Source organism: Mesocricetus auratus, unplaced genomic scaffold, assembly GCF_017639785.1.
Source record: "Mesocricetus auratus isolate SY011 unplaced genomic scaffold, BCM_Maur_2.0 Super-Scaffold_100030, whole genome shotgun sequence".
Lineage (NCBI taxonomy): Eukaryota > Metazoa > Chordata > Mammalia > Rodentia > Cricetidae > Mesocricetus > Mesocricetus auratus.
The window spans coordinates 7786093-8073169 of record NW_024429211.1 but is presented as its reverse complement, the minus strand read 5'-3'; the positions used below and the strand labels follow the sequence as shown (position 1 = coordinate 8073169).

General features: G+C 45.7%; 6 protein-coding genes, 1 long non-coding RNA gene and 1 pseudogene across 12 annotated transcripts in view; 4 read left to right on the top strand and 4 right to left on the bottom strand.

The window, feature by feature from the left end:
- LOC101829204 overlaps positions 1 to 388 on the bottom strand; it is a 444-nt pseudogene extending 56 nt beyond the window's left edge.
- Positions 389 to 22576: 22188 nt separating this feature from the next.
- On the top strand, positions 22577 to 32848 carry LOC101832666 (myeloid cell surface antigen CD33). The gene is made up of 6 exons (XM_021234392.2): positions 22577 to 23100; positions 23304 to 23582; positions 23765 to 23812; positions 26297 to 26390; positions 28239 to 28319; positions 30605 to 32848. The coding sequence occupies exons 1-5, from the start codon at positions 22656 to 22658 to the stop codon at positions 28309 to 28311; spliced, it is 939 nt and encodes a 312-aa protein (XP_021090051.1). The 5' UTR covers positions 22577 to 22655; the 3' UTR covers positions 28312 to 28319; positions 30605 to 32848.
- Positions 32849 to 44577: 11729 nt separating this feature from the next.
- Tubgcp5 (tubulin gamma complex associated protein 5) lies at positions 44578 to 77461 on the top strand. The gene is made up of 23 exons (XM_005082581.4): positions 44578 to 44766; positions 45751 to 45804; positions 45902 to 46010; positions 47502 to 47598; positions 48197 to 48276; positions 49064 to 49199; positions 52612 to 52726; positions 53289 to 53378; positions 54310 to 54403; positions 54663 to 54909; positions 56577 to 56779; positions 58093 to 58208; positions 58965 to 59233; positions 66341 to 66539; positions 67161 to 67349; positions 68650 to 68832; positions 71747 to 71831; positions 71920 to 72040; positions 72774 to 72952; positions 73980 to 74105; positions 74629 to 74717; positions 75870 to 75970; positions 76843 to 77461. Exons 1-23 carry the CDS (start codon positions 44621 to 44623, stop codon positions 76887 to 76889), a joined length of 3075 nt encoding a protein of 1024 aa, XP_005082638.1. The 5' UTR covers positions 44578 to 44620; the 3' UTR covers positions 76890 to 77461.
- A 19672-nt stretch (positions 77462 to 97133) lies between these two features.
- Positions 97134 to 98397, bottom strand: LOC110343241. Its single transcript, XR_002385454.2, has 2 exons — positions 98074 to 98397; positions 97134 to 97857 (listed from the first exon to the last, which is right to left on the bottom strand). It is a non-coding gene; the product is annotated as an uncharacterized LOC110343241 (long non-coding RNA).
- Positions 98398 to 130322: 31925 nt separating this feature from the next.
- Cyfip1 (cytoplasmic FMR1 interacting protein 1) lies at positions 130323 to 177783 on the top strand. Of its 3 annotated transcripts, none has more exons than XM_040733297.1 (30): positions 130323 to 130466; positions 130561 to 130650; positions 131871 to 131948; positions 132091 to 132192; positions 133859 to 134040; positions 134789 to 134885; positions 134964 to 135092; positions 136413 to 136517; positions 138922 to 139013; positions 140564 to 140681; positions 144010 to 144132; positions 145139 to 145264; positions 147970 to 148136; positions 150170 to 150317; positions 151674 to 151827; positions 153312 to 153468; positions 153856 to 153952; positions 155672 to 155748; positions 155851 to 155959; positions 159520 to 159639; positions 160552 to 160751; positions 163223 to 163310; positions 165421 to 165564; positions 169395 to 169485; positions 171666 to 171796; positions 172589 to 172661; positions 173267 to 173361; positions 174161 to 174399; positions 175041 to 175188; positions 177114 to 177783. In XM_040733297.1, exons 1-30 carry the CDS (start codon positions 130350 to 130352, stop codon positions 177276 to 177278), a joined length of 3762 nt encoding a protein of 1253 aa, XP_040589231.1. In that variant the 5' UTR covers positions 130323 to 130349; the 3' UTR covers positions 177279 to 177783. The 3 variants fall into 3 exon arrangements, with proteins under 3 accessions (XP_040589231.1, XP_040589232.1, XP_040589233.1); XM_040733298.1 differs by lacking the exon at positions 151674 to 151827 and adding an exon at positions 151257 to 151404; XM_040733299.1 differs by lacking the exons at positions 130323 to 130466; positions 130561 to 130650; positions 131871 to 131948; ... (9 more) ...; positions 147970 to 148136; positions 150170 to 150317 and adding an exon at positions 151298 to 151404.
- A 457-nt stretch (positions 177784 to 178240) lies between these two features.
- On the bottom strand, positions 178241 to 201085 carry Nipa2 (NIPA magnesium transporter 2). Of its 3 annotated transcripts, XM_040733300.1 has the most exons (8): positions 200978 to 201085; positions 200416 to 200635; positions 200184 to 200306; positions 192341 to 192570; positions 190257 to 190313; positions 184728 to 184818; positions 182386 to 182546; positions 178241 to 180673 (listed from the first exon to the last, which is right to left on the bottom strand). In XM_040733300.1, exons 4-8 carry the CDS (start codon positions 192477 to 192479, stop codon positions 180045 to 180047), a joined length of 1077 nt encoding a protein of 358 aa, XP_040589234.1. In that variant the 5' UTR covers positions 192480 to 192570; positions 200184 to 200306; positions 200416 to 200635; positions 200978 to 201085; the 3' UTR covers positions 178241 to 180044. The 3 variants fall into 3 exon arrangements, with proteins under 3 accessions (XP_040589234.1, XP_040589235.1, XP_021090054.2); XM_040733301.1 differs by lacking the exon at positions 200416 to 200635 and having other exon boundaries at positions 200978 to 201071; XM_021234395.2 differs by lacking the exon at positions 200978 to 201085 and having other exon boundaries at positions 200416 to 200931.
- A 7659-nt stretch (positions 201086 to 208744) lies between these two features.
- On the bottom strand, positions 208745 to 243149 carry Nipa1 (NIPA magnesium transporter 1). Its single transcript, XM_040733274.1, has 5 exons — positions 242966 to 243149; positions 231817 to 231864; positions 229980 to 230070; positions 217913 to 218073; positions 208745 to 214628 (listed from the first exon to the last, which is right to left on the bottom strand). Exons 1-5 carry the CDS (start codon positions 243147 to 243149, stop codon positions 214117 to 214119), a joined length of 996 nt encoding a protein of 331 aa, XP_040589208.1. The 3' UTR covers positions 208745 to 214116.
- Positions 243150 to 262387: 19238 nt separating this feature from the next.
- Positions 262388 to 287077, top strand: part of Herc2 (HECT and RLD domain containing E3 ubiquitin protein ligase 2) — a 183490-nt gene continuing 158800 nt past the window's right edge. For both annotated transcript variants that reach the window (XM_040733327.1, XM_040733326.1), the window contains exons 1-7: positions 262388 to 262555; positions 262901 to 262996; positions 275910 to 276024; positions 280224 to 280361; positions 284797 to 285016; positions 286035 to 286135; positions 286889 to 287045. In XM_040733327.1, coding sequence (XP_040589261.1) covers positions 262925 to 262996; positions 275910 to 276024; positions 280224 to 280361; positions 284797 to 285016; positions 286035 to 286135; positions 286889 to 287045 — 803 coding nt within the window. In that variant the 5' untranslated portion in view covers positions 262388 to 262555; positions 262901 to 262924. The remainder of the gene's footprint in view (positions 262556 to 262900; positions 262997 to 275909; positions 276025 to 280223; positions 280362 to 284796; positions 285017 to 286034; positions 286136 to 286888; positions 287046 to 287077) is intronic.

Below are 287077 nucleotides of genomic sequence, written 5' to 3'. Positions count from 1 at the left end.
CTGCTTCCCTGACCATTTCATCAGCCTCTACACATGTTAGCTTCTCTCCAAGGTCTGTCATCACGTGGTGAGGCTCCGCTGCAACAATGTAGCCATTGCCGTCCTTATCAAGCACACAGAATGCTTCTCCAGTTTCCTCTTCACTGTCTGTGTGGTTCATTTCTCTTGCCCTCATTGTCAGAAATTCAGGGAAGCCAATCACGCCATTACCATCTGCATCTACTTCATTAATCGTGTCCTGTAGCTCTGCTTCTGTGGGGCTCTGCCCAGGAGACCACATCACGGTCCCCAGTACCTTTGTGACTATTGTCCCATCACCATCCTTGTCAAACAGAGAAAAGGCTTCTTTGAATTCTGCAATCTAGTCTTTGGTCAGTTGGCCAGCCATGCTGCAAGGGCTGCTGGTTTCTGAGATATGACCCATGCAGGCACTTGACTTGCTTGCTTCACTTGGATTCAAACTTCTCCTTCAAGTGTCCATAGTTGTTGATTTTCTACTGATTGTTTATATTTCGTCCAGTCTACTGGTCTAGCTATTAGTCTGTACCAATAATGCAATATTGTTGCCATCCGTGTATGTTTTTGTGTTCACCTTTACACAGGCTATACATAGAATAAAGTTTCCCCCAGGAAGGTGTAATTCAAGTTGCCCCAGAGTAAACAATCATGCATGGAAACTTGGGTCTAAATTCCTTTTAACTCATGAGATCTACCCAAACCTACGAAATCAGTTATTTTATATTAACTATGTCTTAAACGCCTCCAGTGTTTCATTAAAGTCTCCTGGTTTTTAGTTTTTAAAAACTGAGTTATTGTTTAAGAAAGGGACTGGGAAAGATACTTTACATTCTACAAGGATAATTGCTTGTATTACATGATCTGTTTATCAGACATTATTTGAGCTTTACCTAAATGTTATAACAGCTCATTTTTAATCCACTGTCTGTACTTCAAGACTGGCCTTTCCGGTGTTCTCACAGTAGTTATAACGCTACTTCAGGCTTTGGCTTTCTTCATTATTTTCCTTTTGTCACTGTTGTTGTTCAGTGGTTACAACCTCTGATGGCTGTGCTTGGGTGTCAGCCTGACCACATCTGTGATTAACTAAATCCAAAAATGGAGGACACAGCTGTGAGGAATTTTGGCTTAATTTGAAGCAGGTAGGTTCACTTCTAGTCTAGCCCTTTCAGGCAGGAAAATGAAAGCCTTTCATCTGGATCTTGAGAAAGATACAGCTTTGATGTGGGTCACACCTTCTGCTGCTAGTATATATCATACTAGATAAAGGCATGAGAGAAGATAGTTTTTGCTCTGCTTGTCCTAGCTACCTGGTAGCAAGTCTACTCCTTCACTGACATTAGAGTCTTCTTCTTTGAGATTCTACCATATACTGAAGACCAACTGAGACATCCAGCCTCATGGACTGAGCAACGAATGGATGCTTGAACTTTCTAATCATGGTCAGCAATTGTTTAAGTAGCTGGACATAAGCCTGTAAGTGATTCTAATAATTCTCCTTTCTAAATATAGACAGAGTCATTCTATAAGTTCTGTTACTCTAGAGAATACTAAAGCAGATTTTGGTACAAGAAGTGATTCTAGAGCAATAGAAGTATAAGGATAAATCTTTTTTATATAAAACTATGAAGATTGGCCGGGCGTTGATGGCGCACGCCTTTAATCCCAGCACTCAGGAGGCAGAGGCAGGCAGATCTTTGTGAGTTCGAGACCAGCCTGGTCTATAAGAGCTAGTTCCAGGACAGCCTCCAAAGCCACAGAGAAACCCTGTCTCAAAAAACCAAAAAAAAAAAAACTATGAAGATTTATTTAAACGCACTAGCAAAGTCTTAAATCATATACTATGCTGTTGGATTAGAAAGTTCAATATCATTAAGGGTAGAGTTCTTCAAGTCAATATTGAGATATGATTCTTGTTTTACATTTTTTATTTAAATTAGAAACAGGTTGCTTCACATGTCAATCCCAGCTCTCTCTCCCTCCCCTCCTCCCATACCCTCCCACCACCCCTCCCAAACCCCACACACAATTCCCACTCCATTCCCCAGGAAAGGTGAAGCCCTCCATGGGAGATACCCAGAGTCTGTCATTTCGTTCAGGGCAGGGCCTAGGCCCTCCCCCAAGAATCCAGGCTGAGAGAGCATCCCTCATTGTGGGATGGGCACCCAAAGTCCATTTGTATGCCAGGGATAAAAACTGATCTACTACCCATAGATTTTCTAGGCCTCCTCACTGACACCCACATTCAGGGGTCTAGATCAGTCCCATGCTGGCCTCTCAGCCATCAGTCTGGGGTCCAAGAGCTCCCCCTTGTTCAGGTCAGCTGTCTCTGTGGGTTAAACCAGCCCAGTCTTGACCCCTTTGCTCATCAGTCCTCCCTCTCTGTCACTGTGTTCCTTGAGTTCAGTTCAATATTTAGCTGTGGGTGTCTGCCTCTGCTTCCAACAGTTCTAGGATGGCATATAAGGAGGTAGTTGAACTCATTATCATGGAGGGGCATTTAAGGTAATCTCTCCACTACTGCTTAGTTTGCCAGTTGGTGTCATCCTTGTAGATCTCTGGAGGTCTCACTGGTGCCAGATCTCCCCTCAAACCTACAAGGACTCCCTCTATTATGGTATCTCTCATCCTGCTCTCCTCTATTCTTACCCCAACTCAACTTTCCTGCTCCCCCATGTCCTCCTCTCCCCTCCTCTTCTCCCTCTCTTTTTCCCAGCTCCCTCTCCCCTCCCCCCATCCTCCCAATCTGCTCAGGAGATCTTGCCTCATTTCCCTTCTCTGGGTTACCATGCATATCTCTCTTAGGGTCCTCCCTGTTTCCCAGACTCTCTGGCAGTGGGATTGTGTGCTGCCACTCCCCTGATCCATGTCTAAACTCCATATATGAGTGAGTATATACCATGTTTGTCTTTTTGTGACTGGGTTACCTCACTCAGGATGGTTTCTTCTAGTGAGGTCCATTTGCCTGCAAATTTCAAGATTCCATTGTTTTTTTCTGCTGAGTAATACTCCATTGTGTAAATGTACCACATTTTCTCTATCCACTCTTCAGTTGTGGGGCATCTAGGTTGCTTCCACGTTCTGGCTATTACAAATGGTGCTCCTATAAACATAGTGGAACAGACATCCTTATTGTATGAATGTGCATTTTTGGGTATATGCTGGGTCTTGTGGTAGACTGAGTCTCATTTTCCTGAGGAATCTCCATACTGATTTCCAAAGTGGCTTTATGAGTTGGCACTCCCACCAGCAGTGGAGGAGTGTTCCCTTTCTCCACAAAAGATAGATCTTTTAAGTATTTGAAATGGGTTTTTCAATTTGCCAACACTTACAAGTACAGGGGCCTCTCCAGTTACAGAATCTTCTCCTGGGAACTTGGAGAGTACTAAGAGCCCATGGTATGAATTATTCTTACAAACTTAAGGCAATAGATGCATTTGATTATTCTGAACAACCAATTGTGAGCAACAATGGATTTAATGACTCTGTATATAACACTTGACAGTTTGTGGAAAGATAAGGAAAATGATGATGGTTGATTGCTCTAAGTATCTCAGGATAAATGGACAAAGAATAGGAATGAGCTCCGTGATAAAATTAACCAACTTGTAGCGTTTCGAAATACGGTGAAGGACAACAATGAACACAGTGACAAAACTGACCTTCCCCAGACGTGTGTAAACAGTCTATAGGTTCCTGAGTGTTCCCCAGGAGAGAATCCTCTCTCCAGCAGCCACAGAGCTCAAGTTGCAGAAAATCACACCGAAGCCCTCATTATAAGGTTAACTGAATTACAGTGAAGATTCAGCTACCAACCTCACCTTCACCAGTCTCAGAGGGGCCAGCAGTGTAAGTAAGGGCATTCGTTGGTAAAGAATGGAATCCTATAACATGGGATGGGATGTATGGGAGCACCCTATTGAAGCTGAAACTTTGAACCTCCAGATTTTCAAGAGTCCATCTCACCCGAGGAAGTAGTCTCTTTGCCCTCGGCAGAAGATGTACTCACACCCTGAGCCCCTGAAATATCGCCCTTTTCATCTTTGACTGGGGAAATTCATCCTTCATTGTCTGCTGAACCAGCAGTGACTTTCTCTGAAGAAAATGCCAGGCAAAACAATACTGATATCCCTCAAGACCCACCCATAGTTACTTCTAGACCTATAACCAGACTTGAGGCTAACCAGACTCCTAGAGGAGAAGAAAGTGCAGCACATGAGGAGGTGTGCTATACTACATAGTGCTTAATGAGTTTGTTAATGCATTCAAGTAGAAAACTCGGGTATATGTGTGTGAACGGATTTTAAGAGTGTAGGATAATGGCAGAAGGAACATAAAACTGGATCAGGCTGAGTTTATCGAAATGAGCTTCTGAGTGGAGATTCTAGGTTTAATATGGAAGCTCACACAGTTTTAAAAGAAAACAGTGTTGAAAGTTTTTTTGTTTTGAATGGTTGGCTAGAAACACTTGTCAAAATGACTACCAAAAAGGAGTTGGAGATGCCTCATATCATTTTTAATAAATTTTTATTTAAATTGAAAATAATCCTCACAGAAACAGCTGACCTGACAAGGGGGAGCACATAATCCCCAGACTGATAGCTGGGAAACCAGCATAGGACTGTTCCAGACCCCTGAATGAGGATGTCAGTTTGGAGGTGTAGTTAATCTATGGGGCCTCTGGTAGTGGATCAGTATTTATCCCTAGTACACAAATGGACTCTGGAAGCCCACTCCACACAGAGGGATACTTTCTCAGTCTAGACACGTGGGAGGGGTCTAGGCCCTTCACCAAAGGATATGACAGACTTTGAAGATCCTCATGGAAGGCTTCACCCTCCCTGGGAAACAGAAAGGGGATGGGATAGGGGGCCAGTCAGGGGCAGAGGAGGAGGGGAAGGAGAGAGAACTGGGATTGGCATGTAAAACAAGCTTGTTTCTAACTTAAATAATAAAAAGGGAGAAATTAAAAACAATCTCATTTTATATACCAATCCCAGTTCCCTCTTTCTCCCATCCTCCCATGCCCCCCACCAGCCCCAATCCCACCCCCATCCACTTCCCAGGGAGAGTGAGGCCTCCCATAGGGGATCATCAAAGTCTGTCACATCATTTGGGCCTCCTCCGTGTGTCTAGGCTGAGATAGCATACCTCCACAGGGAATGGGCTCCCAAAGTCCATTCGTATACTGGTTCCACTGCTGGAGGCCCCATAGATGACCCAGGCCCCTCAACTGACACCCACATTCAAAGGGGGCCTGGTTCGAACCTGAGCTCCCACTTGCTCAGGTCAGCTGTTTCTGTGGGTTTCCTCAGCATGGTCTTGACCCCTTTGCTCATCACTCCTCCCTCTCTGCAACTGGATTCCGGGAGTTCAGTTCAGTGCTTAGCTGTGGGTGTCTGCCTCTGCTTCCATCAGCTACTGGGTGAAGGCTCTAGGATGGCATTTAAGGTAGCCATCAATCACATTATAGGAAAAATAATTTAAGGTTGCCTCTCCACTATTGCTTAGATTTTTAGTTGAGATCATCCTTGTAGATCCCTGGACATTTCCCTAGTTCCAGGTTTCTCTTTAAAGCTATAATGACTGCCTCTACTGAAGTATCTCTTTTCTTGCTCTCCTTCTCATTTTTCCCCTACTCGATCTTCCTGATCCCTCATGTTCTCCTCCCCCATCTCCTTCTCCCCTCTTCTTTCTCCTACCTCCTCTCCACTGCCCCCACCACCACCATGCTCCCAATTTGCTCAAGAGAGCTTGTCCCTTTCCCCTTCTCTGGGGGACCATGTATGTCACTCTTAGGGTTGTCCTTGTTTCCTAGCTTCTCTGGGGTTATAGATTGTAGGCTGGTAATACTTTGCTCTGTGTCTAGTATCCATATATGAGTGAATACATACCATGTTTGCCTTTCTGAGACTGGGTTACCTCACTCAGGATGGCTTCCTCTAGTGCCATCCATCTATTGTTTTTTGTTTTGTTTTTGTTTTTGTTTTTTCGGCCGAGTAGTACTCCATTGTGTAAATGTACCACATTTTGTTTAACCATTCTTCGACTGAGGGGCATCTAGGTTGCTTCCGGGTTCGGGCTATTACAAACAATGCTGCTATGAACATACATGAACAGATGTCCTTGTGGTATGATTGTGATACCTGATATCTTTCGGTGTACTTGATAGTTTTATGTCAACGTGACACAAGCTAAAGTCTTTTGAGAGGAGGGATAGTCAACTGAGAAAATGCTTCCATAAGATCAGGCTTTGGGCAACCCTATACGGAATTTACTAAATTGGTGATTGATGGGGGAAGGCCCAGCCCGTTGTGTGTAGTACTATGCCTAGGCTGGTGGTCCTGAGTTCTATAATAAAGCAGGCTCTAACGATATTCTCATAGATCAGTGCCTTACCCAATCGTCATCAGAGAGACTTCCTCTGGCAGACAATGGGAACAGATGGAGAGACCCAGAGCCAGACATTATGCAGAGAGAGAGAGTCTATGGGAGGTGTCCATTAAATTCCTCCCCTCAGAGCTCAGGGAATCCTGTGAAAATTGTAAAAGCCAGAGGGGGTGGGGGACACCAGGATAACAAGGACCTCAGAGTCAACTGAGCAAGATTCGTATGAATTCACAGAGTTGGAAGCAGCAAGCATAGGGTCTACATGGGTCTGCACCAGTTCCCCTGTGTATACATAATAGCTATTAGCTTAGAATTTTTATGAGACACCCGACTCAGAGAAAAAGCGGCTTTCTGATTCGTGTGCCTGCTCTCGAGACTCTTTTCCTCCTATTGGGTTTCTACATCCAGCTCCAATATGATAGCTCTGTCTTCACCTTATTATATTTTATTTTTATCGTGTTTGGTTGTTATCTCTTGGAAGCCTGTCCTTTTCTAGAGAGAGACAGAAAGGGATTTGGTCCAGAGGGGAGGGGAAGCGGGGAGAAACTGGGAGGAGCGGTGGGAGAGGAAACCATTGCTGAACGAGCCATGGGGAGCAAGCCGCTAAGCAACGCTTCTCCATGGCCTCTGCACCAGCTCCTGCCTCCGAGTTCTGGCCCTGCTTGAGTCCCTGCTCTGGCTTCCTTCAGTGTCGGAACACAGTGTGGAAACGTAAGCCAAATAACCCCTTTCCTCCCCAACTCGCTTTTCAGTCCTGGTGTTTCATCGCAGCAGTAGAGAACCCCTAACTAAGACACTTGGATTAATGCCGATGAAGGGATTTTTCAGACTCGGGGAAACCGCAGCGCTAAAGTGGGTACCTTGTGTAAAACCTAGTCTTCCACCATGGCAAGGCCCGGAAGACGTGCCCCCTTCACTAAGACACAAAATGGTGAAGAACTTTTTGTCGCCCTTTTCCTTGTGCCAGACTTTAGGATTAGAGATGCTGCTGCTCCGTTGGACGAATTCAATGCAATGGGCTTAACTGGGCACCCAGGCAGCCCGGACCAGGCGGCAGCACCGAATCGCCAAAGGGAAGGTGATTGAAATTATCGTAACTGATAGTGCAGGCAAAGCAGCGTTCATAACTGCCTAACCCATAACGGTCAACACAGGCAAAGAGGATTTTACAGTGGAATGACTCCTGTAGACCTTTGGTACTGGCTAATCAACGATGGTGTTTCCAGGCATGGGATGGGTTAGGAAGCCTACCTCATTTTTTGTTGAATCTATATGAGTGGAAACATTCTCACGTGAAAGAAACGCTTCACTGGATTATGGCAAAAAGGAACCTTGGCCAGTGAATGAATTTCCAGACTTGAGCCAGTTTGCAGACCCAGAAGCCTTTGAATGAAGGAATAGCCCGGTTTCCCTGGAAGAACCTTGATTTAAAAAAAAATACGTGGAACTTTCACTGTTAGCTTGTATCCAGTCCTTCTCCAGAGGGACCTAAAGCCTTTTTGCAAGGGTCACTGTACACTGGGAGGAGGGTAAAATCAGGCTTTCTGAGGTTTATTCGATACTGGTTCTGCTTACTCCAGGAGATTCCAAGAAACATCGCTGCCCTCCAATTAAAGTGGGGACTTTAGAGGTCAGATAATTAATGGAGTTGACTGAAATCCAACTCATAGTGAATGTCTCATTGTTTCCTTGGCCAGTACAGCAGGTGGATCATAGAGAGCGACAGAAAAACTATCAAAAATTCAATCAAGTAGCTAGTCAAATTGCAGCTGCTATACCATATGTTGTATCCTTACATGAGCAAATTAACATATCTCCTAGTACGTGGTTTGCAGCTATTCATTTACCAAATGCCTCTTTCTTGGTCATTGCCTCAAGGACCACCAGGAATGATTTGCTTTCAGTTGGCAAGGGCAGTAGTGTACATTAGAGTTTTTATCTCCAGGATATACCCACTCTCCTGCCCTGTGCCATAACTTAGTTAGAAGGGATCTTGATTATCTGTCTCTTCCACAAGATATCACATTGGTACGCTGTGTTAAAGACATTATGCTGATTGGACCAAGTGAGCAGGAGGTAGCAACCACTTTGGACTTGTTGTTAACACATATGCATATCACAGGATGGGAGATAGATCAAACTGAAATTCAAGGGCCTTATACCTCAGTGAAATTCTTAGGAGCACAGTGGTGTGGGGCAGGCAGAGATATTCCTTCTAAGGTAAAGGATGATAAGTTTTTACATCTGGCCCCTCCCACCAAGAAACAAGTGCAACATTTAGTTGTCCTATTTGGATTCTAGAGACAGAACGTTTCTCACTTGGACCTGTTTTTCTGTTCCCATAAACCACGTGACTCACAAAGATGCTAGCTCTGGGTGTGGCCTGGAACAGGAGAAGGCTCTTCAATAAGTTCAGGCTGCTGTGAAGGCTGCTCTCCCACTTGGACCATATGATCCTGCAGACCCAGTGGTACTTGAGGTATCAGTGGCAGATAAGAATGCTGTTTGGGAGCCTTTGGCAGGCCCCTGCAGGTGAATTACAGAACAGACCTTGGGATTTTGGAGCAAGGCTCTACCATCATCTGCAGATAATTATTTTCCATTTGAGAGACATCTCTTGGCCATCTATTGGGCCTTAGTAGAAACTGAACATTTGACATTGTCTGACTAAGTTACCATGCAATGTGGGCTGCCCCATCATGATCTGGACATTGTCTGACCAAGTTACCATGCAATGTGGGCTGCCCCATCATGATCTGGACATCATTGTCTGACCAAGTTACCATGCAATGTGGGCTGCCCCATCATGATCTGGACATTGTCTGACCAAGTTACCATGCAATGTGGGCTGCCCCATCATGATCTGGACATTGTCTGGACCCACCAAGTCATTGCACAGCAGCAATCCGATATCAAATAGAAGTGGTATTTACGTGATTAGGCCTGAGCAGGTCCTGAAGTCACAAGCAAGTTACATGAAGAAGTTTACCAAATGCCTGTATTTTCTACTCCTGTTACAACACTGTCTGCTGCCAGTATGTACCTGTAGTGCCTCAGGATATGCCCTATGATCGGTTGAGAAAAAAGAAGACTAGGTTTGCTGATGGATCTGCATGTTACACAGGTACCACCCAGAAGTGAACATCTGCGGCACTACAACCCCTTCTGGGACAATCCTGAAAGACACCAGCAACGGGAAATCTTCACAGTGTGCAGAACTCCAGGGGGTAAAGAAGAAATGGCCAGATGTGTGTTGTTTCCAACTGTTTCCAATTGGATAAGAGATGTGGAGATACTTATGTCCATGTAAACACTCATCAAAGGGTGACTCCAGCTGAGGAGCAGTTCAGTAATCAAGTAGATGGGATGACCCATTCTGTGATAGTCAACCTCTTTCCCCAGCCATTCTTGTCATTCCATGATCAAAGTGGCCATGGTGACAGAGATGGGGGCATCTTGCCTAGGCTTGACAACGTGACTGCCACTCACCAAGGCTGGCCTGGCTACAGATGCTGCTAAGTACCAGATCTGCCAACAGTAGAGACCAACATTGAGCCTCAGATATGGCACCAGGGTGACCAGACAGCATCCTGAAGGCAGGTTAACTACATTGGACCACTTCGCCCATGGAAAGGACTTTATCCTTACCGTAGATACTTATTCTGGCTATGAATTTGCCTTTCCTGCACGTAATTCTTCTGCTAAAACCACCAACCATGGATTTACAGAATGTCTTACCCACCATCATGGCATTCCACACAGTATTGCTTCTAACCATGGAACTCACTTTATAGCCAGAGAAGTTTGACAGTAGGCTCATGATCATAAAATCCATTGGTCTTACCGTGTTTCCCATATTCCTGAAGCAGCTGGCCTGATAAGGAGATAGAATGGCCTTTTGAAGGATGCAGTTTCATTGCTAATTAGGTGGCATCAGCCTGTAGGGCTGGGGCAGGGTTCTCCAGAAGATGATATATGCTTCAAATCAGCATCTTAATATATGGTACAATTTCTCCCATACTGTAGTCTGTAAGTCGTTCTAATAAATCCCCTTACTATATAAAGAGAGATTCAGTATATAAGTTACGTCACTCTCGAGAACCCTGACTGAGACAGAAGTGGATTCATGGAAAGTAAAATGAAAAATGGGAGAGGGTAATGAGGGGAGTGGATACGGAAAAGGTACCACTGAGTTGTACTTTAGATATGGTGTGTTCACAGAGGTATGACTGTAGATGCTTGATGTATTAGAAGGAAAACGTGATTCTGAAACACTTCATTCTGTAGAGTCAACATAAACAAATAAGAAAGTTTTTAAACACCAGAACGCAGAGACTGTCACTTGGAGGGAGGTTTGCCCCTTCCTTCCCTGAGGTCTCTCAGAGCTACTCAGTAGCTTCCTTCTCATGAAGCTTTGAGAGCCCCAAACAACCACACACAGCAGGTGTCTGAAACCCAGATGCTTCCTCTCTTGTGGTTAGAGAGGTTGGAAATCCAAAGTCATGTTATTTGGTGCCAAGAACCATGTTTCGAGGGTGGATGTCCCTGAAGAGATCAGAGGGACTGTCCATCCCTTGCTTACCCACTTGGTGGAGGCTATTGTCATCTTTGTCCCCTATCCATCACTCCCATCTCTGCCTCTTGAGTCACCCTGAATTAGCATCCCAAGAAACATTTATGGTTTAATCTGAAGGCCACAGACAATGCAGGATGGTCCCCATAGGGCAAAATCCTTCACTCAGTCACGTCTACCAAGACCATTCATAGGAGAAAGGAAACCATTTAAGGCTCTAAGCAATGATGTCTTAGTTTCTTTGGGCTGAGCTGCCCAGTGCCATCTCACCAAGATGCTTGTCTGTCTGAATCAGCCTCCTTCCCAGGCTTTGCTTTCTTCTTCCGCCTGGGCATATCATTCGTCTCCTGGCATACAACAAGAATGTTTGGTTAACGGTGTCTTCTTACCGTCCTGAAAAAGGGCAAAGAGAGCAAAACATTACGTACATGGGAAACCATCTAAAAACAGGTGTCTGTGTCCACAGCATATTAAGGACTCTTAATTAAACAATTTATAAACAAATAGAAACAATTCCCAATTTAAAAAACAAGATGCTATTCAACGACAAAGAGACAGCTGCATGTAAAAATGATAAGAGAATAGAATGCAGCACGCTTAACTGCGCACGGGACATCTATACCACACTCCACCTCCCAAGGCTCATGGATCATTCCAGAAGACTAGAAAGAATGTAAAAATCAGAGGCTGTGAGTGACCACCAGGAAGCAGTGTCCTCTGTACACACCTGGGCAGCTGTATGTACGAACTCACAGTGGTTGTGGTAGCATGTATAAGACCTGTGCAAACTCAAGCCAGACCAAATCCCAGCATGGAGAGGAGAGGTAGGCATGACATCCTGCCGCCTAGCTGAAGAGCTGCTAACAACTAATAGCTAATAACAATAGCTAACAAATAATAGAGTCGGTTTTCTTTAAGGGTGTGGCTCCTGATAGGTTGACCACACCCCAGGGGAGGGTCGTAAATCCAAGAGTATATGGGTAACACAAACTGGACTTAATGGGTTTTAATTAAAATAAGAACATGAAGGGGGCTGGAGAGATGGCTCAGAGGTTAAGAGCACTGACTGCTCTTCCAGAGGTCTTGAGTTCAATTCCCAGCAACCACATGGTAGCTCACAACCATCTACAATTCAATCTGGTGTATATGTAATAAATAAATAAATCTTTTAAAAAAATAAGAACATGAAGGTGGGTAGATAGGGAAGTAGGGCTAGGATTATATACGATCAAAATACATTGTATTAAATTCTCAGAATTAATAGAGACAGTATCTCACTATGTAATCCTGACTGACCTGTAACTCACTGTGTAGACCAGGCTCATTCAATTCACAGAGTTCTGGCATTAAAAGTACGCACCATCACACCCAGCACATAAATGTTAAGAAAAATATTTTGGCAACACTAGATTCTATGGGAAGCCACAGGAACTGAACCAAAAAGTGAATCCTTTCTGTCTGACATGAAATCCACTGGCCTTACCATGTTCCCCATAACCCTGAAGCAGCTGGCCTGGTTAAAAGATAGAATGGGCTACCAGGAGCCTGCCTACACCCACCCCTACTGAGGGCAGAGGGCAGAGGGCAGAGCTCCCACCCACCGGGAGAGGGAGTGTCTGAGACCCATCTGCACCCACCGTGAGACACGTCAGAGAACTGGACCTGCTTGTACCCACCGGAAGAGAACCTGGGACCTGTACTCACCAGGGAAGGAAGAGACCGCTCCTGTACCCACTGAAAGAAGGAATGGGAAGACCACAATACAAGAACAAATTCAACGACAGAAAAAACAATATGACGCCACGAGAAGCTGGGAACTCTACACCAGCAAGATCTGAACATTACAACACAGATGAAACAGAAGAGAATGACCTAAAAAACAACTTCATGAAGATGATAGAGACCCTAAAAGAAGAAATAAGAAAAATCTTTTAAAGAAATGGAGGAAAAAACAAACCAAAAAAATGCAAGAAATGGAAGAAAAGACAAACCAAAAAAAACCAACAAATGCAAGAAAGAGAGGAAAAGACAAAGCAAAAATTACAAGAAACAATTCAAACAGTGCTATTGGGAATGCCTCAGGCACCTTGATCTTTTGGAGCCAAACCTGTGCTTTCCAAAGCCTAAAGATTTATATAATTGGCCTATAGCCCTAACAAAGGAGCCTTCTGGGGGTACTCAGAAGAGGAGCCCCATAGGTAGAACATAGCAACACCATGATCTAGAAAGCTTGTCCAAACTCAGCCAGCCATCACCTAGACAACGGCCGTTAACCCACCCATTCCTCTCCCTCCTGAACTTTGTACCTTGCCAATATCCTACTCTATGTGCTTAAACCATAGCCTGCTATGTGCACACCTGGTGCACAAGGCAACCCTCTCACTCCCTCACCCCCTCCCGTTCTCCTGCTCTACCAAGTATATTAACTGCCCTGAGAAAAATAGAAATTGCCACTTGATACTTGTCTTGTGGCCCTTCTTTCCTCTTGTCCCCATGCCTGGTCCTTAGGTCTCTTGTTCCAGGTTGATGTCCTGCAGGTAGGGACAGAGTGCAAGGGATGAAAGCTGAAACAGAGACAATATTAAAAAAAACCACACACACACACACACACACACACACACACACACACACACAGTCTGAAGAAAGGCTGGAAATAGAAAAGCTGGGCAAACGGTCAGGTACTACAGATGCAAGCATAACCAACGGAATACAAGAGATGGAAGAGAGAATCTCAGGTGTTAAAGATACACTAGGGGAAATAGATTCATCGACCAAAAGAGATCTTAAGTCCAACAAATCCCTAACACAAAATATCCAGGAAATATGGGACACCGTTGTAGGGGTGAATCCACAAAACTCTTCACACCAAGACGGGCAGAGATAGGGAGATTAGCACGGGTGAGGATAAAAGGAAGCGAAGGAAAAAGTAAGCCCTCTTTGGAAGCATGCCACGCTTCTGACATTTTAGCTTGTGTGTAATACTAGAATGGGTATTTGTGCCACATAAACAGAATAAAAACTGAAAACGTATATAGAAAAGATCTCTGGTTTGATATTAAAAAGTAAGCTAAGGCTTCATCAGCTGACTGGAAGAGACCCAGCAGAAATTATTGTACCTTTAACAAATGAGGAAATTTCCTCCTTATGGAAGGATAATGAATATTGGCAAAGGGCTTGCAGGAACTTTTTGGGAATGATCAGTAACAACTATCCCAAAACAGAGAATCAAATTCATAAAGAAAACAATTTGCGTTCTTCTGAGTATTGTAAGAAAAAAAGCCTATTTCTGGAGTTCTTACATTCTGCACTGATACAAACAAATCAGGTAAGGCAGGTTATAAATCAGGAAATATAAATAGTTCAAAGCCCTTACAACTCTGAACAAAAGGCAGAGTTGTACGCCATTCTCCTGGTACTTAAAAACTTTACAGAGCATCTCAATATAGTTATGTATTCTCAGTATGCAGAAAGAGTCGTTTTACACATTGAGACTGCAGAATTTGTTACTGATGTTACAGAATTAACCTCATTGTTTTTACAGTTACAGGAAGCCATCAGAAACAGAACTCATCATATGTGTATAACACACACCAGATCCCATACGGGTCTGCCAGGTCCTCTAGCACAAGGCAATAAAGAGATTGATCGTTTATTAATAGGAAGTGTGTTGGAAGCTTCAAAATTTCATAAGAAACACCATGTCAACAGCAAAGGTTTAAAGAAGGATTTTTCTATCACTTGGCAACAAGTCAAGGAAATAGTAAGAAACTGTCCCACCTGTTCATTCTATAATCAAACTCCATTACCAGCAGGCAGTAATCCCGAAGGTATTCACAGGAATGAAATTTGACAGATGGACGTTTTTCATTTTCCAGAATTTGACAGTTTGACACATGTACATCATACCATAGACATGTTCTCAGACTTCCAATGGGCTACTGCCCTCAGCTCTAAAAAGGCTGATTCTGTTATCACACACCTCTTAGAGGTGATGGCTGTTATGGGTATACCTGCACAAATAAAAACTGACAATGTTCCAGCATATGTCTCGAGCAAATTGGAGAAGTTTCTCAAATATTATAATATAAAGCATGTAACTGGTAAACCTCACAATCCTACAGGACAAGCAGTGGTTGAGAGATCTAACCACACCTTAAAAGAAATGCTTCATAAACAGCCAGGGGGAACAAAGACCCCCCAAACACAGATTACATAATGCTTTACTAACATTAAACTGTCTTAATGCTAATAAAAAAAGGAAAAACAGCTACAGAAAGACACTGGACTACAGAAAAAACTCTGAGCTGAACCAACGGGTGTATTTTAAGGATATTATGACTTCTGTCTAGGAGTTTTTGCCTTTGTTTCCACAGGAGAAAAAAAACTTTGAATTCCATCAAAATTAATCAAGATTCAATCCAAACAGAAGAAACCTCAGGAGGAGGAAAGATGGCAGCTCATCTACCAGGTCATATTCTACTATGTGTAAGGAGACCTCATAAAAGGAAAGAGAAGTGTTTTGTTTTTGTCTTTACAGGAAAGCTCAGCTCCAAACAGCAAAAATATACTGGATGTATGGATACCTAAAGAAGAAAGGATAGCTACCCAGAGGACCATCAAACATGCAATAATACAACGTGTGGCATCAATGTATGAATCTCTCTATCTTGTTATTATAGTATCCATTTCTCTTGGCTTCTTAATATGCTTTAGTCCCACTTCATTTCATTGAAGCTGGCTTTGGAGTTGGATTGGCTCTCCTACTTTAAACCCAAGCATATTGTTAAAATAAAATTCAGAATTTCTGAATTATATCAAAGAGCCACTGGTATAAGACAGAAGAAAACAAACTTAGGGACTGTCATCTGTATATACTCGGTTCTGTTTCTGAAAGTCTAATCACCTTCATGTTTACTATCTTCCTTATGGTTGCCTTTCCCAGTATGCATACATATAAAAGTTGAGAAATTCTTTGTTAGCACTAATGTTTGAATTTTCCAGAGAACAAGGATTTTCTTGACAGCAATCTTCAAACACTTCAGGAAGAAAATGGGGCCTCATCTCATCAACTCCACCTAATTCGACTTGATACATCTGAACTGTCCCACATCATCAACTCTACCTGACGAGTACCATCAGAACTGGCTTGGAACTACATCACTCAACACAACTCCAGGACAAGGAACTGATACAATGCATCTTCTACAATCTGACCAGAACTTCAGATAAGAGCTCCAATCAAAATTAGAACGCCAGTCAAGAACTTCACTCAACGGAAAATAAAATATAAAAAAAAAGAACTTCACTCAAGCATCTCCTGCCAAACAAAGACTAATTAACCTACTGAAGACACTTGTTACACTAACATTTTCTTCCCACAGGTCCTTATGAGATTGTCATCGTCCCATCTCAGCAGGAAGTAATTTTGAGAATTCCACACCCCCTTTCCCTTGCTGTTGATATTACAGCACAGTTTACACCTGATGATGTGAGTTTTCAATTATTTTAGGGTTGGGATTAGAAAGATGTGTTCAGATTGGGCAACCCTTTCAGATAAGTTTAAAATTTAGATGGGATAGATATGTTTAGCTTGATATAAGTAGATTACAACTTACTTATCACCTTCTATATATATATGTGTGTGTGTGTGTGTTGTATATGTTTGAGTTTTGTATCAAATTAAAATCTTCTATTTAGACTAAAAGGGGAATTGTAGGGGAGAGCCCACAAAACTCTTCACGGCCAAAGGGGAAGAGATAAGGAAATTAGCACAGGTGAGGATAAAAGGAAGTGAAAGAAAAAGTAAGCCCTCTTTGGAAGCCTGCCCCACTTCTGAACTTTCAACTTATGCGTAATTTCTTTCTCTGGTAAATAAATATATTATATTCCATATTGCATTGACCTCCCTTGTCACACCATGAAAAGACCAAACCTAAGAAAAATAGGTATAGAAGAAGGTGAAGAAAACCACTTCAAAGGGGCAGAAAATATATTCAACAAAATCGTAGAGGAAAACTTTCCCAACTTAAAGAAAGACATGCCAATGAAAGTACAAGAAGCTTACAGAACACCAAATAGAGTGGACCACAAAAGGAAATCCCCTTGCCACATAATAGTAAAAACCCCGAACATACGGAATAAAGAATATTAAGAGCAGCAAAGAAAAAAGACCAAGTAACATACAAAGGCAAACCTATCAGAATTGCACCTGACTTCTCCATGGAAACTCAGAAAGCCAGAAGGTCCTGGATAGATACTCTACCAACTCTAAGAGACCACAGATGCCAGCCCAGACTGCTATACCCAGAAAAGATTTCAATTACTATAGATGGAGAAAACAAGATATTCCACGTCAAAACCAAATTTAAACAATAGATATCCACAAATCAAGCCCTACAGAAACTACTGGAAGGAAAACTTCAATTTAAGGAACGTAACTATGCTCACAAAAACTACACAGTAGATAATTCAGCTTTACCAAAAGACAAAAGAAAAAAAGGGGGGGGGGGTAAATCCACAAACAATTACACCAACAACAGCAAATCAAAAACAAACAAGAATTAACACTCAATGGTCCTTAATCTCCCTCAATATTAATGGTCTTAATTTGCCTATAAAAATACACAGACTAACAGAATGGATACGAAAACAGAATTCATCCTTCTGCTGCATACAAGAAACATACCTCAACTTGAAACACAGACATTACCTCAGAGTAAAGGGTTGGGATAAGATTTGCCAATCAAATGGATCCAAGAAACAAGTTGGTGTAGCTTCCTAGTATCAAACAAATTAGACTAAAATCAATCAAAAGAGATGAAGGTCATTTCATATTCATCACAGGAAAAATCTATCAGGATGAAGTCTCAATTCTGAACATTATGCCCCAAGTAAAAGGGTGTTCACATTACTAAACATTACTAAAACTCAAATCACACATAAGACCTCACACAATTATAGTGGGAGACTTCAACACCCCACTCTCACCACTAGACAGGACCACCAGACAGAAACTCAACAAAGAAACAAGGGAATTAACGAAGTTATGACCCAATTTGGTTTAACAGACATCTATAGAACATTCTACCCAAACACAAAAGAATATACTTTCTTCTCAGTTCCACATGGGACCTTCTCTAAAATCGACCACGTACTTTGCAACATATCAAACCGCAACAAGTACAAAAAAAATTGAAATAACCCCCTGTATCTTATTGTACCACCATGCTTTAAAATTAGAATTCAACAACAACACAAATTGCAGAAACCCTACAAACTCATGGCAATTGAACAACACGCAATTGCACCATTCCTGGGTCAAGGAAGAAATAAATTTAAAAAATTAAAGACTTCCTAAAATTCAATGAAAATGAAGACAAAACATACCCAAACTTATGGGACACTTTGAAAGCAGTACTAAGAGGAAAGTTCATAGCACTAAATACACATATGAAAAAAACTGGAGAATAGTCACATGAGGGAATTAACAGCAGGACTGAAAGCTCTATAACAAAAAGAAGCAAACTCACCCAAGAGGAGTAGATGCCTGGAAATAATCAAATTGAGGGCTGAAATCAATAAAATTGAAACAAAGAAAAGGATACAAAGAATCAATGTAACAAAGAGTTGTTTCTTCGAGAAAATCAACAAGATAGACAAACCTCTGTCCAAACTAACTAAAAGGCAGAGTGTGAACATGCAAATCAACAAAATCAGGAATGAAAAGGGGGAAATAACAACAGACACTGAGGAAATCCAGAGACTCTTCAGGTCATACTTTGAAAACCTGTACACAACAAAATTTGAAAATTTAAAGGAAATGGACAATTTTCTGGGTAGATATCACTTACCAAAATTAAATCAAGAGCAGATAAGCAATCTAAACAGACCTATAACCCCTAACGAAATAGAAGCAGTCATCAAAATTCTCCCAACCAAAAAAAAAATCCCAGGTCCATTTGGCTTCAGTACAGAATTCTACCAGAAATTTAAAGAAGAGCTAATTCCAATACTCCTCAAAGTGTTCCACACAATAGAAGCTGGAAGTTTGTTGCCAAACTCTTTTTACAAAGCTACAATCACCTTGATACCCAAGCCACACAAAGACATAACTAAGGAAGAGAACTACAGACGAATCTCCTTCATGAACTTTGATGCAAAAATACTCAATAAAATATTTACAAAACGAATCCAAGAACACAACAGAAAATCATCCACCATGATCAAGTAGGCTTCATCCCAGGGATGCAGGGATGATTCAATATACGAAAATCTATCAATGTAATTCACCATATAAACAAACTGCAAAAGAAAAACCACAGGATCATCTCACTTGATGCGGAAAAATCCTTTGAAAAAAATCCAGCACCCCTTCATAATAAAAATCCTGGAGAGATCAGTGATAACAGGAACATACCTGAACATAATAAAAATAATATACAGAAAACCAACAGCTAACATCAAACTAAACGGAGAGAAACTCAATGCAATTCCTCTAAAATCAGGAACAAGACAAGGCTGTCCACTCTCTCTATACCTCTTCAATATTATACTTGAAGTTCTAGCTAGAGCAATAAGACAACAAAAGGAGATCAAGGGGATAAAAATTGGAAAGGAAGAGGTCCAACTTTCACTATTTGCAGATGATATGATAGTTTACATAAGTGACCCGAAAAACTCTACCAGGGAACTCTTACAGCTGATAAACACCTTCAGCAAAGTGGCAGGCTACAAGATCAACTCAAGAAAATCAGTAGCCCTACTATATACAGATGATAAATGGGCTGAGAAAGAAATCAGAGAAGCATCACCCTTTACAATTGCCCCAAACAACATAAAATATTTGGGGATAATGCTAACCAAACAAGTGAAAGACCTGTACAGTAAGAACTTGATTCTTTAAAGAAAGAAATTAAAGAAGACACCAGAAAATGGAAAGATCTCCCATGCTCTTGGATTGGTAGAATTAACATAGTAAAAATGGCAATTTGCCAAAAGCAATCTGCATATTCAATGCAATCCTCATCAAAATACCAGTACAATTTTTCACAGACCTTGAAAGAACAATTCTCAACTTTATATGGAAAAACAAAAGACCCAGAATAGCCAAAACAACCCTGTAGAAAAAAGGAACTTCCGGAGGCATCACCATCCCTGACTTCAAGCTCTATTATAGAGCTATAGTCCTGAAAACAGCGTGGTATTGACACAAAAATAGACAGGTAGACCAATGGAATCGAATTGAAAACCCTGATACTAATCCACACACCTTTGAACACTTGATTTTTGACAAAGAAGTTAAAACTATACATTGGAAAAAAGACATCATCTTCAACAAATAGTGTTGGCATAACTAGATGCTGACATATAGAAGACTGCAGATAAACCCATGTCTATCGCCATGCACAAAACTTAAGTCCAAATGGATCAAAGACCTCAACATAAATCCAGCCACACTGAACCACTTAGAAGAGAAAGTGGGTGGTACCCTTGAACGAATTGGTACAGGAGACAGCTTCCTGAACATAACACCAGTAGCACAGACACTGAGATCAACAATTAATAAATGGGACCTCCTGAAACTGAGAAGCTTCTGTAAGGCAAAGGACACAGTCAACAAGAGAAAAAGGTAGTCTACAGAATGGGAAAAGATATTCACTAACTCCACATCTGACAGAGGGTTGATCTCCAAAATTTACAAATAACTCAAGAAGTAAGTCTCCAAAACACCAAAGGATCCAATTAAAAAGTGGGCTACACAACTAAATAGAGAATTCTCAATAGTGGAATCTAAAATGGCTTAGAGACACTTAAGAAAGTGCTCAACATCCTTAGCCATCAGGGAAATGCAAATCACAACAACTCTGAGATACCATCTTACCTCTTTCAGAATGGCTAAAATCAAAAACACCGAAGACAATTTATGCTGGAGGGGATGTGGAGAGAGAGGAACACTCCTCCACTGCTGGTGGGAATGCCAACTCATACAGCCTCTTTGGAAATCAGTATGGAGATCCCTCAGGAAAATGGGAATCAGTCTACCACAAGACCCAGCGACTCCACTCTTAGGCACATACCCCAAAGATGCTGCTATGAACATAGTGAAACAGATGTCCCTGTTGTATGAATGGGCATCTTAGAACGGCCTTTTGAAGACCCAGTTCCATTACTAAGTAGGTGCCTTCTGATGGACATCTAGCTGGGAGATACACATCTGCGATTCCAAGGAAGTACTGATCTGCGAGGTGAGGACGTAGCCGTGGCTGTTATGCTCTCCACACCATGAGAAGCCATTTGTCCCGTGCTGTTGAGAACTCCTGTTCTCCTTTTGTGTCACCTTGACGGTGCTGCTGTCATTGACACCTTGGGAATTAGTCCACTAGTTGTGAGGGAAGTAACTCCCAGCTCATGCTTTACAAATATATATTCCATAACGCCTCCAAGACAGGTGGAGAGCCTGCCAGTGCCAGCAGCTCTGAAGACAGCAGCACCAGTGTATGGAGAGGCCGGGGCTCCTGCATAGCAGGCTGCACAGGACGGGGCCAGACGCAAGTCTCCCTTCTTGTGTCTAGTTCTGCAATGCCCAAAGCTTACTGTGTGCTTCCTGGGGAAAAAAATGAGTGCGCAAACTCAACAGAGGCTGGCTTCACTTCACCCGAGATCTTCCTCCTAAGGGGAGGCCTTAGACTAAGGAAAGGTCTTAGGGTCACCCCTCTGTCCAGATCCACCCCAGTGCTGCAGGGAAGTCCCTCAGGTCTTACTCTCTAACCTTCTCTACTCCTCTCTCCCTTCTTTCCTTCCTTCTTTACTTTCTTCTCTCTCTCCATCCATCCATCCATGCTGTTTCCCTTCCTTCCTGTGTGTGTGTGTGTGTGTGTGTGTGTGCATATGTTTGCGTGTGCATGTACGCAATGTTCCGTGAGCAAGTGAGGGTGTGACGATGGTCAGAGGTTAATGTCAGGTGCCCTCCGCAATTATTCTCTGCCTCGTTAAAAGTGTTTTTTAATATTTATTATTCCATTTTACCTGGATGAGTGTTTTGCCTGGGTGTGTATATGTGTGCGCCACCTGCATGCCTGGTGCTGGTCAGAAGAGGATGTCAAGTCAAATCCCTTGGAACTGGAGTTGTGGATGGCCTAGGGTCACCAAATGGGTGCTGGGAATTGAACGCAGGTTAACTGCAAGAGCAAAAAGTGCTTTAAACCACTGATCCATCTCCAGTTTGGAAACCTGTTTTTTTTTTGTTGTTGTTGTTTATTTGTTTGAGACAGAGTCTCTCACTGAATCTGGAGATAACCAAGTCAGGTAGAATGGCTGGCTGGCAAGCTCTAGGGACCCTCCTGACTCTGCCTCCCCAGCACTGGGATTACGGACATGCAATCGTCATGCCCAAATTTTTGTACGAGCCATGAACCTGAATCTAAGTCCTTATGCTTTGTGCAACCAACACTTTGCAGACTGAGCTATCTCCACGGGCCTCCTTCTCTGGGTCTCTCAAGTCTCTTTGACATCTGATTGCTGGGTTTTCCTGTGTTCTCTGCACACAGGAAGACTCGGGCCACCCTGCAGTCCTTGGTTCCTCTTCTGTGAGCTGAAAGCTGTTGGTACCCTGTGAAGCTTCCCCTGATGGAGCCCTCCCTTCGCTCACTCAAAGGAGCCCAGGCCTCTGGCTGGGATGCTGCTGCTCCTGCTCTGGGTGTGTGGGTGGGCATGGGGAAACTACTTCCTTCTCCCCGCAGAGTCCACGCTTACAAATGAGATGGCCAAGGTGGAATTGCAGTCCGCCCTTGTGACGGTGCAGGAGGGTCTGTGTGTCTTCGTGCCCTGCTCATTCTTTCATCCCTCGTGGAACCCAAGTTTTAACTCCACCGTCTTCGGCTACTGGTTCCACGCAGGGGCGAACACAGACCTTGCTTTTCCAGTGGCTACAAACAACCCAGATAAAACAGTGCAGGAGACTCCCAGCCGATTCCATCTCCTTGGGGACCCAAGGATCAACGACTGCTCGCTGGACGTCAGAGACGCTCAGAGGGGCGACAGTGGTTATTACTTCTTCAGGATGGAAAGCGATGCCTTTAAGTGGAATTTCTACACGGATCAGCTCATTCTGCGTGTGACAGGTAAAGTCCTGGATCCACGCTGACCACAGAGGAAGCTCATGGATGCCGCAAAGCAGGGCTGGGATCGCAACCTGAGAGTCACTGGGGATGGAGTAGGGTAATGGAGGAGCTGGATCCGAACCTGGGCTTCTCAGTGGCTGTACTTCTTCCTCCCCCCACCCCAGGCCCCGGCCTGATCCGGCATGTCTTTCTCTCCTCACCAGCCCTCAATCACACCCCCAACATCGACATCCCACAGATTCTGGAGCTTGGCCATCCTAGCAACGTGACGTGCTCTGTGCCCTGGGCCTGTGAGAAGGGGACACCTCCCATCTTCACCTGGATGTCAGTTGCCCCCACATCTCTGGGCCCTAGGACCACTCTGTCTTCAGGGATGACCCTCACACCCAGGCTCCAGGACCACGGCACCAACCTCATCTGTCAAGTGACCTTCCCAGGAGCTGGCGTGACTGTCCAAAAGACTGTCCAGATCAATGTCACCGGTGAGTTCGACCCAGGGCTGGGCTTGGTGGTGACTGTGTGATGGATGATAGTTGGGTTGGGGGACTAAGACACACAGGTCCCATACCTCTCACACTCTGTGCTTTCTGTGGCGAATGGTGCTGAAACCTGTGATGTTAAGTTTTTTGTTTTGTTTTGTTCTCTGTTTTTCTGTTGTTCCAAGATACAGCACGGAACGCCACAAGCCTTGCCTCTAATGGAGCTGGCCCAGGTAGGGGAAGTCATCTTGTGTTGGAGTAACAGGGTCTCTGTAGCTCAGAGCAGGGTCCATCCTTCCTCCTCCTGAACACAAAGACCCCCTTCTTACAAAACTGGTGATCTTTCTCGTCCACAGTACACCCAGGTGCCACAGCACCTGTCCCCGCCTATTCCTAGATCCCTTGGGGCTCGTGGGGCACTCTGGGGCTATTACAGGGTTAGACCAGCATTCGCAAGGCAGAATCACACATTCCAGACACTTTTAGTCCCCTTGTGGATCTGTCTGAGACCTCAGCACTTGAGTCTGTCAGCTTGAATCTTGAGGTGCCTGCAGGAGACACAGCCATATGGGCAAACACAGTTAGTCCCCTTCTCAGGACAGACAGATGACTACACACAGGATCAAGCTTTTTTTCCCCCATTTTTCCAGTGTAATTTATCTGATGCTTAATTAGAGGTCAATAAGATAAATCGTTAACAAACTCTCACCTAAACAATAATCCAATAGTAAGAAAATGTAGTACCAAACTTTTGTTTGTTTGTCCACAGGTACCCTGAGAGGACTCAGGATATCAGTAGCCTAACAGCTTCTGTTCTCCAGGACTCGGGTCCATACTGGTTGGATCCAGTTCTGTGGGCATTTTGTACCATTGGGCAGCCATACTCATTGATGTCATTCTTCCAAAAGCAGTGTGTAGTGAATAGTTTCGTGTGTCTGTCTGTCTGTCTATCTGTCTGTCTGTCTTTCTGTCTATCTGTCTGAATTACTAACTTCCAAATTCAAATCGCATCTAGATCTGGGGTCTTTCTGATACAAAGAATGATGGCCAAGTGTTTCTTCATGGCTGTCGAACAGTAGAACACTCCCAGCAGGGAGCTAGGAGAGCATATACTTCCACTGAGTCAGGTGAAGCAAACCCTTTTTGTTTTGTTTTGTTTTGGGCCCCGTGGGTGAGCATTGGCCCACCCCCCTATCCCTGGGAATCCTTTGGGTATTTATCAATATCAGGAGAAGTTTAGTATTGCCTTGGGCTTATTTATGCCCTTTGACCAGACCATAAAGACAAAGAAAATGTAAGGAGGGGGAGACAGCTCTGTGAGTAAAAGGCTTGCCTTGCAGGGACCTGAGTTCAGTTCCCAAAACCCACATTTCAGACACACACACACACACACACACACACACACACACACACACACAGAGAAATGGGGGAGGGGAGAGGGGGGAAAAGGAGGGAGGGATGGAGGGACAGAGGGGCAGAGGAACAGAGCGGGCAGGGAGCTGGGTATTGTGGCATGCGCTTATAATTCCACTGCTGGGGAGATGAAGCCAGGCTCCCTGGTCATTGGGTCTGGCTTAACCAGATTGTTAGCTAGAGGCTAACAAGGTGAGTCACAGGCCATTGAGTAACCTTGTCTCTACTTGGCCATTTGGTTATTTTTCTGGGAAGTATTAGTTAAAAATCCTGTAACTGTTATGAGCTGAGTTGCCTAGATCTTCATATTCTATTTTTGAGGAAGGACCTCACTATGGTACCAGGCTGGCCTCAAGTCAGAATATATATATAAAATCTATATATCTCTCTATATAGAGACAGAGAGAGAGAAACGGAATAGAGATAGAGACAGAGATAGAGAGAGAGATAAAAATCTGCTTCTGTCTCCTGGGGGCTGAGATTAAAGGCATTTGAGTTTCTCGTAATTTTAAACTGTAAGAATTCTTTTCTGGCCAGGCGTTGGTGGCGCACGCCTTTAATCCCTGCACTCGGGAGGCAGAGGCAGGTGGATCTCTGTGAGTTTGAGGCCAGCCTGGTCTACAGAGTGAGTTCCAGGACAGCCAGGGCTACACAGAGAAACCCTGTCTCGAAAAACAAAAACAAAACAAAGCAAAGAATTCTTTTCTGGAGGCTGGCGAGATGACTCAGGGGTTGAGAGCCTTGACTGCTCTTTCAGACCACCTGGGTTCATTTCTCATCACCCACATGGTGGTTCGTAGCTGTCTGTAGCTCCAGGTCTAGGGGACCTGACAGCCTCTTTTGACGTCATGTGTGCCCATACATACACACAGGCAAATAAAAACACAAACTTTTTTAAAAGAATTCTTTCTGTGCGCTTGACAACAGCCCCTTACCACAGTACGCAAATACGCCCCCTAGGTCTGTAAGTCCTCTATATTTTCAACTGCGGTCGCTGGTTTTAATTTTTGATTGCGGATCTTGCTATGTAACCCCTAGCTGGCTTTGAACCCATAGTCCTATGCTTCATCCTTCTGAGTAGTAGAAATACAGGTGGTCACCATGCCTCTGTGACAGAAGCTTTAATTATGAAAGGAAGTGATTTTTTTCTGATATATTGTTGGCAGCGTGGTGAGGGCATCAGGGAGGCTTGGGCTAATGAGGTCTCAGGTCTGGGATGCAGGAAGATCTGAAGGATGCTACTGAGAGAGGGAGGGCTCTGTCTGGGGTTAGCGGTAAATTCAGGTCCACCCGCCTCTCTTCAGGGAAATCAGGGCCCCTGGCAGAGGTGGTGCTCGTGGCAATGGGAGAGGCGGCTATCAAATTCCTGCTTCTTGGGATCTGTTTCCTCTTCCTCAGGTGAGTGTTGTTCCTGGGACACAGTAGAGCTGTGAGGAGGGCAGACACTCAACACTGAATCTTAGATTACTAGTGCTGGGAGATAACACGGGGGTCTTAAGGCTTGGTGTCCAGGCGGGGAGTTCATGGGTACTGACAGCTCCCTCGTCATGCTGGAGCTGTCAAATGTAGCAGTTGGGGGAGTGTATTATTTATTATTAGTCAGAGTTCTCTAGAGGAACAGAACCGATAAATGTAAGTGCATGCACGCGCACACACACACACACACACTCACACACTCACACACTCACACACACTGCGTTTATTAGAGTGGATTACAGGTTAGTCTATGGTCTGACTATTCCAACAATGGCTGTCTGACAGAAAGTCCCAAGAGTCCAACATTTGTTGAGTCCACCAGGCTGGATCTCAACATACACTCAGCTGGTCTTCAACATACACTGACATCCCAAAGAAGTAGACTCGGATACGAGTGAAGGGATGAACTCACCCATCAGAGAGAGGGCAAGCAGACAAAGGGCAAATGCTCCCTTGTCTGTGTCTTTGAGAGAGAGGGCCGCCAGAAGGTGTGGCCCAGAGTTAAGGTAGATCTCCCCACCTCAGAAGATCTGGGTTTAGCTCTCTGGGCATATGGGAGAGGTGGCCCTGGAGATGCATATACTGGAGAACTAGCCCCACCCCTTGCTGGGACGGTACAGAGCTGGCTGGTACTGTCCTTCCCCTGGGCAAAGCAGAAGAGTTGACCCTAGTGACTCTGGCATAGGAGAGTGGGAGAGCTGACCAACTCAGCTACCACCCAGGGCCAGACCCGTGGCTTTGAGTCGGCCCACCTCAACATATTCCCCATCTAAGGAACACTGGAGCATGTGAGGGGCCAGTCCTGCAGAACCAACACAGGCAACAACAGGATATCCAGGAGGAGTCCATGCTGAGAATGTAGCAGAAGTCGGAGGCCTTGAACCATTCAGTGAATGTCTCACGGCAACAAACATTTACAAGGAAAGCTATTTGGGCGAAAGGGCAGACACGTGACACGCCACAGTTTCCGTGGTCAGGTTTCTTCCTTTTGCAAAATTTTTGTCACTTTTGTTTCTTTGTTTTCTGTTGCGGGAGGCTGCCCAGGGAAGGGAGGATATGGAGGAAATGAGTCCACGATAGGAAATTCACAAAGGATCAATACAAAGTTTTAGAAAGTCATTTATTATGTTCTCCTTATGAGCAGTTGATACCATTTTGTAAAATGCCATTTAATAAGAGTATGTTTTGTATTATTTCCAAAAACTACATGGAATGCTTTTCATGTTATGTCTTTTGATGAAAAAAAAAAAAAAACAACCAAAAAAAAAAACCTTTCAAACAAGTAAATCATCCCTGTGAATTTTAACAAAAAAAAAAAAGATCTGGGTTCAGGGTGGGTCTTCCACCTTAAGTAAGTCGATTAAGAAAATCCCTCACAGGGGTGCCAAGCCACCTGGCTTAATTACAGACCTAGTCAACATGACAACTAAGAACGAAATGCCCTGAACGAAATGACAGACACTGGAGATTTCCCCATGGAGGGAGGGCCTCACCCCCCCCCTGGGGAACTGAGTGGTGATTGGGTTGGGGGTTGGGGAGCCTGCTGGGGGAGGGGGGGAACAGGGGAGGGAGACAGGTCTGGGATTGACAAGTGAAACAAGCTTGTTTCTAATTTAAAGAAAAAAAAATAACAGAACAGCCATCAAGGAAGAAGGCTGTCTTCCACAGGTGGGTCCGGCGGTCTGGGTGTCTGTCTGTCCCTCAGCCACCCTTACAGCCTATCACCAGGGCTCGGGGACGTGAACTGAAGTCTGTGGTCTCTTCATTTAGCAAGAAATCCCAAAGGAGGAGAGTGGAGAGGCCAGCAGCACAGGTGGATTATGCAGACACTGTCGTGGATTAGTCTCTCAGGTGAGTGGGGTGGGATTCCAGCATTTGATGGCCTTCAGGACTCTTCCCTGTGACGAACCCAGTGTGACCTGGCTTACCATGACCACTGGCTACCCTCCTCTGAGCCCACGTCCCTGCTGGGTCCCATGATGCTCCCGGATCAGCAGCCCCATCCTTTCTTCCAGAGCTAGCTGTGGTTCTCTAACTGTCATCTCTCTCTCTTCAGCCTTCACCCCATGACCCATACTGACCCCTTTATTCTTCCAATCTTGATTATCCCTGAACCTTATCTTTCCCTGGTCATTGACTCTCTGTCACCTCCTGCCTCTGTAATAGGGCCCCAGAACTTAGCACAACCGACTCCATGATGGGAATACCATTCAGGCCATATAACTCGGTGCATGGTCAGTACCGCCTACCAAAATGAAAACAAAGACCTAACCCACCAAAGTCCATAGTTATGGGAAAGTCTCCAAAAGGACTAACCTTGCCTCTTGACTTCTGTAATTTTGCTTCTGGCTAACTGTTCTTGTGAACCGAAGTATGTCAAGACAGACCAGTGGTTTTGTGATTACAAGCTCACACTGAGAAAGTCTTGGGACTTTCTCAGAGACTACACTGGGATCCTAAATACCCAGGGTAGTCTCTGGCCAGCTAGTAGAGGTTTTCTATTGGTTTAAACCAAGCTGTCTTCTCTAGTGGGTACCCCACTACGTTTTTGTCTCAGAGCCCCTTGAAATGTGATGGTCAAAGAGCTCCTAGGAGGTACACAACCTGAATTCCAGGTCCCCGAGACTCCTTTCGATCAATCACTGCCTAACACTTCAGAGGAGTCTGATACCTCCCCCACAAAATGAAACAAATTAGAAATCGCCTTATCTGTCACCTGCAGACAAGTCTGGTAAAGGTGCCTTCTGTGTGGACACATAGGGGAGATCAGACATGGCTGTTGACCCAGTGTCCAGGAACCATATGAGATGTCACTGGATTCCTAGTATTGACCAATGGCTTTCTTTGGTGTGAGAACACCTCCCACCCCTTACCCCCCTCCACCACTGGGCCACTGACCTTGCTGTCCCCGACAAATGGCCCTAAGGCCAGTGGGGCCTGTTGATATTCTGGTGACTTATCCTGACCTAGTGCTACCTGAGACTCCGTGGCAAAGAAGAGAGTGGACAGTTCAACCCAAAGGTTGATAGAGGACAATAGAAGGAAAGGTCGTTCTCCCAGAAATGACCGGCAGGACTCTGGTGACTGACCTTTACTGGGCCACTTCTCTGAGATTCACGAAACAGAGTTGCTCAGACCAAGGTCGTTCTCCCAGAAATGACCGGCAGGACTCTGGTGACTGACCTTTACTGGGCCACTTCTCTGAGATTCACGAAACAGAGTTGCCCAGACCAAGGTCGTTCTCCCAGAAATGACGGGCAGGACTCTGGTGACTGACCTTTACTGGGCCACTTCTCTGAGATTCACGAAACAGAGTTGCCCAGACCAAGGTCGTTCTCCCAGAAATGACGGGCAGGACTCTGGTGACTGACCTTTACTGGGCCACTTCTCTGAGATTCACGAAACAGAGTTGCTCAGACCAAGGTTTGTTACACCTAGCACAGGATGGCTCAGCCAGATTCCAGTTTCGTGCCTAACCAAACCCAAACCCTTACCTAGGAAGGGTTCCGAATGAGAGACCAACAGCTTGGTGAACTCTGAGGAAACTGACTTCTTGGAGATCTGGCCTGCCGGGGGAAGATAAAAATACTTGCCAGTTTTTATAGGAACTAGCCATCTTTTCTGGATGGGTTGGTGCATTCCCCACCCAGACTGAAACTGCTCAGATGGAAGCTTAAAAGCTCCTCCAAGAACTGGTTCCCTGATTTGGCCTACTCCTAGCCAATGGGATCTGACAGTGGTCTGGCTTTCATAGCCAAAACCTCTCTACTAATAGCTAAGGCCTTAGAAATAAATGGGAAAAAATTACTGTATATATAGAACTCAGTCCTGGGAAGGTAGAAAAAAATAAACAGAACGTTAATAAAACTGTAGCAAAACTCTCTTTAGAGTCCAGAGAAGGGTGAATAACTCTCCTTTGCTTTGCTTCAGGCCTGCTGCACCCCATATAGGCAGGGATATTTGGAAGACCCCCCCCCACTGCTTCCCAGGCTCAGAGACCAGCGGTTGACAGAACCCTCTAACCATTTCTTTCTCAAGCCCTTCGAAAAGGGCATTCATTGGACTATTGGAGGAGACCCAGCTGACTTTTGAGTACCAGTTTTTTCTTGTCTGTTGAAACTCTCTGGTTCAAGCAGGTAGCCAAAGGAGCCCTGGAACCAACTTGGAAATGACCCTCCAAGGTGATTCTCTCCATTCCTGTGCTGTGAAGGTAGCCGGCATCACACAACGGATCCACCACACCCGGATCAAGAAAGTGGGAGCCGTGGATGATGATGCCGAATGAACTGTCTCTTAGACTATGGACCCGTTAAAATTAAGGTTTCATTGAGCCCCAGGTTCTCCCACTCTCCGCCCCTCTGCCTGCTCCTGAGTCTTTTGCTTTGTTCTATGGGAATGAGCATGGGGTTACAGTCTGACCCACACAGCCCCTAGGAACTGAGAAAGACAGGTACAGACAGCATAGCTGTTAGCTAGATGACCATACACCAGCATCCCGTATTCATCTTGACCTTTGCTCACCAATAACCATTTTAAGTGCTTGGCTATATTGAAAATAAGCAAAAAAATTGGGGGTTTATGTCTTGAGATAGCAATACAGAGTTCATAAGTCTATGCATACCCTGAGGCTGGGTCCCTTAATTGCCAGAAACTGAGAAGTTTCTAATTCAAAAATCCCAGTTGTAAGATCGAGGCTTCCTGAAAAACCCTTTAGAAAGATTTTGACCTTTGAAAACCTGGAGAACCACTCTATACCATAGGAAGGGACCCTGGGGATAGAGTTAATCATTCCCAGCCAGAAATCAGCCAGGATTGTTGGTTATGTTTGGATACCCAGCTCCCACACTACGCAGGATAGGAACTAATCAGATTGTTAGCCTATTGACTGACAAAACTCACTGTGCCTGGGGTCAACCCAAATTAACATCAGAGGATTTACAAGAGACTAAAACTTGTCTAATCCTAAATATTTAACCTAGGCACTGCTATTCGGCTTTTTTGGGTTAACTCATATGGACTACAACAATATTACCGTGCTCCTGAGACTACTTGGTAGGTGTGTACCAACAGTTTGACAAATATGCCTCTTCTGATACTTTCCAAAATAAGTAGACAGGTTGAGCAGGACCTAGAGGTATTAAAAGTTTCTGTTTCTGGGTTAAAACAACAGTTAGATCCCTTGCAGAAATGGTCCCACAAAACTGGACAGACTTAGACTTACTGCTCATGAGAAAAGGGGAACTATAAATAGTTTTGAAGAAACCTGTTTTTTCTACGATAATTAATCAGCAGTAATTTAAAAAGTAATCTTGTCATTGCTCAAAAAACCTCAAAAAAAAAAAAACGAGAAGAGACGAATACAAAAAACAAAAAACCAATGCCAATCTCTGTTCTCTTGGTACCCCTACTTACTCTGTCATCAGCTCTGACTGGGTCTTTAATTCTCTGATTGGGTCAATGGCCATGGGGGGCAGGGATCCTGCATCTTAAACTAAAACACAAGTCCACATTTTTCTCATTCACTGAGTGTAGCTTTAATTCTCATTCTGATTGGGTCAATGGCCGTGGGGTGCAGGGATCCTGCATCTTACACTAAAACACAAGTCCACATTTTTTCTCATTCATTCCCTAAGTGTAACGAGCATTCTCCCTGCCAGCCTGGTCCCAGAGCCTCATCAATGCCAAATAACACAGAGAGACTATTAGTTACCATGCTGTCGGCCAATGCCCAGGGTTTCATGAGAGCCCTGGCTAGTTCTGTTTTAGGCATTAAGCCATAACTATCTATATCTATCTATATATATTTTTTTTTTCTATAAGGTCTTATCTAACCGAGGACGCCAGCCTCATGTGTCCTCTCTTCCCCGGATCACAGGAAGACTCTCTCTCCTCTTGACTCCATTTCCCAGACTCCTCCTCGACTCCTAGTCCCGCCTATCTTGCTTTCCTATTGGCCTATTCCATTGCGTTATTTATCAACCAGTAAGACAAACATATACACAGAAGGACTTCCCCCATCAGTTAAGACCACTGGGGAATGTAACAGGGCCCCAGACCATAGCACAATGGACTCCATAATGGGAGTACCATTCAGGTGATAAAACTCACCACATGGTCAGTACCACCTACCAAAATGAAAACAAAGACCTAATCCATCAAAGTCCGTAGTCATGGGAAAGTCTCCAAAGGTATCAACCTTGCCTTTTGGCTTCTCTTAATTCTGCTTCTGACTAACCGTTCTTATTAAATGAACCATGTCAGCACAGAAAAGTGTCTTTGTGCTTACAAGCTCACCCTGAGAAAGGCTCAGTGCCACAATGGGGTTGCAAATGCCCAGTGTACTTGCTAGCCGGCTAATAAAGACTTTCTGTCGTCTTAAACCCGTGTCTGAGCAGCCTTCTCTGGTGGAAACCCGACACCACCTCCTTGTCTCCTTAGCACCTATCCCCGGGATGGATATACTTGCAGATGCAACCACCCCCCTCCTCTCCCTTCAAGGTCTGAGCACTTGTGTTCTCCCCGTGGTTAGAGACACAAAACCATGACAGCCCCCGGGGGGGGGGGCTCACAGTGTCTACACCCTGAGCCCTCCCATCCTACATAATGATCCCATTACACTCCCTGCCCCACCCTCCTGAACCAGAGACTGTGTGTGTGCTGCTCCCGCCCCATCCCCGTTTTGGTCCGCCTGCGTTCTAAACCTTCCTCAGACTCAGCCCGTGTATCGCTTTGGGTAGGGAGTGCTTGTGACACGCACAGGGCTGTGAGATGGAATGACATCAGCCACTATGTACAGACCGCATTGGTGGCCAACACCGAACAGCATGTTTGTAGGGCAGGGAGAGAGACAGTGCAATGGCCCGGAGGCAGAGCAGCCTGCTCTCCTCAGCAGGTGGTGTGGGGGTCCTGTGTCCGGTGCATCAGGTCACCCACAGAAAGAGGTGGTGATTTAGGGCAGAGAACGGCAAGCTGCCGAACAGGAGGCCTTTGTGGGCGGGTCAAGAATGCCGAGTCCTTCAGGAAAGCATAGCGATGTGGATTTCTCACTGTAACAGGGTTCCAAGGCAGCCCCGCTGAGAACCAGACAAGGCAGATTGTCCTAGGGTTCTACTGCCGTGAAGAAAGAGGCACCATGACCATGGCAACTTCTATAAAGAAGACGTTTAACGGGAGTGGCAGCTTACAGCTCAGAGGTTTCATGACAGGGAGCACTGTAGCCATAGCGTGCTGACTACATCTTGGCAGTACATGCAACCTCAAGGCCCACCCCCACAGTGACAATTTCCTCCAGCAAAGACACACCCACTCCAACAAAGCCACGCCTCCTAATAGTGCCACTCCCTATGGGATTATGGGACTCTGGGGGCCAATTCATTAAAACTACCACACAGATCCTAGAGCCGCAAAGGGAAGGGTGTGGTCCTTTAGCTTTTCATCGCTGTGACAAAATAACCGAGGCCAAAGATTCAGAGGCAGGAAAGGTTCAGTCTGCACAGGGGGTTGAGTCCACATTACTATTTGACTCTGTTGCTATTGGCGATGGTGAGAGCACATCACGGGGCGTATTCGCGCTGAAGGAGACCTTTTCTCCTCAGGACAACAGGCAGGCAAAGGAGAACAAGGCCAGGGAAGGTGCCGAGGTCCCAAAAATCACTTCAGACGCACGGCTCCAATTTCCTAACTGTCTGCTACCGGGCTCGGCCTCCTACGTGGTCCAGCACACCCCTATAGCATCACCAGCTGATGGTCTTGAGTCTGGATAGGGGACATTCCACGCTCAGACTGTACTTAAGGGGAGAGGGCTGCTGCATCCTAGAGGAGGTGACGGTTTGTGGGTTTGATTCATGTGGAAGGCCAGGCTAAGGGGTTCTATAGGGTGTGTGTGTGTGTGTGTGTGTGTGTGTGTGTGTGTATGGTACAGGGTTCACTTGCTTTGCTGAGCAGTTTTGCGTTTTGGTCCAACCTGATTTATGCATTTTAGCTTATCCTGTTCTTGAGGTGGGGATGGGTCACTTTAAAACACATATAATTTCACAGATCTGCAGTAAGTACAAGGTCTGCCCTTTGTTCTCCAGTGGTATTTGTAGGAATTTTTTTTTTTTTTTGGTTTTTCGAGACAGGGTTCCTCTGTGGCTTTGGAGGCTGTCCTGGAACTAGCTCTTGTAGACCAGGCTGGTCTCGAACTCACAGAGATCCGCCTGCCTCTGCCTCCCGAGTGCTGGGATTAAAGGTGTGTGCCACCAACGCCCGGCCGAATTTTTTTTTAAAGTGATGGTCCGTTTTCAAAATGAAAATGCCTTGAGCCAGCTTAAGTCTGACTACAGTTGAACAAAAAGACTGGCCTCCTGTTAGATTATGCTGGTCTACCCACCCCTATCCAAACTAAAAGATTAGAGCAGAACAGAGAGTTACTAATAGCCGAGTTTGCCTATCGCCTACAGATGTGACAAGGTCATATACCCAATAAACTTTCAAATAAATAGGCTGGTCACGAACAGCCTGGCTTCACCATGTGGTGTTGTTTTACCTACAGGCACAGTGGCTGTGCCTTAATTTACTGCTATTTCGGCCAGCAATTGCAATTCCACGGTTACCAGCCTGCTTCTCTGGCAGCGGCCTGGCTGCTCGGGCTGCAGCCTGGCAGGGATTCTGTTCCCACAGGCATTGACTCTGTCACTGCCATTAAAGGTAGCTTTAACTAAACCTCTATCATTTTATTTATAAATAAAACTGGAGACTCAAAGGTTGGAGGTGGAGCCCTCCTAGATCCGAGAGGTTGAGTAGCATCTACCTAGCCTTCTCTCTTTGCTGTCATCTCCCAAAGAGCCCATTCTTGGGCTCAGCAAAAACAAAAACAAAACTGTGCCACTTAAAACCCCTCTCTGCCACTTTTGGTGGGTCTCTCTACCTCTTCCAGATGCCCTCTGATGCTCTGTGATTACTGTCTGTCAACCGGTTGCAAACTCAGCCTCCAGACCCAAGGTTAATGTTATTTAAGCAACTCAAATGCAAACTCAGGGTTCATAGTACGATGGAATGTCCCCCAATAGCATTGATTCTCCTGTGCTTTTACTGCTATGAAGCGAGAGCCCAGGTTTCTCACAGTGTTGACTAGCCCAACTCCCACATTTGATACTTGTATCCATCCTGATAAGGAACAAAGGATGTTCTGATGGGGTCGTGGGAACCCGGTGTGAGTCTTAATTGGAGAAAGGTCAGCAAAATTGGAAGAAGGGCTGTGAGCTGGGGGAGCAGGTCACTTCTTTGACGAGTGTAGCCAAATAAGGAACTAAATGATGTCCTTTTTGGGAAAACGAGTGGCCCTGGAGATCAGTAAGCTAAACAGAGTAAGTTGGACTAGGAAGGCACAAATGCTATGCTCGCTCTCGTACAGGGAATGTAGGGTTTTTTTATGTATGCAGACACATACAACATGAAAGCCAATCAGAGATGGGGAAGGGACAAGGAAGATGGGAGAAGATACTGGGGATTTTTATGAGCAAAAGTGTAGTACAATAGACTGAAAGATGACTAAGCCTTCCTTTGAAGACTGAGGGCACACCAGCTAATCAGCACAATTAGAAACTGAAAAGGCTGGATGCCGCAGTGAAGAGCCTCTGTCTGTCTTCTCAGTGGCCTGCCTGCCAGGGCTGTTTGGTAGATGCCTCCACAGGAGCCTCTGATGGTCCCTGACACAGTTGCACACAGCAGGTACCTAAAACACAGATGTTTCCTCTCTCAGATCAGCAGACCAGGAACTGAGATTGGAGCCTGTGGTAAAAATCAGTGTCACAAGGCAGCTGTCCTTCTAGAGAGAGCCAGGAACTGTGTTTTGTTTTGTTTTGTTTTGTTTTGTTTTGTTTTACCTCTCACCTCTCCAGGGGGTAGAGGCCATTGACAAGCTGGCCTCCTGGCCTGTCACTCCTGTGTCTGCCTCTGTGAACCACCACCCCCCCACCTTGCATCTGCAACCCAAGGCACGCTTGTAATTGGAAGTGAGGGGGCTGGAGAGATGGCTCAGCCGTTAAAGGCTAGGCTCACAACCAAAAATATAAGAGTTCGGTAATTGGAAGTGAGGACAACTGTGTAATGCAGGATGGTCCCCACTGTGCAAAATCCTTCATGGAATCACTTAGTGTTTGCCTGGATTTTATCCTGCACGCTCCAGAAACTGGGTGGGTGGGTGTGGTGTCTCATGCCTGTCATCCTAGCATTTGGGAGGTGGAGGTAGGATGATCAGGACTCCAGGCTCCTCCTTAGCTAAAAAAAAAAAAAACCTAGTTCAAGGTCAGCCTGAAATGCATGCAATCCTGTCCTAAAGAAATCGTAAACAGGTAAAATAGCCTGTTTTGTTTCCTTCTTAAAGCAGTGGCTTCACAATAAAGGAACTATAACTACATTTGAAAAATAGTCCAGAGGGCCAGACTGTGGTGGTGCAGGCCTTTAATCCAAGCAATTAGGAGGCGGAGACAGGCGAATCTCTGAGTTCAAGACCAGTCTGGTCTACAGAGTGAGTTCCAGGACAGCCAGGGCTACACAGAGAAACCATGTCTTGAAAAACCAAAATTATTATTATTGCTGTTGTTATTATTACTACTACTACTACTCTTCAAGGATGTGGACAGATAGGGCTCCAAATCCAGACACAGTCAATACACACATGACAAAATGCTCAAGCATAAGTAGTGATTTGAAATGTAAGTCAGAGCCTCACACAGGAGGCTCAGTTGGAAGAGAGTGCACAGAGCTCTGGGTTTGGTCCCTGGTAACACAAAACCAGCATGGCAGCTGTGATGGTGTGAATGATAAAGTTTCCCATGGGCTCATAGATTTGAATGTTTCATTACCAGGGAGTGGTGCTTTTGAAAGGATTAGGAGGTGTGGCCTTGTTGGAGGAAGTGCGTCACTTGGGTGGGCTTTGAGCTTTTCAGAAGCCCAAGCCGAGCCCAGTGGCCCTCTCTCCCTGCTGCCTGTGGATCCAGATGTAGATGGGCTCCTCCAGCACCGCGTCTGCCCGAATGCCACCATGCTTCCAGCCACAATGACAACGGGCTAAAAGTCTGATTCTGTAAGCGAGTCTAAAGCAGACTTTTCCCTTTGTAAGAGTGGCTATGGTCATGAGGTCTCTTCACAGCAATAGAACGCGGAGGCAGCTGCCCATGCTTGTAATCCCGGCACAAAGTCGTCCACGACTACATAGTGAGCTCAAGGGCGGGCCGAGGACCATAATCACAAGCATAAATAGAAAGCTAAGATCAGCATCGTTACGCTGCTCTCGGGAAAGCAGATGCGGGGATGGACGTCATCATGTGACGCAGGAATGGACGTCATCACGCTAGGTGACACAGGCAGGCGTGAGAAGCAGGAGTAGGCAATGTTTCCCACCGTGTGCAGAACCGAAAAGGCACTGCTGAGGAGTTCGTGACCCCTGAGAAAAGACCGTGAACTCAATACAGTTGCAATTAAAAGACGTATTAGTCACTGAGCCAAACTTGAGATTGCCTTGAGAAGTGAGGCGAGGGAAGGGTTTTTAGAGGCGAAAAGCACCAGGAGACCATCAACGTCTACGCAAGCAACCAAAACCTGGTCTGTTCCACCAAGTTAAGAACTCAAAACAATTTTAGGGTGCCTTCGTAAGCAGGTTACAGAGGCCAAAGAAGCAGTTAGCCATTGTCAGAGCAAGTAGATGGTCATGGCTGTACATTTTTGGGTGGGAGTGGCTGAGTCAGGGTTTCTGGGAACTTATCTTCCAGGGACTGGAGTCAGGAACAAAGGCTAGTGGGTACCAAGACGGAGATGGATGCCTGGCATAAAATGGGGCTTCTTTAGCCATCACAACACAAGAACCGAAAGCAGAAGAGAGGCAACCAGGGACACTCGGGGAGGGGGCTCGTGGAGTGGGACTGAGGCGTCAGGGAGAGCAGTGGTGATCAAGTCATAGACTACGCACGCGTGGACATGCCAATGCCACTCTCAAAATGAACGCGCCAACGGTAGCTTAAAACCACAATCAAATACCGCTCTATGCCCACTTCAAGAATAGCTACTAAAAATGGGAAGTGCCAAGTGCTGAAGGGGACAGAGGAACTGGAACTCCCGGGTCGCGGCTGAGAATGTGAGGCGGTGCAGATGCTGCAGAGAAAGCAGCAGCAGAGGAACCACAAACAGCCACAGGCACAAGGAGCTTCTGATCCAGTGGCTCCGTCTCTGACTGTGCGTCCTCACCCCTGACCGTGCCTCCTCACCCCTGACCGTGCCTCCTCACCCCTGACCGTGCCTCCTCACCCCTGACCGTGCCTCCTCACCCCTGACCGTGCCTCCTCACCCCTGACCGTGCCTCCTCACCCCTGACCGTGCCTCCTCACCCCTGACCGTGCCTCCTCACCCCTGACCGTGCCTCCTCACCCCTGACCGTGCCTCCTCACCCCTGACCGTGCCTCCTCACCCCTGACCGTGCGTCCTCACCCCTGACCGTGCGTCCTCACCCCTGACCGTGCCTCCTCACCCCTGACCGTGCCTCCTCACCCCTGACCGTGCGTCCTCACCCCTGACCGTGCGTCCTCACCCCTGACCGTGCCTCCTCACCCCTGACCGTGCGTCCTCAAGGCTGAGACCGGGTTCTTAACAGAGCTTCCATGATCTGCTCTCGCATCAGTGTTGAGCACGGGAGCTCACAGCAGGGAGCAACTGGGGTAGCCGCTGCGCAGCAAGGTTCGCCTGAGGCACACACGGTGGAACACGACTCGTCCTGTGCCACTACAAGACCTAGAGTACATTGTTCAATGGGACAGGGATGGTAGGAGTTCACTCACAGGAGGTGACGGGGTAACGGATAAGGAAGCTAGAAAGTCACTTTGCTTTCTTTTTAACATTTAAATTTTAAAAGCATGCATAGGTCTAAGCCAGATAGCGTCCCGGCACTGAGAAAGAAAGAAAGTGGACACAAGCCCTATGCCCAGTCCAGATAACTGCTCTCAAAGGAAAAATACGTTTTCTCCAACTGAGTCTCACTGAGGATACAACACACTTAAAGTCAAGCGCAGCAGTGGATAGCCAACCCAACATTAACTACTCAATGGTATTTTTGGAAGGTTTTGTTGTAGTGTGTGTGTGTGTTCGTTCTTTGGTTGGTTGGTTGGTTGTTTACCTTACAAGTCTTTTGGGTTTTGATTTTACCGGTTTTCTGTGTATGCCAACGTTGCATCTCTGCATCTCTTTTTTTTAATGTTCGTTTAGTCCTGTTCTGGTTTGTTTTTATTATTTTTTAGATGCCTGTTTGCTTTCTAACGAGAGAGAAAAAGAAAGAGTGTGGATCTGGATGAGTGGGACAGCAGGGAGGATGTGGATGGGTTGGGGGAGGAGAAGCTATAATCAGAGTACACTCTATGAAAAAATCTACTTTCAATTTTAGAAAAAAACACGATGTTATGTGTATTAATGTTTTGCCTGTACATGAATGTATAGCGCATGTGCACAGTGCCTTTGGAAGCTGCAAGGGGGAGTTGAATCCCTGGAATTGACAATACAGATGTGGGTGAGGTACCATGCAGGTGTAAAACCCAGTCCTCTACAGGAGCAAGAAGCATTCGTAAGAGCTGAGCCATCTCTTAAGACCTCCAGATTTTTTAAAGTTGTTTTATTTTAAAGCGTGTGTGTGTGTGTGTGTGTGTGTGTGTGTGTGTGTGCCCATACTCTAGAGACAGTGGCATCTGGGAGAATAGAGCTGATAAATGAGGTGTACTAAAGCCTCATGCAATAGCCAATTTTATCCAGGGCATCTGACAATTTAGTTTTTATTTTTATTTTATTTTATTTTGGTTTTTATGAGACAGGGTTTCTCTGTATTGTTTTGGAGGCTGTCGGTCCAGCCCGGCCTCAAACTCACAGAGATCCATCTGCCTCTGCCTCCCGGGTGCTGGGATTAAAGGCGTGCGCCACCACCACCCAGCTGCATCTGACAATTTATACTCTGAGGACTAAGAAGAGTCACGCGAGTACCGTGTGCAATCACGTCAGCAAGCTGCACTGGGCAAAAAAAAAAAAAAAAAAACCATGTTCTTCCATAGAGGCATATAAACAAATAACAGCAATCTGAAGCAAGCTCACTTCTGTCTGCTACACCTGGGAGGGTGCACAAAACACAATCCAAGAACAGTTGCACATTCTGAAGAAACTGAGGTCACAAGACTCCGCCTTGTTTTCTTGGAGTTTCCGCACAAGCACGCAGGCGTCTCCCTTGACTCCATTCTTATACCTTCTTTCAATGCCCATCAAGTTCAGAAGAGAGCACTGAACCTCCTGAAGCTGGACACCCAACTTGGGTGCTGGGAACAGGACTCAGGTCCTCTGCAAGAGTGACAGGTACCCTAAATCTTCCCAGATGTCTCTCAAGTCCCAAGCCCTGGAAGTTGTCATTATTATCAACGTATTTATCTTACATCCTGACAGAAGCTTCCCCTCCCTCCTCTCCTCCTACCCTCAACCTCCCCTCGGCTTCCCCCTTAACCCACCCCTCCTCCAAATCCACTCAGAAAGGGGCCAGCCTCCCGTGGGCTGAATCAGCAAAGCATGGCATATCAAGCTGCCATGAGACCAAGCATGTCCCCCTTTATTCAGGCTGGACAAGGCACTCCGGCATGAGGAATGAGTTCTCAAGAGTCGGCCAAAGTGCTGGGGACATCCCTGCTTCCATTGCCAGAAGTCCCATATATAGACCAAGCTGCACAGCTGTCACATGTATGCAGAGGGCCTAGGTCAATCCCATGCAGGCTCCCTGGTTGTTTACAGAGTCGGGTAGAAGCCTGATCCAAGCGAGTCTGCAAGGATGGCCCCAGCTACAACTCTTGGCAGCTGTGGATGCAAAGCCTGAACTGACCATGCCCTGTGATCCGACCGGTGACTGGCCCAGGATGTCTTCCGAGAGCCTTCATCCAGTGACGATAGAGGCAGATTCAGAGGCGCACTGCCAAACGTTGGGTAGAGCTCAGAGAACCCTGCTAAGGAGAGGGAGAAGGAGCCACGGGGGTCAGGGACATTGAAAGAAAACCCCACAGAAATGGCTAGCCTGGCTCATGGGAACTCAGTGTCTGAAGTCGTCAAAAGAGACAAGTTCTCATTACATTACTTAGGCTAGCTGACCGTGGACTCAACAATCCTTCTGCCTCTGCCTCCCAAGGGCTGGAATCTTAGATGTGCACCATCCCACTGTAGTGACATCTCTCTATAAGCGCCTTGGAGAGATGAAAGAAGTTGTGGAGACGCCCGGTCTTAAAGGCTGTTTCCTGCTGTATTGGCTGGTTTTGTACTGGCACGAGTCAGAGTCATCAGAGGAAGGAGTCTCAGTTGAGGAAATGCCTTGATGAGATCCAGTTGCAAGGCATTTTCTCATTTAGTGATCAATGGGAGAGGCACCAGCACATGGTGGGTGGTGTTGTGGGTTCTATAAGAAAGTGGGTGAGCATAGGAACCAAGCCAGTAAGAAGTCCCCCCCCCAGCAACGGTGGTGCACGCCTTTAATCCCAGCCCGCGGGAGGCAGAGGCAGGTGGATCTCTGTGAGTTCGAGGCCGGCCTGGCCTACAGAGTGAATCTGGATGCTAGCTGAAAAGACTAAACCTGGTTCAGAGCAGAAAAAGGGGGTCAGGATCCGGAAACGGCAGATTAGATCCAGACGTGGGTGAATAACTGGGCATTCAGGCAGCGGGGAAGGCTCCATCAACAGTGGGGGGCTTGGTCATGGCCACACACACCAGATGATAGGTTTGTGTGAGGCCACACCATCACACTGGTTAGGTGTCTATGGGGGGGAGGCATACACGTGTCTCCGTGTGGGGTCCGTGGGAGGGAGGCATACACTTTTCTCCGTGTCGTGTTTCTCGTAAGTCCCTGGGCCTGGCTTACCTGATACAGTTGGAATATTTCCACGTGCCTTCACCGCTCCGATTCTCCCCCCATTCAGCTTACAGGGTGGCTCCCTTTCTGTTCACAGGGGTAAGTTAGCAGTCTTTGCTTGACGGGAGTTCCCGTCCAACGGTGCTTTTTCTGGGTCTACCTAGCGGCAGCACGGAGTCAAAAGCCTCTTGTAAAACAGTCTCCCGGGGCAATGCACCGTCTGGGGAGCTCTGTATTATACAGTACGGAGTACCTTAGCCTGACAGGGCAGACTGGAAGTCCTTCCTCAGCAGGGATTTATCTAATGAGCAGAGCATAAGCAAAAGAGCAGCTGTCACATAGGAACTGTGTTGGGGGAAGTCCTGAGCATTTGTCAATAAAGCACTGTTGAGCCTATAGGGAACCAAGATAGGAGGGACTAGGAGTCCAGGAGGACTCTGGGAAGGAGAAACACAGAGAGTCAACATGTAACCGCCATGGGGGTAGGAGCCCAGAACTATTCTCCGGTAAGAGACATACTTAGATTAACAATTATGGGGTAATTACTTAAAGCAGAGCTAGCCAGTAAGAGACAAGCAAGGTCAACAGCTTCATAATTAATATAGCCTCCTGTGTGTTTATTTGGGACTGATGCGGATCTAGAACCAGGCTGGCGGAAAGGCTCCTCTCAAAGAAAAAGCTTCTCTTTACAGAACTGTTTTATGAAGGCTCAGAGGTCTCAGCTGGTGCTGCCGTGACTTCACCTTCAGCTCGCCAGCCGACTCCTGCGCGCTCCAGATTGCCTTCCCTAATACACACACACACACACACACACACACACACACACACACACACACACACACATATATATATATATATATATATTAATTTCATTTTGTGCGGGATGGAGGCACACATACATGGAAACCATAAGACAGCTCCCGTCACACCAAGTCCAGAAAATGGTCAGGCCTGACAGCAAAAGCAACCTCGTTCAGTGTGGGGTCCGCGCTCCCTTTCTTGAGAACTTGTTTGGGGGGTTCTAGCACTCTGAGAGCTGTCACTACTTGTACTGTACCCTTGACCAAGGACCAGTCCTCCTCACTGGAAGGGTCACCTAACCCTGAGCTTTGAACGCACCGGGAGCGGCGGCGAGGGAGACACAACTCTGGCCATCGAGTGGGTGGCAGATGCCACACCCGGAGACTGCCCTCACATTACACACACACACACACACACACACACACACACACACACACACACACACACACACACACTTTACCATTCCAAATAAACCAGAGGTTCTCAACCAATCAGGTATTTACATTACAATTCCTAACAGCGGCAAAATCACAGCAGCAGTGAGGTAACTGTTTATGGTTAGAGTCACCACCGACATCAGGAGCTGTTAAGTAAAGGGTGGCAGCATTAGGAGGATTGAGAACCACGGTAATAAGTGGACTCTTCTGCTTTAACCATGTGTCTGTCCCAGGTCGGATCAGAACCACTGAGAACCCAATTTTTATCATCTGGGATACAAACTGAAGCTCAAAGCTCGAGCATGAATTTTTTTTTCCTTTAAAGATTTGTTTATTATGCATACTGTGTTCTGTCTGCACGTATGCCTGCAGGTCAGAGGATGGCACCAGATCTCATTACAGATGGCCGTGAGCCACCATGTGGTTGCTGGGACTTGAACTCGGGACCTCTGCAAGAGCAGCCAGTGCTCTTAACCTCTGAGCCACCTCTCCAGCCCCCTCGAGCATGAATTTAAAAAGCCGTGGCGCTCAAAAAAAAAAAAAAAAAAAAAGAGAGAAAAAAAGAAAAACGATGGAGGAACCATACACTGGCCTGGAGGACTGGGTGTCCTCAAAACACATCAGAATGTAAAGCATTAAACAAGGGTTATCCAGAGACCCTTATTAAAATACAGGGATCCACAGCAAACAACGGCTAAGACTCTGAAGACACTCCCAACTTCCCCGGGCTGCGAGCAGAAAGAGCACACACAGACACACACAGACAGACACACACACACAGACACAGACACACACACACACACACACACTCACCACCACACAGGGGCTAACTGCACCCCGCAAAACGCAGCAAGCGCGCACACCAGCACCAGCTGCAGGAACGCTCGCAAAAAAAAAAAAAAAAAAAAAAAAGTCTCCGCTTCCGGGATCTCCGCGCCGCCGCGCGAGCTGGGGCTCTCGCGAGAGCAGTCCGCCCGCCCCTCCGCCCGAGACTCCTGCAGCGGCGGCGGGCGAGCGGGGCAGCTATGGCCCGGGCTCCGTTGTCCGGGAGCCGGATGGACAGACAGCTGGACCGCCATGTGCGTGAGCTCGTCCGGCGGGTTACCGGCCTGCAGGACGAGGCGGACGCCAACTTCCAGCTGGCCTTGGACTTTGTCTGGTCCAACTTCAGGTGCGGGATCGCGGCTGCGGGCGGGCGGGGCGGGCGGGGCGGGCGGACGGGGCGGGGCGGCCCTCCTGTGACCGCCGGCTGCTCCTGGTGCCTCGGTTTCCCCTGAGTGCCCTGTGAAAATTTCAGCCTCGCCAACCCCCCTCTTCTTGCTCGGGCCGCGTGCAAGGTTTCTTCTATAATACCTCTACTGGCAGGAGGCAGACGACAGTCATTTTAGAGCTGGGAGAGACACAAGATGTATAGCAACCGTGGTAAAAGCGCATCTGTGACTTCCTCCCCAAGGAGGAAAAAAAAATGCGTCTTTCTGCGTTGCGTTACACTTGCTTCGAGCTGTCTCCAGATGCGGTTGCTTGTTACACTGATGACAGTCCGTGGTCCCCACTGGTGACGTTTAGGTGTTATTGCGGGTGGTTTGGCTCTTATGTGCTTATGCGTGTCCTGCGTGCACCTTGTGCCGAAGAGACCAGAAGTCAGCTGATTCCCCTAGAGCTGGAGTTACAGACAGTCGTGGGTGTTGTGAGTGGAACCCGGGTCTCCCGGAAGAATGGCAAGGACTCTTTAACCTCTGAGCCATCTCTCCAGACCCTTGCCGAAGCTTTCTAAATATCTGATAGTTGTACTTGTATTTAATTTGTGCATTTAGTAAAGTACTCAGAGGATGAGTGTTGAGAGGTTACTGGGTCGGTGTCTCTCTCTTGAGTTAAAAAGACAAAAGATTAGCCAGGAATAACGATGCATTCCTGTAACTATAGCACTTTGGGTGGCTCAGGCAGGAGGATTGTTGTGAGTTGAAAGGCTATCCCTAGCTTCATATAGTGCAAGACCTATCAAAAACCTTAGGAAACTGTTATACCGATCGTGGGAACCGAAAGACAGTGTTGTAAGGAGTGTCAGGCATATGCCGGGTTATGGCGAGCTGTGGCTCGAGTATGCTTAGCTCTATTGACAGTATTGGCATTAAAATCTGCACTTTGTCCTCACTAGATTTCATCGGTTCTTGGATGTCAACAGTCACAAAATAGAAAAAACAATAGAAGGGTATGTATGTCGATTCTCTATATATCTCTATGTATTCATTAATGTGTTTTCATCAAGATCTTTCGCTATCAGTTGATTTTATATATATATATTTTAGGATTTATGAAAAATTCACCATTCATTCTGATCTCGGCAAAGCTGCTAGCTGGAAGAGATTAACTACGGAGTTTCTAAATTCGGCACTTCCCGGCGTAGAGAAAATAAAGGTAACCTTGGGTTGTGAGTTCTCCGTCTTGTATTCACTCTTTACAGAACAGGACCTTGTGGAGAACAAGTTAACTGTGGCCTCGGATTTGCTATGAAACAACCAACATGCTCCTGGTTTGCTCATCTAACTGGGAATTCACTATGGTTGTGGAAAACAGTGGTTGGCATAACTTATAGCACAGTTTGCTTACCTTAAAACTCGCACGCCTTTAATCTCAGCACTCGGGAGGCAGAGGCAGGCAGATCTCTGTGAGTTCGAGGCCGGGCTGGACGGACAGCCTCCAAAACAATACAGAGAAACCCTGTCTTGTAAAACCAAAAAAAAAAAAAAAAACTTTTCAAATAGCTACCATATATATATATATATATATATATATATATATATATATCCCAGATAGCTACCGTTTCTATATATATATATATATATATATATATATATATATATATATATATATATATATCCCAGATGTGCTTTGATATTATGTGGGGCCCACAGGCCACCTGGGGTGCAGTGATTTGTTACAAGAACTCTCAGAATGGAGAAGTCTGGTGTTTTCATTGTTACGATTTGTAACCATTAACGGATACTAGATTGCTGTCAGGAAAGAGTGTGACAGTTAATAGAGAAGAAACTAAGCACATGTGTTACAGGCTGTACCCTTAAGTTTATGTACATATACTCTGGAAGGCTCACACAAGGACAGAGCTGCCTAATGATGTAAAAAAATAAATCTTTAAAAACAAAGACCAAGAACGTCCTTACTTGTCTGAGTAATAAAAGGTGTAGGAAACAGATACATTTATGCTCTGTGCAATTGTGCACGTGCAGTCTTTGTACTAAATGTAAATGTGGTTTTTGTAGAGGTTATTTGATAGTGATCCTTGAAATTTCGAAGGCAAATATTCTTCGGCTTAAATTTTAGGAGTTTGTTAGACAAGTAAACTCATAATTATGAAAGAACATTCATAATTTGTGGTACTAAACCGTTAGAAGAAATCTAAGTTATTAGTAAGATTGGTTAGACAGAATATAGTACCCTGTGACAAGTAGTTAGATATGTTTAATCTTCAAGGTGCATATTGCCACCAGAGAATAACTTCACTCTTAGCCATAACGTCATGTTCTAAAGAATGTATCACAATTCATCTAGGAATAAAGTCATTAGTCCACTTAAATATCTTACACTTGTGAGAAACATAGAACCAGCCGGGCGTTGGTGGAGCACACCTTTAATCCCAGCACCTAGGAGGCAGAGGCAGGCGGATCTCTGTGAGTCCAAGGCTATTACACAGAGACGCTGTCTCAGAAAACCAAAAAGAAAAGAAATACAGACCCAGACTTCATGTGACTTAGATTTCTTAGATGTAAACGTTTGAACTGTGAAGGAAGTGTAGAGACTAGAATTTATTTTATGCTAACCCATGTGTAGTCCTTTATGTGGTCTGGTTTCAGAAGCACTCACCGCCATTCTCCCCTTTTTGTTTTAAAGACAGATGTGCATTATTCCATCCTGTCACTCCTTCTGTGTCTGTCTGATTCTCCTTCAAATAGCAGCTATGTGGAAACTCCAAGAAACAAAGAAGTGGGTATGTCACCAGACACAAATTTGTTTTTGTCAAAAGTTGTAAAGTCACAGCCAGGGCTACACAGAGAAGCCCTGTCTTGGAAACCAAAAAGTTATAAAATCAGGAAATTAAATTAAATTATTTTGCTTTGGATGAAGTTGCAAAATTTCACTTAGAATGTAAGCTCTGTGGGCTGGAGAGATGGCTCAGGGGTTAAGAGCACCTTCTGCTCCTCCATAGGTCCTGAGTTCAGTTCCCAGCAACCTCATGGTGGCTCCCAGTCATCTATAATGAGATCTGGTACCCTCTTCTGTCAAGCAGACAGACACGCAGAGAGAACACTATATGTGCTAAATCTTTAAAAAAAAAAAAAAAAAAAAAGAAAAAGTAAATCCTGGCTTTGTAAGTTAGACATTTTATTCCGTGAAAACGGAACTTCTGAGGGTGAATTAATTCAAATGATAAAAGATACATTAGAATTTGGATTTATTAAGACTTTTGTGAATTTCTTTTCCTGTGGTCTTATGGGGCTTAGGATTTTTGTTTTGTTTTGTTTTGCTTTTGTTTTTCTCCTAGACAATTATGATAAAGCTGATAAGGCTCCTTTGTTACATTTTAGAAAAGAAAGATGATTTTGACTGGGGGAAATACTTGATGGAAGGTGAAGAGATTGGCCTTGGCCCAGATGTCGATACACCGGTAAGTGGCTGTGGTTTTGCCATTGCACATATAAACACATGCCCACATGGCAGCAATAATCTTAGTGTACCCTTCCACCAGAGAGCATGCTATTTAAAAAGGAATTCTCTAAGCTTCTCGGGTAAAGGGGCTTACTGAAACCCGAACACCTGAACAGGATGGAGAGAAGCAATTCCTGAAAGTTGTCCTCTGGCCTGCACATGTGAGCCACGGTGAGCATGCTCACTCGTGTGTCTGCGTACACGCTCTCTCTAAATAAGATGTAGTAGGTAACCATTTAGAGAAGTGAGTTGTGGAATATTTAGTAAGATTCTGGGCCAAATCAGTATACAATTTACATGTTAAGTAATGCTATAGTAGAACTATTTGGTGTTGTTTTAAGCAGAAGACAAAGGGAAATTTTTCAGGTTAGAACACCCCTCCCCTAGAATAATTTCTTTTTTGAATAGACTAGTGCAATAAATGTACTCAATGACTAAAAACACATTTAGTTCCTATTGTACTTATTGATCCAGGAAACTAGAGAGCAAAGCTTGCTCTCATAGTTTTTGCCTCAAAGAAATGATGCATGCTGGATTCTTTTGAAATTCAGAAATGTGTCTTGCTACTTCTATTCATAGAAAGCTGAGTTCACACGTCCACCTATTCCAGTCCCATTATGGAAACTTAGAAGAACGCTTCATTTGACTTTTTCTTCTCTATGGAAATAAATGTTCCTTGGTTTTCAGCCTAAGTCGCTCTGATAGTTACGGCCTCGAGAGTAAGCTCTTTTGTCTCCTTACATCAGAACTGGTCTGAAGACAGCGAGGACGAAGATGCCCAGCAGCCGTTAAGCAGAGAAGACTCTGGGATACAGGTAGACAGGACCCCAGTAGACGAGCCGGACCACAGCAGAAAAGGGGGGCCTCAAGTCTGCTGGGAAGGTATTACATACATGGCTACGTGCCGGTGTGTGCTCCTTAGGGTTCTCACCAAATCTTAAACTGCCTTACGTGCGTGCCCGAGAAGTAGCGCTATAGCTTCTACCCTTACATCACTTCAGATAAGAAAAGCAGCACTGGAAATTTAGGATGGAGGGTTTGTTCTAATATTTTTATTATTACTTTATGTGGGGGTGTTGTGTGTTCCTGTTTGTACCGTGTTCGTGCCTGGTGCCCACACACACAGGTCGAAAGAGGCCATCGGGTCCCTAGAACTGGAGTTACCGATGGCTGTGAGCCACCATGTGGGTGCTGGGGGTCACACTTGCGTCCTCTGCGAGAGTAGCCAGTGCTCCTAACCACCAAGCCATCTCTCCAGCCGTGAAATGTAGTGTTTCAAAAGTCATTCTGATAACTTAGTCCTAACTGTTTTCCTTACTGTTGTAAAGAGTTGGCCTGTTGTTTAGAGGGCTAACCTTTCTCAGTGTAGCAAAAGGGGAAAGATATGGAGAGGTTATTTTTTTAGTTGAATGTTTATCTTGTCATCAGTGAGCAGCTGTGCACTGGTAGAAATTCTAGACAACTCTGGAAGATTATAAAGTCATCCTGTTGTACATATTTTGTCCACTTTTACTTCTGATCCCCAGCTTTAGTTGGCTGGTGTATATATGTAAACAACTGGTGTATATATACCTGGTGTATATGCATAATTGGCAATACAAGTAAGTTGTTTCCTTACCTTCCTTAGAACTCTCTCCTTAGATGTGCCCGCATTGGTATGGCACTTCTCTTCCTCTGTTCTTAAACTGTTCACTCGAGTGTGAGCGATGCGGTTTCATATTCCCATCTCACGTTCCTTCCTTGATAGGTTACCCCCCCAGGTTACCTGCTCAGTCTGGATTTGTGTGAGAATTTAGCCTGGGGAGCGTCTGCACTCACACTGATCTGTCTGTCTGTCTGCACTCACACTGATCTGTCTGTCTGTCTGCATTCACACTGACCTGTCTGTCTGTCTGCATTCATTCACACTGGTCTGTCTGTCTGTCTGTCTGCATTCATTCACACTGGTCTGTCTGTCTGCATTCACACGGATCTGTCTGTCTGCATTCACACTGATCTGACTGTCTGTCTGCATTCACACTGATCTGACTGTCTGTCTGTCTGCATTCACACGGATCTGTCTGTCTGTCTGCATTCACACGGATCTGTCTGTCTGTCTGCATTCACACGGATCTGTCTGTCTGCATTCACACTGATCTGTCTGTCTGCATTCACACTGATCTGACTGTCTGTATTCACACTGATCTGTCTGTCTGTCTGCATTCACACTGATCTGTCTGTCTGCATTCACACTGATCTGTCTGTCTGTCTGCATTCACACTGATCTGTCTGTCTGCATTCACACTGATCTGACTGTCTGTCTGCATTCACACTGATCTGTCTGTCTGTCTGCATTTACACTGGTCTGTCTGTCTGTCTGTCTGTCTGCATTCACACTGGTCTGACTGCCTGGGCAGTGTCTGCGTTCACACTGATCTGACTACAGGGTGTTTAAGGGTTCATGTACTTGTGCATTTCTTGATAATTGCCATTGTTTACTTGTTCCACTGGGGTTTGGGTGGTTTCTAGACAGCATCTCTTTGTAACGTGAGCCTGTCCTCCTCCCTCTGCCTCCTAAGTGCTAGAATTTTAGAAGTATGCCATCATACCCGGCCTCATTTCGGTTTCGAATCTATGCCATCTCCCCAGGGCTCTTTGATAAATGATGTCAGTTCTTAGGCTTTAGATATTTTACAAGCAGCTTTTACTCTTCTGACTTAGAGTAAAAAGAAACTGTTCTTTATTTTTTCAAACGTGAATTTGAGCCGCTGAAGAAGTGGCTGAGCACTTGAGAGAGCTTGCTGTTCTTCCAGAGGACCTGAGCTCCAAGCACCCGGTGAGCTGCTCACAGCCACCGTAATCCAGCCCCACAGGATCCAGCACCCTCTTCCTGCTTCGCTGGGTACCGCGTGCACACACACAGGCGTGCAAGCCCAAACACGCTCACACTCATATACATACACACACATAAATAAACATTTAAAATCTTAACTGAATTTTTCAGATGGTTAGTGTTTAGTCTTGTGATTTTGCTTAAAAAAACATTTCCCTGTATTTTTATGTTTGTTTTATTATTATTGCATTTGGGTAGGGTTTTTCTTTTGATTTTCTTTTTTTTTTTTTTTTTTTTTATTTGTTATGTACAGTGTTCTGCCTGCAAGTATCCATGCAGGCCAGAAGAAGGCACCAGGTCTCGTTATAGATGGTTGTGAGCCACCACGTGGTTGCTGGGAATTGAACTCAGAACCTGTGGAAGAACAGCCTGCACTGAGACAGCTCTTCAGCCCTCCAACTGGACTTTTTTTTTGTTTTGTTTTGTTTTTCGAGACAGGGTTTCTCTGTGGCTTTGGAGGCTGTCCTGGAACTCACTTTGTAGACCAGGCTGGCCTCGAACTCACAGAGATCCGCCCGCCTCTGCCTCCCGAGTGCTGGGATTAAAGGCGTGCGCCACCAACGCCCGGCTCTCCAACTGGATTTTTGATTAGGGTTTTAGCTTATATTTGTAGATTTAGCTTGGGGAAGCTGACAAGATCTCCATTTTTTCTAATTATTTTACATTATATTAGACTTTAGAAAATTTCATTATGATTTGCTTGGGAAGTAAACATAGAGCATTGTGAATGTTAAGTAAATACTTTGCCATTGAGATAGATCCCTAGTCCTATGAAGTTTTTTGGGTTGTTTGCTTATTGGTAATGTTATTTTTTAAATTCTCAAGTAGTCATCTAGTGATTTCTGTGTGTGCTACAGTTTTTATTGTGTGACTCTTGAGCGGTTTGTTTTGCTTTGTTCACGTAGGGATAGGAGAACACTGTTGGTTTCCGCACTTTGTCTGTGTTGGGCATTCTTGGTGAATCTTCTTCTTAAATTCAATTGTTTGTTTGTTTCTTATGTAAGTGATTAGTTTTTTTGTTTTGGTTTTTTTTTTTTTGGTTATTTTATTTTATTTTATTTTTGGTTTTTCTAGACAGGGTTTCTCTGTATTGTTCTGGAGGCTGCCCTGGAACTCGCTCTGTAGACCAGGCTGGCCTCGAACTCACAGAGATCCGCCTGCCTCTGCCTCCCGAGTGCTGGGATTAAAGGCGTGCGCCACCACCGCCCGGCTAAGTGATTAGTATTAATCTGCAAACACTCATAGCTTTTTCCACTCCTCATAGTTCTTAAACCTTGTATCTTTTTTGTGACAACTTGACTAAGCCCCGGGAGGGCCCTCACAGACAGGGACTCATCCCAAGGAAGCTACACTTTGAGTCACAAGGAAAGAAAGGACCTAGTACACCATGAAAATCAGTGCGTATCCCGCTTCTTCTAACAGATGAGCCAGATAGCCGGAGCTGGCTGGAGCAGCACGTGGTCCATCAGTACTGGACAACCAGGCGCTCCCGGATCCCACACAGTGTGCATTTGCACTCCAACTTAGCTGCTGTCTGGTGAGCTAAACTCTCCGTTTACTAATGATAAACATTTAAACGTTTTGCTTTGACTTGTGATTCAAGTCAAGTCCGTCCTTGAATTACAAACTTGTTAGTTCTAGACATGCATCGAGTTGGGGATTGGATTGAGGGCCTTGGGCACTTGAGACAAGCACTGTTTCACTGAGCTAAGCCCTATCTCCCTTGAGCAACACGTAATTAATATTGAGTAACAACACAAAATGACTAACAGTGCCATTTTTACTTTCTGTGTAAATGGGTTGGTGTATACTCACATCTAATTTCCATTTTAGTGCACTGACTATAAAAACACTAGTTTTTAAAAAAGCAGGGCATAGTTTTAAGCATTTGCCTAATTGGATGATACACAATTATAATTGCTCTGAACATGCTTCACTGTAAGTATTCCAGTGAATGTGGAAAATTAATATGGAGTGCACGTAAGGCATTTGCTGTGTTTATTTGTTGATTACTGAGTATAAAATTGCATATATTCATTGAGGCAAGTAATGTTATCTAAAAACTTTCCTGTTGACCTTTGGTGTTTGCTCTTTAACAGGGACCAACACCTGTACAGCAATGATCCATTATACGTTCCAGATGACAAGGTGGTGGTTACTGAGACACAGGTTATTCGGGAAACCTTATGGTAAGATGCATTAGCCCGGGAGATTTTATTATCGAGAACTGAAATAATATTGTTTTGTTCTTAAGGAATATAACCAAGGATTTCCATTGCAGGCTAGAAACAGGCCTTAAAAATGAAGTGCGGACATCAGATTTCACTGTGAACATTGTGTGGTTTTGACATATTCTTAAAAATGAAGTGCGGACATCAGATTCCACTGTGAACATTGTGTGGTTATGACATATTCTTTCCCATTTTAGATGATTTGGGATTGGGCTAGACCATCATTTGTGACTATCTGAATTCAAAGCAAGGTTTGCTACTGACTGCTTTCATTTGAAATGTCTGTGAGAGTTGTCTATGGTAGTACCCCAGCACTGCAAGTCTAATTTGGCCTATGATGAGCTCCTGACATGAACTAATGTTCTATCAACATTCTGACAGCTATAGACATGCAGTGGTCTCTTTGTATCCTCAGGATTGTAGCAGGCATGTGTATGTGGGGTGTGTGTGTGTGTGTGTGTGTGTGTGTGTGTGTGTGTGTGTGTGTGTGTGTGTAGGGGTGTGGGAGGTGTGTAGAGATAACTGTTGAACTTTGTTGAAACAGGATTTCTGTTGAACTTTGTTGAAATAGGGTTTCTCTGTGTTGTGGAGCTTGCTTTGTAGATTAGGCAGGCTGGCCTCGAATTTACAGAGAGCCACCTAAAGTGTTGGGATTAAAGGCGTGCACCACCACCGCCATGATAGCTGCTGAACTTCTAGAAGGATGCTGAAATACCTTGAGTCTTAACTTAGTCCCATGAAGTTTGGTGATCTTCCTTCCCATTTTCTTGTCATCAACCTATATTTTTTTTTCCCAGTTCTGAGTTTTCAAAATAAATTTCTCAGATGTACTATAGTGACTGTTTTAGTAAACTTCGAGTATATTGATTTTTTTTTTATTTCATTTCAGGTTACTTTCAGGGGTAAAAAAGCTGTTTATATTTCAGTTGGTAGATGGAAAGGTGACTGTGAGAAACAATATTATCGTAACTCATTTGACACATGTAAGTATTTGTGTTTGTTGTCACTTAGTTAAATTTAAAATTAAACAGTAGTCTTTTAAATGTGGGTAATGCAATATCAGATTTATTGAATATTGTAAAAGCTCTAAAAAGCAAACTTAAGTTGTGCACCGTCACAAGGCTTAGCCAGTTCTTAAGTATTATTCGTGACCGTCAGGGTTCATTTTATTCTCTTCTTTTTTCTCTTATTCTGTCCTGAGAAAGCCGAGGCTTGAGTAATTGCACTTGACTTTTGTCGTAGAGCTGTTTGCGATCTGTGCTTGAACAAATAGCAGCATATGGCCAGGTAGTGTTCCGGCTCCAGGAGTTCATCGATGAAGTCATGGGCCACAGCTCTGAAACCCTGCCGCCCGGAAACGGTGCCACACCTAAGAAGCCGCCGGAGGCTCCCTTTAGAACCTACCAGGCTTTCATGTGGGCCCTCTACAAGTATTTCATCAACTTCAAAGAGGAGCTCACAGAGATCGAGAAGTGCATCATCAGTAGTGGTAGGTAAATTTTATTGAATTCATAAGCTAAGTAACTAATTTTGAGTGGTACTAAAGTTACTCATTGGTGATAAAAGTCTTAAAAATGGCATTGCAAATAAGTAATTCTTGTGAATATATTCAATTTAAAAGTAGTTTTCAGGCTGGGGAGATAGCTCAGCCGGTAAAGGTGTTTGCTACCAAGCCTTACAACCTCAGTCCAGTCTGTAGGACCCACATGGTAGAGGAGAAAACAGTTCCTATGTGCTGTGCTATCTCCACATGTGCCCTGTGACACACATACGCACACTCACACAAATAAGTAAGTGTAACGAAAATGTTAAATCACTTCTGAAGGTTAAATTGATATTTTGAACCCACTTGTCTCTTTAAAAATCCAAAAACTACAGAACAGCGTCCAGTGAATACTTTTTCTTGCTCCAGGTCCCCTCCCGAGACAGACAGCTTGTTATACATCCTTCTGGTGGGCGCTGTGTACACAAACAAGAGCGCCCTCCTCTCCTTTACAAAACCGAAGGAAAGTTTTGTTCTATACCACGGCCCAGTTCTCAATGGTGGACATTTGCGTTATTTCCCCCCTGCTGTTAGCAGTATAGCAGTGATTACACACGTGCGGAATGGAGCTGATAGGTCAAAGAGTATATATGATGACATGTGATGTCTGCCAGATTTTTCTGTATTCCTATACAATTAGATAAAGATAGATGTATGCTCTTGTCAGGCTGGAGAGATGGCTCAGAGGTTAAGAGCATTGACTGCTGCTCTTCCAGGGGTCCTGAGTTCAGTTCCCAGCAACCACATGGTGGCTCACAGCCATCTACAATTCAATCTGGTGCCCTCTTCTGGCATGTAGGCAGAACACTGTATATGTGATAAATAAATAAATCCTTAAAAAAAAAGAAAATATCCTTTAAAAAAATGTATGCTCTTGTCAGCGGGCTCTTGTAACATGTTATTAAACTTTTGTCTTTACCAGTATGGGAGGAATAAAATGGCCAACCAGTCTGTAGTTTTTTATTCAACATTAATTTTCTTTTCTTTCTTTTAACTAAAGATAGAGAAATGCAAAGAGCTCCTGTGTCTCCTTGTTTCTCTCAGTGGTGACCTTTTCCATAATTATAGTTAGTATAGAGTCAGCTAGGAAACTGACATGTCACAGAAGCATATAAGCCAGACACTACAGGCCCAGCAGAATGGGAAGGCACAGTGTCTTTGTGACGTGTTACTTTGCCACATGTGTAGAATTGTACATCTACTTTGATGTTCGGGGTAAGGAGCTGGGCTACTACCATCCGGGAACTTTGTAGCTCCCCTGCCCCTCACTGAACTAGTGGCTTGTGGTAGGAGAGTTTGCTTGACATTGTGTAATTTTAGTTTATGCTCGTCCTAAGTGAGGTTGAGTACCCTTCCGCTACACTAAAAAAACATTGTCTTTCCTTTCCTGAGATCTCTCAGTTCCCTTATTTTTGTCTGAATTATCTTTTTCTCCTTGGCTTATGGGCATTCCTTTAAGGAAATATAATATTAAAGATACGATATATTAAGACCTGCCACCCTCCATTGGGTGATGCCATTCCATATGTCAAAAGCATAATTAGCATCAGTATTAGATGTCGGTCACGGGTGTCTTTCCTTGCTGTTAAGTCTGACTTATTGATACCTAACAGATACCACGGTAACACTTGCGATAGTGGTGAACAAGTTGGCACCTCGATTGGCTCAGCTGAAGGTCCTGCACAAAGTGTTTAGTACTGGAGTAGCAGAAGTCCCGCCTGATACTCGGAATGTCGTCCGGGCATCTCACCTGCTTAACACCCTGTACAAGGCCATTCTTGAATATGACAATGTTGGAGAAGCTTCTGAACAAACTGTACGTTGTGTCTCTGCCTTATAAAAGGGTAGTGAATAGACTGTCATAATTCCTTGTTAAATGAGTTTTAAGTCATGGTTTGCCAGACGGTTGTTCAAAGTTTCACAGTTAGCTTCCAGATTCATGGCTGGTTTATTTGTTTTAATTACCAAAAAACCGGAAGGATGAGGCAAAAAGAAAGCAAGAAGTGAAAAACACCTTTTGACTTACATAGATATTTATAATAAGCCTTTTACAAAAATCACAGCCAGGAGCGGTGGTGTGCGCCTTTAATCCCAGCATTCAGGAGGCAGATGCAGGCAGATCTCTGAGTTGAAGGTCAGCCTGGTCTACATAGCAAGTTACAGGCCATCAACAACTACATAATGAGACTCCTTCTAAAAAGATCACAAGTCTATGGCCTGAAGAAACCTAGAGACTAAGGTGATAAATTTTGTGATAGATACTTTTCCAGACAGACCAGACTGACCTCGAACTCTCAGACATCCCCCTGCCTCTGCCTCCCAAGTGCTGGGATGAAAGGCGTGCCCCAGCACCCTTGCTTGGGCCTCTGTTAGCATTTTTATCTGCCGAGCTCCTACACGTCTGTCTCATTAAGCTCCAAGTCACAGTGGTGTTTTCATGCTGAGGTTCCAAAGTCCTTTCACAGTCTTCCCGGAAAACAGCAGTCAGGTCTGTCACACCAGCACTCTCTGCTTCCAGTTCCTGCTTAAGTTGCTTTCTCTTGTGTGGTAAACGCCATGAGGAAAGACAACGGGGGAAGGAAAGTTTATTTGGTGTATACATCCTCGTTACAGCGCATTATCCAAGGAACCCAGGGCAGACACTTGAGGTGGGAGCAGAGGGGAAGTAGGAGGTTGGGGGATCACTCCTCCCTGGCTTGCTCCTCAGGACTTGCCAGCTTGGTTTTTTAGACAGCACAGGGCCACCTGTGTAAGAATGGCACTGCTCTCAGTCATTCTAAAATCATTGTCAGGAAAATGCCCCACAGGCTTGCTTACTGGTCAATCTAGCGGAAGAATTCTCTCAGTTGAGGTTCCCTCTTCCCAGGAGACCCTAGCTTGTGTCAAGCTGATAAAAAAACAAATCAGCGCAGAAAGTTTCCCCTAGCAACGATGGATGTCGTGTTTATGCCACATTTAGATGGATTTCTTAATAAGAATCCTAAAGAATATGTTTTGGGAATTTCAACTTCTTGGTTTCAAAAAGCATAGAAATGCAGTCACGTTTGAAAGGCCTTTTGAGATGTTTAAACTTAACCCTAGCCCGGTGAGAGGAGCTCAGAAGACTAACAGGCGAGGTCTCATCCTCAGGTCTCGCTCCTGTTCTCTCTCTGGGTGGAAACGGTGCGGCCCTACCTCCAGACTGTGGACGAATGGATCGTGCATGGTCACCTGTGGGATGGCGCCAGGGAGTTTATCATTCAGAGGTGAGGTCCGCGTTGATCCCAGGGGATGCCAGGTGCTGGCGTTTATTTGATGCCACATTAAAACCAAATACTCTAAGTTTTGCACAGAGCTGAGCAGGTAGGCTAGGGATACAGGTGTTCCACCATAGCCCAGACGTGTTCTGCTACGTCTTCATGCAGCAGATGCCAGTGGAAAATGCCTTTGAGTTTTATGGCATGGCACCTCTTTTCATAGCAGTTTATATTTTGGAATGATTTTAAGTGTATACTGCTTCCTATGAGATGAACTTAGATGACATCATATAGTACAAACTATTTCCATTAACTTATCAGTAAGGTATGACAATAGTATAGAATTTTAAGGCATTTATTTCTTAAAATAAGCTACATATTGTCTTTTTAATGTAATACTTAATAAGGCAAATAAAGAAAAAATCTTAATCCATTCATTTATGACAATTTCCCTTTAGTGAGTTGACTTTTTTGAACTTATAAGCTATAATGGAAAACTATTTGTAATGTTTCTAAAGGGAGCTAAATTGTCATATTCTGTTTAGTGTCAATTAAGGAAAATATTTCACTTAAATTTTAATTAAATTGAGAATATTTATCTTTGTGGATTAAACTGAATGAGGTTAGAGGAAACTGCTCCGTTTTGCCTGGAGATCATCTTGCTAACGGTTGATATTATTGCTAGATTTTCTAGACTAAGACAAAGCATACTGCTGTCTTAAAGGCACATAAACTAACACTCGAAATCCTTTTGACTCTCCCCAGGAACAAAAACGTCCCGGTCAATCACAGAGACTTCTGGTATGCGACCTACACACTGTATAGCGTCTCGGAAAAGACAGAGAGCGAAGAAAGGCTGAGTGACAACGCCAGTGCCAGTTCTGGCAGCGACCGGGGTCCGTGCGGAAGACAGCACACCATGGTGTCCTTCCTCAAGCCTGTCCTGAAGCAGATTATAATGGCCGGCAAGTCCATGCAGCTGCTCAAGACCCTGCGCTGCGCCGACGGCCCCGCGTGGCAGGCGGCGGCCAGAGGTGAGGCGTCCCTTCCGGTCCCTCCCGGTCCCTTCCGGTCCCTTCCCCGCGGCGCCCGTCCCCACTCACCGCCGGCCTCCCCAGACACAGCGGCCAAAGCTGCTGCTGTGGGTGGGAATTAGCGCCAGGTGTTGTTTGGTTGGTTGGTTTGGTTCGGTTTGGTGTTTTGAGACGGGGTCTCTGCGTGGCCCTGGCTGTTCTAGAACTCACTCTGTAGACCACGCTGGTCTTGAACTCGGGGATCCTCTTGCCTCTGCTTCCCGAGTGCTGGGATTGAAGGTGTTCACTGCTGTGCTCAGGCATCATTCTGGTTTTGTTTTGTTTTAATATTTTTTCCTTCATAATTCCGTGCATGTATCCAATACATTTTACTCGTGTTCACCTCTGAATCTTCCCCGTCCAGCTCGTCCCGGGCTTCCACCAACGCGTTTTCCTCCCAGCTTTGTGTCCTGCTCGTCGTATGTTCTTATAACCACTAAAGCCAGCTAGCTTTGTGCAGAGGCCCAGGGCTGTGGGCCTCCTGACACTGGCCACGCCCCCAAAGAAGTTACTCTCCCTTAGTAGTCGCTAACTTAAGGTAGCATCGACTCAGAGTGGGCCATCAGGAGCCTCTCCCCCCCTCGGTCTTAGCTGGCTCCCCTGCTCCCATGAGTTGCCGAGTACGGCGGCCAGGTTGTCCACAAGGCATCCTTAGCTCTTACGCCTCCCCCCCCAATCTTCCTGGATGGTCTCTGAGACATGGGGCAGGGAGGTGGGATTGTCGCAGGTGTCCCATCGGTGGCTGAGCACTCTTCACTTACTCGCATCACTTTGAATAGTCAAGAGCTCCACCCACAGGAAAAAGAAGCATATTTGACCACGGCTGAGGGCAGGAGAGATCTGTGGCGTTGGGGTTACTTTTTGTCAGCTCAACGCAAGCTAAAGTCGTTTGAGAAGTGGGACTCTAAACTGAGAAGACACATTCTTACTGTCTGAAAGCAGTCTGTGGGACTGTCTATCATTGATTGGTTGATATGGGGGAGCACAGCCCACTGTGGGCGGTGCCATCCCTGAGCAGATGCTCCTGAATGTTGAAGAGGGCAGACTGAGGAGGCCACGGGGAACAAACCAGTAAGCAGCATGCCTCCATAGCTTCTGCTGCAGTTCCTGCCTTGAGTGCCTTCATGATGGCCTACAACTGCAAGTTGTTTCAAAGTCATGGTAGTTAACGCAGCTAGACACCTTAACCAAGACATATTTAGAAGGCAATCTGGCAACTTGGCCATTTAGCAAAACAAACAGTAGGTTCCTCCATTGGGCCTATAACCAACTGAGTGAGCCTTAAGTCTTTGACCAGGTTTACAGTACCAACGTGAGTTGCTTTCTGTGGAGCCGGCCTCAAATCCAACTCCAAAGCAGTTGGTTAACCACACAAACTTTATGCCGCCGTTATACCAATGTGCATTCTTTTCCGTCAAATTGGCTCTGCAACATTCAAGGCCCAGCGCTAGGTAAGACTGATGATAGCTTTTCTTGCACAGCACCTTCTGCTACCATAAAAGCTAGTCAGGAGGGAGAAAACTCTCCTGTCAGTTGAGATGGACTTCACTGTGAACTCATCCTAACAAAGTGTGTGGTGCCGTCAGCGGTAGTCTTGCCAGCTGGTTGAGTAGCCAAGAGCGATGGCAGTAATCTGTATCGCCATGATATTGTTCTTGACCGAAAAACCAGTTCTCTGCCATTTCTTCTTACTCTTTTTTTTCCCTCTTTTGGTTTTTTCGAGACAGGGTTTCTCTGTGCAGCTTTGGAGGCTGTCCTGACACTCGCTCTGTAGACCAGACTGGCCTCGAACTCACAGAGATCCGCCTGCCTCTGCCTCCCTAGTGCTGAGATTAAAGGCTTGCGCCACCAACTCCCTCTTCTTATTCTTTTAAATATAACTTCCATTTGACTTTGTCATCTCCTTCTGTCCTGTGACACCAGCTCTTTCCATTTGGGTGGAGGTCATGGGGCAGGCAGCAGGTCTGAATCATGGTTGGAGTGTTTTAGTCCTTCAGGGCTTCAGGAGACAATTTCCTGACCCCCCCCCCATAGAAATCCAGCTTGACATGGAGCTTGGAAAGCACATCAGAGTCAGAAGCATTTATTTGCTTTGGAACTGTCCCTGATAATGGTAGTCTCCGCTGTGTTCTTCATTCTATGCATAAGAGTGTTTTGCCTTTTTATACATACATACATACATACATACATACATACATACATACATACATACATACATACAAATGTCTCTGTACTGTATACATGCCTGGTACCTCCAAAGGTTCCTGAGATTTTAAGTTGCCAGTTGCCATGAGGCTGTTAGGTATTGAGCCTGGTCCTCTGTAAGAACAAGTACTCTTAACCAATGAGCCATCTCTGCAGCCCACCAATGATCTTAAGGGCCTTGTCCTTGTCCTCTGGTACATGCTGGCTTTGATTCCAGCAGTGAATTGGCCATGGTCCCAGGGTTTTATTTCCTTCCCTCCTCTCTCCCTCCCTCCCTCCCTCCCTCCCTCCCTCCTTCATTTGGTCTAAGATAGCACAGAAGGTCCAGTGCCTCTGGCATTGTCAGAGTGGTACACCGTTTCACGTTTGGATGGACCCTGGCAAGTTTGCACTTGATAATGAGCTCAGGCAGTGCTCAGACATTTTAAGGATTTTTTTAACTGCTTGCCGAATGCAATTTAAGTAAGTTAAATGTTTATAAGCCAACTGAAAAGACTTGAATGAGTCCATATTGTTTATTTGGGTTTAAAATTATGTTACCATACTACCTTAGTATTTTTGCTTTGGGGAAGATTTCCTTTTTGATTAACTAGTAAACTATAATGAGTTTCACTGGGCCAGTACTGGCAGTGTCTTTTCCAGTGAAATTGACTCGGGTAAGCCATCCTGTAATCTTAGACAGTATGGTAGTAACTTAAATTTAAGAACTATTCTTCAAGTATTATTCTGTTCAGAGCAAAGTTAGCTTATAAAGCATGATAGTTACACTATTAGAAATGTGTCCATCTAACTGAGAATGAAAAGTGGTTTTGCTGTGCTGTAAAGATAAAATTAAAACAGGGATAGGCTTTCATGGGTAACAGAAAAACTTCAGGCTCTATAAAGGTAAACTTCATTCCTTTAAGCATTTTTAACATTTATTTTGTGTGTGTGGATCTATATTGTGTGTGTCAGATATGTGTGTGGAGGCCAGCAGAGGGCATTGGATTTCTTTAAAGCTGGAGTTACAGGCAGCTGTGAGCCACCTGAAGTGGGTGTGGGAGCCAAACTAAGGTCCTCTGAGGAGCCGTGTGCTCTGTCAGCTGCTGAGTCTCTCTTCATCTCCGCCCGCAATGCTGTCTGTCTGTGGGAGTGTGTGCCACCTGTGAGGGTGATGCTGGGGGACAGGAGAGGGTCAGAGCCTCTGCAGCTGGGGGACAGGAGAGGGTCAGAGCCTCTGCAGCTGGGGGACAGGAGAGGGGTCAGAGCCTCTGCAGCTGGGGGACAGGAGAGGGGTCAGGCCCTCTGCAGCTGGAGGACAGGAGAGGGGTCAGGCCCTCTGCAGCTGGGGGACAGCAGAGGGTCAGAGCCTCTGCAGCTGGAGGACAGGAGAGGGTCAGAGCCTCTGCAGCTGGGGGACAGCAGAGGGCCAGAGCCTCTGCAGCTGGGGGACAGGAGAGGAGTCAGAGCCTCTGCAGCTGGGGGACAGGAGAGAGTCAGAGCCTCTGCAGCTGGGGGACAGGAGAGGGTCAGAGCCTCTGCAGCTGGGGGACAGGAGAGGGGTCAGGCCCTCTGCAGCTGGGGGACAGGAGAGGGTCAGGCCCTCTGCAGCTGGGGGACAGGAGAGGGTCAGGCCCTCTGCAGCTGGGGGACAGGAGAGGGTCAGGCCCTCTGCAGCTGGGGGACAGGAGAGGGTCAGAGCCTCTGCAGCTGGGGGACAGGAGAGGGGTGAGGCCCTCTGCAGCTGGGGGACAGCAGAGGGTCAGAGCCTCTGCAGCTGGGGGACAGCAGAGGGGTCAGGCCCTCTGCAGCTGGAGGACAGGAGAGGGGTCAGGCCCTCTGCAGCTGGGGGACAGCAGAGGGTCAGAGCCTCTGCAGCTGGAGGACAGGAGAGGGTCAGAGCCTCTGCAGCTGGGGGACAGCAGAGGGCCAGAGCCTCTGCAGCTGGGGGACAGGAGAGGGGTGAGGCCCTCTGCAGCTGGAGGACAGGAGAGGGGTCAGAGCCTCTGCAGCTGGGGGACAGGAGAGGGGTCAGAGCCTCTGCAGCTGGGGGACAGGAGAGGGTCAGGCCCTCTGCAGCTGGGGGACAGGAGAGGGTCAGGCCCTCTGCAGCTGGGGGACAGGAGAGGGGTCAGGTCCTCTGCAGCTGGGGGACAGCAGAGGGTCAGAGCCTCTGCAGCTGGAGGACAGGAGAGGGTCAGAGCCTCTGCAGCTGGGGGACAGGAGAGAGTCAGGTCCTCTGCAGCTGGGGGACAGCAGAGGGTCAGAGCCTCTGCAGCTGGGGGACAGGAGAGGGTCAGAGCCTCTGCAGCTGGGGGACAGGAGAGGGTCAGAGCCTCTGCAGCTGGAGGACAGGAGAGGGGTCAGAGCCTCTGCAGCTGGGGGACAGCAGAGGGTCAGAGCCTCTGCAGCTGGGGGACAGGAGAGGGGTGAGGCCCTCTGCAGCTGGGGGACAGGAGAGGGGTCAGAGCCTCTGCAGCTGGGGGACAGGAGAGGGGTCAGGCCCTCTGCAGCTGGGGGACAGGAGAGGGGTCAGAGCCTCTGCAGCTGGGGGACAGCAGAGGGTCAGAGCCTCTGCAGCTGGAGGACAGGAGAGGGTCAGAGCCTCTGCAGCTGGGGGACAGCAGAGGGTCAGAGCCTCTGCAGCTGGGGGACAGGAGAGGGTCAGAGCCTCTGCAGCTGGAGGACAGGAGAGGGGTCAGGCCCTCTGCAGCTGGGGGACAGCAGAGGGTCAGAGCCTCTGCAGCTGGAGGACAGGAGAGGGTCAGAGCCTCTGCAGCTGGGGGACAGCAGAGGGCCAGAGCCTCTGCAGCTGGGGGACAGGAGAGGGGTGAGGCCCTCTGCAGCTGGAGGACAGGAGAGGGTCAGAGCCTCTGCAGCTGGGGGACAGGAGAGGGTCAGGCCCTCTGCAGCTGGGGGACAGGAGAGGGTCAGGCCCTCTGCAGCTGGGGGACAGGAGAGGGGTCAGGTCCTCTGCAGCTGGGGGACAGCAGAGGGTCAGAGCCTCTGCAGCTGGAGGACAGGAGAGGGTCAGAGCCTCTGCAGCTGGGGGACAGGAGAGGGTCAGAGCCTCTGCAGCTGGGGGACAGCAGAGGGTCAGAGCCTCTGCAGCTGGGGGACAGGAGAGGGTCAGAGCCTCTGCAGCTGGGGGACAGGAGAGGGTCAGAGCCTCTGCAGCTGGAGGACAGGAGAGGGGTCAGAGCCTCTGCAGCTGGGGGACAGCAGAGGGTCAGAGCCTCTGCAGCTGGGGGACAGGAGAGGGGTGAGGCCCTCTGCAGCTGGGGGACAGGAGAGGGTCAGAGCCTCTGCAGCTGGAGGACAGGAGAGGGTCAGAGCCTCTGCAGCTGGGGGACAGCAGAGGGTCAGAGCCTCTGCAGCTGGGGGACAGGAGAGGGTCAGAGCCTCTGCAACTGGGGGACAGGAGAGGGGTGAGGCCCTCTGCAGCTGGGGGACAGGAGAGGGGTCAGAGCCTCTGCAGCTGGGGGACAGCAGAGGGGTCAGGCCCTCTGCAGCTGGGGGACAGGAGAGGGTCAGAGCCTCTGCAGCTGGGGGACAGCAGAGGGTCAGAGCCTCTGCAGCTGGAGGACAGGAGAGGGGTGAGGCCCTGTGCAGCTGGGGGACAGGAGAGGGGTCAGAGCCTCTGCAGCTGGGGGACAGGAGAGGGTGAGGCCCTCTGCAGCTGGGGGACAGGAGAGGGTCAGAGCCTCTGCAGCTGGGGGACAGGAGAGGGTCAGAGCCTCTGCAGCTGGGGGACAGGAGAGGGTCAGAGCCTCTGCAGCTGGGGGACAGGAGAGGGGTCAGAGCCTCTGCAGCTGGGGGACAGGAGAGGTGTCAGAGCCTCTGCAGGTGGGGGACAGCAGAGGGTCAGAGCCTCTGCAGCTGGAGGACAGGAGAGGGGTGAGGCCCTCTGCAGCTGGGGGACAGGAGAGGGTCAGAGCCTCTGCAGCTGGGGGACAGGAGAGGGGTCAGAGCCTCTGCAGCTGGGGGACAGGAGAGGGTCAGAGCCTCTGCAGCTGGGGGACAGCAGAGGGGTCAGGCCCTCTGCAGCTGGGGGACAGGAGAGGGTCAGAGCCTCTGCAGCTGGGGGACAGCAGAGGGTCAGAGCCTCTGCAGCTGGAGGACAGGAGAGGGGTGAGGCCCTGTGCAGCTGGGGGACAGGAGAGGGGTCAGAGCCTCTGCAGCTGGGGGACAGGAGAGGGTGAGGCCCTCTGCAGCTGGGGGACAGGAGAGGGTCAGAGCCTCTGCAGCTGGGGGACAGGAGAGGGTCAGAGCCTCTGCAGCTGGGGGACAGGAGAGGGTCAGAGCCTCTGCAGCTGGGGGACAGGAGAGGGGTCAGAGCCTCTGCAGCTGGGGGACAGGAGAGGTGTCAGAGCCTCTGCAGGTGGGGGACAGCAGAGGGTCAGAGCCTCTGCAGCTGGAGGACAGGAGAGGGGTGAGGCCCTCTGCAGCTGGGGGACAGGAGAGGGTCAGAGCCTCTGCAGCTGGGGGACAGGAGAGGGGTCAGAGCCTCTGCAGCTGGGGGACAGGAGAGGGTCAGAGCCTCTGCAGCTGGGGGACAGGAGAGGGTCAGAGCCTCTGCAGCTGGGGGACAGGAGAGGGGTCAGAGCCTCTGCAGCTGGGGGACAGGAGAGGGTCAGAGCCTCTGCAGCTGGGGGACAGGAGAGGGTCAGAGCCTCTGCAGCTGGGGGACAGGAGAGGGGTCAGAGCCTCTGCAGCTGGAGGTACCAGGCAGCTGTAAGCTTTCCGACGTGGGCACTGGGAAGCAAACTCTGGTCCCCTGGAGGAGCATTGGGAGCACTCAACTGCGAATCCATCTCCAGCCTGTGAAACATACTGCAAGACGTCTTTGGAGAACAAGATTCATCCTGTGCATTTGTGTTTCAGATGCAGAAAGAAAAAGCTTATATACCCTCTTTCTGGAATCTATACAGTTGCGTCTTCAGCATGGAGAAGATTCTCCTCCACACATTCTCACTGAGCAGCAGGCAAACAAAGAGAACCTCATAAGGATGCAGTCCATTGCTGAAAGGCATTTTGAGCTAGATGACATCCATGACCCACTGCTGGCCATCAACTTTGCAAGGTGATGACACCCATACCATATTGTCAGTGACTGAGAAACACTTTGAGTAATATAAAGTGAGTAGTTCTTTGTAGTTTTATTTCTTTCTGCCAGGTAGGTCTTTCCCTCCTCAAAAACAAGAACCTCATCCTTTCTAACAGGTGAAATACAAGAAGATGCTTGTTCACCTGTGTCAGGTGTATAATTTTCCCTCATCTGTGAAAGCATATAGATGTGACCCAGCTGACATCTCTGTACCCCACACCCCCTAAGAATACTGTAGCTCACGTAGAATGTACTTCTGAGAATCTGGACAGGCCCTGCACTGTCTTCCTCTGTATTACACATGTTTGGGGCTCAGTATGCTTTCGGGAACTTAACTCCAGTGGAGTAAGCCATAATGCCTCTGTGGTTTCATACTGTCTGATTACCATTCACTAAATAGCACTGATGGAAGAACTAATTCCAGCACTGACCCTAACGGCCCCAGTAACCCGAAAGAGATGTTCTGGGGGAAAGGTTGCTTTGTGTAATGGTTGATAATCTGAAACTAAAGGTAAACATGGGACTGTAGGTTTTGACTTATTAGAATTCTGTCAACAGCTCATAAAATGAAGACTCATTCACATTTTAATATTGAAGGTTGTATTTGGAGCAGAGCGACTTTCACGAGAAGTTTGCTGGTGGCGACATATGCGTGGATAGATCATCAGAATCTGTGACATGCCAGACTTTTGAATTAACCCTGAGGTCTTGCCTCTACCCTCACATTGATAAACAATATCTACATTGCTGTGGAAATCTCATGCAAACCTTAAAAAGAGATTTCAGGTAAAAAGGACTAACTTAGCTCTGGAAGTAATCAGTTGATATTAACCAGTGGATTTTTTCCCCTCTGTTTCCCATATATTTTATCTTTCTTGTTTGGTTTTGTAAGTGTCTGTTTTTAGTACTGAAAATCAAGTACTAGATAGAGCCTTCTGGAGAGCATGCTTTAAAACCTGTATTTCAAGCATGCTTTAATTGGAACATGGGTATGTAGTTAACAGTCTTCTTTTGAAAAGATCAATTAACAATCAACATTTAAGCATGTTGTAACTAATTCATTATGTGAGAATCTGCGTCAAAAGACATACCAAAAGAATAAAAGAAACCTTTAAAACATGCACAAAGTGTGCTCTCTGAAGAAAAACATAAAACATAACTACTTCTGACTCTGACTTATTCATGTATAATCTCCGTAAAGTTCATAAAATTAAGTGTCTCGTTTGCTTTCTGTTGCCATGATAAAACAGTGACCAAACTCGACTAGGGAGTAGAGGATTTATTTGGCTTACACTTACAATTCATCGTTTAAGGGCTTGGAGAGATGGTTCCATGGTCAAGAGCACTGGCTACTCTTCCACAGGTTTTGAGACCAGTTACCAGCAACTACTTGGTGGCTCACAACCATCTGTAATAGAACTGATGCCCTCTTCTGGCATGGAGATATACATGTAGAACACTCATACATAAAATACAATAAACAAAACAAAAACCCCAACTCATCATTGAGGGAAGCCTAGGCGAACCCTGGAGTCAGGAGCTGAAGCAGAGATCACAGAAGAATGCTTCTTATTGGCTTGCTCCCCGTGGCTTGACCAACCCAGTTAGAGATGGCTTTTCCCACAATGGGGGGAGCCCTCCCTATCAATTGTGAATCAAGGAAATGCCCCCACAGCCTTGCATACAGGACAGTTTGATGTAGGGATTTTTCTAACGTAAGGTTTCCTATCCCTGAGCCATGTTGATGAAAAACTAGCCAGCTTATTAGGTTAAATACAGAGCTTAGTAAGCAGGATGTTTAATATGGTAGGATATATTTTTTTTCTTAATGCTCAGCAAAAAAAAAAAAACTAGTAGTAACTAAGTAGATACTTTGAATGGTGGGATTTTAATTAATTATTGTTTCCTTCCCCTTTTTTGTGATTTGCCAAAAAGTATTTTAGAGGAATGAATATTCCAATTTTAGTGTTTTTTTTTTTAGGCACATCTGTCAAATGACTTGTCGGTGCATAAATCTTGTATTGTTGTAGAATTCTACAGTACAGACGTAAAGTGTGTTCTGTTCCATGTCTTCTCTGTTTTCAAGGTTGGTGGAGTACTTGCAGGCCATGAGGAATTTTTTCTTGATGGAAGGTGGAGACACCATGTATGATTTCTATACTTCCATTTTTGATAAAATAAGAGAAAAAGAAACCTGGCAGAATGTGTCTTTTCTTAATGTCCAACTCCAGGAAGCCGTAGGACAGCGCTATCCTGAAGATAGTTTACGGTAACGTATGGGGCACCTTTTACTTTACGTAGTATAAGTAAACTGCATGCCAGGAGATCAGCTGTGAATTTTTACATGCTGTTCTTAGTTACTTATGACCAAAACACCGAACAGAAGCAACTTCGGGGGAGGGTTGTTTGCGCACAGATTGAAAGACTTGTGTGTTCGTGGCAGGGAGATGCAGCTAAGCAGAGCAGTTAACGTCTTGGCAAAGGCAATGTAGTAACACAGCGGGGAGCAGGACAGAAGCAGCACCACGGATAGCACACTCTCTAGGACCTCAGGGAGCTACTTGTCCCTGCTGAGCCCGCCTCCTAACTCTCCAGAGCCTCCCAGAATAGCGCCACTTTCTGAAGAAGAAGCGCTCAGATCATACCTATATGGAGGGTTGCATATTCAGACCACATCCCATGTGTTATCTTCAGATTAACCTTGCAAGAAACTCAAAGCTGAGTCAGGCAGCGGTGGCGCACGCCTTTAATCCCAGCACTTGAGAGGCAGAGGCAGGTGAATATCTAAGTTTGAGGCTAGCCTGGTCTACAGAGAAACTCCAGGATAGCCAGGGCTACACAGAAACCCTGTCTCAAAAAAATAAAAAGATGAAGAGAAAATCAAAGCTGAGATATGGTGGCATATTTCTGTGATACCAGGTACTTGAGGTCGGAGATAATTTAAGCCTGGGAATTTGAGGTTACCTTTTCTCCAGACAAAACACAAACAAAGGGCTAAGAGGATAGTTCAGTGGGTAAAGGACTCGCCACACCAGGCTGAGGACCAGAGTTTGAACCCCAGCACCCACATAAAATAACCATATGAGCATAATGGTTCAACTGTAATCCCGGCCCTTGGGAGGTATCAGGAATAGGGAGAGAATCTTTAGGGCAGGCCGGCTCTCAAGTTTCAGGTTCCGTGAGAGCCTGCCTCAGTGGAGTAAAAAGTGATAAACTCTGGCCTGTACACACAGATGCACACAAACACAGTGACACGGGATACATATATACCCCTCCCACCCCACACAAAGGAAGAGGGGAGGGGTGAATGGAATTGGCAGCTGATAGGTCAACGGTAGGGATGCTAAGTGAGAGTTGAGCAGGTGGAGAGCGGCCGGCTTGCTGGGGATGGCGGCTTCTGTGGTGTTTCTGGTTGACGTCCTGGCCATTACTATTGCCAGTCTCTACCTGTCCTGCCTCCTTGAGGACATCCACAGCCTCACTGGAAGGCCAAGTTCTCCTGAATGGCTTGGCCTTGCTCTCCTCCACCACAAGGGACTTGATGCTCAGAATCGTTGTCATTCCTCACATCTCACACCAGGCAGAAGAAGCTTTCCACCCTCGGGCTGGGCCTCACCTCCTGTCTTATCCACTTAGACACCACACTCTCGCTTCTGCTGTGTTTCACGTTGCAGGTGTCTGCAAATGCTCTGACTTCCCCAAGAGCTGCTCTTCCTTCTTCCGTCCCGTCCTCTCCCCATCCTGGCCTGACCTGCACTAAAGGCAGGAGATTCAGATTCCATCATCTGCGTAGTAAGCACTTCAGTGAGCGTTGATGTAACACACTGTGAGAAACTAAATAGTTCCATCAAGACCCTGTGCCGTGGGATAAGTGGGCAAGTTCATATTATTCACACATTTCTTTGCCTCTTCCTTCCCGGATTCCTTGTTTTAGATCCTCTGTAATGTGCATCCAGTTAGCATCTTTCTAGTGTCTCAGTGACGAGAGAGCTCACTAACAGGACCTGTAAATCACACGAGAAAAGGACACTTCCTTGAATAGTGCCTGGCACATGGGTATTTCTCTGTTCTGTGTTGCTTGCTTTCCCAGGAAATTCATGTCAACCCCATCCAGGAGTGCATAGATAGAGCAGTACATAGCACCTGCAGCAAAAGCAGACCAGCAGTCTATGGAGATTACCAAGGGGCAGACCCACTGTGTAGTCTATGGAGATTACCAAGGGCAGACCCCACTATAGTCTGTGGAGATTACCGAGGAGCAGTTCTTCTAGACCTTTTCCTATACCTGAACTTTTTTTTTTAATTTATTTATTATGAATACAACACCCTGCTTCCATGTACACATCAGAAGAGGGCACTAGATCTCATTACAGATGGTTGTGAGCCACCATGTGGTTGCTGGGAATTGAACTCATGACCTCTGGAAGAGCAGTCAGTGCTCTTAACCTCTGAGCCATCTCTCCAGCCCCCTATACCTGAACTTAAGGCTCAGTCTTTTTAGCCTGACTTTGACCAGAATTGAGCTCCTAGCTGATTCTCACACTTTGTTTTTAACTCTCACTAACTAACATTGTCAGTATTTTTTCTAATAACAAAACCCATTGTTTTAAAACTACTTGGGTATTGGGACGCATACACTTAACAGTCACGACACTATAAAGGTAGAGCCATGGGATCTCACGTTTGAAGGCAGCCTACCGTAGATACATACAGTCAGAGACTATCTCAGAAACCAGACATGGTGGCACGAGAATTTGGGAGGCTTGGGCAGGGAGGTCACCTTGAGCTCAAGGTCATGTACATACCAGGACTTTGTCTCAAAAAAACAAAATTGCTGGTTGTAGTAGCTCATATCTGTAATTCTAACATTAAGGAGGCTGAGGCAGGAGGATTGCCGTACATTTGAGGCAAACTTGGTCTTTATAATGAGACGCTGTCTCTAGAAGTCAGGGCATATGTTCCAGTTCTGAGGCATATGCTGGGAAATATAAGTTGATCCGCATATTTCTATTGGATGGAATGTTAGGGGGATGGATTGTGTGGTGCTATTGTCGGGACCTCACAGTATCCAGGTGTTGTACCACTGAGGGATACTCTCTGCCCATGAGTCCATGAAAAACGTTAGAACGTTTTTACATGAGCATAGTATTATCACAAACTAAAACTGAAACTTCTTCATTTAGTTTATCTATATCTTTTGAAAATGTTGACACCACTAAGAAGAAACTACCCGTTCATATCTTAGATGGTCTTACCCTGAGCTACAAGGTAAGCACTAATCAGTTTTTTTATAAAAGTTGTTTTTTTTTTATTAAAACTAGGGTGTGTATGTAAAATTATATTTTTGTTTTCATAGGTCCCGTGGCCTGTGGACATTGTTATAAGTGTAGAATGTCAAAAAATTTATAATCAGGTGTTTCTTCTCCTATTGCAAATAAAGTGGGCCAAGTACAGCCTGGATGTTCTACTGTTTGGTGGTAAGATTTGATTTCAGAAGATGAACTCTAATTTGATTTTTGGTCCTGGAAAATTCTGTATAGGTTTTCATTATTTTTATATATAAACAAATACCAAGCTGGCACAGGAGTATGGCGGCAGTTTTACAGAGCCCCTACTACAAGCGTGAAGTTAGGGGCTGGAGGGCAGCTCGGCCGTGAGGCCATGAAGAGCGCTTGCTGCTCTCCCAAAGGACCCCTCCCCTCCCACCCCCCCAACCCCCGCCTCCGGCCTCTGCAGCGTGTGGTGCATACACACACAAAACCAGATGTCACTCGTTTGACACAGAAATAATAGCGTATTGGAACTCATAGGGTTAATCTTAAGTGCAGTAACTCGTTAGGAATTGACATCCAAAACGCTTACTGAGGGTCTGACAGGGATTTTACATCTCAACAGTGCTAACAAGTGGTCATTATCATCTGTCCTCCCTGTGACCGCCCAGTGCTGGGATTAACAGGTGTGTGTCGTCGTGACTGGTCTGTTCAGTGCTGGCAAGTGAACTCGGGGCCTCAGGCATGCTAGGCAAGCTCTCTGCCAGCTGAGCCCCGGCTCCAGCCTCGTGAAACTGGGCGTTTTACCTTCCTGAGGCACAAATCTGCCCTGTAGGTTCCCAGTCCTGCTGATGCCACATGCCTCGTCTCCTTGAGTCAGGGTACAGTGGCTCTTACATAATTCCATTTCTGCCCGTTTCTTCCTCCCCATGTTTTATAGAGCTGGCTAATGCTGCCGAAAGACCCCAAGGAAAAGAAGACGCTCTTCGTGAACAGGACACACTCTCCCAGTTTGGACCGCCCAAAGAATCGTTAAGACAGCAGATTCATCGCATGTTTCTCTTGCGAGTGAAGCTCATGCACTTTGTGAATAGCTTACACAACTACATCATGACCAGGGTTGGTATTTATCTGTCTCCTCAGTTCTTTCTTACATCGGTAGCAGTTCAGAGAACACTGATCATGCATACATTTAAAACTACAGAAGAGCCATGAAACAGATTGTGAAAAAAAAAAGATGTACATACTTTCACCATAAAATAACATGACAGTGAGAGGTAATATGTTTGTAAATAAATATTTTTATTCTTTGAGAATTTCATAAAACGTATTTTGGTCATACTTACCTCAGTCAGTCCCCTTAACTCCTCCCATATCTACTTCCCTACACACAACTTCTTGTCTTACTTATTCTTGCCGAGCCCATGAACTCCAGTCTGTGCTGTCCGTATACTCCTGAGTGGAGTCACCATTCATGGGAGTGTGATTGACCTTCTAGGAGCCCTACTCCTAAAGAAGCGGACTCCCTCCCCCAAAAGCCATCAGCTGTCCATAGCTGCTCCGTTACGGGTGGGAGCTTATGGCTCCCTTCCCACGCTGCTGGACGGTTGAGTGCTTGATTATATGTGGGCACCACAGCCTCTGTGTGCTTCCTGAGTGCAGCGGCCCCGTCGTGGCTGTAAGACGCTGCTTTGCTATCTCTGATCACTTGGCTCTCACGTCTTTCTTCTTCCTCTCGTACTGAGAGAGAGAGAGAACAGGCAGGCAGGCAGGCAGGGGAGGTAGCTCAGTTGGTAAAGTGCCTTTCAAAAAAGCAGCATCGGTGGCTGAGTTTGGATCCCCAGTGCCCACATAAAAATCCAGGTGTGGTCTGGCAGGGGTGGTACACACCTTTAACACTACCATTCGGGAGACAGAGGCAGGCAGATCTCTGTGTTTGAGGCTGGCCTGATCTACAGGGTGAGTCCCAGAACTATACAGAGAAACCCTGTCTTGGTGGGTGTGAGGGGGGAAACTCCAGGTGTGGTTATCCGACTAGGGAAGGGGAGGGGGACAGGCAGGGACAAGAGACTCCCAGGGCTTGCCAGCCATGCAGTCTGGCTAAGTGGATGAGTGCTCACTAAGCTTCTTGTCTTTCTCATTTAAGATTCTTCACAGTACAGGGTTGGAGTTTCAGCATCAAGTTGAAGAAGCCAAGGATTTAGATCAGTTGATTAAAATCCACTACAGATACTTGTCAACCATCCATGACCGATGTCTGCTGAGAGAAAAGGTGTGTAAGACTACATCTCAGCCAGTGGGGATGGCCTTCTGCCGTGGGGTGTGTAAGACTACATCTCAGCCAGTGGGGATGGCTTTCTGCCGTGGGGTTTTGAATTCTACAACTGCTGTCCCGCACAGTCTTCTCGTAGGAAAGACAAGGTTAAATGGGGTTACATATATGTGTCCCACTATCATCAGTTACATTTAAGAAAAGCATAACTAAACGGAACTGGAAACTTAAGTCTGCAGTTAGGCATGAAAGTGCACCAGTTCATTATGAATATGTAGAACTGAATAGCTTAACAACCGCTGGGACTTGTGTCTCCGGTCCACTGATGTATATAAACGGCATTCAGGAAGGAAAGCTCACTGTCCTGAGACGCATAGTGATACCTCGTGTGGTCTTCCTTATACATAAAAGACAGTCGTTATAATGATGTGCTTTTTCTGGGAGGTAATTAGGAGGAAATATTGGTGCCATTGTCCAGACACAGTTACAAAGCCCATTTTTTGTCTCAACCCCTGATCTTCAGGTCAGCTTCGTGAAGGAAGCCATCATGAAAGTGTTGAACTTGGCGCTCATGTTTGCCGAAGGTTGGCAGGCAGGCCTGGGAGCGTGGCAGTAAGTATGTGCTGTGTGATAACCATATCATGACCGTTCCAGCTTCTCCTCTAACAAGCTTCGTTTGAAGTCTTTCCGCTCCCAGTCTTGGATGCAGTTTTTTTTTTTTTTTTTTTTTTTTGGTTTTATTAGACAGGGTTTCTCTGTATTGTTTTGGAGGCTGTCGGTCCAGCCCGGCCTCGAACTCACAGAGATCCACCTGCCTCTGCCTCCCGAGTGCTGGGATTAAAGCTTGGCAGAACTGCAGTTTTTAATGCGAAGGGTGGAAGTATAGTTCATTGACTTCCCTGCCAGGCGCAGGGCCTGAAGTTGAATCCTATGTGCTACCAGTGGTAGAATTTATTTAGTTAAACTAGATAGCATAAGCTAAGTCTGTTTTCTTATAAGAGCAAAACCAGTTTAAAACAAAATCTGAGGTTTTTTAATTAAAATAAGCGACCATTCTCAGATGGTGAGGCTCAGTTTTTACCGTAGACACCTCCGCACATACGGGTAAGTATAAAGAACCGCGTAACCGACCCATGTGACTCAACATTTTCTGAGGATGGCCACTGTGGTCGGATCCCCACGCCCTCACACTTGCTAAAGCGTTTTGAAGTGACTCACGGGCATCATGCTGGGGTACTGCCCACATCTCTATGCTGGTGAGCTCTAAAAGATGGTGTGCGTTACAGACTGTCTTCACTCGTGTAATATAGAAAGACAAAAGACTGAAAATCATTACACAGGGAAAGGCCCAGGAGCTTTCTTCCAGTCTAGCAGGAACATCTCCGGTTTAGCTTTGTTTCTATGCTAGGGGATGAACTCAGGACCTTCATACGCTGTGTAAGTGGTTTACCGCTGAGTTACACTATTAGTCCTGCTATCTTCTTACGTGGTGCTTGGGATGGAGCTTGGGATGGAGCCCAGGGCGTCGTACATGTTTGGCAAGCAACTACCCTGCGCTGCATCACCAGCCGCTCAAGACTTTTCATCTTAAAGAAACTTTGGAGCTACAGCATTAAGATTTTAAGTTCCTGTCAATCCTAGCCAATATGACACCCTGTCTATGAAAAAAAAAGCAAACTAATGTAAAATATGATTGTTTCATATTTTATTATCTTCAGCCTTAAAGGATTCTACAAATTACTTAAATGATAATTTCTTCCTTAGGATGGAATCTATAGAGAAGATGGAATCTGATTTTAAAAACTGCCACATGTTTCTCGTGACCATTTTAAATAAAGCTGTCTGTAGAGGATCTTTTCCCCATTGTGAGTACATCCATCAGCTTACATTGTCAATGCTTTCATATTTTATTGTAGCTAAATGTGTGTGTCAATGTTCGTTACTAGCCACATGGAGAGTCTGACAGTTTCCCATTTCAAAACTCAGAGTACTTAGCCATGATTTGAGTTGGCATTGCAGAATTACAATGGCGTGGGTAAATATCAGATGGCTGTCCCTAAGACAGAGTGAAGGCCTTGCTTATTTGTATGCCTTTTATTACAGTGGATTCCTAAAACGGAATTGTAGGAGCTTGGAGAGTCAGTGTTTTTACTCTTGACTCTCATGTGAATCCTTTGTAAGATACAAACTTTAGCAATTTCAAAACTTCCAAGACTACCTCTTATTGCAAAGAAATATGGATTGTTTTGCAGTTCAGAATATAGGGTGTGAGGGAGATAAGAGATATGTGAAGGGAATCGTTGAGGAGTTTTTAGTCTGTGCAGACAGACTAAGTGGTATCTGTGTCTACGCCCTCTTTAAGTAAAGACTATATATAGTATTAATCTCTGCTCCAATTGTGCATACTGTGACCGCACGCAGTACGCTTCCTAAGCAGCAGATGTGAACTGCGATCTGCCTGTTGTAAGCAGTAACATTGGTACGTTTGTCCGTGGTTACATGGCCAGGACAATGGAAGCAGATACCATTCCAGATTAGGATATGGCCTGAGCTAGCCCGGGGTCTATGCCGCATAGAACAGAAATGTCATCAACTTTTTCCATTTATATTAACAAGTGGTGATTTTTAATTAAAAATATACCAGATATTTAAAGTTTTGAATTCACTGAAGCCTTATTTAAACATCTAAACAAATTTGGAAAAAAATGTTAACCTTTTTTTTTTTTCCTTCCCCCAGTGGAATCTCTAGCACTGTCGCTCATGGCCGGCATGGAGCAAAGTTAAAATCTCTAATGTAACAACTACCTTAGACTTCATCATCATCCACGTACATTTCCACCATTTGAGGAATATAAACCTTTTTTTAAACCTATCTAGACAAATGGATTGTAGGTATTTTCTCTGGAAATAGTTTACAAGTATGTAGAATTATGTATATAAGGTTTTATATATATATATATATATGTGTGTGTGTGTGTGTGTTATATAAAATATGAAAGTAGATTACTGATTTACATGTGTTTTTCTTCTAAAGGAATGACTTATTTCTATTTTATGTGTATGAGTATTTTTGGCTGCTTGTACATATGTATACCATGTGCATACTGGGTACCCAGAGGCAATAAGAAACAGGGCATCAGATAATCATGTAAGTATTAGATTTGACTGTCCTTGAAGTATTTAAGCTTTTATGTACATAGGAAATTCCAAAAGGAAAATAGCAACTAATATCAGTGTATAATCGCAACTTTACTATGGCCAGCTGTTATGTACTAATGTTTGACATTTATTAACTAACCATATATATATATGTATGTATGTATATATATCTCAAATAAAATTATATGTATCATTCAGCTTTTCCGCTTTTTGATGTGTTATTCAGTAGGCACTGTATAAGGATAAATGGATAGGGATAGTGTAGACAGATAAACTCAGTAAGATAACAACAGGACTGCATTGTAGCCAGCTGGCTCAAACTGACAGCCCCATCCAACCATAATTGATACACCTTCCTAAGCTTATATAATGCATTCACCAAGGAGGTATGTATATTTTGTGCATGAAATATACCCAACCCCCTTTGTTTTTGGTTTGGTTTGGTTTTGGTGGGTTTTTGTTTTTTTGGTTGGTTGGTTGGTTGGTTGGTGGCTTTTTTATTTGGTTGGTTGGTTTTCTGAGACAGTGTTTCTTTGTTCCAAGAACTCACTGTTCTTTAACTCCCTCTGTAAACCAACAGACTAATCTCAAATTCAGAGATCCTGTTGTGTCTACCTCCAGAGTGCTGAGATTAAGAGCATGTGCCATCAGCTGGTGTGTCTGTGTGTCTACGTCTGTGTCTCTGTGTTTGGTTGGTTAGTTGGTTTGGGTTTTTGTTTGTTGTTTTTTGTTTTTTATTTGGGGGGCTTTCTTTTTGTTTTGTTTTGTGTTGTTTTCTTTTTTCTTGCAACAGAATCTTACTGTTTAGCCAAGGCTTACCTCAAACTCCTCAGTATCCTCCTGCCTCAGTTTCCTAAGTGGTAAAATTACAAGCACACCCTTCATACTCTTACTGTCCTATTTGTGGTTGCTATTGCTGTGTTAAAACACCATGACCAAAAGCAAATCAGGGAAGAAAGGGTTTATTCGCCTTACACTCCCACATCTCTGTTCATCGTTGGAGGACGTCAGGACAGGAACTCAATCAGGACAGGGATATGGAGGCAGGAGCTGATGCAGAAGCCATGGGAGAGTGTGGCATATTGGTTTTTCCCATGGCTTGCTCAGCCTGCTTTCTTGTAGAGCCCAGGGCCACCAGTCCAAGGGTGGCCCCACCCATGATGGACTGGGTCCTCCCCATCAATCACTAAGGAAATACCCTACCGTCTTGCCTACAGATGGATGTTATGGAGGCATTTTCTCAACTGAGGGTCCCTCTCACATGACTCTAGCTTGTGACAAGTTGGCGTAAAACTAGCCAGCACACTTACTTTTTAGAAATAGAAGTCACATAAAGTATACTGTCCAGTCACAGTGCAAATAAGATTAATAATAAAAAACAAGGGCTATAGGAGTCAGGTTTTATATTACAGAGTACTGAATCCAAGATACCATAAAGAGAGCAGTCAGGATAATTCTGTGACTGACCAGGCAGTAAAATCCGTTATACTGAAGACCAGATGACCTAGGTGCAGCTGACGGACTATTGCCACACCAAATCCAGTAGATTCTGTCAGACTGAGACGGTAACTTCAAAAGAAGGAAGGTCTCCTGGAAACAGTTGTGGAACTCTCAGCCGGTGAAAAATACTGAGCCGTAGTTCTCATGGCAATCTCTGTTCTTCTCTTCTTTTCTGATATTAATGAAATGTTCCTGAAAGCCTATGCTGACATTTTAAACAAAAGATGTAAATGAGAAACTGTTCCCTGAGACATGGTCACTGACCATGACCTCATCTCCGGGAAAACCAGTGCTTTTTGAATCATTCACGTCATTCATATAAGTAAATAGTAATAGTATTAATGAAAACTTTCCCAACAATAAAATTTCATATGGCTGTACATGTGTGATTGAGAATGGTTTTAATGTTTGGTAAAGAAAGCTTTTTGATAAGAAAAAAAGTTAAAATTGCTCTATTTCAAAGACTCACAAGAACTAGGCAACAGATATATATCAAACAATTGTGACTAGGTAACAGATGTCAAACAATAACCATAAAAATTTATTAGCCTGATCTTAGAAATAGGTGGTTAGCTACGGTTAGCCTTGAATGACTTTTTGATTTATCATTTTATTAGTCTTGGAAAAGCTGTGTGTTACAATGCCGAGTAATGGTGATGTCATTTGTCTGCTTCCCTGAACACAACCCCTGAAATGTTATTTCTTCTCATTATAAAAAGCCTTGCTTGAGAACTATAAAATACACTCAGATTCAAACTGCCTCTGTGTGTTTCTGTTTGTCACTGCCGAATCCTTACCCACCTAGTCTTGGAAACCCTCACCCCAGGGACCCCCCGTACCCAGCTGGGGTGGTCCGTGGCAGACTATCCAATGGGGAAACTAACCAGACAGGCCTGTGTCTGCTGAGATCAGGAGATGCACAGAAAAGCAATATGTAAGTCCCGTTGAGACTGAAGTATCAAAGCACTCCGAGAGCAGTGGGCTTTCAGGATCCCATGACCTCTGCCCTCCATCTCCATGGCGTCACAGAGCTGCCATTGACGTCCCTACTCATGTCGTAGCATGCGTGTGTGCCGTCTCATGCACACCATACACAAAGTAGTTGTTATTACTTACTATTATAAAGCTGGAGGCTGGAGAGACGGCTCAGCAGTTAGGAGCACTGGCTGCTCTTCCGGAGGACCTGGGTTCAGTTCCCAGCCCCCACGTGGCAGCTCACAGCCCACCGTAGCTCCAGTTCCAGGGGAGCATATGTCAGCCCTCTTCTGGCTGCCACAGGCAGCACAGTGGTGCACAGATACACATGCAGGCGGAACATCCATACCCATAGGTAATAATAATCAAATACTCTACGTAAAGTGGCTGGTTCCTTAAGAACACCAGCCAAAGCAAACACGCACACCTGTGTATGTGCCCACACGCCTGACTTACGCACACCTGTGTACACAGACGCTCCTCCAGTATGAATGGGTTACTTCATTGTCTCTGCTAATTGTTCTAGCTAGAACTGTAATACAGCCATAACTATAAGAAAATGTCCTGGCATTTGGCCTACAAGCTTTGAGTCTTCCAACATTACAATGTTAGCTCTGAGTGTTGTTTTGCTTTTAGGATATATACCTTTTATTTGAGGAAGTTCCCTTATAAATCCTATATTGTTGAGCATTTTTTTTCATGCAAGAGTTAATTTTTTAATATGATTTTTCTGCTTCTGTTGATGACTACAAGGTTGTTGGAGTGTTCTGTTTTTTGTTCTTCCTCTCTTTTTCTATGATCTATATGACATTGGCTTTCATATGTTGAACAAATCTTTTGGTCCTAGGATAAACGCAGCCAGTTCATGATGTGTATACGCTGTTGGAATCAATTTTCTAATGTTTTCTTGAAGATTTTTATATCTTTGAACATGGTAGAAATTTACCAGTAAGGAGATCAGACCTTGAGCTTTTCTTTGTGGTAAGCTTGCTTCCGGGTTAAATCCCAGGATGGTGCTGTGTCTGGACATCCGTAGACAAGCACTCTGATGGTCCCGGAAATACTTCTGCCTTTGAATATTCCTGACCCTGTGGTAGGAGAAACAGCCTCAGAGAATTCTGACATAGCAAGCTGGAGGCTCAGCCGCTAAAAGCACTTGGAACTCTCCAGAGGACCCAAGTTCGGGCCCCTGAACCCACAAAAGACAGCTCATGATCACCTGTAACCCCAGGTCTAATAAGTCTGACCTCCGTGGGTGCGAGCACGCGCGCACACACGCACGCACACACACACACACACACACGGCATATACTCACACATTGAGACACATACACAAATAAAAATAAGGACTGTAAAAAAAGATTTCTGAGATTCCCCTAAGTCCTTTTCCAGTTCTGAAGATTAGTGTTCCTTTAACAATCCTTAGGCCTTTAGATGTGTTTTGGTTTTGGTTTGTTTTTGTTCTACTGCTGCTTGGGCAAACCTTTGGTTTTTCCGGATCTTTGTTCTGCTTCCTTTTGCTCCTTACTGTCACGGTGATTCTGAGTATAAAAATGACCTGCAATGTCCATGCTTCAGCCTGGTTTTGTTTTGTTTTGTTTTCGGTTTTTCGAGACAGGGTTTCTCTGTATTGTTTTGTAGGCTGTCCTGGAACTCGCTCTATAGACCAGGCTGGCCTCAAAATCACAGAGATCCGCCTGCCTCTGCCTCCCAGGTGCTGGGATTAAAGGCGTGCACCACCAACGCCCGGCCGACTTTCTTGTTTTAAAATATCTTCTAGTCAGTATAGTGGGGCACACCTTTTATCCCAGCACTAGGGAGGCAGGTGCAAGCGGATCTCTTTGAGTTTGGGGCTAGCCTTGTCTACAGAACAAGTTCCAGGACAGCCAGGAAAAAGCAAAACAAACAAAAGACATGTCTTTAGTTAAATAAACTAAGTTTACCCAAAATCTTGAGGCAAGGACACAGTGAAGCTCTTGGCTTTGGAGTAACTGCAGTAGGACTTAATCTGATTTCCAGTAAAATTCCTTTAAAGGAAGGAAGGGGGTGGGGAGAAAGGGAGGGAGAGAGAAAGGGAGGCAAGCAAGGAATAAGAGAGAGAAAGAGAGGCCCCAGTCAGCCTCAGACACGTATCTCTGAGGACAAATTCCTAATCCTACTTTTTGCTGAGTTTCCGGAGTACAGGCCGATGCTATGAAGCCCAGTGTATCCAGTGCTGGGTACGTTCCGTTCCGTAGTGGCTGAGCCACATCCCGCAGCCCTCCACGTTCTTTGCTTGGGGTCCGGTCTACCTGTCTCTTGATGGGTGCTTAATGTCTGTAATACTGGTTGCAGTCTCCACACTCTTCTGAGTTCTGTGATGCAGTCCCAAAGCTGCTTCCGCGTTTGTAAAGAGCTCCGTTCCTAGTACCAGTTTTCCCTTTTTCTATATTAGTTTTGTTGTGGAGGATGAAGTTCAGTTGTAGAATGTTTACTTAGCATGCCCAAGACCCTAGGTTCCATCCCCAACAATACCAAACGGGAAAATATACAGTAGTTTGTGTTACTATAATGGAAACCTATAAATGGATTTCCAAAACTTCAGCTTCCAAGACAGAAAATTCAAGATCAGACAGCTCCAAATGCTTGGCCTCCAGTACATAACAAGAACATGCCAAGAAGAGACTACATCTGAAAGCAAGGTCAAGGAGAGTGAGTTGGGCACATTCTTAGAGAGCTCAAGGGTCCATTGAGGGCCTCCTTGAGGGCAGCTGCTGTGACCTAAGTACCTACCACCAAGCTCGCAACGCATAAATCCTTGGGGAATACATTCAAGCCATTTCCAGACCATTGTAAACCCATTAGTCACTGGGGTATTAAATTTACATTGAGCTATGAAAGCTATCCAAACACTGGAAGTAGGATGATAGTATTTCTTCAACCTAAAAAACATTTTTAAAATCTTATTTAAAATGTGAAAGATTCTGACCCACCTTCCGGTGCCCTACTCAGAGCCACTTGAAGCCTGGGGATCCCATCCCAGCGGAGTCCAACCTACCCAGAGACTGCAAGTGTCCTAGTTCCTGTCTCTGCCCACGGGACAAGGAAAGCTTGGGCCTGTGTCTGGACCACCTTCCAGTGCCCTGCTCCAATGCCCTCACCTGAGGATTCCATCCCAGCAGTCCAGCCCACCCAGATACTGCCAAGGCCCCGGTACTAGCCCTGCTTCCACCCACGGGAAAAGAAGAGCTATCGGAGTATTGGACCCACTTGCACCCACCGTAAGGGAACTTTGGACCCACACCCAACAAGGAGAAAGCTTCTGTAAGGCAAAAGACGAAGTCAACAAGACAAAAAGGCAGCCCACAGAATGGGAAAAGATATTCACTAACCCCACATCTGATAGAGGGCTGATCTCCAAAACACACAAAGAACTCAACACACAAAGAACTCAAGAAGCTAGTTACCAAAACACCAAATAATCCTATTAAAAAGTGGGGTACAGGCCGGGCGTTGGTGGTGCACGCCTTTAATCCCAGCACTCGGGGGCAGAGGCAGGCGGATCTCTGTGAGTTCGAGGCCAGCCTGGTCTACAAAGTGAGTTCCAGGACAGCCTCCAAAGCTACAGAGAAACCCTGTCTCAAAAAAAAAAAAAAAAAAAACAAAAAAAGTGGGGTACAGAACTAAATAGAGAATTCTCAATAGAGGGATCCAAAAATGCTGAAAGACACAAAAGAAACTGCTCAACATCCTTAGCCGTCAGGGAAATGGAAATCAAAACAACTCTGAGATACCATATTACTCTCGTCAGAATGGCTAAAATCTAAAACACCAATGACAGTTCATGCTGGAAAGGATGTAGAGAAAGAGGAATACTCTTTCACTGCTGATGGGAGTGCAAACTGATATAGCCACTTTGGAAATCAGTATGGAGATTCCTCAGGAAAATGGGAATCAGCCTACCACAAGATCCCACAATTCCACTCTTAGGCATATACTCAAAAGATGCACATTCATACAACAAGGACATCTGTTCAACCATGTTCATAGCAGCATTATTTGTTGAGCCCTTTTTTTTTTAATTATTTTATTATTTATTGTGTATGCAGTCCTCTGCCTGCATGCCAGCAGAGGGCACCAGATCTCATTCAAGATGGTTGTGAGCCACCATGTGGTTGCCAGGAATTGAACTCAGGACCTCTGGAAGAGCAGTCAGTGTTCTTAACCACTGAGCCATCTCTCCAGCCCCAGAAGCATTATTTGTACTAGCCAGAACCTGGAAGCAACCTAGATGCCCCTCAACTGAAGAATGAATGGAGAAAATGTAATACATTTACATAAAGGAGTACTACTCTGCTGGAAGAAAAGAAAAAAAATAATGGAATCTTGAAATTTGCAGGCAAATGGATGGAACTAGAAGAAACCATCCTGAGTGAGGTAACCCAGTCACAAAAAGACAAACATAGTATGTACTCACTCATATATGGATTTTAGACATAGAGCAAAGGATTACCAGCCTACACTTCACACTGCCAGAGAAGCTAGGAAACAAGGAGGACCCTAAGAGAGACATACAATAGTCTCCTGGAAAAAGGGAAAGGGACAAGATCGCCTGAGCAAATTGGGAGCATGGGTGGGGGGAGGGAGCTAGGAGAAAGAGAAGGGGAGAAGAAGAGAGGAGGACATGAGGGAACAAGAAGGTTGAGTCAGGGGAAGAATAGAGGAGAGCAAGAAAAGAGATACCATAATAGAGGGAGCCATTATAGGTTTAAAGAGAAATCTGGCACTAGGGAAATGTCCAGAGATCTACAAGGTTGACCCCAACTAACAATCTAAGCAATCGTCGAGAGACTACCTTAAATGCCCTTCTCCGATAATGAGATCAATGACTGCCTTATATACCATCCTAGAGCCTTCATCCAGTACCTGATTGAAGCAGAGGCTGACACCCACAGCTAAAAAGTGAGCTGAACTCTTGAATCCAGTTGCAGAGAGGGAAGAGTGATGAACAAAGGGGTCAAGACCAGGCTGGAGAAACCCACAGAAACAGCTGACCTGAACAAGGGGGAGCTCATGGACCCCAGACTGATTGCTGGGAAACTAGCATAGGACTGATCCAGACCCCTGAATGTGAATGTCAGTAAGGAGGTCTGGTTAATCTATGGGGCCTCTGGTAGTGGATCAGTATTTATCCCTAGTACCGGAATGGACTTTGGGAGCCCACTCCACATAGAGGGATACTCTCTTAGTCAAGACACACGGGGTAGGGTTTAGGCCCTGCTCCAAATGATATGACAGTTTTTAGAGATCCCCCATGGAAGGCCTCACCCTTCCTCGGGGGCATAAAGGGGATGGGATAGGGGGCCAGTGGGGGGCAGGGAAGGAGGGGAGGGAGAGGGAACTGGGATTGATATGTAAAACAAGCTTATTTCTAACCTAAAGAAAAAAATGTGAAAGATTACTTTATTCCTGGAGTTAGGAACAAGGCAAATGTTTACCTGAATCAACATTTCTATTCAATATTATGCCAGAATTTCTAAATGATACATAACAAAAATTACTGAGGTTGGAACATAAGTGAATTATTAATAAATCATATGGTTGTATATGTGTAATAGAATATGTCTTCCTAGCAAGAAGTCAATACACCACTTGGAGATTAAAAAAAGAAAAATTCTTTAATAGTGTATGGCAGGTTCTGGCTAATACACAAACGGGAACTAGCCCTAAACAGAAATCAGTGTCAGCATTTTGAGCAATCAAACATGTTTTAGGAGACAGAAATTCCAAACTTTCATTATTTGAACAAGTGGGAAGACTTGGTAAAATATTGCCAAACCTGTTAACCAAGGCCATCCTGTCTGCCTGGCGGAATTATGCAGCTCCTCATAGTAGGACAAGAGTGCTCTTTTAAAACAGGATGGAGCTGGGCATTGGTGGCGCACACCTTTAATCCCAGCACTAGGGAGGTAGAGGTAGGCAGATTTCTGTGAGTTTGAGGCCAGCCTGGTCTACAGAGCGAGTTCCAGGACAGCCAGGACTACACAGAGTAACCCTCCATTGAAAAAACAATAAAAAATGTTCCTTAAGATTATTTCCTAATCAAGTTTAGTAGCTCCTTTGTAATATCAGTTTATTATGCCCAGTTTTTCCTATATCAAATGTAGAAAATGTAAAGGAATTTCCATCTACCAGAACTTGTAAGTAAATTTAGTTAAGTCAGGATTTGAAGTCAATATAAAATACATCTATCAGCCGGGCGTTGGTGGCACACGCCTTTAATCCCAGCACTCGGGAGGCAGAGGCAGGTGGATCTCTGTGAGTTCGAGGCCAGCCTGGTCTACAAGAGCTAGTTCCAGGACAGCCTCCAAAGCCACAGAGAAACCCTGTCTCGAAAAACCAAAAATAAAATAAAATAAAATAAAATACTTCTATCTACTAGCAATAATTACGAAGAAAAAAATTAAATATCAATAAGCAAGCATTGTGTGACAGATTTGGGGAGCGGAAACACAAGGCCTTGAGATACTGTGGGGCTGGCTCAGATCACATCGGTTCTCTGTCCCTCTTCACTGCTATCAGGGGTGTTGTTGATAAATGGCCCTGTGTTTAAGAAACTGAAACTCAGGTCCAGTGGCAAAATGCAGGAAGTCTGGGCCTCTCAATACATACAGACAAAACACCCTTAAGTAATTTTTGTAATACCCTCTATTTCACTCCACTTACTCTGAGAAGAATGAATTAGTGATGTCAACAGTTATGCTTACATAATACTGAATTAAACAAATTAATAGCCTTTTCTATTTTTGAATATTTTCAAACAAAACCTTTTAAGCTGCACAGGAAAATACTGCATTTATGAATTAAGATATTTATATTTAAGATGTCGATTCGTCGCCTCATGAATAGGATTGACATACTTCAAATTTATTTCAGCAGGAAGTTTGTAAAACTTTGCCAGCTGAGTGAACAAGGAGGCTACAAAGACCTAGAATGACCACAGCAATGTTGCAAGGCAGGCAGGAACAATGTAAAGGAGTGACTTGAACTGAAGGGGGTCACTGTCATCCCAGTCGTCACATACCTTTAAAAAAAAATCAGTGTACAATAGACTGCAGACAAATGTAAAAGCATCTGTGGACAAAAGTATAGTGCAATGCTATCATAAATGTGGACTAAGAAAATAGCTGTTATCTAAGTACTGGGGATCCCGCATAGGGTTGCATACTTGTAATCCCAAACTCAGGAAATGTGTGAGTTTAAGGCCAGCCTGGAGTATTCAACAGCAGAGATACAGGTAAAGGGCAAGCCAGGAAAGTAGCAATGCAGCCGCAGACTGGGGGAATGTACTTAATCTAAGACTCATGGGATATGTATCCAGATTCACATGAAAATTCATGAAATCATTAACAATTTTTTTTTTTGGTTTTTACAAGACAGGGTTTCTTTGTATTGTTTCGGAGGCTATCGGTCCAGCCCGGCCTCGAACTCACAGAGATCCGCCTGCCTCTGCCTCCCGAGTGCTGGGATTAAAGGCGTGCGCCACCACTGCCCGGCTAGTAAACAATTTTTTTATGAGCAAAATATTCAAGAGGAAAAGAAAATACCAAAAAAAATGACCAATTAAAATACTAAAAAATGACCAATTAAAAGTACAGTGAGGCCGGGTGGTGGTGGCCCATGCCTTTAATCTCAGCACTTGGGAGGCAAAGGAAGGCAGATCTCTGTGAAGTCAAGGCCAGCCTGGTCTACAGAGTGAGTTCCAGGACAGCCAGGACTACACAGAGAAACCCCGCACGGAAAATAAACAAAGTTCAGTGGGACACTCCTTGGTGACACACTAGGTTCAACCTCTTGAAGGAAAGAGTAATCAATAGACTCTGCTTGCAAGAACATGGCTGGAAACTTGATGATGGAAAACGAGCCACGCCAAAGATACCGGGAAAAGGGGGTAGTACTATATACTTCATTTGAGAGAGCAAAGTCACTTACATGAGAAGCCGAGAACTGGGGTCAGCATGCTCTGATCCCTGACGACAATAATGGCCCCAAGGGAGCTCGCGCCTCCTTTCCCCAGCTCTTACCTCCCTTCCCTACTATGTACCTGTGACCATGCCCGAGTGGGCGTGGTCAGTGGTGCAGGTGGCCTTAGATCTCTCCCTACAGAAACTAATTTATTTAGACAGTTAAGATCTCTATGCTGGCAGTCATGTGAACAAGCAAGAGAACCTGCCCTTGGAACGCTCCCATGCTCTCAGTTCGGAATTCCAAAAATCCACCCCACCACCCATCTCTCTGCCATACCTTGTACCTGCACAAGCAGATATCTGCTGCTCCAGGACAGTCACAAGAACAAAGACCCAGTGTTGGATCAAAGACCAGCCCCCAACTCTGATAGAGACTCCCAACTGTCAGAAACCTAGGTCACAAAGACCAGAATACCAAAGAAGAATCAGAAACCAAGGAAGAAATGTCTATCCAACAAAGACAAACTCAGAAGTCAGCACCAAACCCAGATGCCTAGACACCAGTGTAAGGACACAATAATCAACAGTCAGGACAACATGTCGTCACCAGCGCCCACTACTCTACTATAGCAATCCCTGAATATCCCAACACAACTGAATCACAAGCAAATGACCTTACAACCAACTTTATGAAGGTGATAGAGGTGATGGAGGTCCTTTAAAAAGAAATCAAGAGGCCGGGCGGTGGTGGCGCACGCCTTTAATCCCAGCACTTGGGAGGCAGAGGCAGGAGGATCTCTGTGAGTTCGAGGCCAGCCTGGTCTACCGAGCGAGTTCCAGGACAGCCTCCAAAACCATACTGAGAAACCCTGTCTTGAAAAAACCAAAAAAATAAAAAATAAAAAGAAATCAAGGAACACAAACAATCGGAGAAAATGAAGAAATCCCTTACAGAAAGATGAGAAAAAAACAGGTGAAGGAAATGAATAAAACTCTTTGAGGCTTGAAAATGGAAAAAAAAAAGCAATAAATAAAAACACAAATGGAGGGAATCATGGATATGGAAAGTCTAGGTCAGCGAACAGTAACTACAGATGCAAGAATCACAGAGTACAAGAGATGCAAGAGAGACTCTCAGATGTAGAAGATACAATAGAAGAAATTGATACCTTGGTCAAAGAAAATGTTAAATCTAAAAATTCCTGACATAAAACATCCAGGAAATCTGGAACATTGGGAAAAGACCAAAAGTAAAGGAGGGAATTCCAGCTCAAAGTTCCTGAAGATATTTTTTTAACAAAATCAAAGAAGAAAACTCTCTCAGAACATACCTAGAAAGGTACAAGATACTTACAGAACACCAAATAGATAGGACCAGAAAATAAAGTCACTTAGTCCCTGTCCCCCTGCGGCGGCTACCCCCTGCCAGTACCATATAATAATCAAAACACCAAACATACAGAACAAAAAAATAATATTAAAAGCTGTAAGGGAGACAGGCCAAGTAGTATATGAAGGCAGAACTATTAGAATTAAACCCAGCTTCTCATTAGAGACTAAAAGCCAGAAGGGTCTGGACAGAAGTCTTACGGACTCTAAGAGACCACAGATGCCGGCCCAGACTACGATACCCAGAAAAAATTTCAGTCACCAAAGATGCAGAAAACAAGATATTCCACGACAAATTCAAATTTAAACAATATCTAGCCACAAATCTATCCCTATAGATGGTACTAGAAGGAAAACTCAAACCCAAAGAGGTTAACTATGCCCATTAAACCACAGGAAGTGGGGACGGGAGAGATGACTCAGTGCGTGCTCTTCCAGAGGACCCAGTCAGTTCCCAACACCCACATGACAGTTCATACCTGTCTGTAACCCCGATTACAGGGGATCTGACACCCTGATACCAAAGCATATAAAATAAAGTTAAATAAATTCTTTTTAAAAATTTTAAGCCACAGAAAATAAATAATCTCACACCAGCAAAACCAAAAGAAGACAAACACACACATATACACACACAAACCACCACCACCACTAAAAACAACAACAAAATAACAGAAATGTACAGTCATTGGTCATTAATATCTCTCAATATCAATGGATATCGACAACAACAGAAAACCTACAAACTCACGGAAACTGAACAACTCTCTCCTGAATGACTACTGGGTCAGGGCAGAAATAAAGAAAGAAATTACTAAAGACTCCCAAGAATTCAATGAAAATCCATCCATAACCTATGCAAACTGTTGGGACACAATGAAAGCAGTGCTAAGAAGAAAGTTCATAGCACTAAGTGCCTACATAAAGAAACTGGAGCGATCTCATAGTAGTAATTTAACAGCATACCTGAAAGCTCTAGAACAAAAAGAAGCAAACTACCCAGGAGTAGATGGCAGGAAATAATAAAACGGAGGCTGAAATCAATACAACGGAAACAGAGAACAATACAAAGAACCATTGAAATGAAGAGTTGGTTCTTTGAGAAAATCAACAAGATAGACAAATTCTTACCCAAACTAACTAAAAAAAATAGAGAGAGGCGGGCAGTGGTTGTGCACGCCTGTAATCCCAGCACTTGGAACGCAGAGGCAGGCAGATCTCTGTGAGTTCAAGGCCAGCCTGCTCTACATAGCAAGTTCCAAGACAGAGCTGTTACACAGAGAAACCCTGTCTCAAAACAACAAAAACAGAGAGAATGTCCAAGTTAACAAAATCAGGGATAAAAAGGGGAACACAGCAGACACCAAGGAAGCCTAATTGTGCTGGCTACTTTGGTGTCAACTTGACACAAGCTGGAGTCATCTGATAGGAGGGAACCTCAACTGAGAAACTGTTTCCAAAGACCTGACTAGAGGCAAGCCCATAGTGCCATTTTTCTTAGCTAGTGATTTACAGAGCAGGACCCAAGACTATCATGGGTGGGGCCGTCCCTGGGGTGGTAGTCGTGGGTTCTCTAAGCCATGGAGAACAAACCCACTAAGTAGCACTCCTCCATGGCTTCTGCTTGAGTTCCTGTCCTGACTTCCTTCAAAAGTTCTGTGGAAGTGTAAGCTGAATGGACCCTTTCCTCTCCAGGTTGATTTGGCCATGGTGTTTATCACCATTAGTAAGTTGATGATTCACCCTAAGGCAGCATATAGGAAACCTCACAAAGCACTATGAAGAGACAGAGTTCCATAAAACAGTACTGGAGTAAGCTTTGAAGACGGCACTCTGGGCTCAGTGCGGCTCTCCTCCAATCCAACTCCCCTTAGTCATGCAAGAATGATGTCAGACTATTGAAAAGACAGTTCAGTTCCCCGAGAAGTGGCTCCATCCACTTGGAAAGCAACAGGCTGGCTCACTTTAGTCCAATAAGCCCTTTTAGCATAGGAAACTTTGAGCTTGGAGATGCATTGCCATCTGTAGGCTCAGGAGATCTTGTAGCTGGCTCTCCTGACATTGACCACCTGCCAACATCTGCTCACATTATCTGGACTGTGTTTGAACCAGTTAACCCACTCTCTGGCTTTGGGAGTGATCTTTGGTAATACGAAGACTCAGCATAGAGGAAGTCAGCCATCAATTCCTCATTTGTCTCCTACATTTCCTGAGAGCTTAGGACATCCACCTGCTTGGAGGGTTAGGAACAACCCACCTGGTACAGGCAACCATGTTGGCCTTCCAATATACATCTCTGCTTTTACTAGTGGGGGTTCCACCTCTAGCTCACCCACAGAGTCGAGGAGAAAGCCTAACTGCATGCTTTGTTTTGAGTTCCATGTGGCCACAGTCTCTGCTGCTTGGAATGTGCCAGAAAGATCAGTGAAAAGAGAATGGCATCTAGTTTGCAGACAGTTCTCATTCAGGCAGTCCAAAATCACATCACTCATTTTACACATATAATATATATAATTTATATGTAATATATATCATTTTACATATATATATAATACATAAAGGCATAGGCATAATGGTATTCCCAGTAAATGTCCTAATGAACAATGACATTTAAATAATCCCAATATACATATATTATACATAATATATAATTACATATTTATATATGCAATATGTAATGTCATATTTATATATTATATAGAATATTTTATAAGTTATATATTATATGTGTATGTATACGTGGGATATACATGTGTTACAGGATATATAATAAATATATATAAAATCTGGGATCAGAATGATTTAAAGGCTGTGGTCCAGTTAATCTGAAAATGGTTGCCTATAAACGAAAGTTCCCAGAGTGCAATAGTTGTTCAGCCCAGGAGGCTGGATGTCTCAGCCCGTCTTCTACATACACTGGCATCAGGAATAAGTAAGCTCTAATGCCAATGAAGGTAATGGGCTTGCTACCAAGAGCAAGAGCAAGCAGCCATGGAGAGCTTCCTTGTTCCGGGTCCTTTTCACAGACTGCCAGAAGAGAGCGTGCTCAAGATTAAAGGCGGGTCTTCCCGCTTCAAAAGACCCGAAATCAAGTCTCATCTTCCCACCTCCAAGATCCAGATTAGAAGAGGGGTTTTCCCCGCTCCTCCTCCTCTTCCTCCTCCTCCTCTTCCTCTTCCTCCTCTTCCTCCTCCTCCTCTTCCTCCTCCTCCTCTTCCTCCTCCTCCTCCTCCTTCTCCACCATGTGGTGGCATGGGTGAGGGAAAGATCCCCCCATCCCTTGCTATCCCTGTGGCCCATGAGCGAGCAGGCTGCAGGATCGCAAGTGTGGGAGAACTAATCTTGACTCACCACCTGCAGCACACAAGACGGGGACACGGAGACACTGCAATTCACCAGGGCACCCTCTAGAGCTAATCCTGTTGTCAGGGGCACAGGCGAGCCAGCCCTGAAGGCGTAGGAACAGGAGGTCGGATGCCCCCCACATCCACCCCATACGCCCCCTGCAGCAACTGGCAGAGAGAGCCCCGCACCTCGGCCGGGCAATTCGGTGGAGCAGGCCCTGATGGTGCGTGAGCATGGAGCTGGCCCCGATGGTGCGTGAGCATGGAGCTGGCCCCGATGGTGCGTGAGCATGGAGCTGGCCCCGATGGTGCGTGAGCATGGAGCTGGCCCTGATGGTGTGTGAGCTTGAGTGTGAAGGGGCTGAGGAGAGACCAAGGGCCAGAGAGCAGGCGAGCATTGGACGGGTCGCCTGAGGGAGTGTGAGGCAGGGGTTGGGGGTGACAATGAGGGAAATCTGGCAGGATGAGCAGTCCAGCTGACACCCAAGACCTGGGCGGAGAGTTGGCCCATCCTGACATCCACCTCATCGCTGAACTGTTAGAGCAGGAGAAGACAACGAGCCTACAGGTCCCAAACTGCAGGATCTCAACACAGAACGTCCCGGGTGAGAACCCACTGCTGATGGTGTGACGGAGAACAGAGGCCTCAGACCAGACCCGATGACTCACGGCAAAGAACACTTAAAAAGGAAGATGAAAGGACTTACAGGTTGAAACGTGTGGGGGACTTACTGGACCACACCACAGCTTCCACAACCAAGATTTTTTTTCTTTCTTGTTCTGCTTTGTTTTGGTTTGGTTTGGGGCTTTTCTTTTAAATTTCGTTTGGCTTTGGGGGGGTTGGCTGCAAGGATGGGGGATGGGGAGATGGGTGCACGATGTGAAAACCACACCCCAAAAAATCAATACAGGTTAATAAAATATAAAAAGGAACAGAGTTTAAAAGTTCAAATCATATAGCTCACACACAAAAGGAAGAAAGAAAAGAAGGGAGAGTAAATGAAGAAGAGAGAGAGCGAGAGAGAGAGAGAGAGAGAGAGAGAGAGAGAGAGAGAGAGAGAGAGAGAGAGAGGAGAGGGTCTTCCTGCTTCCAATGATTTAATTAAGAAAAACTCCTCACAGATATGCCCAGTTAGTTAATTCCAGATGTACTCAAGTTGACAACCAAGAATAGTCACCACACCCCCATAGGCTGATATATTTGAATACTTGGTCCCTAGTTGGTAGAACAGTTTGGGAAGGATGAGGAGGTGTGGCCTCGTTGGAGGAGCTGTGTCATTTGGGGTAAGGACCCACCCCCACAGTGCCATACCTGCCTGCCTGCCGTCATGCTCCCCACCATAATAGGCATGGACCTGCTCTCCGCAACTGAAATCAAGCCTCCAATAAACTTTTTTCCTCTAAGGTGCCTTTGGTCATGGTGTCTCTTCACAGCATTAGAAAAATAACTAAGTCAGTAACAGTAAATCTAAGCACCTCAACGGATGCCATTTAGGTCTGGAGCCCTGACTAGGGGTGGCGAGGGAATGCAGACGGACAGACACCCAGACATATGCACAGAAAAGCTGCGGTCGGCGGGGCTGTGCACGCTGATGGAGCCACACTTACGACTGCTCCATCTGATGGAGCCACACCCACGACTGCTCCATCTGATGGAGCCACACCCACGACTGCTCCATCTGGGAACCTGGGGGAGCTTGTTATGTACAGCCCAGGGGAAGGATGGTGTTGAGTAGCACTTGCTTCCAGGACTGAAACATTCCATCCTGCAGAGAAGCTTCTTAAGATGGACGGCAAACAACTCCAAATAGCTCCAAGAAGCCCCTGAAACTGACAAGATTCACTAGGTCGTGCCTCCCAAGAGAACACAATAAAGGCACCGGGAGGCACTCTTAGGTAAGCTGCGCCGCAAAGAAGACTCTGAGAGCTAACTAACCTGGGAGAAGCAGAAACCAGCTGAGCTACCTGGAAGTTTAAATCACCTGCGTCGCCTGGAAAGGATTCTCTCCAGAGTGTTGAGCCAGCAGCGTGGCTGTGCAGGGGACTTCAGGTTCCATTTTTTTGTGAGCTGTCACTCATGCTAGGATGGGCTTTGTTGACGCAGCTGTCTTTGAGTCATTTCTGCTCTGGTAGTAACTGGTTACCCATATTCCTGTAAGTTACCTTAATAAAACTCATCGACTCACAAAGTTGGGCTTGGGGGGTATTAGTACTCCGGCCTATTGTGGCTCCCTAACCCGGGTTAGTGGATGTGTGTCATGTCTCTCCAGGAAAAGTCTGTCATACCACAGTTGGCTAGTCTTCCACAGATTCCTGTAGGTCCACAGTGTAGAGAGAAGCCTTCCTGCCAGCCTGGTTCCAGAGCCACACCAGTCCCAAATGAACACACAGGAGGCTATATTAATTATGAAGCTGTTGGCAGTTTGCTTGGTTTCTTACTGGCTAGCTCTGACTTAAGTATTTACTCCATAATTGTTCATCTAAATATTTCTCTTACCGGAGAAAGGGGTCCAGACTTCTGACCCCTATGGTAGCTATATCTTGACTCTCTGTGTTTCTCCTTCCCAGAGTCCTCCTCGACTCCTAGTCCCACCTATCTTGCTTCCCTATTGGCCAACAGTGTTTTATTCAACGACCAATAAGAGACAGATTTCAGAATGACATCTCCCATCACCACAGTCTCAGGCTGTAAGCATTCTGGAGGAATAAACTCTGTTGCTAGTTTTTGTATACACTGACCCATATTTACTTATGGCTTCCTCTGCTTCTTACGCCTTAGTAGCCTCTTGTCTATTAGTTTGATTTGAATTATTAATGCCATCCTGCAGACTCCCAACATCGCTTGCGGAAGAATTGCTGAAGCTGGAATTCTTGGCTAGGTGACGACGATGGGTTGTGTGACTGTCTTTGCTTTCTATTGCTCCGATAAAACGCCTCGACCAAAAGCAACTTGGAGAGGGATGGGTTTGCTTGGCTTTTGTATCATAGTCCGTTAATGGACGTGAAGACAGGAACCTGGGAGTCAGGGACTGAGCTAGAGACTATGGAATAACTCAACTCACTGACTTGCTCCCCACGGCTTGCACAGCTGGGCTTTCTTATAGCAACCTGGACAACCCGTCCACGGGTGGAACTACCCATGATGGGCTGGGCTCTCCCCCATCACAACCATTAATCAAGAAAATGTGTCAGGGACTTGAACGACGGAGGCAATCTAACAGAGGCATTTTCTCACTAAGGTTCTCTCTCATCAGATGACACTAGCTTGTCTCAAGGTGACCACAGATAAATAAGTAAATAAATGATAACTATAGGACAGTGATTTACAAACCAAATGTATAGTCTGAGATTGCAGACAATGGGTCTCAAAAGTCTAGTCACATTAAGAGTTGATGGAGGACACCTGACATTATGGATGACTGTCACTTCAGGCTGTCTTCTTTACATTGCCAGTCTTGACAACACAAGCTTTTTGATTTTTTTTATATTGTAACAATTTATGCCTAATTCTGCAGGACTGCAACTGACTTTTTAAGAGACTCTGATCACTCCCGTGGGTAATAGTGGGGCTCATGTCCATTTACTAGATCACTGGTTATAATGGGACAAAAGCTGCTACACTGACCTTCATCTCTTGGAGAATGTACTCAAGGTTTGTGTGATCAGTGGATCAGAGATACAATTGTCTTGATTGGGAGTTCCTACTCATTGTCTCCCTTAGGAATGTGGAAAAGCCATCTGGGCTTTTCCATTTCGGGATGAGCATCGGGTGCACCTATATTGCCTGAAAATCGAGGATGTGAACATTCCGCTCATCATTTGATCAAGCTGCTAGTTAACATTTAGACTACAGATCAGAATGTGAAATACCATATGTCCAATCCATATTTGTCTTGTACACTGCAAATATATTTTCATTTTTTAGTAATATAGGTGCGAGATAGTGGCACTCTTCTCATGAATCATGGAGGCAGTTGTAACAACCTCCAACCAGTTTACAACATTTCAAACCTATTTTCAAGCACAAGCAAAGATTTCTTTAAAATGGACTTGTGCATTTTGCCTGTAGAAGCCTGACTTTTCTTTCAGAGTGTTCCCCTATCTGCTGACATCGAAAGAACAAAATACACTGGTGGGTTTTCTACTAATTATTCTCTGGAGAATTATTTTCCCAACAAAAGATCTTCTTTTTCTCAGTATGGCAAAAATTGAAATCTTATGTGTATTCATCAGTAAATAGATAAATTTTAATTTCCATTTCTACTTGAGAGTTCCATTTTACATAAAAGTTTACAAATGGTTTTTATTTCGATTTTTTCAGTATAAAAGATGCCTTGATGGCATATAATGATATATAATGTGAATTGCTTTTAGGATAAATGCCAGTATTGAAACCTAATCTCTAGGTTATAGTCCTGGAGAAGTGACAGAATGTCATCAAGCCCGTGTTTTGTATTTTATTGCACCACACACTGCAAGTAGTAAGCTAAGGAATCAACGTGTTACATTTGTATTGCCAATATAGCTTAGTTTTTGCTAATTTTATTATACTCTTCTGTTATGTATATGTGGAGAATCTCTAAGAATTATACCTTTAACTGTGTTTGACACATTACGTATTTTATGATGAAGGGCTGTTAACCCAAGGTGGTCAAGGCACTGACATGTATTTGCTGCAAACAGAATCACATGAGTTTTACTCTGATATTGAAAAGTTACTTAATAACGATTTATTTCTGTTAAGTTGGGGGAGAAGAGCACTCTCAGCTCCAGAACCACATCTGCCTGCAAGCTGCCATGCTCTCCTTCACAATAATAATGGATTAAACCTTTGAAACTATCAGTGAGCCACCTCAACTAAATGCTTCCTTCATAAGAAAAAAAATGGGGGGAGAAAAGTTGGGCATGGTGGTGCATGCTGGTAATTTCAGCACTTGGGGGTGGAAGCAGGAAGATCAGGGGTTCAAGGGGGAGCCGGGGTTACAAACCCCAATGACAAAACAAAACACTCAAATCCTCGGCAGTGAAGAAGGGTAGAAAGTTTGGAGCTATTCTCTTAAGTTGAGCATTGCGATGCATGTTACTCAACCCGTCTCTTGCTTTTTTTTTTTTTTTTTTTTTTTAGAGAGGAACGAGTTCAGGTCGGGTTTTCTTTTGCCAGCTATTTCCAGGAGTCTGAACTTGTGTTGGTCCGTGCTCAGAGGGCAGACGGGGGTGTCGGCACTCTTACTTCAGGGACCAGGGTGGGTTATTTTCTTACTCGGGTCAGGTAGCGTGCGCATGCTCTCCCCAGTCTCGCATCTAATGCATACACGAGCTCCTTCGACGCTACGATTGTACGTCCTTCTTGAAGTCCAGCCTGAGACAGGGACAGGAGAGCGGTGGAGATCTGGGGGGACCTGCGGGGGGAGACACGCTCGCCACCACGGAGGACGAGCTCTAGGGAAAAAAATCAAACACGGTTGTTCTTGCAGAAAACCGAGGTTCTAATACCGTCGTCTCACAGGCTTTACGCACCCATGCCGTAACTCCAGTTCCCCCTTTGGAGCTCTGCCGGTACTTGGCACTGGACCCGGCGCACAGACGTGCGCAAGCCAAGCGGAAACATCCAAGCCCATAAAACATAGAAACGGACGAAATCTTCTAAAAACGTACTTTTCCAATTCTGCTTCTTCATGAGCCGGAATCCTTTTCCTCGTCCGGCCTTAGCCTGAGCAGAGTGATTTCCCCCCCCCCCCAAAAAAAATCAGGGGAAACTCTTTTGAGACTGGAGAGGCCGGTGGAATGGAGCAGTGACCCCTATCCATCCTCTCCCGGCCGACGGGTGGAGCCCACCGCGCAAAGCCCGGCTTCCTTGGCTGCGGGTGAGCGAGCGGGGCTCCGACCCGGGGATCTCGGCTCCAGGGTGGGGTAGGGGGGTCCACAGGGCCGAGCCGGAGGGAGGACCGGGAGACCCAAGGAGGCCAACGTTTGGAGGGAGGAGCGCCCGGGAGGAAGAGGCCGAGCCGCTGGGAGCACCGCCCCGGAGGAAGGGGAGGAGGCCGGGGGGTGTTTCCTGGTGCATTCCCGACCCGCCCGAGTGATTCATCCCCGGGCTTAGGGAAAACTCCCCGGCCCGCCCTGGACGACCGGAGGCGGCGGCGGCGCAGACCAGGTAAGGGCGGTCGCCGGGCAGCCGAGGCCCCCTTCCCCGCTTCCCTTGCAGCCCGCCCGGTTCGGGGCGAGCCTTGCAGGAGAAGCCTCCGCGGCGGCGCAGCCTCCGGGACCGCTCGGCCTCCCGGGGTTGCCCGTCCCCGGGTCACTGCACGCCGGCTGCGAGCTCAAGGACGCCCCGGCCCAGCCCGGCGGCTCCAGGGTCTCTTCCTCCCTTGGATCGCGGGGCCTCCCCAGTGCCGGTTGCTCATCCCCTTGGCGGGCGCGCAACTCCCGTGGGCTCAGCACTCCCCCTCCCCAAGTCACCCCGAACCCCCTGGATCCTTGGATCCGGGAAGGATCCCAGAGCTCGCGCTTCCGGCACGAGGCTGAGCTCACCACCACCAACCCTCTACCCCCCCAAAGAGGAAGAAACAGCCCTAGTGCTTGGTATTTCACTTGTCGAGAAGAGCAAGAAGCGGACGGGTCGTTGGTCGCGCTAAAAGTGGGGGAAAATAAACCCGAGTCCACCAGGGTTCTTGCCCTCGGAGGGAAACGAAGGAGATTTGGGAGTCCCCGGGGAAAAGTCGTTCTCAGATTCTTGGAGAGAGAGAGAGGAGGGAGAGAGGGAGGCATTTGGGGCTTTGTTAAGGAAGCTGGATTGTTTGGGAGCAGTGGCGCGCCGCCGCACATTCGTTACCGAATTACCGAATTTTACGCTTTGAAGCCCGGGTGCGTCTGCTTAATTTGCAACATTTTGCTAGTGTGAGGGGGGAGAAGGAAGAGATTTGCAGCTGGAATTGGGGTGGTTTGGGGGCGGGGAGGCGGGAGGGGGGCGGAGGATAGACGGGGAAGCATCTAGGCTATCGGTGTCCTACACGGGGCAGGCAGAGCAAGGTGAGCCCGGGGGGCGGGAGGGGGGTCTTCTCGCGGTTATCTGCTAAGATCGCTTACATGGGTCTTGTCGGAAGCAGCAGTGATAACTCGGGCACTGCTGCAGGTACTGTAGCTGAGATCCGTGCTTGCGGGTTGGGGGATTTATTTATTTATTTATCTATCTATTTATTTATTTATTTATTACTAGACCCTGGCTGGAAATTGAAGCACACACCAAATTAGTGGTGTGCGTGAATTACCTGCTCCCCCCTCCCCACAACCCCGGTCCCGAGGGTGCTAGCGACTTCTTAATTAAAAAAAAAAGCCTGGCTCTACAAGGCACAGAGCCTGAAAGAATTAATCCAGTTTTTTTTAATGGATGTAAGCCACTGTAGGCATGTGTTTTAATAATTCAGTAGGAACGTTGTGGGATTCTTCGTTGCCCTCTCCCCCTAAGAGCATCGATTGGTAACATTGGCAAAATGGTGGAGTTGGAAAGCCCCTCCAAGAAAATCCATTTCACTAGCGATTTGTGCATTTGAGGAAGGGTGTATTTAAGTTTGTTTTGGGGTGTTTTTTTTAAGCATTGCATGTGTGTATATGTGGTATGTGTGTTCTTGTATGTGGGCGCACAAGCGTGTGACATGTGTTTGCATGAGCAGGTACAGGCTCAAGACTGATTTGGAATTTTCCTTTATTGTTTTCGATCTTATTCTTTGATACAAGGTCTCTCAGCTGAACCCAGAGTTCACTGATTGAACTAGTCTGCTAGCTAGGGAGCTGTTGGAGATCCCTGTCTCCACCCTCTAAGCCCTGGAGCTCCAGGGAGACTGCCCTGCCCATTGACATTTCCATGGGTTCTCGGGATCTGAACTCCTGTAATCACATTTGTGTGGCAGATGGTTATCCGACGAACATCTCCCTGGTGCTTAAGTGTATTTTTAACTTTGCATGTAGTAAAATGCATGTTTTGGAGTGTTGACTGCCACTGTAATTAAGATGCAAAACTAGTTCCTATCACCTCAGAAGTTTCCTTACTGTGTTCCTTGTAGTTAGCTTTTCCTACCGTCAACTATTGGCAACCACAGATCTTTTCATTGTACTGTTTGGCCTTCTCCCAAGAGTCCTATGGTAATGAGTCTGCATTTGAGATGATACTATGCTTTCGGTAACAAGTACAAGATGGGGAGGGAAGTTGCTACATTTTAGGTCCTCCATGGTCTTTTGTCAGCCAGGGAACACCATTAAATGAAAATGTATGAGAACATATGTAATACTGTGTTACAAAAAAGCCCTACTCAGACATGTCTGTGAAGAGTAAAGTCTGGGCTTTGGAAAGTCGAGTCTTGGGAAGGTGAGGTGGCTTAGCGTCTGTAAACACTCGCTGCACTAGTGTGACAGCCTTAGTTACAACCCATAGTGGAAGGAGAAGAGGCAATCCTGGAAGTTGTCCTGACTGCCACAGGGACACGGTGATACGTGCCCACATTCACCGCCATCATACACGAATAATAAACAAGTGCTTCTTTAAAAAAAAAATGGGGCTGGAGAGATGGCTCAGAGGTTAAGAGCACCGGTGGCTCTTCCAGAGGACCTGAGTTCAGTGCCCAGCAATCATATCACATCATATGGTGGCTCACAACCATCCGTAATGAGATCTGGTGCCCCCTTCTGGCACGCAGGCATATATGGAGGCAGAATGTTGTATTCATAATAAATAGAGAAATCTTAAAAAAAAAAAGTAAAAAATAATGTAGTTCTGGATACAGTGTAGGGGAAAGACTAAGGTGCTGTTCTCAGCTTTGTCTTTTGTAAAAAGCTTTATTTACATATTGCTTATTTACATATTACATATGTGTGCTTTTGTTGTTGCCTGCATGAGTTCGTGTGTACCACATTCATGCAGGAGCCTGTGGAGGTCAAAAGACGGCATTGGATCTTTTGGAGCAGGAGTTACAGGCTATTTATTATGAGCTGCCCTGTGGATGCTGGGAACCAAACTCAGGTCCTCTTGAAGAGCTCTTAAGCCATTTCTACAGACAGACAGACGCGTGCGCACGCACGCACACACACACACACACACACACACACACACACAGAGTTTCATTATGTGGTCCAGGCAGCCTTGAACTGATGCTCCTTCTACTTTAGCCTTTTTGTGTGTAGGGAGGGGAAGGGGGTTGAGACAGGGTCTCTTGAAGCCCCTGTGGGACTTGAACTCCTTATTCTCCTGCCTTCACCTTCTGAGTGCTGGGATTGCAGGTGTACATACTACTCCGCCCCTCTGCGTCAGCCTCTCAAGATTACAGAAATAAGGTGCAACCTAGCCTGAAGTAGTATTTCTAAAGGTGAGAAAACTTACAAACTCTACCTCAGTAGTATTTCTAAATAACACAGAACTATATATGCACCGAAAGTCGCTTTCTGCTATGACTGTATCGTCCTTTGTTTAAATGGGACTTTTGTAACACAGATTGTATTCCATGTGTTACACATTTTCGCTTAATTCCGCTCAGCTGGCTTAACGGTCTTCAGCGATCCTTAAATGTTGCTATGTAGAAAGAGCCCAACCATTCGTATAATACAGTCATGTGTTGCTGAACTGTAGTGATATGTTCTAATGTGTGTCTGCACAGTCAATTCCTTCCTGGCACCAGAGTGGGATTCCATGAATGAAAATAGGTATGGGTATTAATCACATGATACATGATAGAAATCGTGGTCACTGACTTCCGTTTAGTGTGGATGTGTTATAACGTGTTCAGTCAGTCTTCTGTTAGTGATGTTTATTTTTAAGGGGGTTTATTTTGTATCTACGGGTATTTTGCCAGCATGAGAGGTTTAGTCCATTATTGCCATGGCAGGAACATGGCGGAGGCCGCCACATTGGAGCGGCAGGTGAGGGGCTACATCCTAATCCCCAGGCAGAGACAGAGACTGGGTCTGGCAGGGGCTTTCGAAGCTACAGAGTCCAACCCCAGTGACACATTTCCTCCGAGAAGGCTACACCTCCTAATCCTTCTAATTTAATGGTTCCCAACCTGTGGGTCTCTACCCCTTTGGGGTTTGAACGACCCTTTTACAGGGTTGCCAAGAGCATCAGAAATGTCAGATGCTTACATTACAGTTCATAGCAGTAGCGAAAATCGCAGTGAAATAATTTTATAGTTGGGGGTCGCGACATCATGAGGTACTGTATGAAAGGGTGACAGCGTTAGGACGGTTGAGAACCGTTGTTTTAAACCTCAAACAGTGCACTCAAATAGATGATCCTATAGGGGCCATTCTTACTCATACCACAGAAGGGAAATTCTTTGGCTCAGGTTCTTACTGGGTCCTGTGTTTCGGGCATTGTTGCTCTTCTTGTAAAGGGCAGACCAGGAATAGTTAACAGATCTTGTTTTCATGCTGTAGCCTCAGCAGCAGGGCAGTGAGTGGGTGTAGCTGCCTGCCAATCAAGTCATTTACATAAAAAGACAACATCCTGTCTTTTTGCTGACTTCTCAGTGGCTCACATATTAATTATTCTCACAGTCCCCCCATATAGATACAGCTGTTATTTATACTTCATGGATGGAGAGCTCTCAGGTGAAGTTGGAGCCCCATGATTACACGAAAAGCCAGGCTCTGAATTCAGCCATCAGATGCTTTAAGTTTAAAAATTAGAAAAAAGGTACAAAATACTGTCCTCCAAATGTTAGAAACCCCCCCCCAGGCACCTGTGGAATCAGGGTCACAGCAGTGTGCCTTCCTGACTCTGCAGCTGTCTGTCCCCTCAGTCCCTCTCGATAGGTGTCTAAGTCCGTAGCAACTGCTAGAGAAGTGAATTAGAGTTCTGTTCTTCTAGAGAACATATGCCTTATAAAAGGGAATTTATTAGATCGGCTTACACATTAGGAACCAGAGAGTACAGTAGTCACTGTCTGCATGCTATTTTTTAAAAAGATTTATTTATTTATTACATACATATGTGTGTATTCTGCCTGCATACCAGAAGAGGGCACCAGATTGAATTGTAGATGGTTGTGAGCCACCATGTGGGTGCTGGGAATTGAACTCAGGACCTCTGGAAGAGCAGTCAGTGCTCTTAACCTCTGAGCCATCTCTCCAGCCCCTGTTTTTTTTTTTTTTTTTTAATCATGCTGTTTTGCATCCTACAACTTGGTTGATTTTTTTTTTAATAACTCTTAACAGTGTTTTATGCAAACCAAGGATTTTCTCCTTGTCCTTTGCATTTGCGTGTGTTGACAGCGTTGTAAGGTACCTGTATGTTTACAATTGTAATGGCCTCGGACATGCAGTCGTCATCTTGTCTCAGCCTTCTGAATGACGGGATGACCGGCAGGTGCCGCCATGTGTGGCTGATTCTTTCAGTAAATTTTTGTTTTTGGTCTTCAAGCCCCTTTTTCTGTATATTAGGATAGTAGTTAGTTTCATTCTTTTTTTTTGTTTGTTTTTTTATTTTGCTTTGCTGGTTGTGTCTTTGCTGTTTTTATGACAGGGTCTCTGTAGCCTCGGCAGGCCTGGCACTTGCTACATAGACCAGGCTGGCCTTGAATTCATAGAGATCCATCTGCTTCTGCCTTCTGAGTCCTAGGGTTAACGGCGTGTGCCACGATGCCTATTTTATATATCTTTTTCTTTTGTTTCACTTCCTTTGTGTCTTTAAACTTACAATGGGTTTCTCATGGATGGTAGTACTTGGCTCCTGTGGATTTATCTGTCTGTCGTCTGTCTGTCTGTCTGTCTGTCTGTCTGTCTCTCTATTAGCCATTGTGTACACCTCTGCTTTTCAGTTTGAGCGTGTTGTCTATTTGCGTTCGGTGCAAACTGGGTACATACTCTGATTTCTTTGAGCTGTTTTACTGTTTGTTCTCTTTATATGGAGGCTGCAAGGAGCCTTGTAGCACAGGTGTTGGCCTCATTGCAAATCGCCTAACCTAAGATTTCCAGAACATTTCAAACACAAGGCATTTGTGTTTGTGAGATTTTTAAGTTTGTTGTTTGTTTGTTTGTTTGTTTTATTAAAGGCTTCTCTGCCCATGGCCCCAAAGAAACTGGAGTGTGCCTCTGTTTCTGGGCAGGGGGCAGGGACCAGGGGTGGTGAACCTAGTAGAAACTCATCGTTCTACCGAGTTGCTCCCCCAGTCAACTTTATCCTGATTGCTCCTCTACGCCTCCTGGCTGTGGAGGCAGAAATGGTGGATGTTGAACTTGAGCTTCCAGTGTCTGTGATTTGTATTCAGACACAAACTTGTCAGGCTCTTTACTTCACATTTCCCAAGCTCATGGAGGGATTTTTGTTCCACAGAGAAGAAAAACCGACATTCAGAAGGCAGTGGGTTCCATTTCTGAGTAGCTGGCCTGACTATTGGATTTCTCCTTGAAGCCACCCTGAAGAGTTGTCTAGTGGGAATGCAATTTAAGGCGCAATTCCACGCTGTCCTCGGCAGCCTGCGGAATTCTCTAATACTTGGAGGCTCTTGACTCAAGGAAAATCAGATCACTGCCAGAACATCAAGACTGGCCAGTACGAAGCAGAGTTTGTAATTTATTAAAAGAAAATGTAAACCTGGATATTCAGTACAGAGTTAAGAGTCGGAGGCGTGCTTAATTGCCCTTCCAGTAGCCGTGGATAGGGTTTTGGTGATGTTAATATCTTTAAGGGATTTAAATGACATCACAGTATGGTTCCTTATGTGTACCTGGCATGGCTAGAGTTGATGGATCAAACTCTAGATCCCAGAGCTGTAGGGGAGTTAGGATATCTGCACTGTGAAGGTGAAATTCCCAGAAAATATCGAGGACAGGAGTGAGGCCCCGCCGTGCTGGTTAGTTTGTCAACTTGACGAGTCAACCTGGAATCGCCTGAGAAGGAAGTCTCAGCAGAAGTTGTCTAGATGGAGCTGTGGGCACGTCTGTGGAGGGCTGTCTTGGTTGTTAGCTGATGTGGGAAGCCCCAGCCTGTTGTGGGTGGCACCATTCCCTAGGCAGGGGGCCCTGAGCAGTGTGATGATAGAGAAAGCTTTCCGAGAGCAAGCAAGCTAGCAAGGGCCCATCCATGCATCCTTCTGTCTTTGTTCTATCTATCTATCTATCTATCTATCTATCTATCTATCTATCTATCTATCTATCTATCTATCGTGTATACCATATTATGCATGCCTGCAGGCCAGAAGAGGGCACCAGATCTCATTACAGATGGTTGCGAGCCACCATGTGGGTGCTGGGAATTGAACTCAGGACCTCTGGAGGAGCAGTCAGTGCTCTTAACCTCTGAGCCATCTCTCCAGCCCTCTCTCTGTCTTTGCTCTTGACTGTAGTTTCAGTTCTGGGTTTCCCTGAAACAATAGACTGCAAGCTGCGATTAGAAGGCCCTTTCTTGCCCAACTTCCTCTTTGTCAGGGTATTATTTGTCCTAGCAACACAGATGAACCTAGGACATCTGCCCAGGGTCACACGCGTTAAGGTCTTAAGCCTGGCTCATTTCCATTTTAACATTATATATAAAAGAAGTAGTGTCTGTATTTCAGTGACCCCCCACGGTAAGTCGTGTTCATTGTGCTGGTGACTCTGGGGTAGTGAGGAGTCCCTCCCTATGGTCCCACGATTTCACCTCCCTTTCTGACCTGCCACAGGATCACAAGCCCGGGCTTTACTTGGTGTTCCCACACCAACTAAAAACTACGCCTCCGTGGAGAGCTCTTCTATATTAAAGCCTTTGCTTTTTTTTGTTGTTGTTTTTGGTTTTTCGAGACAGGGTTTCTCTGTGGCTTTGGAGCCTGTTCTGGAGCTAACTCTTTTAGACCAGGCTGGTCTCGAACTCACAGAGATCTGCCTGCCTCTGCCTCCCAAGTGCTGGGATTAAAGGCGTGGGCCACCAACGCCCGGCAAGCCTTTGCTTTTGTTACCACCAACAAACCATGCACCGGTCTCTACAAGAGCAGGGGAGGGGTGAAGCCACCTCTCCTCCTGATTCACTGGGGTCAGCTGCCTTCAGAGACGTTGACTGTGAGCACCCTTGTACACGAGCATCTCCAAGGCTGTCCGAATTCGCCTTCGTTTCTGTCCCACACACACCGGACTCAGGAGAATTTTGTGTTTTCTTATTTGCTTTGGTCACAGGAGGGGAGTTAGTATTTTAGCCGGGGTTCTCCAGGAAAACAGAACAAATAGAATGTCCACCTGTATGTATGTGTGTGCATGCATGCATGTATGCATGTGTATGTGGGGGGGTGGTAGACACAAAACAGAGTGAGATCCATCTGAAGGCGTTGCTTCTCACACTTGGGGAGACTAGCAAGTCCAAATTCTGCAGAGCAGGCCAACAGGCTGAACCCCCAGGAAAGAGTTGCTGTTGCAGTCTTGAGACCAAAGACCATTTGGAAGCAAAGTTCCCTCTTTCTTGGTGTGTGTGTGTGTGTGTGTGTGTGTGTGTGTGTGTGTGTGTGTGTGTGTGTGTGTTCTTTTTCTCTTGAGGCCTTTAACCGATGGGATGTGACCTATGCAAATTAGGGCAGTCTCCTTTGCTGAGGTTAACATTCGCCTTATTTAAAAAATATATCATCAGCCAGGCGTTGGTGGCGCACACCTTTAATCCCAGCACTCGGGAGGCAGAGGCAGGCGGATCTCTGTGAGTTCGAGGCCAGCCTGGTCTACAGAGTGAGTTCCAGGACAGGCTCCAAAACAATACAGAGAAACCCTGTCTCGAAAAAACAAGACCAGAATTTGACTTTGACCGTGACCTTGGAGTAATCCTTGGTATTTTAGTTGTGTTTAGGAGAACTGCCACCTCCTACCGAGATGGGCTCAGTGTTCTTTTTTTTTTTTTTTTGGTGGGGGTTATGCAGAGTGGCTTGTCTTCTGGAATCCAGCCGAGAAGGAACGGCACTAATAACTTCCCTTCCCAGACGGTGTGAACCCCACTTTGTCTGCGGTGCCCTCCTCCCCAGTCACCCCATCTTCCCCTTTCATACCGCGTGTTCTGTGGCTCTCAGCATCGCCTCCTTCACTTGTTTGGTTTTTTGTTTTGTTTTGAAACAGGATTTCTCTGCGTAGCCCCACCCCCTTACCCCCCCCCACCCGGTCTGCCGTCCTGGAGCTCAGCTCTGTAGTCCAGCCTGGCCTCAAACTCAAGCGATCTGCCTGCCCCTCCGATGGGATTAAAAGGTACCCCGGCACACCCAGCTCCCCTTCATTTCTTTCGTCCTGCCTGGTGGGCTCCTTTCTAGACTTCTGGATTTCTCCCAGCAGTTGCTCTCATTTAAACGCGTGCGACCTTTAGAAGCCAGGCCGTCCGTGTGGGAGAGATCATGCGGTGTTGGAGTTTCTGAGCCTGGGTTACCTAACTCGACATAAGGCTTTGCAGTTGTTCAAGGCGCCTGTGGTTGCCTGCACAAGGCCTGGGCAAGAACAGGCCAGTCAACAGTCTCACCCAGACTGAGAGGGCTCCTAGCTCCACCCAGACTGAGAGGGCTCCTAGCTCCACTCCTGATTGAGGAGTTATGGACAGTCGGTGGCTTCCAGGGGGGCGGGGGAGTCGTTTTGCTTTAAGGGTGTGGCTCCTGGAATGCTGATCATACTCCAGTAGATGGTCTCACACTCCTGGGCAGCTCAAAGCTGGACTCAGTGGGTTATTAAAACAAAACAAGATGGGGGGGTTGGGGGGGCAAGAAGGTTAGGGTGGAAATCCAGAGGAGCTTGGAGGTGAATGTAATAAAAAGACACTATGAAATTCTCAGAGGACACAGAAGGAATTTGCAGGCCCGTTTTCCTGGAAATGTGACATTTTTATTCTTCTTTATGACTGCATACAATCCCGTTGTGTATATATGCTGTGTTTTTTATTGCGTTTTGCTCTGTAAATGGATGGCATCTGGGCTAATCCAGTTCCCTGGCTGGCTACTATGAAAAGAGTTGGGAAGAGTTGTGATGCACGTGGATACACAGGTATCTCTTGTAGGATACAGAGTAGAGCTAGTGGCTGTGACAGTTTGCACTCCTGCTAGCTGTAAACAAGGGTCCTTTCCCTACATCCTCGGTGACGTTGTTACTGTTTCTTAAAGTTTAGTTTATTTCTATTATGGTGTGTGCACCGACTGTAGGTGCCTGCAGAGGCCTGGAAGATCGGATCGGATCCCCCGGAGCTGGATCTGTAGGTGGCTGTGAGTTGCCCGACATGGGTGTTGAGAACTGAACTTGGGTTTCTGCAGGAGCGATGTCCACTGAGTCATCTCAGGACCCCTCCTTGTTTTCCTTGATGGTAGCCATTCTAACCAGGATGAGATGGAATTTCAAAGTGGCTTTAGTTTTGCATTTTTCCTTGATGGCTAAAGATGCTAAATTCTTTTAAAGATATTTATTGATTGTTTGTACTTCTTTCGAGAACTGCCTTCATTTTATCTGCTCATTTATTAATAGTTGGTGTGTGTGTGTGTGTGTGTGTGTGTGTGTGTGTGTGTGTTTACAGTTGTGCTAGTTGTTTTTTTGTTAACTTGACCATCAGGCTTGAACATGGATGGGGAGAGGAAATCTTGGTTGAGGAACTGCCTCCATCGTATTGGCCTGCGGGCATGTCTGCGGGACCTTTTCTTGATTGTTGACTGAGGGGCCATCTCTCTGGGCAATTCTGGGATGTGTAAGAAAAAGGGTCGAGTAATCCACAGAGAGCAAGCCAGTAAGCAGAATTCCTGCAGTCCCTGCTTCAGTGCCTGTCTCCAGATTCCTGGCCTCCTTGAGTCCTGTCTTGACCTGAACCACTGACTGATTAGTACCTGGAAGTGTGAGCTTACACAGTAAACCCTTCCCCCTTCCCTTCCCAAGTTGTTTTCAGTTTGTCTTTCACAGCAATAAAAAGCATGATAAGACAACATATGTTCTAGGTAATACATAAATATAGTTTATATTCTAGGTAATAAGGATTTTCACCCACTCAGTAGGTTGTCTGTTCACTTGTTTCTTTTTGCAAAACCCTTTTAATTTGTTGTAAAACCGACTCGTTACTTCTTTTTTTTTTTTTTTTTTTTTTTTTTGGTTTTTATGAGACAGGGTTTCTCTGTATTGTTTTGGAGGCTGTCGGTCCAGCCCAGCCTTGAACTCACAGAGATCCGCCTGCCTCTGCCTTCCGAGTGCTGGGATTAAAGGCGTGCGCCACCAACGCCCGGCTGGAGCTACACTTTTATGCTGGGGCATTTTCTTCCATTTCTGTAGTTCTGTTTTTGTTTTGTTACCTGTGGGTCCTCCGTCCACGCCACCCCTACTCTAATCCCCACCTCTGTCTGTTTCTCTGTCTGGTTGCCCTGGCTGTTCTGGAACTTCGTAGATGGCCTTGAATTCGCAGAGATCCTCCTGCCTCTGCCTCTCGAGTGCTGGGACTAAAGTCTTGCCACATGCTTGGCTCATAATTCTGGTTTTGAATGCAGGCCTTTTGATCCAGTTTGAATTGCTTTTGTACGGAGTGACAATAGGACCTAATTTTATCTGCGGCATTTGGCTAGCCCGTTTTGCCAGCATCGTTTGTTGAAAAGCTGCCTAAAATGTTCTCATCATCAGTTTATTGAACTTTGTGTGGATCCAAATATTACTTTTAAATCAATTCTCTGGGGTTACATTGCCTTAACACTGTCTTACATGAGGGACTATTTATTTATTTATTTATTTATGGCTTCTGATAGTGACATCAGCAGTTTGTTGAGCTCTGGACTATTAGAAACCACTTCCTTCCCAGGACTAGGGCTGGCACTACTTGGTAAATTTAGAAATGAAAGAGGAAATTCCAGTGTGAAAGGCTGAAAAGTTTGGCACGGTAAAACTTTAGACTCGCAGTGGCTCCCCACCTCAATCTCCAGTCACACACACTCCCCCGCCCCCGCCCCCCAAAGGAAACAAAAGGAAAGTTAGGTTCCAAAAAAAGTAAAAAATGGAAAAGCAAATGCATCGGCCTGGAAGCGACTTCCCAGCAGCTCTGCCGAAGTGAATGCCCTTAGTCTAGTGAGTGACGGGAGAGGGTTCGAAACAAAGAAGCAGCCAGCCCATGCCAGCCAGTCGCTAAGGGGGTGTCGGGCGCGGGGGTGGGGGAAGCGAAAACTGGCCGCTGTGTAGGAATGCCTCAGTCAGAGCATAAGAGAAATGCAAATGAATGGACAGTTATGAGCAGTGGTTAAAAATAGAGGATTCTAGCTGCTCTTTTTCTCCATTTTTTTTTTGACAAAGTGGTTTTAATTCGTTGGATAAATACCAAGCAGTGGACTCGATGGGTCTTATGGTAGATTTTTTTTTTTTTTTTTTTTTTTGGTTTTACGAGACACGGTTTCTCTGTATTGTTTTGGAGGCTGTTGGTCCAGCCCGGCCTCGAACTTAGAGATCCGCCTGCCTCTGCCTCCCAAGTGCTGGGATTAAAGATGTGCGCCACCACCGCCCGGCAGATAGACCTATTTTTAATTATTTGAGGAGCCTACGTATCTTCCTGTAGCGACAGTACCCGCTCGCCACCGTCTCCGGGTTCTCATGGCCCTCCGTCCTCCGCGGCGTTTTTCTTTTTAATAATGGTCATCACATTGGGGAGAGGGGATGCCCTCTTTGTAGTTTTGATTCATATTTCCCTGGTGACTAGGGCTGCTATTGGAATAACTGCTTTAGAGAAATGCCCATTCGTCTTCTGTCTGAATGGCCTGTGTCCGTTTAAAAATGGGATTGTTGGCTTTTCTTGATTACTTTCCTTGAGTCCCTTATATTTTCTGTATTAGCTGCCTGTCAGGAACATGGTTTGCAGGGTCTTCTTTCAAAAGATGCTGTTCCTTTCACTAAACCGTAAGCATGACAGTGACCTACATCTGCCTTGCCTGCTGGTCCATGTGAGCGTGGGCGTGGCCTGGTTCCACCTCCTTAAAGGTGGTCACATGATGCAGGATCCTTCCTGTGCCCTGCTGGTCCATGTGAGCGTGGGCGTGGCCTGGTTCCACCTTCCTCCTTAAAGGTGTTCTCTTTCTTAAGCGTTCCCTGTGTGCAGGGATGGCCGTGGGGATGATTCGCATGAGCTTTGTGAAGGAAGTCCTTGTACCCTGAGAGATGACTCAATACCTGGACACAGTTATTGTGAAGGCCAGTGGGGAGCCAGCTGGGTGATTTTGATTCACCTAAAAAAAATAATAACGACAAAACCCTCTTCCTCCGGGCCCCTTCCTTTGGGCTCAGTGTTGGGGGGGTGCACTGTGGCTGATGTAGAGTCCGCATCTCTGGGACAGTCTTTGTGAGTGCCCATTGACACCTAAGGACACTCTCTGAGGTCTGTGGAGTCTCTCCTCTCAATATCTGTGAGACAAGACGTTGAGGCTGAGGGACATTGTCAACCCAGTGTGATGACCGGAACCTTGCTAGACGCTTGAGAATAGGGTGTGGAATAATAGGTGGGGGTGCTGGGCCTTTTATTAGACCACGGACAGGCTGCTGATGATCTCAGGGGACCCTGGCTAGACGCTGACCCAGGACCATGGAGGGTTGAAGCCCCTTGTGGCCATGCCTACAGAAAAGAGACTGGCTGAGGATGGAAAAGGCTGGACTGTCCAGTAAGATGACCCTTTCTGGGTAACAGGAAGGACAAGACAAAAAAAAAAAAAGGTGTATATAGGGGTGGTGTGATTGCCTGAGAAAGATGATTTTTTTGTTTGTTTGCTTTCTAGTCCTATGATGAAACACCGTAGCCAAAAGCAGTTTGGGAGGAAGGGGTTTATTTGGCTTCCAATTCCAGTCACAGTCTGCCATTGAGGGCAGTCAGGGCAAGAACTCAGAGTGTGAAAGCAGTAACTGGAGCAGAGCCAGAGAGGCCCTTACAGCCTGCTCAGCCTGCATTATTATTTTATTTCAGTTTTGAGACAGACATAGTCCTGGCTGTCCCGGAATTCACTCTGTAGTCTAGGCTGGCCTTGAACTCCCAGAAATCCGCTGGCCTTCATATACCACTCAGGACCACCTGCCCAGGAGTGATACAATTCAGAAAATGCCCAGCAGACTCGGCTGCAACACAGTCTGATGGAGGCGTTGTCTCAATTAAAGCTTCCTCTTTCCAGATGACTCTAGCTTGGGTCAAGTTGACAGAAAGTCAACCAGGACACGCATGAAGTGGTTGCTGTGTAGCAAGACCTCTGTAGTTTTTGCTTGCTGCTCTGGGGGAATTGTGAGGGTAGCAAGGGAGACGTGGGGACCGGGGACCGTGTGTCGGACAGACGGAACCCTCAGCTGTGTCCTGGAGGCTTTGCAGACGCCTTAGTGGTAGCCAGCAGGCACTTCCTTTCCTCTTGAGTAGCAGAGAACTAGGCGGCGAGCACTGGGGGTACTTTGTTGTACTCTCGGGGTGGGTGCCTGGTGCGTGAGTGTGTGCCTGCTCTTCTGAGTGGAGCAGCTGCACTGTCTGAGCATGAGCAAGCCCTCAGGCTGACCTGCAGGCTGGTTTTCCCCAGGCAAGGTTATGGCGATGGTCCCTGGATGAAGGGAGGGAGCCCTGGGAACCCAGGCTGGTGCTGGAGTTGCTCACTGTTTGGCTGTTGCAGTCTGTCTGATGCCTCAAGGCTCAACTCTCTGCTTGTGGTAGATGAAGACTGCCCAGAAGTCTATTCTGGACGCTGGCAGCTCCCTGTCTGTGGTGTGACTGTCCCTCTGAGCTCCGTGGACCACCTCGGAGGAACAGTGCTAAGGGTTAGAATAAAATGAGTTGCAAGTGTTTCCCTCTTTTGTCTCCTTAGTATGCCCATTGTAGATGAAGGAATGCCGCAGTCCCAAGGGAACATTCTGTACTTAGTAACGCATGCTCTCTCTGGCTCCCACACTGTGGAGGAAGCCCAGGCCCCCACAGGGAGACTCGTGCCAGTCATCCGAGCGTCTGTCAAATTGGTCAGCTGGTGGAGTTCTGCCGGTGTTTTCTTTCTGAGAGATCCACGGGGAACAATCGGAACTGCAGGGACATAGCTTTGAAACCCGCTATGGCCAAGTCTGGCACTGTTGGTTACGTGAAGGACTAACTCTGCTCACACACCACCCCCTCTCCCCCTTCCCCGTCCCCTTTCCGTTTTTCAAGACAGGGATTTCTCTGTGTAACCCTGGCTGTCCTAGAGTTTACTCTAGACCAGGCTGGCCTCTGCCTGCCTCTTTGTGTCCCGAATGCTGATATTAAAAGTGCGCACCACCGCTGCCTGGCTTTTTCTCTTTTCTTAAACAGTGCTTTTCGGTGTAAATGCTTGGAATCAGTCCTAGTATATAGATGGCTCGGTGGGTAAAAGTGCTTGCCTGTGCAAGCCTGATGCGTTCCCTGGATCCGCGTCAGAAGCAGCGTCGAGTGGGGCCAGCATATGTAATCCAGCCATCCCTACTTGGAGTTGGGAGGCAGCTTGGTGGTGGGGAAGGTGGACAGAGCTGCAAGCCAGCGTGGTGTTAGCAATATGGAGATAGAAACGAAAGACAGCTTCAGCAGAGTGGAGGCGAGAACCGGCCCTGCAAAGTCCTCACGCACACACCTAATGAATGAATGAAACAGACAACGGGAGATTTGGGTATCGTATGCATGCAGTACCCACAGGAGCCAGGAGAGGGCGTTGGGTCCCCGGCAACTGGAGATACAGACTCTGCGAGCCTCCAGTGTGGGTACTGGATATTGAACCCAGGCCCTCTGGGAAGAGAAACCGGCGCCTGGCCCCTTGAGCCATCTCTCCTTAAAGGGAGATTTGTGTCCTCGTTGCCATGGTGAGCACGCCGGAATTCCGGAATTCGGTGGAGCGGGGATTGGACCGCGCAGCTGTGGGCAGAGAAGGCTGTTGAACAGCTGGAGAGTGAGTGATCGGAATGGACGCGATCAGAATGGACGCGTCACACGGCTAAAATAAAAGGCAGGAATGGCGATCTGGGGGTGACCCGGAATGCTTAGGGTCCAGGCTGTGTAGGGCAGAAGTGTCGGCCTAAGAGATCACTGTGCCGCGGGAGTGGCTGCCAGCCGAGGGGGAGGGCCAATGTTATGTGTGGACATGGACTCTAGGAGACTGGAAACCCCTGTGCAACCCCCGTTTCAAATTTCATTGCCTCGTTGCTGTAATATTTCAAGCCAAACTGATTTTTTTTTTTGGTCATCGTTGTTACTGAAGCTATATATGCATATTTTTAACTTTTGTTGACTTGCTGCTTTTGAAGTTGAAGTATGGAACTTTTGTATACTAAGAGTGAATTTCGTAGAGCTGGGCTAGGGTGTGTTGTTTGGGTTTTTAGAGATGTTTGTTTTATTTTATTTTATTTTTTTGTTTTGTTTTATGTTGTCGGCATGCATATGTATGAGGTGCCTGCTGAGGTCAGGAAGGTGTTAGACACCCCCCCCCCGGTCTGAAGTTGTCCACCGTTGTGAGTTTTCATGTGGGGGCTGGGAACTGAACCTGGGTCCTGTGCAAAAGCAGCAAGTGTTCTTGGCTGCAGAGCCATTTCTCCGGTTCCTGTGCTTGCGTGCATGCATGCTTGTTTCTCGTTTGTTGTTTTGAGACATCTTGTAGCCCTGGCTGGCCTGGAACTTGGCACTCAGAGATACCTGCCTGCCTCTGCCTCCTGAGTGCTGGGATGAAGGGTGTGTGCCTCCACACTGGGCTTGGTAGTTTTCAGTGATAAGCATCTTACCCACTTCATCTTAGCAGTGACCTCTATGATGAAAGTGTCAGCCAGTGGCCCTTGCTCTTAATTTGACTTTATCCAGGGTTTAACCATGTTAGCACATGGGAGAGAAAGGAAACAGTTCGTAAGACGTGCCGTAGAGAGGCGACGTCTTATGCATGCGAGCAGGCTAGACACTAACGCTGGAAGTTTCCGCTCTTCTGCTGTCGCTGGCCTGTAGAAGAGGAAGAAAGTCAGCTGAGCCCTGGTGCATGCGAGCAGAAACATGTCATCGTTTGTCACTGCTTGTGTGCTGTAGTTAGGCAGCCAAACTACTTTGTTTTATAAATTATCTCACGAAGTACTAGGTTTCATCACAGCATTCAAATTTTATTTTTTTAAAAATCTCCCTCTCCATCTCTTCCCCCCAATCTCTTGGCCTGGCCTCTCAGTAGTTTCCTTCCTGCTTCTCCTGTGTCCTGCGACTTCCTCATTAGAATCTCTTTCCAACTTCATAGCCCGTTCCCAGACTCAGGCCCACATACATGTGTTTTCCTTGTATGTGCAACGATTGTTTTGCCTGCATACATGCATATATGTAAGCGCATCACATACATGGAGTGCCCTTAAACGCCAGAGACCTGCCTTTGGTCTACAGGGTCCGTCTGGTCACCCTTTAAAAATTATGTCTTCGGCTGGTTTTCTGATGGGAGCCCTGTGACTCCTGAGATTGATGTCCGACTGAGGACATACCTAGACTCACCGTTTTCTTTCATCTGCTTGCACTGTCCTGCAAACAGGCTGACTTCAGTCTAGCTGCCCTGATTTTTTCTTTTCTTTTCTTTTCTTTTCTTTTTTTTTTTTTTTTTTTTTTGGTGTTTGAGACTGTCTTGCTAAGTTCCCCGGGCTGGCTTTGAAATCTCTCTGTAGCCCAGACAGGGCTTGAACTTGTGATTCTCCCGCTGTAGTCTCTTCAGTAGCTTGGACTTCTTTTGTAAGCCCGGAGTTGTCCAGGGACAGCTTGCCTAAACATGAGAGCATCTGTGTCCTCAAGCTGTCTGCCTCAGGTTGCCCAGATACAGGGAAAACGATCAAGCCATGATCATTTGGTTAAAAAACAACGACATGCGTTTAATTATTCACTGTTCTTTGCTTCAGGATGTAGTTAACTGTCACGTTTTGCAGAAGTCACGTCATCTTTTCCTTAGGTACTGACTTTATGGACCCCCGTGAGTGGGTGGCCTGAAAAGCTGGTGAGTTTGAGGGCCGGAGTCTGGCGGATGCTGGGCCTTGAGCATAGAGTGTGCGCGTGCGCGGCGCCAGGGCCGGATGGATCTGTCCAAAGTTGCATTGCGTAGGTTGGGCGAGCACTCTCACGAAGCAAGCTTGTTTAGAGCGTGGCTTGTGTTTACCCACCAGGCCTGCCTTGCTCTTAGCCCTCCCGGCATCTACAGGGTTCAGTGGGGCCAGGGAGAAGGAGAACGGCAGGACTCTTAGTTAGTTTGGCGCTGCTGGTGACTCCTGTGGATCGGTCTGCTATTCCAACTTTACCCTGCCTCTTAGGAAAGGTCAGGAGATCCTTAGGCCTGGGCCAGTTTTTGTCTGCTAACCCAGTCCAGCTGCTCAGCCCTAAATGGACACACATTATCTCGCACAGATCAGTGTGTGTGTGTGTGTGTGTGTGGTCTGCGACTATGTTGCTCTATGCTCAGGGTTCTCAGTTGAGCTGGGGGCCTCTGAGCACCACTCTGCTTATCTTATCAGTATCCCGGGGTGACCCCACCATGGGAAGTGGCCAGTGAGCGACACATGGAGGAGGGAAGATGCTATGACACCCCCCACCCCAGCCTGATGAACACTGTGGGCACGCCGAGAAACTCAGCCTCCACTCTTCCCGTGACACCCTGGTGCCTGGTGCTGTCTGATACTCACCTGTGGTCCCTTCACCAGTGGTGAGGTAACGTCAACCCGTGCAGCTCCAAACTCAAACGACGGTGGATCTCTCATCCAGTGCTGACAGCTTGCTCCGTGCAGATGACCACCTCCCCTCCCAGAGCAAGCGTCTCCCAAGCCACGACCAACACTTGGTGATTAACTTGGAAAATCACTTGGAAAGGTGTTGGGAACCCTTAATAACATAAATGAAGCGATGGCTTGTTAAAACACCGGGCCCAATGCCGTATTTAAATTCATCTTCGTAACTCAGGAGGTGTAGGATCTAGAAACAAATGTGAGGGCTGATCTTCCGCCCGTGGAATGCAATCCAGGAAGCGAAGCACCCCTTAGTACCGCTTGAATCGTCTGAACCACAGAAGCAGGCGTTGCTTATCTGTGGGTCGCTTCAGGGCCTGAGGAGGTGGGAGCATCCTGCAGCTTGCTTGGATGAGTAGAAAGGCCAGGCTTTACGGGCCTCCCCTGAGCAGGTGGTTGCCTGCCGCAGCAGCTCGCCGTCTTCTGGCTTGAGCGTGTGTTCTTCCTAACTAGGAAAACGCCACTGCCTGTTCTTTTTTCCTGCTGGTGCTCCCAATAAGCAGCTGGCGGTTTCATGGACAGAACCACGCACCCCTTGGGTCTGGTCAAAACGGCAACCCGAGGGCTATCTTGACTCTGCCTGGGTGTTTCTGTGTTTGTGTCTGTGAGGGCAGTCATACAGAACACCACTGATCTGTGGGAACTTCCCTTCTCACCGTTCTGGAGGCGACAAGGCAGAGGTCAAGGTAGCAGGAGGGCTGGCTGGCTTTGTTTCAGACCTTTAACACTGTCTTACCATGGCCTTTTCCTGTTCGCTCTGCTCCCATGTGATGTGCCTTATTGGGAGCACCAGCAGGAATCAGAATTGTTCCAAATATGGGATTTAAATTTTGCTGTGAGACATCCATATTGTGGCATCTATGTGGGCTAGTTTTATGTCAGTGACACAAGCCAGAGTCTTCTGAGAGGAGACAGTCTTAAATTGCGGCGCCAGCGCCACAAGCAACTTCACAGTATCAGGAAAAGAGAGACCAGACGTACAAACTGTTTGTACTAAGAGAATGCATGTGCTGCCTTTATTGCCAGGAGAGAGAGAGAGAGAGAGGGAGGGAGGGAGGGAGGGAGGGAGGGAGGGAGGGAGGGAGGGAGGGAGGGAGGGAGGGAGGGAGGGAGGGAGGGAGAGAGAGAGAGAGAGAGAGAGAGAGAGAGAGAGAGAGAGAGAGGTGTGTGTTCATTACAAGTGCTAAGAGCTTTATATACAGGTTTACAGCACAGTGGAAAACCCCCAGGTAGAAGAGATCTTTGTTTTCCTCCTGCTGGATGTTGATGTCAGAGGGTCAAGGCCAGGGCAGTAAGCCAGGACTAGAAAACAGAAAGCACTTGGACTGGAAAACAAGTTGCACTTGTAGGCTGACCAGCAACTCACAGAGACCCCATAGGGCTGGGGCCCAACATCTTACATGAGAAATCGCCTCTGTAATATCAAACTTGCAAGCAAGCTTGTGGGGCATTTTCTTAATGGCCTGTTGGATCGTGGCAAAGGGGAATCTTGGCCTGTAAACGGTTTTCCGACTTGAGCCAGTTTATAGACCCCCTCCAAAGAAGGGATGGCCAGGTTCCTCTGAGAAAGGACCTCGATAAAATACCTTTAAAGTGTTATTAGCCTTTCCCCAGTTCTCCCCCAGAGGGACCTACGGCCTTTAACAAGGGTAACTGATAGGAGATATCTGTCTGTACGATGCGAATGTGTGTTGCTTTCATTGGCCAATGGCCAGGCAGAATATAGCTAGGTGGGAAATCCAAACAGAGTTACAGAGAGAAAGAAGGCGGAGTCAAGGAGACACCATGGAGCCGCCGTGGAAGCAGGATGTGTGGTAACAACAAGCCACAAGCCTCGTGGTAAAATACAGAATAGTAGAAATGGGTTGACTTAATTGTGAGAGCTAGTCAGTAATATGCCTGAGCCATTGGCCCAAAAATTTATAATTAGTATGAAGCTTCTGAGTGATTATTTGGAAACTGGCAGGTGGGGGAAAAACCTCCATCTACAGGTAACTGTATACTGGGGAAAAGGAGACAGTCAGACTCTGTTAGCTACTCGATCAGAATCGACACCAATTCTGGAAGATCCCAAGAGACACTGTGACCCTCCAGTTAAACTGGGGGCTTATGGAGGTCAGTTGATGAATGGAATTTTGGCTGAAGTCGACTCTCGGTAGGTCCAGTGAGTCCTTGCACTCATCCTGTGGTTATTTCCAGCCTCGGAATGTATAATTGGGATAGATATACTTAGAAATTGGCAGAGTTCTCACGTTGGTTCCCTGGCCTATGGAACGAGGGCTATTATGGTTGGAAAGGCTAAATGGAAGCCTTTAAGCTGCTCCTGCCAAGGAAAATAGTGAATCAAAACCAGTAACACATCCCTGGAGGAACTGCAGAAATTAGTGCCACCATCAAGAACTCGAAAGATGCAGGGGTGGTGATACCCACCGCATCTTCCTTTAACACTCCTTATCTGGCCAGCACATAAAGGCAGGTGGGTTATGGGGAAAGACAGTTGACTATGGGAAACTCAATTAGGTAGTGACTCCAGTTGCAGCTGCTGTACCAGATGTGGTGTCCTTTCTTGAGCAAATTAGCACATCTCCTGGTACATGGTGTTCAGCTATTGATCTAGCAAATGCCTTTTACTCAGAACCTGTCCATAAGGACCACCAGAAGCAATCTGCCTTCAGTTGGCATGTCCAGAAGTATGCCTTTACAGTTTTATCTCCAGGATATATCCACTCTCCTGCCCTGTGTCATAGCTTAGTTAGAAGGGATCTTGATTATCTGCTGCATTGAAGGCGTTATGCGGATTGGACCAGGTTGAGCAGGAGACAACAACCACTTTGAGCTCATTGGTAACACATACACACATCAGAGGATGGGAAATTAATCCAACCAAATTTCATGGGTATGGGACATGCAGAGGTCCTACTTCAAAGGTGAAGGATAAGTTAATTGCATCTGTCCCCCCCCCCCACCACCACCAGGAAAGAAGTGCAACATTTAGTTGTCCTATTTGGATTCTTGGGTATATTTCTCCCTTGGGTATATTACACTGGCTCATATACTGACTGACTTGTAAAGCTGCTGGCTTTGTGTGGGGCCTCAAACAGAGCCTCTCCCAACGGGTCTAGGCTGCTGTGTAGGCTGTTACACCACTTGGACCGTGTGATCCAGCAGACCCGATGGTACTTGGGTGTCAGTGGCAAATTGGGATGCTGTTTGGAGCCTTTGGCAGGCCCCTGTAGGTGAATCATAGAAGGGACCTTTGGGGTTTTTGTAGCAAGTCTGTAGTTGGAATTTTCGTTGGGCCTCCAACTAGCTCACGAATAAAGACATGGAGACATTGTTAGTTATGAATGCTTGGCCTGAGCTTAGTCCCACTAGTTCATTTAGTTTAACCTGTTTCTATTCATCTGCGTTTTGCTTTGGGGATTTTTTTCACTCTGTCTGCTTCTCCCAGGTCTGTCTGTCCGGCCCTTGGTGTCTCCCTGTCATGTCCTTTTCCTTTTCAGCCTAACCCTCCTCCCTAAATCCCCCTACCACTTCCTCTCCCTGCCTGGAAGTTCCACCTATCCCTCCTCCTGGTTGTTCAGTTTTTCATTAGACCAGTCGGGTCCCTTAAGCAGGCAAGGTAAAACAGCAGCACATCTTTACATAGTTAAACAAGTGCACTATATCTTCACATAATTAAACAAGTGCACCATATCTTTACATAGTTAAACAAATGCACCATATCGTTACATAGTTAAACAAGCGCACCATATCTTTACATAGTTAAACAAGTGCACCATATCTTCACATAGTTAAACAAGTATTCTGCAACACAAGGCTCCTACAGTCATCTGCAGGCAATTATTCCCCTTCCCTTTGAAAGACGTCTCTTGGACTGCTCGTTGGGCCCTTAGAGGAAACTGAACATTTGAGAGTGGGTGTCACCAAGTTACCATGTGACTTGAGCTGCCCACCGTGAGCTGGGCGTTTACCTGGCCCACACAAAGTCATTTCACAGCAGTAGCCGTCCATTATCAAGTGGAAGTGGCGAGTATATATATATGATCAGGTCCGAGCAAGTCTTTGATGTAAAACAGTCAGATCGCAACAGTTTGGAGAGCTGAGGTGGGTTCTGAGAAGTGAGAAGTGTTATGTGCTTTGAATGTGTGTCCAGTGGATGATACAGTTTCTCCCATAGCCAGGATTCCACATCGGAATCAAGGGGTGGAAAAGTTCCACTTACTATCAACCCTCGTGATCCACTAGGAAAATTTTTGCTTCCTGTTTTGTGATCTTAAATTCTGCTGGCCTAGAAATTTCCCTTCCATAAGAAGGGAGCGCTCCTGCCTGGAGCCGCAACAAAGTTTCCAGTGAACTAGAATGGTCTTCTGATGTAGGTTAAGCCGATGGGCTAAGAAAGGAATAATAGCCGGGCGTTGGTGGCGCACGCCTTTAATCCCAGTGACTCGGGAGGCAGAGGCAGGAGGATCTCTGTGAGTTTGTAACATCAATTAAGAGACAACCAGTGGCTATCATATTTAAGTTTGAGATACTAAAAACTATCCCTCAAGGGACCTTGCTACCTATTCTAAATTCTAAAGTGTTGCCATTGTACAACGGATAGTTATTATGACCTGGTTATTATTTTCATTTGGAGATTAAGCATGACCTGAGATTGTCAACTTGACAAGGGTGAACTTGTGATGGCTGTTTTTGTTTGTCATCTTGGCCATGCCTGGAACTTACTAAAACCCAAGCAGCTAGGCACACTGATGAAAGGTTTTTTGTTTTGTTTTGTTTTGTTTTTCTCCTTAATTAAATCATTTGAAGCGGAAAGACCAATTTGTAATCCAGATCTCTACTCTGGGCCACACCTTCTGCTCTATAAAGGACGGGCTCTCTTGGAGGGACCCAGGAGACACTTCCTAAAGCAGCTGTCGGGAGGAGGGAGACTGGTCAGTGGCAGAGAGAAAGCAGCCTCAGCGCTGGAGACTGGAGACTGCACGTGTGGGAGTGGGGGAGGCCTGAGACTGCGTACATGGTGTGTGTGCGTGTGTGTGTGCGTGCGTGCGTGCGTGCGCATGCGTGCGTGCGTGCGTGTGTGTGTGTGTGTGTGGCCTGAGATTGCATACAAGGTGTGTGTGTGTGTGTGTGATCTGAGATTACATACATGGTGGGGAGATTGGGGCGACAGGGACCTGATATTGCATACATGGTGTGTGTGTGTGTGTGGCCTGAGATTGCATACAAGGTGTGTGTGTGTGTGTGTGTGTGTGATCTGAGATTACATACATGGTGGGGGGATTGGGGCAACAGGGACCTGATATTGCATACATGGTGTGTGTGTGGTCTGAGATTGCATACAAGATGTGTGTGTGTGTGATCTGAGATTACATACATGGTGGGGGGATTGGGGCAACAGGGACCTGATATTGCATACATGGTGTGTGTGTGGTCTGAGATTGCATACATGGTTTGTGCGTGTGTGGTCTGAGATTGCATACATGGTTTGTGCGTGTGTGGTCTGAGATTGCATACATGGTTTGTGCGTGTGTGGTCTGAGATTGCATACATGGTTTGTGCGTGTGTGGTCTGAGATTGCATACATGGCAGCGCTCGGGGCGGGGGGGGGGGGTCATTCAGAGATCATGAGAGTGCCCAGAGTGGTCATGTATACTGTCTTGAAGTTTTGGCCAGTGTTCCTAGAAGGGAGACTATGGGAACAGAGAAAGTTCTGCTTCAGGCAAGTTTAACAGTCAGGATCTGTAAGCACTAACAGTTGTGCTTCAGGGCTAGTAAGTATATATGCCACTGATAGCATTTTTGAAAAATCATGTTAGAGGAGATATTTAAAAAAATTTGTGAACTGTTCATGCTTTGCCAGGAGGAGACATCTTTTCCTTGATGGACCTCTGCCTTTTCAAATGGCACTTGCAGTTTTGAGGAGGGGTGGCTGGGAGGCTCTCCCATGCTGCTCCCAATTCTAAGGAGGAGGAGGAGCTGTGATATTTACTCCTTCCTTGAAATGCGCCTGTTGCCCGGGAGACGGGCCGCCCCCCAGCCTGCTACTGGCAGACCTGCTGGCGGTCTCCAGTTTGGAGTTGTTCATTTCTTTGGTTCTTTTCCCAGTTCTGTCCGTTTTTTTGCTGTGGAGTTTGAAGTGTTTGGGCTGGATGCAGGCAGAGTTAGTATTGGTCTGGCTTTGGGGACTTGCTCCTCCCTCCTCCCTTTATGACGAAGGCTGCTGTTGAGCCAAGGTGGTGTGTCCTTTCCTGAAAGCTCTTACCCTCTTTCTTGTTCCCGGTCTACCCGCACCCGGCAGACCCATCCAATCATCTTAGTAACCTTTTTTTTTTTTTTTTTTTGATTTTTCGAGACAGGGTTTCTCTGTATTGTTTTGGAGGCTGTCCTGGAACTCGCTCGGTAGACCAGGCTGGCCTTGAACTCACAGAGATCCGCCTGCCTCTTAGTAACCTTTTATATTATTTATAGTTAATGTAATTATTTATATGTTTAGGTTTAGATCTAGTCTTCACTGTTGCTGACATTGTGGTTACTGTGTGATGATGATGGTGGTGGTGATGAAGATGATGATGAAGATGATGATGATGCCAGGGTCTCACTATGTATCCCTCGCTGCTTTGGTGCTTACTGTGCAAACCAGGCTGACCTCAGACTCCCAGAGATCCTCCTCCTTGTCCCTCTTGGATGCTGGGATTAAAGGTGTGCACCACCACATCTTGGCTACATGCTCTCTTTAATTCTCCTTTGGTTTTTTTTTTTTTCTGTTTTGTTTTGACTGTCTCTGCTGGTGTTATTATTTAGTTAGTTTTTGTGCTGAGAACTGAGTTCAGGGCTTTAAGCGTACTAAGCGCCCGTCGTCACAGAGCTACCGTGTCGGCCATTTCTACCTTCTTTTAGAATTTGAGCACTTGGCAGTGTTCCGTTTTCATTTATCCCAAGGTGTATCTATTTAATCGTTGTTTCCTCTCTTCCCCAACATCTCTTTTAGGGTGTTAAACCCAGGACCTTAGTGGTATAGTCTACCACCAAGCCAACTCTTGAGCCCGATAGGTAGCCTTCATTTACTGGATGCTGTACATGCATGCCTGCAAACTCTTTGTAGTCTGCTGGGACCAGTATTTCCCTACTCTGTAACAGAATGTGGAAATCTTACCAGATAGGCCTGATTTCCCCCTGTTAACTAGGGTTCCCTTTTGTGGCTTCTTAATACCAATAAAATAATTGAAAAACAGGCTTGAGAACCATTCTGTTAGCTGCAAATCTTGGCAGTTGGCAGGAAGCAGGGAGATGGAGAAAATGCTTTTTGAGTTAGGTTCATCAGTGGGTGGATGTAAGCAGCTGTTAAAGGAAACATGCTTCAGGATTCCGGCTGGTGTTCAAAGAGAAGATAGGCAGGAGAACAGGAAGCTTTACAGCTCGGGAAAGATGGGCAGCCTCAGCAGAGGAGATTTGCAAGCAGTTAACCCGAAGACAGGGTTTCTGGGTTACATAAGTACCTTAACCCTTGAAGGGGATGATTATTCTTCCCATGTCCTTATGTCTTTAGGCTAATCAGCAAATCAGGAAATCTGGCCAGGTGATTGACATGTCCAGTTGGATTAAAAAAAAATTTAAGAGGGGGGGCATGGCTAGAGAGATGCCTCAGCAAGTTAAGAGCACTGGCTGCTCTTCAAAAGGACCCAGGTTCAATTCCTAGCACCCACATGTGGCGATATATTGGTTATGACCTAATCAAGCTTGCCCGACGATGGGAATAAACAGCTAGCCACAGCCGTAGAGGCCAGGCCGTGGTAGCACACACCTTTAATCCCAGCAGCCACGCTAGTTAGCCATGGAAGCTGGGTGGTGGTGCACGCAATTTAATCCCAGCTCTGGAGAGGTATATGAGGCAGGTACAGGGTCTCAGTCTGTATTCGGGATTCAGACTGCAGTTCACACCGAGGACAGGATCGCCCCTTTTGGTCTGAGCCTTGTTAGGGGTGAGAACTCTCTAGTGGTCGGCTCCTTTGCTTTTCTGATCTTCAGCTTGAACCCCAATAAGAATCTGTCTCTGGGTTTTTATTATTTGTTCTATACCCACATGGCAGCTCGCACTTGTCTCTGTAACCCCTGTTCCTAGGCTCGGACACACTGGCACAGATAGACATGCATGCAGACAACACAGGAAGAAAATAAAAACAAGCAGAAGCAGCAGGGTGTCTCTGCATAGCGCTGGCTGTACTGGAACTCAGTATGTATGTAGGCGACACTGACTTTGAACTCAGAGATCTGTGTGCCTCTGCCTCCATGCCCAGCAGTTGGAGTAACTCTCAGGGAAGGGTCTGACACAGTAATGGAGCAAGGAAACGCTATTTAGCAGGCTAAGATGACCTCAAATAAACTGGAATCGAGCACTAGGGCTGCGACAGCTCCATCTCTCCACGTCATTGAGGATTCAGTCAGTCACTCCGCCTTTGGAGACACAGCTTCTTCCAGGAATTCTCATTCACAGGATGCTGACCAACGTATTTGACTATCCTTTTTAGCCCATAGATCCTCACTGAGTTTGGTTTCCAAGTATGGTTATTGAATACCTAAAAGCTTAATTACGCCATTATTGACAAATGAATCAAGAGTTGGGGTCCAAAGCTGATTATGAGGGTTCATCTTTAGTTGTGTCAAGCCTGTGTATTTAACTATCTAATACTTCGTTATGTTAGTTATTTTATATAGTTTATATACTTGCATATAGATATTATTTACAGTTACATTTATTGCATATTTGATAGAGTGTGACCTTAGCATATGCAGATCCTGGGTTTGACTTTCTAGGACCAATATGAATAAGTAAATACTATGAATTTATGTAACTGCTGTGTATATAGACCCAATATTGTAGTAGAATGGGTGGGTATCAGTCCCTGTTGTAACAGAAGAGATTGGCCACTGTGAATACAGTTTCCAGTTATGCAGTCTCTGGTATGCCAATTGGGGCTGTTCGAATAAGAGTGGTCCTGCTTGATCCAGGTTCAGTCCATGATCTAAAGCCAAGGTCACAGAGTATGGGTGGAAACTCTGTGGGGTTGGGCTATAGCAGTCTGAGGCTAACAATTTGGGATTTCTGGGCTTTGCTTATGAGAATACTCTAATAGAAGACCAGCTTCATTTTTTAGCCTTCCCTCTAAAATGCCAGATAATTTTGTAATTTTGTCTTTCAGCCACCAAACAATTAATTTTTGTTTAATGATTCATCTGTCTGTCTATTTGTCTGTCTGTCTGTCTATCACCTATTTTGGTTTTTCAAGGCAGGGTTTCTCTGTGTAGCCCTGGATGTCCTGGATCTCACTCTGTAGACCAGGCTGGCCTCAAACTCAGAGGGAGAGCCACCTGCCTCTGCCTCCCTCCGTTCCTCCAAGTGATGCGATTAAAGACATGTGCCACCACCGCCTGGCTTTAATTTTTATTTTAAAGATTTTTTTTTAATGCATGAGTGTTTGCTTACATGTATGTCTAGATACCCCTTCTATGCCTGGTGCCTGTGGAGGCCAGAAGGGAGCACTGGATCCCCTGGAACTGGAGTTATAAATGGTTATGAGTTGCCATGCGTTTTCTGAGCGTGGAAGCCAGTGCGCTAACTGTGGAGCCACCCCGCTCAACGTGTTTAAAAGAGCTGTAGAGAAAATAACACTCCTGGTCACCCATTCTTTTGTATCTGCTTCATCCTTCATGTCCCGGCTTATCATCTGTATCCTTTCTCTTCAGACGGAGAACTTCCCGTCACATCTTGTATCCTTTGGTCTCCCCCCCCCCCTCCATGGACAGGGTGATCGTTCTGTTGCTAGTAGAGGATTCTGATGGATACTGTTTATCTTTTGAACTTATAAAAGCCGTGCTGCTGGGCTGAAGGATACAGTGTAGAGCGAGCAGAGCGTCATCTCCTTCACATGCGTGAGTCCCAGGGTTTGACATCCAGCAGCAAAGAGGAGGAGGAAAAAAAAACAAAACCCTGTCTTTCTGTTCTCCGTGGCTGCCCAGGGGCTTTAAGTTCATGTGGGGAATTTTCACCTGTTCAACATTTTATCTTTTAGTTCTAAGATTTCCATCATGTGTTCTTTTACTTTGGTTTGTTTGGTTGGTTGTTGTTCACCTAGAACTTTTTCGTTTGGTTTGAGAGGGTTACAATTGTTGCATCTTTTCATGTTTCGTACTTTGAAGCCAGATGGGAGTTGTGGCTTGTTGTACATACATACACACATGGGAAAATTGATAGAATCATAAAATATATATCTAATGAAAATAAATTATGTCAGCTTCCCCTTTCCTCCCTCTAGCCCCCTCAGATACCCTCTCTGACTCTTTCCATGTCCCCCGTTACTCTCAAATTGATAACCTCTTTTTCCTGATTATCACTGTTCCATATAGATATATGTGTATGCATGCATGAAGATATAAATACAGCCTGCTGAGTCTGTTTCTCTTGTCTGTGTGTCTGGTTTCGGGGCTGACCGCTTGGTGCTAGATAATAAGTTACAAGGCTTGCCCCTAGGAGAGGCTAATCCTCCCCCTCTTGGCTGTTCCTTGTCTAGGGGTGGGGCCTGTAAAAGGGCAGGAGGTCCACGTGCTCGCAGACAGCACTGGCTAAACCAGGAGTGTTATGCACGCAGGCTTTTCTCCTCAATGGAAGGAATCTACGCCTGTTCTCCACCCAGAAGGCTGGGAGTGGGTGATGTTAATAGCCTGGCGATTTTTGCTGTTCCGTAGAGCCAGGCCGCACCTGAATCTCCCAGATCATTGTTTCTCAGCCAATAGAGCCCATCCTTATGAAAGAGGTCCCATGTACTTTGCAAGAGTTTACTATTATGCATGTTACAAACCCTACCTACCAACACTGTTATCCTGAGCATCTTTTCTCAGTCAATAGAACCTGCCAAATACATGCACTTTGCAAAGGAGTTTCATTGTAGCCCTTGTCGTTGGGACAAGGAAACTTTTTTCCAGAGTTGTGCTTAAGTATGTCAAAAATAAACCACTGGGCAGTCAGAGTCTAGAAGTCTGAACCAGCCTGTTGATTTCCTTAGCTCTCCTGTATCATTCCTCTGCCTGCCATAGTATTTGTGGGAACCCCATCAGGAATCCTTGAGATGTTACTCCCTTTTGCCCCAACATGTGTAACATGAATTAATAAAAACCCAGAGGCAGATATTGAGGCGCAAGCTGATGGTCAGATAAGCAAAGCAGCCAGCCACTAGCTCTTACCTCTACCTCAGACGTAGGTGATTCTATGCATCATCAGAGAGCGGTCCAGACTGCACTGCTCTCCTCACTGTGGTTGGAGACTAATTCTCTAAGACTGACTTCGCTTCTTTTTATACCTCTCAAATCCTGGGATTAGACGTGTGTGATCCCAGTGCTGAGATCGCCTTTGTGTGAGCTGTTTCTCTTTAGGACTGGACTACCCCAGTATGGCCTTGAACTAAAAGAAATCTGTCTCTGCCTGTCTCCTGAGTCCTGAGATGTGTGTGCCGCCGCTGCCTGGCTCTATGGCTTGCTAGTACGGCTGCTGGGATTAAAGGTGTGTATCACCACTGCCTGGCTCCGTGGCTTGTGGCTAGCTTTGCTTTCTGTACCTTCAGGCAAGCTTTAATAAATCGTAAATCATATATAACCACAAGTGTGTTTATTGATATTGCCGTTGTTCAAGTCTTGTTTATGCAACCATATCTACAAGAGACAGTTTCGCAGCAGATACCCTGGTGTTCTGGCTCTTAGGATTGATTCTCAGTCTTTCCTGAGTCATAGATGCAGGTAGCTGTGGTGTAGATGTATCTGCTGGGGCTGGGCTCCCGTGATCTGTTGGTCTCTGCATTGTGTCCAACTGTGGTTTCCTGTACTGGTCTCCATTTGTTGTAAAGAGAGGCTGCTTTGATTGATGAGAGGTGATACCTATTTATCTTTGGGTGTAAGGATAAGATTTGGAGTGTAGTTAGGGATTATGCTGAGCTAGCAAAATGGTGGTGGTAGGTTTTCTTCTAAAATCCATGACGCCGGTAGCCCCAGGGAGCTGGCTGGGAGTTCTTTTGTCCTGAATAAGTTGAATGGAAACTGGGCACTTGGGGTGTTGTGTATGAGACTTTGGATCTTATTTAGACCACGGGAGGATGCTGCTGCTGTCTACTTTATTAGGCACTCGCCTGTCTTTTCTGGGTTCTGGCTCTGTACCGGTCCCACGTGTCAGCGTGCGCTGTGTCCTGACTGGGCCTCCTCTGAGCATTCGTTGCGCATGACTACGTAAGACCTTACTTAGGTCTCCTAAGAGTGCAGACTCATGCACAGGTCAGTGTGTGAGCTGCCGGAGGTTAGCCTGGGATTTCAAGAGCAGCCTTGTGGACTCCCTGCTCCTCACCACAGTGGCTTGGGACTTACTGGGTCTCTGGAACTTCCTATTTCAGTTTCTCTCCTTGGGATGCAACCCTGACCCGTGAGAGGGAGGACACAAGGGCAGCACGCTGAGGTTTGCGGGTCTTTTCACTTCCGCACTGCCATTTTGTTCAGAGGCTTCTGGTTAGCACTGCCTTGGCCTCATTTGCTGTTACTTCCTTCTTAGAGCACAACCTGTCTTCATATCTCCCCCCCAGGAGAGTGGGCTGTCTTTGTACCCCAGCGCCTGTCCTGCTAGGGTCAGAACACACTGAGTGGGAGGCAGGGGTACGTGTGCTGCCTCTGCCTCTGCCTCTCTGTACTGGTTTTGGGGTCAGTGCTCTCTCTGACAGTCGCTCCCTAGCTCACCTTACACACCCTCCTCTAGTGGCAGTCCTTGTGATTCCAGCCTGTCCGCGTAGCTACATGGCTGGTGGCCGAGGGCAGTACTCCTCTTGTCCTTACATGTTTGTGACAACCTGACCCTTCCATGTTTGGAATAACCGTGCAGGAGACGCTGCCCTTTCCCAGCCATGCGAAGGGTTAGCGTTTCCACTGTGGGGCTAGGATCGGAGCGCCGACGTATAGAAAAGGCTCCAGGAAGTGAAGGCAAGTGTGGTAACCCGCGTTTCCTGCACCAGGATGCTCGGGAGGTCAGGAGAGCCTTCCCGACCAGGCTTGATGGAAGGAAAGGCCTCTCGGACACTTGCTGTCCCCATGCCCTCCCTCGTGCTCTGATCGTGTCTCCGGTGCCCCTCGTAAGCAGGGGAAGGGGGCGAGAAGCCGTGGGGTCCACATCAGAAGGCCTGCTGCTGTGGGTTGCAGACCGCGTCTTCCCTCCCTCACAGGCGTCTGCGTACCCGTCGCGTTGCAGGATGGCTGCCCAAGTGACGCTGGAGGATGCACTGTCCAACGTGGACCTCCTGGAGGAGCTGCCGCTGCCCGACCAGCAGCCCTGCATCGAGCCTCCGCCATCCTCGCTGCTCTACCAGGTGGGTCCTTGGCCAGATGTGACACAGCCGCCTGCCTGCTCTGACCTCAGCGTGATGGTTTGTTTGTTTGTTCTTCTGTCTCCCTTCCCTCCAGCCAAACTTCAACACCAACTTCGAAGACAGAAATGCGTTTGTCACTGGCATTGCAAGATACATTGAACAAGCAACCGTCCACTCCAGCATGGTAAGGTTGCCTGCGTCCCTCTGTTCATGTCTAGCAGGTGTCCCATTTGAACAGCAAACAGACTGCATGTTCTCTGCCTAGCTACATAGACTAGGAAGAGGAAAAGATGAAAATGCCTTACAGTTTTAAGAAAGTCTTTGCTTTTAGTATTAAAAAAACAAAACAGTGCACGCTCTTAAGAAGTTTAATCTCTCCGGCCCAGAGAAGGTCTTTGCCCACATTGTAAGGGTCCCTTTGGTTGGCATTCTTTCTGTCTCCACGCATATGTACTCTTACATATACACTCATATGGGGCTCGGGTTTTCTAAATGAAACCTGTAACTGTGATTGTGTATGTTAATGATTTTGTGAACATTTCCGTATCACGAAGTATGCCAGAAAATGCCTTGAATGTTTGTAAAGCTCATTTTGTAAATGCCCACAGCTAACTGGTTTTGTGCATTTACTCAGGCTGCCCTTGGAACTTTGCTTTGTGGGGCAGGCTGGGAAAGGCATCTTAAAACATTGCCAGATTTCCAGTCACATTGTAAGGAGCACCTATGGGTTTTAAAAAAAATTTTTTTTTTTGGTTAAAAACGAGACAGGGTTTCTCTGTTTTGGAGGCTGTCGGTCCAGCCTGGCCTCTGCCTCCCGAGTGCTGGGATTAAAGGCGTGCGCCACCAACGCCCGGCCATTTTTATGGTTTTTAACCAAAGCAAATGATAAGGAAGTCATGGAACAAAACACCAAAACATTTTTTTTTTAAATGATGGTAGCCCTCTTCCTGTGGGTACCACCTCTGAATTTCTTAGTGCCGCGTGAAGTATCCTGCCTTTTCCTCCTATATATCCTGGGCTAGCAATCCTGTCTAAACCAGGAAGCGTGGTGGGACCTGGAAAAGAAACTAGGAGGATGCTATCACGCATCTCGCCCAGGCTTCATGCCCCTAGCTTTAGGTCTGCGCTTCAGGTAGTTACTGAGGGTTGAGTGGGGGGGTCGAAACACACCTCTTCAGCAGTGGCTGTCCTGAGGAATGACTTGTGGGGCCATCCAAGGTCCTTTCCAGCCTCCTTAAGCTGCAGGGATGTTTGGGGATGTTGCTGTGGCCGTCCGAAGTGCACGGTGTGTCTCTTGTCGCAGGTTACGGTCTCCCGAAGGGGTGGGTGGGGGTACTTTGTGGAACCGTTAGCAATTTGTGTCTCCTTCGCCTACACGTGGCTTGTCCTGTGCGTTTTTTGCAGAACGAGATGCTGGAGGAAGGCCAGGAGTACGCTGTCATGCTGTACACCTGGAGGAGCTGCTCCCGGGCCATCCCTCAGGTGCCTCGCCATTCCCCGCCATCCCTGTCCCCGGTCCTGCCGGGCCACACCCTCTTGCGCCCCTCGCGCAGTTATGAGAATGCCTGCCTCTGGGGGGCGCTCACGAGAACCTTACTTTTGCCTTTGTGTCTTTGTGGCCCAGGTGAAGTGCAACGAGCAGCCTAACAGAGTTGAAATTTATGAGAAGACTGTGGAAGTCCTTGAACCGGAGGTCACAAAACTGATGAATTTTATGTACTTTCAGGTAAAACGTTAAAATAAACTAGAGGGGCTTCTTGGTGCCTAGAGAGACGGGGCAGTGTAGCCCGAAGCTGAACAACCGAATTAGACAGAGGAGGGACCCAGGCTTCAGGGCTCTTCCGAGTAAACCCCGTCTTTTGTGTTTCACGCCACTTTTAGCAAGAATTCTTTACCCTGCACAAGAGCTTGCTTTCATCAGTCCCGAGTGCAGTGTGTGTCTACTTTTCCAGCAATTTCCTTGCCTTCCTGGTACTTCCTACCCTGAACTTAACCTCCTTTGACCCTTCAATTATGCAAAAAAAAGGGGAGGGCGGCCATACAGAGGAGACTTGCTGGCTCTTTAAAGTGGTCAGTTGGAAATGTCTAAACAACTTTGTCGTGTGTTTATTCTTATTTTATGCACGTTTTTAAATATGTTTTGCCTGCATATATGTCTATAAGGATGTTGGATGCCGTGGAACTGGAGTTTACAGACAGTTGTGAGCCTCCATGTGGGTGCTGGGAATTGAACCCAGGCCCTCTGGAAGAGCAACGATGCTCCCAACCACTCAGCCATCTCTCTAGCTCCCTAAACAATTTTTTTTTAAAACTGTGGCTTTCCTTGAGCGTTGGTTTAAAACTTACCTGTTGAGTGAAGCCTTTTCCTTGCCAACCGCTTTGGTTTTTCCCCACCAGTCACCTGGACTCTGCCGCGTTGTAGTCCCCAAATAACACACAAGACTCTGTATTAATTATGAAGCTGTTGGTCTTGCTTGTTTCTTACTGGCTAGCTCTGACTTAAGTATTTACTCCATAATTGTTAATCTAAGTATTTCTCTTACCGAAGAAAAGGTCTGAACTTCTTACCCCTATGGCGGCTACAGGGTGTTTCTCCTTCCCAGAATCCTGCTCGACTGCTAGTCCCAACTATCTTGCTTCCCTATTGGCCAACAGTGCTTTATTTATCAACCAATAAGAGACAGATTTACAGAATGGCATCTCTCATCACTTAACCAAAAAGAAAAATCCCCTCTGTGTTTCACCTGGCGGTCAGCATGAGTATCATAGGTGCCTTATTGGAGCCTTTTGCTCCGGGGACTGTAGTTCTTTTCCGTTGTTAAACAAAGGTACCCTAGTGGAGAAACTTAACAGAGAAAGGGTTTACTTTAGCCCCCAGTACAAGGGTTCAGTCCACCATAGCAGGGAACTCGGGACAGCAGGGGCTTTGTAACCACCTGGTCCTGCCACTTCCGTAATTATGACTCAGAGATGAGAATGTACACTGTGTTCCAGCTTCCCTCCCTACTTCTATGGCCTGGGATCCCAACCAGGGAATGGCGTCGCCCACAGGAGTGTGGGACTTTCCTACCTCAGTTAGTACAGTCAAGGGAATCCCTCTTGAAGAATCACCCCACCTGCCAGGCGATTCTATAGATTCTGTCAAGTTGACCACAGTAGTTTTGCAGAAACGAATCAGCCAAATTCTTTTTTACTTTAGTAATAGAGTCGTAGCTGCCAGACCTGCAAAACAATGGTTTTTACAGAGCAAAAGCACGGGGAGTTGCTCGGACAAGGGTCCCTCTGTGAGGCAGAAGGTGCTCCTCAGTGGGTAGCCGTCCCGGGAGCTTGAGCGCGGCGGGTCTGGTAAGCTGCCGACGAGGACTTTTCTGCCTCCCCCTTTCTGTGCCCAGAGAAATGCCATCGAGCGTTTCTGTGGGGAAGTGAGACGCTTGTGTCACGCCGAGAGGAGAAAGGATTTTGTGTCTGAGGCCTACTTGATCACACTGGGCAAGTTTATCAACATGTTCGCCGTGCTGGATGAGCTCAAGAACATGAAGTGCAGTGTGAAGAATGACCACTCGGCCTATAAGAGGTGAGCTCAGACCCGCAGAATGGGTGGTACGCCCACCCGGACAGGTCCAGTCTCCGCCTTGCAAGTAGCAGGTGCTTATCTCCCGTGTGCTAAAACCATCACTCCTGTCAACAGCAAATGCTTACCAGTTTTGGGGGCTGTGGTGAGCACGTGCTTCCAAGAATAAGGTGCAGGGGTTGCTGGCAGCTTAAGGGTCTCTGGTAGTTTTACACCTCTTGAGCAGCTTGGGGTATGGACACTTGTTGATGAAGTCTGTTGGCCATAGACAGTAGAACACAAAAGCTCTCTGGAGCTATAGAAGACACATGTTAGTTGTCAAAAGGTTTCCCTAGAGCAGTGGTTCTCAACCTTCCTAATGCTGTGACTCTTCAGTAGAGTTCTGCATGCTGTAACTCTTTAATGGAGTTCTGCATGCTGTGGTGACCACCCCCCCAACCATAAAATTATTTTTGTTGCTACCTCATAACTGGAATTTTGCTACTGTTATGAATCATAATGTAAATATATGATACACAGGATATCTGATATGCAACCCCTGTGTAAGGGTTGTTCAGTGCCCAAAGGGGTCATAGCCACAGGTTGAGAACCACTGCTCCAGAAGGCTGAAACCATAACCAGTCTCTGCAATACACATTTCTGTAAATAACTTCACGGAGAGGAGAGGAACCCTGATTCCCCCCCCCCACGACCCGCCCCCCACCTTTAAATCGATTTGTAGATATGCTCTAGAATTGACTTTTCTTTCTAGGGCTGCTCAGTTTTTACGTAAAATGGCAGATCCACAGTCCATCCAGGAGTCACAGAATCTGTCCATGTTCTTGGCCAACCACAACAAGATCACACAGGTAAGGCCAGCACTCTCCGCACGCCATTGACGGCCTGTGATGCCGGTGAGGTACCTTACGTCTTGCCCTGTGTTTCAGTCTCTGCAGCAGCAGCTTGAGGTCATCTCTGGCTACGAAGAACTCCTGGCAGACATCGTGAATCTGTGTGTGGATTACTATGAGAACAGAATGTACTTGACGCCCAGTGAAAAACACATGCTACTCAAAGTATGTGGTGTGTGTGTGTGTGTGTGTGTGTGTGTGTGTGTGTGTGTGTGTGTGTGTGTGTGTAGTGTGTGGTGGGGTGACAGCCTTTCTCAGGGATAAAGCACAGCTATACAAAACGCTGTGCTTGGTCTAGAATCCTTTGCCAGCCTTTTCCTGGGCTCAAGCTGTCATGTATGTGGATCGCGTCTGTTGACTGTAAAAAGCCTTTTCCCTTTGCACACGGTTATAGTCTGAGGCACTGTCTGCCAAGTATGCCCACTGTCCCAGCTTGTGACACATCCCTGTCAGGAGAGTACCACAGGGTGATGGGGACAGCTGTGACTGTGCTGGCTGTCGCAAGAGCCCTGGTCGTGTTCCCAAGGTGCACTGGAGATGTACACATGGCTGTTGCCGGATTGGATTTGTTAGTTTTGCATGGTCAGAGTTAAGTTTAGTGGTTGTACGTGGCTGTGTATTGGACGGTGAAGTTCTACAAAAGCCTTGTTATTCGGGCTAGGCTTGTCAGTGCTGCTCTGTCTTTCAGCAACTAGCCTGGGAATCTGATTATCCTTTGTAGAAAAGAAAAAAAAAAAGGCATTCAATGCACCAGACTGGGAATAGCAGGTATCAAATCACAATAAAGTCTTAAAAATATATACAGATGCCGGGCGTTGGTGGCGCACACCTTTAATCCCAGTAACTCGGGAGGCAGAGGCAGGCAGATCTCTGTGAGTTCGAGACCAGCCTGGTCTACAAGAGCTAGTTCCAGGACAGGCTCCAAAGCCACAGAGAAGCCCTGTCTCAAAAACCTAAAAAAAAAAAAAATTATATATATTAACACACACTGTCATGCTTGTTGTGAGCTGCGTAACTAACTGAATGGGGCTTTGAGTCATTCCAGGTAAATATCCTTGATTGCACACATTCACATCCCCCAGATACCTCATGATACCCTCGGGCGGGGCAGTACTGTCTCAAGCCCCTGGCTTTAGTAGGCGTGGAGTTGTCCTGCAGGAATGCAGCGGTTGGCATTACTGAGCCGCTGTCTCCTCGCTCTCCTGTGCTGCAGTCTCCTCGCTCTCCTGTGCCGCCGCTGCTCACGTTTAATGCTCCACCCAGCAGGCACCGGTGCCTGAGCGTCTAGGGAGAGAGGGGGAGTGGCCACAGGAGGTGACATATACAAGGAAGAGGTTTCCTTCTAAAGGACAGCTCTTTCATTTCGTAGCGCCGCTAAAAGAAAGAGGGCTTTTGTGATTTCAAAGTTCGCCAGCTTGGCGGTGTGCATCTGCGTACATTTCATAGGTCCCAAGTGTTATGTTTCGCCGTTGTGTGGCTTTTCAGGTCATGGGATTTGGTCTGTACCTGATGGATGGGAGCGTCAGTAACATCTACAAACTCGATGCCAAGAAAAGAATCAATTTATCCAAAATAGACAAGTACTTCAAGGTGAGTTCTGTGTGTGCGCGCGCGTGTGTGTTTACATATGAAAACATTTATATACACATGTAAGTTTATACATATGAGTTTTTTGATATTTTTGCTTATCTCTGAGCATTGATAATAAATGTATTGATTTACGCAGTGACTTTTTGCCAACTGAGACTGGGAGTGACTGTGATGCTTGTCAGGATGTAGGAAGAGCAGGGAAAGTCTTGAAACTTATTCTCCCCTCTGAAAAGGTGGCCGCTTTCTCCTTCCTACTCCTCACCTTGGTTTTGCCTGGGCTGGATTGTGTAGATCCTCTCTCTCTCTCTCTCTCTCTCTCTCTCTCTCTCTCTCTCCCTCTCTCTCTCCCTCTCTCCCTCTCTCCCTCCCTCCCTCCCTCCCTCCCTCCTCCCTCCCTCCCTGTGCTGGAACTCGCTCAGTAGACCAGCCCGGCCTCGAACTCACAGAGGTCCGCCTGCCTCCCTCTGGGATCCTGTGGGGACAAGGTTTGCTTATTTTTGTCTTGTTTTGTGTTAGAACCATTTCAACAGACTGAAATATATCTGCCAGATCCAGGACTGAGAAGGTTTCTGTTGTTCGGTAGCCCCTGTGAACAGGAAGAACGGTGACCTAGTTCAGTTTCCAAGTGCTTCTGTGCGTGTGACCTCCTCTCTGCCAGGCGTCATGATAACTAAAAGCAGTGTCCCTCTGCTTCTCCTCTCGTTCTTGTCTAGAGGCATTTTATTAGGAAATTTCAGCGCAGCTCAGTAATCAGTTGTTCTGAGTTTTCCATATAATTATAGCCAGTTTAATTATAGAAGAAATCCTGCAGAGATGGAGTTCAAGGTTGTACACAGTCACAGGAGGTCATGGTTTTGAAGTCTAGCACCAATAAACTGCAAATGTTCAATGTATATTAGAAATGCATAGATTTTCTTTTAAATTGTGCATTAGCGGTTAACAAATATCCATAAAAAGGCCCTACGGGGCTTCATAAACCTGGATTTTCCACAAGACTGTCTGATCTTTCTAATCCAGGCAATCAGTATTGATGGTAAGCTTCCAGGAGGCAGTTTGGCCCTTATAATCCAAGCCGAACTGGTTAAAGACCCAAGCTTGAAACTCCATATGCCTGCGTGGAGAGCGAAGCTGGGACTGAGATGCTTAGTAACTGCAGTGGTACCCACCCCTGGTCCAGGAGGATACTGATGCCGAGGGCTCAAACAAGATCCGAGATCCAGGGCTGGGGAGATGGCTTAGCAAGTTAAAAAGCATCTTCTATATAAGCTCTATGACCTGGGTTTGGTGCCCACAACCCACATAAAGGCCAGACGGTGATGTGCATCTATAATCCCGCCACTCCTATGACAAGGCGGGAAAGCGGAGATAGAATCACCTAGAAGCCCACATGCCACTTCACCAGGAGTATGCAGAACGGCGCTGTGGTGGTTTGAATGAGGTGTGTGTGTGTCCGTCCCAACCTAAGGTATTTGAACACTTGATCCCCAGCTGATGGTGTTGTTCAGGGAGATGGTTGCTGGAAGAAGTCCCTGGGGTAAGAGTTGATGTTCTCAGCCCACTTGTAGCCCAGTGTCTCTACTCCCTTCATCTCAACGAAGATGTGTTCTCTCTGTACCTGGCTCTCACCTATCCACTGCAGTGCCTCTCCGGCTGTCACGAACCTCTCCCTGGGACTGTAATCCCGATGAAACCTCCTAACCCTAACCAACCCTCCCTCCCTCCCTCCCTCCCTCCCCCTCCCTCCCTCCCTCCCTCCCTCCCTCCTCCCTCCTCCCCCTCTCTCTCCTGCTTCTCTCTCTCTCTCTCTCTCCCTCTCCCTCTCTCCCTCTCTACCTCTCCCTCTCTACCTCTCTACCTCTCTCCCCCTCTCTTAGCCCCAGCTAGCTCCATTCTGGGCCATGTTCAGTCTGCTTCTTTCTCTCCGTGCTCTGAATCCTTGCAGATGCCTCCGGCCGTCTTCACTCTCTCTATATCAACAATAAAAACCCTCCCCCTTAACTATACCGTGGAACAGTCATACCAGTCACACAAAAACAATACGTGAGCATGGTATGTTGTTCTTTATCCATAGAGGGTTTTCCCTAGAATTTTAAGGGTAGAAGTTTTGCTTTGAGGTCTTAACACATCTTTTGTTCACGAGTGTCTGGGTCTACTCTAAAATGTCTTATTGTAAATTTTCATCTTCTAAGTGTTATTAATATATAGAAATGCAGCTGTAGCAACAAGGTAGATTATGTCTTTAAATATATTTCCTCTCCTCTCCAGGGAAGATATTTATGTACCGAATGATTTACAGCTGCATTTAACCCAAGCTGATAGTTACCGTTAGTTGTTTTCCTGTGGTTGTCTGTCTGATGGCTGGATACACTTTGTGATACTCTGTCTTTTCCTTATGTGAATTCAGCAGCTGCAGGTGGTCCCACTTTTTGGAGATATGCAAATAGAACTGGCCAGATACATCAAGACCAGCGCTCACTACGAGGAGAATAAGTCCCGGTAGGAAGACAATCTGTTGAATAAGTCCCTATAGGAAGACAATCTGTTGAATAAGTCCCTATAGGAAGACAATCTGTTGAATAAGTCCCTATAGGAAGACAATCTGTTGAATAAGCCCCTATAGGAAGACAATCTGTTGAATAAGTCCCTATAGGAAGACAATCTGTTGAATAAGTCCCTATAGGAAGACAATCTGCTGCCCGCTAGAGCTTCTTGCAGGGCCCCCTGGGCACCTCCATAGCACACGTTTCTTTGTCTAAAGTAGTACCTTGACATTCCCACGGGCGTGGAAACCAACGCCCTACATGGTAGCTCTTGCCAAATGTGGCTGTTTGTGTTTAAATCCATTGGTAAAAGCACTAGCCATTGTATTTTCCTTAGTAAAGCAAACCGCTTTTTGAATGTTCAGTGACCAATGACTAGCGTATCGGACAGCACAGCCTTAAAATACCTTCATTATTCTAGAGATTTCTACCACACAGTGCTGGTTGAGACTATAGAAACACGGAAATAGTTTTCTACACCCAGTGGTGTGGTGAAACATGCCTGTCAGCCAACCCTGGAGAGGAGCAGGGATATGCGTGTGTATTAACAGAGTTTGCAAAATTGTCACCTGAGGACTAAACCGATCCAAGCCTATTTTTGTAAGGTCCCTAGAGCTGAGTCCGGTCTTAAATGCTTTCTAATGGAAACATTTTGTTTTAAATGATGTCTGTAACAACTGTGGCAGAGACACTGTGGCCCACGGGCCCTGAAGAACTCCGTCTCTGTGCAGAGAGGAATCTCAGCTGTCGAGGTTCTGTCGCTTACCAGTACACCTTAGTGTAGGCATGTGATCTTACTTATCGTACATTCCTTCCACAAAGCCATTGATCTGCTGAGCGCTCATACCCAGAGCCAACCTGCACAAACCACTCAGCTGTGATTTAGACATTGCATTTCTCCCTCAGGGGTCAGCAGACCTCTCCTAGGGAAAGCTATGTAGTGAGTCCTTCGGGTTTTATACGCCCCGGGTGGTTTCTGTCAAAACATTCCTTTTTTTTTTTAAATAAATAAATACATTACTCCTTTTAAAAAAACGCATCGAGCCGGGCGTTGGTGGCACACGCCTTTAATCCCAGCACTTGGGAGGCAGAGGCAGGCGGATCTCTGTGAGTTCGAGGCCAGCCTGGACTACCAAGCGAGTTCCAGGACAGCCTCAAAAGACACAGAGAAACCCTGTCTCGAAAAACCAAAAAAAAAAAAAAAAAAAAAAAAAAAACGCATCGAAGCCGGGCGGTGGTGGCCCACGCCTTTAATCCCAGCACTCGGAAGGCAGAGGCCGGATCTCTGTGAGTTTGAGGCTGGGCTGGACCGATAGCCTCCAAAACAATACAGAGAAACCCTGTCTCGTAAAACCAAAAAAATAAAAAAATAAAAACAACAACAAAAAAAAACCCGCATCAAACGCTCCTAGCACCACAAACTGTCATCCCCGCTGCAGTTGATGCTGTGCCCGGACACTGTTGGAGCCTCGGGTCACACAGGGCTTGCTTTCTCTCCATGCCCAGGTGGACCTGCACGTCCTCAAGCAGCAGCCCCCAGTACAACATCTGTGAGCAGATGATCCAGATCCGCGAAGACCACATGCGTTTCATCTCGGAGCTGGCTCGCTACAGCAATAGCGAGGTACGCGCCCACTGCGCCCAGAGCCACGCACGCTCTCGAGCGCCACCCTCACCCTTTTGCGCTCAAGTGCTAACGAGAATTGTTTCCACAAAGGTCACACATTTGAAAAATTTGTTTCTGACCCTGTCTTGTAAAAACCAAAAAAAAAAAAATTTGTTTCTGCAGGTTGGCCAAACCTAAACAGGGGAGGATCCCCCAAACCCAAACTGAAATGCTTGAAAAACAGACAAAACCCTCACCATTGATGGATCAGAGCAGTTTAGCCTTATCTGTATCTGCTAGGCTGTATAAAGTACAGCTTTGCAGCTGGGCGGTGGTGGCACACGCCTCTAATCCTGGCACTCAGGGGCAGAGGCAGGCGGATCACTGTGAGTTCGAGGCCGGGCTGGTCTACAGAGCGAGTTCTAGGATAGTCAGGGCTGATACAGAGAATCTCTGTTTCAAAAAACCAAACCAAAACTAACATTATTTACATACACACGCACAGGTACACGTACATGTATATATACATACGTGTATATCTTTTCATTAGGAACGCACTGGGAGGGCTGGGACTGGTCGAACCCTCGCCTAGAACATATATGACTGTTGCATGTCAGCCCCAGTGAAAAGTAGGATGGGGTGAGAGGAAGGGAGGGGGGAAAGGAGTAGGGGCAGAAGACATCGGGAAAGACAAGGAAAAAGAAATGATGGTAGGGATCCCAGCAGAAAAACTGAGGAGAGGATGAAGCGGGAGAAACTGGATGAAGAGGGAGTTTATCTGGGGAAAGGAGAGGGTTTTTTTGTTTTTGTTTTTTTAATCTGCAGGCCTTGTCATGCTTAAAAGGGAAGTCAGCCCCAAAACCTAAGGTAACTGGAGCCCCTAGGTCGGTACAGGGAATCCTCTACAGGTCTGGGTTGGGTTCATTTTTCTCTGCCAGTTAAAGAATTAAAAGCAAGGAAAAATCAAGTGCAGATAGGTAGCATCAGGGGAAGTCCCAAACATAATCAGCCAGTGAAAACCTCTTACAAAAGATGGACACACACACTCACACATGCATTCACACACATATCAAGGGAAGTCTCAAACATAATCAGCCAGTGAAAACCACTTACAAAAGATGGACACACACACACACGCGCGCGCGCGCACACACACACACATACATCAAGGGAAATCTCAAACATTGTTGATGTTGGGGTTATAAGAATACTCTAGAAAAGTGTATGTATGAGTTTTTGTGTAAAAAAAAAAGTTTTCATTCCTCCCAGAGAAGAGACTTAGGAATGAAATTGTCAGTCACAACAGCACTCCAAAGACCAACACCGAGGATCGTTTCCAAAGTGCCATTTTACATTCCTGTCAGCAGTGTAAGAGGGTTCTGATTTCTCTGCATGTTCATCACCTCTGGATAATGTCAGTGTGGGGCATTAATTTGAAGGTTTTTGGGTCTCACACTTAGCCAAGGATAACCCTGAACCTTTCAGCCTTTTGAGTGTTGGGATTACTGCATGTAACACCACACCCATCTTTTTATTTGTGATCCTGAGTGTTGTGACTCTCAAGTGATTTCTGGCTGTCAGGAGGATGGATGAACATATCTGTGTCTTCCTTCAACGTTAGGATTTGTCCACTAAGGATGCATTCACAAATTGTTGGTTTTACGGAAAGCATTTTGCTGTGAGGTCCCAGTGATTTGTCCACTAAGGACACACTCACCAATTGTTGGTTTTACGGAAAGCATTTTGCTGTGAGGTCCCAGTGTCTTGATAGCTGAGGCAGAGGGAGATTTCTTTTTATTCTGATCCAGATTTGCTTGTATTAACTCCCAGATCACACATTACAAATCACATAGTCACTGTATCTCTGCGTATGTGTGTGTGTAGCTTCCAGAATGGCTGCAAGGGGTCAAAGAGGCTGTAGAAGAGTTCAGGTAATCCCAAGAAAGGAAACCTAGTTGGAGGCGAGCCTGAGGCTGACAGGGATGCAAAGGTCCCTGTGTGGGGTCAGAGGATGAGCCCTGTGTGACGTCTGCCGCCGGCACTTAATGCTGCTGGGTCACAGGTTTTCACTGAGCCTCAGGGTTGGAGTCAGGCTGGAGAAGCAAGGTTCAGGACCGAGGAGGATTGCAGTTCCGGGTGGCGAAATGAATGGATGGGTGTCAGCCAGGGGGACCAAGCTGAGCGGAAGCCCCCGAGACAGCTGGGCTTTGTGTCCATCTCTTGACACACGTAGTCAGTTGACGGTCTAGGTGGGCTGTTCCTGTGCCGTAGTTCAGTGTCTGTGTGGGATCTAGGTGATGGAGTTAAACTATCCTTGGTCTGCTGTGTGCTCAGATAAGTTCCCAGACCTGCTTTTCCCTGTAGGATTTTGATCTGTCCGGGTATTAAAATGGTTTCCCGTTTACTTTGGTAAGTTTAAGGGATGACACCCTTTTTACTTTCAGGAAGCGGTATTTATCTGCGTGTTCCTTTAGGCAGGGCTGTACAGACATCGATGCCGGCCAGGTGTCTGCGTCAACCTGTTAGTACGTGTGCACTCAAGGTAGAGTCAGATGCTGCTTGTAGAATGGAGTTCATGAGGGTTTGTTTGGATCTAAGTTGTCCCCTGACGAATGTTGTTGCGCATCTCCTCGTGTATTGATGGGGCAATTGTACATGGCTTTTGCACAAATACCTGCTCAGGGGCCTGAGCCTATGGCTCCGCACTAGAGTGCTTGTCCAGCGTGTGTGAGGCTCGTCTCCAACACTGCAATAAAAAAAAAATCACAACAGGCAACCCCAAACACAGCAAGAATTGAAAATGGTGCAGGCTTATAACCCCAGCGCCGGGGAAGCGGACAGTGAGTTCAAGCCAGACTGAGCTATGTAGCAGACGCTTGGTTTTTTTGTTTTTTTATTTGTTTGTTTTTGTGCTGCACGTGTAACTTTGAAATAGACTCCCAGAGTAGGTTTTCCGGATGCTGTGTTAGCTCTTCCAGGGGAGACGAACCAATGTCTCTTCACCTCAGATAGTGCACTAATGATAAACCAAAGAAACCATTCTATCCAAGTCTAGCTCATGCGCTGATGGGTCTAACTGGGGTGACTTGCAGAAGCGTGGGGTGGTCTGTGGTTAGCTACATGCCGCGGAACCCAACAATCTTTCAGTGCTTACACGTCTTGAGGGGAGGAAGCAGGGCTTCTGGTGGCCTCTTCACACAGCCCTCAGGAGCGCTGCGAGAGTTCTAGAGTTCAGGAGGGCCAGGGTGATGTCCGCACCCAGAGAGATGCGTTCCCACAGTAGTAAGTAAGGTGGAAGGGAAGCTTGGCGGGTTCGCTTCTAATCGCCTTTGCCCGCGTGCTCTAGGTGGTCACGGGGTCTGGCCGGCAGGAGGCCCAGAAGACAGATGCGGAGTACCGGAAGCTCTTCGACCTGGCTCTGCAGGGCCTGCAGCTTCTGTCGCAGTGGAGTGCGCATGTGATGGAAGTGGTAGGTGCAGCCTTCTCCGTGCTGCGCTTGGGGGTTTCGAATGCGCAGCCGCTCCCGGTTGGCTGGAAGCGCTTCTTCCTCCGGGACCCGTCCGTGCCACAGAGGGTCTCATCTTTTCGGATAGAACTCTTGACAGTTTGCCTCTATGGTCATCATCAAGCCTGTTTTCCTACGGCTGTTTCTATATCTGAGGCCGGGGACGAGGACCGTTCCAAGACGCGGAGGTGGCGCTTAGAGTCCCGCTCGCAATGGCTGCACTGCTTTACCAGTGCTCACATTCGGGTCACCAGGCTCGATAGCAAGTGTGTCCTTACCATCTCTCCACTTCTCCATCTAACGTTTTGACCAACATTTTGCTCTGTGGAGTTGTAGCCACCAGCGTCTTCAAGGTTTAGCAAAAATGTTTCTGGCAGCAAAGATTTAAACCAACGTAAACTGCATCTGTTTTTTTTTTTTTCTTTTTCCTTTTGCAAGTTTATTTTAGTCAGTTAAAAATTATCTAATCAAGTTGCCTGACGTTTCATTTAGTCAGCATACAACAATAGGAACATTTTGCTTGGGTTGGTTCTTTTTTGTTTGTTTGTTTGTTTTTTTTATGAGACAGCAACCGTTTCTCTGTATTGTTTTTGAGGCTGTCGGACCAGCCCAGCCTGGAACTCACAGAGATCCACCTGCCTCTGCCTCCCGAGTGCTGGGATTAAAGGCGTGCGCCAGGCACTTGGGTTGGTTTTTAAACCTGGCTTATGTGACTGTTTGCTGTTTTTTTGGAGAGTGTGTGTTTGTGTGTGTGTGTGTGTGTGAGAGCGAGAGAGAGAGAGAGAGAGAGAGAGAGAGAGAGAGGGAGGGAGGGAGAGGGAGGGAGGGAGACAGAGACAGAGAGAGGCTTTCAGAAAGCAGAATGTCTAGAGGCTCACACCTTTGGTGGCCTCAGCCATGGTCTTGTCGGTCCAAAATCAAGTATTTTGCTTTCAGTGTGGAATGTCTTTCCTCTTTTTGACTGCACCAGTATTCCTGGAAGCTTGTGCATCCCACTGACAAGTACTCCAATAAGGACTGCCCCGACAATGCCGAGGAGTACGAGCGGGCCACGCGCTACAACTACACCACCGAGGAGAAGTTTGCCCTGGTGGAGGTAAGAGCGTCCGCTTCCTGTTCTCCGTGCAGCTGGCATGGCTGTCTCTGAAAGGCAGCGGGGAGACATGGACAGACAACGGGACTGCCATTTGTGATGCTACCGCTTACGAGACAGAGGCAGTCGAGGGGGCGGGGAAGGCTGTTTGTTGCCTAGGTATGTTGTGGACTGTGTTTTTATGCTGGTGTCTCTGCATCTAGGCTTGGGGTGATTAAAGGTTTGGTGCTGTTTACTGGATTCGTCTTTGTTGGGTGGGTGGCTTATTCCTTGGTTTCTGTTTCCTCTCTGGTGTCTTGAAGCATCTGGTGGTTGTGTGTTGCCTATTTTGCCGGCCTGTTGAGCCGGTGTGCTCACAGGGATTGCCTCCTGGGGTTGGAGGCTGGGATGAGTTGGGGGAAGGAAGGTTAGAGGAGAAGTCCTTTACGAGCCATTGGGGATGGGGTCAGAGAGGAAAGGGAGCACAGCAGCTCTCCAGCTGTACAGAGCTGGGTATGAGACCGGGAGGGGTTGGATTTCGGGAGCCGTAAGAGAGGTGTGGGCCTGCCTTCAGTCTACCTGTTGTCTTTGGGAGCCGTAGGAGAGGTGTGGGCCTGCCTTCAGTCTACCTGTTGTCTTTGGGAAAGGCTGCCCAGGAAGTGAGCTGGGGATGTCTGTTGTAGCTGAGGTCTGGGACAAAGCAACGGGGGGGAGAAGTTTAGACAGAGAGGAAGACTGCAGCTTGGGTTCTTTCTTTGTGGCACTTGGGACAGACTGGGGGAACAGAGAGGAGCAGGGTCTGCAGGCAGCCTGCCTGGTTATCTGGCAGGTGTGGCCTGTGGTTTTCTTCTGGTCCTTAGGGAGCAGGCGTCAACTCAGATTCATCTTGATTCTCCCAAGTCCTGTGTCCAGAGTCTTCGACAATAGGGACACGCCTTCACACGAGGGAGGCAGGCACGAGCAGCGGCAATAGTCCATTTTGGGTTTTTCTTGGGGGTGGGGGGGGGCGAGTCTTGAAATCCCTTGACCAACAACTCAGAAGGAGGTTTCTTGTGTGTGACTCTTGCAGGGAGCATTTATCACCCCAAGTTATGTTACTTCGTTTCGTTTAAACTCGTGAGTGTGTGTGTGTGTGTGTGTGTGTGTGTGTGTGTGTGTGTGTGATTAAATGCGCATACACCATACCGTTTTCTATTACATTTCATGCAAATATAAAATGACATGACAATGTTGCGTACCCCCCGCTTTTCACCTGCACCCCTGTAATGCTCTCCTTTCACCTCCCAAGTGAAAGCATCTTCTACTCCTCCGCCCCACCCATTTTTCCCATTTCCTCCTTCGTTTTACCTGCTGTTCCTCTCTCCAGGGCTCCTCCCTCTGCCTCTTGCTCCCTTTCACTGTCTTGGTTTCTGTGCTTGCTCCAGTTTCCTGGTACTGCCTATGGTAATGTGTATTTTTTTTTTCAATTCTCTATCTGATCGTGTGCATCTTACTTCTTTTTCCTCTGCCAATCATGCTGGCTACTTGTTGGTTTTTTATGATTTGTTTACTAAGCAGCTTTTGTCTTGGGTGAACACTAATTGGACTTCTTTGCTGTTTTATTAATTTCTTTGCTGTTTTGAGAGTATACATACATACACATATATATGTATATATATTCTTTTTTTTAAGTGGCACCCTTTGCTGTTCTCTAACTTGTGATAACCATTCCATGGCTGTTACTTTCAGTCTTTGCATTTCTTTTTGGTTTTTTATGAGACAGGGTTTCTCTGTATTGTTTTGGAGGCTGTTGGTCCAGCCCGGTCTCGAACTCACAGAGATCCGCCTGCCTCTGCCTCCCGAGTGCTGGGATTAAAGGCGTGGGCCACCACCGCCTGGCAGTCTTTGCATTTCTAATGCACATACTCAAAGCTTGGCCTGAACTCCCAGCCTTCCTTTGCTTTCATTCTTACTGAGCTGTCACTCACACGTGCTTTTTAGTTTACTTGACGTGTGTGGGTGTCCTGCCCGCATGCGCGCTTGTGGGTGGACTACTTGTGGACCTCTGGCGCGTGGAGGCAAGAAGAGGGCTTCTGAGTTGGAACCGGAGTTACAGATGGTTGGGAGTCACACTTTGTGAGCGCTGGGAATTGAACCCAGGCCCTCTGGAAAAGAAGTCAGGGCTCTTAACTTCTGAGCCGTCTCCAGCTCCTGGCCTGTGCACTTTTGTAAACTAAAAGGTTTTTTTTCCTTCCTTCTGTTTCAATGAGAAAAACACAAATAGTTCTCCAGCATGAACACAGGGAAACCCTGCGTGCAACTTCAGGGAAATGTGTAGCACCTATGGAGCTGTCACAGCGTCAGAATTCAAGCAGTTGGCTTCATTTGGGCCCTTTCCTACTAAGTCAATGTCCCATTGTTGTTCAACAAGCGGGATTTAGTGTGCAAACACTTGGTTACGTTACGTTCCTATTTGCCTTTTGAACGTGCACTTCTGCATTGGAAGTACGGTGTCCTTGAATTACGCTGCTGCCCTTGGTACTCAAGGCGGGATGAGATGGGCTCGGTCCCAGGTAGGCACGGAGCCTACGGAGTCTCCTGCTGTGGGGAAGACCGCGATGGGCAGGGCAGCCCGGTACTGGAAAGGAAGGGAGCCAGGGAAGATTCATGAGTGAGAAGGAGACTTCCCGGGCACTGAAGGGCTGTCCCCTGCCCCTTTCGGCCACCGAACGAACGCTGTGTCCTTCCAGGTGATCGCGATGATCAAAGGCCTGCAGGTGCTGATGGGCAGGATGGAGAGTGTGTTCAATCATGCCATCAGGCACACGGTTTATGCTGCACTGCAGGACTTCTCCCAGGTGACCCTCAGGGAACCACTGCGGCAGGCCATCAAGAAGAAAAAGAACGTCATCCAGAGGTCAGCCTCCCACACTCAGGCCTCACAGCCCCGAAGCAATGGATGGAGCTCAGGTTCAGACAGACGAGTGTCTGCTTTCATAAGTAGCTCAGCACGTTTATCTCCAACTCCTGGTCATAGTTTTTTTTTTGTTTGTTTGTTTGTTTTCGAGACAGGGTTTCTCTGTGTGCTTTGGAGCTGTCCTAGAACTAGCTCTGTAGACCAGGCTGGCTTCGAACTCACAGAGATCCGCCTGCCTCTGCCTCCCAAGTGCTGGGATTAAAGGCGTGCGCCACCAATGCCCGGCCCTAGTCATAGTTTTGATGAATCGAATCTACACAAAACGTGGTGGGTCCAGTTGATAACCTAAACACCAGCAATTAGTTTATTACCGAGTTTTAAGGAGTTCAGAGACCCGGAGTCAAGACAATATTCCGGTCACCAGGTATTCAGGGATATGAGGCCCCACACCCTAGTCTCCCTCCCCCAAATATGTCTTTTTTAGCAATTTTCTTTTAGACTATCCTATAAGTCTGGCAAAAAAAAAAATGATCTAGATATGGTAAATCTTGAGATATCTTGAGAGTTTTCAAATGTAAGCTTTGTATATAAGTTGACTTTCCAAAAGATGTGTAGAAGAAGCCTACCAGAGTTCAGGAGTGTATAGTGTTGTTTGCTTTACAGTCACCTCAGACAATGTGGTTTTTAGCATTAACAAAATTCTGTTTTGTGTGTATATTCTGATTATAAAAGTCTGAAATCTAAGATACCCTAGAAGTCTGAGAGAGAGCCAACACACTTGCACACAAGTACATACACGCACATGTATATGGTGTTAGGGAAACATCACGGGTCCCTGCATATACTAAACATACTCTTATCACTGACGATGCCACAGTAGAAAATTACATCCTGAATTACATAATTTTATATGCCAAATTATTTAAAATAGTATATAAAACTGTCACCTGGCTGTGTGTGTAATTTGTGTAACAAATTAGCATCCTATTTAGACTTGTATCTTATCCCCCAAGAAAATTTGCTAATATTCAAATATTCCCAACCCTAAACAAGTGTGAAACCCGAAACTCTCCTTTTCCCATCTTTTCAGGTAACAGTTTTGTTGGAGGCACATTAGATATAGGAGTTCTTAGCCGGGCGTTTGTGGCGCACGCCTTTAATCCCAGCACTCGGGAGGCAGAGGCAGGCGGATCCCTGTGAGTTCGAGGCCAGCCTGGTCTACAAAGTGAGTTCCAGGACAGCCTCCAAAGCTACAGAGAAACCCTGTCTCGAAAAACCAAAAAAAAAAAAAAAAAGATATAATTCTTACCCTTGACAAAAACAGACCTGTCCACCAGCCAGAGAATCTGTAGAATTATAGAATGCATGCCATACTTTTGGTTTTTCTTTTTTAAAGACAGGGTTCCCCTGTGTAGCCCTGGCTGTCCTGAAACTAACTATGCAGACCAGGCTGACTTCGAACTCAGAGATCCGCCTGCATCTGCCTCCCAAGTGCTGGGATTAAAGGCGAGCGCCACCACCGCTTGGCTGTACTTTGAACTTCATCCACAGCTTTTCACATGAGGTTACCCGCAGAGTCAACATAAGGTGTCTTTGTCCTTGTACCCCACCCGTGGGTGGGGCTCCATCGGTACAGCCTGCTAGCTGTGGGGTTACATTTCCAGCGAGCCAAGACACCTGTCCAGTCTCCTGAGTTGTGTCGTGAGTTCACATGCCTGTTGGCCACAGCCAGGTAGAGCTCTGCTGTCCGGGTAGGCATTTGAGAGTCGTCTTCTCCCTGCCCTGACTTGGCTACCTGGCTTGTGCTTGTGAAGTTAAACCTTGTTTTCTGACTTATTGGTGCAAACTGTCGTCTTTTGGGACCGGTAGCACTTTAACTAACGAATGCGCTGCTTTTTTGTAAGTTTCATTACGAATAGACTCCTACCGCGTTCCTTCGGCCGGAGCTTTGTTTGTGCATTGGCTGGTCGTTGGGTGCAGCAATGCTGTGACTGCGGAGATCCCCATCTGATGACGTGGTGGGGTGTGTTTAGTGTTCTGCAGGCCATCAGGAAGACTGTGTGTGACTGGGAGACGGGGCACGAACCCTTCAACGACCCAGCTCTGCGAGGCGAGAAGGACCCCAAGAGTGGTTTTGACATCAAGGTGCCACGCCGTGCTGTGGGACCCTCCAGCACACAGGTTCTCATCACCTTTGTCCTGGAACTGGGCTAAAGAGGGTTGGGGGTGGCGGCGGGAGCGCAAATAAGGCAGGAATTAAATGGGGGTACCATTGTCTGCTCAGGCCAATCCTGTTCTGCCTTGGGGCTTTTCTTCTTTTCTATACCTTGCCCAAGTGAATCTTTAAACCTTAACTGAGACATTCCTGTGAGTACCTGGTTTGTTTGCCTAACTGCAGAAGTCATTTGATGCCGTTTCTACCTCTGTCTCTGAAATATATGCCTGCATTCCACTGTTTCCTTTTTTATTTTTTTGGAAGAGAGAGTCTCATGTAAGCTAGGCTGGCCTCGAACTTCTGATCATCCTGCCTCCACCTCCTGAAAAGGGGGACTTAATAGCCTTGGCTGGCCTGGTACTTACTCAGGGTTGGCTTCAAACATAGCAAACTTCCTGTTTCAGCCTCTTAGAGCTGCATACATGTGCCCGCACACCTGTGTTTCTCTGTCAGTGTTTTACATGTATGACTGTAACTTCCATGTTGACCCTGTAAATTGAGTGTTCCTAAAAATGAAACGTTGCTTCCCTATGTCGTGGTCTGAAGCTGCCGTTGCTGCCTTCTCTTTCCGATGTATGTAGGGCCTCCCTGGAGGGGCTTCTCCCTGACTCACACTTGGTTTTGTGCGCTCCTCTGCTTGGGAACCAGTCCTCCTTACACGTGTCTCTTAGAGGCTAATCTCTATCCCTCCTGTAGAAAGGTACCAGCAGAGCTCACGGCTGGGTCTGTATGTAACCTCTTGAGGATCGGCTCCTGGCCATTCCTGGGGTCTGCGTGAGGCGTGTGGCTGCCCAACGCTCTTCCGTTCCATTCGCCTGTCCCTGTGCCCCCCACCCACCCGGACCCGTGCATCATGTGACTAACGGCTCTCTCCCGCTTCTCCTTCCCTGTCTGTCCGTGTCTAGCTCTTCCTGGTGCGCACTATGGCTGAGTCCTTGAGCTCTGCCGAGCTGCTGAGGCAGCTCAAGTCTCTGGGCATGGAAAGGCTCTTGCATGTGGTAAACGCGTTTCTGAGGGAGTCGTACACCTATCCACCTCTTTTAACCTTTGGTGGTAAGACATCCGTTTGTTTCTCTTGTTGATGCTTATGGCGCGGAGGTGAGCTGCTCCTCTACGCGCGGTGCGTCCCGGGAAGCAGCATCTTGTTCTGTGGACACCCAGGCCCTCTGGACAGCCTGTCTGTGACAGGCTGATTGCGGGGCACGGGGCTCAGTCGAGGTGTGGTGGAGCAGTTCTCCTACAGACTTTCCCGCCTGATGTGACTAATGTACCATTTATTATTTTTTTCCTCCCCCCTACAAATGTCTCTTTGGATAATACAGCTTTACATGGTGAGGACTATGTTAGAGTCCCTCATTGCAGACAAAAGTGGCTCCAAGAAAACCTTGAGAAGTAGCCTTGAGGGGCCCACCATATTGGACATAGAAAAATTTCATCGAGAGTCTTTCTTCTACACTCACTTGATAAATTTCAGTGGTAAGAGACAGTGCTGACCAGAATCCGGCCTGGCATGCTCTAACACTGCTAACACCACCCTGGGAAGCTTCTGCCTACCTGACCGTCCTTCCCATCTCTTCCTGCACCCACATGGTGCCACGTCCTAACCTTTTTGGTGGTGGCCAGACATCCTGGAGATCCCCCAGGTCCCTTGCCATTCCCTAGCCTCTGAAGGACATGGCCCTTCACAGGACAAGGACCGTGGGGCTTTGGGTGGCCCTGCCATGTGAATACAAAATCAGGATCACAAAACAGGGAAATGTAACCTCGTCCCTGGATCAAGAGCCAGGCCTTGATGAGTAGAAGAGACGGCCCCTCTGGTCCCCCCCACTGCCCAGGTAGCAAAAAGGCCCTGAGACAGACGAGTCACCATTTTGGTGACACCACGCCACTCTGACCTGGCACTGGTGGGTGCTTTCTGCCCTCTGTGTCTGCCTGTGGCCTCGTCAAGCTGTCCGTGTCTTCTGCTTAGAGCAGAAGGTCTCTGCCTTGCCTGGGTGCTGCAGGCACTGAAGTGAATACTAATGCTGTGACTGTTAGCTCTGAGAACGAAAAGCAAATCTTAATTGTTTTAAATCTGTTTCTAGTTTTGTGTTGGTTAAACCCCTCCCGGATGTGCATGTAATCTTGCATCCTAGACTGTCTGTCCTCCATAAAGGGTAATACAGGTTGAGTATCCTTCATCTGAAATGGTTTGGGACCAGAAATGCTTCAGACTATGAGTCTTTGGGGGGGGGCGATAGTTAGATAATGTATAATGGCAGATTTGGGGGAGCGGGATCCAAGTGTAAATAAATGCAGTCTCTGATTTGTATACACCTTATGCACACAGTCTGAAGATTAAACAGTCATATGTTGCGTAACCGCATTACAGTCAATGGCAGATGTTGCCTGTTGATGTTATAGCCATTTTAATTTGTCAGCATCTGAGCGCACATCTGATTGTCACACTGTCTCATAGTGTGACCCTGCCACTAGACACAGCAATACTGTATCATAATCTTTGTGTGTCATGCATTCGGATTTCATCCCAACGCATAAGACGGGTTGCGGAACGTTTCACTTAGGACATCACATTGTGCCTGAGAATTCTGAGATTTTGGAGCATTCGGGATTTCTGGTTTTCAGATGAGGGATGTTAAACCTGTGGTCCTGTTTTCACCTCTCCCTTTCCAAAAGGACACCGTCCCCTGACCCTGCCAAGAAGGGTCCCTGAGGTCCCTGGTGGCAATTCCGGCCGCTCCATAGGTGTAGGGGGCCTCACTGTACTTACACCGCAGCCGAGTTAGTCTCGTCTCTCATTTAACGTGTCTGGTGACCCCTTCCTGCTTGCATCCATGCTGCATGGCTGGGAGCTAAGCACAGAGGAGTCAGCGTCCTGTGGGAAATGCCTCTTGTTTCCTCTGTACTAAATCACTCTCTGCTCATGAAAGATAACTTGATGTCGCTTGAACCCCTTCAAGAAACCCTGCAGCAGTGCTGTGACCTCTCGCAGCTGTGGTTCCGAGAGTTCTTCCTGGAGCTGACCATGGGCAGGAGGATCCAGTTCCCCATCGAGATGTCTATGCCCTGGATTCTGACTGACCACATCCTGGAGACCAAGGAGGCATCGATGATGGAGTGAGTACCCGGAGTCTACCTCTGAGGCCTTTGCCCTTACGGGTATGTGACTTCACACGCTAATTCAGGACTAAAATGGAAAGAAAAATACCGAATACTGGTATCAATAAAACACTATAAACCACGAAGAAGATAAAGTCACAGAGGCCTTTGTCTGGGCAGTCTTTGTGTATCCTTCCTATGGGAAAAGGTGCCTGGCTTCCTCTGGGCTGGCGATATGGAGTAATCCCATAAGATTCAGCTTTGCACAAGAACACCATTTGCCATGGAAAGTAAGGAGTTGGTTTCTTCATGTGACAGTGAGGTTTCCTCAAGAGCAGGCGTCTGTGAGGGTCGCAGGTCATTGGCATAGGAGGCTGGGGAGTGACTGGTGTCCATCCTCTACAGGTATGTCCTCTACTCCCTCGATCTCTACAACGACAGCGCTCACTATGCGCTGACCAGGTTCAACAAGCAGTTCCTCTACGACGAAATCGAGGCAGAGGTAAGGGGCCGGCAGCCTCAGCTTTTAAATTGTTCTTTTTATCCTGAGTGTTCTGTGTTATCAGGAAATTGCAGGATGTGCTTTTCCGCCAAACGGTAAGCAACTTCTACATCCCTGTCTGTCTATTAGGAGGGTGCTCAATTCATGGAATCAACCCTCTCCCAGTTTTAAATTTCATTAGGGTTTTACAGTTTAGAGGGAATAAAACAGAACTTTGTGGAGCTTTCTGGCACACACACTTTTTGATTCATACCGGGCTGGTGCCCACACCCTCCCACACGCACTCCCTCTATGTAGCCCAGGCTATCCACAGAATCGTGACAATCTTCCTGCCTTAGCTTCCTGGGGACTGGGATTTACATGAGTAAGCCATCGTAGCTGACTGAGTTATTTCTTAAGGACACGTGCTCCGGGGTAAAATCGTCAGGTTAGCACACACACTCAACAAAGAGGTAGTGGGACTGTCTCTTTCTTTCTTTTTTTTGGGGGGGGACTGTCTCTTTCTTCTTTAGCATAAGGTTTAAGGGAATTTAACCTCAAGAGATCACTTCCTGTATCTGGGCGGCTCCTCCTCCTCCTCCCAGACAACAACTGACAGTGTTTGCCCGGGTATGATCTCATGATGCCCAGGCAATGCCGGATGCCCAGAGCACAGACTTACCCTCCTGGTTCTGTCTGCAGGTTCCGCTCTGCTTCTCCGAGCACACACATTCTCTTTATGGTTCTGGAGAACGATGCTAACCCCAGCTTTAAGTGAGACTTATAGGCTCCAGGGTGTTTCTTTGACCGTCTTGTGCCAAGAGCACCTATTTGTGCTTCAGGGAGAACATGGGATGTCCTCTGAGACAGCAGCTCCTAAAAAACACAAGTGACCTAGGCGTGATGCACCTTACCTCGATTGAGCAGATGGTCCAGGGGCGTTGTCTTGTCCCTTTGACTCTGAGAGGAACGGAGTGCTATGCTCTCTCTGTAAGATTCTCATTTGGGCTGTTTATTATTTGGAGTCAGGGTCTTCCATAACTTAGACTGCTCTCCAGAGCCCTATGTAACCTAGGCTAGCAGTGAAGTTTTTCATTCTTCCTGGAACTCTGTAGACCAGGCTGGCCTCGAACTCAAAGACATCCGCCTGCTTCTGCTTCCCAAGTGCCGGGATGAAAGGCATGGGCCACCACTTCCTGGCTGTTGTTTCTTCTACCTCTCCTCCTCCTTCTGTAATTCATTTTGTATATTCACTGCATGTTGTGCTCAGTTTCTCAAGTATATCTTGTGCTTTGGACATATTCACCTCAGCCTTGAACTTCTTAGAACGCTTCCTTCAGCTTTGTAGGTGCTGTGACAGAATGATACCGTGTCTGTGTTTTCTTCTCTCACTAGTGTTCTATCTATGCCGGCATGGTGGTCACCCCGGCACACTCTTTATGCCATGGTGGACAGCAGGGTCTTCACTACTTTTTCCTTTCTCATGAGAGCCCCAGCTGTGTTGAAGCAAGGGTTAGGAGCGAGGTGTAGCGGCACATGATGCTCACCATCCCAGGACCCAGGAAGCTGAGACTTGAGGCTCTTGGGCCCAGGGTTAGCTTGAGCTACATAATGAATCGACCTTTGCTCAAAACAGCAACAAAATAAGCAAGGAAAAGCAGCAACGTGTGTTGTTGAGTTGCCCCTTGATCTTGGTTTCAGGAGTTGAGAAATAACATAGTTTGCTTTTTTTTTTTCCAGGTGAATCTGTGTTTTGACCAATTTGTTTACAAGCTGGCAGACCAGATATTTGCATATTACAAGGTTATGGCAGGAAGGTAAGTGTGTGGTTTATAACTCTCACGTAGAATCTTGGGTCACTTGATCTGACGATTGTGTTAAAACTCAGTGTGTGACACATGTCCTGTCTCCTGCACCAGCTTGCTCCTTGACAAACGGTTACGATCAGAATGCAAGAATCAGGGAGCCACGATCCACCTGCCCCCATCGAACCGCTATGAGACGTTGTTGAAGCAGAGGCACGTGCAGGTGAGCTAAGTTACTACCGAACTGTGTCTTGGAAATGATGGGCTTTTTTTTTTTAGAGCTAACTAGACTTTTATAGGTAGCCTGGCATATAAATGCCCTAATAAAGTATTAAGGTGTTTTGTTAATCCTTCCTTACCTGCTCCCCACCCCCAGGGTCTAACTGTGTTGGCCAGGCTAGTCTTTTTGTTGTTGTTGAGGTTATGTCTTGTTTTTCTATTGCTATGAGAAGATACCAAGGTAACACAGAGTAGAAAGCATTTATGTAGGGCTTATTGTTTCAGAAAGTTAGGGTTTATGATCGTCAGAGAGATTACACAGCAGCAGGCATGATTCTGAAGTAATAGCTGAGAGTCCACAGCTGGAGACAACCATGAGGGGGGGGTTGACAGGGAGGGAGGGGGGGAGAGAGAAAAACAGAGAGGAAGGGAAAGAGAGAAGGAGAAAAACAGGGAGGGAGACAGACAGACTCTTGAGCCCTCCCCCAGTGACCCACTTCTAATATAAACAAACCCCTAATCCTTCCAAACAGTTCTTCAAACTGGGGACCAAGCATTTAAGCATATGAACCCACAGGGACCATTATCTTCCAAACTACCACAGATTATAATATAATTGAATCAGCTTTCCCTTCCCTTTCCTCTTCCCAAAACCTCTCAAATACTCGCTCCTTTCTGTCTTTCAAATTCATTTCCTCTTTTTCTCTAATTATTCTCCCTCCCTCCCTCCCTCCCTCCCTCCCTCCCTCCCTCCCTTTCTCTCTCTCTCTCTCTCTCTCTCTCTCTCTCTCTCTCTCTCTCACACACACACTTCTAAAAACATACATACAAATGCCTCAGTTTCCATATGTCCCTCATATGTATATTTTCAGAGCTGACTATTTGATATTGGATAACCAGCTGTGGTACTCTTGGGTGGGACAGCTGTTTCTTCCCTTCTCAGCATTTCTTAGTTGTCTAGGGTTCAAGCCTCGTGAGCATTCCCCTCATCCATGTTAGCTTGTCTGTTGGTGCCATCTTTGTTCCGTCACGTTTAGGCAGCCGAGTTGGTGAGACTTCGTGGGCATAGCTTCTCTGGCATTTGTAGGAGACAGAGCCTCACAGCAAAATCCTGATTCTTCTGGCTCCTACAATCATTATGGCTCCTCTCCCACAGGGATTCCTGGGCCTTGGGTACAGGAATTGTTACAGGTATATTAGTTGGGAGTAGGCTCCACAGCTCTGCTCTGATCGGGTTCTGTTTTCCTATAGTGGTCTCTGACTGTTGCAAAGAGAAGTTTTCTTGATGAGGAGTGGGGGCTACACTTAGCTGTGGGCATGGGGATAAATATGAAGAATTTAGTTAGGGAATTTGCTGATTTAGTAAATTAGCAGTTATAGGGTCTCCACGATCTGTGACTTCCCTGGCCCTGGGGAGTTGGCTCGGTTACTAGTACCTAGAGGTGTGATTTACCTCTTGTTAAGTGAATCTTTAAGTCCAATTAAACAACTATTGGTCGCCACCAGGTATGTGTGCCATTATTACACCCTTAGGGTCATCGTGCCATGCTTTTGGTTGTTGTGGTTCATAGGTATTAAAGCCAAGTAAGACTGTTGGATGCTTCCCTCCTTTGCAAACTTGCATGGAATCTTCTGGTAGCATGAAAGTTCTTTGAGAGGAAGATTTCAGATCAGATTCATCTCAGGTCTTCTGGACCTTGTTTCTGAAGTGCATGGTGTCTTCAGCAATAGGGATTTACTTTCTACCTGGGGGGGACAGATAAGAGTTATTCGCTTATGATGATTTGGTGGTTGCTCAGACAATCCTAACTAGTAGCTCAGGTAGGGCCTTTTATGCGCCGAGGTTAGTATTACACAATCAGCTTAAACAACCTTCCCATCTTAGCATGAGAAGTTCGGTTTATCCTTATGCCTTGTATAAAAGGGTTACATTTTATATTGAACATCTTTTACCATAAGGGTGAAATTGCAGCTCTCTGAACCCTGACTGGCTTCCAGGAATAGGCCCAGTCTGGAAGAGTTGTTCCTTCATCAAGAGCCCCAAATGCAGACCTTTAAATGAATAAATCTGGGAATCTAAGCCAGGACACCACAGAGATACTTGTACATCTGTATGCGTTGCGGCAGTGTCCAAATAGCCAGGGTATAGAATCGGCCTGCCAGTTGAGGGATGGATTTTTTTTTTAAGAAATGGTGTTCGTATACAATAAAAATACATTGAGCTGAGTCTAAGAATGAAACCCTGCCATTACAGGGAAATGGATAGAGGTGGAAATCGTGGAAGCTAAGTAAGGCAGTCTCAGAAAGAAGAACACGGCATGTTTTCTCCCATACACAGTCTCTGTTTCGTGCACGTGTACATGGATGACAGGAAGACGGGGGCCTCCGTGGAGGGGGATAAGAGCAGAATATGGGGGTGGGTGACTACTGCGAATAAAGTACACGTAATGCACACGCATTTGAGAATTTGTTTTGTGATACAGAATGGTAATTAAAAATAAATTAAGACTGTAATATAAGCACATAGAATAAGAAGACTTGCCATCACAAAAACCTGAGATGAATTTTTTATTTTTTCCTAAGCAAAGGACATTAAGGTAATAGACTGTGCTTGCCAGGCAGTGATGGCTAATGCCCTACACCTTTAATCCCAGCCCTGGGGGCAGAGGCAGACAGGTCTCTGTGAGTTCCAGGACAACCAAAGCTACATAAAGAAACCCTGTCTTGGATAACAAAAACAAAAAGATAGGCGTGCGTGCGTGCGTGCGTGCGTGCGTGCGTGCGTGCGTGCGCGTGTGTGTGTGTGTGTGTGTGTGTGTGTGTGTGTGGTTTTTAGAGACAGGGTTTCTTTGTGTAACAGCAGTGTCTGTCCTGGAACTCACTTGTAGACCAGGCTGGCCTCAAACTCACAGAGACCTGCCTGCCTCTGCTTCCTGAATGCTGGGATTAAAGGCTCACTCACACCACCACGCCCGGCTTATTTTGTTGTGTTTTTTTTTTAAGTGATAAATGGTAGTGCGCTAAATAATGTCTGTTCCGTTGCAGACGTCACATACAACAGCAGCCCTGCTATCACTTGGCTTGAGGATCTAGTTCCATGGTCGAATCTTTACCCAGCATCTGTGGTTGGGTCCCATCTTCAGCGTTGCTTGTGTGTATGCTCATGGGCTTACACACTGTGAGTACACACACACACACACACACACACACACACACACACACACACACACACACACGCACTTTTTTTGGTATTTTATTTTGGGTGTTTTATGTTGCTGCTTGTTGTTTTTAGAGACCTGGTTTCTCTGTATAGCCTTGGCTGTCCTGGGCTTCGTGGTGTGTGTGTGTGTGTGTGTGTGTGTGTGTGTGTGTGTGTGTGTGTGTGTGTGTGTGTGTGTGTGTGTGACAGTGTGCATGAGTCTCTTCTACTATTTGAGTCCCAGGGATTGAACAAGATGCCAGGCGTGGGCATAGGCGCCTTTACCTACTGATCCATCCCTCCAGGCTGTGCTTAGTCTTTTTTTTTTTTTTTATCTTGACATCCCTCGGCCTCTCTTCCTCCAGCTGCTTGGGAGATCCATTGACCTCAATCGCCTGATTACACAGCGTGTCTCAGCAGCCATGTACAAGTCTCTAGAGCTGGCCATTGGGCGATTCGAAAGTGAAGATTTGACATCAGTAGTCGTAAGTACTAGAACTAATTTGTTTTCCTCTCTGTTGAGAAATTGAGCTAATAGTAGGTCAGTTCCTGTATAGACAACAAAAGATGGGAACTAATTGACTTTTGACTATGTCAAGTGTTGTTTTATTACCTACTCTTAGTACTTGTAAATCATATTCACTTAAAAGAAAAAATAATCCTGATCTTGAATAAATCACACCTACTGAGGACCAGGATAGGAATCTATAGACTCCTCAATAGATTAAAAGAAAGTGATTGTATATATTTCATTATAAAACATTGTATTAGATGATTTTGTCCAACTGTAGGCTAATGTAAGTGTTTGGGCATTTTGGAGGTACACTGGCGTACGCAATGATAATATTCAAAAGGTTAACTATCTGTAAATTTACTCAAAAGGTTCAGAATTGTAAATTCACTCGCCGCCTACTGACATTTATGCTTACAATTGCTTGATCAGGAAGTATCTCTATCGTAAGTCAAGGAGTATCTTTATAGAATATATTACTTGGGAAGACTGACCCAGAGTGGCCGATGCCAGCTGGATTGTGTCCAGGTGGTGGAGATGGCTTCGGGCCCTAGATGGTACGTTGACAGTAGTGATAGGTAGTGATTTGTCCAAATCGCCTTTGTCCAAGGTAGGTGGTGGCTTGAAGGCTGTAGTGAATATGTTGAATTGACAATAGGGGAGAAAAGACCGGGGCACAGTTGGTCTGACTGTAGAGGGCAGGGAAGGGGCTCAAGTTGATGAACAAATTCTATTTCGTGTGGTTTGGGCTCCCATGTTGGTAGGCACCTCGGTGCAACCTTTCGCTGTCTGTATCTCCCCGTCTGTTGAGACCTCCCAGGTGGGGACTGCAGACAGCAGGGTAAGTGTCTTCCCTCCCGTGTGACCCATTCCTGTGGTCTTGTAGGAGCTAGATGGCCTCTTGGAAATCAATCGTATGACGCACAAGCTGATGAGCAAGTACCTCACGCTAGACAGCTTCGACGCCATGTTCCGGGAAGCCAACCACAATGTGTCTGCGCCTTACGGGAGAATTACCCTCCATGTCTTCTGGGAGCTAAACTATGACTTCTTGCCCAACTACTGTTACAATGGCTCCACCAACCGGTAAGCCTGCCATGTAGCCTCACAGACTTGTCTGCACAGCCCTGCCCGGATGTGACCGATGTTAGGCAGGGACTTCCGCAGACGTCCCCTTCCACTCTCTCCCTCCTCCTCTTTCCCCTGTGATTTCTCGTGTTCTGTACTCTCAGGTCCCCGTCCCCCGTCCCTCCCCCCCTTGTTGATTCTGTTTACCGCTTTGGACCAGCCCTTGGCCAGATAGTCATGGTTTTGAATACAGAAACAGATGGCTGGTCAGAGGCTGAAGTCCGAGGCAGGAGAGCCAGGCAAGGTTCTACCGGCACACATAGTTGTGACTGCAGGCACAGTCTCACGGTGTGCGCATTGGAAATGGCTGCGGGAGCTGCACTGTCTAAGTCTCCCTGATGTCAGAATGTGGCCGCAATTCTGCTTCTCGAGTTTCTATTGATGCAATGTGAGCTGGGAGAGTGTGGCTGGGTCAGATTCTGCCCCTCCCGCTCTGTGTGTGTTGTGTTAAGGAGAATGAATAACCAGTCTGGAGGCAGAGTGGGTAGTGTCATACTGTCCACACTGGTCAGCAAGAATGGAATTTCCGTAGGACCAGTGTGGTCTCTTTGCCGGAAGATTACTAGCAGCGGGGTATGCCCTCAGGATGATGAGTCCCGCCATTGGTCCAGTTGGCTGTGACTGATTATGGTGGTTGCTCCCAAGTGTCTCCACTGCCCAGCTACCACTTTTCCGTCTTCATGTTGTAAGTAACTCATAAGGGAGATCACCCGAGACTACGTCAATAAACCAGGCCTTGTTGGATGTGACCTACGAGTCTCAGTGTCTGTGACAAATGCTTGATCCCAGTTGTTCCTGGGTGGTTGACAACCAGTATGTTTCCAATCCCTTCATTCCCTCTGCGAATATTAATTGGCATTCTGTGTGTTAACACTCTTTCCTCTATTGGTGATTGTAAGTATGACCAGGGATTCCGTCTTAGCATTACCGTCTTCAGTTGACTTTTATAGTCAGCTTTGGGCGGTGAGCACCCTTTAAAATGGTGTCTGTGTGCTTTTGTATTTCCGCTGTTGGATAATTACCCCTCTACCTTCTGTACCACATGATGGGGTGTCTGTGTATTAGGTGTGCTCACTGATATGAGGGTGTCACTTTTCTAGACCCTTTCGGTGATAACAGTAGGGAGCACTTGTATGCCCACTGTTTTAGGTTTCTGTGGCCCCAGGAGGCAGAGGCAAGCAGATCTCTGTTAGATCGAGGCTGGCCTGGTCTACAGAGTGAGTTCCAGGACAGCCAGGGCTACATAGAGAAACCCTACTTTGAAAAATGGAAACATAAAAGTAAATAAAGAGTATTTTTCTTCTAATACTAATCAAAACGATCTTGCAGCCCCCAGTGACTCAGGTGAGAGTCTGGTCCACAGCTGCATTCTGTCTGTGACACGCAGCAGGTTCCTGGCCTCTCAGGTGCACATGCTTATGTGCTGACTGTGGGAAGGTTCTTCCTTTTTATATAATAGTAATTTTATGTAATACTAATTTACTGTAGTATAATGTGAGGTCACCAAGTTCGTAGGCTTAATTAGCAAACCTTTTTGTTTTTTGTGTGTATGTATGAGTATTTACTTGTATATGTGTTGGGGCCACATGTGTGCCTAGCTCATCATGTAAAATCAGAAGAAGGCATTGGGTCCCTTGAAACTGAAATTACAGACAATTGTGAGTCGCCATATGGGTGCTGGGAACTGAACCCAGCCTTCTGCAAAAGGAGCCAGTGCTCTTAACTGCTGAGCCCTGCATTTCAACTTTGACAGTTTCTGCTTGAAATTTAATCTAGTTTTAAGTGGACGAGATACATTATCAAGATGCAGACTCTTGACTGAGTTGTGTGGGGGAAAAAATGTCTTAGTTGACTTCTTAGCCCAGAACCTAGTGCTCTCTAAGTACCTGGGATGTCACAGCTCGTGTTGTTTGTAGACTGCTGTCTGTGAGCCAAGTATGTGTTCATCCCCAGTTATCAAGGATTGCATTAGATTCAGGATGGATTTGATGCTAGTAGGCGAGACTCTTTGTGAACCAGAAGACTGTTTACAAGGAGGAGGACAGGAGATGTCCCTGCCCTGGCTCTTGAGCTTGGATTTACTATTATTTATCTATGGAATGTTACAGTATTTATACTTCATTCTGTAGGTTTGACTTTTTACTAGGATTTTCCTATTTGATGTTACCATCTAACTGGGGGAAAAGATTTAAGATACATAATAAGGAGCTTTGGAAGCTAAAGAATTACTATTAAATTTTTTTATTTTCCCCTGTGATCTTTCTGGTTTAGGATATATAATAAGGAGCTATGGAAGCTAAAGAATTACTATTAATTTTTTTTATTTTCCCCTGTGATCTTTCTGGTTTAGGATATATAATAAGGAGCTTTGGAAGCTAAAGAATTACTATTAAATTTTTTTATTTTCCCCTGTGATCTTTCTGGTTTAGGTTTGTTCGGACAGTATTACCATTTTCTCAGGAATTTCAGAGAGACAAACAGCCTAATGCACAGCCCCAGTATTTGCATGGATCCAAGGTAGGTTATTTTCCGTTTGTATTACCCTGGGTTTCTGCTGCTGTGGTAAGAACCTGACTGAAATCATACAGGAAGGGGTGTGTTTCAGCCTACAGCTGTAGTCCGTCATGAGGAAAAGGCAGAATGGGAACCTGGAGGCAGGACTGACTGACTGATGGGGAGGCTGTGGAGAAACACCGCTTCCTGGCTTGCTCAGCCTGTTTTCTTACAACGCCCAGGACCACTTCCCCGGGGGTGGTACTGTCCCCTGTGGGCTGGGCCCTCCCACATCAATCTGTAATCATGAAAATGCCCCACAAACTCAAGCGCTTCCTAGTTTAACTTCCTCTTCCCAGCTAACTCTAGCTTGTGTCAAGTTGACCAGAAATTAACTGAGACAGGAAGGTATTCCATTGTACTCTTGATTGCCCTGAGTAAACTTGGATTATATTTTAACTGGCTGGCTGGACTTCCAGAGGAAACAGTAGCCTTATAGCTTTAGATTTCCAGAAGTGACCTTTCCTTTTTTTTTAAAAGATGTATATATGTAGTGTTCTCTCTGCGCGTATGCCTGCAGGCCAGAAGAGGGCACCAGATCTCGTTACAGATGGTTGTGAGCCACAGTGTTGGTGCTGAGAATTGAACTCAGGACCTCTGCAAGAGCAGCCAGTGCTCTTAACTTCTGAGCCGTCTCTCCAGTCAGACCTTTTCCTTTTATTTCCTTGTTAAAAGTAGAAAAAGCAGAAAGACAAAAATGAGTATCACTAACTTAAATTTAATATCTAGCCAAGAAAAGATTTTTTGTTTGTTTTTTGGTTTTTGGTTTTCGAGACAGGGTTTCTCTGTATTGTTTTGGAGGCTGTCCTGGAAATTGCTCTGTAGACCGGGCTGGCCTCAAACTCCCAGTGATCCGCCTGCCTCCCGAGTGCTGCTGGGATTAAAGGCGTGTACCACCAACACCCACCGATAAGAATTATTTTTTTTAAGTTAATTGTTTTAACTTAGCATACAAATAAGTCTGTTTTCATACATATGTGTCATTATACTGTGTTCTAAATTGTTGCTCTCTGGTGCCCCCTACTTCTCTCTGATGCCTTTGCTCACCCTTCTGTTTCCATGTCACATGTATTCTTAGGACACACACACACACACACACACACACACACGTGTGCAAGCAGAGAGTATAAGAAAAAGACTTAAGATATACCAACCCTGCCGTGTTCGTATGCCAGTGAGAGCTTCTATACAGAAACAAAAACTGGTTGTTAAGGAATGAGACACTCCACAGGTTTTACACTAGAATTTCAACTCTGCTCTCAGTAACTAGTAGGTAGATCTCTTGGAAACAAAATCAGCAGCAGTGAAGAACTGGACCTCGGCACTACATAGCAGTAGGATACACTTTTCAAGTGGCCATGAAAATTACCAGGCTAGATCATCTCCTGCCTGAGCCACAAAAATAGACTCACACGAAATTTAAATCTGGCATCGAAATCGTACACACAACACGGCAAATGCAGACGATAAATTTTAAAACATTAAGACAGGGCTGGGAGGTGGTGGTGCACGCCTCTAATCCCGGCACTCAGGAAGCAGAGGCCGGTCTGGTCTACAGGGAGAGTTCCAGGACAGCCAGTGCTGTTACACAGACGCAGTAGGGAAGAGTACTTGTGCAAACACAAGGGTCCAAGTTTAAATCCCCAGCACCCATTTAAGAACATGGGGATAGAGGAGCTGTTACCCTGGTGTGAAAAAAGAAAGTTTTAAGAGACACTTAGAGGACGCACAGAAGGAAATGAAATGTTTTCATTCGGCATCTCCCTGCTCTCCATACCTGCTCCTGTTTCATGGTTAAGAGGCTCCTCCTGCGTGAAAATCTTTCGTTGTCTATCTCTGGGGGACTGCTCATCTGCTGCAAAATACCTTCAGCCTCCCTAAGAGGCCAGCCTCCGCTGTCCCGTTAGGGTCTCTGCTTACAGTCTGCTCGCAGAAGCAGTGAAGCCCTCCACGTGGGTAAGGATAGCAGCTGGCTCTCTTCGTCTAAGATGTGGTGTGTGTTGAACACGTCTCCGGATGCCATCCCCGTGGATGCGTGGGAGCTGTGTTGGAAACCCTGTCCTCTCTCCACCAGGCTTTGAACCTGGCCTACTCCAGCATTTACGGCAGCTACCGGAACTTTGTGGGGCCTCCACACTTCCAGGTCATCTGCCGGCTGCTTGGCTACCAGGGCATTGCAGTGGTCATGGAAGAGCTGCTGAAGGTTGTCAAGAGCCTGGTGAGTTTCTCTGGAATGAGCTGTCCCTGTAGCACGGATTCCGCGGGGGCGGGGCGGGGTCTTCCTGTCTAACAGACAAGTGCTTCACTAACTAAAGAGAGTGGATCTTCAGAGTATAGAGCTATGTCACTGTACTGCCAGCTTCTCAGGAGACCGAGGCAGGAATTTAGCTTGAACTCAGGAGTTTCGAAACTAATGAGAACCTTTTTCTTAAAAATAATGCCCCAGTGCCCCCAAAAGGAATGATTGAAGCCATTTGTCTGGCTTACACTTTTCTGTCTTTTCTGCCTTTTTGAGATAGTCTCACTTCCATTTAGCATAAGCTGGCATCGGTCATGGCAGTCATTCTGCTTTGGCATCTAGATTGCTGGTATTACATATAGTTTTGCTCCATCACACCAGGCTTTCTGGAATGTTTAATAACCAGAATACTATAAGAGAACATCGCTGCTTAGATGCAGAAGTGATTCCTGTCTTACCAAAGGCCACCATTCCCCCAGACTTTGGGGGGGGGGGTGAAAAACAAAACAAAACATGCTTGCCAGTCTGATTTCCCCGGTTTGTTTCTGTTGGTGACTGACTGTAGATCCCAGGAGCCAAATGAGGGGGTCCTCTTGGAGAGCAGCAAGTATTCTTAATCACCGGGCCATCTCCCGAGCCCCCAGTTCTGCAAAAGTTCTTGTTTTATTTGTGACGTTTGAGTTTTCATAGAGCACAGATCCCCAGGAAGCACTCGTGTTAGGTAAATAGAATGGGACACACTGACCACAGGAGCTTTAGTTTACAGGCACCCATGGTGGGCAGGGACAGACACTATAGGGCTGCTTCAGCTGCGAGGCCATTCTGCGCAAGTACTACAGTGAGAGGGCTCCTGACGGATCAAAGCACATAGTTAATTAGTGAGGCAAGAGGCCTGTGCTTTTGTTCTGATGACTACTGTGGATAAAGGGCCTATTAGATGTGCATGCGTAACCTCAGAGTCCTGTCTCAAAGGCCTGCATAGAATCCTATCTCAGGGTTACCGTGATTAAAAGCAAGATGGGGAAGAAAGGGTTTATTTGGCGTACACTTCCATATCGCTGGTTGTCATCAAAAAAAATGTCAGGACAGAACTCAAATGGGGCAGGAACCTGGAGGCAGGAGCTGATGCAGGAGGGTATGGAGGGTGCTGCTTACTGGCTTGCTCCCCATGGTTGGTGAAGCTGCTTTACCATAGAATCCAGGACCACCTTCCCAGGGATGGCACCACCCACATCAGTCCCTGATTAAGAAAATGCCCTACAAGCTGTAGACCAGTTTTATAGAGGCATTTTCTCAACTGAAATTCCCTCCTCTCCGGTGACTAACTCATGGCAAGTTGACATAAAAGTAACCTGCACAATGTCCTATAGTTCAGGTCTTTGAAAAGGGAAAATGATGTCATTTGCAGCTCACAATAGATTTCTGGTTTTTCATAATCAGTCCCTCTCTTCCCTCCCTCACCCGTGTGTCTGTGTGTGTGTGCGTGCGTGCGTGCATGCGTGCGGTGTCCGGGTAATGGCCATATGATCTCGAGTCTTCATGCTTCCAGAGCTCTTAGGCACAAGCCATCTTCCTGGCTCCCGCCTTGTTTTCTGCGGCAGCATGTCGCAGTGGAGTGGACCTAATCAAGAAGGCTGGCCCGGGTGGGTGGATAATAGACCGCAGCAGTCCACCTGTCTGTCCCACCAGTGCTGAAATTACAAATGTGCCACACCATGCCTTGGTTTTTTGTTGCTTTTATTTATTTATTTATTTATTTATTTATTTATTTATTTATTTATTTAAGCGTGGGTTTTGTATCTTGAACTTAACTCCTCATTCTTGCATGACAAATACTTTATGGACTGAGTTATTTCATCCCTCATAATTTATTTCTATTATTCGCTGAAAGAGAATGTTTGAAAATCTTCTTTTGTTTGTTTGTAGTACTGGGAGTTGAACTTAACAGTCTCTCACAAAGTTGAGCAGTGGTGATGCATGCCTTTAACTCCAGCACTTGGGAGGCAGAGGCAGTCAATCTCTTGAGTTCAAGGCTAGCCTGGTCTACAGAGTGAGTTCCAAGACAGCCAGGGCTACACAAGAGAAACCCTGTCTCAAAAAACAAAACAAATAAACAAGAGTCTTTCACAGGTACTCTGTAACTATTCTCCCATATTTAATAAACAAGAGTCTTTCACAGGTACTCTGTAACTATTCTCCCATATTTAAGTTATCTTTGGGGGACTATGTATTTCTTCAGGATTCTTTGTTTTCAATAGGTTTTCTGTTGCTGCGATAAAACACTATGACTAACAGCAACTTGGGGGAGAAAGGGTTTGTTTTACCTTGGATGTCCCAGTCACAGTCCATCACTGAAGTAAGTCAGGGCAAGAACTCATGTCAGGAATGATGCAGACATCTGGAGAAGTGCTGCCCGTGCTTGCTCCCCGTGGCTTGCCCAGCCTGCTTTCTTACAATACCTTGGATCATCTGGCCAGGGCACTGTCCAGAGTGAGCTAGGCCCTCCCATATCAATCATCAAGAAAATGCCCTATAGACTTGCCTGCAGGCCAGTCTGGGAAGCATTATCTCAATGGAGTCCCTCTTCCTAAATGACTCTAGTTCTTGTTGACATCAGACTATTCTGTACAGCCTACTAGTGAAAACACAGTTTGCATCTGACCTTGGGGCCACCTGAGTACAGCCTTAATCCATCAAAGACATGGCATTGTCTTGAACTTAACATGTAGCAAAGGCTAACAAACCTCTGAGAAGTTGTGGACCTGTAGCATATAGGTTATATTAAAGATTAATGTCCTAGTTACTGTTCTGTTGCCGTGCAGAGATGCCATTACCAAGGCAACTGTCACAAAGAGAAGTACCTAATGGGAGGCTTGCTTGCGCTTTCAGAGGGTTAGTCTGTTATCATGGCTGACTGTGAAACAGCACGGGGCGGGTATGGCACGGGAGAACAGGCTGAGAACTTTCCGTCCTCATCTGCAGGCAGCAGGTAGAGGGAGCAACGCTGGACTTGGGGTGGGCTTTTTTTTTTTTAAGATTTATTTATTACATATACACCAGATTGAATTATAGATGGTTGTCAGCCACCATGTGGTTGCTGGGAATTGAACTCAGGACTTCTGACAGAGCAGTTAGTGCTCTTAACCTCTGAGCCATCTCTCCAGCCCGGGGTGGACTTTTGAAACTCAAAGCCTACCCAGCAACACATTTCCTCCAACAAGGCCAAACCTCCTAGTCCTCTAATCTTTCTCAGACAATCCAACTCTCTATAGGGACCATTCTCATCCAAACTGCCACACTTAACTGAATGCAGAGCGAGGGACCACTCACATCTTACGGTCTGATCTGCCCCCCCAAAATACTTGAAAATTGTGGGGGGAAATTAGGAATACTGACTTCCTATGGCCAAACAGAAAGGTGACATGTCTAGCCTTGACGCCATCCTGTCTGTCAGAGGACATAGAAACCATCCCGTGAGGGCTATTGCTCCTGGAGCTGCTGACATGCTTGGTGTTGAAGTGGATCAGGATGGGAGCTACTTGGGAATGTGAACTCTTGCTATCTTTCCTGGAAACTTGCTTCACAGAAGGGAAGTTGTATTTAAGAGTATGAATGTAGTCGTCTTTGTAGATATCTGGTAGAGAGTTCTATCCTTCCACTGGTGGGATTTCATGCCCTAGGCAGAGTGATTGTATGGTTTTTATCACAACTGTGTATCTTAGTAATGAGCTAACTTTGAGAGCACACGCTGGCCACGGCCTTCCGTGAGAATGCATGCTGGTGGCTAACGCAGCCTTTGTGTTTTGTAGCTGCAAGGCACAATCCTGCAGTATGTGAAAACCCTGATGGAAGTCATGCCCAAGATCTGCCGCCTTCCCCGACATGAGTACGGCTCTCCTGGTGAGCAAGGGGTGTCTGTGGAACCCAATGGGCACATCCCTCCAGAGGAGGGAATCAAGTGGGAAGCTATTGGGAAGAATCACATTTTCCTTCCTAGCAGACAGGGTAGGGTAAAGAGGCCCAAACCAGGATTTGCCTGTAGAGAATCGAATAAACAAATGCACTTTAGGCAACTGTGCAGGAAGTTACTTTGGAATTATTCTTTGCAATTAAGGAAGTTACAAGGATTTTGATATTGTGGTATTGAGCATACTGTTATCCCAGATCCTGAAAATAATTGCCCACCAAGAAAGGCTTAACTACCAGGTACTGTTTCCCTCTTAGCCTTAATGGGGAAAACATTCAAAGAAACCCCAGGGCCCTGCTCCCTGTTCCCTCCCCTGGCCCCTTACCCATTTAATAGTTTTCTTGGCCTGGAAAACATTCTGCCCTATCTGGCTCACAGGCTACAAGAATTTCACCCAGAGTCCTTGGATGTGTACTCCAAGGTCAACCTACACGACGTCCTACAGGCTGGCATGAGACCGTTCAAATAAATAGCCTTAATGACCTCAGTGTTGCTTTAGGATTAAGCTGGACTCTAGGAAATTATCACTCGAATGCCTTTTCTAAACTCCTACCCGATAGGAGTCGCTCCAGATGGCATAAGCTAGTTACTCTGGTATCACTGTGACCAAATACCTCTGAAAAGTAATTGGGGAAGTTGTGTTAGCCCAGGTTTCAGAGGGTCCTGTTCATGAACACTTGGCCCCATGTTTTGAGGTAGAACACCACAATGCAGGATCATAGTGGAGAAGAGGCTGTTGCCCTTTGGGCAAATGAAGCATGGAAAGGGAACACAGAAGAGTCCAGGGCGAAAAGTAGCCCCCAAAGACCCGATTCTTCCAACTAGGCCCCTTCTTAACTCACCTCCTAGTAATGCCAAGCTCGAGAGATGAATCTGGTCAGTAGATCACGATAATCTAGTCATCAGAAAGCCCCAGACACCAATAGCGGTGTGCTTCTCTAGTCTTGTTAATGGAGTTGAGCCGACACGTGACGCCATCCTGATGAGCAGCCTGCCGGCTTGGCCGAGCTCCCCGATACAGTTGGCATTTGAGGGAACTACTCTGCCATCGTAAAAGAAAATAACCGTCAGAGTGGCCCCGGCTTAGAAGAGTCCTATATTTCAGTTCATTGAGAGAAGGCCCCGGAACTACAGATGGAAGTTTAAATGTTGAAGGGAGAGCCATTAGGTCAGACGAGTCTCGGTAGAACAAAGATCAGTAGTTTACATTGTATTTTGCTCGTGAAAGGGTAGATAAATAGTACTGACAAATGGGAGGTGACAGGGACACGAGGCGTGGACCCTCTCTGAGGTGGGCAGGACAGTGGATTCTTGAGAAGACGTCGGGGGCTGACATGGTTTGAAGTGTGTTAAATCCAACTTTGTCCTTAGGGTAGTTTTGGCTCTTACTAGGATGTCTTAGCAGTCTCTCCATTTTTCACCAGGTTGACATTGGATGTGTGGCTCAAGGTAGCCATATTGGCTTGTGTATTCTTGTGCCATGGTTTTGGTCGTGTTTGTTTTGTTTTTGTTTGGTTTGGTTTGGTTTTTCGAAACATGGTTTCTCTGTAGCGTTAGAGCCTGTCCTATAACTGACTTTGTAGGCCAGGCTGGCCTCAAACTCACAGAGATCCTCCTGCCTCCTGCCTCCTGGCTGGGATTAAAGGCGAGCGCCACCAGTGACCGGCTTCTTGTGCCATGTTACATTATTCAGCCATTGGCAAACATGACTGAAATGCTGTGGGAATTCAGAGGAAAAGTATGCCAAGTTCCCCCACCATTATGAAGTTGGCTGCGGGGTTTCTAGACATTCTTTGTCAAGTTAGACACACTGCCTTCCAGGCCTGTGTAGATACATGGAGCTCATCGGATGCCTTCTCTGAATCCACTACAGATGATGCTCTGAGCTATCCTTTCTTCTTCTTGTGTGGTGGCAGTCTCTCGCCATAGCCTTCCCTGAACACGTGGAGTTGTCTGAGAAGGGTGTCAGAGGCTAGGTCCTGGTTTCCAGGATGTGCCCAGTGATAGGAACCATTGTCCCCGGAAGGATGGGGCGATCCCCTAGCCAGGCAGTGTCAGGATGGCAGGTGCTGGTGCTGTCCCTGAAACCCCACACTCCCTCCTGCTGCCGCAGGCATCCTAGAGTTCTTCCACCACCAGCTGAAGGACATTGTGGAGTATGCAGAGCTGAAAACCGTGTGCTTCCAGAACCTTCGGGAGGTGGGCAATGCTGTCCTCTTCTGCCTGCTCATCGAGCAGAGCCTGGTGAGTTCTCAGTTCAGGCCACTGATGACAAAGGCTGTTTTACTTTGCGAGTTCTTTAGTAGGGATATTCAATGGGCAATATTGCGAAGTATGTTTTTTTTTTTTCTTTTCAGTTTTTCTGAGACAGGGTTTCTCTGTATAGCCTTGGCTGTCCTGGAACTTGCTTTGTAGACAAGACTGGCCTTGAAGTCACACAGATCCACCTGCCCCTGCCTCCCAAGTGCTGGGATCAAAGGTGTGTGCTGCCACCACCTGGACATACCACTTTTTAAAAAAATATTTATTATGCATACTGTGTTCTCCCAGAAGAGGGAACCAGAAGTCATTATAGATGGTTGTGAGTCACCATGTGGTTGCTAGGAATTGAATTCAGGAACTCTGGAAAAGCAGCAAGTGCTCTTAACCTCTGAGCCATCTCTTCAGCCAAACATACCACTTTTTCATGGCTGTTTATTGATTGATTCCTTACATTTGGGAAACAACAGTAGAATGTGTTTCTTTGTTTCAAGAGTTTTTCAAAGCCGGGCAATGTGCCACATGCCTTTAATCCCGGCACTCAGAAGCAGGTGGATGGATCTCTCAGTATAAGGCCAGCCTAGTCTACAGAGTGAGTTCCAGTATTACAAAGAGAAACCCTGTCTCAAAAAAAAAAGGTGTTTTTCCTGTGCGCCAGAGAAGTAGCTCAATGGGACATTACCACTATCTAGGGATTTCAGTGGACAGACAATGTAAGGCTTATTTTATACTAAATGGGATCCCCTTCCTGGGCTAACTTGCTCTCCCGTGCTTCAGTCTTTAGAAGAAGTCTGTGACCTGTTGCATGCAGCCCCTTTCCAGAATATACTGCCTCGAGTCCACGTGAAAGGTAAGTCTGTATCATGAACCAGAGTTCACATTACACTGTGCAGCCGGAGCAAAAGGCCAGTGTTCAAAGTTATGCTGGTACCTGTTCGGTTAAAGTCAAGGGAGTCCCTGTGGGGAGTGTCTGACCTGGTTAGTATTCATTAACTGAAGTATTTATGACTATAATGATGTCTGCGATTTGTTTCAAAATAGCACAGAAACCGGAAGTGGAAATAATAAAAACAGAATGACCACTAAGTTGACAGTTGTCGTGGTGGATGTTACAGTTCATGGCACTGTTTTGCTTTTAGAATTTTCAGTGAGTTTTGAAAACTGCACATTAAATATGAACTCGTTCATGTTCCCCCATTGTGTTGGCTGACAATTAACACGAGAAAAATTATACCAGTCCAAGTTGGAAGCAGATCCAAATGAATACTTGCACAAGTAAATCTATCAGCTTGAATTAAAGTTGTAATGTTAATACACTGTGTATCTTAATGTAATACAATAAATCTTCATCCATGGAATTTAACTAAATCTTTCGGTTCCTTTTAAAACATTAAATTTTTGCAATTACTTAATCTTGTGTAAGGACAGAGCATAATAAGTTGTTTCCCAATGCAGAGGGGGAGAGAGTTGACGCCAAAATGAAGAGACTAGAATCCAAGTATGCCCCGCTGCATCTGGTCCCACTGATTGAAAGGCTGGGGACCCCACAGGTAAGGGGTGCTGTGCTTGCCAGGGATCACAAACTGGGTGGAAAGCCAGGCTAGGCCAGTGGAGGGAGGGGTCAGACCAGTGGAGAGGTTGGAGCAGCTAGATGTTATTGTGAGGTCCAAAAGACTGCTCAGATCGCTAGGGATGTCCTAGTTAGTGCAGCAGGTTTGGAGGATTAGAAATGGTTATGTAGAAAGGGCTTAAACATCTATCTCAAGAACATATGTGTACTCAAAAGATGTAACCTGTTGTCATATGGCACTCATGAACAAAGCTTTTCTTTTTTTCTCTTTCGGTTTTTTAAGACAGGGTTTCTCTGTGCAGCCCTGTCTGTCTAGGATATAGACCAGGTTAGCCTTAAACTCAGGAGGAAGAAGAGTCAGGTGGATCTCTCTCTGAGTGCTGGGATTAATGGCATGCGCCACCACTGCCCCGTTGAACAAAGTTTTGTGTTTTTTTTTTTTCTTAGAAAAAATTGTAACAAAAGGCAAGGTATCAGGATAAAGTTTACTCTAGATCTGCCATACTTAATTGTTGGCACCGCTGCCAATTTGAATTTTTGTGTGTGTGATTACCATAAATATCTTTGGAAATGGCCACATGACCTGGAGTCAGTGTTGTTGCAGTGAAGGATGGATGTACTTCATTCTTCTTAACTCACCTAATTTGGTCTTTATAACATACTTAATTGCTGATCTACCTTACTGATGTCTAGTACATCATAAACAGACCTGGGGACAGTTTGGCTTTAGCCCTCCAATACTCCACCATGGCTTGTAATATCCCATGTACTTTTTGCAGCAAATTGCAATTGCAAGAGAAGGGGACTTGCTGACCAAGGAGCGGCTTTGCTGTGGGCTCTCCATGTTTGAGGTCATCCTGACACGGATCCGGACCTTTCTGGACGATCCCATCTGGCGGGGGCCCCTGCCCAGCAATGGGGTCATGCATGTGGATGAGTGTGTGGAGTTTCACAGGCTGTGGAGTGCCATGCAGTTTGTGTACTGCATTCCTGTAGGGACACACGAGTTTACAGTGGAGTAAGTGCGTGTTCTGTGACTCTCTGCAAGAGGACGGTTCCAGGCAAGGGGGGAGGTGGTTGATGAAAGAGCAAATGTGAGTGAAGTCAGCACTGGTGACAAAGCTCGTTTAGAAAGGGCACAGAAGGGCTGGAGAGATGGCTCAGAGGTTTAGAGCACTGACTGCTCTTCCAGAGGTCCTGAGTTCAATTCCCAGCACCCACATGGTGGCTCACAGCCATCTATAATGGTGCCCTCTTGTGGTGTGCAGGCAAAGATGCAGACAGAACATGGTATACATAATAAATAAATCTTTAAAAAAAACTTTTAAAAAAGTGCACAGAAATTGCACTGGTTAAATGTTAATAAAATGGGATTCCTTCCTTGATGCCAAAGAAAGGACTTAGGATAAGGATACTGGAGTTATCTGAATTAAAGCGACTCAAGGCAAAATTTGGGCATTCCTGTTTCTGGGTAGTAAGTTCATAAAGTTATTCTTCATAGGTCCGTGACCTAACTGGGAAATTGCTTTTGCTCATCATTCTTCTGACTGAGAGTCCGTGTAGAGAAATTAATGTAGCCTGAAGATCACTCTGGAGACGGACTCCTGAGTCTGCCTGTTTAACAGTTTGTTCATCCTGTTTGTCGCTTGGTGCTCACAGGCAGTGTTTTGGCGATGGGCTGCACTGGGCTGGCTGTATGATCATTGTCCTCCTTGGACAGCAGCGGCGCTTTGCTGTGCTGGATTTCTGCTACCATCTTCTCAAGGTTCAGAAACATGACGGCAAAGATGAGATTATCAAAAATGTGGTACGTAGACAAAAATCTTCCACACATTTTTCTTAGGGAGGAATTTTCTTATCCTAACATAAAATTTAAGTTTAAACAAAAAGAAATCCAGAAAATCCTTATTTTTAAATCGGTTCCGTTTCCTTTTCATTTTTAAGGTAATTAGATCTATTTTCATCTTACTGTAGAGACTCTATTTCAGATTGTTGGTATACTGTCTAGTCGCCTGGCTTCTAAATCATAATCTGTTTTTGAAACTGCTTTTATTATCTTTTCCTCATCTTATGGAGTTCCCCACAAGTGAAATAGAGAAGATAAATCAGCCTTTATGTTCTCATACTTTCATCTCTCCTTTTGAAGATTATTGTGAGACTTTTCTGCTTTCCATGGGACGGACTTTGATTCTGGTTGCTGCCAGAACTAATCACAGTAGGCTTAAGGCAAGAGATACCGCCATTGATTACCTCGCTCTTACATGTCTGCATGGTTCGGCAGATTGCTCCGCTTGGCCTCTGGGGGCTAAAGGGAATGTGTTTCCCCCGAGGGCCCGGAAGGATGAGTGTGCTCCCAGTCTCCCTAGGCCACTGGCTGAATTCAGTGTCCTGGAACTGCAGAAGTGAGGTCCATTCCCTGCTGGCAGCTCTTTGCCTCACGTGTTTTCCGCATGGCACCTTCAAGCCACAAGGGTCGGCCACTTTCGCCACGCCTTTCCTGTCTCCGGTGCCTACCTTCTGGCTCAGATGGTTGGGTTGGCTCTGCCTGCACAAATCCAGGGGCTCTTTTGAAGTTCTTGTCAGTCGCACCTGAAAAGGGCTTTTAGTCAGAGAATATCCACAGATGCAAGGGAATTCTCAGTGCGGGCATTTCTAAAGGTAATTCTCGTACCTCCATATTCTTGCCTCTCTGGAATATAGCTAGAATATTTTCTGTGTCTCTGAGGTAACTAACTCATTTCAGGTGGAGCTGGCTGGGACTTTTACTTTCAAACATTTTTCTCCATTTTGTTTAAAATCTTGGCAGGAATATATAAACTGGAATGTTCCCCTCCTGTTATTTTATATTCTGATATTTGAAGGCCTTGGGAGTCTCCGAAGGCCGTGTGAGACTATCATACCCTTGTGTAACATACCTATTTGCAAGCTTCTGTTCCGTTTAACCGGATTTAAATGTCTGCTTCGAAGATTGGCTGCTGTTCACTGCCAATTGTTACCCCGCTGTGTTATGAGTTTCTCATGAAGGCTCCAGGTATAGACCAGGCTATCTTTTCATTCCAGTCATTCCTTCTTACGTGTGGGCAGAGGAATGCTTTCAGGGTCTGAGTGTCTGGGACCTTTATCCAGACTTAGAGGAGATTCGGCAAAGTATCTTTTCCATAGTACTGTTAAGCTGGAAATACACGACTTATACTTTATTAGTTCACAGGCCTTTGTCTACTAAACATACTGTATTCGTGTTGATGTTCTTTTCTTTGTTTGCTTTTGGGCTTTGGAGAAAAGGGTCACCCAGCATGACCTAGAACTCACCATGTACCCCAGGCTGGCCTTGAACTCACAATAATCCTTCATCCTAGTGACATAGTCACCACTCCTGACCAATAGACAAGATAAATGAATGAATAGGTCTATACTTAACAGTATCAAAATTACAAAGAATCAAACTTAAATTGGAAATGTATTCATTAGTCCAACGGTGATAGTTAGATGATAAGGGTCAATATAATTTTCTATTTTTCTGAAGTAGAGGCCTTGCTTTTTTTTTTTTTTTTTTTTTTCTTTTCCTCTGTGGCTCTGAAGACTGTCCTGCCTGGAACTAGCTGGTCTCGAACTCACAGCGATCCGCCTGCCCCTGCCTCCCGAGTGCTGGGATTAAAGGTGTGCGCCACCACTGCCCGGCTGAGTCCTTGCATTTTGAAGCACAATAAATCTAACAATCTGATCTGATTGTAGCCACTGAAGAAGATGGTGGAGAGGATCCGCAAGTTCCAGATTCTCAATGATGAGATCATCACTGTCCTGGACAAGTACTTGAAATCTGGCGACGGGGAGAGCACTCCTGTGGAGCACGTGCGATGCTTCCAGCCACCCATCCACCAGTCCTTAGCCAGCAGCTGAGGGCTAAGCTCACAGCATCCAGTAACGGATGGCATGCTTGTCTTTATGTAAACTATATTCAAATTTTTAGGGGCTATTTTGTCTGAACCTACTTAAGGGGGTGCTTTTTTGATCCAAAAGCTTAACTTTATAAAACTTACTTATTTTTCTAGACTAAAATTGTATATGTGTTTGGAATTGGGAAGTATGAGAACATGGTTGCCGGCTGTTGCCATATTATGGTATATTTTATGTTGAATGTTCCATTAGCTAGCTATAATACTGAATTCACTCAATATCAACTAATTATATTTTCAAAATTCCCCACCAATTTTGGTTAAACGTTAATGACTAGATTTATTTAGGGATTTTTATGATGGTCTTTTAGGAAATCTTTTCTAAGTCATTGTTCCCTTTTATGCCAAAATAGTGAAATTGTTTCCTCCGCTTCCACAAAATCAATAGTGGCAGTCTGATTTGTGAGATATGATTTAAAGACTAAAGAAATAAAAATTGATGCAATCTGCTTGTGTTTGTTCATTGACACGGTACAATGCTTATTAGCTTTGCATTCAGGGTTAGGCAGGGAGGCCATGAAAGCCAGAGATGTAAGACATGAAGGACAAGAAAGAGGAGCACCAGGACTTCTTCTAATGTACGTGCTTAGAGTTTTCAAGGCCAACAGTTTGGGGGGGGAAACGGCGGGGGACTACGGAGAATTACAGCCCTGCCTTCCACGGCCTTCTCAATGGCTAGGGCCAAGGGAAAAACAAGAACCCAGTTTGGCTCTCCTGTTGGAAGCGTGAACGCAGACAGAAACTGAGACTGGGTACAGTGATGTCCTCCTAGCTGCCCCTTGGGAAGCTGAGGAATGAGGATCACTGGAGCCCAGAGTTCAAGGACAGCTTAAGGAACATAGCAAGATCCCCATCTGAAGAAAAACGATACAAAGAGAAACATCACTGGGCTGGGAAACACCAAAGTCCAAAAGCTTTGAGCTTTATTTTACACAGAAAATAAAACACAGGTACTATTCCGCTGTACTGTAAACCTGAGTTACATCTCTAACAAGCCTATTATCAAAAAGTTACCTAAAATATCTTTGTTGATATGAAGTCGTAATGGCATCTGTACTCACTCTATGAAGTATAGATTTTAAGAGTTAATGACTATATTACCAAATGATAGCCCAAATAAATGCTTGTGTACAAGATTACGTACGTATAAAGTGTTCTACGTACAACACATTCATTCTCAATGAGGAAACTTTTCATCCCCAAGGGAATGAACATTGGCTTTTTTACATGTGCAAAATAAAACAGTACATAAACAGACTTACAGTAAGTCTGGGGGAGGGGAAACTATTATCTCTGGTATTGAAGTTACATAGGAAAGGTGGAAATGTAGCTCAATTTAAGAACATTTGCGTATAATGTACTAGGTCCTTTGATTGACACCCAGATGGCCAATAGGGAGTTACACAAAAGGTGGCAGCTGAGGAAAAGAAGGAAAGAAAAAAAAAAAGCAAGAGCTCCTCAGAGTGGCAACAGTAAAACAAGGCTGCCCCACACACCCGCATCCCCCGAAATGAAGATTTCACAAAACTGGGACTATGCCACTACGCAGTCGTGGTTAGGACTATGCCACTACGCAGTCGTGGTTAGAACAGAAAACAAGCACAGGCCCTAGGTTCAGTTCTTCCTGTCAGTGGGGTAGTCTGGAGGGAAGGTGTTTGCTTGTTTGGCCAGTACACGACTAAGAAACGGGCAGGTCTGAAGCTCAAAGTGCTCCTTACATTGGCCTGCTTGTTCTCATCTTTCTATGAACATTCTTCACAGTTTCTAAAAAACCAAAATGTGTAAGGTTTAAACTCTTAAGCAAAATAAAAGACCATATTTTACAAACATCTTAAATCTAAGCATTTGGAATCAGAATAAGGACCTTGTTACCACTTGCCATTTTATCCAAGCATGAGTTTCTGAATTTAGGAAGCTGCATGAGCCGGGCGGCGGCGGTGCTCACCTTTAATCCCAGCACTTGTGAGGCAGAGGCAGGCAGGTCTCTGAGACAGGCTACCGTGGCCTACAGAGTACACACAGAAACCCTGTCTCGAAAAACCAAAAGAAGAAAGAAACTGCATGAGTCTTCTTTGACATCCCAGAGTTGTTAAAAGGGCCGAACGACAACACAGTCCATCATGAACACATACATACCAAAAGGTCCAAGAGCTCACATATGATGACACAGACCTCTAGTCACTATGGACACAGGAAGCACTAACTTATAGCACAGTGGTGCTTTCCAAAGGAGGCCATCAAATTCTAATGGGAAACCAGATGTCTGGGTAACAAATCACCGCCTGAGAATTGTTTCCTTGGAACCACACACACATATATTTATAATCAAAAACATTGGTATGGTGAGGGATTGACGGGATGGGGATCACAAACATACATTTTAATGTTCATCACCAATGAAAAAAATAAAACATTTTTATAGGCTTATAGGCTTAAAATTGTCATTAGTGCATTTAGATTTCTGGAGAATGACTAAAAATGTAAAATACCTTTACAATAATACAATGTTAATAGAAATTAGCCATGTACTGAGGTCATTTTAGTGAGCTACCATTGTTTAAATATAAGAAAAGTAATTTCTTGATCCAAATTAGTGAAAACTTAAAAAAGATTGTCTTCAGAGGACATTATTTGAGGACAGTTTTTGTTTTTCAGATACATTCTGATACTCAAAAATCACTATAACAATTAGAGGTTTTCAATCATATCCTTAAAAAGATGTCAGATTTCCATTTCTACGGGAGATGTTATCACCGGTATATTCAATTCCACAGGGTAAGCCTTCTTCGTTATTAAGAACTTCATAGACATTAGAAAGACTGCCATTCATTGTTTTTTCATCTTTTCGAAAAGATACAGGCAGGCTTGCTAAACTAAAACTGACATCTTTAAAGGCATGCAACAAAAATATCCCCACAATGATTGTGAAGAAGCCACTCAAAGTCCCAATGACATCATCAACAGGCATATCTTGCCATTCTTTGAAAAGAATAGCTGAACAAGTCAGAACTGAAGTTGTAAAGAACACATAATATATTGGAGTCACAATGGAAGTGTTGAAAATGTCCAGAGCCCGGTTTAGGTAATTAATCTGTGTACTCACACAGACCACAAGGCTAAGCAGCAGAATCCAGGCCAGGGGATGCTGCAGAACAGGCTTTCCAGCCAACAACTCCTTGATGGTGATGCCCAAACCCTTCACACAGGAGACTGAGAATGCTCCAATCATAGAGCAGATTGTTATATACACAAGAATGTTTGTCTGTCCGTGTCGAGGTCCTACCACAAAGATGAATATCAAGGCCACAATGACCACAAATGTTGCAAAGACAACAAAACCTAGAGGAAGCAAAGAAAAGCCATATTGAATCAGAATGCAATGCACATATGAAACAAGCTCAATAGGAATAGTATAGGTGTCTCCCAATACTGTGTATTCAGATTTATCTTGCATATAAAATGGACTCCTATCTGATGAATTGATTTGAAATGCACTTTTATGGAATGTGTAAGTTACTACGTTAACACATTCACAACAAAGAAAGATAACATGTAACAACAACAGTACACACTGGGGCACAGTGCTTACATAGCATGGGTAAAGCCTAATACCTCAGTACCACGTTAAAATACATACTATAAAATTAAAATACAATTCACGGCTTATAAAAAACATGCCACTAGCATTTTTAAATGAGTCTCTTATGCCTACTTAAGTATTCTAAATCACAATGTAAAGGGAAATGATATTCAGGACAGGGAAGGGAAAGGCAATGGGGACTAAGTGCAGGAAGTAGCCTTGAACACTCCACATTTACATGTGCAAAAATCAGGAGTTAGGAGTTGGTTTCCATCAAAGGAACACATCTGAAAACAAGGCAAGTGTTAGAATAAGCATCAAGTCATAAAGGGAAGGTAGAAACTGCTGGAGTTCTGGCTGGGTAGGGCCCCAGAAGAGGTATGCAGCACAGCTGCCAACGGTGCATTCATGTGGGCAAGGCATGGCTCTCAGTTTGTACTCTATGGCAGAGAGCCCACAAATGACCTTTGCATTTTAAGATAAAAGGGGGAAATGGGGTGGGGCATATGCCCATAACCTTAGCAGTCTGGAAAAGGAGGCAGAAAGAACCATGAGGAATTCATGATTATCTTTGGCTATAGCAAAAGTTGAAGCTGGCCTAGGCTACGAGACCTTGTGTCAAAAAGAGAGAAAGGGAGGAAAAAAAAACAGGAAACAAACCAAAGCTAAGAAAAGTCACTCTGCTTCAAACTCCATAAATAAAGGCTATTTAAATAAAGCAGATGAAAACAAGGATAGAAAGGCCCCAATAGAAATATTTTATGTGCCGGAAAATATAGGCTAACTCAATACAGCCAATCTGAGAAAACGGAATCTTCAGCCCTAGCACTTGGGAGGCAGAGGCACGTGCGTCTCTGTAGTTTGAGGCCATCTTAGTGTACACAGAGTTCCAGACAAAGCGGAGTCGAGACGACACACACACACACACACACACACACACACACACACACACACACACACACACACACACACACACACACAGGGGGGGGGAGGTTGGGTTTACATGTTGCAACATAATGTGATTCAGAACACTCACCCACTGTAGAGCAGTCTAAAGAGTACAAAGGTGAGAGAGAAAAGACAATGCTCAAAGTCCACCCAGGCCGCCTAATGTGCTTGAGAGCAGGACCAGACAATAAGAATTCTAAGAGGAACTGACGATTTCACAGGGATAACTAAGCAAGCAAGACAACTATCAGTTTAGGCAAATTTCACGACACACAAGAAGAGTAATGATGCGCACCTAAAGCCCCAGGACTTGAGACACTGAGGCAGGCACCAGGAGTTGGCAGCTAGGCTAGCCTGGGCTATAAAGTGACACACGGGATGTAAAAGAAGACGGAAGGAAGTAAGTAATCACAGTGTTTAACACTAGAGGTTTATTGCGACACTATGAAGAAACATTCCATGACTATGGTCAAGGAAACAAGTTACAACGTTAAGTATAGTAACACTGATGAAGGTTTCTTACCTGGATCACCTAACTTATGTGACATTTCATTTAAGGTCTCAATTTCCTCCTCCTTTGGAGCATGAATGACCATAACTGTAGACCCTAGAATACTTAGCAAACACCCAATTTTCCCATGAAGATTAAGTCTTTCATTTAGGAAGTATGAAGACAGAATGGCACTAAAAGAAAGAATGAAAGGTTGAACATTTAAATTAGCTTTTTTAAAAAAAGATTTATTTATTTATTACATATACAGTGTTCTGTCTACATGCTGGAAGAGAGCACCAGACTGAATTGTAGATGGCTGTGAGCCATCATGTGGTTGCTGGGAATTGAACTCAGGACCCCTGGAAGAGCAGTCAGTGCTCTTAACCTCTGAGCCATCTCTCCAGCCCTTGAATTAGCTTTTTTTCTCACTTTTAAATTGATTTTTTTAAAAGGCGTTGGTGGTGCACGCCTTTAATCCCAGCACTCGGGAGGCAGAGGCAAGCAGATTTCTGTGAGTTCGAGGCCAGCCTGGTCTACAGAGCAAGTTCCAGGACAGCCTCCAAAGCCACAGAGAAACCCTGTCTCAAAAACCTAAAAAAAAACTCAACAGACTAGCAATGCAGATGACTGAGCTCAAGCAAAAACACCTCTTGCTTTTAGACAATGTACATTCAATCAGAAAACTGTAAAGACTTAAAGGTTGCTTTTTCCTGGATTTATGAGCATCCAACTAGTAAGATAAAAATGTGGCACTCGGGAGGCAGAGGCATTAGGTCTCTCTGAGTTCAAGGCCAGCCTGATCTACAGAGTGAGTGCCAGGACAGCCAGAGCTACACAGAAAAACACTGACTCAAAAAACAACAAACAAATGTGGCCTTTGTCCCCATTTGGTACCTGTCTCCTTTGCTCAGTAAGTATATCCTGCAATCACCTTAGATTGAAGGACCAAGTCTGATCAATAACCATGGTCATGTCTGGACTGCCTCCCAAGCAAAGCAATCCCTACAGCCACAGTAACTAGGACTTCCTAACCAACTAGCCTGACCAGACCGATTGAGACTGTTTGACTGTGAATACTCTGGCTTCCTCTCCCTCTATCAACTGGGAGCTCATGTCAGGATCTCAGAAAACAGTAATACAGACACTGCCCCTTGCCTTTTCAGCATAGTATACTGATGACAGTCCTGTCTTGCCATCTCTACGGTTTCTCTCTTAGAATGAGAGAAACCGTAGAGATGTGGTTTGGTATGAACCACAGAATCTAGTCTATGACCATCAGTACCTTTGTCCTAAAATTCCTGGAACAAAATTAATCACCTGCTTCGCATACACTGAGACTATGCATTTACCATCTTTTTACTGTAAGACTCCACATGAAATATGCACTATAAAGAACTATAATTTATATATCTAAAAAATCTACATCCAAACAATGCTTTAAATCACCAAACTTCAGCCTACTAACGTCTGCCTTCTTTTTCAAAATGTATTTATTCATCTGTCCCTGGTGCTCATCTCTCTGTCTCTCTGTGTGGGGCTGAGAAGGCAATTTGTACAAGCAGGCTCTCTCCTTCCCACGGTGTGGGTCCTGGAGATGACACTCATCATCAAACTTGGCATCAAACTTTTTCCCAGCTGGGCCATCTCCCCGGCACTTATGTGTTGATTTAATTGTGTAAGGTTTGCCTAGAACCATCCTAAGTTACCTGGAAATGCAGTCAGGAAACAAGTGAACTGGGAACATTTAATTAGTCTGCCTATAGATTACAGGTTTTTATAACTTAGTTTTACTCAAAGCTAAGAAGGAAGTACACATAAACAAATAAGGGCATAGTATAATACAAGGAAAGTTAAGGATAAAACATAATTTTATCTTATATGTAATTTATTAGAAAGGGCGATAAAAGTTCTCTGCTTTCAAAATAACAAAAAAAAAACTTCAAACAGGCTTAGCTATTTGGACTAATCATTACAATAACAAAACAGGACACGTTTTATGTTAGTCTTGCAAAACAAGTACCTTAGGTCAGTCGTTAGAGGCATACAACTAACTTCCTCCAAGACTGGATGTTCTACAGTAGTTAATGTTCTATGGTAGCCGACCTACCATAGTACGTGTATCCTGAATGGTAAATGCAAATGGGAATTTTCTAAAGTTGAACTCACTAACGTGCTGGTCCTGCATACAAACCAAAGCATAAAGTGATTTTGTCCCACAAGCTGATACCTATACAAAGTAACTTTGAAAAGACATTACTACAAGTATTAAAAAGTCCTCACGGTTGTTCAAGTGTACGGACATATAATCAGACAGCACTTTAGTATCTGACAGATGAAGACACTGTTTCTACATGTCAAATGCAGAAGCTTACCTTACAAGAACACTGAGAGCACCCAGCGGAGTCACCAGTGTGGCTGGAGCAAAGGCGTACGCAGCAAAGTTGGCCACTTCCCCAGCTCCCACTGAAGGGTGGACAACAAAACACCTCTTAGACAGGAATGCAGTCAGCTTGACTACGTCTGCATTTCATGTAGTACCTACATATTTCAACTATAATGTTGTTCAATAACTCCCGTATCTTCTCTCATGTATGTTATTAGTGCTGTATCTAGTATTCAACGCAAGAAACAAATCCATAGTTTTAATTTTTAAAACTACAATTTATACTTAAAGGTAATAAAGATATTTGCAAACTAGGATAACAAACATAATTAAAAGAAGCAGCAGATACTGATATGAAGGTAAATTTCACAAGATTTTACTGGATTCTCCTTTTCAAAAACCCAACCTTAGAGACATTAATGGCCTTAGAATATATTTTCAATAGAGAATTTTTGCTTTCTGACAGGTGCACAGGCACTAGCAATTCAGGACCAAAGCAAGAAGTTATCCAGGGATGAGCCAGTGTGTAGTCTACCTGACTCTAAGACAGTCTTTCAGAGCTCAGTGTGTAGTCTACCTGACTCTAAGACACAGCCTTTCAGAGCTCAGTGTGTAGTCTACCTGACTCTAAGACACAGCCTTCCAGGGCTCAGTGTGTAGTCTACCTGACTCTAAGACACAGCCTTTCAGAGCTCAGTGTGTAGTCTACCTGACTCTAAGACACAGCCTTTCAGAGCTCAGTGTGTAGTCTACCTGACTCTAAGACACAGCCTTTCAGAGCTCAGTGTGTAGTCTACCTGACTCTAAGACACAGCCTTCCAGGGCTCAGTGTGTAGTCTACCTGACTCTAAGACACAGCCTTTCAGAGCTCAGTGTGTAGTCTACCTGACTCTAAGACACAGTCTTTCAGAGCTCAGTGTGTAGTCTACCTGACTCTAAGACACAGCCTTTCAGAGCTCAGTGTGTAGTCTACCTGACTCTAAGACACAGCCTTTCAGAGCTCAGTGTGTAGTCTACCTGACTCTAAGACACAGTCTTTCAGAGCTCAGTGTGTAGTCTACCTGACTCTAAGACACAGCCTTTCAGAGCTCAGTGTGTAGTCTACCTGACTCTAAGACACAGCCTTTCAGAGCTCAGTGTGTAGTCTACCTGACTCTAAGACACAGTCTTTCAGAGCTCAGTGTGTAGTCTACCTGACTCTAAGACACAGCCTTTCAGAGCTCAGTGTGTAGTCTACCTGACTCTAAGACACAGTCTTTCAGAGTCCAGTGTGTAATCTACCTGACTCTAAGACACAGCCTTCCAGGGCTCAGCCCTGAACATGCAGGGGTTTCCGTTTTTGGCAACCAGAGACTGATCCTAGTTAGTCCAAGTCAAGGGTCCACTATCTCTTACCTACTTCCTCTATGGCAGCAGTTCTCAACCTGTGGGTCATGACCCCTTTGAGGTCGCGTATCAGATATTTACAGAAGCTTCATTAACAGCAAACTAGCTGGGGAGAAGCGAGGAAAATAACTTATGGTTTGGGTCAGCACACCATGAGGAACTACGTTAAAGGGTCGCAGCCTCAGTAGGGTTGAGAACCACTGCTCTCGGGTGTCCCTATAGAGCTTGCACAGGTCCTGGATCAAAGGCTATCCTCACTGTCTCACCTGTTCTTTATTCTTTCCAAGGAGGACTTTTTCCCCCAGCTCTGAAACTTGTTTGCAGTGAAAATATTGATCCACTGATCTGGTACACTACTATTATATGCTTTAACACTACCTTCTGTTTCACAGGAGTTTGCTAGCGGTGGTGGGAAGCATTTTTTTTTCTTTCTTGGAGTTGTTTTATTTGAATTACTTTTTTTGAGACCAGTTCTCATTATGTAACCTGGACTGGACTCATACTTTTTCATTTTGTTTTTATTTTACGTGCATGGGTGCTTTGTCTGCATATATGTCTGTGTACCCTGCGCACACCTGGGGCCTATAGAAGTCAGAGAGGGTATCAGATACCCCGGAACTAGTTAAAGACAGTTGTGAGCCACCATGTGGATGATGGGAGTTGAACCCAGGTCCTCAGAAGAGCAGCTGGTGCTGTTCACTGTTGAGTCATTTTTCCAGCTCCTGACTCAAACTCTCTATCCTTCTGCCTTAGTCATGTGCCAGCCGCCATTCCAGGCTTCGTGTTTTTATTACGTTTTTATCAGGCAGACAAAGTAGTGTCTTCTATTGTCATTTTCATTCACAGTCTACCACTGAGGAATGTCAGGGTAGGAACCCAGAGGAATGCTCCTTACTGCCTCTCTTTTTGAAAAAAAAAAAAAACTTTTAATGTGTGTATATATAATGTGTGTGAATGTTTTTGTCTGTATACATGTACACTGTATGTGTGCCTGCTATAAAAGGAAATTAAAACAGTGCTTCAGATTCCCCTAGAACTGTGAGCCACCTTGTGGATCTTCTGTAAGAGCAACAAATTCTCTTACCCACTGTGCCATGTCTACCCAGCTTGGCTGGCTTGCTTTCTTGTACAAACCGAGGATCGCCTGCCCAGGTTGACCCCTGCCAGTGAGCAGGGCCTTCTCATATAAGCATTAAGAAGATGCTCCACAGATAAGCTCACGGGCCAGTGTGACAGAGGCAATTCCTCAGCTGGGGCGTCCTCTTCCCAGATGACACAACCAACCAGCACATCCCCCCACAGTCTACTCTCTGATCACATGCCCCTGCCAATGGGGTAGTGTTTCTATTTTAAGCCTTCTTACGTTGCCCTCACTGACTTCCAATGATCAGTCACGCCTCACCTAAAGAGTAACCGAGGCTACAAGCACAAACCACTGTGCCTAGCTCAAGTACAGTACCACTACATCCAGCTGTACTTTTTTCTGATATCAAAAAAACTCTATGTAAAACTAGGTGAGGGCACACGCCTTTATCCCAGCACTAGGAAAGTGGAAACAGGAAGGTCAGAAGTTCAAGACTGTCCTTAGCAATTACGTTAGCAGCTTAAGTCCAGTCTGGGCTATAAGTATTTGTTTATTTAATGAGAGAGGTCCTAACTATGTATCTAAGTCTACATTTTCAGTATCTGATATTTGAAATTCTACATATTCTTATTTCCTAATGACCTCCTGCAGCATTATGGCTTTACACAGATAGCAACTCCAATTTTTTGCACCAGTCTGAATAACCTGGTAGAAATCCAGACCTGTCTACTTAATTGCCAATTTCACCTATCTGCTTAAATATTTTATATGAACTTTGAACATTAATGTCCTCAGAACAAACTCCTGATCTCCTCAGGTCCTTCCTATATCTTTAGCACCAAAACAGTCATTTCTATTAACTACGGCCAAGCCTTCAACATCCTTCTTTACGCCATACATTTTGATCAGCAAGAAAATGCACACATCTTGTCAGATCTACACTGAAAACATATTCAGAATTCTTCTCATTACATTCCCTGGCACTCCCCTGGTTCATGCTGTCACTCTTTTTAGCCCCAGTAGCCTGACTGTATAATCTCTACATAGTTTATGCATCAACACCATAGCCAGAAAAATAGCATCACACCTTTTGCTCAGGACCGCCAATGGCTTTCTGTCTATCAAGCAAAAATCCTTTCTGTGACCCCAAATGATTCCTGAGATTTAAATATTCTAGTGCTAGGGAACAAATCACTCTAATTTTGCCAGTGTAAATAGTTAACTGACAAAAATTGTTGGCCCAGACTTTAGGAAATGGTCAGGATCTTCTAAGAACTTCTGTCAGCCGGGCAGTAGTGGTGCACAACTGTAACCCCAGCACTCGGGAGGCAGAGGCAGGCAGATCTCCGTGAGTTCAAGGCCATCCTGATCTACAAAATTGAGTTCCAGGACAAAAACAAAAGAAAAACCCTTGTGTCAGATTTTGTAAAGCAAGGTTTGCACAGTCTCTGGAAGCTAAAGGCATTTTCCAAGGTGGCACACTGATTTACCTGGCTGCTGTTCAGTAATCTTTCTAAAGACAGTTTGAATGTCTTCAAAACAGCAGCTGGTTTCCCCAAAACAAGCAATCCAAAAAAAAGGAAGCAATTCCATTTACGACGTAGCCTTAGAAGCATCATGACTTCCCCGCATTCTGTGATCATGCTGGGCCAGCACTAACTGCGTGTAAGAGAGGATTACCCAACGTGTGAGTACCAGGAGGTAAGAACAACTGGGCATCACAGAGGCCATCACAGCCACAGGCTGGTCACAGTCCTCAGCAAAGACTGTAGTGCTGTTTCCCTTGTTTCAAGTGCCTTTTCCTCATGTGGCCAGATTCCCCAGTCACAACTGTCTATTACTCAAATACTACCTTTTTAGTAAGGTGCGACGGCCTTCCTGGTCTCCTATCTAAAAGTCGGTCTATCTACTCTCCAGTTCACACCCCCACCCCGCAGCTCTGCAACACACACACACACACACACACACACACACACACACACACACACACACGCACACACACGCGCGCGCGCACACACACACATACACACACACACGCACGCGCGCGCGCGCGCACACACACACACACCCCTTTTAGCCGCCTACTATCCCTGCATACGGTCTGCCCCACTTATAAGCTTCTCATAAACAGGGTTTGGCCTTTGGGGTACAGGGGTGCTTTTCCCTCTTACGATTGTGTCTTCAGCACCAAGATCAATGCCTGGCGTACATGAGACCATCAACGGATAAGCGCCTTTTTTAAAAGATTAATTCCGGACGCACACTTTTAATCCCAGCACTTGGGAGGCTGAGGCAGGTGGATCTCTGTGAGTTCAATGTCAGCCTGGTCTACAGAGCGAGGTCCGGGACAGCTAAGGCTGTTACGGAGAGAAACCCTGTCTTGAACTCCCTGCCCACATCAAAATTAATTTTGTGCCTGAGAGATTTATCTGAATGTAGGTATGCACACCATGAGCGTGCTTGGTGGCCACGGAAGTCAGAAAAGTGTGTTGGATGTCCTGGAACTGTAGTTATGGATGGTTGTAAACCACCATATGTGTGTGCTGGGAATCGAGTTCAGGTCCCCTACAAGAGTGACAGGTGTTCCCTAACCACCGAGCCATCTTTCCATCCTCTTCACCAAAATGAACATCGTATTAAATACAAACTTCCTTTCAATTTAGAATGAGAGCTAATAAAGGAAAAGAACTAAAAATTTGATTTTTTCCCTACTAACTTCCATTTACTTTTTTTTTTTTTTTTTGCAGCCCTGGGTGACCAAATCTTGGGTGTTTTACGCATGAGCCAAGTACTCTATACTTTCTTTCATACCACCACCAACACACAAACCTTTTAATCTACTTATCCTGTTTTTAAAGGAAAAGATATATCAAAAATGTTTTAATCTGATTAGGTTTTTTTAAAAGATATTATTCAAAATAAATGAGCAATTAGTTATTTCTACAAGCTGAAATCTATTTTGTGTCTAACATATGGAAAGCAAGATAAAGGTTTCCCAATTCACTAATATGGACTATAACAGCATATGTCCATGTTGTCTATACATACTTGACAGCAGTCCAGCCCACCACAGCCACTCTTTAAGGTATGCATGGCCGCCTTGACCTGCGAATGAAGAAACATTTCATTTCTTTGGAAAATTATCTTCTCTTGTAAAACCCGTAACAACCACTAAGTAATCACAGATTTTAAAAGGTCTGATTATGAGATTTCTTGCATATTTCATGATTGCCTTAGAAAAGACAGGAGGATCATGACAAATCTTCACAATGTTTACGTTAGTACTATACTATACTCAAGTTAAAGGGCAAACCTCATCGTTGTAGTTTGAACAGCAGCTTTAGTAAGGAAAATGAACCAACAAAAAGTAGTGAAACTGGGCATAGTGGAGCACACCTGCAATCCCAGCACTTCCAATTCTCAAGCAAGACGACTCCTACAAGTCTGAAGCCAGCCTGGCCTATGATGTCCAGGAAAGCCTGAACCAGACCGAGTGAGAGCCAGTATGGAGGGAAGGCATTACAGAGACCGCGCACTTCAACGGAGTTGGTCTGCAGCCCCACCTTAGAGAGCTCTGCGCTCACACAAAGACTGACAACTGCTCATCATCTAGGCTGCCAGGAGATGAGCAGTCTACTTTCCTTGTTTTTCCCCTTGACCAAACTAAGTCAGGAAGCAACTGGTACTTCAGCCACTGCCCGTAACAAACCAAGTGAGTGGGGCGGTGGTGGCGCACACCTTTGATCCCAGCACTGGGAGGCAGAGGCAGGAGCATCTCTGTGAGTTTCAAGTCAGCCTGGTCTACAGAGCCAGTGCCAGAACAGCTGGGGTGGTATCGAGAAACCCTCTCTCAAAAACTCCCCCCCAAAAAACAAAAAGCCACAAAGGGCTGGGATCAAAGGTGTGCGCCACCACCGCCCCACTCACTTGGTTTGTTACGGGCAGTGGCTGAATGAATTTAATAAGCCTATACTTTAAGAATAACAAGAGCTGCCTTTAAGAGCAAGGCTGAAGCACTATAGAAAACCAGTGAGCTGCTAGTAATGTCTCCCTTGTCCATAGGTCCTAAGACTTCCTAATATTGCTGAAGTATTAGACCTGGTCACAGAGATGGCACAAAACATCAGTGGGTCCTGGACTGACGATGATGGTCTAGTCTACTCATGAGGCCCAGTAAGGTCTAAAATGAAGCTCAGTCAAGATGGAATACAAGTATTAGCATCTCATAATTCTGAGAACTGTGGTGGACATCCATGGACTGAACTGATGGGAAACGTCATTCTGCACTGGTCTCTCTTATTGGTTGATGAATAAAACACTGTTGGCCAATAGGGAAGCAAGATAGGCAGGATTAGGAGAGAATGAAGATTCTGGGAAATGGAGTAGGGAGTTGCCATGTGATCCCAGGAGGAGAGGACGCATGAGTCTAGCTTTCTAGGTAAGATAAGACCTTATAGAAATACATGTATTAGTAGTCGTGGGTTAACCTTTAAGGCAGACCTAGCCTATATGAAGCCCTAGACATGGGCCAACAGCATTGTAACTAATAGAGTGTGTGTTATCTGGGTGTTGTAAGCAGCACAGGACCCAGGTGGGAATCCCACGACATTGAACTAATGTTCACTTATACTGAGTATCCTCCACGGTCTAGTAATACATCAGCAATTTGAGGGGAAACAACCTATCATTCAGGTCAATTAGTGGAGGACTCAAGCCCAGCAAGGCAATTCTTTCCTTCATGCAATTTGAAATCATCAAAAACAAAACAAAACAACTTCTAATGTAGAAGTCAGAATTTCTACACATACAAAATATCCCAGTCTTCAACAAAAACCTGGTTCCACTCAGAGAGCCAATTTCCTCTTGTGCAGACATAATGAAATTTAAACTCTGGGAAATAATTTGGCATTGATCCTGTTCCTATTCTGACAGTAGCTATAAAAGTTAATCACTTTTGACAGCTTATTTTTCTCATTACTAAACTGGTATGTAATTAATAAATACTCAGAAATCTCTTAAACAGCTCAAATGTTCCAATATATTCACAAAGCATGAAGACAGTGCTTCCGCGTGCAAAGAAGCCAAGTGTGTGACTATCTATGCACTTCTGATACCTACAGGGCATAACTTACCTGCTCTCATGGAGCCTTTTCTGGCAAGTCGCAAAAGGCCTTTTTTTTTCAAAATGAAACTCCCTCCAATGAAAATGCTGGAGGTCATAGCCAACCCCAGACCAATATAAAAGTCATATTTTCCACGCCCCAGGCTCATTTCGTTTGTTACTTAAGTTCCTGTGAGTGACATTGATCACAGAACAGAGAAACTGTTTATACTGGAGAGCAGGATGATACAGTCTTCAAATCTAAATGATACAAAATAAAGTGAAATTTTCACAAAATGATCATGACAGCTCATACACAATTCAAATTATTTACTTCATTTTTGTCCTCATAAAGGAAAATATTTTTTTACTGCTACTGATTAGAAACACATATACTAATCTAAACTAAGCACTAAACAAATTATATTTCTTATTATGGCAAAAGACTGAACTGTAATGCAAACTAAATTTTGGATTAATTTTATAAACTCTAGCTGTGAATTGTTTCTAACTACTTCCAACCTTAGGTGATATTCCATAATGTAATTTTGCTGTTATGAAAAGAACAAAAAAATTAAATAACAATACATAAATCTAGGTTATCAATATACTTACCAACTTCTCAAGCATCCTTACGGATTCAAATAGAGAAATTAAAATTTTTCTCAGGCACATATTTTTTTCTTAAGAAATACACCTGGGGCTTGGTGTGGTAATAGACACCTATGATCCTAGCACTCAGGAGGCAGACTCTGGAGGAACTGGAGTTTGAGGCCAGCTTAGGCAACACAGGGAGACCTGAGTCTTAAGGGAAAGGAAGTTGTACGGCTATAGTAAGTATATGATAATCTATGTAGCCTATCTGGAAATAGGCTGAGAAACGGTAGTTTTCGCACTGCTTTGTTAGCGAAGGATGACGATTTTGAGGTTAGCCTGGGATAGTGAGATGATGTTTACAAAAAAAAGACACTCTTCTGTGCCTCACGGCTGACTCAGAAGAACTGTCCCCAAAAACCCTGCAGCTGTTACACTTCGCTAACACCAAGGCTCAGAGAAGGAGGTAAAAATAAAATGTGTTAAGAGCCAGCAGTAGTGGACAGCTCCAAGGAAGCATCAATGTAAGCAACACAAAGCTGGTAGTGAATGAACTCGCAGATGCGGCAGCACACACAGACTCCACGGTCCACCAGACAGAGCCCCAGCCCCGAAGAGGGGAAGTAGACACAAAGCCCGTTTCTCCCCAAGACGGAGGGAAATTGGTTTCCTCCAAGGGAGTGACACTAGGTACATCAACCAACCACACTCCAGGAACAGTTAGCCAACACAGACAGACTCTTGTTTTCTGTGCGCTTTTTCTTCTTTTTCTTTTTGGTTTTTGTTGTCTTTAAGAGAGAGAAAAGGAGAACATGAAGTTGGGAGGGTCTAAGAGGAGTGGTAGAGGGGTAAGAATATGATCAAAATATACTGTATATGCCTTAGTTAGAGTTTCTCATGCTGGGATTTAACACTATAGCCAAAAAGATAGTCAAACCAAGTGAGGGCAGGAACTCAAGGCAGGGCGAGAACTTGACAGCGGGAACTGACGCAGAGGCCTGGAGGAGTGCTGCTAACTAGCTTACTCAGCCTGCTTTCCTATATGACCACCAGCCCAGGGCTGCATGGACTGACCACAATGAGCCGGGCACTGCCACATCAGCCACCAATCAGAAACATGCACTACCAGCTCACACACTAACTAATCCAGTGAGGGCATTGTCTCATTTGAGGGTCCCTCTTCCAAAATGGCTCTAGCTTCTACCAAGATGACATAAAACTAGCCAGCATGGTCTGAAAACAAATTAAAACAAAAACACTAATATTATTTGCTGCCTTGACATCTGATATTGTAGGAAAACCTTGAGCTTCTGTTGATAAAAACCCACAGATAAACCATCTTTACCATAGTAACCAGGCAGTTTTGTTTATACCATGTGGTGGGCTTCATTTCTCTGCCAACCTAAGAAATTATTCAATCAAGCAGTCACATCTCCCTCAGGAGCTACCAGGTACTTACTACTCTAATTAAAAAGCATGCCTCCCACAGGTCTTTATTCTGAATACCACACCCATGAGGTTCTGCATGGTATGAGCAGTGTGTTCTTTATGTGGTTGAGCACAGGAAACTAAGAAGCTACTTTATAAACTGGACAGTGGTGGCACACACCTTTAATCTTGGGAGACAGAGGCAGGCAGATCTAAAGACCAGCCTGGTCTACAAGAGCTAGTTCCAGGCTGGAAAGCTACACAGAGAAACCCTGCCTAGTGCCAGGACAAACCCCAGCCCCCGCAACCAATAAGGTAAAGGAGTGATTAAAATAATCCTTTTTTTTTTTTTGCATCTTACATCTAAATGAGATCATTCATTTTGATAGTTTAGTGGCTGGTGGCTGCCTTAGAATCTAAAGACAAGCCTCCCGCTCCTCCCCCAACTGGTATATTTCCAGAGGTAAACAAACCAAAAAAGCAACCTTAATTGTAGACAGGCTTTTACTGTATCCTAAGGAAGTTAGAGAGTCTGAAGATGAAGAGTTTATCTTCAGGGAACTGAAGGCTTGCTCCGTGATTAAGGAAGTTAGTGAGTCTGAAGATGAAGAGTTTATCTTCAGGGAACTGAAGGCTTGCTCCGTGATTAAGGAAGTTAGTGAGTCTGAAGATGAAGAGTTTATCTTCAGGGAACTGAAGGCTTGCTCCGTGATTAAGGAAGTTAGTGAGTCTGAAGATGAAGAGTTTATCTTCAGGGAACTGAAGGCTTGCTCGGTGATTAAGAGCATTTGTTGCTCTTACCGAGGTACAGCACTCTCAGCCATGTATAACTCTTTCCTGGGAGACCTGACACCCTTTTTGAGGACACCAGCAACACACACATACATACATGTAGGCAAAACACTTAAACATAATTCCTTATACTTTTTATAAGTTCGTCATGAAAGACAGAACAGTAACTGAGCATTTTTAAAAACCACGTGTACATGATTGAGTCAACTTGCCCCCAAAGCCCTCTTGACTCTGTATGTTTAGTTAGTATATAAGTAAAAATATGCCGGGCGGTGGTGGCGCCTCCAAAACAATACAGAGAAACCCTGTCTCGTAAAACCAAAAAATAAATAAATAAATAAATTAAATTAAATAAAAGGGAAAATGGCTTTTAAATGGTACCATGAAACTTTAAATTGTGAAGGAAATTCATATATAAGGCATAGTAAAAGTAGGAGCAATTAACTTTTGTTGACCAAAGGATAAAATAAAAGCCTTTCTAGAATTAAGGTTGCCTTTTCGGTTTGTTTACCTCTGGAAATATACCAGTTGGGGGAGGAGTGGGAGGTCTGTCTTCAGATTCTAAGGCAGCCACCAGCCACTAAACTATCAAAATGAATGGTCTCATTTGAACTTAGAGTTTAATAATAGGATATATGTGTGAACACCCCAAAGAGAAATGAGTTGCTCTGGTCTGGAGTCTCCTGTTCCTACTCTGTCACTGAAGGTCAACTACAGCGGAGAGTGCATGCCATAGATGTATTTTGTATAAGACAGGGCCAAGCTTACAGAGAGCTAAAGAAAACAGGGCTCAGCAAATACGAGGATCCAAGTTCAACCCCCAGCACAAACAACAGTTGCTTGTCCGATATGCCGTGGGAAGACGAGGGAGAGGCAGAGAACTAACTAGGGCTGCTCAGGCTAGCCCTCCTCAGGCTCCCACGTGCATGGGTGCCACACACAGCACAGACTGCTGCACTTCAGGGCTGGGAGTGAGGCTCAGCAGCCTGTGTGCCACCTGGGTAGAAACAAAGGGGAAAGCAAACCTGCTTTAACTCAACTAAGTGTCCAAGCAAAATGAGGACAGGTGACCTACCCTGTCGGTTTAATTCAACTAAGTGTCCAAGCAAAATGAGGACGGGTGACCTACCCTGTCGTTTCTCAGAAGGCCTCAGGCAGAGGGGCCCCAACTGCTACCATCATTCATGTGTGAGACTGTTCAGTAAATACACTGCACAGTTATTGTGTACCAAGCACTGGAGTTCAAAGGCTCAGAGAGCCTTCTATCAAAGTTCCCATGTTCAAGGATCACACGGCAGAAAATGAAAGAGTGAAAATAATGAATTCAATTTTTTGTTTGTTGAGACAGGCCTCAATGTATGGCCTGGAACTCACTCTGTAAATGATGCTGACCTTGAACTCACAGAGGTCTACCTGCATCTACCTCCCAGTGCTGGAATTAAAGCAGTATACCCACCACACCTAGCCCAATAAAGTCAAATCTTGTTTCGTGTTGAGACAATGTTTCTCTCTGCAGCTGTGGCTGCCCTGAAACTTGTTATGTACATTAGGCTGACCTCAAACTCTACCTCTGCCTCCCAAGTGCTGGGATTCAAGGCATGCACCATCACGCCTGGTTAAATTCAACTCTTAAGCACAGTTTTAAACTTGTAATTTCCAGCTTGTTGTAAATTTTAACAGACTAAATTTTTCACAAATGATTCTACATTCTTAAACAAGTATGTTCAAAGTTAAAATATATCTTAAAAGTTAACAAACTTGATCTGCATTCACTTATATTATAGAAAACATGTTTTCTAAGGAGGTGGGTATGATAGTATTCTAATATATGACAAAAGCCTACACTGAGATTTTCTTTACAAATAACAAGAAACTCCATCATCAAAATAAGCAAACTTAAGAATTACACCAACTCAAGTATATATAAGCTTTAAACTTGGCAGTTCTTCCTGTTTCATTTCTGTACGGGCTTGGGAAGATGCATGGAAGAGGCCAGGAATGAAAAAACAGGCAGACACGTTAAATAACTTGTCCTGCACTCGCAGGAGCAGAGCCAGGACTCGATCCAGGTTTCATCGGAGTTCTCCCCTTCTCCCAATGGATGTCCTCGTCACAACAGGCAATGACAGCTAAACCCAGGGCTGCAGTGCAGTTACCTTCCCTACCCCATGTATTCCTCCTGCTCTGACAATGCTGTCACCATCCTTATCACCCAAAGAGGACGGAGGATGGATAGCTATTCCTCCTGTAAGACATGTCTGGCATCTGCTCTATCTAAGATCCGCACCTCCATGTCTCCTGGCCCTAATCCAATTAAAACCACACAGTGCTGTCAACTGGGGCAGAAAACATCTTTTCCAATCTCACTCTCCTGTTTAAAAACTTAGGAGTTAGGGTGTAGTACATGAATAGCATGGGCAACACAATAAGATGAAATAAACAACACCTTAGAATGATTACTCACTATTTACCAGTCTTAATTTTGTAACCCAGTAACTAAAACCCTTCAGCTGTCCCACATCTAAATCCCCCACCCTAGGCAAGGTTTCTCTGTATAAGAGTTGCGGGCTGTCCTGGACCTCACTCTGCAGACCAGGCTGGCTTTAGACTCACATATCCACCTGCCTGTGCCTCCTGGGTGCTGCGATTAAAGGTGTGCGCCACTGTTGCAGGCACCGACTCCTTTAGAGCTACTGAGGAAATTTATTGAAATCTCTGTCCTGCTTAAAAAAAAAACAAAACTCAAGGTTCAAAGGCTGAGGTAAAATCTTGCTTCCCAGAAAAGCTAAATAAGAAACAGCTCACCTAGCTCACTGCTTCACGTCTCCCAAGAAGTCCTGGTGCTTTTTCTCCCCCCTCCTTAAAAACCCTTCTTCACCTGGCTACTCCCTACAACCTCCAGTTGCTGAGCCAGCCTCCCGACCACAGGTGAATTTCATTTGATCAAACACAGCATTGCAACATTAAACAAATGTTCCAAAGCATAAACAAAAGCAACACACCACCACCGCCCAGCCCACACCTAACTCTTCAATCTCATTTCCTAATGCTGTGTTTCACACTCCTCGTGTTCTGTCTGAGGTCAGGGTGCTGCGGCTCTAACCGTTCCCACTTCTGTGTGCATTTTGCCTGCCTCCCCTGCAAAGGGCCAAGGCACCCCTATAAGCAAGCACCGCTTGAATCCCAGCAGAGTGATTACCATGTTTTATGAATTCATTCCCTAGTCTTCACACTGTACCAGTCTGCGTTTTCTAACCTGTACTAATGTTACTTACACAGACCACAATCTCCTTCACCGTGGCTCTCGGAAAAGAACTGGCCTGCCTAACAACACATTTACTTAAACAAAAATGTTCTGAGTACATAACATATTTATGAACAGGGAATATAGCCACGAGGAAAAAAAACGACTCAACGCCTCTCTTCGTGGAAGTTACCTCCTGGGGCGGAGACGAGATAAAACCATTCATAAGCATTCATAAGAGAGGACACTGTAAAGATAAATGCTGTGGGGAAAATGAAGCGCATTAGGGGCAAAGAGCTAAGGGAGGAGGTCGTGATGAGGCCACACGGACAAGACTTGAGAGGATGGAAAAGGGCAGATCAGCAGCGCAAACGGAAGCTCTGACACAGAGCGGACACCACTGTGTTCTGGGAAAGGAGAGACTACTTCCGGCTGATTCTAAGCGAGCAAAGTCAGGAGTGAAGCCACAGGAGGGTAACGCTGTCTGTCGACAACGTGGGAGCCTGTGAGCAAGGTGCAGAGCCGAGAGACCTAAACACACCTGCATCCATTTATTCTGCCAGACCACAAGTTATTTTTACCTACAGTCATCCCAGAGCTTCATAAAAGCGCCAACCTTAAATTTATTCACATAGCATTAGTACAGTTAGCTATACACCAAATTAAATATGCAGCTGAGCGTGTCTTACTCTGAGATATATATATATATATATATACTTAGTTCTACACTACAGAAGTATGTACTACTCGTTTTAGTTTGTCAAGTTGGGACTTTGGAAGTCTGATGCAGTTTTCATTCACTGTGATTTTCATGTCAGACGTTAAATCTCACAACTTACTCTACTGCCTGTTACTCTGCACCCTTTGATCCATTTCTCTCAATACCCACCACCGCCACCAGGTCACCCTACAGAGAGGCTCTTGTGTGCGTGACAACATACCGACACTGATAAAACAAGGCAGAGTCTAGGTGAAGCGTTTTATATTTTCTATAGAAAAAAAAGGGGGGTACTATTTAGTCATGTGTAAATCATTTTATGTCTTCAAAAACAAGCGGGATGTTTTTCTTATCCCTAATAACACTTACTTTACACAGTATCAGAGGATAGCATTACCTCTGCTTTACAGCTACAGAAAGCGTATCTCACAACGTGGGCTCCCAGGACAAGGTCACTCAGGAAACTGAGTCTACTACTCCTGGCTGCCACGTCATCTTAAAATTTTAGGGTTTGTCTTGTTGAGTGTGTGTGTGTGAGTGAGTGTGTGTGTGTGTGTGTGTGTGCTGTTTTGTTTTAAACAAAATAGAAGGGTTTCCCCGTGTAGTCCAGGGTGGCTTTGATCTTGAAATAAATCCCCTTATACCTGCCTCCTGAGTGCTGGACCCGTGCCACCATATCTGGCTCTGAAAGTTAAGTCTTCTACATGGTTTTTGCTGCTGTCTAAAGCTTTAGTCGTCTCCACTTCACATTTAGCTGATTTTTCTTGTGTGTGCATGCCAGCGTATAGGGTGGGGTGGGGGTGTCCATGTGAGACCACACCTGTAGAAAACATACTTCCCCGGTGGTAGATCTCCACCTCATTTCTCCAGACAGAACCTGCAGCTTACCAATCCAACAAAACGAGCTGGACAGATGTGTGCTGCCAGATGCCGGGGGTTTTTACCAGGGTGATTTATGATTACAGATAAGCACTTCACCGACTGAGCCTTCTCCCCAGTTCCTCGGCTAACAACTGTAAACCCACACTGATAAATACTGCAGAACCTGATCTCCAACCTAACTTAGCAACATTATCAGAAACCCAAGTTTTAACTCACATGTAAGTGTAATAGGGTCTTTCTTTTCAGGAGCAGAGACGCTTCATTCATTCTCATCTTCTCGGAAACGCTATATCCTTTATTCCCATCTAAAGTATTTAACCGTGGCAGAGTGGTTCCTCCCTGCGAAAAAGATATAAAAGGCGGGTGAGAGGACTGAAAATTTACTAAATTACTAAAAATAAAAAAAAATAGTTAACCGGCCTCCGTGTTCTTTTCCTTTAACACGTACCATAAAAACCACGGCTGACTAAGCGAAAAGACCTCTGCTTCTCGGGGTCCCTCTTCCAACTTTACGGTACCGAAGGGGCACATGACACGGGATCTCCAGGGACCGGGCTTTAATTAAAAAAAAAAAAAAAAAACACGGTCCTAGACTAAAGGTCTTGACATTTCCTCCCTGGCAAAGAAACGACAGGAGGCGCGCGGTCCCACTCGAGCTTCTTCAAGTGCTGCGGGATTAAAACAAAACAAAAAAAAAGCGATCGCGATCATCAAAAACGTCTTCTAAAAACCTCACGGAAGGCAAAACAGAACGGACGAGACGCAGAACTTGAGCGGGCGAGCGCTCGGAGCGCGCGACCCACCCGGACGGGCCAACCGGCCGGACTTCCGCCGGACGGCACGGCAACCCGACTTCACCGTGTATATGTGGGGGGAGGGGGACTTCCTCCACGGCGGGTCACCGGGGGAGGGAAAAGCGAGCCACCGCCTCCCGCCGACGTCCCGCGGGGAGCCCGCGCATCCCGGGGCCGCAGCGGGGCGCCGGCGCCCTCCCGCCCTCCTCCTCCTACCTCGGACGGCCTTCGGCGGAGCCGCCGCCGCCAGCGCCACCGCAGCCGCCCAGAGGCCGGACGCAGCCTGGTGACGTCAGGCGCGCAGAGCGTGCGAGGCGGGCACGCCCCCCGGCCAGGGCCCCGCCCCCGGTCCCGGCCCCGCCCTCGCCCTGCTGGGCTCTTGGCTTCGCCCCACCCTGGATGAGACGAGTGGGTTAGGACCGCTGATCAAAGAAAAACAAAACAAAACAAGCCCTGTGTGCCTCGCGTTTAAAATTACTACGCCGCGACTTCCTCTGGGACCCGAGGGTGTCGGTTTGACCGCAGAGGGCGGAAGTGGGCGGGACAGAGAGGCAGACTTCCCGGGGGGAAAGGGCAAAAGGGTGGATTTGGGTAAGGTTTTGCAGGTTTGTTAAAGCTCATTGTGGAGGGGCTTGTGATTTGGCACAGAGCCCGACTTGCTACACTTAAAAGACAGGAGTTCTTGTTCACGACATGCACAGGGAAACCCAGTACTGGGCTCTCCTCGGCTGCTTCTGCATTGAAAAAAAAAATCCACTGAGGCCCGCTGGAAAAATACTTGCTGACAGGTGTCTTGAATACTTTTACTCCGGGTTGTTAATGACTAACCTCAAGGTCATTTGTTGGGGTGTGCCGGGGGAGGGGAGGAATCCTCGTTTGAAAAAGAAATGAGTTATATGTTAACTGAGACAGAAAACAGCAAATGCAGTTTCCTGGTCTCCCGTTCTAATGCTTCGGGAGTGGCGTCCTGACACACAGCTGGGGTGGTGGCGGGGGCCACTAACAAAAACTTCTACTCTGCTGTGAACTTGACAGCCACTCACTCCCCCGAGTGTCTTGGAACTCACTATGAAGATAACTCCTTGTTCGGATAATTCCTAGATGAAGTAAGAGGTAGGGAATCGTGATGGGCGAGCTGGACTTCGATGGTTTTTGGTAGATTAGTGAAGGATGGCTCCAACCTTCCCCACCTTTCCACGCGTCTGCACAGTTTTGCAGGGACTGCAAACCCGACTCTCCCTTCATGAGTCTGCGTCGGCCCAGAACTGGTGTTGACTAGGAAAAAACGCCAGTTGTTAGAATGAGCGTTGATAAGAAGCCAGGAATGGTGGGCAGAACGGGACACTGTAGATCAAGATCAGGAACAAAGCTATCCTCCTGACTTCCTGGATAACAGTATAATTGCAGGCAAGGGTCAGGTGGGTCCACATCAGCGAAACTGGCCCACTGACTTACAGACATATGAGAAAGAATAAATGATTGTAGTCTCATTTTGGTTTGAATTGATGGGCACCAATGACTAACAGAGATGCTAACAGACACCTACAAAGGGCTGGTTGTTATGGAAATACTGGTTGATTCATTTGAACAGGAGTGTGTAGGATCAGCATTGTAATTTAATCAAAATAAAGAATTGACTTATGGCACCTTTTCTTGCCTCTGTCCTAATCATCCAAATACAGCTCTGTCTCAGCTGTCTGTATCGTCACTGTGATCCTAAACTACTCTCACATTCATTATCTGGCTCTTATAATGAAGCCCTCGAAACACACAGTGGAAGCTGTGTGTGTGTGTGTGTGTGTGTGTGTGTGTGTGTGTGTGTGTGTAGCACACACTCCTATGATACAGGCTCTTTAAATGCCCAAGTCGTTTTTTTCCAGTACATAATTTTCCATATCTTATACTTTGTGAATGTTCAGACGGTGATCATAGGATACTTTTAAAGTTTTAAAATCTAACTTTTCTAGGCCCTTAAGAGGCAGAGACACAAGGACTGCCACAAGTTCAAGACTAGCCTGAGCGACATACGGTTTCAGAGCAGCCTGAGCTAGTGTGAGACCTTGTCTCCAAAAGAAAAAAAGCAAACCAAAAAATTTAAACAAGCCGGGTGTTGTTGGCACATGCTTTTAATCCCAGCACTCGGGAGGCACGCGGATCTCTGTGAGTTCGAGGCCAGCCTGATCTACAGAGGACAGCCTCCAAAAAAAAAAAAACAGACAAACCCTGTCTCAAAAAAAACAAAAAAAATTTAAATAAAACTGTAATTCTTTCTCACATGTTGTTGATGGAATTAAAATAGCATTGGAAAATAGGTTGACAACTTCTACAAAAGTTAAATATAGTAGCTGGGTGGTGGTGTTATATCCTTTTAATCCCAGCACTCAAGAGGCAAAGGTAGGCAGATCTCAAACAAGTTCCAGGACACTCAGGTCTACACCAAGAAACCGTGTCTTGGGAAAAATACACACAACACACACACACACACACACACACACACACACACACACACACACGGTGTAAGATGCTTTTTTTTCTAGATTTCTTTCAAGAGGTTTCTCTGTAACTTTGGAGCCTGTCCTGGAGCTTGCTCTATAGACCAGGCAAAGTTGCTCTGTAGACCCGGCTAGCCTTGAACTCAGAGAGCATCTGTCTCTGCCTCCCGAGTGCTGGGATTAAAGGTGTGCGCCACCACCGCCAGGCCCAGCAGAGGCCTTTGATTCTAGCTCTCAGAAGACAGAGACAGAGGGATCTCTGAGTTCAACACAGCCTGATCTATGCAACAAGTTCCAGGACAGCCAGGGCTACCTACAGAGACCTTGTACCAAAAATGAAAAAAACAAAATCCAACCATCTGACCCAGTAGTTTGGGGATATTTATCAACGAGAAACGAAAGCATATAGCCGTGAGAAAAAAAAATAAAAATAAGCATTCTACAACAATTACACTTGCAGTAACAGCATACCTGGATATATTTCAAATGACCAGATCTGAACAATATGATGGGAAACTAGCAGTAAAAAAGGAATGAACTGTTGGTACATTCTATAGCATGACTGGGTCTCTGCTACCTGAAAGCCAGTCTCTTTTTTTTTTTTTTTTTTTTTTTTTGGTTTTTCGAGACAGGGTTTCTCTGTGTAGCTTTGGAGGCTGTCCTAGAACTAGCTCTCGTAGACCAGGCTGGCCTCGAACTCACAGAGATCTGCCTGCCTCTGCCTCCCGAGTGCTGGGATTAAAGGCGTGGGCCACCAGCGCCCGGCTAAGCCAGTCTCTTCTTGCACTGAAAGTATCTGGCTAAGAGATTATAATTCATGTGCCGGGGCTGGAGAGATGGCTCAGAGGCTAAGAGTACTGACTGCTCTTCCAGAGGTCCTGAGTTCAGTTCCCAGCAACCACATGGTGGCTCACAACTATCTACAATTCAATCTGGCACCCTCTTCTGGTATGTAGGCAGAACACTGTATATGTAATGAATAAAATAAATCTTTAAAAAAAGAATTCATGTGCCAAGTATGCCCTAATAAAGCAACTAAACCTTGCCATTGCCACAAAAAAAAAAAACATTCAAGGCTTACCAAAGTGGTTTTTGTTCGTGTTTGTTTTTTGAGATAGGTCCTCACTAGGTAGCTCTGGATGGCCTTGAACTCACAGCGATCCACCTGCCGCCACCTCCAGAGCTCTAGGATTAAAGGTGTGCATCACCATCACTGGACCCTGATGTAGGATTTTTTTTTTAAGTGTGGCTAATATGTAGTTTTCTTGTGTAAGTTTTGGTTATATTACCACGAAAGCACAAAAGTGGGAACGGGTTGTTTTTCCCACAAACGACAACTGTTGTCAGAGTTTCCCTTTCTAAGTGTCTCTCTTGGTAAAACGGTAGGCAGAACGGCTGGAGCCCAGGAAAGCAGCTCGCCCAGGAGTCCAGCTCGCAGTACTGCAGCCAGGGTAGCAGAATGTCTTCAGAGTAGCGGGACTTAGAAAAGACTCTCACCGCCGGGCGGAGGTGGCGCTCGCCTTTAATCCCAGCACTCGGGAGGCAGAGGCAGGCGGATCTCTGAGTTTGAGGCCGGGCTGGACCAACAGCCTCGAAAACAATACAGAGAAACCCTGTCTCATAAAAACCAAAAAAAAAAAAAAAAAAAAGAAAAAAAAGATTCTCACCTATCTGAGGGTCTTTAGGAAAGCACTCGGGAGGCAGAGGCAGGCGAGTCTCTGTGAGTTCGAGACCAGCCTGGTCTACAAGAGCTAGTTCCAGGCAGGACAGCCTCCAAAGCCAAAGAGGAACCAAACGCTGCCTCGAGAAGGAAAAAAAAAAAAAAAAAAAAAAAGGACAGGACTGACGAGTTATGATGGTGACTTAAGAAAAAAAGGAACAAGCACATGCTTTCCTGATGGGAATCTTCTCTTTTCCTTCTCCTGACAAACTCTCTACACAGTTACATCCCTTTGCATTTGCATACCCGCTACATCTCTGTTTTCCGCACATCTCTATTCTGTACACGTTTCCTCTTTCCTCTCTCTACTCTGCTGCATTCCCCCCCCCAGCTACGTCTCCCTTCTGCATCGTCCACTCGCCGACTCATTCAGTCACACGCTCGTTCTCAGAACAAACTCTTCCGGGCGATACGTAAAATTGCGTTTTCAGGGTCACCTAGCATCACTTAAATAAACAATAAGAAACGGAGCCCCACTGATACACAAAGAATTGACACAGTTTCTCTCAGGCTATAATGTCACACTGGCCATCTGGAAATGAGCAGCCACAGCAACATTCGGCTGTGCAGGCATGGTGGCCTGTCTGCATGTAGCCTGAGGGACATCGTGGAGAGTGACACTGAGATTCAGGACCTGAGCAATAAACAATTAGTTGGCTGAACCTTGAGCCTTATGTTGTAAGAGTGAGGTTAGGAGCATGTGCAGAAAGTCATTTGCTGCAGGGAGTTATTAATGTTATCAGCCTGACTTTGGTTCAACAAACAGACACCTGGGAACTTGCCCTTGCATATTTTAGCAGGGGCAATTAGTCTGCTTTGAATTTGTTTTGAGGTCTAAAATCAGCTAATGGTGTAAAAAGCTGTCTTTGTAGCTGAGGATACTATTCTTTTTCTTCCTTCCTTCCTTCCTTTCTTTCTTTATTACGTATACAGTTTCTACTATTCTTTTTCTTTCTTTCTTCCTTCCTTTCTCTCTTTCTTTCTTTATTATGTATACAGTTTCTGCCTGCATATATCCCTGCAGGCCAGAAGAGGGCACCAGATCTCATTACGGATGGTTTCAAGTCACCATGTGGTTGCTGGGAATTGAACTCAGGACCTCTGGGAGAGAAGCCAGTGCTCCTAACCTCTGAGCCATCTCTCCAGCCCACTATTATTTTTCTATGTCACCCTGAGTTGTAAAAAAATATCCTAGTATTATTACTATTCATCAAAATTGCAGTTACACAGAAATCATCTTCCTGACCATGCATAGCTATATGTGTGCCCAGTTTATCTCATATATGTGTTTATATAGCTGTTTTTAGGGAAGGAATGTATGTGACGGCACATGAGACAACTTATAGACAGAAACAGCCAGTTCTCAGAATCCGGGGCCCTGTAAGCCTTGTTTGATGAGGTTTTCTCCATCAGAGAGTTATTCCTCTGGTGGATTGACACTTTAATTATTAATTGTCATCTGTTGTATTTATGCCATGGCCCATGACACAGAATTATACGCACTCAGCAATGTCCCTATTACAGTTCTCGCAACCCACAAATGGATTGTGTAACACTATGCAGATACAGTTAAGCATCCTAAAGTGGAAACCTGATTCAGAATTTTCCTAGTAGGTCTAACATCAAAAGGGAGAAGGGTAAGAATGACAAGAGTCAGGTAATGTGCCACAACAATAAAAGAACGGTCACAGATAAAGGAAATGGGCAGGAATAACAGAATGCAGACATACTCTAATATCTGAAAAGTATAAGGGGTATGAGTACTCTCAGGGCCTTCCAATGTCTGTAATTCTTCTATAGCCAAAGTAAACCTGAATTCAAATTTTGTTTCCAGAGCATGGTAACCAATCTGGATTACTAGAAAACCCCAAATCTGTGGTAGTTGAGAAAAGTCACACTACTGCAAAAAATAAAATAAAATAAACTTTAAAGAGTCAAATCGGGGGAAGATGGCAAGATCCCAACCAAATATAAAAAGGTACAATTTGTATGTAAGCAGCTTAGCTGGACCCTTGCTCTACCCGCTGGCCCATCGTGTGAGCTGCTTACATTGGTAGTGTTTTGTTACTTGCTTGCCCTGTCACCCATTAACATAGTCCACTTCCACTCTGAAGCCTTCTCCGTGTCCTTGGCTGAAAACCTCTCTGTTGTGGAACGTCCTTTTAACTGGACAAAGATGTGTTGTATTTGCTTATGCTGCAGAATACTACTTCAGCTGCGTAAAGGCGTGTTACGCTTGTGTATGCTGCATTTGTCTGATGATGTTAAAGGATGTGTGTTTAATTATGTAAAAGATACGTTGCGTCTATCTTACCTTGCCTGCCTAAGGCAGCTGATGGGCCTAATAAACAGCTGAATGGCCAATAGCTAGGCAGGGAAAGGATAGGTGGGGCTGGCAGGAAGAGAGAATAAATAGGAGAATTCTAGACTCAACAAGAAGAATGAAAGGAAGGAGGGGAGGGGAGGGGAGGGGAGAAGAGGGGAGAGGAGGGGAGGGAGGGGAGAGGAGGGGAGGGGAGGGGAGAGGAGGGGAGGGAAGGATAAGGGACATGCCCAGGGCAAGCAGACAGACAGACAGACATAGAGGGGCAGTGGAAGTAAGATTTACAGAAGAAAGGTAATACGCCCTGAGAAAAAGTGAAACAGGTTAATTTAAGTTAAAAGAGCTAGCCAGAAAAGAGCTAAGCCAAGGCCAAGCATTGGAAACGAGTAACAAGTCTCTGTGTCATGATTTCGTAGCTGGTTGGTGGCCCAAAAGAAAAAGCCTGCTGCACCTCTCCTTTGTCAGAAATACTAACGAAGACGGTTTATGGTTGAGTCAGACTCTCTATTCTAGGCTGGTCGCAAACTCAGTGTGTGGCCCTAAAGTTAATTTTGAACTCCTGTTTGCACTTCTAGAATTCTGTGATTACAGGAATCCACCCAGTTTCAAGACTGACTATTCCCTCTACCTTTCCAACTAAAAAGTTTGCTTTCTTTCCCTGGTATTCCATACCAGGCACTACCAAAAATATATTTTTTAAAATAATGATCAATAGGTGTGCCATAGTGAGACTTGTTCAAATCCTGGCTCGGGTGACCCCATCTTAAAGCTGTTCCATGGGCCACACTGCATCAAAACAAACCATTCTCCCCAAAGTTGGACGGTGCTCCTTTCCAGGAGCACCAGGATCACTGGTCAGGGCAACGTCTGGCTTTGTTTATGCTTTAAGTTGTCTGAGTGTGTAGTCATCTCTGCTGCTTTCACCACTGGGTCGTGCTCTGAACACAGGCTTGGTCTATTCCGCTGTAGACTTACAGACACATTAAAAAAAATACTTCATGTGTAGGAGATTGTGAGATGGTATGATGGTTCAGTGCTGAGAGCACCGGCTGCTTTGCAGAGAACCGGGGTCTGGTTCTCGACATCAAGACAGTTGCTTAAAGTTTAAGTTTCAGGAGATCCAGTGCCACCTTCTAGTCTCCTTGGGCTCTCTCTCTCTCTCTCTCTCTCTCTCTCTCTCTCTCTCTCTCTCTCTCTCTCTCTCTCACACACACACACACACACACACACTATGGAACCCTGGCTGTCCTGGGGCTCACTGAAGAGACCCCGCTGGCCTTGAACTCAGAGATCTGCCTCTCTATGCCTCCTGAAAGCTGGAATTAAGGGCAGGCATCACCGTGCCCAGCTTGTACGTGAATAAGACAGGAAAAAACGTGACGCATTGGGATGACCTAGAACCCGAGAGTACATAAGAATTCCAAGCAATGGGAAAAGTCAACACATACTCAGCTAGAAACGTTACTTTATTTTAAAACATATACAGAATAATAAATATTATCGGAAAACTTGATAGCCTTTTTATCTACATAAGGCAAGTATAACATGCTATGACTACTTCTATGAAGCAAAATATAAACAACTCTTAGACACTGATTATTATGTATGTGTACTAACTACATTTTCCCCTACTACATTTATGTGGGGGGGGGAACTTTTATGCAACCAACATTTGGCATTCTTTTTAATTTATGTTTTTTCTTACTATATTCATTTCACGAGGGGATAATAATTATCCTTTTAAAAAGCAAAAAAAATAAATAAAGGAATACAACTTTTAAAAAGCCACACCTTCAAATTCTTGTAAAGTGCAAAAATACACTGATAGGGTGAAATGCAAGACATTGTAACAAAGAAATATTCTGAATTTTTCAAGGTGACCCTTTGGCACTAGTGTTTTGGGAGCCCCTGACATTCACGTGACATCAGATAATTCAGTATCAGGGCTAAGGTGCTTAGAAGCAGGAAGTCCAGTGTTTCTCATGGCAAATTCAACGGCGACAGAATTGATGGGTCACATACGCAGGACAAAAACCAAAGAAGAGCATAAAAGGAGCTGTCACACCATTGTAACTGGATCTTCCGATTTTTTTTTTTGAAGGCTATGTTTTATTTCCTCATTGTACAACAGAACGTGTAAACCCTTAAACAAAATTAAGTCTTAAGGAATCATGCACACTTAACACACCCAGGGTTCCCTTTAGTTGTTTTGGTGTTCAAGGCTACATGCTCTACAGTAGTCTGGATCAGGCTCCAAAAAGGCTGCGAGCTGAGTTTAATCACACACCTCCCCCGGAACAGTTCTCAGCGTGGCGCGCCTGCCTGCAGTTTAGAATCGAGCGACCTGAAGAACCCTCCTCCCACAACTTTCGAGGTAGAAAAACTGAGACACGGGAAGGTTTAAAAAAAAAAAACTCACATATAATCTCACAAGTCAGGAGAAAGTCGGGAAAAGGAAAAATAAGTCCCCTGGAGCTGGAGAGATGGCTTGGTGCCTGAGACCACCTGCTGCTCCTGCAGAGGACTCAGGTTGGCTCCCCAGGGCCCACGTGGTGGTGCTCAAGCAGCGGTAACTCCAGTTCCTAGGGGTCCAGCACCCCCTTCTGGCCTTGGCAGGTACTGCATGCAAGTGATGCACATGCAGGAAAAGCCCATACAGCCATGAAATAAAAATAAATCTTTAAAAACAAACAGACAACAAACAAATAAATAAACCCTCCCTGGATCCATGGGCCTATGACTAAACTTTGAAATTACTTTGGGTACATTTGAAAATAGATGTTTATTTACACGGTCATTTTTTTTCCCTACGGAATATCAATTTTTTTAAATAGATGTCTTTTGATGCAATAACTATTAATTTTAAAAATATCCTTTTGTTTCATTAAACAACACATGAAAAATGTGCATGACAAAATTAAGCAGAGATGATGGGCCAAACACTCATTACTACTCCTATAATTCTTAATATCCTTGAATGTATAATACAGTGTACGAATCTTGCAAGATGTGAAAAATCACTTAAAAGCTAAATGACAGACCCTTAAAATTCACCAGGAAATGACTGTCATATGTAAATGAGAAATGAAAAAATGTTTAGGCCTTCTACCTGGTAAACCGTCTTGTAATGGGATGGCTGTGCCAAGTGGTCTTTTGCCAACTCAACAAAATCTAGCAATGAATATAAGTAAAACAAAGGGAAACTGTGGCTATGGCCTTAGAAAGTCTGTGCTAAGGAGCTAATAATACGGTTTTGGTCCCTGAGAAGGCTTAACACCAGGATTCTATTCAGTCCTGCCTGAGCAGATGAACAAGCTCCTTGGTGTCAGACACTCTGAGAATACTTCCTTAGACCTCCTTCACACCGTCGCAGGGTTTTCTAGAGGTCACAGGAATACTAAGACCAATAGGCATCAGAGAGGAACTCTGCTCTACTAGATCAGTGTGGAATAAAAGTATCACAGCACACAACAATTGTAATACTCAGGAGGCCCAGTGTAACGACATATGCCTTGAAGGCCAGCCTGGGGTACACAATATGACCCCTTTTAAGGGGGTAAAGAGAAAATGAATTATGCAGCAGGACAGCAGTCCTATGCTCATCAATTCTCAAGTTTCCACAGACCATCTGGTTTCCCACATCTAACAAGCACTGCATCTGAGCACTTTACAGAAGCCTAGGGACCAGCTTCTAAAAGTTCAGCACAGTATCTGCCAGCAACTGAGCTGTGGCGGACAAAGGAGGGGGCTCTGTGCCTGCACGTTTGAATACGAGCCTATCAAAAGTAGGCGCGAGCAGACTAGGGATGTAAAACTCTTGCCTAGCACACATCATACCCATGTTTCAAAGATAAAAGAAAACAGATATGAAACTTAAGGAAGGAAGGAAGATCAATACATTATTTCCGTGATACAAGTGGAAATGACGTTAGGCAGAACAAAATGGCTTAGACAACGGAAATGAAATAGAATCTGACTGTTGAACAAGCGGCAACAAAGTATGTTTTACTGATGTTCTAACAGAAACAGCTACGGTGACCATCTCGGTGACCAGCTACGGCACTGGAAAGACAGCTCCACTCCAAAGGTACCAGTGTAGGCAGTGACGTCTTCCGCCTCGAAAACCTCCACAGATGCTACACTTGGTCAGTACTTACTTAAAACAGAAAACAACCTTTCAACTGTAAAGATATGTATGAGCAAAGGCATTGTCTAAGTAGAAGAGAGAAATGGCCTCAATGTCTTCCAAGTGCAGTTCTCTATAAACTGCTACCAATATTTTTTATTTTGATGATTTTAAAGAGTTGGGGGAAAAGTACATAATAGGCATGTTTTCTTAAGTTTTATCAGAAATAACCTCCCCCCAAAAAATATATCATAATGAAAGGGTTTCCTATTGGAGAAACCAATAAGAGATTCCTTTGCATTCCAGACTTCCTTACAAAGCTCTTATTGGGGAATTTTTACTTTCACTTGCATTTCAAAGTGAATTGTGAAAACTGAATTTGTAAAACAGTAGTAAGGATACAAATATGTGCACTATGTTTAATTTGAAAACTGGACCCTATTCCTGACGGTTACTGGGGCATCATTTTCAGACTTAAAAAGCAGTGAGTTCCTCTAGAACAAAAGTATGAATCCTACTGAAGCAATCTGCTGATCAGATGGAACCCTGGGCGGTCTTACTGTTCCAGAAGGAGAACTATTAATACTATGAAATTTTGCTTCACATACAAAATATTAATACCTTTTAATATTCATGGTGAAACTGTGAATCAAAACTTCAGGTACATCAACAGATGCATTTAAACTAAGTTCCACAATAAGTAGCAAAATGAACATGGTAATTTCCACATTATAAATTTCTTCCTTGTACTAGTATAGCTATGTTCTTACCTCAGAAATGTTAATATTAAAATTATATTGATCCTGCTACATCACACTTTCCAATTATGTTCAATAATTGGAATACAGGAAGGTTTATACTCCTAAAGATACTGATGATTAAAAATATTTCAAGAGCTGATACAAAAAAAAGAATGAACTTGAACACGTGCTAACTACTGCTTTCTGCAAGGTTTTCAGCTGTTTAAATCATTCTGTTGCTGTTCCTCACAAATCACAGACTGAATACACCGAGGTCATCATTCATACAATTCACTGAATCTGACAAATGAGCCAGACAACCAGATTCTTTTATATTAAACTAGTATTTATTTACCCTGTTTATTCTACTACTCAGTGAACTACTCTCTGGGGTCTTTACTTGAGAGATGGCCTTTTTATCTGGAAAAGCACATTTGTTTTAGTGAGAAGTTTAATTGGGTATTATTAAAATCCATGTTCTACCTCAGCTAACTTATTTTATCCAACCCCATTTTTAAACTTGGCATATTACATCTAGATAAAAAAATAATGCATGTGGAATACACAACATCTTAATGTGTATATTATATAATGTTATGTTGTATCCCTTTGTACCTTGCTCCAATTAAAAGCATGGGGAAGGCTACTATGTATAGGAGAATCATTTCTGTTCTAAAACACTGTGTTATTAACAGCTATTTTCCATTTAAGAAGGCTGATCTGTTTTGCTGTTTGTTTTGGATGCAGGGTAGCTGATCTGTTTTGCTGTTTTGGATGCAGGGAATCAAACCTGGGGTCTTGCACACAGTCAGAAGGTTTAGTAGGATGTCTGGTTAAGAACTCCAGAAGGTTCTACCATTTCAAACAACAAGAAGGCTAAACTGTTGTCATCTTTGCTAGAAACTCCCTTAGAAATTATGCACTTTATAGAAACACTCCTAAGCTGTATCCTTGACTTGTTTACTAAACTCCTGTGGTATGTACTTAATAGACACTCTCTACTTTAACAACCTTTCTGTCAAGTTTAATGGTTTTATTTTTTCTGAATGGATACAAATGCCTCCTGAAACAGAAAGCAGGTATTTTTCATAATGGATCCAGGTAGCACAGGTTAAATGCAAACAAAGTATCTCTTCAAACTTAATCAGTTGTCCTTAACTGGACAACGATACAGAAATGGGTCAGTTTCCAATTTTCCCCGTACTTTTTGTTTTCACTATCTTCCACTGAGCGTAGGTAGCATCCTCTTCTAGCTGCTTTACGTATCTATAGTTAGAACATTTAACATATTACACAGCAACAGTTAAATTAAGTGAATGCTTCAAATGATAAAGGCACTAAAATTGATCTGAGCTATTGGGAAGTCACCCTGTCGACGGAGCCCTGTACCACCATCATCAACTCCTCTCTCTGCTTACTGCTGTTTTGGGGCACATGTAGGAGAGCCAAGTTGTTAAAGGACTAAAATCAACTCAACTCATATACCTCCTATTTGGGTAAACTACCTGAATGCTATACGTGCTGAACATGTTTACTGCACAGAGCCAGATTTCACAAGAGTGTCTGCCTTTCCCAAGGTGCTTAGGTGAGAACATCTGCTTCCCTACAAAGACTAACTAGAAAGACCTCTCACCCTTATTATCTGGTTCAATCATGTTAAAGTATCTTAAACAAAACGAAAGCGTCTAGGTTAATGGAAATGAACACAGGATTAGTCTCATCAGAGAGAGCTCACCCCCAGGTAACCATTGGGAGCTTTGCGCCGCAGAGGTCTGGACCCCACCCTGGTGCAAAGCAAGGCTCCCTACTGTCCGCTAGATCACTAGCTGGTACACAGGCAACCCTCACCGAGAGTCTTTGTTCCGCTTGGCATCTAGTCCAAAACCACAGACCACCGCCGCCCCACCCCCCTCCAATGCCTGTCCCTTCGAGGCCCCGGAACCTCCATCGCATCTTAGTCTGTTTTCATATTGGACTTGTTCATCTCCCCAAGGTTGAAATTGAACTCTTTGAACACCTGTATGAGGACGATCCCCACGGAGACAGTTGTAAATCCACAGGCCATGCCCAGGAAGTCCACCAGGCCCACATTGCTCCACTCCCGGAAGAGGATGGCGGAAGCCAGGAGGACCAGCGTGGTAAACACGACGTAGTAGATGGCCCCGAACACAGAAGAGTCGAAGCACTCCAGGGCCTTGTTGATGTACCTGAATTGGACAATGATGCTGCAGCCCAGGACGGCCAGGAGCACAAGGCACAGGCAGAGGGCTCTCTGGCTAGAAGGGTTGTTATGCAAGATGTCCTGGGCCGCCAGCCCGATGCCCTTGGTGGAAGGCACGGTGAAACTCCCCAGCAAGGAGCAGATGCTGATGTAGACCATGATGTTGGTGGGCCCGTGGGCTGGTGCGATCCAGAAGATCAACAGCAGCAGCATGAGCAGCACGATGCACAGGTAGCCCACAAACACTGCAAGACAAGACGGCACACGGTGACCGGGAAAGCTGCCCCCATCAGAGGCCCCCCAGGAGGGCAGAGCCCCAGCCACTTCCATCGGGGAGAGAGGGCAGGCAAGCACCCGACAGCTCCGGCTTGTCTACTACAACCACTAAGCCCACTCCACAGAAACTATCCCCGTCATTACTCATCATGCACACAGTCACAGGAATCAGGAAGCGGCTCAGTGGTTAAAAACAACAACAACAACAAAAAAAAAACCACTCGCCCAACATACTCCGAGAGGCTCTGTGTCTGACCCTCAGCATGGTAAAACAAGCATGTGCAGCCGCAAGGGTAACATGAAACCGGAACTGTTGCCTTCTTCAGGAATGCCTGTGTCCAGGAATCTTGGCCTTGTGTCCTTTACCATTAAAGACCTCACTGTAATTCTGCCTCTGTGTAACCCTATCCAACCAGGCCACAACTACCCAAGGACCCTCCAAATGTATGGAGACATATTCTAATGATAAATAACTACTCCCAGGACTCCCAGAGCCAAGTCTGGGGTAGCTGAAGAAATTATGATCACTTCTGTTGACAGGAAGCCCTCTATAGCTCTCCCAGAAATGTGAAATCCTGCTCCAAAGTGTCTTACCTACTAATGTTTGTTGTTTGTTTGGTTGGTTGGTTGGTTTTTGCTTTGTTTTTTTTTTTTTTCTTTTTTTCCCCTTTTGGTTTTTCAAGACCTTGTAGTTTTGGAGGCTGTCCTGGAACTTGCTCTGTAGACCAGGCTGGCCTCGAACTCACAGAGATCCATCTGCCTCTGCCTCCCGAGTGCTGGGATTAAAGGTGTGCGCCACCACTGCCAGGCTTTAACGACTGATGTTTCCGTGACCTACTCTATCAGCATCATTAACAGAAACACACTTAAAAATCTGAGGTTAAGAGCCCTGGTTGCTGTCTCCGAGTTCAATTCCCAGCACCCACATGGTGGCTCACAACCATCTATAGTGAGATCTGGTGCCCTCTTCTGGCCTGCAGGCACACACGCAGACAGAACACTGAATACATAATAAAAACACAATACAAATCTTTTTTTTTCTTCTTTTAAAAAAAGCAAAGCTAGTCGTATGACGGAATTTGTATTTTCTGATAGACTGGGCCTTGTGTTGTCAGACTGGTCCCGGAAAGCCTAAGCTCAAAGGATCCTGCCAGCACAGCATTTGTATACCTGAGACGGTAGGTACATGCCACCTCTGCACCCAGCTGAGAGTCCATTACGGGATACCTACCAGACTGACGATACTGAGGGCGTGACGGGGCACAAGCTAAGATGAGGATAATCGGGAACTGTGGCAGTGTCTAAGCCCATATACCCTTTAGGGCAGTGGTTCTCAATCTGTGGTCCTCGACCCCCACTGAGATGGTAGAACCCTTTCACAAGGGTCACCTAAGGCCATCGGGAAACACTGATACTTTATTACGATTCAGAACAGTAGCAAAATTATGGTTACCACGACATGAGGACCTGTATGAAGGGTCACTCGGCATTAGGAAGGTAGAGAGGACCACTGCTTTAGGGGATGCATACAATGGATGCGGGTGAGGTACACAGAGCACACATAACCACAAGTCATCCTATATTCTCCGCAACTTCCAAATATCCTCTTCGACTTATAAGTAAAAAAAAATCTGGTAATGATCATCGGAGCTAGAAACTATGCGGCAAAGGAGTCCTTGTACATGGTTCAGACCCATTAACATTTTTACAAATACAACATCCATATGTAGGCTGAAGGATGACTGTTCTTCCTCTGGTTGGGACTTCAAGAATTGTCCTTCATTTCAGAGGGTCACACCGCTGATCACAGTGCTCACGCCGACGGCATATGCTTAGAGTAAGCCACGAACGTGACTTCTCCCATCGGTTTACATGTACAGCTCCCAAAATCTTTCCAACACTCACATTTTGGGTGGTCTGCCCACTTCAACACGCCTCTTCCCATAGCTGCACTCGAACGTCAAACATTAGAAAGTAGAGTCCTACTATATGGCTCCTTCACACAGTTAGCTATCACAGAGCAGTTAGTATCGACTGCTCTGAAATTCCACGCACTTCACACTCTGGACTTCCCAGATCTGGAAGCCGGCTGGAAATGCAGATCAGTCAGCGCAGGCACGCACAGCAACACGTGTGGGCACGCAAAACGAGAGAGCAGGCATTGGGACCTCAGGCCCTCGGGAGTGAGAAAAGAGAGCTACTGAGCGCCGTCCCGGAGGCTGAAAGCCGAGAGCATCTCCTACAAACGGGCAGAGTGGAACGGAGAGCAGCGAGACCGGTACCCGCAAGCACAGACCACCACCTAATTGTGGGGCAGGTTTGGGGGTGTGGGTAGCAGTTCAGAAGCAGGCTGAGTGTAAGCCGGCAGGCAAGGGGTCAGCAGCGGAGTGTGAGCGTGGGTCTGCCTGGGTTTGCTCTCCCGGGGAAGGGGATTATAAAGAGCCTTGAGGCTGGAAGGGACAAAGCCAGATGGCATTTCACAAGGATCTCTGGAATCCAGAAGCAGGAACCGGACGTAAGGGTGGGAAGGGGGTGGGGTCAGCAAAACCGGGTCTCGCCAAAGGCAGCCACGAGAAGGGCAGTAGAGGCAGCCAGCGTGGTAGACGGGATGGAGAATGGACAAGAACACCAGCCTCCGTGGGCGCTCACACGGCAGCCTGGGTAGCTATGCGTCAGAATGGAGGGCTCCCATGCAGGAAAACCTCTTTGTTTTCCTGTGCTCAACCTGAGTTTCTCATTTCTCAGATGCCCACAGATCTGTGTGCCAAGCAGGTTTTTCTTCTTAGAAGGAGACAGTTGACACGCTTCGTCTTTAGCAACTCATGAAGCCTAGGTCATGGACACGCTATTCTTTTACTTATTTATTTATTTATTTATTTATTTATTTATTTTGGTTTTACGAGACAGGGTTTCTCTGTATTGTTTTGGAGGCTGTCGGTCCAGCCCGGCCTCGAACTCACAGAGATCCACCTGCCTTTGCCTCCCGAGTGCTGGGATTAAAGGTGTGCACCACCAACGCCAGGCCGGGCATGCTATTCTTATTCTGCCTCTAAATCTGACCTTTGCACATTAAAAAAAAAAAAAGTGCATATGTTTTCTCTCCTAAACTAAGCTTTTGCTTTCTGGAACGATGCCGCCAGCACTGAGACTGCGCACATCCTAGCCCCTCCCTAAGCGTCTCCTTTCTTCCTGTGTCGCTGTCTCATTCGGGGTCTTGCCATTGCCAACCCTGAAACACACACCCCAGGGTTACCTGGATTGGTCAGCTTCTCCTCCAGCTCGGCCTGAGTTGTCACACTCTCTGACTTTGGGGAATGGATAATCAGCACGACGGAACCTGCGCAGCTTAGCAGACACCCCAACTTGCCCAAGATGTTGAGCTTTTCCTTCAGAAGATAAGAAGCTAAAATGGACCTTCAATTAAACGAAAGAAATCATTATAGTTTGAATCAAACTAGATGACTTGCTTCTGCTAATACTTTACCTAAGAGACTTTATTTCTAGGTGTAATTTACATTCATTGAGGTTATTTTTTTAAGTTTTTATTTGCATTTTGGCACTGAGAATCAAATCCAGGGCCTTGCACATACGTTAACCCTGAGCAACATGTACATCCAACCCATCATTTAGTTTTTACAAGGAAAACTAATTTTCCCATTAGAAATTTACTGACATTTTATTTCAACACAATTGGATCTTTATATCATTTTCATGCATAACCAATAGGTAGCTGATAATATCTTAACTCATATTACTGTATATCTTAATTATCTCATAGATATGAAATACATGAGTAGAAGTAGTTTTTTTTGTTTTTTTGTTTTTTTTTTGCTTTTTTTGTTTTTTGTTTTTTCGAGACAGGGTTTCTCTGTGGCTTTGGAAGCTGTCCTGGAACTCACTTTGTAGACCAGGCTGGCCTCGAACTCACAGAGATCCGACTGCCTCTGCCTCCCGAGTGCTGGGATTAAAGGCGTGCGCCACCAACGCCCGGCAGAAGTAGTTTTATAATTGACCAAAACCCAAAAATATTCCCTCCTTATTTATAAAAGCAAACAACACACATACACATAAACCAAAGAAAAATACAAAAATGCTGGCCATAACTAAAGTATGAAAGAAGAAATATGGATGGTTATTTTTTCACTAGTACTCAAAACCTTAAAAATATGGTACTGCTTTTTTTTAGATAAAAGTGATATATAAATTCATCAATGTGTTTCATATTTCCCCTTATAATGTCAGTATACAACCTGAGCTGGAAAAACTAGCTTTTCATTAGGTAATTCCTATACCGATGCTATCTATGCTGACTGCTCTTTTCTATGCTGAAGATATCCAGAAGACATGAACACCCAGGAACAGGGCGCAACAGGCTCATGGATTATTTTCTTTGACATATAAGGCCCCAGACAGGATCACTATTGAAGCTAAGACTACAAAGTTAATGAAGAGGCAGGAGAAATGTCCCCTGTTCTCACTGAAATGAAGTGACAAACAACAATTAACAGGAAGAAACATACCTAAAATTACTTAGTGGGATGTTCATAGCAGCATTATTTGTAATAGCCAGAACTTAGAAGCAACCTAGATGCCCCTCAACCGAAGAGTGGATACAGAAAATGTGGTACATTTACACAATGGAGTACTACTCAGCAGAAAAAAACAATGGAATCCTGAAATTTGCAGGCAAATGGATGTCACTAGAAGAAACCATCCTGAGCGAGGTAACCCAGTCACAAAAAGAGAAACATGGCATGTACTCTCTCATATATGGATTTTAGACATAGATCTGGGGAGTGCCAGCCTACAATCCCATGGCCAGAGAGTCTAGGAAACAGAACCTTCATTCAGTGGCTGATGGAAGCAGAGACAGACTCCCACAGCTAAGCACTAAGCTGAACTCAAGAAACCCAGTGTCAGAGAGGGAGGACTGATGACCAAAGGGGTTAAGACTGGGCTGGTTTAACCCCCAGAAACAGCTGACCTGACAAGGGTTAGCTCTTGAATCCCAGACTGATGGCTGGGAATCCAGCATGGGTCTGATCAAGACCCCCTGAATGTGGGTGTCAGTGAGGAGGCCTAGGGAATCTATTGAGCCTTGGGCAGCAGATCAGTACCCATCCCAAGTATACACACGGACTTTGGACTCCCATAGAACAATGTGAGGTGCACTCTCACCCTGAACTCTTGAGGGTTGGGTCTAGGCCCTGCCCTGGATGAAATGACAGACTATGGACTCCCCCATGGAGGGCCTCACCCTCCCTAGGGAAATGAGGGGATATTGGGGGGGGCTGGGAGGAGGGCACGGGAGGAGGGGAGGGAAAGGGAGAGGGACCTGGAATTGACATGTGAAGCAACCTTGTTTCTAATTTAAATAATTTAAAAGTAAAATATATATATATATATATAAATTACTTAGTGTGTACTATCACTTGTATTTTTTTTTAAGGGAAATGAGACCACGAGGTAGACTCTCACTGTGCAGCCCAGGTTGGCCTGGAACTCATGACACAGTCCTCTTGCCTCAGTCTCCCAAGTCATAAATATCTGTCAATGGCTGGGCATTACAGCATGTTGCAGCCTGCAGTATTACTGGGAAATTAAGTCATCAGAAAGGGAAGGAAGAGGTCGAAAGTGAATGAGAAGGAAGATAGGTGAGAAATTATAGAATTAATAAATATGCCAAAAAGCAGAAGGGAAGGGTTATCTCTGGGGAACAAGGGGAGGCTGGTTGAAAAAGAACAAAGTCTAGAGTCAGGTGTGTGTGAAGGGTTATAGTGAAACCTGTTACTCTGGGTCCCAACTAGTGTACTTACATATTTAAGAAAAAAAAATTAGAGAAAAATTAAGGCCAGATGGTTAAAACTTAAATATCATCTTCACAGGAAAATGTGGCTATGGATGAGTAGGTGGTTATGTGGCTGGGACAAGGCCCTCCTCAGCTCTGGGAGGAGGTACCAAGTCACAGGTAAGCGAGGGACCCAAAAATTGTCTTTATGGATAGTCCGTTCATCTTTGCAGCTGCCCTTAGGAAAGCCGGTGAGCAGGGTGTCTGGGCAAGGTGACCTTGGATTCATGAGACGCTCCTTTAGGGGCTGTTCTCGTTCCTAGTTATCCAAAGAAATACTTAGGGACTGCACTCTGGGGCATCATTTTCTGAGACGCCAACACGAGACATAAAAACCCACATGTCAGGGTCCTCCGGCCATCAACCAGATACGGCTGCCTCACGTACTCACAAGAGAAGACGTGACTCCTAGGGAGTACCTGACTCTGGACCACCCTGCAGCCTCTGCCAAATTCCAGAAACAGACCTGCGACTTATCTGCCTAGTCACTAGGGCGTAGGCTTAAACGATAGAAGGTGTAATGTGAAAGATAAAGTTAGAATCTGCAGTGAGGTTACCAGAGGACGCAGGATGCCCTACCCATCCCACTGACCTTCGCTACGCCAGGCTCAACGCAGCTGCAGCACACACCCCATTCCTTCCCCTCCTCCCTTCCCCTGTATAAATCCCTTCGGGGTGAAATAAAGTCGTCGCCTTGATCAGACTCCCGTCTTGGCATCCATTCCTGTATCCCCTGCCCTCCATCTTTCTCCTAGGTATCTACCAGGCCCATGCTGAATGTCCTGTGGGTCGGGGACACCCGCAGGGCTGAAGTTCCTACCTCTGCCTTATACTACTTTGCGTATAGCATACAGAATACACTCTACCGTACCTGCAGTTTTGTCCTGAAGGAGGCCTAGCAATCCAGAGTGGAAAATAAACAGCCTGACTGACACAATGTAACGAGAAAAAAACGTGACTAGATCTTAAATCAGGACTGCGGGTGGTCTGAGTTCCGCGCCCCCCCCCCAGGGCTCAAGCATCCCCAGTTAGTGGAACTGTTTGGGAAGGGATTAGGAGGTGTGACACCGGGGTGGGGGTGGGGGTGAGGGGTGGAGGGCTTTGAGGCTTCAAAAGGCTTGAGGCATTCCCTCCTGCTTATGGATTAAATAAAGCTCTCAACTGTTCCTTCAACCTGCCACGGTGGATTCTAACCCTCGGTGGGGGGAGAGGGGGACCTTAAGCCAAATTAAAACATTTTGTTTTACAAATTGCCTCCATCAACATTTTTTGTCACAGCAATAGGAAAGTAATTAAGATGGGGGGGGGGGGGGAGCGCCAGTGTTGCTGCCCCAAGGATCAGGAACAAGAGAATAAGGAGAGTCACTGAGGAAAAACCAGAGTCAGGTATGCATCTGGGACAACTGTCCGACTGTGCCATGGCCGAAACGGGATGCCAGGAACAAAAGCACCTGCCTCACAAGGCCAGGCCACCTCCTACCCCCAACTGCAAAAGATAAGAATACGACAGCCACGTGTAAGGTTTGGTTACTGGTGAGTTCCGAGTTTCAAACACCAAAGTCCAAGTTTCTTATCACGTGCATAGCATGAAATACCATTTTTTCTCCTCTCCTGAATTTTCTTCCTCGATGGCAGCCTGTGAAACGTGGTTTCTGAGCATTTATGTTGTTAGTGTGCGTTTGTGTGTGTACATGTGCATGGGCATCCGTGCTATAGCACACATTTGGAGGCCAGAGGACAGCTTACCGGAGTCTGTTTTCTCCCGGTACCGTGCGGACCCCAGGACTGAACCTACGTCATCCACGGGGTTTGGCAGCAAACCTGATGTCAGTAAAGAACTGAGCCTAGTTTAAAACACATTCTTGATCAATTTCATACACGATGCCATGTATCTTGATTATGTCTAACCCAACTCCATCCCACCGCTCATCCTGGACGTCACAAACATGTCTCCCTCCTGTCTTCGTGTCTTGGAAGCACAGAGGTTTTAGTTTTGGTATCTGGTTTATTGTTTCTTCATGTGATTTTGAAATCATACTTACATAACCTGCTGCCTGATTTTTAAAAGATTACAGTGCTTTAAACTGCTTTCTCCTAGGGGTTTGTCAGTCTCATCTCTGTGATGTATTTGGGGTTACTTTTCGTTTGGTCAGTAGAGGCAAGGACTTTAAATGTCTGCATGCAGGTACACTGTTTGTTGGCATCATCTGTTTTGTTTCTTCACTCTGGCAGAGGTGGGAATCAAACTTAGGACCTTGCACGGGCTTAGAACAATACTGATTAGAGGTGATGAAGTGGCCACATATGAGTTTCAGCCCCAGCCCTTGAAAATCCTTTTGAAAAGGCTTTTCTTTCTTATTCTGTTAGGTAAGTATTTCTGGCAAGAAGACAAATGACTATGACTGTGTCTCTGAAATCCCAATCCTATTTCATTGATTCCCATGGCTGCCCTTAATCCAGTATTGAGTTTTGATTATTGTAGTGTTTGTTGAAATTCCCATGTGTCAGCCTCCCAAGATCTGGGCTTACAGGCATGTACCACAACATCCACCTTGATTACTGGATTTTGAAAGAGGCTTTGAAATTCCTCCAGCTTTGTTTATATTTTCAAAATCGCTCATCTACTTATAGTTTTTTTCCATCTGCATATAAATTTTAGTGATAGTATTTCAATGTCTATGAAGATTTCAGATGGGACTCTGATAGAATTGTGCTGCACCTAAAGATTAATCTTAGAGTACGACCGTGTGACAATAATGTTATTTTTTTCTGGTCTGGAAATATGGGCCATTTACTACCCCTTTAAATCCACTCAGAGATATCTTTTGGCACTAGCAAAACACTTTCATAGCTTTCAGAGCGTGACTACCCTCCTTTTGTGAGATTTATTCCGATGTCATTTACTTTGGTGCTACTAGGTAATGAAACTTTTACTTTTATTAAATCTCTTATTTAATATCCATACATGCAATATAATATACTCCCTATATTCTCTCCTCTTCCTCCCCATCCCCCCAACTCTTCTCTCCCAACGTCATATTCTCATTCTCCCCACCCACACACCGTATGTCTCCCTCTCTCCTTTCTCCCTTCCCTTTAGTACCAATGGAGTACATTTAACACTGCCTGTACATGCATCAGTATGGGACTTTTACACGGATAGTCTCTTGGAGCCTGTATCTCTGAAGAAAAGTGATTTGGCCTCTCCCAATAGCTATCCATACTCGGGTGCGATGCATTCTATAGAAATAGAAAAATAGAAAAATAACAGTCTTACCGAAATGTGAGCCCTGTGAGCTCCAATAATGACCGGCCTGGCAGAATGTGCCCACTGTTGTAACTGTCGCAAAGATGATATGGAATAACCAACCACTTTCTGTACCCAAAGACGAAACTCAAGTCTAAAACAGCTTAAAACCAAAACAAACAAATGCTGTGTGTGTGGCTGAAAACCTATTACTATCATTCTGCTAAACGGACAGCTCCTAAGTTCATGGCTTTATAATCATAAATGAATGCTGGGGTGTTTTGAAAGAAGGTGGCCCCCCAAAGGGAGTGGCGCTATTAAGAGGTGTATTACCGCAGGGTGGGCTCTGAGCTCTCCTGCATGTTCAGACCACACTCAGTAAGACAGACCACTTCCTGTTGCCTGCAGGGTCAAGATGTACCAGTTCCTCCGTATTCAGCGCCCCGTCTGCCTGCAGAGCGCCATGCGCCCCCACCATGACGATAATGAACTGAGCCTCTGAACTGTAAGCTGCCAGGACAGGCTCCAAAACAATACAGAGAATCCCTGTCTCAAAAAGCCAAAAAAGGGCTGGAGAGATGGCTCAGAGGTTAACAGCACTGGCTGCTCTTCCAGAGGCCCCGAGTTCAATTCCCAGCAACCACATGGTGGCTCACAACCATCCGTAATAAGATCTGGTGCCCTCTTCTGGCCTGTGGACATACTTGCAGACAGAATACTGTATACATAATAAATAAATAAATCTTTAAAAAAAACAGTCAAAGAAAAAAAGTTGCATTCTCCTCTTTACACTGGATGGTGATTAATAGAGAGACCCACACTGATTAACTGATTACCTGTGGAATACTCAGCTCTAAATGGGACATGTGTACCATATCTTAGAAATCACTGCAAAACAAGAGGTGAACCAGGCGTTGGTGGCGCACGCCTTTAATCCCAGCACTCGGGAGGCAGAGGCAGGCGGATCTCTGTGAGTTCAAGGCCGGGCTGGACCAACAGCCTCCAAAACAATACAGAGAAACCCTGTCTCGAAAAACAAAAAACAAAAAACAAAAGAATATGTACAGTTGGGAGGAAAGTATTGGGGGTATAAGAGAAGTATAAGAGGAAAAGTGGGGTGAATTTGATCAAAATGCAGTGTATGCATACATAAAATTCCCGCACAATAGAAATCATCAGCGAATGTATTTGTTCCCTGTCTTTTCTTTGTTGGGGCTTGTTTTTGTTGTTGTTGTTGTTGTTTGTAAATTAGGAATTAGAAATGTGTGTTTTCTTCTTGAAACACTTTCAGTAGTCTCTCTAGGAATGTGTTCATTCATTTCTCCTAACAATCTGATGCCCTATAACTATTTTCCATTTCCAGATAGTTGTCAAGACGTCTCTTTTATTTCTGGTTTTAGTAGTCATAGTGGTGTCTTATATAAGTAAGAGCAGCAACTATGTAATTTACAGAAAGCAAAGGTTGGTTTAGATCAGTTCTGTAGGACGAGGGTTCAAGGGCATACACAGCACTTGGGTCTGCTTGGCATCTTCCTCACCCAGCACAGTGGAGGACTGAGCAAGGGCCTGAGCTCAGGTCTTTTCTCTCTCACAAAGCTTTTATCACATTCACGCCCTCCATTGTCATCACGGACATTAAGTATTTTTTGCCTACTTGTTTTTCTGTATACGGGTGTTATGGGTGTTATACCTGCGTGGATGTCTGTGAATCACCTGCTGCAGAGGCCAGAAGGTGGTGTCGGATCCCTCGGGACTAGAGCATTGGACCGCCATGAAACACCACGTAGGTGCTGAGAACTAAAAGGAGATTCTCTGAAAGAAGCAGCCAGTGCTCCCAACTGTGGAGCCATCTCTATAAATCACCCCCCCTTTTTTTTCCCTGTTTGGCTCTACGTATTCTCAAGTTGTTCTGTGTGCATATTTTTGCTCAACTGTTACATCTGCCAGATGAACTGACCCGTTTTATTATAAAAAGTCCTTCAGTAACTTTTTTTTTGCTGTTGTAGAATCTGCTTTGCCTGGTGGGTAGCTCTTCCAACATCCTCATGGTTGCCCCTTAGATAATATACTGTATCTTCCTTTTTCAGTCGTTTGAAACGTTTTTTTCTGGAGGAGGTACGCATGTCAAACGTGGGTTCCAGGGATTCAACGTGGGTCATCTGGCTTTGTGGCAAGTGCCTTCACCAGGCCCTGTGTCCTCTTATATATATTAACCCGTTTATACTGTGGGACACATGGATTGATTTGTTTATGTCTAGAGATACTTTGGGGAGGGGAAATTAACACATGTGGTAGACAGAGGCCAGGGATGCCACTAAACAACCTACAGTATATAGGACAGCTGCCTCATACACCCAACAAGAAATCTCTGGCCTCAGATGGCAACAGTGCCAAGGTTAACAAACCCTGATTAAGGAAAGTCAAGGACGGAGAGCATAAGGTAAAATATCCACAAGAGATGTGTGTTGGTGGAGGCTTTTGGCATTAATTTAGATGATTTTCTGTGATTTGGAAATCATTACCAAATTAGTTTGTTAAAACCTCTATTTAAGGGGCTGGAGAGATGGCTCAGCGGTTAAGAGCACTGGCTGCTCTTCCAGAGGACCTGGGTTCGATTCTCAGCAGCTATATGACAGCTCATAACCGTCTGCAATTCCAGTTTCAAGGGACCCAACAACTTCACACAGATATACATGCAGGTAAAACATGAATGCACATGAAATAAAAATAAAGAAATCGTATTTTTAAAAACCTCTATTTAAAAGTATATTGTAACGATTACTTTATCATGCAATAAACTGTTGCATATAAAAGTGGGGGGCTCTCTGTTTTATTCAGAAATATAAACTGACTTTCTTTCCAGTACCATATTCTTTTGGTCTTTGTAAACTCAGCCAGCCAACCATTATCAACAGAACATTTTTATTTTTTTATTTTTTTTATTTTTTGGTTTTTACGAGACAGGGTTTCTCTGTATTGTTTTGGAGGCTATTGGTCTAGCCCAGCCTCGAACTCACAGAGATCCGCCAGCCTCTGCCTCCTGAGTGCTGGGATTAAAGGTATGCACCACCACTGCCCAGCACCCGACTCAGAACATTTTTATAAACCATGCATACATATACTTTGCTGTCTTTGCTGTTTTACAATTTAATCTGATTTATCTACTTAAAAAAAAAAACAATAGTATATTCCTTGGAGCAAGCCCATAGTTCTGTGTGTGGTCCCTAGAACCACAGGTGGGGGGAAAAGTCCTCTACTTCAGTGGGTGAGTAACACCTCCTGCAGAACTGAATCCGTGGATTACCTAACTACAAGAGGACATGAGGACAGAGTGGGCCACATTCGGAGATCACAGAATCAGCTTCCCTTCCATAGAGACAGACTACGAAAGCTGAGGATTTACTCAGGCATACACAGGTTCCTGCACTCCCAAGACTTTCTGGGACACCCAAAATACAAAGGGGCATTAAGAGCAAGCACATTGTACGGATGAGAACAATGTGGTAAGAACCCATTTTTCAGGATTGCACGTGAAAAGAACAGTTGGGGCTTTTTTAGGCCACAGAATCTTCCCTTTGAGGTTTTCATTCACTTTTACTTTGTGTGTGTGAGCGTTTGCCTGAATGTAAGCCCAGGCACCGTGTGAGGGCAGCGTCAGCAGACGGTGTCCTGACACGGGAGATGCGGGTGGTACCCAGCAGCCACTTAGGTGAGCAGAACCAAACCCAAACACTCGGAACGGGTAGCAAGTGCTCCTAGCTGCTGAGCCGTCTCCCCAGCCCCGAGACCACAGGATCCTAAAGCGAGGTTAAGGCTCATAAACGCATTTGCCACAGAGATTCCTCTCGGCCGGAATTGTGGGCCTGGCTGGCTGAAGCCAACACATTCCTGAGATGAAACAGCTTATTTCTCTTCTACACTGTCGATGAGTGTATTAATTACCCTGTAGGAGTGAACCCCACAAAGCTATCCACCCATCAGGGCGGGGACAAGTAAATTAGCACAGGTAGAGATAAAAGGAAGTGAAAGGAAAAGGAGTTCCCCTTTTTTTCTCCTGGAAGCCAGGCACACTTCTAACTCCTGGTCTGTGCGACTCTCTCTCTCTCTCTCTCTCTCTCTCTCTCTCTCTCTCTCTCTCTCTCTCTGGTAAATAAATATATTGTTTTCCATATATAGCATCGAATATCGTTATATTACCCTTTTCATTTGTCCATTTGTCTGCATTGCCCTGGCTGTCCTGAAACTCACTCTGTAGTCCAGAGATCCACCTGCCTCTGCCTTCCAAGGGCTGGGATTAAAGGCATGCGCCAACACCTCCGATTATCCTGTTTCCTATTAACAGCGTCTTCAGAGGTACAGCAGAACATCAGTATCTTGGTAGCTGGTTATGTTGATATAGCCAGTAAAGGTCTCATAGAAACATTTTTTCTAGTAAGACCAGCGTTTGGCTGTGGTTTGTCCCCACAAATCACTACTGCTGAAACTTGATGAGCAACTTTAAAAGAGATTAAAGCCTCTCTCCCAGGGCTGGATTAGCTGCCACTGAATCAACTGTTATCATGTGGGACTGCACTATGGATGGCCCATGGGCTTTCTGCCAAGAAAGGAAGTAGATTCCAGGCCTCACAAATGGGGTTGTCGGGAGCTGGAGAGACACGGCTCTTCCAGAGACGGTGAGTTCAGTTCCCAGCACTGACAGGAGAGTCAATATCCTCTTTTGGATTTACAGAGCACCTGCACTCATACGTGTACATACCCACACACAGACCACACATAGACTCATATTAAAAATAAAAAATAAATACTCATCTAGGCATGGTTCTATAATACCTTCACCTTAGCACCTGAGAGACAGAGACAGGCAGGTCTCTGTAAAAACCAAGGATAACCTGGATTACATAGCAGGTTCCAGGATAGTCAGGGCTATACATTCAAAAGAAAAAAAAAAGGCCACCCAATCTTGTGCTGTAGCCTCTAGAGCTATGAACCAAAATTAAAACCTTGTTTCTTAAAAAAACAAATCCACCCAGCACTTGGGAGGTAGAGACAGGTAGATCTCTGTGGGTTCGCGTCTACAGAGCTAGTTCCAATGCACGTTCAGAAAGCTAGAGAAACCTTGTCTCGGAAACAAAACAAAACAATCCATTCTCAGTCATTTTATTGCAGCAAGAGAAAATGGTAAAGGTCACTTTTGGCAGCTGGCACTCTTTCAAACTTTACTTTTTTCCAGAACTGAGTAAGCCTCCTAGTCCCTGAGGCCCAGATTTCTTGTCACAAGCATTTCAACCCATGAAACTCCAACGCGAGTGTGCAAGATCCCGTCCAGATCACCCATAACCACAGCAGAAGCCAAAGTTCTCACTCATCACTCAGGGCACCCCCGTGCTGGACTATGATGACAAACCCTCTTCTACAGGCACCGATGCCCACATGCCACGAATCCACCTTCTGAGCTTTACTGGGATGAGGCAGGAGAATGCCTGCCCAGCAAAGGGTGCTAAGCACCCAAATAAAACACAAACTGACATTTTACACAAGGTTTCTCAGAATGACATGCACGGTGTGTTAGGGAGACTCTAGGCTCTAAGAAGTTTTTCAGGCCAGGCTGTGGTGGCGCACGCCTTTCATCCCAGCACTCAGGAGGCAGAGGCAGGCAGATCTCTGTGATTTCGAGACCAGCCTGGTCTACAAGAGCTAGTTCCAGGACAGCCTCCAAAGCAATACAGAGAATCGCTGTCTCGAAAAAAACCACAAAAAAAAAAAAAAAAAAAAGAGCAAAGCCCAGTAGAGTAAGCAGCAGCAGATTCATTGATAGTCGTGAATAAACTAGAATTCAAAATACACTGGGTGAGTTCTAAGAGAAGCACTAGTAACACATAGAGATACATTCCACAAATGCTAGGCATGGCGGCATACTCCTTTAATCCCAGCACACGGAGGCAGAGGCAAGTGCATCTCTGTGAGGTTGAGACCAGCCTGATTTACAGATCGAGTTCCAGGGCTGCCAGAGCTACACAGAGAAACCCTTTCTCAAAAAAAAAAAAAAACAAAAAAAAAAAACAAAAAAGAAATATATTTAAAGAACTAAAATGAAAATACGAACTCTTAAGTACAAGAGACCTATCTTCATCAACAATTTTATTTTTTAACAGAAACACTTATAACAAAAGGTTATTTCCTATGTAAGTTGAATATTAACTATCAAAACAGAAGGTCAGTTCTCACCCGAATGGTACTCCAAGTGCACCCAGGGGAGTCACCAGGACTGTAGGGACCGCGGTGTAAGCCAGGAAGTTTCCAATCTGGCCAACAGCCACTATCAAGAGAATCACAAGGACGACAACGCATTTTTATCACCAATCAAGATTTTCCAAGACTCTGTTCTGAAGGGTTTCTTTTTTTTTTTTTTATTTAGGTTAGAAACAATCTTGTTTCCCATGTCAATCCCAGCTCCTTCTCCCTCCCCTCCTCCCCCACCCTCCCCACCAGGTCCCCCAGTCCCCCACCCAATCTCCAGTCCAATCCCCAGGGAGGGTGAGGCCCTCCATGGTGGATCTCCAGTGACTGTCATGTCATCCAGGGCAGGGCCTAGGCCCTCCCCCAAGAGTCCCGGCTGAGAGAGCCTCCTATATTGTGGCATGGGCACTCAAAGTCTATTTGTATGCCAGGGGTAAAAGGCCCCATAGATTGCTGAGGCCTCCTCACTGACACCCACATTCAGGGGGTCTGGGTCAGTCCCATGCTTTCCACACAGCCATCAATCTGGGGTCCATGAGCTCCCCCTTGTTCAGGTCAACTGTTTCTGTGGGTTAAATCAGCCCAATCTTAACTCCTTTGTCCATCAGTTCTCTCTTCTGACACTGGATTCCAGGAGTTCAGGTCAGTGTTTGTCTGTGGGTATCTGCCTCTGTTTTCATCAGTCGCTGGATGAAGGGTCTGTTTCCCAGACTCTCTGGCAGTGGGATTGTGTGCTGGCACTCCCTCTTAGCACCATTTCTGAGGAAGTGAATCTACATGTTCACAAACCCCAATGGCAGAACTTCACTGGTTGGGGGGGGTAATCTCAACTCTACAGAAATGTCAGTCTTACCACAGTAACAAGTACAAGACTGAATATACTTCTAGTCTTAAAATATTTCTGCTTTTACATTCCTATTTATTTATTTATTGCCAAAATGTAACATAAAAGTAGTACATGGGGTAGGTACCACGTGATACCTGGGCACACACATGTGCTGTATATTATATCAATCAGGTTAGGCACGACTATCTATCAAACGTATTTCGTTGCTTTATGGTGCCAACACTCAAAATGCTTTCTATTCCTGTGATATACAGAGTAGTTTCATTATCTACGGATGCACTATGCAGTAGTACACCAAGGAACCTTAATGCTTTTACCAGCAACTTGGGACACCCAGAGATCAGTTTTTCCCAACTACCTTCAAGCGTCCTCGGACCTGCTCCTGCGTGTAAAGCTGGCCAGGGCTAGGTTATACAGGCCTCCTGGGTGCTTCACTTAAACAGAGCTTAAAAGGGGGGTCCCCCAATGAGCAGCCTCAGCCTCAGCTACAAAGCATTTTGCTTGAACGACAGTATATGACAAACCACATTTTTTAAAAGAAAAATGTACCGCTTATTATTTAAGTTGCAACACATGATAGTTGATCTGTCCCTTGAGTCAAAAAACTTCTCTGTCAAATCAACTGCGCTTACAAAGCAAGACAGCCTGGACATGGTGTTACAACAGATGCATCAGCTCTGCTACACACAGAGGAAGGAGAAAGTGCTTTAACTTCTCCCCATCGGGGCTACCTGGTGGGCAGCCCGGTGGGAGCCTCTGCCTCCTCCTCCTCCTCCCAGTCAGCATCCCAGCTTCCAGGTTTCCTGGCCTCCTCTCTTCTGACCAATGAAAGGGCAACAGGGAGAGACAGGGAATCTGAAGTGCAGAGTGGGGGAGGAGTATGGGAGTACTCTTCTTGTCCCTCCCAGCCCCGCCCAGGTGAATGGCTGACTTTAGAAATAGACAGTCACCAGAACCTGTGCCACACAAGTCACTTACTTGCAATTGTGCCAGCCCACCACACAATGTCTGTTAAGTAGGAAGTACCTATAAAAAAAATGAGAAGGACGTCAGAAAAGCAGGTTTATTAGGAGGCTGTGTGTGTGTGTGTGGGGGGGTGTATACACACAAGTCTATAGGGGTGTGCACACCCATGATTAGGTCAGAGAAGAGAATCAAGTATCCTGCTCTATTGCTCTTTTTTTTTGGGGGGGGAGGGTTTCAAGACAGGGTTTCTCTGTATTGTTTTGGAGGCTGTCCTGGAACTCACTCTGTAGACCAGGCTGGCCTCGAACTCACAGAGATCCGCCTGCCTCTGCCTCCCGAGTGCTGGGATGAAAGGCGTGCGCCACCAACGCCCGGCTCTATTGCTCTTATTTGCCTTATTTCCTTGAAAGAGGGTCTCTCCCAAAAGCTGGAATTCAAATTTTTTTTTTTTTGCTAGGCTGGTGGCCAGCAAGCCCCCAGCAATCCACCTGCCCCTGTTCTGGGGTTACAGACACTCATGAAGACATTCCCAGGTTTCTACACGGGTGCCAGATGTGAACTCAAGAGCCTCAATAATGTACATCAAGCATTTTTTTTTTTTTTTGGTTTTTCGAGACAGGGTTTCTCTGTAGCTTTGGAGGCTGTCCTGGAACTCACTTTGTAGACCAGGCTGGCCTCGAACTCACAGAGATCCGCCTGCCTCTGCCTCCCGAGTGCTGGGATTAAAGGCGTGCGCCACCAACGCCCGGCCGTACATCAAGCATTTTTACCCACGGAGGCATCTCGTCAGCCTTTGGAAGCAAGTTTATAGATTATAAACTGTACATGGGTGCTGAAGAGATGGCTCAGAAATTAAAGGCAGTTACTGTTCTTGCAGAGGACACAATTCCTAGCCCCCACACCAGGCAGCTCACAGCTCTAACTCCAGCTTCAAGAGCCCTAACACTGACCCAGTCTCTGAAGATACCTGTACATGCTGTATCCCTAAATAATAATAAAAAAGAATGAGTGTTATCTTGCTTATTTACCTCCTAAGGAATCTTTAGTCTATCAATGGGTGAGAAGCCACTAGAAGTAGTTAAGTCGTTTTGGGGTGTTTTGGTTTGTTTTGTTTTTTCTCAACCAATATAGGCTGATCCCAAAGACAATTTGCTCATAGATTGGTTTTCTTTGGCTAAACAAGTCACTCCCTGAAACACAAATATTCTTGAGATTTTCCCACCCTATTCTCCTGCCTCATGGGGACTTTTTTTTTTTTTTAAAGATTTCTTTATTATTATACAGTGTTCTGTCTGCATGTATGTCCACATGCCAGAAGAGGGCACCAGGTCTCATTACAGATGATTGTGAGCCACCATGTGGTTGCTGGGAATTGAACTCAGGTCCTCTGGAAGAGCAGTCAATACTCTTAACCTCTGAGCCATCTCTCTAGCCCCGGGACTTTTAATTTTAAAACTGTACTTTTTTTATTGCTGTGTGTAGGGTTATTTTTTTCCTCAGACCCTAACCTTAAGGTGACTGTCAGACACAGAGGAAACTCCATTTCCCCTGATGCTGGCGGCTAGACAAAAGTAGCATTCTTCAAGAACTCTTTGAAAGCTGTTTCTCCTCTACCAAAAGAAGCCATTTCCTTTATCACTGGCCGGAGGGACTTACGGCTACCTGTGGTGTCTCTTAGCATACCGAAGAGCACGCTGGCCTCCAGGCTCCCTCAGTGTCAGAAGTACCAGTCACACATTTCAGAGTCCGTGAACCTGGATCTTCTCACCCCCTCCCCTACCTGAATTTTCCCTCGCCCCAGCTACTCTTGCCCCCCATAGCCCTGCTGCCCAGCAATGCACCCTCTTTCCCCCAAGTCCTCATTGTCTTCCTCTCTCCGCCCCCTTGTCCCTACTCTGTCCCTCTCTGCTCTGTTCCTGCTCATCTCCTGGACAGGTCCAGTACGCTGGCCATTTCCGGTCTACTAGTTTCTCTCCGTGCTCTGGACTCTTCCAAATGCCTCTCTGGCTGATCTCTCCCTCGTATCCACAAGAGAAACACCCTTCCTTTAACCAAATCAAGGAGCAGCCATGTTGTCGGCTTATTACCTGGGAAATTACCTCCATACCTCAGGTTTAGTGTGTTCCCTACAGTAATGGTCAGGGAAATCCGGCAAAGGTAGCCTGTGACAGCAAAAGTAAAGCCTAATGGTAGGGATGTGGGTTAGTTAGGAGTCACCAGGTAATGTCAGCAGGCAGAACAAGGGGGAAAATGTCTGTGTGTACGCTTGCACGTGTTTCTGGAAGTTGGCTATAGTCTCTCACCATAAGTTCCACTGATTAAACTCAGGTCTTCGGGTTTGCAATTATAATGTGCTTTAAGCCAACGAGTCATCATGAGCACTCATGGGGACCTCTGAAGTGGGAATAAACGAATCCTGCATTATGAGATGGCCAAGGATGGGATGCTGTGATTTGAATATGGAATCTCCCCCAGAAGATGTGTTTGGACACCTGGTCCCCAGTGTCTGGTGCTGTTGGGAAAGGATGAAACTTCAGGAAGCAGAGCCTTGCTGGAGGAGGTATGTCACTAGGGGCGGGTGTTAAGGGTTAATGGCCCAGCTCTCTGCTGCCTGACTTCGACACATTAATGAACAGGATTCCTTCTTAAACCGGAAGGCTTATGAAACAAGCTCTCCATTCACGTTGCTTCTTGAAAGGGATTTGGTGACATCAAGCCGGAAAGTAGCTAACAGCCAAGGGTCACCCATGGGGCAACTGTTTCCCACAGCAGGGACCCTGTCAATTAGCTGAAGGTAGAGGGACAGATCCCAGAGGCACCAGGGTAAACGAAGGAATCCAATATTAAGGGGAGGCCAGAAACTTGCCTGAACACTGGGACATGTGTAATAAAACCACATCGTCACAAAGAAAAGCACAACATGGCTGGGAGATAATGCATATCTTCAACACCCAGCACTCGGGAGATGGAGGCAGAGGCAGGCGGATCTCTGGGAGGTCCAGGATGCAGAGAAACCCTGTATTGAAGAAAGAAAATAAAGGGAGGGAAGGAGAGGAGGAGGGAGGGAGGGAGGGCAGACAGACATAAATGACCCATAATGGTAACAGGGGCCCAATCTTTTTTTTTTTAAAGATTTATTTATTTATTATGAATACAACAACATCTTGCCTCATGTATGTCTGCACACCAGAAGAGGGCACCAGATCTCATTACGGGTGGTTGTGAGCCACCATGTGGTTGCTGGGAATTGAACTCAGGACCTCAGGAAGAACAGTCAGTGCTCTTAACCTCTGAGCCACCTCTCCAGCCCCCAGGGGCCCAATCTTGATCTCTTCTGGAATCTGGGCGGGGCCTAGCTCTGCCTCATTTCCAAGTTCATTTGTTTATCTCTTCTAAGGAACTATCTCTTTTCCCATTCCATGTGCTTTTGTCCAAATCACTGTTTGCAGACACCAGCACCTGCCAATTCCAGGAGTGTGCTCTGAACTCAGCTCTGCACCTGTCACTGCTGACCATCAGGCAGCTGGCAGGGAAGCAGCAAAGGCTTTCAACTGCTCTCGTCCTTACCGGGAGTGCCTTACCAGGAGTGCCTACCACAGCACTGTTCTCTCCTTCCTCCAGCACTTGGAAACGATGGGAAAGTTCCCATGGAACGCTCGATCGATCAAGTCTGAAGAGCCCAGACTCAAAACACTCGTTTCTTATCTTTCCCTCCCATGGCGCCCAAGTTTGGTTCCTATTGCTATCACCAAAACCAGCATGCACGGGAAAGCTCATTTGGCTTACATTTCCCAATCTGGACACCCAGGCATTCTCCGGTAAGCCAAGACCACGTGGAGATACATAGATTAACAGAAATGGATTAATAATTGAGAGAGAGAGAGTTAGCCAGTAAGAAGCCTGAGCCATCAGCCAAACAGTGTATAACTAATAGAAGCCTCTGCGTATTTATTGGGACTGAATGGCCAAGGGACCAGGCGAGACAAAAGCTTCCATCTACAGCAAACAGCTCTGCGTCAGGACTAATTTTCTGAGTCCCTTTTCTAACTACTGGGATAAGACACCCTGGTAAATGCAACTGAAGGAAAGGGTTTCTTTTGCCGCCCAATGTGTGGGTACAGTTCGTCACAGTGGCAGGAGCTTAGTTTCTTCGCTCATTACTGGGACCACACACCTGGCAAGAAGGAAACTATTTTGGCTTGCGGTTACAGTGTTACGGTTAAATGGATACATAACAGGGAAGACTCCCAACAGCAAGGCTTGCCCTCCAGGAGCTTACTTCCTCCAGAGAGGCTCCGCCTTCAAAAGGGTCCACAACCCTCCCTGCGCCGCCATATGGTGACCACGTGAACACATGTTCCAACTATAACACAGCTGGTACACACTCCCAACGCCAAATAGCCACCTGCCCATGCCCTCCCTGGGACAACAGACTGTATCTCCTCAAACTGAACTGAAATGAAACCGTCCTCCCTTGTGATGCTGTCAGGCTGAGGTTCACAGTAACAAGAAAAGTAATCAATATAACACCTTAACTATTTCCTAGTGTACAGCTCAGTGGTGTTAAGAACAAGAGTCAGGGGCTGGAGAGATGGCTCAGCGGTTAAGAGCACTGACTGTTCTCCAGAGGTCCTGAGTTCAATTCCCAGCAACCACATGGTGGCTCACAACCACCTTGAATGAGATCTAATACCTTCTGCTGGCCTGCAGGCAGAAGAAGGCTGTATACACAATAAATAAATAAAATATTAAAAAAAAAACACTTTCACATTAAAAAAAAAAAAGAACAAGAGTGCAGCTGGTCAGTAATAACTCTTCTCGTTGGGCAGTGGTGGTGCACACCTTTAATCCCAGTGCTTGGGAGGCAGAGGCAGGGGGGAATCTCTGAGGCCAGCCTTGTGAGTTCCAGGACTGCCAGAAACCCTGTCTCAAAAATAATAATGATAATGATAATAATATCTATTCATCTCTAAAATGCTATTGACCTGGAAATTCTCTACTCTGATGCTGTGGAATGTTCCTTTACACTGTGAGTGGTTTAATAAGAAGCTAAGCAGCCAGTAGCTAGGCAGGATTTGAACACTGAGAAGAAGGCAGAGCCACCAGCCAGACAAAGGAAACAGGAAAGCAGCAATGGGCAATTTAGAGGAAAGGTAATAAAGCCACGAAGCAAAAAAGTAAACTGATGGAAATGGGTTAGTTTAAGTCGTAAGAGCTAGTTAGGAGCAAGCCTAAGCTATTGGCAGAGCTTTCATAATTAATAAGAAGCCTCCCTGTGGTTGTTTGGGAGCCGGATGGTGGGACAGAAACTACACTCCGGGCCCGTAAAGCATTCCTCTCCATTCCTCTCTTACTCCGCTATAGGGGGTAACCATTAGTATACCTTCCATCCGTCCATAAATTTGAATTGCTCTGAGGGTCTCACCTAAACAGAATCACACAGCAGTGTCCTTCCAGAAGGTTTATGCCCTCCATACTCATCTACGTTGTGTCAAAATTGTCTTCTTTTTTTTTAAGATTTTATTTATTTATTATGTATACAATCTTCTGGCTACATGCCAGCAGAGGGAACCAGATCTCATTACAGGTGGTTGTGAGCCACCATGTGGTTGCTGGGACTTGAACTCAGGACCTCTGGAAGAGCAGTCAGTGCTCTTAACCACTGAGCCATCTCTCCAGCCCCAAAATTGTCTTCTTTTTAAAGGCTGAATGACATCCAGCCTCAAAAAAGGGCCCATTTTGTAATCTGCTCGTTTGGATCCAGAATAGCCTTCAAAGGGTCACATGGCCAAGGCTTAGTGCCCGGCTTGCAGCACGGTTGGAAGGGGGCAGATCCTATAACACTCGGGCTAGCGGATGGTCTTGCGTCATTCAGGCCATGCACCTGAGGGAGCTGTGGGACTCTGTTCCTCCCTTTTCCTACTCCAGGCTCCCGCTTCATGTAAGTGAAACGAAACTTCCAAAATTATGAGTCAAAGGAGACTTTTTTTTTCCTTATTAAACCAGCACAGCTAGGTTAGCACTGGCAGTTATTCTTGAGAGTATAAGGCAGAAGTTTACTGCAATCTCGATTTTCAAGAAGGAAATTTTAAAAGATCAATCAGTCGCTTGCTGGTCTACAGCACACTGCATATATTTCGTAATGAATGAAACACCCTCATCCATTTTTTCTGAGCTCGGTCTCCAGGCAGCCCTGGTCCCTCTTTACCCCTATCCCCAGAGTCCAGCCTCCCAGCAACAACCAGCTTCTGCCCCTCCTCCACTGGCTATCACTATGAAAGCTATGGATACCAAGCGTGTGGTCTTATCAGACTCAAACAGAACTGGAGCTGGCCCACGCCTACCTGCTTGAGGTAAGTGCTTTCTCAAGTCCCACTGGAGATTCCTCCTCACAAACTTGGGCAATAAAACCTCCCTTCTTTTCCTCATCACTTATGGTTTTATGAGACGGGTCTTGCTACACAGCCCAGTCCAGCCTTGAACTATGTAGCCCCAGCAGGCTTAAAATAATCCCACTGGTTCAGCCTCGTAAGTGGTAGGATCACTCAGTCAATACAGATCGTTTTCAACATTCTTTAGGACCATCTCGATTCAGAGACGCTTCTCCAGACAGAACACTGCCAGCATGAGCCCCTCTACCAGTGAGCTGACATCAACAACTGCCCAAGTTTCCAAGACCTTATACTATGTGTAAATTTCTCCCTTCCTGCCTTACCCCCAGCCCCTTCCCCACAGCCTCAAATCTCCTTGAACACACTCAGAGTTTGCTACGGCATGTCTAGTACACGTTACGATGCTCTTTAACATTCTGAAGTAAGTATTATTTTTGGAGAGGGTCTAGTTGCTATTTAGACAGTCTTATAACCATAAGACCTTAAATGTCTACCAAAGGACCACATGCTAAAAGTTTGGTTACCACTAGCTCCTGGTACAACTGGGAGAAAACAACCCCTTTAGAAGGGCTTAGTGGGGGGCTGGAGAGATGGCTCAGAGGTTAAGAACACAGACTGCTCTTCCAGAGGTCCTGAGTTCAATTCCCAGCAACCACAAGGTGGCTCACAACCATCTGTAATGAAATCTGGCACCCCCTTCTGGCCTGCAAGCATATATGCAGACAGAATGCTGTATACATAATAAATAAATCTTAGAAAAGAAAAAGAAGTAAAAAAAAATTAAAAAAAAAAGAAGGGCTTAGTGGGCTGGGCAGTGGTGGCGCACACCTTTAATCCCAGCACTCGGGAGGCAGAGGCAGGTGGATCTCGGTGAGTTCCAGGGCAGCCAGGACTATTACACAGTGAAACCCTATCTCAAAAAACAAAAACAAACAAACAAATAACAAAAACCAGGGATGGTCTTAGTGAAAGGAAGTTGGATCATCTGGTGTATACTTCAGGGAGACTGTGGGACTCTTCTTCCTCTCTGTTTCCCTCCCAGCTGCCTAAAGGGAAGGGGCTTCAGTCACCAAGGTCCAGCACCCCTCATATGCCCCAAGCAACAAACAGAGAGCGCTACGACTATGAGTTATGAAGCTCTCCTCTTTTTAAGTTGTTTAAGCTATTCCCACAGCAGCAAAAGGCTACCCAAAGGTCGGTACAATACAAGCCCTACATGCAGGATACCCAGTCCTACTCTGCAGGCAACCAGCTTCCACGGCGCTCTAACTCCAGACATTTGGAGCAGCTAGCTCTCCACATACAATGACTAAAACAAGTCTTTTAAAGACTACATCTGCAGAGCTAGGGGTACAGCTCAGCTGGTAAGAGAGCTTGCCAACATGCATAAAACCTCAAGTTTGACACCACGACACTACAGAAACATGGCATAGCAACCCATGCTTGCAATCCTAGCATTTGGAAAATGGAGGCAGGAGGATCAGAGGTTCAAAGTCACCCGCAGCTACCAGGTGAAGGCCAGCCTGGGATGCATGATAACCCGTTTCAAAAACAAACTAGGTCCACGCTGAACACATACGAACTTATTCCTTGTCACTATTCCCTTAGACAATAAAGTGTAGCAACTGCTTACATAACATTTACTTTGAGTTGCTTTATAAATCATTAACAGATTATTGGAAGTATAAAATATAAACACAGGATGACATGTTATATGCAAATACCACACCACATAAAGCAAGGGATTTGGGTATACGCCATCTGAGTCTTCTCTGGGGTCCTGAACAAATGCCCTGTGAAATGTCCTATGAGTCATTCAAAGGCACAAAAAAAAAAAAAAAAAAGAAGAAGCTTGATAGTTGAACCCTGAGGCTGTGCTTCAGAGGGCACTCCCCAGCTCTCCGGGAGTTACACTGGGTCCACTCATTAAGAAGGTCCTTTAAAGGCGAAACTCAAAGCCAGTAGCTCCCCCAAACATCACTAGAGAACTACAATTAGAATTTAGCCTCCCTGCCGGGCGTTGGTGGCACCCGCCTTTAATCCCAGCACTCGGGAGGCAGAGGCAGGTGGATCTCTGTGAGTTCAAGGCCATCCTGGTCTACAAAGCCAGTTCCAGGAGAGCCTCCAAAACAATACAGAGAAACCCTGTCTCGGAAAAAAAAAAAAAAAAAAAAAGAATTTAGCCTCCCTGAGGCCAACATGGGACTGGTCCAGACCCCCTGAATGTGAGAGTCAGGGAGGAGGCCTGGGCAACCTATGGGGTCCTGAACAGTGGATCAGTGTTTATCCCCCGAATACTAACAGACATCGTGTGTCCATAGCACAAAGAGGGATGCTCTCTCTGCCTGGACTCTTAGGGGAGTGCCTGGACCCTGCCCTGAGAGAAATGACAGACTCTAGATATCCCCTATGTGGAAGGAATTGGCAATAGGGTGGGAGGATGGGGGGACGGGGGGGGGGGGGAGGAGGGGAGGGAGAGGGAACTGGGATTGACATGTAAAAAAAAAAATTTAGCCTCCCTGAAGATTCGACTTCCTAGAAATGCTACCACCTGTCAACTATGAAGGTAGATCTTCTAAAGAAGCAAAGTCAGTTACAGCATAAGAAACCTTATGGGTGAGTCTCCCTTAATCTAAGAACTTGGCTCTTTTGTATAGCATCTTTTTGTCTCTCCTCTTAATCTAAGAACTTGGCACTTTTGTACAGCATCTTTTTGTCTCTCCTCTTCCATTTCAGTTATTTGATGGCTATCAGCTCTGCCGGTCATGAAGCAGGAATAGTAAAAGATTATGGGGAGTTGGTTTTCACTTTATTTTATGGGGGCTCACTATGCCACTCAGGCTGGGATTACAGGTGCATGCCATCATATCTGCCCTGGGAATAGACTTTTAAAATGGTTGTAGCTTCAGTAGCATATAAGAGCTTCAAAAACACTTATCTGTTAAACAAAGTAGATTTACTAAAGCGAAACTGCCTGCCTGAATTTTGCCACCACAAGTAAAGTCATCTTAACCAACAGCAGCTGGGGGAAAGTGAGGAAATACGAAACCAGTGAATATGACATTTCCACTTTATTAATTTAAAGGCATAGTACAGAATGTGTGGCAACACACACCTGTAATCCCAGATACTCAGGATGCTAAGGCAGGGAGGTCATGAGTTCGAGACCAGCCTGAGCTACACAGTGAGAGACTATTTTCTAAAGCACACACATACAAAAACATACATGGTATGCAAGAATAAATAAAGACATCCATGTTTTTTATTTTTTTAAAAAATATGGTGCTTAGGATTAGACCCAGGACCTCAAAAACAATTTTAGCTTGTTTTTTTTTAACTTAGCAGTCCCCTGGAACACAAAAAATGAGCTGAAACAATGCATTTATTCTTGCTAATCAATTGTTCTATCTTATTAATGGAGTTGTGGGGCTCACAAGACCACCACACAGGCAAAGCTCCCGTTCTCACAATCCTATCAAGGGCACTCGTGTTTTTCCCTTTTTAGTTACAGCAAACACCCCTGCCCAATTACGATGCCCGTACAAATCGACAGACCGTCCCTGAGTGTAGTTGCCGAGTGTGTATCAGATGTTTGTACATTAGAGACAGAGACACATCTGCATGCTCGGGAAATCACGATTGGTTTTATTTAGGTCTTATATTGGGGCTGCAATGCTTTCACTGTGAAATCAGTTTCTTTACATAAAGATTGCTGGTTTTGTACTTTCACTCAAGGCTGTCAGTTCTCTGTCTCCTTTCTGAAGGTCCTTGGCTGCCTGGATGGCCATGTCAAAGTTGCAAAAGTCTTCTGGAATCAGAGCTGTTAAATGTATTCCCTTCCCATATGCTGGCAGCCAGGTCCTTACCCTTTCAGAGCTCATGAGGTTGGGGCTCCAGCCACAGCCTTTACCCATCTCTCTGAAAGCCGTGTTTACTTTCCCCCTCCAGAGTATTCTGCCTCTGGCGCTCAGTGCCTGTCACAAGCCTCCAAACACAAGGCCAAAGAAAGGCTCCGTGCCTCACCCCACACTGTCCACATCACTACGGAGTGGTTTCTGGTGACCTATCCACCCAGGCCATGCTCGGTGGGGCCCATTTGCACGCCTGTTTTGTTTTCTTCCTGCTTCAGATGGCAGAAATATCATCCAGAGGTAACTCAACTAATAAGGACCCCGTGGGTGGGGGTGGGGGGCAAAGCCGCTGGGGAAAACAGACCTTGCTCGCACTCAAGGTGAGCGTGGGCAACTCAGTGGCTGCCTCTGCACGTCCAGCGGGCCCAGCACACACAACCCTTCGTTCTCCACACCACTTAAGTGCTCTCCCAAGAGCACCCCCAGCTCCCCCTACCCCCCACCCCACCCCCAGTCCACAGCAAGACGGGCCTGGCTCCACCCACCTCTGGGTTTCACGTAGAGCAAAACCCTAGCCTGACAGTAGCTGAGTTGCCGGCCTCGGGGCAGCTAGCAGGGCTGCAAGCCGTGCACCTGTCCGGATGAGCTCCTCCCCCAGCAGGGTGGTGGCGAAGAACTGGACCGGCAAAGGGACGGGGCAAGAAGTCCTGTGACAGGGCTCCTGAGAGAGGGAGGGAGGCCTCTCGGGCCACTGAGAAGGGGGGGGAAGAGAGAGAGATGGAGAGACCGCGCGGGATGCAGCGATGCTGCCTGCGGGGCAGATGCAAGCCTGCCCGATGCACTGCTCACCGGCTGCCCCGCAGCAGCGCGTAGCGCGGGACCCCGGGACCCCGGGCGCCCGGCCTCCACCCGCCCTACCTCGCCTTTTTGCGCGCACGATGCCCTTCTTCTGCAGCACGAACGTGGACCCGTTCACCAGGCTCGACACCACGGCCACGCCCAGGCCGAGCGACACGGCGGCGGGGCTCGGGCCGCGCGCCCCCTCCCCGGCCGCCGCCGCCGCAGCCGCCGCCGCAGCCGCCGCCGCCGCCGCAGTCCCCATGCCGCCCGCGCCGCCCTCCGCTGCGCGTGCGCGCCGCGCCCCCACCCACTGGCGCGGGGCGGGGCGGGGCGGGGCGGGGCGGGGCGGGGCGGGGCGGGGCGGGGCGGGGCGGGAGTCCAGGGGGTCGGATGGCGGCGGAGGGAGGCCGGCTGGCAGGGATTGGGGGTGGCTGGGATGCACGATGCGCGGGAGCCGAGGGCGCAAAGGCCGCTGAGGTCTGGGTGGAAGCTGAGAGATCATTCGGCAGGGCGGATGGTGCAGTGTCTGGGGGAAGAGAAGATCTGCAGTGCTCAGAGCCCGGGGCCTCTGGCGGAGATGCTCCGACTGTCCCCAGACCTACACCCGGTCCTCTGGAACGCGGACCCTTGCTACCAAAGAGAAGCATTCTTCACGCTGCTGCTTCGCTCTCTGGGAAGTCCTTTGCGCTTCTGATCCTACTGTGCTATTTCGTTTTCATGCTTAATGGAACATATCAAGGTTATAGGGGAAAAAGTTATTTTGGCTCACTCCGTCGACTCTCGCCTAAGGATCGTGGGCGCTTCCCACGTTTTCAAAGGCAGCGAACTATTTTTTTTCTCTCCTTCTTTTTCTTCTTCTTCTCCGTGTTCTCACACAATTGTTGTTTTAATAGCTGCGTAATGTCCCTGAAAAGATAATGCATCAAACCATCCAGCGGTGTTTTCTTCTTCTTCTTCTTCTTCTTCTTCTTCTTCTTCTTCTTCTTCTTCTTCTTCTTCTTCTTCTTCTTCTTCTTCTTCTCCTCCTCCTCCTCCTCCTCCTCCTTCTTTTAAACAATACTGTAATGAAAACTTAATTTTTTAAAAATTCCGTTATTATGGCTAGAGAGATGGCTCAGAGGTTAAGAGCACTGACTGCTCTTCCAAAGGTCCTGAGTTCAATTCCCAGCAACCACACGGTGGCTCACAACCATCCGTAATGAGATCTGGTGCCTTCTTCTCAGACATACATGCGGGCAGAATACTGTATGCATAATAAAAGAACAAAATTTTTTTTAATCCTTTATGGGCTGGAGAGATGGCTCAGAGGTTAAGAGCACTGACTGCTCTTCCAGAGGTCCTGAGTTCAATTCCCAGCACCCACATGGTGGCTCACAGCCATCCATAATGAGATCTGGTGCCCTCTGCTGATGTGCAGACATACATGGAGGCAAGATGTTGTATTCATAATAAATAAATAAATCTTTAAAAAAATCCTTTATTAGCCGGGCTGTGGGGGTGCACGCCCTTAGTTCCAGCACACAGGAGGCAGAGACAGATAGATAGATCCTGGAGTTCGAGGTCAGGCTGGTCTACAAAGTGAGTTCCAGGACATTCAGAGCTACACAAAGAAACCCTATCTTGAAAAACCAAAAAAATCAACCAAACAAACAAACAAACTACTGAATGAATCTACCCCATAAAAGTCGCTCTTCTTGTAAGTGAGGCACAATGACACCATTGAACTAGGGTAGAAAGATAATTATTTGGGACAAACGGCCCGGCTGACTCAGAGACTACAGAGCACCACCCTTCAGCACAAGCCTGAACAGTTTTACTGGGATAGACTCACTCAGCAGCCCTGCCAGGCAGTATCACCTGCTTGGTGGCCTAACAATTTTAACCATTTTTTAAACGTGCAACTCAGTGGCACTAGCTATGTTTGCTATCATCACCACTCTCTTTGAAAATTTCACTCTCATTTCCACCTAGTGAGAAAGTAGCCAAAGACAGCCTCTAATTAGAATTAATGTAAGTGGCATCACGTAACGAATGTCCCTCGTGACTAGTTTATTCCTTGTCATGTACATTCAAGGTTGAAACACATTGTACCACATTTAAGAACTCCATTCCTCGTTATGGCTTCGTAATATTCAGTCATATTCATATGCAGCATTTTTGTTAATTTGTTCCATCTGCTAAAAGACATGGTTGTTTCCGTCTCTCGTTGAATTTTTTCTATGTGTATGTTGTGCCTGCATGCATGTGTGTGTACCACTTGTGTTCCTAAAGCCTATGGGAACCAAAAGAGGGCCTTGGTCCCCCTGGAACTAGAGTTACAAATCATTGTGAGCTGCCTGCCACGTGAGTGCTGAGAACTAAACCCAGGGCCCAGGTCCTCTGCAAGAGCAGCAAGCGCTCTTCACTTCTGAGCCATCTCTCGGCTCTTGCTTGTATCATTTAACCCCTGTGAATGAAACTGCACTGAGCACTGGTGTGCACGTTCCTACGAAGGGTCTGCTTCATAAATAATATTAATTTATTATTATTAATTATTAATAAAATAAATAATATTTATTTTTATATATGCGTGTGTGAATGTGTGGATCCTGTGCACCTGCAGAGGGTGGGGGATGCCCTGGAACTGGAGTTACAGGTTTTTATTATTATATATTTAAATTAGAAACAAGCTTGCTTCACATGTCAGCCCCAGCTCCCTCTCCCTCCCCGCCCACTCCCCTCTAACCCCCTCTAAGCTCCCCACCCAATTCCCACTCCATTCCCCAAGGAGGGTAAGTCCCTCCATGGGGGGATCTCTAGAGTCTGTCATTTCCTTTCGGGGAGGGCCTAGGTCCTCCCACATGTGTCCAGGCTTAGAGAGCATCCCTCATTGTGGGATGAATGCCCAAAGTCCATTTGTATGCCAGGAATAAACACTGATCTACTACCCAAAGCCCCATAGATTACCTGGGTCTCCTCACTGACACCCACGTTCAGGGGGTCTGGATCAGTCCCATGCTGGTCTCTTAGTCATCAGTCTGGGGTCTATGACCCCTCCTTGTTCAGGTCAGCTGTCTCTGTGGGTTTCGCCAGCCCGATATTGACCCCTTGGCTCATCACTCCTCCCTCTCTGCAACTGGGTTCCTGGAGTTCAGTTCACTGTTTAGCTGTGGATGTCTGCTTCTGCTTCCATCAGCTACTGGATGAAGGTTCTAGGATGGCATATAAGGTAGTCATCAATCTCATTATCAGGGAAGGGCATTTAAGGTAGCCTCTCCACTATTGCTAAGATTGTGTCACCCTTGTAGATCTCTGGAAATCTCAATAGTGCCAGATCTCCCCTCAAACCTATAATGACTCCCTCTATTATGGTATCTCTCATCCTTGTCTCCTCTATTCTTCCCCCATCTCAACCTTCCTGCTCCCCCATGTCCTCCTCTCTCCTCCTCTTCTCCTCCCTCTTTTTCCCAGCTCCCTCTCCCCTCCCCTCATCCTCCCAATCCAGAGGATCCTGTCCCATTCCCCTTCTCTAGGGTACTATGCATATTTCTCTTAGGGTCCTTCCTGTTTCCCAGACTCTCTGGCCATGGGATTGTAGGCTGGCACTCCCCTGATTCATGTCTAAAATCCATATTCGAGTGAGTACATACCATGTTTGTCTTTTTGTGACTGCGTTACCTCGCTCAGGATGGTTTCTTCTAGTACCATCCATTTGCCTGCAAATTTCAAGATTCCACTGTTTTTTTTCCCACTGAGTAGTACTCCATTGTGTAAATGTACCACATTTTCTCTATCCACTCTTCAGTTAAGGGGCATCTAGGTTGCTTCCAGGTTCTGGCTGTTACAAATAATGTTGCTATGAACACAGTGGAACAGATGTCCTTGTAGTATGAATGGGCATCTTTTGGGTATATGCCTAAGAGTGGAGTTGCTGGGTCTTGTGGTAGACTGATTCCCATTTTCCTGAGGAATCTCCATACTGATTTCCAAAGTGTCAGCCTGCTTTGTTACATAAGCCAGTCATGATCAAGGCGGTGTGTGTGTGTGTGTGTGTGTGTGTGTGTGTGACAGAGAGAGAGAGAGAGAGAGAGAGAGAGAGAGCAGAGAGAGAGAGAGAGAGAGAGAGAGAGAGAGAGAGAGAGAGAGAGAGAGAGAGAGAGAATAATTCTGGCAATAATATGGGAAAAGGGGAATTCTTATCCCCCTTGGTGGGAGTTTATATCAGTGCCGTTACTATGGAAGTGGGAAGGTTTCTCAAAACGCTAAAACTAGAATTACCATGTGCACCAGGTACTGTAACCCAGGATCCACAGCCCACAGTGAGCTAGCTGAACCCTCCATATCAATCTCCAATCAAGAAAAATCTCTGTTCACACAGATTCTCCCTTCTGTCCCTTTCCTCCATGCTCCCTCAGAGAGCGCAGATGGCTTTTGATCAGGCTCCAGGAAAGGGAGGGCAGACAGTGGCTTGGTGTGTTAAATGACGAGTATGACATCACTCATGGCGTGTGGTCCCTGGGCAGTTAGTTACTTTTCTAACTGGGTTAAAGCACCACATAAGACTGCTATGGTCTTAAATCCGGAGTATTTTTAACAAGCCAATTTTTGGTTTTAAATTCCAGTCAGCACAGAGGGTCACAGATCTGTCTAGTCTTAGCCTATTCCGTTCTCAGACATGACAGACGGCACCAAGGTCCCTTTCTCCTCAGTTTCTCCATGTGCTTCCAGAGCAACAGCACCACCTATCGGGCCTACAGTACACCTCCCCATTCTGCTCTCTGCACGGATTCCTTTTTGTCTTGTTTTGTTATGTTTTTCCAGACAGGATTTCTCTGTAGCGTTGGAGGCTGTCCTGGAACTCTTAGTAGACCAGGCTGACCTCGAACTGGCAGAGATCCGCCTGCCTCTGCCTCCCTCCCTACGGCTGGGATTAAAGGCGTGCACCACCACCGTCCAACAACGGACTCCTTTCTTTCTTTTCTTTTTTTTTTTTTGACAGGGTTTCTCTATGGTTTTGGAGGCTGTCCTGGAACTAGCTCTTGTAGACCAGGCTGACCTCGAACTGGCAGAGATCCGCCTGTCTCTGCCTCCCTCCCTACGGCTGGGATTAAAGGCGTGCACCACCACCGTCCAACAGTGGACTCCTTTCTTAGCAACAGCTCGTGTCTAGGATCTGGGGGGGGGGAGAGGTAAAAAGATGATCAACACCACATTGTTTGATACCCACAGTTACAATTTGTGTGGTAAGTCATGTGGGCTCACCTGTCTTGGGTTGAGACCACGAGTTCCTTCCTCTGCTTCTTCGATTTGCTCTCTGGTTCTACACACCTGAGGGTAATTTCTCTTCCCATACCCATGCTAACCCAACTCAAATGTCAGGCTAGGGATGTCACCGAGATGACAACAACCATGTGACTTGACTTCTGTCCTGGAGAGCGGCATCATAGAGATGTTGGCAATCATGTGACTTCACTGCCGCCTTGGTTAACGGAGCTCCACACCATGAGCGAAACCGGTGACATCTGCAAAATCTCCCAGTACCACTGAGCCTTCAGGGTGTCACTGCACCCCTAGAGTGTCTTGTACCTCAGACATTCGGTCTCATATCCCAATCCACTTCTCTCCTCCCCTTCCTCCTCCTCCTCCTCCCCCTCTCCTCCTCCTCCTCCTCCTCCTCCTCCTTCTCCTCCTCCTCCTCTCTCCTCCTCCTCTTCTTCCTCTCCTTCTTCTTCTTCTTCTTCTTCTTCTTCTTCTTCCTTCTTCTTCTCCTCCTTCTTCTTCTTCTTCTTCTTCTAATCATCCTGGATGCCTAACAAGATCATGGAAATAGGAGGTCCAAAGTCTCCAACGACGTGGCCTTTATTGCCAAGTGATAAAGCCTAAGTGTTTTTTTTTTTTTTTTTTTTGGTTTTTCGAGACAGGGTTTCTCTGTGGCTTTGGAGGCTGTCCTGGAACTCACTCTGTAGACCAGGCTGGTCTCGAACTCACAGAGATCCGCCTGGCTCTGCCTCCCGAGTGCTGGGATTAAAGGCGTGCGCCACCAACGCCTGGCTAGCCTAAGTGTTTTTATATCAGAGGACCTCCACGGTGATATATATCCATGGTGACACACACACACACACACACACACACACACACACACACATACACACACACATACACACTTACTGGTTTCTAGAGGAGACTCAGGAGCTTTTCATGCCCTATGCCCTCAGCACAAGCTGGTTACCAAAGGGAGCCGACTTGGAAGGCTGGTGTGAATCTGTAGCAGCCCAGAGGAAAGCCTGGGAGAGCGTACATTCCAGCTGAAAGAGCAGGTAGTTAGAGTGGGAAGCAAGCTGGTTGTCAGTGGTGCACTCCTGTAATCCCAACACTCTACTGGATGCCGTAGGCGTCGTTTGGATGGCGTGTTCCCGAGTGTGTCAGCTTCTCTCTACCTGCTACTGCTTCCTGTACTCACCGAAAACCTAAAGCGTGGTTATGAGAGACAATTCTCTGGACTGTACAAAGAGAACAAGAAGAGTGTTTTGTTCTGGTTTTCTTTTCTCTTTTGTTTTTCGAGACAGGGTTTCTCTGTGTAGTTTTGGAGCCTGCACTGGCACTCGCTCTGTAGACCAGGCTGACCTCGAACTCACAGAGATCGGCCTGCCTCTGCCTCCCAAGAGTTGGGACTAAAGGCATGTGCCGGCACCACCCAACTATACACAGATACTACTAACTTATTACATTATCCTATTGTGTAGTTTGGATTCAGCTTCCTTTTGTTAAAATGACACTGTACAATATTGTCATGTAAGCCAATCAACTACCAAGTTCATAAGAATACCTGTGTCTGCTTATGAAAGATGATCACATCAGGGCTCATTGTTGATAATGATTAAGATGGCTGAATGTTTTTTTTCTCTCCAGAATTGGCAAAAGCAAGGTATGGAAGAACTGAGAATTTGACTCGACAGATGTTTCTCTGTGCAGTCGGGTCTGGTCTGACATTGCTCTTCTGTAGTCCTGGGATTGCAGTGGCTGCCACCATGAGCACTGGTGCCTTCATCCAGTTGGAGATGCTCAACTACCCTGGTGGTCAGTGGACAGCTGTGGCACAGAGAAGGCTCGAGCCAGTCGCCAGCAGAGTGATAGCTACGTTACGGTGTTCAGGAGAAAAGGAGGCAAATTTAGCTATGAAAAATGCAAAGGCTGCCTTTCAAGCCTAGAGTAAAAAAGAATCTGGTGTGGAGCGTTGAGAACTCCTTTTAGATGCTGCTGGTATGATAAAGGAACAGAAGGATGCAATTGCAACCATGCAAGTCCCTTTGCGATCCGTACACCCCAGCAACCCACCACTCAGAACAGCCAGGCCACAGCTCTGCGTGTATATATCTGTCCCACCAACAATGGCAACTTTCTGGTTTGCTCTATGACACTATCCTTCTTGGATTCCTGATGAATAAGTAGACATATTTTCTTTGTTAGTTGACTTAAAAAAATCTTAAAGCTTTTATTTGGAGACAGAAAAGTCTTAATTCTTGTGGAAAAAGTGACTCATTGGCATTTAAAAAGTTATTTTTTTTTTGGCTAGCAAGACGGCTCAGTGGGTAAGGTTTTACTACAGAAGCATGATGACCTTAGTTCTGTCCCCAGATCCTACATAAAGGTAGTATGCCTCTCCCCTGTATCATATATATGCATAATAAAATTCTTTTGCAAAAGCTAAAAAGAATGAGAATTTGTGTGTCACACTAAAATTTCTAAGCTCAGAGTTCAATATATTCATGTCAGACCTCTGCTTAAAAAATATAGATCTAGCACTGCAACTTCCATCCCCACACACCCTAGTCTCCTCCTTCACCCACAGGACTAGGCCGGCTGCCTGTGCTTGGGGTCTGCCACTGCGGCTTCTGTCCATCCCAGGGAGATCCAAAGCACATTCTAGTCCATTTCTCCACCCATGAGACCAGGAAGTGGAGACATACCAGAGCATTGGACTTGCCTACACCCACCAGAAGGGAACCCTGGTCCCGCACCCACCAGGAGAGGAAGAGGCACCTTCTAGAACCCACTGCAAGAACGGATGGGAAGGAGACAATATAAAAACACTAGGAGCAACAGAAAAAAATCAATGTGACACTGCCAGAGTTCAGAGACCCTACACCAACAAGACTGGAAGATGCCAACACAAATGAGCCAGAAGAGAATGACATTAAAAACAATTCCATGAAAATGATAGAGGCCCTCAAAGAGGATATGAGAAAATCCCTTAAAGAGATGGAAGAAAAAGCAATCCAAAAAATACAAGAAAGGGAAGAAAAGACAAAGCCAAAATTGCAAGAAACAATTCAAACAGTGCAAGGGCTGACATCTGAAACAAACAAACAAACAAAACACAGTCTGAAGGAAAGCTGGAAATAGAAAAACTGGGGAAACTGTCAGGTACTACAGATGCAAGCATAACCAACAGAATACAAGAGATGGAAGAGAGAATCTCAGGTGTTGAAGACACACTAGGAGAATTAGATTCATCAACCAAAGAAAATTTTAAGTTCAACAAAGCCCTAACACAAAATATCCATGAAATATGGGACACTGTGAAAAGACCAAACTTAAGAATAATAGGTATAGCCGGGCGGTGGTGGCGCACGCCTTTAATCTCAGCACTCGGGAGGCAGAGGCAGGCGGATCTCTGTGAGTTCGAGGCCGGGCTGGACTGATAGCCTCCAAAACAATACAGAGAAACCCTGTCTCATAAAAACCAAAAAAAAAAAAAAAAGAATAATATGTATAGAAGAAGGTGAAGAAACCCACCTAAAAGGGGCAGAAAACATATTCAACAAAATCATAGAAGAAAACTTTCCCAACCTAAAGAAAGACATGACAATGAAGGTTCAAGAAGCATACAGAACACCAAATATAGTGGACCAAAAACAAATCCCCTTGACACATAATAATCAAGACCCCAAGCATATAGAATAAAGAAAGAATACTTAGAGCAGCTAGGGAAAAAGGCCAAATAACATATAAAGGCAAACCTATCAGAATTACAACTGACTTCTCCATGGAAACCTGAAAGCCAGAAGGTCCTGGATAGATAGATATTATACCAATGTTAAGAGACCATGGATGCCAGCCAAGACTACTATACCCAGAAAAGCTTTCAATCAATATAGATGGAGAAAACAAGATATTTCATAACAAAACCAGATTTAAACAATACATATACACTAACCCAGCCCTACAGAAAATTCTGGAAGGAAAACTCCAACCCCAGGAAGTTAACTACAACCAGCAAAACATAGGAAATAGATAATCCCACTTTACCAACAGTCAAAAGAGAAAAGTGGTGTAAATCCACACAAAATTCCAACAACAACAACCATTCCAAAACAAACAAGAATGAGTTATCAATGGTCACTAATATCCCTCAATATTAATGGCCTTAATTCACCCATAAAAAGACACAGGCTAACAAAATAGATTCGAAGACAGAACCCATCCTTCTGCTGCATACAAGAAACACACCTCAGCTTCAAAGACAGACATTAGCTGAGAGTTAAGGGTTGGGAAAAGATTTTCCGATCAAATGAACCCAAGAAACACGTGGGGGTAGCAATCCTAATATCTAACAAATTAGACTTTAAACTAAAATCAATCAAAAGAGATGAAGGAGGTCACTTCATACTCATCATAGGAGAAATCCACCAAGATGAAGTCTCAATTCTGAACATCTATGCCACAAATACAAAGGCATCTATGTTCATAAAAGAAACATTACTAAAATTCAAAGCACATATAAAACCTCACACACTTATAGTGGGATATTTCAACACCCCACTCTCACCACTAGATAGGACTACCAGACAGAAACTTAAGAAGGATACAAAGGAACTAATAGAAGCTATGACCCAATTGGGTTTAACAGACATCTATAGAACACTCCATCCAAACACAAAAAAAAGATACCTTCTTCTCAGTACCACAGGGAATCTTCTCAAAAATCAACCACATACTTGGCAACATAGCAAACCTCAACAGGTACAAAAATATTGGAACAACTCCATGTGTCTTATCAGACCACCATGATTTTAAGTTAGAATTCAACAACAACACAAATTGCAAAAACCCTGCTAACTCATGAAAATTGAATAATGTGCAATTGCACCACTCCTAGGTCAAAGACGAAATAAAAAAAGAAATTAAAGATTTCCTAGAATTCAGTGAAAGTGAAGACACAACATACCCAAATCTATGGGACACTTTGAAAGCAGTGCTAAGAGGAAAGTTCATAGCACTAAATGCCCACATGAAGAAACTGGAGAATAGTCACACTAGATAATTAACAGCACAACTGAAAACTCTAGAACAAAAGGAAGCAAATTCAACTCACCGAGGAGGAGCAGACGCCTGGAAAGAGTTAAATTGAGGGCTGAAATCAAGAAAGTAGAAACTAGGAAAACAATACAAAGAATCAATGTAACAAAGAGTTGGTTCTTTGGGAAAATCAACAAGATAGACAAACCTTTACCCAAACTTACCAAATGGCAGAGTATGAACATGCAAATAAAATCAGGAATGAAAAGGGACACATAACAACAGGCACTGAGGAAATTCAGAGAATCATCAGGTCATACTTTGAAAACCTGTACTCCACAAAATTCGAAAATTTAAAGGAAATGGACAATTTTCTTTCTTTCTTTTTTTTTTTTTTTGGTTTTTCGAGACAGGGTTTCTCTGTATTGTTTTGGAAGCTGTCCTGGAACTCACTCTGTAGACCAGGCTGGTCTCAGACTCACAGAGATCCACCTGCCTCTGCCTCCCGAGTGCTGGGATTAAAGGCGTGCACCACCACCGCCCGGCTGACAATTTTCTAGATAGATATCTCCTGCCAAAATTAAATCAAGAACAGATAAGCAATTTAAATAGACCTATAACACCTAAGGAAATAGAAGCAGTCATCAGAAGTCTCCAAACCAAAAAAAGCTCAGGGCCAGATGGCTTCAGTGGAGAATTTTACCAGAAATTCAAAGATCGGCTTATACCAATTTTCTTCAAAGTATTCCTTGCAATAAAAGCAGAAGGGTCTTTGCCAAACTCCTTTTATGAAGCTTCAGTAATATTGGTACCCAAGCCACACAAAGACACAACTAAGAAAGAGAACTTCAGACCAATATCCCTCATGAACAATGATGCAAAAGTAGAATATTTTAATTTAAAATAGTTCTGGATTGTGGCCTGGAGAGATGGCACAGCCGTTATGAGCATGCACTACTCTTCCAGAGGACCCAGGTTCAATTCCAAGCACCTATACCAGGCAACTCATGGCTGCTTATGGCTTGAACTCTGGAGAGACCTAATGCCTCTGGCTGCTTCATGCATCTGTACTAATAATACACACACATATACACCACACACACACACACACACACACACACACACACACACACAGAGAGAGAGAGAGAGAGAGAGAGAGAGAGAGAAAAAGAGAAAGAGAGAGAGAATTAAAATAAAAATAATCTTAAAATGTCTCTCAAGGGCTGGAGAGATGGCTCAGAGGTTAAGAGCACTGACTCCTCTTCCAGAGGACCTGAGTTCAATTCACACGGTGGCTCACAACCATCTGTAATGAGAGCTGGCATCCTCTTCTGTCATGCAGACTTGAATGTAGGCAGACTACTGCATATGTAATAAATAAATAAATAAATAAATAAATCTTTTTTTTTTTTTTGGTTTTTCGAGACAGGGTTTCTCTGTATTGTTTTGGAGGCTGTCCTGGAACTCGCTCTGTAGACCAGGCTGGCCTCGAACTCACAGAGATCCGCCTGCCTCTGCCTCCCGAGTGCAAATAAATCTTTTAAAACAATCTCTCAAAATGTCTTGTAACTGTGGGGGGACTTACCTGCTCATGGAGACCATGAGAACCCACCAGTGAATTCTAACTACTGTCCAGTGTACAATTAAGAGGGACAGCACAGAAGAAAAATTCCTCGATGCTTCTTCCAAGGTTCCAAGGGCGGTCCCAGCCAGGTGAAGCAAGGTGTTTGGCTTTCCTCATATAGCCGGAACAACTTGTAGACGAAATGCTAGAGGAGCCAGAGTTTCCGTGCAAGCCCGAGTGACTCCTGGGGACGAGATTCTCACCTGGACTTTATGACTATTAAGAAAATCATTTTGGCAACTTGAATGGTTTTAAACAGGAATTTTTTTTTCTCGAAAACTCAAGATGGTTTTAAATAGGAAAGTGTAACCAAAGACTAAAATGATTGATATATTATATTTCCTTAACAGTCGAAGGGATCTCTCTTAGTTTGTTTTCTATTGTTGGAACAAATACCATGACCAAGTTAGGGAAGAAGTTTACCATACAGCATACAGCCTATCATGTGGAGGGGTCAGAGCAGGAGCTCGAGGCCGGATTCTGGAAGCAGGAACTGAAGCAGGCCTGACAGAGGGATGCTGCTTAGCCTGCTTGATCCCCATGGCTTGCTTAGCCTGCTTTCTTTTTGGGGGTAGGGGCCTGAGACAGGGTCTCTATACAGCTTTGGAGCCCATCCTGGAACTCACTCTGTAGTTCAAGCCGGCCTTGAACTCACAGAGATCTGCCTGCCTCTGCCTGCTTTTTTATGCAACCCCCCAAGGATGGTACCAACCCCTGTGGGCTGAGCCCTCCCCCCATCAACCAGGAAGCGAGAAATCCACCACAGACAACCTAATAGGGGCATTTTCTTAATTGAAGTGTCTTTTTCCCCAGAACCCTAGCTTGTGTCAAGTTGACAAATAATTTAGATTGCATAGGATTGCACTCCACACACAGTCTTCAATTTATATGAGGTGGTGTTTATACAGCTACTTATCACTAATACTTTTCTTCTTTATAAGAAAAATGCTGCCCAGATAAACTACTCCAGACCGTGACTCACCGCTGTATCTATCTACAGCTACTATTGTTTTAACCTAAAATTAAATGGTGGCTATCTTTCTTTCCTTCCCCTATTTAGAAGCCAGTGGGAGTGGAGATCCCATGCTGATTCTACCTACTCCAAAAGCCATAATAGGCCTGAAAGCAGGTCCTGAGTTCACTACAGTCTTACAGACCCAAGAAAGTCAGAAAAAACCAGGAGGAGGACCCAATCCATGGATGCTCTTGGGATTTCATTTAGAGGCTCTCATGGATTTTGACATTTAAGAGGTACCCTCGCTCCTAACTTCCGGTCCCATGTCGTGTCCCGTCCGGTGCTAACAACTCTGGCCTCTGCTTCTCCCTCACATCAGTAACAGTTTCCAGGCATCGGTGAAGAACTTCCTTCGTTGGGAGATATTTGCACGCTGCGAAGATGCGTTGCTGTGATTGGTGCGATAAAACAATGAATGGCCAATAGCTGGGCGGGAGAGGTAGGCGGTACTTCCTGATATATATATATTTAGAGGATGCTGAGAGGAGGAAAGGTAGAGTCGCCAGCCAGGCACAGAGAGGACGGGGGAGGTGCAAGACAGAAGAGGGATGCAGATTAGTATGAGTAGGTTAATTTAAGTTTAAGAGCTAGTTGAGAACAAGCCCAAGCTAAGGCTGGGCTTTCATAATTGATAATACGTCTCCGTGTCACTATGCGTGAGCTGGAGGCCCAAAGAAAAGGACTGCTACATGTCCTTTCCTCCATACACCTGGCTGTTATACACGCAAGACTGCCAGCACACTTTTGGTCTTCTAGATCGTTGTACCATGACGGCCATGCCTGATGACCCCATTCTGCTCGTTACCCCAATTTCATCATGGCAGGGTCACTTCTTCAGAGGGACGGTGGGTGATTAAAACAGAAGGTAAAAAAAAAAAGGCTAGGTAGCCTAGGGTAAAAAGAATACAAACAAACAAACAATCCAATAATAACAACACCAACCCCCCAACCCCAAAACAAAAAACAAAACCAAAGCCGGGCAGTCGTGACACACACCTTTAATCCTATCACTCAGGACGAAGAGGCAGGCAGATGTCTGTGAGTTTGAGACCATCCTGGTCCACAGATCGAGTTCCAGGACAGCCAAGGCTACACAAAGAAACCCTGTCATCCCCATCACCCCCCAAAAAAACCAAACACAAACAAACAAAACCACCACTGCTGCCAAACCCAAACCAACAAACCAAGTTTCTCTACCGCAGAAAGCACAAATTGTTCATGAGTCTCTTGGCAGCTTGATCCTGGCCAGAAGCAGAGATGTCAAAGGCATTTGGGGGACCCAATCCCTGATCTGACTCCTGTATAATTCTACCTCTTCATAGGGAGAATAGCAAAATAGCAGTAAGAGAAATCTCCTGGTAAGAGAATAGAATCGCTGTCCAGGGTAAAAACATTACATTACAGTTGGGACAGGTCAATCCCTGAGCCTTGGGACCCTACCAACCCCAGGAAGATGGGCGTTGGGCAGATTTTTCTTTGGGCTACCAGCTCACAAAAACAAGACAGAGACTTATCATTGGTTATGAAAGCTCAGCTAATGTCTTTGGCTTGTTTCTAACTACCTCCTATAAGTTAAGTCAACCCATTTCTATGAGTTTACATGCTGCCATGTGGCTCATGGCTTGTTACCTCTCCTGCATGCCCTGCTTCCTCTGCCTGCTGGGGGGCCTCCTGGAGTCTCTGGTCTTCTTCCCAGTGTTCTCTCTACTCTGAAAATCCTGCGTAGCTATTGGCTGTTTAGCTGTTTATTAAATCCATGTCAGTGACGCATATTCACACAGTGTAAAGGAATATTCCACAACAGGTGGGCTCACTGGTAAGCCATGCTTGAGTATCACTTATAACAAAAAGTCACTGTCAATAAAGGCACCATAAAGTCAACATGTGCTGGGGAAAAGTATAATGAAGGGGGTATTGTGAGAAATATATAAATACTTAAAAATCAAAGATAGTTAGCCTGAGGAGGGCCCATATTCCCTGAATCTCCCTCCCCCTTTTTACTGATTAGCCAATCGTCTCAGATTGTGAAGTCAAGCTCCCATCAATAGGATGAGAATCGTCTTCATTTAGTGATTAAACAACAGAAAACATCTTGGACATGCATACTCACTAGCCTGGTTTGGGTTTTCAAGAACTCTTTGGGTGGGGGATCACTTTGCTGAGCTACTCTTGTTTCGTTCATGTGTTACTTTGTGTGACACAAAGATTATTCTTTTCCCACTAACCCAAACCAGGTCCTCTGTGAGATATAGCAAGTGTTCTTTTTTTTTTTTTTTTTTTTTTGGTTTTTATGAGACAGGGTTTCTCTGTATTGTTTTGGAGGCTGTCGGTCCAGCCTGGCCTCGAACTCCCAGAGATCCGCCTGTCTCTGCCTCCCGAGTGCTGGGATTAAAGGCGTGCTCCACCACTGCCTGGCGCCAGTGTTCTTAATGCCCAAGCCATCTCTTCACCCCTGTATGTTAAATTACTGGTGAGTGGTATGCCATCATAGTCTTAAACACAAAGTCCTAAGGATGATAGGCACCAACTTATGTAGAATTTGGCAAGGCCAGTGCTATTAGGAATTGGAAGGCAGACAGCTCTTTGGTAGGCAGACACAGGGAAAAGAGGCTCTAGGAATATTAATGTACTTTTCATTTAGAAATTGAAGACAGTTGACTTCCTGCTTCTTTTCCCTCTCCAAAACAAAGACTTCTTCCTACTGGAGGAAACTGTTTAGTAAGATTTTCAAATCTCTCTCCAAGGAAGGTGTCTTGTATGGAGATCCAGTCAGCTTTTCCCCCTCCGCCACCACTTTTTTTTTTGGGTCTGGATTATTCAATCCCCTCCAACAGCACAAACAAGTAGTATATTAAAAAAATGCCGCCGGACAGTGGTGGCGCATGCCTTTAATCCCAGCATTCGGGAAGCAGAGGCAGGCGGATCTCTGTGAGTTCGAGGCCGGGCTGGACCTACAGCCTCCAAAACAAGACAGAGAAACCCTGTCTCGTAAAAACCAACAACAACAACAACAACAAAATGCCTTTGACAGATGTTATCTTTGGATCCTTTCTCTAACAAGTCATTGTCTCTCTTGTGTATTTTGTATCCTCTCTCTCTCTCTCTCTCTCTCTCTCTCTCTCTCTCTCTCTGTGTGTGTGTGTGTGTGTGTGTGTGTGTGTGTGTGTGTGTGTGTGTGTGTCTGTTTTCAAGAAATCTTGGCTGAGTGCAGAGACCTTGCTTTCCTTGCTGCCCTTGTCTTTACATTGGCAGACAAAGATAGCCCACCCGACCTCGCTAGACAACTTCACGACGATGGCACCCCTGTGGTTTGAATGTCCCTTCAAGTCTCCTGACGAAATGCTTTTGTAAGGGTACTAAGAAATGGACGCTTTTAAGAGGTGATCATCAAATGAAGAAGGACGTGCCTCATGGGTGGATTAAATTAATTCTACTGGACAGATAGGGTTTCTGATTGAAGATGATGTGTTTGCTTGGCTTAGTCTTGCTATGCATGGATTCTCTTGCTCCGTCTGCCACGTTACGCTACATCAGAAACGCCCCTGCCAGATGCCTGCGTCGTTCTCTTGGTCTTAGCCTCCAGAAGTGTGAGAGATAAATTTCTGTATTGATCATTCAGTCTTGTTATAGCAGCACTAAGTGGACTACAGGCATCTTTTTTTTTTTTTAAGAGCTGGGGGACACAGGAAGGGCTAGGAGCTAAGGATGTCTTGAGTGAGGAGAGGGGCCGAGGGACCAGTGAAGCCTCCACACGGGGTACATTTCACTGGCAACCGGGGCTGTCTTGCATGACCTTGGCAGCCCTGTCCAACTTGTCTGTGTTTTGGATGTGGTTAAAAGTTGAAACTTTGTTCACATACTTTTGAAACAAAGGATAACTGTAAATTAGGGTCAGAGTCTTTGGGAAATGTGATAAAAGATGGTGGCCATTTCCTACAGTCTCCTTCGGTCTGCAACAGAGATGTCTAGAGCTAGGGCAAATCCCTTAACCCATGGAGGGACTCTGAAGCTACATACCAAGGCTGACAAAAGACAGGCATCTTGTTTGTTTGTTTGTTTTATCTTCTGAGACAGGGTTACTTCAAAGGAGGAATAGCTCTCAGTAATACATAAGTATAGTACTACGACAAGAAAAACAACACAGAGCAAAGAAAGTTAAAGGTACCACCACGGTGCTGGCTGACCACTGCAAATGAAAACTGCAAGGAAACTGGAACTTGCCTAAGTGACTGTTTCACCTAGCGTCACTGCCTAAAAGGTGAAAAGAGACAAGCATTCAAGAGGTAATCTAGGGGCTGGAGAGATGGCTCAGAGGTTAAGAGCACTGACTGCTCTTCCAGGGGTCCTGAGTTCAATTCCCAGCAACCACATGGTGGCTCACAACCAGCTATAATTCAATCTGGTGCCCTCTTCTGGCGTGCAGGCAGAACACTGCATGTGATAAATAAATAAATCTTAAAAAAAAAAAAGATAATCTAGAAGGCAGACGTGGGAGACATTTCATCGAACGTACATGTGTGACTTTGGAGGCTGTCCTGGAACTCACTTTGTAAGACCTGGCTGGCCTCGAAGTCAACAGAGATCCATCTGCTTCTGCCTTCCAAGTGCTGGGATTCAAGGCGTGCACTGCCACCGCCCGGTGACGACAGGCAATGTGAACGTCGCCATCGGGCCTGCTTATCACTCGTGGCTTGGCCTATCCCTCAATGCGGCCTTTTCCCACAGGAGTAAAAACGAACCGTTTGTGTTTGAAACGACGTGACACCTGCGGCTTTCACTAAAAACGCCCCGAGTCCTCTGGCTGCGTCTCTGCTCCCGGAAAAGTGTAATTTCTAAGTGTTTGGAGACCGTGTTTGGAAACACGCGCACCACCGCCAGCCCCAGATCGACTGCTGTTTCTTAAATGTTTGTGAACTAACTGCACCACCAACCTCGGGCCCCTGGACACACACACGCATGCACACAGACACGCACACGCATGCACTCACACACACGCACACTCCACAGACACGCACACGCATGCACACTCATACACACATGCACACTCACACACAGACACACACATGCAGACACACACATGCAGACACACACACACGCACAGATACACACACACAGACACCAATTGCCCTACCAACTTCGGGTCGCAGGATACACACACACACACACACACACACAGACACGCTCTCACAGATACAATCTGACACACGCAGACACACACAGACAGAGACACACACAGACACACACGCACACACACACGCAAACACACATATAATCGGAGGCACACACACGCACAGACACACACACAGACACCAATTGCCCTACCAACCTCGGGCCCCTAGACACACACACACTCACACACACGCATGCACACTCACACACAGACACACACGCACAGATACACACACACACCCTGACATCCAATTGCCCTACCAACTTCGGGTCTCTGGATACACACACACACAGACACACACACAGACACGCTCACACACAGATACAATCTGACACAGACACACACACAGACAGAGACACACAATATAGAGACACACACACAGAGACACAGACACACACAGACACACACACAGAGACACAGACACACACACAGAGACACAGACACACACAGACAGACAGAGACACACACACAGAGACACAGACACACACAGAGAGACACACACAGAGACACAGACACACACAGAGACACAGACACAGACACAGACACACACACAGAGACACAGACACACACAGACAGACAGAGACACACACACAGAGACACAGACACACACACAGAGACACACACAGAGACACAGACACACACACAGAGACACAGACAGAGACACAGACACACACACAGAGACACAGACACACAGACAGAGACACACACACACAGACAGAGACACACACAGAGACACACACACACAGACACACACAGAGACACAGACACACACACAGACAGAGACACACACACACAGACAGAGACACACACAGAGACACAGACACAAACAGACAGAGACACACACACAGAGACACACACACAGACAGAGACACACACACAGAGACACACAGACACACATACAATCTGACACACAGACACACGCACGCGCACACACACACAACACGCGCACACACGCTCACACCCCACAGTCGAGAACGGAGAGGAGAGCCCCCCCAGCCCCAAAAGGCCGGCGTGCGCGCGCAGCAGCCCCGCCTCCCGGCGCCTGCGGTTGGCTGCTGTCCCGCGGGCGAGCCCCTCGGAGGACGGCGAGCCGCGGTGAAAGCGGAGACAGGAGGCTGAAGCTGGGCGGGGCCGCGCCCGACGCTGCTCGCCTATTGGCTGGAGCCGCCCGGTCGCCTCTCGCTATTGGTCGGGCGCCGTCGCACGTCACCCCGCGCTGACGCCGGGCCGCGGAGTCGGGAGTCGGCCAGCGCCGGCCGGCTCCCTGCAAAGGAGGGCGACGAGGCTTCCCGCAGCCGGCTGGTGGCCGAGCCGGGGCGGCGCCGGGCAGGTGTGGCCGAGCCGGGGCGGGCGTGGGTGCTGGTGGTCGGGGGCACGGCCGGAGGAGGAGGGCGGAGGGGCCGGGGCCGGGCCCGGGAGAGCGGAAGGCGGGCGTTGGCGCGGAGGGCGCTCGCTGGGGCCTGCGCGCCGCCGAGCGGCCGCCGCCTCCGGGGGAGTCAGCGCCCGGGCCGGCTGCCGTAGATGCGTGTGCACACAGACACCACGTTCGTGTTTTCCCCGCACCCCGGACGGCTGCACTAGGTAAATACAGCGGCTGATGATGCGCACCGGGGGTCATTTTGGCGTTGCTGTCTGCGTGGGTGCGAGCGCGCGTGGGTGCGAGCGCGCGCCCCCTTTGAGGACTCGAGGGAGAGCGGTGACATCGGGCACTGGCCCGCCCGGGACCTCCCTGGGTCCTGCAAACCCCCAGCGACTCTGCACCTCTCCAGCTCTTCCCTCCTCCTCCTCTCGTCCTCCAACTCCCTCTCCCCACTTTTTACCTAATTCTGTGTCTGAACTGCAGAGCGGTGTGTAAATAGCAGTTAATAAATAATAATAATAAAAAAAGAAGCTCTCAGGTCTCCAACGTTTCTGTCTGACTTGCAGGCCCTGAGCACCTGGGAGGGGATCATGCCTTCCGAGTCCTTCTGTTTGGCCGCCCAGTCTCGACTGGATTCCAAGTGGTTAAAGACAGACATCCAGGTAGGGTTGTTCTCTTCTCTTTGTGTGTCCCTGTCTTTACAAAAAAAAACATTTTTTTTATTCAAGTAGAGTATGTGAGTGGACAGCTATCAGATCTTGTCTCAGAAGGATTATTTCCTGTAACTGGGAATGCAGCATGTGGGGTTGCTCTTTAATTAAGCTTCTTTGCAAGCGCCCGAAACGTGAGATCTAGTAATGCAATTTTTTATATATTATTATTATTATTATTATTATTCAGGACTGTTTTTAAAGGCACGGTTTTTAAAGGCACGGTTTTTCGTATCCCCAGGCTGGCCTTGAACTCCGTGTAGGTCAGGATGCCCTGAAATCTGATCCTTTGGCCTCCACCCCTGGAAGGGGCGTGTGCCACCTTGCTGGGTTTATGTGGGGCAGTTAGGCAGGTGCCTTACCAAGCTGAACTCCATCCCGGCTCCTGCCAGCACGCTTAATCAAGACTTGGCTGTTGTTAGTTTCTTTTTTCTTTCTTCCCTTATTTGTAGACAGGGTCTCACCACGCGTGGAGCCGTGGCCGGCTCTGCCTCCCGGGTGCTGGGATTAGAGGCATGCGCCGCCTTTGGTGCTTGTTTCTTATTGAGAGTTTTGGAGATAATTGTTGGCTATGAGGATAGCAGTGAAGTGATACGCAGTAAGTTGTCATTTGTGTTTGTGCTTCCAGAGAGATGAAAGTTCGGTTGAGCTATTGGTCTCATATATATATAACAGTTGTAATCAGGAGAGTTGTTCAGATTTTCGCACCGGGAATATGAGAACCAGGATGCTGGTCTACGACTGTAATGTCTGGTGACTGTTAACTACAACTGCATCGGGAAATCATTGAATAAATGACCCTAATAAAATTTTTGCAGGTGATTCCCTATGAGCTAGTTGTTGTGTATGAGTAGTTTAGAAGAGTGCTTTTAACCCTTCCTGTCACCAGCATGAAAACGTGTCTGACATGTTTCTATTGTCCATGTGCTCGTCCCTCTTCTTTGGGTCTCACCACATGAAATGTTTGTCAACTAATGGACTTTTTATAACAGTCTGTGTAGCGCTCATTATATAGCATTCGTGACTGCAAGGCAGAGTAAGCAGCGCTTGATCATTGAGCTTTGTAATTAAGTGTTATTGCCTCTTTCTGATTTCCTTTTCCCTTTAAACACCGCGTGTCCTCAGATAAGGGACCAAGTGCTGAGGACTGTTGGAGATGATATGTTTGCTGCTCATGGTGTGATGTTAGATAGGACTGAGCTAAAGAACCTTAGCTTGTTCTTACCATCTTGTTTAAGTACTTCTTTTTGTTTAGCTGTTGGTGTCTGCTTCCTGTTGACTTTTACAAACAGGTTAGAGAGGTGAGAAATAAGTAATTTCTTATTTCTGAAATACCGAGAGTCATGTAAACTTTAACAGACATTTAAGGTTTGTTTATTCTGATGTGTATATGATATGTGTCAATGTGCTTATGTGCAAGGCTGCACATGTGCCACCCCCATGTGCAGAGGTTGGGGGTAACCTCAGTGTCGGTCCTGAGCTCCCACATGGTTTGAAGCGGGGCCTCTGTCGTTTGCTGCTGTGGAGTCCAGGCCAGCTGGCCTGTGTGCTTCCAGGGCAACTGTTTCTCTGCCTCCTGTCCACCTGCAGGAGTACCATGATTGCAGACACGCTCTCCTGAGTTTAGCTTTGACATGGGTTCCAAGGACCTAAACTCAGGTTGTCAGGCTTCTCAGCAATGACTTTTACTTGCTCAGTCAACTCCCCACCGAAAGACAAATGTCTTAAGATTAGCTTTTTGCGGTTTACATATAAAGAAACTATTGTAAGGACTGGCTGTTTAGTCTAGTGTGTTCAAGGCGTTGGTTTAGATTGTCATCAATGCAGAAAAATCAAATCCTAAAACCAAACCCCCCCAAAAACCCACATCAAACAAAAACAGAATCAACCCCTTTACCTAATGGAGTTGTTTCTCCCCCCTTAGTAATCACAACTGCCGAACTGCCAAATGCGAGTTTTGGTATTTTGACCTAATGCCAGCTTAATAATATACTGATTGTCTCTGGAGTCATATATATCTATATATCTATATAAACTCCATTTGTGTTTTAGAGTACATATCACTTTATGTATTTTTTCAGGTGATACTAGTATTTGGCCCTTTTTAGACATTAAAACAATTTTTTTTGACAAGTCTTCCTACTGTCTTCTAATAACAAATGAATAGGTTTTGGTTATACATCAGAGGAAAATGTGTTTGATTCTATATATATATATGTAAATGGCATGCAAATGTGGTTGTGCAGTTTCTCTAACATTGCTTATTAAATATGAGGAATGCATCCCAGCAGTGGTGGCATACTCCTTTATTCCTAGTACTTGGGAGACAGAGCAGGTGGATCTCTGAGTTCCAGGGAAGCCTGGTCTACAGAGTGAGTTCCAGGACAGTCAGAGCTCCACAAAGAAACCCTGTCTTAGAAAAAACAATATGAGGAATGCACGTTGTTCTTCCCTGATGCTTAGACACAGAGTCACTTTTTGGGATCCTGGCAGACCCAATCGCGCATACTTTTTTTATGCTGGCGGGTTTTACCATTGTGCATAGGCGGTAGAGGGTGGTGGGGGAGTGTGTGCCGCTCTCCTGGATTGATAATTTCCTTATTGCCCACTTAGGCTTTGCGTTGACATGTTGTTAATAAATTGTGTGTGTGTGTATATGTAAATTTTAGCAAGTTTGTCTTTATAAGCTTATTTTGTTTGAAGTACCCAAGACAATTTTAGTAGCTTTAGAAAGGAAATGTTTTTGAAGTATGAAAATTTTTATAATGTGTGTAATAAACATAGTCCTTAGCCACTTTATTGTAAATATTAACATGTCAGGCCTAGTTCTTTGCAACCAGCGGTTTTTAATGTAGGCCAAGTATCCATCTGGCCTTCTCGAGCGCACGCACGCACGTACGCGCGCACACACACACACAGAGCACTGTGGGCTGGGGAAGTGGCTCAGAAAAGTCAGAAAAGAGCTCGCTGTGCTAGGGTGAGGACGCTTTTCTTATTTCCATCGCACATGGTGGCTGTGGTGGCCTTCTTGTCATCTCAGCGCTGGAAGACAAAGGCAGGGGTTCCTGAGACAAGCTCAGTAACTAGACTAGCTGAATGACAGGCGCTGGGTTCACGTGAGAGTTCCTGTGTCAGGAAATAAGGGATTGATGACCTCCATTTCTGGCCTGTAGACACATTTGTATGTGCACACAATAATTCACCCATACACATTCCTGCACACATATACATGCCAAAAACTCTCCATACTTTAATGTTCAGCATTGCTAATTTTTATGTAGATTTATTGAGGCATCTAGCTTTCCTTCATTACTCTTGGGAAGGCAATATAATAAAGGGCTGAAATGTGTGGCCATATTACTATTTATCTCCTGTGGTTGTAGTTGTTCAGAGAACCAAAAAGAAAGGACACAGTATTTTCAGAGTTTTTTCTTAGAACCTTTTTTCTTTTTCTTTTGGTCAATCTTGATGAAAGGCTGAGGGGTATGTCTTTGAGCTTGAGTCCAGAATAGAAATTTGTTGCTCTTTCTTACATAAGCTGCACTCAGGAATTTTCTATTTAAGGATTCTTTGAAATGGCACATGAAATTAGATATGCACGAAGCATTTTTTAAGCTTTTAATTTTGAAAGTAGTGATAGACTCACTCAGAAAGTTGCCAGCAGAGTAGTAGTAAGATCATTGTGTTCCATTTAACCAGATGCTCCCAATGGTTGTGTTTTACTTCACTGTGGTGTGATGCCAGTCAGTAGACTGGGATCATCGCGGTTTACCTGCACAGTCCTGTGGCGTCCTGTCATGTCCTTTCATGTGGCCATCACCCCCAGAGTGATCCCCTGGCTGCTACCCTTCTGTGTCACTTTGCTTACAGTCTGAGTCGCTGGCACTGAGAACTGATCTGCTCTGTAGAGCTGTTGTTTGGAGATTACCGTGTGGTGTATGGTTTTTCTGAGAGCAGCTTTGTTCACATAGCGTAATTACCTTCACAGCTTCTATGTCACTAGTAGTTAGATTCTTGATCATTTATTTGTCAGTATTTGGCACACAGTCATAAATGTAAAATGATTAAGCTTGAAAGTATACTTAAAAGTTAACCACTGAATATAAACATTGTCATATTATGCTTGTGCATATCAGTAGATCAAAAGGTGTATAAGCATGGACATTTAATGAATGCTGTTCTTACGTTTTGACTAACTATCTAGTGGCTGGCTGATACGCTGAAATAAAAGATTTTTTTTTCCTGAGGCAGGGGTTCTTTGTATAACAGGCCTGGTTGTGCTAGAACTCACTATGTAGACCAGACTGGCCTCAAACTCACAGAGATCCACCTGCCTGTGCCTCCCCAAGTGCTGGGATTAAAGCCATGCACCCTGCTAGAATGTGGTAGATGTAGATAACTTGATGTTTTTGGGATTCTCTTTCTCTGTCATTTAAGTATAATTCCTTCAATAAAATGGTATTGTAATAGAATTCTATAATGAAAGTAAGGGTTCGCTGTTTTTGTATATGACATGTTGTTGGGTTGATTCAAAGCATTATGTAGAGTTATTATTAACTTCTTCCTATGCTGTTATTTAAAACATCTTCAAATAGAAACTAAACCTTGCTGTTCCAGTTTAAGGAACACACTCAAAAGACAGTTTATGTTTATTTATGTTTCCATTAAATGGTAATCTTGCTCTTAAACAGACCAGACCTAGTTTTGCTAAAGAAATAGAATAGGGTCAGGTGGTGGTGGCACATACCTTTAATCCCAGCACTTGGCAGGCACAGGCAAGCGGATCACTGTGAGTTTGAGGTCAGCCTAGTCTCTACAAAGTGAGTTTCAGGACAGCCAGGGGTACACGGAGAAACCCTGTCTCAAAAGACCAAAAAAAAAAAAAAAAAAAAAAAGGAATGGAAAGAAAACTATTTTTGTGTAACTTTCAGCATATGGTTAATTTAGAATACCATAACTGATTTTAAAGTAACATGTTATTTTCTTTTCTTTTTTTTTTTTTTTTTTTTTTTTTTTGGTTTTTCGAGACAGGGTTTCTCTGTGGCTTTGGAGGCTGTCCTGGAACTCACTTGGTAGTCCAGGCTGGTCTCGAACTCACAGAGATCCACCTGCCTCTGCCTCCCGAGTGCTGGGATTAAAGGCGTGCGCCACCAACGCCCGGCGTAACATGTTATTTTCTAGTTTAGAATTTATAGCCTTAGTGTTCATGTATCCCCTTATAATAATTATGTTGTCTTTAGTATGCAGATAATCTCTGTGTATTATATTTTTCCTTTCTGGCTTTCATCTTTATTCTTTAGTTCATTTCAAATATTTTTGAGTGATTATACGTTTTTATGTCCTGTTTTCATTTTTTTGTTTTTTTTTCCCCCCTGAAATAGGGTGTCTCATTGTAACATCCCTGCCTGTCCTGGAACTTGCTTTGTAGACCAGAGTGGCCTTGAACTCACAGAGATCTGCATGCCTCTGCTTCCCGAACTCTGGAATTAAAGGTGTGCAATACTACTGCCCAGCTGCATAAGTTTGTCTTTTTAACTTGTGTAAAATAAAAGTTAAAAACAAACCAAAAAACAAACAAACAAAAACCAAAAACAAGTGACATACTTTCTTATTCCAAGAGATAAGGGCCAGGGCACAGTTACAGTCAGATCAAAGCAAAACCAAAGTCCAACAGTGTGAAGTGAGTGTCAGACTTCTGGGACTCATGATCTTCTGAGTGCCAAAGGGCTTGGCACAGGTGCTTCTCAGGCTCTGCAATCCACTGTGCCTACAGCTCCTGTTTTAGGCTCAGGCTGCCTTCCGTTCCGCAGCTGCTGCTGTCCTTGGTGGTCATCCATCCCCTGGAACTGGCATCTCAAATTCTGAGTCCTTCACTGCAGCTGGGCTGCACCTCCATCGGTAGCATCTCCCGGGCTCTCTTCAGGGACTGTAGCCCCGCCACATGATGCCAGCGCCAGCCTCTTCCTTACTCTTTCCTTCCTGGCTTGTCACTGCTGTTGAGGGTGCACCTTTTCCTGTGGTCCCCTCTGGCCTGTGACCTTGCCGCATGCCTTGAAAACCAATACCAACCACCCGGGAGACGCTTACACACTACCGAGATCAGCTGCTAGCCTGAGGTACTTTGGCTACCTCTTGACTATAGCTCTGTGTGCTGGCCTTGGAAAACGCTTCCCAGAAGATTTCACGTCAGGGATGCTAATTCCTTCTTCTTTTTCTTTTTAACTTTATTTTACATGCATTGGTGTGAAGGTGTCAGATCCCCTGGGACTGGAGTTATAGACAACCAGCGAGCTGCCATGTGGTTGCTGGGAATTGAACCCGGGTCCTGTGGAAGAGCAGTCAGTGCTCGTTCCATCTCTCTAGCCCCCTAGTTCCTTCCTCACTGTTGCTAGTTTCTCAGCTCCGGCTGACCAACACCTAGTGTCCCAGCAATGCAAAGATTTCACATTAGTAGTTCCGGTCTCTTAGTCACAGTTTCAGCTCTAGCTGACGAGATTCACAGATTCTTGATACTTTTCTCTTATTTATTTCTTCATTTTACATGCCAACCCCAGATCAGATTCTTAATACTTTATCACACAGATAGCCTTGTCATAGTCTTGCTTATTTCTGAAACATCTCAAGCTAGTCTTCCATTGTCAACATTTTAATCTTCCAACCTTCCACAGAACAGCCAAATGTTCAGTGGCTTGCTTTCCCAGCCCCAGATTCCAAGATGCTACCATAATCTTTCACAAAACACATGATTGAGTCTGTCATAACAATGCCCCACTGTGGTACCAATTTCTGTCCTTCTTTTTGATTTTCAATTTATTATTTATTTATTTTATTGGCATTTTGTTTGCATATATGTCTGTGTGAGAGGGTTGGGTCCCCTGGAACTGGAATTACTGACGATTCTGAGCTGCCATATGGGTGCTGGGAATTGAACCCAGATCCTCAGGAAGAGCAGTTAATGCTCTTAACTGCTGAGCCACCTCTCCAGCCCCCAGTTTTTTTCTTAGTTGAGGTTTCTGTTGTTGTAATAAGACACCATGACCAAAATCAACTTGGAGAGGAAAGGATTACAGTTCGTAGTCCCTCATCCAGGGAAGTCAGGGCAGGAGCTGATGCAGGGACTGAAGCGGAGACCATCTGTGTACTGGCTTGTTTGCTGTGGCTTGCTTGGCTTGCTGGCTGTCTTTAAGCTGGATTGACAGTTAAGCAGAGATCATGTGGTACGTCATGTGAGCAGTACTAGAAAATAGAGAAGAGCTAGCCCATCATTGTTGACTGTGAACCATTGAATTGTAATCAGGTTTGCTAGAAAGAAACCTAAACAAAACCACACAGAATATCAAGGCCAGGAGTGGTGCTGTGTGCCTTCAATTTAAGCACTTGGAAGGCCGACGTAGTCAGATCTGCAAAAATAAGCAGCCAAACAAGTGAAAAACAAAAAAACAAAAACCAAAACAAAAACCAATGTCAGACCCGTAGTCAGCTCAGGGTAGGATGTTAATGAACTACAAAGGTAACAGAAAGCATATTCTACCTTTGAGAGCATATGGATTCGTGGAACACAAGGATGATTGTAGGTAACATAGTGAGATAGGATGAATTCCTTTGTAGAGGTCTATGTAGATCGTGGAGAAGTCAGAGGGAGCACAAGGGTGATTGTAGGTAGTATAGTGAGATAGGATGAATTCCTTTGCGAGGTCTATGCAGAGTGTGGAGAAGTCAGAGGGAAATGCAGCTGTTTTCTCCTGGAGTTCTTTTTGATTTTCATTTTTGTTGTAAATATTTTGAGACTTGATTCAAAAATCCCTATTTGTTAACTATCTCCAAATTCTTCAGTTTTATGCAGTGTGAAATAGTTGATTAGTGATTTGCTATAATAGTTTTTGTACATAGTATGGCTTTTTTATTGATGCTTTTGATTATTTGGGCTTTGTAAATCTTAGTAGTCTTTTTTTTTTTTTTTCAGACAGCCTTTCTCTGTGTAGCAGTCCTAACTGTTTTTGGAGTTCCCTTTGTAGACCAGGCTGGCCTCGAACTCACTGAAATTCACCTGCCTCTGCCTCCCAATGTGCCACCATCATCTGGCTTTGTTAGTCTTTAATTAAAAAACATTTATTAGCCGGGTGGTGGTGGCGCATGTCTTTAATCCCAGTGCTCAGGAGGCAGAGGCAGGCGGATCTCTGTGAGTTCAAGGTCATCCTAGTCTACAGGACAAGTGCCAGGACAGGTTCCAGAGTTACACAGAGAAACCCTGTCTGGAAAAACCAAACCAAACCAAACCAAAGATACTTACTTCTATGTATGTGTCTGGGTGAATATATGCCAGGAGGGTGTGGGTTCTCTCTGCGCATTTGATCCCAGGCTGGAGTTAACAGGCTGCTGTGCACTGTGTGATGGGTGTAGGGATCCACCCTCAGGTAAGAAGACACACATTGGTGGGACAGGCCTGTAACCCGGCTTCTTGGGAAGCTGGGGCAGCAGAATGAGTGTGGGGTCAGCCTGGGCACCTCGGTAAGGCACTGTCACACGTTTCAAAGGGGCGGGGAGGGGGGAAGAGGAAGGAAAGGCCGGGGAAACGGAGAGAGATACAGAGCTCAGTGTAGTGGTTGAGCGCTTGCCTCTCCTGTCAGATCAGCCTGGGCTTCGGAGAGCACCTCAGGAAGATTCTCCTGCCTCTTGAGGAATGCGTAGAGAAAGGAAGTTCTTTGATGACACGTGACTGTGGATCCACACAGAGCCAGTGGCTTGGTGTGGTCATGGAAGGCTCAGCTGGAGTCTGGAGCAAGGCTGGGATAGCACTGTACAGGGAAGTTCTCATTGCAGTATTCTGCATCACTCCATTTGGATTGTTTTTATAGAGCTTTTAATGCTTCTTTTCTGCGGAGTCAATCAGCGATACCAGTCTCTTGAATGATTCTGTCATTTGCATTCATCAGTTACTCTAGCTGTAGGTTGATGTGTGTTTACTAAAATGTGGTTAAATGTTGAGTGTTATAAATATACTGTGCTAGATTTCACATTGTATTCCTCAAGATGTCCGGTCTGTGTGGGGACACCAGACCTTGGGCAGAGACCCACTTCCCCATCAGCCTGGGAGTAGGCAGCTGTAAGACAATGTTTACTAAAACATGTTTACTAAAACAATACAATGCCTGGGGCAATAAGTTCCTGAAAAGGGCTGGCCCACGGGAACTGCCCTGACCTGGACCTTTTCCAAAGACTAACCGCCTCTTCTGACACACTCAAGTCAGTTTCTGGTGTCAGAGCAGAACCAGCCAGGGGTAGAGAGAGAGCAGAAGCTTTTCTGGAGGGAGGCCTTTCTTGGGAAGTTTTCTTGAGCCTTTTTGGGGGCCTGTTTAAAGTTTTCTTTACATCGTTGTGCAAGACCTCGGCATCAAAGCGCCGGGCACTGAACCGAACCCTCTGCCCAAGAACCGGGGCCAGACCACTGGCTGCAAATGCAAGAGGTGATTTATTGAGTACACAGGCGCCTGCGGATACTACTGCAACTCAGGTGCAGAGCATACCGGGCTTGTAGGGAGTACAATAATTATAGAGTTTTAATGGTTACATAAGTATCAGCATAGCAATAGGCATTTCATTGGGTCATCTTGGGGGCAGGGGTAGTTCCCACGGACTAAGTTTCCTGGTATTACCTCATGAAAGACACCAGCACACTTCAGCAATTATCCGGGTCCCATGACTACTATGGTGATCATAGACACAACTGGGGGCAGGGGTAGTTGCCAAGGACTAGGTGTCCTGGTATTGCCACATAAAAGACCCTGGCACGCTTCAGCAATTATTATCCGGGTCCCATGACTGCTCTGGTGACCACAGATCCTGTTTGACATCCTGCCAGCTGGGCGAGGCACCTGGTCTTGGTTTTTTCATTAGGCAACGGCCTGGCCTTGCTTTTCTTTTCCTAGGGGGTCCTGGGTAGGGGTCTTTCAGTTGGATGGTGTCTGTGTTGTCAATCCCCGACACCCTCCGCACATTCTCGGACACAGGCTGCACAGCGGGTGCAGCAAGTCAGTTTCTTCCGAGAAAAGATTTCTTGCCATGTATGTGGCTTCTGCCCCTTGCTCTTACTGGGGAGATGCCAACAGACATGTCTTTATCACACATAGAGAACTGGTGACAGAACAAAGTAACTTTACCACCGCTGGGTTTATAGACCATGGATGACTCACAGACTGCTGTGTTGCTACAGTACTACCTCTTCCTGAGTGGGGCCTCATGGAAACTAACCCTGGAGCTCTGTGGATGGTTTGCTCTGAATTAAGTTATCTCACTAGTAATGTGAATAGAGTTATAGCACAGTGCTGAGAAAAAGCAGTTTGTCTATGGAACTAAGAATGCCAAATTAGTTTTCTTTTATTGTGTAACAAGTCACTAAACACAGCTTTAGCAACTTGAAGCAGTTTTCTTATCTTCTGACGTCTCAGTGGTTCAGGAGTCTGGCTGCAGTGTAGCTAGCTCAGTCCTCTGGGGACTGACTGGTCCTTGCCCTCACGTGGGCCTCAGAACCCTGCCTTCAGTCAGCTCCTTGTGGCTGTGGCTTGATGTCCTGGGCTCAGCAGCTGCTCTTTCTTTTCCTTTTCCTTTTGGCATTCCACAGACCTCTGCTTGTTTCTCCTAGGCCCTTCGAGAACATCTCGTGCGGTGTTTAGTCACTCTTAATCAAGTAGGCTCCAAAGATAATGTTTCTTTTGCTTAACTAGGAGGCAATGAACTTGGAGCTTTAACACATTTGGTATCCATTCACATTTGTTATAAAACATGTAGCACCTAGCTAGTGGCGTGACACGCCATCTTATTTCTGGGTCTGTCTGTATTTGTCAGAAGAGAACACAAGTTGAAAGGGTACCCCAGGGGACCAGAGTTTTGGGGACCATTTTATCCCCTTTTATTGCTTCTCATGAACAGTTTTATGAAAGTGAGACCTGAATATTGACTTGTGTGGATGAGGCGGGAGAGAACTGTGGAGACCTGGAGGTCAGTGCAGACTGACTGAGGACCAAGAGCTGGCTCCGCAGTCAGACACTCTCTGCTCCTGCAGAGGACCTGGATTGGGTTCCCAGCACCCACCTAGTGGCTCAAAAATGTCTGGAACTCCAGATCCAGGGGGTCCTGTGCCCTCTCCTGCCTCTGTGGGCTCCAGCACATTTGAGGTAGCCTTAAACTTACGTAAGATCATGCCTGTACAAATAAAAAAAAAGTGAAGAAGAATTCAGGAATGAGGGTGTACATGATATCCCTTTGTTGTTAATTCATTTTAAAGAAACTGCTATTGAAGGACGTGGGCGCCTCATGAGCATGGTGGATGGCGCCTGCCGAGGAGCAGGATTGGTTTTTTATGGCCTGACCTGTAGGAAGGAGGCCAGGTGGGCTAGAGAATGACTCCGGGGTAAGAGCACTCGCTGCGTTTGGGTTCCAGCACGTGCGTGTTCACTCGCAGCTGGCTCTAGCTCCAGTTCCACAGGGTTCAGCACCTCCTTCTGGTCTCTGTAGGCCCTGTTTGCACTTGGTGCACGTGTATACATGCAGACATTGATGCATACAAAATGAATATGAAAAACGAAAATGGGCAATGGAAGTCTGTACCTCTCTCCCTCCCGCCCTCTCCTACTTTCCTTCCTTCTTCCTCCCTCCCTTCCATCCTTCCTCCCTCTCCTTCCTTCCTTCCTTCCTTGTTTTTGTTTTTGTTTTGGAGTCAGTGTTTCATCACAATCATGGCTGGAATGGGACTCACTAAGTCGTGATGGCCTCAAACTGCGTTGAACCTTATGCCCTGCCTCCTGAGTGCTGGGAACACGGGCTGACCCTGGGTTGAGAGAAGTCTTTTGAAGTGCGTGTATAGTAGAGGTGTCCTCACTCACACCCGCAGTGTCCAGAGTGCACATGTGTGTAATGTAGAGATGTGGTCTTATCCAACTGTGAAGCCTGCAAAACACAGCTGTCACTGGCACTAAGACATTCCCAGTGGTGTAATAGTTGCACTTTTATTTTGGGGTAACTGCCAGTTGTCTAATGGGATTTACAACCAGCTCATTAGGAGGGCATTCAGGCCCAGGACTGTAGACCTACTCAACTACCTGTGGCTGGAAAAGTCGTAGAGCCTGGAGGTGAGCCTATTCCTAAAATGATATAATTTCTAACTGTATTCTAAATACTATTCTTGTATCTACAGATAAGTGTAGTTCTCACCCCTTATCAAACAAGTTCTTTCTGTAGGTGACAGACAGAGGCAATTACAGAATTTCACAGCTGACTAGACTACAGAGAAGTAACCCTGGGTGCCAAGCTCTAGTTGGAACAACATAGCACCCTCACCTAAGGCTCAAGAAGCATCAGGGAAGAGGGGATGGAAAGATTGTAAGAGCCAGAGGACCAGGACACCTCCTGTGAGATAGTGTCTTCTCGATGTGACAGGGATGCAACAGTATGGTCACCTAAACAAGACTCTACACAATGTCAGCACCAGCTGACATGCCAGTGTGGATGGGGAAACTTTACAAGGCCCCGCCCCAGAGCAAGAGCTGTAGGCAGTCAGTGTCTGCTGAATCCGTTTTCTTTAGTGATGAACCTCCGATAGGCTATCCACTCCCAAGGCCAGCCCTAGACACATGAACAAAATACATTTTACGTAAGTGTGTATAGATATGTATCATATATAATACATGTATGGAACAATCATAATTACAGAAGAAGAGGTCACAAGTCTGAGAGGGACACAGGAGTTGGAGGGGCAGAAGGATGGAAATGATGTAGATACAGTACTAGTGAAATTTTAAAAACATAAAGAAGTTGGATGAAAACATGCATGCGGATCTCTGTGCCACTTTGTCTCTTTTGTATTTGCCAGCTTGCATTCACAAGAGATGGGCTCTGTGGTCTGTGGAATGAAATGGTTAAAGATGGAGAAATTGTGTACACTGGGGCAGAAGTAACCCAAAATCGAGAGCTCACTTCTAGAAAAGGTAAGAACTTCAATGACTGCTCTTTCATTTTGTAAATTCTACTGTAGTTTCATTGTAGAGTAAACGTTTAAAAAGTGTGTGTGTGTGTGTGTGTGTGTGTGTGTGTGTGTGTGTGTGTGCACATCAGGGGACACTTGGGATTTGGTTCTCTTTCTTATGTGAATCCTGTGAATTTAGCTCAGGTCTCTGGTCTAGCGGTAATGCCTTCACATGCTGAGCTGTCTCCTCCTTCCTCTTTAAAAATTACATTTACTCGTTTGTGTGTAAATGGCATTTTACAGGGACTCTGTAATGTACCAGGAAACAGGAGCACTTTCTTGATCTTTGGATTTGGTTCTCCCGGTGTTGTTTTTGTCTAAGATGGTTAGTTAATGTTTCAAGCTGTTCAGATTTTTTGTTTGTATTAATTAGTGTGTAGCTTTTAGGAAGTCATGACTAGCGTCTCCTTTAAAATTTGAAGCAGATCTTCCTGTAACTATAGATGTTGATTATTGTGAGATTGGATGCCAGTTATTCCTCTGTAAGCTTCTGTCAGGGTATAGTAATCCTGATGAAGTCTGTAGTGATCAAAATTCAGCATGACTCATGTGTTGTTCTTGATGTGCCGGGTGACTGAAACCAGCACCACGCTGCAGAGGGACAAGGATGCCAGCACCTACTCCGCTTGTCCATCTAAGAAGCCTCAGCTGAGGCCCTCTGCAGAGGCCGATGAGTATCGTTTCAGTAGGCAGATATTACTACTTTCCTCTTTGTGGAATGACCTGGTGTAGTGTTGGTTAGAAAGTGTGTGAGGAAAAGTATTACTAGCTTGTGTTTCTGGTTCCATCATCCGTTAAAGTGAGCTCTGCTTCTTGAATTGAGTGGAGATTTCCGTGTATGCACAGAATCACCGAGATGTGTACAGTGGGTGGGTCCAATCCATCTCCTCACCGTCTGGCTCAGCCTGTGCATCTCATCACTGTGCTATCCATGGATGTGTCTCACCTGACTTCCTTAGGTGTTTCCTGTATACTGATTCTTTAATTAAAACGTTTTCCTTTATCAGTGCGTGTAGGGAGGATGTGTGTATGCGTTATGTTTGAAAGCAAGTGTGCATGAAGAGGTCAGAGAGTAACTACAGGAGTCAGTTCTCTCCTTCCATTTTGATTTTTTTTTTTTTTTTTTTTTGGTTTTACGAGACAGGGTTTCTCTGTATTGTTTTGGAGGCTGTCGGTCCAGCCTGGCCTCGAACTCACAGAGATCCGCCTGCCTCTGCCTCCCAAGTGCTGGGATTAAAGGTGTGCACCACCACTGCCCGGCCCATTTTGATTTGTGAGGTAGAGTCTTGTTTCTGCTTGTATGTGGGCCCCAGGTTAGCTGGCGCCAAAGCTGACAGGAACAAATACGCAGCAGAATTTACTGTTTGTATCAAGCCTAGGGGTTTAAGCATGCTAGGCAAACACCCTGGGTCATGCTAGGCAGACACTCCAGACTGTGTTGTACTCAGCCTACAAAAGTTGTGTTAAATAATAAGGCCTTTTAGTATTGAGGGTATGGAAAAGTTAGGCTTGATGTACAGCAGATGTTAACAGAACAACATTTTGAGTTTAGCCCACAATATTTGGCTGGACTGTTAATTTTGTTTTCTTTGCAATCGGTCAGTTTACTCCTCTTAGGCCCTTCTCTATTGAGACATTAGCAGCTGTCTAGGTTCTAGGCTCAGTGGTTTGAACAAAGGTGGCTTTGGGTAGTTTGTACATGCATCCTCCTCTTAACCTGACAGGAGTGTCTTAAAGTCCTTAGTAAGTTGTTAGTTGGTCCTCAGATGAGGTGACAAGCAATCTGGAGTTCTGCTCATATCCCTTACGTTTTCCTGTGGTATTGGAATGCTAGCTCCTGTCCTTTTTCTTCTCTGTAACAAGGGCGTGTGTATGTGTGTGTGTGTGTGTGTGTGTGTGTGTGTGTGTGTGTGTATCTGTATGTATATATATACATATATACATATGTATATGTATATGTATATGTGTGCACATGTACTACTTAGTAATGTGCTTTACCACTGAGCTGTATTCTTCCCAGCATTTCTCAATTTACTGCATGTTTGGGTAGTTTGTATTCTGTGTCTAGTGTACCTTTTGATCCCTGTAGTCGTGAAAAGGAGAGTATGTAGGCACTGAAGTGAGCTTCTTTTTCTGTGAGCTGGTAGTGCTAACTATTACAGTGTTCATCATGCTCTTGAGGGACTTTATCTTGCTCTTGTGCTATTCTGATTTGTGCTTCTGAGAGTAAAACCTGTATTTGGGGATGCTTCTTGTCTATTTCTTGTTAACTGTCAAAACTTCCATCCCTATGAAGTGAAGTAAGTAATCTGGTCTTTAATACAATGAATGTAGCACATGTGTGCCTCCCGATAGCCACCACCATAAAGTGGTGACAGTTTTATCACTGTCCAAACTCCCAGCGTTGCCCCTTTACCTTCCAGATCTTCATCCGCTGACCTGTTCTCGACACCAGTGCAGTGCTTTGCTGCTTGTAACTTATGTTTATGGAAGTAGAATGTGAGCTTCTTTTGCTTATTTAGTTTGTTCTCTTTTGCTATTTGCTGTTTGTTCCGGAAAAATCCACTGCTAATATCTGAGGAGAGACCCCCAAGTTACCATGAACAGGAAGAGTGGGAGGCAGGCAGATGTAGAATTGTACAGAGCACAGTTTTTTGTAGTCCTCGGTGGCAGCAAGTCCAGTTGGATCCCACAGTTAGAGTCAAAAAGAGTGATGCATTTATGGTCAGAGAAAAGAGACTTCATTATGGCTAGAATGTACTTGCTTATCTTAAGAACCTGTCAAAGAATTAGGTGTTTCCTGGGAGCCAAGGTCTAGTTATAAAACCTCCATGTACCACTCTAGTGGTTTTGTGTGTTTTGGTTTGGTAGATGAAGCAGGGTTACTCTGGGATAGCCATGGTGTTTATAACTTGGGATGACTGCAAACGGCCAAGCCGTATTCGTCATTCAGGAGAGAGTCATGGGAGCCTACTACTCACAGTCAAGCCAGACAGAAGTTGAGCAAGAACCTCCTGCTTGTGACTGGCGTCTGAAGTAGGGGTAGAGAGAGCCCTTAGCCTCTTTGTCCTAGTCTAAGTTTAGCTGGTTACTGCTTGCTAGACATAGAGATGGTGTCAACAGAGAATTAGAGAATTTGTTGGTGTGAAACACACAGATACACACAAACACACACACACGATAATATAGAATATATATGTATGTGTGTATATATATGCGTGTAATTTATACGATTATTTTCATTTTATCCTTTTATGACAGGACTTGTTGACATTTCAGTGTTAAGATTCTTTCCATCTTAACCCTGTCTCGAAAAACCAAAAAAAAAAAAAAAAAAAAAAGATTCTTTCCATCTTCTCTTCACAGCCATGTAAAGGGTTACATGTAAGCACTTATTGCTGTCTGAGACTTTACAGTGGCTTGAGGTGGTAGTTTTCAACTTTTCTTCTGTGTCTCGATGCTCCTGAATTATACTTCAGTGGCAGTGGTCCTTAAAATGTGTTTGTTGTATGCGTGTGTATGTGCAGTGGCATGTATGGGTTTGGGGGATTGAACTCAGATTGCTAGGCTTCCACTGAGCCATCTTGCCATGCTTGTATAGCAGTGGTTCTCAGCTGGCAGTAGAGGAGAGCATTGTACAGTCAGACAAGATTGTCCTTGGTTGTCCAGCAATTTTGAGTCATCAGATTAAAGCAATTAATGTGAGGTCCAAATAGATAAATACTAAAAACATTGTGAAATCAAGTAGGACATTGAGAAATATTTTAAAAAACCCATTCTTTAAAGAATTTGACAAATCCCTTATGCTGTATTTATTCATTATTAATTTAACTACGCTGAGTCTTTTTCAGTTCAAATTAACACGATTTTTTAAAAAACATCTAAAACATTGAGTTACTGATATGTGCTGTAACTGCCATGTTTGGGAAGAGAATTGTGGAGATTGATGAGAGATGCTCCCCCTCCCCCTTCCTTCTCTCCTTCCCTCCCTCCCTCCTATCCTTATTTTGAGTCTGAAGCCCAGGCTGGCCAGGAACTTACTGTGTGGCCCAAGATGGTCTTGAATTTGTATGCCAGGGGAAGGGGCATGAGCTACCATGCCCAACTTGACTGTTGCATGCTGAGTAGCAATTATGGACTAAAGCGTTTCTAATTCTCCAGATGATGGTGCTGATACTCAGAGTGGAACCAAGAAAGAGGACCTTAATGAGAAAGAGAAGAAGGAGGAAGAAGAGACGGCCCCGCCCGTGTGTAGAGCCAAATCAATTCTGGAGAGCTGGGTGTGGGGCAAGCAGCCAGGTATTACACTTTCTGACAGTGGTGGATCAAGATTTGTTTGTTAGTGGAATTTTCTAAAATTAAAACCTGTATTACAGTAAAATATGTGTGCTATAAAGTATAATAGTGAAATATATCTGATGTAAAATATAACCATTATAGCCATTTTTTTAAGCATGTAGTTCATTAAATGTGCTCATACTCTGGTACAAAATTACTACCACCCATATCCATTAAACACTACTCCCAGCCCTCCAGGCAACTACAGTCATCTTTGCTCTTCATTCTTCAAAAGCACCACACATAAAAGGACTCATACAGTGTTTATTCCTATTATCTAGCTTATTTTGCTTAGTATATATTTAGGTTTATCCTTGATGTGGCCCTTTTGGTTTTTCAAGACAGGGTTTCTCTGTGTAGCCTTGGCTGTCCGGGAATTCACTCTGTAGATTAGGCTAGCCTTGAGCTCAGAGCCTGCCTCTACCTCCCAAGTGCGTGCTGTGGCGTTTTAAATGTTAAATAATATTTCACAGTTTGTTTGTGTGCATATTTTGGTTATATGTGCTTCAGTTAGTGGACCCTTGGAGTACTTTTCCCTATTGTTTTTCTCATAATAATAACCTTTATTTAAAATAACTTTAATCTAGGAAGCTTATTTTATATGAGTTTCCAACTAGTCAGTAGAGTCAGAAACAAACAAATGAAACTAGAAAAAAGTACGCTGTAGAAAAAATACGGAAGGCACAATTCTACGTGTGAAAAACAGTAAATGTATTAAATGGCAAGCTTCTGGGCCCTAGTCTGGAGACAGCCCCTCCTGCGAGCGCCCCTGCCAGCCTTGAGATCTGATTCATTGTCGTTGGGCCTGAGCAGATGAGTTCTACCGCCATGGGCGTGGTTGTCCAGTCTCCGCCTGAGGTGGCTGCTTGTGGTTCCGCATGCTTTCCCAGGTGGGCTGGATTGTGTGGGGACACGCTGACTGACTTTTTCAAGCATTGCTACAGTGTTTTCCACTCTCTCAGCAGTCCACAAGGGTTCTACTTTGTCCAGGTCCTTGCTAACACTTGTTATTTTCCTCTTGATAACATCCACCCTGCATAATAGCCACACGTGAAATGGCGTGTTACTGTTGTGATTAAGTGACATTGAACATTTCTTTTCATATGCCAACTGATCTGTAAATGTTCTTTGTTCTTTGGAGAAATATTCAAGTGCACGAAAATACAAATACATGGTTTTTTTTTTTTAAAGTGATATCACATGTAGATGGTGATAAATTCACCCAATTCTTTTTATCCAAGCAAGTAAAACTTACACTTTTCTTCTTTGGTCTTCCTTTATTGTGTTTAATTTAATTTTTAAAAAGATTCCAGGTTTTGTGTAAGCTAGTCACATGGTATATCATTGAGCTATATTCTTATACACCACAAAGGTTTCAGTTCACAAAGAATATATGAAACTTTGTTGTGAAAATTCATAGATTATAAAGATGTGTCTGTCTACCACAGTTATAGTTTCATTTGAGGATTCATTCCTCGTATCAGTTTGGTGTTGACATTTACACTTGTTTTTTCCTTGTACACATTCATAAAAACGTGTAAGTATAGTTTAAGTTTTACGTGTAGTAAATACTAGTTCCTAGCTCACTGATTTTGTAAGAACAGCAGACTAGATATACTGAAACTTTTGTCTGGCACATATTAGTGTCATTCAGACATTTGGTTTTTTTTTTTCTTTTGTTTCTTTTGTTGTTAGAGAGAAATAAATCAAAGTCTGACACTTTTCTTCTCTTACTAGAAGTACTGAAACCTTTAGTGTTCATTGTGGACTCTTCTTTTAGTTCTTCAGGTTTTACTTCGCGTATTTTTAAAACTCAGTAATCAGGTACATGAACTTTTAGGGTTTTTTGTTTTCAAACTGACAGAAGGGAAATATATTAAAACACTGAGATTTCATCTCACCCCCAGACAGAATGTATATCATTAAAAAACAAATGACAAATGCTGCTGAGAATAAAGGAGCCCTTATACACTGCTGATGGTACTGTAATTTAGCCACTATGGAAATCAGCATAGAGGTTCCCCCCAAAAAACAAAAGTAGACATACCATGTGACCTAGCTAAACTACTGCTGGATATATACATGAAGGACTCAAAATCAACACAGCATAGATACTTGCATATCAGTGTTCATTACAGTAATATTCACAATACTCAAGTTGTTGAATCTGCCTTGGTAAAATCTGGTGTGTGTGTGTGTGTGTGTGTGTGTGTGTGTGTGTGTGTGTGTGTGTGTGTGGTGTATATGATAGAGGTTTTATTCAGACATGAAGAAGAATAAAATTGTGATAACACATGCCATTAATCCCTGAACTTGGGAGGCAGAGGCAGGTGTATCCCTGAGTTTAAGGTCAGCCTGGTCTACACATCGAGTTCCAAGACAGCCAGGACAGAACTACATAGAGAAACCCTGTCTCAAAAATCAAGCAACAGCAAGAATAAAATTATGTCATTTGCAGGCAAATGGATGCAACTGGAGATCATCAAATTAAGTGAGATTCAAAAAGATAAATGTCGTATGTTTTCTGTCATTTTGTGTAGATATATAAAATCATGTATGTAGGATGAAAATAGAATAGGAATAATGGGAAGAGAAAGAGAGAAGGAGGGAAGGTGAAAATGGATATAGCCAAAGTATATGAATAATGTATGAACATGTCTGTGAAACCCATCACTATGTACAATAGATACTTGCCAATGAAAATCTAAATCAGAAATACAAGGTGGAAACTGACTTTTCAGTAGATGTAAAGCGTTTTACTAGCCTTTTCGGATTTCCAGAAGGAGTTCATCTGGGGTATGTCTCTGTGAGGATGCTCTGTATAAAGGTATAGTGAAGAGTGTTTCTTCTGCAGACTGGCTTGAACAGGAGGTCCTGAGGAGTCTGGGATGCTCCTTCCCTGGAAAACGTTCTGTTTTCCTGTCTGATACCAATATGGGATTGAGGGTGTTGCTCATCTTGTTTCCCATGACTATCATCTCTTAGGCATCTCAGTTTTAGCTTGTCAGCATGTAGGTCAGCCATCTTGCCACAGTGCCTGTTCACCAGGAATGAAGTTGAGCTTTGGGAAGTGGTGACATGTAATCTCTAATGCTTTCTAAGAACTTCACTGTGCATGGAAAGCTTGCTCAAGTAATGGGTGCCTAGAAAACTGGTCTCTTCCGTTTAAGGGAGGTTGGTTGTGACTTTGTGATTGTCAGGGTCTTGAAGGCTGATGACTGTTAAACACAGGAGCAGTGTCAGCATGGCGGTGTTGAGGTAACTTAATTTACAGCTGCAAGTTTTTCATAATCTTAGGGAACTTGTTGCTAGGCCAGAATTTTTTTTTAGCTTATTTTATTCATATGATTGTCTTGTAGCTACTTGAAAAAAAACAAAACAAGACCCCACTTTTGTGAAAAAATTCAAACATATACTAGAGATAATACCTTAAACACTTATACAATCCTACTACTTTATCTTCCAATAATATAGTTCCATAAATGTATTGCTTTCATTAGTTATTCATAAAGAGTAATTTTATTGTAACACTGCTTTTGGGTTTGGGGAGACCTATGTGCAGCACACTTGTAAAACAAATGGGGTGTGGTGGTTCTCACTTACAATCCTAGCATGGAGGAGGTGGAGACAGGCAGATCCCTGGGGCTTGCTGACAACCTAGTGTACTTGGTATGCTCCAGGCCAGTGAGAAACCTTGTCTCAAAAATCAGATAGATAGTACATGAAGAATGACATCCGAAGTTGTCCTCTGGCTTCCACACGCATGTGGACTTGCCTATACAGAAGCACACGCGTGCGCACACACACAGTCACACACACTCACACACTCACTCTCACACCCACACACCCACACACTCACACTCACTCTCACACACACTCACTCTCACACACACACACTCACACTCTAAGTCAACTGTATTTTTATTTTGACCTTAGTTGTATAGCAAAGTTGCTAGAGGTTTTTTTCCCCCCTAGAAAGTGGGCTGCTGAGAAGTTTGACTTTAGAGTTTTGAGGATTTGTTTATTCATGCCTTTGTGGCTAAGCATTGAGCGCAGGGCCTTCTGCATGCTGAGCAAGTGTTGTACAGCCCTTTAGTTTTGTGTTGGCAACTTTTACATGGTAATTACAGAGAAGTAGTGTGTGAAGGAGGCCAGAAGCCATCCACGTCTTGTGCTCTACTCCTCTGTGTGGTTTTAGTCAAGTTACGTAAGCCCTCCATGCCTGAGTTTCCTATGTGGACATAGAGCACTACCAGCTAATACGTACACCGCGTTGAATGCTTTGGGCAGATTGTTTACGTAGGTGTTTCTACTGTCATTGGGAATTGCTCATCATTACTGCCAACCATGCCCAGGACACTGACAAGTTAGAGTGTTTTCCCGTCTTGTGCTTCAGATGTGAATGAACTGAAGGAGTGTCTTTCTGTGCTGGTTAAAGAGCAGCAGGCCCTGGCCGTGCAGTCAGCTACCACTACCCTCTCAGCCGTGAGGCTGAAGCAGAGGCTGGTGATCCTAGAGCGCTACTTCATTGCCTTGAGCAGAAGCGTTTTCCAGGACAACGTCAAAGTCAAGTGGAAAAGCAGCAGCACTGCTGTGCCTCCCGCGGAGAAGAAAAGGTAATGCCAAAGGGCAAGAGGCCTGTTGGCGTCTCCCTGGAAGTTCCGCCGCTTTTGTTTGTTTAATACAGATTTATTTACTCGTTGTGTATACACTGCTCTGTCTGCACGCATGCCTGCAGACCAGATGAGGGCATCAGATCGCATCATAGACAGTTTTGAGCTGCCATGTGGGTGCTGGATTTGAACCCGGGTCCTCTGGAAGAGTAGCCAGTGCTCTTAACCGCTGAGCCATCCGTCCAGCCCTCTGGCTCTTTTGTTTAAGACAGTTTCTTTACTACTAAAGGTGCTTTCAGACATACGTTTTTTAATTTGTGGATATTTGTGACCGCATCAATAAATTTCCCCCATGTATTAACTAATAACTACTAGAATATTTGAGGCTCATGTAAAATTGTAGTTTTTCCTCAGTGTAACAGAGAATTCTTGTTCACCTGAGAGCAGAGTGCCAGGGTAACTCATATTTTATATGCTGTGACAGTGGCTTTCACTGCCGAGAGTGCACACGGGATTGTGTAGGAGATGCAGCAGGAAGTGTAGGACCCTCACGAGTGCATCTTCAGACAAGGGTTAGCTGTGGCTTCATTTGCTTCCCTCCCCTCCCTCATTTCTACTCCTTTCTTCTCATTTCTCTCTCCGTCTTCTCACCTCCCTTCTCCTCCCCTCCCCTGTTATATCTGTTTGAAGCCATGTTATCATAGTTAGAGTAACTTTTCATGTTACTCTAAATGCACACAGCCTCCCTGCAGTATTCATGCTCACAGATGTGCACACAGCCTCCCTGCAGTATTCATGCTCACAGATGTGCACACAGCCTCCCTGCAGTATTCATGCTCTTACAAAGAAACTTTTCCTTTACAAAGGATATTTTATACAAAGTTTAAAAAATTGAAACTAAAACGCACCAAGGATCCTGGTAGCTGAAGAAGACCATAGGTTACAGCCTGGCCTACATTCTTGTTTCATTACTTTCATGTCCCTCTGAGTGACCAGTTTGTATCTTTTGTGTTATCTGCAGTTCCCGTCCCACAGGCAGAGGTGTAGAAGGACTCGCCAGAGTTGGGTCCCGAGCAGCGCTCTCCTTTGCCTTTGCCTTCTTACGAAGGGCCTGGCGTTCAGGTATGTGTGTAGCGTGCCATTCTGTTTCACTCATAGATAGGTGTTTTGAGTTCCCTGAGCAATTCTGCCACAGCAAGTTCCTTGTTGGCCACATACCAGCTAGACTACCAGGTCCCCGAGGCCATGTCAGGGGTGTTTTTCAGAGTCATTTAATCTTTGTAAATGTCTTAATGTCTTCATTCTCTTTACCTTAAGTCCTTTTTTTTTTTTTTTTTTTTTTTTACGATCAGATGCTACTGGGTCTCTGAATTTTTAGGTGTGTGTTTTTAAGACAGTGCCCACCCACCTCTTCTCCTTCACTATGGAATGCCTTAGTAAGAAGTTTTCAGTTGGACATCCATAATCTGAAAATACACAGTCTGAAAATGCTCTGAAATGTGAAGTCTTTTGATCCATGATATCACAAAACTGCACTCAGTGTCATGTGAGAAGGTGCTGCCAGAGTATAACCTGCTGAGATTACCTCCAGTGTCTGTGTGTAAGATGTATATAAACAAGTGTCCTTCTCAAGGAGGGGCACACGCACACACGCACGTACGCACGCACGCACGCGCACAAGAGATAGTCAGTATGTCTCACATATACTGCTCCTGTGCGAGATAGCAAAGGCGGAATGGAGTTTCCACAGCTTTGTTAGAGTTTGACCTATTGGATGAGGAATTTCGTGAACATCTTTTCACTTGAGGGGTTGAGGGCGCAGTGGGAGTGACTGGAACGCTGCTCGTCAGCAATGCCTCCCTGTATGTTGCTCAGGTGAGGATGCGGATCTCTGCAGTGAGCTCTTGCAGGAGTCCCTGGATGCCCTTCGAGCTCTTCCTGAGGCCTCTCTGTTTGACGAGAGCACGGTATCATCTGTGTGGCTGGAGGTGGTAGAGAGAGCCACGAGGTTCCTCAGGTCTGTTGTGACTGGGTGAGTTTGCACTTTTCTTGCTTTCCCGTGGC

What these genes read in the sequence shown, in the direction of transcription:
- LOC101832666 (XM_021234392.2), top strand. Translation starts at nt 22,656, where the DNA reads ATGCTGCTGCTCCTGCTCTGGGTGTGTGGGTGGGCATGGGGAAACTAC. An exon ending in GCTCATTCTGCGTGTGACAG is followed by an intron (nt 23,101 to 23,303) that starts GTAAAGTCCTGG and finishes TCTCCTCACCAG; the next exon opens with CCCTCAATCACACCCCCAAC. An exon ending in TGTCCAGATCAATGTCACCG is followed by an intron (nt 23,583 to 23,764) that starts GTGAGTTCGACC and finishes TGTTGTTCCAAG; the next exon opens with ATACAGCACGGAACGCCACA.
- Tubgcp5 (XM_005082581.4), top strand. Translation starts at nt 44,621, where the DNA reads ATGGCCCGGGCTCCGTTGTCCGGGAGCCGGATGGACAGACAGCTGGAC. An exon ending in TCCAACTTAGCTGCTGTCTG is followed by an intron (nt 52,727 to 53,288) that starts GTGAGCTAAACT and finishes GCTCTTTAACAG; the next exon opens with GGACCAACACCTGTACAGCA. An exon ending in GCAGGCCTGGGAGCGTGGCA is followed by an intron (nt 74,718 to 75,869) that starts GTAAGTATGTGC and finishes TTTCTTCCTTAG; the next exon opens with GATGGAATCTATAGAGAAGA.
- Cyfip1 (XM_040733297.1), top strand. Translation starts at nt 130,350, where the DNA reads ATGGCTGCCCAAGTGACGCTGGAGGATGCACTGTCCAACGTGGACCTC. An exon ending in GTGCGCATGTGATGGAAGTG is followed by an intron (nt 144,133 to 145,138) that starts GTAGGTGCAGCC and finishes TGACTGCACCAG; the next exon opens with TATTCCTGGAAGCTTGTGCA. An exon ending in AAGGAGGCATCGATGATGGA is followed by an intron (nt 153,469 to 153,855) that starts GTGAGTACCCGG and finishes CATCCTCTACAG; the next exon opens with GTATGTCCTCTACTCCCTCG.
- Nipa2 (XM_040733300.1), bottom strand. Translation starts at nt 192,479, where the DNA reads ATGAGCCTGGGGCGTGGAAAATATGACTTTTATATTGGTCTGGGGTTG. An exon ending in AAAAGGCTCCATGAGAGCAG is followed by an intron (nt 190,314 to 192,340) that starts GTAAGTTATGCC and finishes CTTCATTCGCAG; the next exon opens with GTCAAGGCGGCCATGCATAC. An exon ending in ACATAAGTTAGGTGATCCAG is followed by an intron (nt 180,674 to 182,385) that starts GTAAGAAACCTT and finishes TGCTTCCTCTAG; the next exon opens with GTTTTGTTGTCTTTGCAACA.
- Nipa1 (XM_040733274.1), bottom strand. Translation starts at nt 243,149, where the DNA reads ATGGGGACTGCGGCGGCGGCGGCGGCTGCGGCGGCGGCTGCGGCGGCG. An exon ending in CGTGCGCGCAAAAAGGCGAG is followed by an intron (nt 231,865 to 242,965) that starts GTAGGGCGGGTG and finishes TTTTTTTTATAG; the next exon opens with GTACTTCCTACTTAACAGAC. An exon ending in GTGGGCTGGCACAATTGCAA is followed by an intron (nt 230,071 to 231,816) that starts GTAAGTGACTTG and finishes TTCTCTTGATAG; the next exon opens with TGGCTGTTGGCCAGATTGGA.